Source organism: Schistocerca cancellata, chromosome 1 (assembly GCF_023864275.1).
Source record: "Schistocerca cancellata isolate TAMUIC-IGC-003103 chromosome 1, iqSchCanc2.1, whole genome shotgun sequence".
NCBI lineage: Eukaryota > Metazoa > Arthropoda > Insecta > Orthoptera > Acrididae > Schistocerca > Schistocerca cancellata.
Window position 1 is genome coordinate 1,124,120,916 of NC_064626.1, and position 288,358 is coordinate 1,124,409,273.

General features: G+C 42.1%; 1 protein-coding gene, 1 non-coding gene and 1 pseudogene across 4 annotated transcripts; 1 reads left to right on the forward strand and 2 right to left on the reverse strand.

Moving 5' to 3' along the window:
- Positions 1 to 5,454: 5,454 nt before the first annotated feature.
- On the forward strand, positions 5,455 to 237,309 carry LOC126092467 (caspase-6-like). 3 transcript variants are annotated; one of them, XM_049908074.1, is made up of 10 exons: positions 5,455 to 5,494; positions 34,956 to 35,161; positions 57,730 to 58,004; positions 95,445 to 95,617; positions 131,907 to 131,990; positions 152,553 to 152,606; positions 175,684 to 175,737; positions 197,732 to 197,794; positions 226,450 to 226,543; positions 231,943 to 237,309. In XM_049908074.1, the coding sequence occupies exons 2-10, from the start codon at positions 35,004 to 35,006 to the stop codon at positions 232,170 to 232,172; spliced, it is 1,185 nt and encodes a 394-aa protein (XP_049764031.1). In that variant the 5' UTR covers positions 5,455 to 5,494; positions 34,956 to 35,003; the 3' UTR covers positions 232,173 to 237,309. The 3 variants fall into 3 exon arrangements, with proteins under 3 accessions (XP_049764031.1, XP_049764040.1, XP_049764049.1); XM_049908083.1 differs by lacking the exon at positions 175,684 to 175,737; XM_049908092.1 differs by lacking the exon at positions 152,553 to 152,606.
- Positions 102,335 to 102,452, reverse strand: LOC126100156 (5S ribosomal RNA; annotated as a pseudogene).
- On the reverse strand, positions 206,055 to 206,129 carry Trnas-cga (transfer RNA serine (anticodon CGA)). Its single transcript has one exon. It is a non-coding gene; the product is annotated as a tRNA-Ser (tRNA).
- Positions 237,310 to 288,358: the final 51,049 nt, after the last annotated feature.

Below are 288,358 nucleotides of genomic sequence, written 5' to 3' on the forward strand. Positions count from 1 at the left end.
TGCCAGTACCTCGTCTCCTACCTTCCAAACTTTACAGAAGCTCTCCTGCGAAACTTGCAGAACTAGCACTCCTGAAAGAAAGGATATTGCGGAGACATGGCTTAGCCACAGTCTCGGGGATCTTTCATATCAGCGCACACTCCGCTGTAGAGTGAAAATTTCATTCTAGAAGCATCCCCCAGGCTGTGGCTAAGCCATGTCTCCGCAATATCCTTTCTTTCAGGAGTGCTAGTTCTGCTAGGTTCGCAGGAGAGCTACTGTACAGTTTGGAAGGTAGGAGACGAGGTACTGGCAGAAGTGAATCTGTGAGGACGGGGCGTGAGTCGTGCTTGGATAGCTCAGTTGGTGGAAGTGTCCCCAGCGGTGATCACTCAGATCCCTGTCACGTATGCCAAGGTTGCCAAGGATGGTAGCACCTCTCCACAGGGTCTTCTTGCTTCGTTGACGAGGTCTGATCAGGTACATGCAATCGCTACTGAGAATCCTTCTGAGGTGCCACAGACGCCAGATCCTGACCTGCCGAATCTTCGCAGCAATGTGACTGAAAATGCTACTGCGATGGACGTTGATCCGGGAGTGGTACCTACTTCTGCTTTCCTTCAGACTGGTCCGGAATCAGACGAAAGCCACCCGCAATCAGACTCTGAACGCCATGTTCGAAAACAAGGGACGACACGAAAGAGAAAGAAACGTAGCCGTACACCCCCTGATGAATCCATTCCACGGATGGATACCAGGGATGCAGACCCGAAGATGGACGGCAAACCGCTCTTTGATGACCAAAAGTCTGATGCGAACGACCCGCCACAGGCGACCACTGGCAACGACCACCCCTCCTTACTGGCGCCGTCGCCCCCACAGGTCGACGTTGAAGAGAGCCTATCCGATGAGACGAAAACTACATCTCCTCTCCACGTGGATGATGTGCACAGCCGATGCCCTACCGCAGAATCAGTCTCCTGGGCAGACGACGTGGAGATCGACGGGACTGGGGTGGACGGTGCTGATGATGGGGCGCCCCCATCGGTTGCGCCCGCGCCCGCAAACTCTCCACAATAGCAGCCTCTTCAGCGGACCGGCAAGATCGACGACCTCTCGCTCCTGAAGAAGAAGCCCCACCTGTGCCTGTGGGACTCCAACACCAGCATTATCGTGTCGCAACGATTAACCTCGCGACCATTCGTGCGCCCCACAAACTAGCGCTGCTCCGCGATATGATTTATGATGCGGACATAGATATTGCGCTTTTTCAGGAAGTGCATGTCGCCGATTTTTCACCACCACATGGCTTCACGGCGCATCTTTCTCCCGCTTCTGACACCGGTAGTGGTGTTGCCATCATCTTACGCGAAGGTCTTCCTGCCGAAGATGTCCTATACCTCCCCAACGGCAGAGGTATGGCCCTTACTCTCTTTGGTGTACGCATCGTCAACATTTATGCGCCGTCGGGCTCCAGCTACCGTCGTGATCGCAATGCCTTCTTCGCGAATGAAGTTACACCCCTTTTTATGGGACCACACGATGACTGGGTCATGGGTGGAGACTTCAACTGCACCCAGCGACCTCAGGATCAATTGCCGCGTCACTCACCATGCGCAGCTCTGGAAACAGTCGTCACGCGGCTACAATTTGTTGACACGTGGAGACATGTTCACGGTGATCTTTTGGGCTTTAGGTACTACACTGCGCATTCCTCTAGCCGACTGGATCGCATCTACATCTCGCGATCCCTAATTCAACACACTCGACAGGCTGAAATCTGGCCTGTTGCTTTCTTAGATCATGAGGCTTACTTCTGTGGTGTTGTTCTCACAAGACAGGCAGTATGGCACGGACGTGGTTTATGGAAACTGAACACGGCACTTCTTAATTCACCTGACTGTCGACTTCTAATAGAAGACACTTGGATCACATGTAATAGACGCCGACCCACGTATCCGTCTACCATATCCTGGTGGATCCAGTGTGCAAAACCTGCTCTTCGAAAAACTTTGATCCGGTATGGCAAAGATGTTGTCGCCTGGAGGAAGAGCACTATGGACTTTTATTACAGGATCCTACGAGAATGCTCCACAATGTCAGCCTCCCCTGAGCGCCATACAAGGATGAACCATGCTAAGGCCCAAATCTCCAATCTCATGCGAAGGCATTTGGAAGGAGCGATAGTACGATCTCCTACTGCTGATCGCATGCCTCATGAACATCCGTCGATGTACCATATCATCCAAGAACGCCAAAATCGACGCCGAAAATTGATTCACGTCCTAACAGATCAAGAAGGACGTCGCTACGTAACCCAATCTGCAATAGGGAATGTGCTTCACGCCCACTACCAGCAGCTATACGCCGCAATTCCACATTCCCCAGAGTTGATCGAGGAAGTCACACAGCTCAACGTCGGTGGTATCCCAGGAGATGCGGCAATTGACTTGATGTCAGAGGTGACTGATGAGGAAGTCCGCGATGCGATCTGGGCAGGAACCATCAATCGCTCCCCAGGACCCGACGGTCTTCCCCTCGAATTTTATCGCACCTTCCGTGATTTGTTAGAGTCCACCTTCACCTCCATCTGTCGGGAACTGATGTCTCCGGAAGTACCTGTGCCGGACGTTTTCATGGAAGGAATTATTATTCCTGTACATAAACCGCATGGTGGCAACAATATCAGTGATTATCGGCCCCTCACCCTCCTTAACAGTGATATGAAAATCTTCACTCGCCTTTTGGCGGCACGGCTTAAAAACGTTGCCAGATATATTGTGTCGCCAGACCAAGCATCTTTGGGAGGAGATAATAATATCCGCACGGCTTTATGCCGCTACAGGGATATGATCGCCGTTACCCAGGCACAACGCCTCTCTGGGGCACTTGCGTCTTTGGACTTTAGTCAAGCTTTTGATAGGGTTGACCATTCGTTCCTTACGGCCGTTCTCCACCATATGGGTTTCCCAGTCGCCGTTAACACGGTAGTGATGCGCCTTCTGCGGGGTGCCTCGTCCAGGATTATGTACAATGGCAGACTCACTCCACCGATAAAAATAGGTCGATCCGTACGTCAAGGTTGCCCTCTATCAGCAATTTTATACGCCTTTTCCTTGGAATCCTTGCTATGTGGACTAAGACAACGTTTGGTAGGGTTGTCCATAGATCGCTACCGATTCAGTTGCACGGCCTATGCTGACGATGTAGTCATCTGTTTACGTAATGCCGACGAGGTTCGAGCTGTTTTGACGTGGGTAGCGACTTATGGTGAGGCGTCGGGTAGCTCTTTAAACGTACGTAAGTCACAAGCTATGTTCATTGGCACGGGACTTCCCGTGGAGTGTGTTACACCTCTCACCACCGTTGATACCATTCGCTGTTTGGGAATAGATTTTTCATCTGATCTCCGGCGTTCAGCCACCATCAACTGCCGACGCCTCCTTTTAATGATCAGAGCAGGTCTTATGGACCATCGTCTTCGATCCCTAGATATTCTCCAACGAGCTCGATATGTCAATATATATATATATCGCATCCCGAGTTCCCCATGTAGCACAAGTTCTACCTTTCCCGCTTACTGTGGCACGTCGCATGTTGGCAGCGATGGCATCTTTCGTCAGCTCTGGGCTGTTGTTCAAAGTTAACTATGCAACCCTTACTCTTCCCCGTGAACGAGGTGGGGTAGGTCTGTTTCACGTGCCGGATAGAGCTCGCGCCCTATTTGTAAGCTCCCAGATGACGGTATGGACACGTTGCCCAACGAGCCTCACTGGTCTCCTCCTGTCGGCATATTCGCCGGTCTCACAGTCAGCCCCATTGATGATCTCGGATGTTCCGGCCCAGTTCCATTATATACGGTACTTCTTTATTGAACTCAGTTATCTACGCATCACCTTACCAAGACCGCTTTTACTCAAGACAAAGGAAGAATACAATGCCCTCCAATTAGGTCGTCCACCTAACCCGATTGAACAAAAGTTCCCCCACGTTGACTAGTGTCATGTATGGCGCGCGGTGTTCGCCTGTTACCTTGACACGAATGTTCAATCTGTCTGGTACCTAACTGTCAATGGTAAGCAAATCAATCAATTTCGCCTTCATCGTATCCACCTCGCCCAATCACCTGTATGTTCCACGTGTGGAGTGCCAGACACTGATGAACATCGGTTTGTTTGCGGACCGGTGGCGGAGGTTTGGTACTTGGTTCGACGTATTGTGGCTTTTCTAACGCGGGACATTCCGGATAGGATTACTCCCCTTTCATTATTATTTCCGGAACGTGACTATTTTCCTTGCACAAAGACCAATGCTGTGAATTGGATTCGCGGACATGCCATTCACTACCTATTTGGACAAACTGTAGACTCTGTACTCGATTTTTGGACATACCCCAATGACCGTCATTATGTCGTTGTCCGTCACCCAAAATACAGACAATTTTTCTCGAACTTCCTTGGGAGTGCTTTCCACGAGCCGCCTCGCAGCTGGAATGTGTTAAGCCAAGAGAGAAGATTTCCTGTTTGAACCAATGAACATTTCTGAACAATTCAACGGAACACATCAATTTCGAGAAGACGTGACTCAACATATTACCAGCGGGGCGCAGAAGGCCTCTAATCAAATACGCAACAAAACTACACAAAACAAAATTAAAAAAATAAAATAAAAATAAAATTCAAAAAAAGGAAGATTTTGTTGTTTGTAAGGATAGCCCTAACCTTGATTTCCCATATTTCCCCTGGTATATAGGCAGCTCTCTGGAGTAGGTTTAGCCAGGAGCCAACGCCTGAAGTGGACTAGATTTTTTTTTTGTTATAGGATGAAAAATGGCGGTGGCACTTAGTTTTTTTATTAAGGGGCTTTCAAAAAAAAGTTGGTAGAAAAAAAAGAAAAAACACTAAAAAAATAAAAAATAAAAAAACAAAAAAATAAGAAAAATAGAAAAAATAAAAAAGTTGGTAGAGCACTTGCCCGCGAAAGGCAAAGGTCCCGAATTCGAGTCTCGGTCCGGCACACAGTTTTAATCTGCTAGGAAGTTTCATATCAGCGCACACTCCGCTGTAGAGTCAAAATTTCATTCTAGCGTTACATAGTCATCGATGTAGATTTGGGTTTCATGATTCCAAACTAATTTTGTGATTATCATAAAAAATACTGGACGGAGAAACGAAAACGTGAACATTCTGAGAAAGTTAAAGACTCATGGGAAAGCAAAAAGAGCCAAGAAAGACAGGGAACTGAAGCCAGACCACCATACTATTGCCTGAATTCGTATCTGGAAAAAGTAAAACACTAGGGAACGCTAAGTGACAGATTAGCTGTACAAGGAAACTACTGTATTCTGCGTTGCTCCAGTCGGCCGGAGAAGCGGATGTCGCCATTGGCCGGACTTTATCAGTAGGCGAGCGCCGGAAAAGTGTTGCCTGGATTCGTTTATCAGCAAGTCAGACTCTCTTAGCTGTGACAGTAGTTGGTAAGTCGTTTGAGCAGCGAGACACACGATAGCACCTCGGTGAGTAAAGTACGGTCGCGAATTCGACACGTGCGCTAAAATCTGATACCTTTAAAAAAGTAGCTAGAGACTTGGAATTTTAGGAGTCTGATCGCTAACAGCAAACGTTCGTACTCGTAGAGGCAGGGCAGAAATGTCAGATGCTTAAAGGACGTTTCACACTTTAACGGAAAAACAGAACCTCAAAATACTCCAAAATGCGTTTCAGATGGTGTCATTCACGGGGTCATTTGCTAATATCGGAAGTTAACCTATGCGAGCTGTATTCGCTTATATCATTGTCGTGGATTTTCTGTCTTGTCAGTCTGCATTTGATTCTTTGCTTTGTTTTCATGACACACTGTGACAGTTGCACGAACGCTTGGATACATTTCCTATACGCTTTCTTTCGCAAAAAGGACCGAAAAATAATTTAGGTTTTGCAATATCTGCACAAAGAATAAACATACATTGTGTATAAATGAGGACATGAACTGATGAAACAATTTTCATTGAATAAACTTTTTAACAGTGAGGAAGTCACCTGTACTGAAGGGAAAAATTGGAGTTGTTTTTAACATTATTTAGTGTTTAGAAACAAAAGGAAAATACCACGAATAATGTAGAGAGGTTTTATGTATTGCCGCTTAAATATTATTTGATATGTTCTCTAGCAAATAACTGTCGATGAATTGAAATGTTTGGACGACACTTTTCGTATTGTTTGACGTCTGAGCAGTTTATCATAAAAACCTTGTCAACAACATTGACTTGAATTTTGCTTTACTGTCAGTGAACTTTATCATTACTAGTTCCTTAATTCTGATTTTGTATTCCGACTTTTGTATCGCCGATGGTGTCTCAAATCTCACTTTAACCACTCGATACTAGCAAAAATTGTGAAGCCTGCGTTGTCTTCTCACCCAACTTCCTCATTCTTCTCTCTGCTAGCAGGCGCTGTGGGAAGTGTTGTCAAGACGAAGCGTCACTCGATGCGACTGGTTCCATACTGTTTCGTCACCCTTTGCAGTTGGCTCAAAAATGGTTCAAATGGCTCTGAGCACTATGCGACTTAACTTCTGAGGTCATCAGTCGCCTAGAACTTAGAACTAATTAAATCTAACTAACCTAAGGACATCACACACATCCATGCCCGAAGCAGGATTCGAACCTGCGATCGTAGCGGTCGCTCGGTTCCAGACTGCCTAGAACCGCATGGCCACTCGGGCCGGCACGCTTTGCAGTTTTACGCTGTTTGTCAAAGACTGACATTTTGAGCCCTGGCTGTGTACAAAATATAGGTTGACTCTTACATATAGGATTACGGCAACCAGCCACTTTTTACAATGCTATTTATTTATTTAAACAGTGCCGTTACCGGTTTCGAACCGACAGGTTAATCTTCAGACAGCTAGTTCACGTTTTACATTAGATTTCGCCTTTTGTGTATAATATTATATATTATATATGACATATGTTACACACAAAAAGGTGCATTATACAGTTTTCGCTGCTGCAAGATGATAAGCAGCCTGCACTGGAACATAATGGCGCGGATTCTTCATCATAAGTAACCGAAACATCTTCCCTTTAATAATAGTAATTTGTTACTTCACTTAAAATCGTTGTGAGGCACAATTACAGTTAAAAAGACGTTGTCTCACATCTTGTTTTGGCTGTAGTGCACCACCAACCCAAGGAAATTTTGTCAGTTGGGGAAACAAAAGGCGAAATCTAATGTAAAACGTGAACTAGCCGTCTGAAGATAAGCCTTTCGGTTCGAAACCAGTAACGGCGCTATTTAAATAAATAAATAGCACTGTGTAAGAGTCAACCTATATATTGCAGTTTTTCCGTTATAACTCGCAGCATGCCGTATCAAGGAAATGTCACACCAAAGATATATCACAAACAGGTCAGCCTTGGTATGATTTCTTCTAATTAAAAGTCAGTTAATGCATTATCGGCGACAAAGCCTTCATTGGATACAAATAAGAATCATATAGCATATAACATGACTGCACTACAGCGAAGTGTTGTAGTAGGTGAACTGAGAACTCTAAGCAGAGAGGTTTGCATCCTGACAGGGACTAACTTTTGTTAATCTCAGAGTTTTTAACACATTCTGGACCTTCTTATGACCCTAATTCGGCTATGTTTTGCAGTACTCGATATTATTTAGAGATAATAGAGCACTCCTTCGGAACTGGGTGCGTTGTGCGTAAATGCAATTTTATACAACAGTTTTTACACGAAAATTAATAAAAGGTAATAGCTGATTACAACAAATAACCATAACTGTAAGACTGGTATGATTGTTTTGTTTTTAACTCAGAGGCAGCAACAAGAATCAAGAAGTTTGCACTATTGTTTCCTGTTGTTTACACTGCACACATGACTTTCTTGAGAGACGATTTAGTGTTCACATCGATGTCCACAAGTATCCTCGATTTCTGTCTGATTAGAAAACTACGGATGAAATTACTTCCAGTCAAACAACGAGGAATGACATTTGTATTCTTGCTTAACACAAATATTTGGCCGTGCTTTCCGAATATGTCGTGTTTTCGAAGGGTGTGTTGAGACAGGAACCTAGGATTTTACCGTAAATTTCTTCGTGTGAAATGAGCAACAATGATTTTTGTATTCCTTGCTTGTCACAAATATTTGGCTATTTATTTCTGAATATGACCCGATTTCCGAGAGTGTGGTTAGGAACGAACCTGAGAGCACAGCTTATATTGCCGCGAGTGAAATATTTAGCTATTGTTTCTACGATGCTTCTTTTGGCGAGGGAAGATGTCTTTGCCGGTGCTATTCTCCTTTTCTCGTCTGTCATGCATTACTTTCCATCTAGTCTCGGAAAATTGCGTCACTTAGCCCACTATGTGGCTCCCAGTTTTGATTTCAAATTTGTCTCTCATCTCTTTTCAGCTACCATACTTATTTAGCAACATTCGATTATGTACTCGATAGGGGTTTAGTCAAGTATAAGCACATAACAACTAAATAGATTTAGTTTCCTATGACATACACGTAACATTTTGATTATACAACACAATAAACAATATTAATAGTTGAGCTGGGAAATCAGAACAGCAAACAGTATTAGCCAATATGTAGCACCATACCTAAGCCGCGAGGGGTAGCCTTGTCACGCTTCGCGCGCATCTCCCGGTCGGAGTTTCGAGACTTCCCCCGGGCATCGGTGTGTGTGTGTGTGTTGTCCTTTGCGTAAGTTAGTTTAAGCTAGATTAAGTAGTGTGTAAGCCTAGGGACCGATGGCCTCAGCCGTATGGTCCCATAGGAACTTACCATAAATTTCTTACCCAAGTAAAGAACGTTATCAGTCACTGTCACATTAGTTTTGCACATTGGTGTTATAAGGGCTGGACTAAACACGTTTAAAAAAATGCTTCCAAACGTGAGCAGTTTTTAGTTACATTAATACAACTGTTAAAGTAGTGATGTAAGTAGTTTACACAGCAGCACATCAGACAGACACTACATTCTTAACTGAGCTCAGTCAGGGGTAATTTTCCATCCTGGGGATTTGGTGCGTTGCTAAAAGCGCAAAATAAAGCCTTTTCTGATTCAGTTCACTTTACAGTTTTACTAAATCTTTTCGGATAATCCACAAGAGCCCAACACAGCACTCACAACGAGGAAGACTAAGAGACACAACATCTGAGACAAATTAATACTGACCACTGCCGTCATAGCCATGATCTTATTTACAATCTTTCAGCAATTAATATATTTATTATTTTGTTTAAAAATTGTTATTACGATGGGCGTTCAACAAGTAATGCGACACACTTTCTTCTCGGCCAATTGAGGGTGAAAAGATGCGAAATTTGCTGTGGGACATCGTGGAATTATCCCACTTCAACTCCTATAGTTTCATGAAGTCCTGACAGATGGCAGTGCTATACATTACCTTCAAAATGGCTTCTATAACGAGGTGGGTTCCAAGCAGAAAGCTGTCATTGAGTTTCTTTTGGCGGGAAACCAGAGCATCCAGACATTCATAAGTGCTTGCAGAATGCCTACGGAGACCTCGCAGTGAACAAAAGCATTTTGGGACGTTGGGCGAGGCGTCTGCCATCATCACAACTAGGTTGGGCAAACCTGTCCGATCTCCTATGTGCCACCAGCTACACACACCCTTGACTCCTGCAATATTAGAATGTGCGGTCACTCTTATTCGGGCCCATCCCACCTGGATCTCTGCTCATCCTACCTTTTACAAATCCTAGAACGCCATACGGTCCACCTCGCCAATCGCATCCGCCTCCCCTCCCCCACACGGACCTGTATGACCTCATTCCATTCTCATACCTCCTCCTTTTCCTTGAACGGATATGGATCCTCTACACCTCCCATAAACTTGATCCCCCTCACCCACTTGTCTCTCCCATCCTCTCCCACCCCCATCCGCTGTCACGCCTGTATTCCCTCGCCCCACCTGCTCTCCATCTCTCCACTCTCCATACCCTCGCCCAAGGTGGTTTGCGCCAACTCCTCCTCCCTGATGATGCCCACATCCCCTCCATCTACCCCTCCTACCAACTTTTATCCTCCCATTCCACCCCCTGTGTCTTTTCCCAAGGGCACCCTCTCTCCTTTCTCTCCCTCCTTACTTCCTCCCTCCCTCCTCTCCCCTGGGCTTCCCCTACCCCCTACCTTCTTTCCTCCCCCTCTCATCTCCTCTGCCACTGGCATCTACACCCTACCCTCTCCCTCCTCCCATGCCTTTTCCCCTTTGGCAGGTCCCCAGACTCGTACACGTACAGTGAATTTTCGCGCGCGGAGATCATCAGCATCGGTTTTTTTAATGTGTGTGCCATCGTGTTAGTGCCTTCGTGTTTCACTGCCCACGCTCCATCGTTCACGTGTGTCTTTTCAGTCGCCTACGTTCGTGTACCAGTGCTAACCATTTTTTATTTTACTACGCCTGTGAACGGCTCCGTGTTTTTTACTCAGTGTGTCTACTGTTTTCTGTCCGTTTTGTTTTTTGTATGTCTTCCTGTTTCTACTTGTATTATCTGTGGCTGAAGAGCGGCGTAGTATTGCTGCTGCCAGCCTACCTTGTAAAGGTGTTAAAATTACAATAAAGAAAAAAAACTCTTAATCGAGGTACAAACGAAAGTCTTCTTCATGACAACGAAGTCCTCACATAAATCTGCACACCCTAGAGGAGCACACAAAACTTGAATGGATTGTTCTTCCTCATCCCCCCTACAGCCCGAACCTCTCCCCTTCCGACTTCCCCTTTTTTTCCCAATGGAGGATGCATTACGGAGGAAGCAATATGTGGACGCTTACTCCATTGTCGACCAGCGGAGTGGTGCCATGCGGGCTTACAGGCTCTCCAGTAAGGTGCCTTAAGGTCGTGGTTGTAGGTGGTAAGTTCCTATGGGACCAAACTATTGAGGTCATCGGACCCTAGGCGCGGCTACCCCTCGCAGCCCATAAGGTCGTCGCATTGCATAGAGATTATGTGAAAAGAACGTAGGATTTTGTAACCAAAAGAGTGGGTTATAATATCGTGTATTGGAATTATAAATAAAATCAATCTGCTTTCAGAAAAAAGATTTGCTGCCTTACTTATTGAACCCACCTCGTACATTTAGTTTTATCTACTCAAACAATTATGACAAACTTATTTTGACAGTTTTTTTAATAATTACCAGTAAATTTGTGAACATTCGATTGTTTTGCAAATATGATGGTTCAAATGGCTCTGAGCACTATGGGACTCAACTGCTCTGGTCATAAGTCCCCTAGAACTTAGAACTACTTAAACCTAACTAACCTAAGAACATCACACACATCCATTCCCGAGGCAGGATTCGAACCTGCGACCGTAGCGGTCGTGCGGTTCCAGACTGTAGCGCCTTTAACCGCTCGGCCACTCCGGCCGGCTGCAAATATGACCTCCCTGCTATCGTGGCGGATACATATGGCGGGCGCCCCCCCCCCCTCCCCCGTTGCGGTGCCACCCGTTTTGCCACCCTCGCCGCCCCCGCCAGTCAGCCCGCTTGCTATTCGTTCGTTCCTTTCGTCAGTCGATTTGACTGAATCGAGTTATCGAGTAGTTGTACTTTTCTATGTAGCACACGTTTCCGCGTCATCGTTACGTTTCTGTCTGGCACATAGATAGCTAACACATACCTACGAGAAAAGTCGCGGCCATTCCACTAATCTCGATACGTTATTCTGTCTGGCATTTCTTAGAGAAAAGTCGCGAATATGTACAGGGTATCTTCAATACGTAGCGTTATAAATAAGGGCTATTCGCCGAATAAATGGTTCAAATGGCTCTAAGCACTATGGGACTTAACAACTGAGGTCATCAGTCCCCTAGAACCTAGAACTACTTAAACCTAACTAACCTAAAGATATCACACACATCCATGCCCGAGGCTGGATCGACCTGCGACCGTAGTGGTCGCGCGGTGCCAGACTGTAGCACCTAGAACCGTTCGGCCACACCGGCCGGCTATTCGCCGAATAGGAAGGTAGTTAACATTCAGAAGCAGAAATATTAAGACTGAAGAATGAATAAGGAACAAGTCCTAGTTGTATCAAGTGCAAGTGTGAAGATTAGTCAAGAGTGAGAGTAATTATCTGGCACATAAACTGAATCAGTGCTTAACTGAACTACCGTTCTTTGAAGAAGAATCACTCTTTGTGATGAAAAAGAGACTAATGTGAGAGATTCTTCAATACAAGCAACCGAGCATAAACGCCTTTAATGATAGGGATACTGTTTTTCGAGAGTTGTCGGTTTGTCCTGGATCTGACTACCCTACTTTGCCCACGCTGTACAAAATACAGGGTTATTACAAATGATTGAAGCGATTTCACAGCTCTACAATAACTTTATTATTTGAGATATTTTCACAATGCTTTGCACACACATACAAAAACTCAAAAAGGTTTTTTAGGCATTCACAAATGTTCGATATGAGCCCCTTTAGTGATTCGGCAGACATCAAGCCGATAATCAAGTTCCTCCCACACTCGGCGCAGCATGTCCCCATCAATGAGTTCGAAAGCATCGTTGATGCGAGCTCGCACTTGTGGGGCGTTTCTTGGTAGAGGAGGTTTAAACACTGAATCTTTCACATAAGCCCACAGAAAGAAATCGCATGGGGTTAAGTCGGGAGAGCGTGGAGGCCATGACATGAATTGCTGATCATGATCTCCACCACGACCCATCCATCGGTTTTCCAATCTCCTGTTTAAGAAATGCCGAACATCATGATGGAAGTGCGGTGGAGCACCATCCTGTTGAAAGATGAAGTCGGCGCTGTCGGTCTCCAGTTGTGGCATGAGCCAATTTTCCAGCATGTCCAGATACACGTGTCCTGTAACGTTTTTTTCGCAGAAGAAAAAGGGGCCGTAAACTTTAAACCGTGAGATTGCACGAAACACGTTAACTTTTGGTGAATTGCGAATTTGCTGCACGAATGCGTGAGGATTCTCTACCGCCCAGATTCGCACATTGTGTCTGTTCACTTCACCGTTAAGAAAAAATGTTGCTTCATCACTGAAAACAAGTTTCGCACCTCTTCCATGAGCTGTTGCAACCGCGCCGAAAATTCAAAGCGTTTGACTTTGTCATCGGGTGTCAGGGCTTGTAGCAATTGTAAACGGTAAGGCTTCTGCTGTAGCCTTTTCCGTAAGATTTTCCAAACCGTTGGCTGTGGTACGTTTAGCTCCCTGCTTGCTTTATTCGTCGACTTCCGCGGGCTACGCGTGAAACTTGCCCGCACGCGTTCAACCGTTTCTTCGCTCACTGCAGGCCGACCCGTTGATTTCCCCTTACAGAGGCATCCAGAAGCTTTAAACTGCGCATACCATCGCCGAATGGAGTTAGCAGTTGGTGGATCTTTGTTGAACTTCGTCCTGAAGTGTCGTTGCACTCTTATGACAGACTGGTGTGAGTGCATTTCAAGCACGACACACGCTTACTCGGCTCCTGTCGCCATTTTGTTTCACTGCGCTCTCGAGCGCTCTGGCGACAGTGCGGCTTCAGCCGAACAAAACTTTATGAGTTTTTCTACGTATCTGTAGTGTGTCGTGACCATATGTCAATGAATGGAGCTACAGTGAATTTATGAAATCGCTTCAATCATTTGTAATAGCCCTGTATTTGCTTGTCTACCTGCATCTGTTGCTACGGTAGAAAGAAGTTTTTCAGTATTGCGCCATACAAAGACAAGGCTGAGGTCGACAATGAAGGAGGATCGACTTAATCGCTTAGCTCTGTTGAACACCCACCATGACATTGATTGTCCTATTGCCGATATAACTGAGCAATTTGCTAGGAAGAATAGGCGCATAGAATTCATTATTTAAGAAAGAGAACCACACTTGTAACTTTTTTGTAACATAAGATGCCATTGTCTTAGTTATGTGTGTAATCAGTTTAAATAAAACGTTCTTAAGCTTTGCATGTAACTTGATTATTTTTTATTGCGGTAAAAGTAAAGGTTGTTGTTGTTGTGGTCTTCAGTCCTGAAACTGGTTTGATGCAGCTCTCCATGCTGTTCTATCCTGTGCAAGCTTCTTTATCTCCCAGCACCTATTGCAACCTACATCCTTCTGAATCTGTTTAGTGTATTTATCCTTTGGTCTCCCTCTACGATTTTTACCCTCGGCGCTGCCTTCCAATACTAAATTGGCGATCCCTTAATGCCTCAGAACATGTCCTACCAACCGATCCCTTCTTCCAGTCAAGTTGTGCCTCTTCTCCCCAATTCTGTTCAATAACTCCTCATTAATTATGTGATCTACCCATCTAATCATCAGCATTCTTCTGCTGCACCACATTTCAAAAGCTTCTATTCTTTAACATATTGCAGCGTGTCAGCAACTGTGAAATGTACAGCAAATAAACAATGTTTTCAGCCTTCAGTTGCAAGGTAATTTTATTCGTTTACCTAGGTTTCGATTCCAGTAATGGAATCTTCTTCAGAACCTATAAATTAAACCACATATGGACATATATTACTCACTAAAATGCATTATCAGTCTAATGATTGAATAATGAAGAAATTGTGATACTTACAACAATGAAATTATTTTGTGAGCCAAACACTGGCCATGTCACAGATTAAAAATTAAAACATTAAAGACGCATAATCATAAGATTATGTCAGTCAAAATTAAAACCATTAGGGCGAACGTAGACGGAGCTGCGCCGGCCATAAATCAGGACCACACGTAAGCGGCTCGAAAACTAGGCGTCGTGAGCCGTTACGCGGCGAGGCTCGGCCGCGGCCAAGCGCATGCGCAAGCGCAAGCGCGAGAGACAAACTGTCTCAAAATTACTTAGAGCAAATATACATATAAACAAAATGTAACTGAAAGCTGTCTTACAATTGGACATACCTATCTATTGGTATAGCAACATTAAACAATTTACCTGAGAACAAACTACAAAGCCAAGGTATAAATTTTTTTTTTTTTTAAATATTATAGTAAGAGGGGGTAGCCCCGCTACAGTAACTAACAATTAGTGTCAAAACCATGCGTGCTGAGCATAAAATGTCTTTAACATAAAAAGGCCTTAGCAACTATGTGTCATTACCAAGCATATAAGGAAATACAAAGACACACATGTACAATCACATTATAATAAAGGGACAAAGCAGATAGGGAAACAGCATCGGCCATTCGAGGCAGACTGTGGGTCAACTTCACTGAAGTAAAGGTTGAAATCCTTCGAAATAACTTCTATTCTTTATTGCAGCTGATCATTAAGTAAGTTGTCCCTATCAATACTAAGATGTTTAAAAATTTGCAATTCTTCGAGGGTGTCTAGCCTGCATCCCTTTACTTCATTATGCAAAAGCTCTGCGTCTTTTAGAGGCTTAGGAGCATGCGCCTTTTGGACCAGATGTTCAGCAAATGTAGATCCTCGAGTTCCATCACCGCTTTTTGTCGGCAGGTGCTCTTTAAACCTAACAGACAGGGCCCTTCCTGTCTGGCCAATGTAATAAGAAGGACATTCAGCACACGTGATTTTATATACACCTGACAGCGATGATTTATCATTACCTTTATCCAGAGAATGAACTAGGTTCTTTTTGAGGTTGTTAGTGGTAGAGTATGAAACTTTACACCCTAGGTTTTTTAATAAACGACCTACCTTATAGGATATGTTACCTATAAAGGGAACTGATATGTATTTCGTTGCCTGGTGTTGATTGTGAGTATCTGAACTGGAAAGGGTGGTAGTCTTCTTTCGTGTTTTTTTATTGAACAACTGTCTCACTATACTGGGATTATATCCATTATTCTGAGCGATGTTTTCGAGGACTTTTAATTCGTTTTGTAAGTTGATTGGCGAAAGCGGAATGGAAAGAGCTCGATGGATACTCGAGTGAAAAAAGGCCATTTTTTGGGCCTGAGGATGGGTGGAATCAGCTGGGATGATGATGTCGGAATAGGTTGCTTTCCGAAAAATTTTGAAATCTATTTTGTTGCCAATAATGGATAGCGTCAGATCGAGATAGTCTAAAGTCCTATCAGCTGTCTGATTTTCTTGTGTGAAACTGATTTTTTCATGTAGGTTATTGAAAGTGGTAAATAACAGTTCTAGCTCTTCATGGGAACCTTCAAACACAAACAGCAAGTCATCTACATATCTCGCATAGAATATTATATTATTTGTCAAATCTGGATAATTCCGAAAAAACATCTGCTCTATTGAGTTTATAAAAATATCTGACATGATACCAGCTAACGGGCTGCCCATAGCTAGACCACAGGGTTGCGAATATATTTTATTATTGAAAGAGAAATAATTGTACTTGAGGGTGGTGCGTAACAGAACCATTAGTTCATCGATCTCAGGGGCCGATAATTTTTTATGGTATCGCAAATTGGTTTCTATAATGTCCATCGTCTGTTCAACAGGCACATTGGTGTATAAATTTTTAATATCAAATGATACGAGTTTTGTGATGTCAGAACAGGCTAAAGTTTTAAGTTTGTTGGCCACGTCTACCGAATTTTTGACGGAGAAATTTTTTTCAAACACAAAATTCTCTTTCAATTTACGGTGCAGGAACCTAGCTAGTTTGTGGTATGCACTTTTGGTACTGTCAACGATCGGCCGGATGGGATGGGAAATTTTATGAACCTTAAACTGGCTTCTCAAAATAGGTGGTTTCGGATTCATGTTTATAAGGCATTTTTTATAAAACTCGCCGATTAACTTTTTTGTACCGCTAAGAGCCGACCTTATCTCTTTTTGGATCACGGGTGTGGGGTCCACCTCGATTGGCACGATGCCATTTTCCTCAAAAAACATTTCCGTTTTACGGATGTATTCGCTTTTGTGGGCGATAATTAGGGAATTGCCTTTATCGGCCTTAGTTATCAGTGCTTCATTATTTTTAAGCTTAAGATTAATGCTCTTCAACGTTTGATGTACAGTAGAAACAGGATTTTGAACAGAGTAATCTTTTTGGACAATTTTACGGGCGTCATAAGCTATTCTTGTTTGCGCATTTTTTGCTATTTTAGAACAATCAAGCCCAACTTTGAGGTCGACAATTAAATTTTCTACACTTTGAGAAGTACATTTAGGTTGTACATTAAATTTGAAACCTTTACATAAAAGCTCGTTCTCAGCTTTGGAGAAACAAATATTAGTCTTATTCACTAGAATATAAGTTATTTCGAAGGATTTCAACCTTTACTTCAGTGAAGTTGACCCACAGTCTGCCTCGAATGGCCGATGCTGTTTCCCTATCTGCTTTGTCCCTTTATTATAATGTGATTGTACATGTGTGTCTTTGTATTTCCTTATATGCTTGGTAATGACACATAGTTGCTAAGGCCTTTTTATGTTAAAGACATTTTATGCTCAGCACGCATGGTTTTGACACTAATTGTTAGTTACTGTAGCGGGGCTACCCCCTCTTACTATAATATTAAAAAAAAAAAAAAATTATACCTTGGCTTTGTAGTTTGTTCTCAGGTAAATTGTTTAATGTTGCTATACCAATAGATAGGTATGTCCAATTGTAAGACAGCTTTCAGTTACATTTTGTTTATATGTATATTTGCTCTAAGTAATTTTGAGACAGTTTGTCTCTCGCGCTTGCGCTTGCGCATGCGCTTGGCCGCGGCCGAGCCTCGCCGCGTAACGGCTCACGACGCCTAGTTTTCGAGCCGCTTACGTGTGGTCCTGATTTATGGCCGGCGCAGCTCCGTCTACGTTCGCCCTAATGGTTTTAATTTTGACTGACATAATCTTATGATTATGCGTCTTTAATGTTTTAATTTTTAATCTGTGACATGGCCAGTGTTTGGCTCACAAAATAATTTCATTGTTGTAAGTATCACAATTTCTTCATTATTCAATCATTAGACTGATAATGCATTTTAGTGAGTAATATATGTCCATATGTGGTTTAATTTATAGGTTCTGAAGAAGATTCCATTACTGGAATCGAAACCTAGGTAAACGAATAAAATTACCTTGCAACTGAAGGCTGAAAACATTGTTTATTAGCTTCTATTCTCTTCTTGTCCAAACTATTTACCGTCCATGTTTCACTTCCATACATGGCTACACTGCATACAAATACTTTCAGAAACGACTTCCTGACACTTAAATCTGTACTCGATGTTAACGAATTTCTCTTCTTCAGAAACGCTTTCCTTGCCATTGCCAGTCTACATTTTATATCCTCTCTACTTCGACCATCATCAGTTATTTTGCTCCCCAAATAGCAAAACTCCTTTACTACTTTAAGTGTCTCATTTTCTAACCTAATTCCCTCAGCATCATCCGACTTAATTCGACTACATTCCATTATCCTCGTTTTGCTTTTGTTGATGTTCGTCTTATACCCTCCTTTCAAGACACTGTCCATTCCGTTCAACTACTCTTCCAAGTCCTTTGCTGTCTCCGACAGAATTACAATGTCATCGGCGGGCCTTAAAGTTTTTATTTCTTCTCCATGGATTTTAATACCTACTCCGAATTTTTCTTATGTTTCCTTTACTGCTTGCTCAATACACAGATTGAATAACTTCGGGGAGAGGCTACAACCCTGTCTCACTTCCTTCCCAACCACTGCTCCCCTCTAATGTTCCTCGACTCGAACAACTGCCATCTGGTTTCTGTACAAATTGTAAATAGCCTTTTGCTCCCTGTATTTTACCCTGTCATCTTCAGAATTTGAAAGAGAGTATTCCAGACAACATTGTCAAAAGCTTTCTCTAAGTCTACAGATGCTAGTAATGTAGGTTTGCCTTTCATTAATCTATTTTGTAAGATAAGTCGTAGGGTCAGTAAAGGTAGATCAAGATATATTCCGCGCCCCCTCCTTGAGGTTTTTATGTATCCGCCACTGCCCTGCTACAAATATGCATCCTTTCTCATGTGACTTACATGTTGTCACTCTCTTATGACATTTATTACCTATCTTTAGGTTTATTAAATACATTTCTCAATCAACGTTTGTTTGGTCCTGAATCAAATGCTTTTGGTAATCTGCTTGACTGCCATGCCCATGGTTTTCAGCATGTCATGTGAGAAGAGCGAAAGTTGGGTTTCACATGGTCGATGTTCTCGAAGTCAAAGATATTTTCATGGAGAATGTAATTCTGCTCAAGATACCTCATTATACTTGAGTTCAGAATATATTCTAGTATTCTACAACGGCTGGATGTCAGTGGGAGTGGCTGACAGTTCTGTGGATCACTTCTGTCGCCCTTCTTACAGACTCGTATGAGCTGTACGTTTTTTCCAGTGACTGGGCACAGGTTTTGTTCAAGGGATATACGGTGTTTTATGGTTAACATGGGAGCTAATTCACCTGAAAATTCTGTATGGAATTTGACAGAGATCCCATCATACTTGTGAGCTATGTTGAGTGTTAGCTGTTTCTCATTTCCACTGATGCTAATATCTGTATCATTTACCTTTGCAGTGGTGGAAGAAGTGAGCTAGGATGTTCCTCCCGTATCTCGCATATTAAAGGAGCAGAACCCAAAAATGACAAGATACAAGATCATAATACGTCGGTGAATCAGGTTCTTCATTACGCATTTATTTCATATGATCCAAGAAACGACAAGATACAGGATCATAATACGTGTGTGAAACTTGTTCTTCATTACACATTCATATAGTGTAGTACATTACAAGCTGTCTAAGACGGTTACATTTCTGTATTAATTGCTGCCTTTGTTACTTTTCTATTTCATTTAAATTGTCTTTCACAGTTTAATAAGCTTTTTAAGGACATACGCTGTGTCCATTTAAGATAGTTCTTTAATGCCTGTGAGGTAATTTATGATAGAGTTTAAACCCCCCCCTCCGAAATCGTATACTGTTTTGGGTTCTCATTTTGGTGTTCTTTCTAGCTACCGACGTTCACTTTATGTTGTGTTGTCTTGTGTATAGAGATGTTTATAGTATCATAGTGTTTATTTTTCCTTATACAGACTATTGTTTCACTGGACTCGCATTCTGGAGGACGACGGTTCAATCCCACGTCCGGCCATCCCGATTTAGGTTTTCTGTGATTCCCTAAATCGCTCCAGGCAAATGCCTGGATGGTTCCTTCGAAAGGGCACGACCGACTTCCTTCCCCGTCCTTCCCTAATCCGATGACACCGATGACCTCGCTGTTTGGTATCCTTCCCCAAACAACCCATCCCAACACCATTGTTTGGAAAATATATTCACATGGGGCAACTGTAATACCTATCTCCGTAAGTAATTCAGCGCAGTGAGACCACTTATTCGCTTTCACTGGCTCCTAAAAGCCCTTTTCGTGACTTGAAAATTTTTCCTAAGTTCTGGCAGTTTGAGCCCCAGACAATTATAACTTACCTATTGACATGTGCATAATAAGTTACTCTGAGGCAAGTTCTGGTTCTAGTACGTTAGAGCATAGCATGCAGATGTAATTTATTTTGTTCTCCTTGTAATACACTCTCTCCGCTTCAGTTGCTCAGTTGCCGTCTATATCCATCCTTAAAAATTTGTGTTAGTTACACATCTTACCGAGCCACCATTTAATACCGGCATTACTTTTGTTAGTACTAAAGGTCATACTCTTCGGTATATTTATATTAAGTGTTACCTTATTCTCCTCTTATCATTTGTGCACATTTTTAGCATATTAGCTTTGCACAGGATAACACTTGTGAGTTATTATACTGCTGTGTCAGCAAACCGAAATTTGTGTCTTTGCACGACACTTGCTGGGTTCAAATGGCTCTGAGCACTATGGGACTTAACATCGGAGGTCATCAGTCCCCTAGAACTTAAACTACTTAAACCTAACTAACCTAAGGACAAGACACACATCCATGCCCGAGGCAGGATTCGAGCCTGCGACCGTAGCAGTCGCGCGGTTCCGGACTGTAGCGCCTAGAACCGCTCGGCCACCAAGGCCGGCTCTTAGTCTGAGCGCATCTATTTTATGGAGAAGTATTGTATAGGAAACCGTATCGAACGCCTTCCGCAAATCTAAAAACGTTTCCTGTTACAAAAACTCCTCCATCCGAGGTCCGCATTAAGATTTTAGAAAATTCTGCAGTTGCTGATGCTATTCTACAGTGTAGTCTGAATCCGAATTGCAACTTTGTGTATAGCCAGAAGGAAAATGCAGAGAGTTCTTCTGTCTATACCCTGTGAAAATACGTATATGGTGAAGGTACAAATGGCTCTGAGCGCTATGGGATTTAACATCTGCCGTGCGGGATTAGCCGAGTGGTCTAGGGAGCAACATTCATGGACTGTGCGGCTGGTCCCGGCGGGGGTTCGAGTCCTCCCTCGGGCATGGGTGTGTGTGTTTGCCCTTAGGATAATTTGGTTAAGTAGGGTGTAAGCTTAGGGACTGATAACCTTAGCAGTTAAGTCCCATAAGATTTCACACACATTTTTGAACTTAACATCTGAGGTCATCAGTGCCCTAGAACTTAGAACTACACTACTGGCCATTAAAATTGCTGCACCACGTGCTACAGACGCGAAATTTAACCCACAGGAAGAAGATGCTGTGATATGCAAGTGATTAGCTTTTCAGAGCATTCACACAAGGTTGGCGCCGGTGGCGACACCTAGAACGTGCTCACATGAGGAAAGTTTCCAACCGATTTCTCGTTCACAAACAGCAGTTGACCGGCGTTGCCTGGTGAAACGTTGATGTGATGCCTCGTGTAAGGAGGACAAATGAGTACCATCACGTTTCCAACTTTGATAAAGGGCGGATTGTAGAGTGTCGCGATTGCGGTTTATCGTGTCGCGACATTGCTGCTCGCGTTGGTTGAGATCCACTCACTGTTAAGCAGAATATGGAAGCGGTGGGTTCAGGAGGGTAATACGGAACGCCGTGCTGGATCCCAACGGCCTCGTACCACTAGCAGTCAAGATGAGAGGCATCTTATCCTCATGGCTGTAACGGATCCTGCAGCCACGTCTCGATCCCTGAGTCAACAGATGGGGACGTTTGCAAGACAACAACCATGTGCACGAACAGTTCGACGACGTTTGCAGCAGCCTTCATTCGATCCCTGAGAAACCCTACATTTCAGCAGGATAATGCACGACCGCATGTTGCAGGTCCTGTACAGGCCTTTCTGGATACAGAAAATGTTCGACCGCTGCCCTGACCAGCATATTCTCCAGATCTCTCACCAATTGAAAATGTCTGCTCAATGGTGGCCGAGCAACTGTTTCGTCACATTACGCCACTCACTACTCTTGATGAACCGTCGTATCGTGTTGAAGCTGCATGGGCAGCTGTACCTGTACACGCCATCGAAGCTCTGTTTGACTCAATGCCCAGGCGTATCAAGGCCGTTATTACAGCCAGAGGTGGTTGTTCTGGGTACTGATTTCTCAGGATCTATGCACCCAACTTGCGTGAAAATGTAATCACATGTCAGTTCTAGTATAATATATTTGTCCATTGAATACCCGTTTATCATCTGCATTGCTTCTTGGTCTAGCAATTTTAATGGCCAGTGGTGTAGTATTGGACTGCGGCAGTCTTCGGTTGGCACAACTCTCTGAGTTGGGCACAATCGTAGGTTTGGCGCTGTTTATTCTTCGTTATTTGTTCTTGGTACGAAGGACGTTCATAGGTCCAGTGGCTGTTTGCACAAAAAGAGACAGTCTAGTGATCTATCATCGCTGTCCTTTAAAATGAATGGGAATGACAGAAGAAAAAGATGAGAATACTCTATTCGCATAAGCGACAGTGTAACGGAACTGAAATGATGGTAGGCTGAAAGTAATTTGGCGCCCGCGCGTCGGAGACGGGCGCGCTGGCGTGAGACTGCCAGGGAGCGCACCCTGATGCCATCTATTGGCGAAACAGGGAATACAGCGCGAACTAACACCAGCGGGAACTAGCGGAAAGGCACTACCACGCTATCTGCCAGACAATGCACTAAGCTCTCGGACTCAAATGTATTCTTTTTCTCGTTAATTATAAGTTATTACTGTATAATTTAATGTTGTTAAGCGCTAGTAGTAAATCATTATGACTGGTTTAACTCCAAGCTAATAAATATAAAATTTCTTAAACACTTAATGATTTCGATAAAAGTGTGGTAGGGGAAGGCCCCCACTCTTGGTGATACGAGCGTCACTCGTGGTAGCTAGAGACACAGGCACTGAACGATAGAATATAAAATTTCTTAAACACTTAATGATTTCGATAAAAGTGTGGTAGGGGAAGGCCCCCACTCTTGGTGATACGAGCGTCACTCGTGGTAGCTGGAGACACAGGCACTGAACGATAGAATGGCCTGGGTAGTGTTGACGTGATCGGACGTGTGTAACTGTGCTCACGAAAAAGTGATTGTGCAACGGCGAAGAGGCGAATATCGTCGCCGTTTGTGGAGTAAAACGCGACGAATGGTTATCGAAGTCGTCTCTATGCCACTGGGGCTGATTGTAAGAGTTCCTGCGCCCATATTTTATGGCGAACGTGCAGTAGATTACACGAGTGCTACGGCTCGTGGTTCCAGCCTTCATTAAGGGTATGAGGCGTGAAGAGTTGCGTTATCCACATACATCTCACCACCAGCACTGGCACGTCTGCCCAAGGCAAGACTGTTTGTAATTGTTAATTCGAACTTTATAGAAATGTAAAAGCAGAATACCAGTTACAGAGGACAGAATACAGTTATGAGTAAAATTACGACGCATGTTCATTGTAAAGTGTAGTAACCTCAAACATAGTATAGTGAAATCAGACTGAGGCCACCATCGCCTCTTTCATTTACAATTCTTTTTGTTTTAGAATACTTTAGCGTGTAAGAATGTTGAAAAGAGCAATGGTCACACCAGAATGAGTCGCCATTTTATAGTTAACTTAAATTTTTCTGAGTAACTTTTTAAGTAGTTCTATATCAATTGTTTAAAGAGTAATATCCAAAATCATTACATAAAGTTGAAGGATAGAATTTTGTTAACCCAAGTAGCATAAATAGCCTTGGTAGTAATTACCAAGTCAACACACAGAAACTGAAAGAGTATTTGCTTTGTTGAATCACCTTGAATGATCAGTAATAGTAATATTCAAAATTAAGTTTAAATTCAACTCAAGCCGCTTCACTTTGAAACGAGCCAAAAAATTGATTTATTCTTTTGTTTCTTCAGAGCTGGCGACCGTAGTTATATGTATTTTCAGGAGGATTCGATGGTAAGTCTGCTGCTCTCGTCATTCTGATAGGATTATCCACTGCTGCTAGCAGTGGTGATTGGATACATAAGCTCACTACCAAGTTAAGTGGGTCAGGTAGGCAGTGTTACCGTGTGAACTATAGGGCACTGTAGGCTGTGGATCGAACCCGTTCAATGCCGGCCGCGGTGGCCGTGCGGTTCTAGGCGCTGCAGTCCGGAACCGTAGGACTGCTACGGTCGCAGGTTCGAATCCTGCCTCGGGCATGGATGTGTGTGATGTCAGTTAGTTAGGTTTAAGTAGTTCTAAGTTCTAGGGGACTGATGCCCTAAGATGTTAAGTCCCATAGTGCTCAGAGCCATTTGAACCCGTTCAATCATCACAGCTCTTTGGGAAATAGTCCGGTTAGGAGTGTGCTTTAATCATTAGGCAAATACTGGCGAGTAATGGTCTAAATGTACACACAAGTGAATTTAATAGCTTAGCAAGGTCCAAGTAGCACGTAGTTAATGTTGTGCAACGGCGAAGGTAGGAGCAGAGTAAAAGTGAACTGAGTGCATTAGGGCTGAGTTATTTGCTGTTAAAATACGTAGCAGTAAGCCGCAAAGGCGCGACAGCTACAAGTCCATATTGGTGATATATATACGGAATTAGGAAGCGAGTCATTCCGTCAGAGGACGGGGTTAAAACAACTGAGTCAGTTGACAACATACCCCATTTACTGACAGAAGGATTCGGCAGTTCGGTCGCAACGGGTGTTGCATATTTGCTATGGAACGACATTACAATACCATGCAGAAAGCATTTAGGATTTAGTTGACAATGAAAGACGAAAAATAACAATTATCGACAGACGGTATTCACTGTTCTGTACATCAAGAAGCACTTTGTGCTAAATTTGCAGTCGTGGAGAACTTGAAGAAACTGGTGGCACGAATAGTAAAATTTATCTAGTCGCACACATTATTCCATTGCCAGTTGCAATAGTTTTCAATGGAAGGAAGAGTAAGGAAACTTCATATATTACTGCCAAGTACGTTGATTAAGTCAATTTTTCGATTTAAAACTCGCTATTATTGAACTTATGAAGGAAAAAGGAGTGCAGAAACCAAAATTAGAACATCATTCAAAATGGATTGCAGGCTATGCATGTTAAATGAACTTGACTGCACATTGCCCACAGAAAGAAATTGTAACTTTATTCTGATTTGATGGGGATGCATTTAAAAGAGGACACAAAACTCTGAAAGATAGTCCATTTTCCTAAGCTCAATGGCTTTAAAGAAAACGCAAGGTTTGAAGAATTCATTATGGCCTTGAAATACTTACAAGGATAGTTTTATAAAGGTTTTGAGGACACTGTCAATATTACATCAGTTTTTGAGCTGTTTTCGCAGTTTCAGTTGAAAGTGTCTCTTTCCCCTCTGCAGATGTAACTGATTGACCTGCAACGTAATTCGGGTTTTAATGACAAACGAATTCCCAGGCCTCCATAATAATTCGAGTGACATATTTATGCGAAAGACGTTCTTTCGATTATTAAATTAAGTAAGTCACGACTGCGTCGGAACTTCAGTGCTAAACTCTGAAATTTTCTACATTTGTCCGAATACCAACAGTCTGTACCAGATAAAAAATATACACTGAAGAGCCAAAGAAACTGGTACACATGCCTAATATCGTGTAGGGAGAGCACGCAGAAGTGCCGCAACAGGACGTGGCATGGAATCGACTAATGTCTGAAGTAGTGGTGGAGAGAACTCACACCATGAATCCCGCAGGGCTGTCCGTAAATCGGTGAGAGTACGAGCGGTGGAGATCTCTTCTATCACGTTGCAAGGCAATGCCCAATAATGTTCATGTCTGGGGAGTTTGGTGGCCAAAGGACGTATTCCAACTCAGAATAGTGTTCCTGGAGCAACTCTGCACCAATTCTGAACGCGCGTAGTGTCGCATTGTCCTGATGGAATTGCCCCAGTCCGTCGGAATGCACAATGGACATGAACGGATGCAGGTGATCAGACAGGATGCTTATGTACGTGTCACCTGTCAGAGAGCCGGCCGGTGTGGCCGAGCGGTTCTAGGCGCTTCAGTCCGGAGCCGCACTGCTGCAACGGTCGCAGGTTCGAATCCTGCCTCGGGCATGGGTGTGTGTGATGGCCTTTGGTTAGTTAGGTTTAAGTAGTTCTAAGTTCTAGGGGACTGATGACCTCAGATGTTAAGTCCCATTGTGCTCAGAGCCATTTGAACCAGCCTGTCAGAGTCGTATCTAGACGTATCAGGGGTCCCATACCGATCCAACTGCACACGCCCTGTACTGATCCGTGACTGGCAGTACCCAAGATGGATTGACAACTACAAGGGATCGTACTGTACCAACGTCTCTATGCTGTTATTTCAGAGTATCCTGTTGCGCAAGGTACGAGGTGCATTCAAGTTCTAAGGCCTCCGATTTTTTTTTCTAATTAACTACTCACACGAAATCGATGAAACTGGCGTTGCTTCTCGACGTAATCGCCCTGCCGGCGTACACATTTTTCACAACGCTGACGCCATGATTCCATGGCAACGGCGAAAGCTTCTTTAGGAGTCTGTTTTGACCACTGGAAAATCGCTGAGGCAATAGCGGCACAGCAGGTGGATGTGCGGCCACAGAGAGTGTCTTTCATTGTTGGAAAAAGCCAAAAGTCACTAGGAGCCAGGTCAGGTGAGTAGGGAGCATGAGGAATCACTTCAAAGTTGTTATCACGAAGAAACTGTTGCGTAACGTTAGCTCGATGTGCGGGTGCGTTGCCTTGGTGAAACAGCACATGCGCAGCCCTTCCCAGACGTTTTTGTTGCAGTGCAGGAAGGAATTTGTTCTTCAAAACATTTTCGTGGGATGCACCTGTTACCGTAATGCCCTTTGGAACGCAATGGGTAAGGATTACGCCCTCGCTGTCCCAGAACATGGACATCATCATTTTTTCAGCACTGGCGGTTACCTGAAATTTTTTTGTTGGCGGTGAATCTGTGTGCTTCCATTGAGCTGACTGGCGCTTTGTTTCTGGATTGAAAAATGGCATCCACGTCTCATCCGTTGTCACAACCGACGAAAAGAAAGTCCCATTCATGCTGTCGTTGCGCGTCAACATTGCTTGGCAACATGCCACAAGGGCAGCCATGTTGTCGTCCGTCAGCATTCGTGGCACCCACTTGGATGACACTTTTCGCATTTTCAGGTCGTCATGCAGGATTGTGTGCACAGAACCCACAGAAATGCCAACTCTGGTGGCGATCTGTTCAACAGTAATTCGGCAATCCCCCAAAACAATTCTCGATTATGTTGTCAGACCGGCTTGTGCGAGCCCGAGGTTGTTTCGGTTTGTTGTCACACGATGTTCTGCCTTCATTAAACTGTTGCACCCACGAACACACTTTCGACACATCCATAACTCCATCACCACATGTCTCCTTCAACTGTCGATGAATTTCAATTGGTTTCACACCACGCAAATTCAGAAAACGAATGATTGCACGCTGTCCAAGTAAGGAAAACGTCGCCATTTTAAGTATTTAAAACAGTTCTCATTCTCGCCGCTGGCGGCAAAATTCCATTTGCCGTACGGTGCTGCCATCTGTGGGACGTATTGACAATGAACGCGGCCTCATTTTAAAACAATGCGCATGTTTCTATCTCTTTCCAGTCTGGAGAAAAGAAATCAGGGGCCTTAGAACTTGAATGCACCTCGTACTTAGGCCACCAGTCGACCACCACACCTTTAATTAAGCATAGTTTCTTATTTTTAAATAGATGTTAAGACTGCAGAACGCTATCTAATTGCAGAAGACTCCAGTTGGAGAGAAGCCTCTGATGACGACAAGAATCTAGCCCGTGCCGCAATCACGCTGGCAATGAACCAATCGAACACGAAATCAGCCTTAGTACAATTAATATTGCAGCCACCTCAACCACTTACCATGCAAACAGCATGTCTGCGAAAGAATGGGAACAACACCCTGCCTAGACACGACGCCGAAATCGTACCAAGCCATGATAGAACTACGAATAATCACTTAGCAATATTCACACACCAATGATTAGTGAAATTAAGCAGTAGTGAATAAATGGGCCTATTTAATGAACCACTCTCGTTGTCTACGATACTGATCTCGTCAGAGCAACAAATTACTTTAATTTCAGTACCTGATTATCTTGCATGATGATAAATGCGACATCCAACTAGGAATTGTTATCTTTCGCAACGAGCTTTTCACAACGCAATACGTACTCTCTGACATAAACTCGGAACTATTTTTTTACTTGTACTAAAATACCAATCTGTCTACCGTCTTGAAATGATTATTCTGTTTATGGACACTTCCATCACTACTGTTAGGAATTAAAACTTTTTGATTCTCCCTTAAATATTTTTCCAACTCGACGCAGCGATAATATGTAAGTGATGAGACTTCGCATGCATCACAGAATAACGGATCTTTGTTAGTAGCAAAATATTTGGGCTTTCCGTAAATAATTCAATTACTTCAAATAAACTTATTCATCATTTAGGAAGTTTTTCCCCTTAATTGAAATCTTCTTTTTAATATTGAGAAGATCTACATTCAGTAGATTATTTATAATTTTCATTCTTTCAAGAACCTTTTACCAAGCACATTTAAAAACACCACATTATACGTGATATCAACTCCACTGTATCAATATCTGTGAATTACACTCGTTTATGCTGCCGAAAATTCTATAGATATATTCACACTAGATACCAATTAAATAGACTGGAAGGTTTCCTTTAACCCCAATAAAATTGGATTTATTTTCCTTCTAGGTATCTCAATACACGTTGGTTATCACCAGTGAACGAGTGCCAGCAAATATATTATCATTCCCCACAATACGGAAACAAGTAATAAAAAATCAAACAAAAATCCTAAATGTCATCGCCACTTTTCAACTAACCTTAAGTTACAATTTAAAAGCAAATCTTGACCTCTTCAGGCGTTGACCACACACGACCCGCTAAGTTCCCTAACATTTAAATCGGCCACTCGTCGCCTTGATGAATCACGTTTTGGTTTAGCTACATGTAGCTCGTTAAATGGTTCCTTCAATTTACTATCGCTTGTCTGATACGTACACACCATTGCCGTATAGTGAAACAGTTGGTCATTCTATGAGCCAATTCGCTGTCTGCTGCAAGCTAGTGGTCTTGAAAATACAACTACCAACACGTGTTCGAGGCTTTCCCTTCTCGATACACACACGCACAATACCCAAACCACCCCAATAAAAACGACAAGCAACCCAATTACCTCTGGGCGCGTCGCGACCACTGAACATACAATGCAGACGGGATATCGGTCACACCGTTTCCACAAAATTCAGCACCTAACAAATCAATCTCTCAATTAAGTCAGGCTCTCTCAGGACTCACCCCAGCAAATTTTACGAACGAAACTGTTCCCACACCTATAATCGACAAAATTCCGTGCACTCTCCCAAGCCACTGAGTAGCCTCACTACACCATGCAGTGAAACGCTATAAGATCAGACCTGATACACACCACTACCACCACTTGGTCGGTGAGAGGTCTATCCGGGAACTAACTAACCCTTTCCATTGTACAATAGGAACCATTTAAAACGAACAAACACGCAACGCCACGCCAACTTCTAACAATTAATGTAATAATTTTCGATGCTGTCGATTCTTCGCAATAGCGGCCGGCTGCTGCGCGTCACTCAGGCGGCATCTCTGGACCCTTTGAGGGCGATGTGGTATATCGCTGCAGTCGCTCATGCTCGCCACCTGCTGTTCCGTAGGCGCTCTCATATCATCTAGAACACAATTTGATTTTGTTTTTACCACATCATACACTTATATTATCGTGACCACCAGGTGTTATCATTGATTTATCATGCAGGACGCTCAGCATCAGTAAGGGTCCATGGATTCATGAGGTACACGTCCATCCGCTCGATACAGTTTGAAACGAGACTCGTCCGAGCAGGCAACGTGTTTCCATTCATCAACAGTCGAATGTCAGTGTTGACGGGCCCAGGCGAGGCGTAAAGCTTTATGGCGTGCAATCATCAAGGGAACACGACTGGGCCTTCAGCGCCGAAAGCCCATATTGATGATGTTTCGTTGAATGGTTCGCACGCTGACACTTGTCGGTGGCCCAGCGCTGAAATCTGGAGCAATTTGCTGAAAGGGTTGCACTTTTGTCAGGTTGAACGATTATCTTGAGTCGTCGTTGGCCCCATTCTTGCAGGATCTTTTTCTGACCTCGTTAATGTGGGAGATTTGATGTTTTACAGGATTCCTGATATTTATGGTAAACTCGTGAAATAGTCGTATGGGAAGATCCCCACTTCAATTGTACCTCAGAGATGCTGTGTCCCATCGCTCATGCGCCGACTATAATACCACGTTCGAACTTAATTAAATCTTGATAACGTGCCATTGAAGCAGGAAGAACCGATCTAACAACTCCACCAGACACTTGTTGCCTTATATAGGTGTTTCCGACCGCAGCGCCATACTCTGCCTACTCCCTTGAGTACACTCATTACCACTTCATCTACCCCTGAGAATTTTTTATTTTTTAACCTGCACATTACTCTTCTGACTGCCTAATTACCAGCTTGGTATAAACAGCAATGAGTTTGTTGAGCAGCTTCTGGCTTGCAGTATGTCTGACTCAGAAAAGTTTTACTGTAGTTTTGTTGCAATGATGCGAAGTAACTGTTCATGAAACTGACCAGTTTCCACAGGTTACAGATTAACATTCCTCTATTTCTTATTTGGAACTCATTTCTGATTTTTCCTTCCCTGTCTCGTTTCTTACAACTATCACAACTGGTTTTCTTACATTGTATGAATTACCTAAGATTCTGTCATTCAAGGATTTATTTTCCACTAGCAATGCTCTCCTGTACATTCTTTTCTATTTGTATGATGTTATTTAAACTCTGGTACTGTGATTGCTTTGCGGAAAGGTAAGCTAATTAAGAGTTTGGGAGGATTTCATAATTTTCATGAAGCGAAGTCGATGTTCACAACTGAAAGGTGTTCATTGTGTTCAGATTGTACTCTTGGCAGGCCAGTCCGTTTCGGGAATGTTATTGTCCACAGACTGCCTCACAGATGCTACTTTAAGAATGTTGCATTATCACGCTGATACAGTCATCGCCTCTGAACTGTTTCTCTACTGCACGCACTACACATGCTCCCGTCACGCAAGGTAGCCGCGCTGTCTAGCCGCTTTGCCACGGTTCGCTCTGCTGCCCCTGTCAAAGGTTCGAGTCCTCCTTCGGGCATGGGTATGCATGTTTGTTATCCTTAGCGTAGGTTAGTTTAAGTTAGACTAAGAAGTGTGTAAGCTGATGACCTCAGCAATTTGGTCCCATAGGACCTTACCACAGGTTTCCCAATTTTTGCTGTGCGGAGTGGCCATGTGGTTACAGGCGCCATGTCACGGAATCCGCAGCCCACCAGAAGTTCGAGTCCTCCACAGTCATGGGTGTGTGTGTTGTTCTTAGCGTAACTTAGTCTAAGTAGTGTGTAAGTCTAGGGAGGCAAAGGCCTTGCCACAGTGGATACACTGTTTCCCGTGAGATCACCGCAGTTAAGCGCTGTCGGGCGTGGTCGGCACTTGGATGGGTGAGCATCCAGGCCGCCATGCGCTGTTGCTATTTTTTGGGGTGCACTCAGCCTCGTGATGCCAATTGAGGAGCTACTCAACCGAATAGTAGCGGCTTCGGTCAAGAATACCATCTTACGACCGGGAGAGCGGTGTGCTGACCCCACGTCCCTACTATCCGCATCCTCTATCGATGATGACACTGCGGTTGGATGGTCCCGGTAGGCCACTCGTGACCTGAAGACAGAGTAACTCTAGGCACCAATGACCTCAGCAGTTTGGTCCCTTGGGGATGCACCCCCTCTCCCACACACACACACACACACACACACACAATGCTGCCATATGTGTGCATTTCCTTCTGCATTAGGCTATTGTTAAGCACAATGAGGGGACCATTAATCGCCACAATGCCGTAACACCACTGCCTCCAACTCTACTGTTGGCACTATATCTGATAACAGGTATCGTTCTCCAGGCATTCATCAAACCCAAACCCTTTCATCAGATTGTCACAGAGCATATGTGGTTTGTCACTAAAAACATTGATTTCCAGCCATCCTTTGACCAGTGGCGTCGCTCTCTGCACAATGTCAAGCATCACTTACTGTAGCATTGAGGAATATAATGTGTGGCTTATGAGGACCATTTACCCCATTCTTTTTAACTCATTTTAAACAATCGTTTTACTAGGTGGACTGCTGGTCTATAGTACTTTGGAGCTTATAACAACAATTTCATGTGATTTGTTACAACCGCCCAACATGTTGGTCGACGATCCCTGTCCACCAATACATGAGGGTTGTCTGGTCTTGATTTAACTGTGGTTGTTCCTTCACGTTTCCACTTAGCTATAGCATTGCCAACAGTTGGATTTGACAGCTTTATAAGAGTTGAAATGTTCCTAATGGATTTGTAGTTAATGTGACATGGGGTGATTAGTCCACATTCGAAATTACTGAGCTCTCCTGACCAACCCATTCTGCTGTAACTGTTACTCTGCTGACAGCACAGTACTTCCCACCTCCTTTTATACTGGCGGATCCTTCTCTCACGACGTCTAATTGTCAATTCCACATTACTTAAGGGTGCCTCGATAACTTTGATCAGATAGCATATGTGGTACTGTGTGTCTTACGATAACGCCTGAATTTTCGAATGACGTCACACCATGTGCCCCAATTTGGCGGGCAATGTACAATTCTCTGAACCCTGCTTGCTGTAAAGTGACAAAGGGGGTATGGGCTAATAACCAGCCCAGCTAGCCACGTGGTCTAACGTGCTGCTTCTCGAGTGGGAAGGCGTGCCGGTCCCCGGCACGAATTCGCCCGGCAGATTCGTGTTGAGGTCCAGTGTGCCGGCCAGCCTGTGGATGGTTTTTAAGGAGGTTTTCCAACTACCTCGGTGAATGTGGACTGGTTCCCCTTATTCTGCCTCAGTTACACTGAGTTGGCAATTGCCATGCAAACACCATTTCCACATATGTGTATACCGTAGCTATTTTACGAGGGTCACTCCAAAAGAAATGCACATTATTTTTTTTTAAATCCATCTTTTATTCTACATGTTTGAAAGTTTTACAGTGTGTAGATACATCCTTTAGGAACAATATTTTCATTTCTCCAAATAATTTCCATCCCTCTCAGCTGCCTTATGCCAACTTCGAACCAGCGCCTGTATACCCGCATGGTATAATTCTGGACCAATATGTTGGAGCCATTGTTTGGCAGCGTTCACGAGGGAGTCATCATCTTCAAACCTTGTTCCCCGAAAAGAGTCTTTCAGTTTCCCAAAGAGACGATAGTCACATGGAGCCAGGTCAGGACTGTAAGACGTGTGTTTCAGTGTTGTCCATCCAAGCTCTGTGGTCGCTTCCATGGTTTTTTGGCTGACATGTGGCCGTGAATTGTCGTGCAACAGCAAAACTCCTGCTTTTGCCGATGTGGTCGAACACGACTCAGTCAAGCTTGAAGTTTCTTCAGTGTCGTCACATATGCATCAGAATTTATGGTGGTTCCACTTCGCACAGTGTCCACAAGCAAGAGTCCTTCAGAATCGGAAAACACCTTAGCCATAACTTTTCCAGCAGAGGGTGTGGTTTTGAATTTTTTTTCTTGGGTGAATTTGCATGATACCACTCCATTGATAGCCTCTTTGTCTCTGGTGAAAAATGATGGAGCCATGTTTCATCACCTGTCACAATTCTTCCAAGAAATTCATCTCCACCATTCTCGTACTGTTCCAAAAGTTTGCTGCATACCGTTTTTCTTGTTTCTTTGTGAGCCACTGTCAACATCCTGGGAACCCACCTGGCACAAGCCTTTTTTAACACCAACACTTCCAGTATTCTGCAAACACTTCCTTCCCCTATCCCAACGTAGCGTGACAATTCGTTCACTGTGACGCTTCTGTCAGCAGGCACCAATTAGTTAACTCTCTGCACATTGTATGGAGTGTGTGCAGTACAAGGCCTGCCGCTCCAAGGACAATCCTCAATATTGCCGTGCCCGCTTTCATCATGTAACTGGCTTGCCCACCAACTAACTGTACTGCGATCGATGGCAGCATCTCCATACACCTTTTTCAATCTCTTGTGGATGTTTCCCACTGTCTCGTTTTCACAGCACAGGAATTCTATGACAGCACATTGCTTCTGACGAACGTCAAGTGTAGCAGCCATCTTGGAGACATGCTGTGATGGCGCCACTCACGGGAACAGGTTGAACTAAGTTTGAAAACAAGCGGGAGGGATGTATCTACACACTGTAAAACTTTCACACATGCAGAATGAAAACTGTATTTTTACAAAAATTGTGTGCATTTCTTTTGGAGTGACCCTCGTGCCATGCAAACGTTTAGGGTTACACTTGTCTGGTATGAGACAGTCCTAGGGGGGGGGGGCCCACTGGGGGCACAATAACCCTGGGTTCCGTGTGGGGCGGCGGTGGGGTGGGTGGACTGCTGTCGCCGGTTGTGGGGTTGTGAACCACTGAGGGCTACAGCGGGATGAACCCTCTACATCGTTTCTAGGTCCCCAGTTTAATACAATACAATACAGTGGTCTAATAACCCTGAAATGTGCACAAACCATATTCTCCCATTACTGAGCAAATTTAGGTTGTGTGCTTAATTTATCTGTTTTTCACTTGTTGCAGAGCAGACCAGTAAACAAAGACTAAGCGAGTCTCAACTCCCCCTTAAGAATGGAACAAGGTTACGAATCCTCTGACAGTGGAGTGTACGACATAGTGGACATCGCATTCCCATTTGAATACCCCCGCCAGCCTGGCAAGGATTACAGTGGCGGAGCTCCTCACCAAGAAGCGGGTGCCGGACGTTCAGGATTCCTTCCCCCTGGCATGTAAGTACCGAAGCTTGGTTCATAGTTTATTCATTCTCAGGTCAGTTTACAATCATTCTCAGGTCACTTTACAACCAGAAATACCAGATTAACTCAACAATAAAACATAATTAAAATTTAAGAAACATTCGAGCAGATAAATTGGTAAATTTATTGATTTTTAAAAAATAATATTATGCGATTTATTCAGATCTCATCATAAGACACTGCACATTTTACACTTACTGCTGACACTACACACACACACACACACACACACACACACACACATCTATCTTTTCGCCTGACTAGAGGATCATGGTGATATCCTTGCCTCTCCATCGCATTTGTGGCACGTTCCCATTTGTCTGTTTGAAAAACTGAGCCTTCATCTCTCCAAAATGAAAATGGTGTGTCCAGGCAGTTGAAAGGAGAACAACATTTTCTGTCACAGGTCTTGGGGATACAGTTTTCCATAAACATACATTGTGTTCTGAAAGGGTGCTATGGGTTGATTGGTACGGTTTAAATTTAAAGTTATTCTCAGCTCCAAAATTTGTTATTGTTGTAGTCTGGAGACTTCAATCTACCAGGTATAGAATGGGATAGTCACACAATCAGAACTGGAGCCAGGGACAGAGACTCTTGTGACATTATCCTGACTGCCTTGTCCGAGAATTACTTCGAGCAGATAGTTAGAGAACCAACTCGTGAAGCTAACGTTTTAGACCTCATAGCAACAAATAGACCGGAACTTTTCGACTCCGTGAATGTAGAAGAGGGTATCAGTGATCATAAGTCAGTGGTTGCATCAATGACTACAAGTGTAATAAGAAATGCCAAGAAAGGAAGGAAAATATATTTGCTTAACAAGAGTGATAGGGCACAAATCGCAGAATATCTGAGTGACCACCATCAAACGTTCATTTCTGAGGAAGAGGATGTGGAACAAAAATGGAAAAAATTCAGAAACATCGTCCAGTACGCCTTAGATAAGTTCGTACCGACTAAGATCCAAAGCGAGGGGAAAGATCCACCGTGGTATAACAATCATGTACGAAAGGTACTACGGAAACAAAGAAAGCTTCATCATAGGTTTAAGAGTAGTCGAATCATAGCTGATAAGGAAAAGCTGAACGAAGCGAAAAAGAGCGTAAAGAGAGCAATGAGAGAAGCATTCAACGAATTCGAACATAAAACATTGGCAAACAATCTAAACAAGAACCCTAAAAAGTTTTGGTCATATGTAAAATCGGTAAGCGGATCTAAATCCCCTATTCAGTCACTCGTTGACCACGATGGCACCGAAACAGAGGACGACCGAAGAAAGGCAGAAATACTGAATTCAGTGTTCCGAAACTGTTTCACTGCGGAAAATCGTAACACGGTCCCTGACTTCAGCCGTCGCACGGACGCCAAAATGGAAAATATTGAAATAAACGAAATCGGAATTGAAAAACAACTGCTATCACTTAGTAGCGGAAAAGCATCCGGACCAGACGAGATACCCTTAAGATTCTACAGTGATTATGCTAAAGAACTTGCCCCCTTTCTATCAGCAATTTATCGTAGATCGCTGGAAGAACGTAAAGTACCTAGCGACTGGAAGAAAGCGCAGGTCGTTCCCATTTTCAAGAAGGGTCATAAATCAGATGCGAATAATTATAGGCCTATTTCGCTTACGTCAATCTGTTGTAGAATAATGGAACATGTTTTGTGTTCTCGTATTATGACGTTCTTAGATAATACAAATCTCCTTCATCATAACCAACATGGATTCCGCAAACAGAGATCATGTGAAACTCAGCTCGCCCTATTTGCCCAAGAAATTCACAGTGCCGTAGACACTGGCGAGCAGATTGATGCCGTATTCCTGGACTTCAGGAAGGCATTTGATACGGTTCCGCACTTACGTTTAATGAAAAAAATACGAGCTTACGGAATATCGGACCAGGTTTGTGATTGGATTCAGGATTTCCTAGAAGAAAGAACTCAACATGTCATTCTTAACGGTTCAAAATCTGCAGATGTAGAGGTAATTTCGGGAGTACCGCAAGGAAGCGTGATAGGACCTTTATTGTTTACAATATACATAAATGACTTAGTTGACAACATCGGTAGCTCCGTGAGGCTATTTGCAGATGACACGGTTGTCTACAAGAAAGTAGCAACATCAGAAGACTCGTACGTACTCCAGGAAGACCTGCAGAGGATTAATGCATGGTGCGACAGCTGGCAGCTTTCCCTAAACGTAGATAAATGTAATATAATGCGCATACATAGGGGCAGAAATCCATTCCAGTACGATTATGCCATAGGTGGTAAATCATTGGAAGCGGTAACGACCGTAAAATACTTAGGAGTTACTATCCGGAGCGATCTGAAGTGGAATGATCACATAAAACAAATAGTGGGAAAAGCAGGCGCCAGGTTGAGATTCATAGGAAGAATTCTAAGAAAATGTGACTCATCGACGAAAGAAGTAGCTTACAAAACGCTTGTACGTCCGATTCTTGAGTATTGCTCATCAGTATGGGACCCTTACCAGGTTGGATTAATAGAAGAGATAGACATGATCCAGCGAAAAGCAGCGCGATTCGTCATGGGGACATTTAGTCAGCGCGAGAGCGTTACGGAGATGCTGAACAAGCTCCAGTGACGGACACTTCAAGAAAGGCGTTACGCAATACGGAGAGGTTTATTATCAAAATTACGAGAGAGCACATTCCGGGAAGAGATGGGCAACATATTACTACCGCCCACATATATCTCGCGTAATGATCACAACGAAAAGATCCGAGAAATTAGAGCAAATACGGAGACTTACAAGCAGTCGTTCTTCCCACGCACAATTCGTGAATGGAACAGGGAAGGGGGGATCAGATAGTGGTACAATAAGTACCCTCCGCCACACACCGTAAGGTCCCTCGCGGAGTATAGATGTAGATGTAGATGTAGATTCAAGATCGTCTTTGCGATTCTGTACATCTGCACTACTTGAGAGGAGTTTTAACTGTTTCTGACATGCTGGTTCTGGCTACCTATTCGATTTTGTTGAAATGCACCATTTCTTCAGGTGAGGTAGCATCTGTAATATCCTTTGCCTGTGGTCAAGTTCGACTGAAAATGGGAATCGGTGCAAAAATCTTGCTGTCAACTGTAATACATCAAACCATCAAAATTATTTTCCTACTGATACTGTGTGTTTTACGCTCATTTCTTCTGCTCATACGTATTTGACATAATAAGAGATAAATACAGAACTGGGTAGGAGCTTTACAAACACTAGTAAGGGAGTACGCGTATTAGACTGCAAAGAAAATAGTCTGATAAATTGTCGTGTTCCAATGCACAGACAATTAAAAAAAAATTCAGACTATATCCAAGTAGTCTGCTACGAACAGTTAATTGTGGGATATTTTTTAAATACAGTTGTTGTAGTTGTTAAATGCTACATTTACTGTGCACCTGTCGTCTTTATTAGATTATTTGTGCCATCACCGCATGCAGCCTTCTTCTTCGAATTAGAAATGAGTTTCTTAAACTTTCATATCATCTTTTATGCTGTTAATGTTGTTGTGGTCTTAAGTACTAAGAACGGTTTGATGCAGCTCTTCATACTACCCTACCCTGTGCAAGCCTCTTCATCTCTGAATAACTACAGAAATCTACAGCCTTCTGAATCTGCTTACTGTATTCATCTCTTTGCTCCCTCTACGATTTTTACGCCATCCCTCCCCGAAATACACTTCCTTCTAATACTAAAGTAACGATCCTTTGATGTTCCAGAATGTGTCCTACCAACCACTCTCCTCTTTCAGTCAAGCTGTGCTACAAATTTCTTGTCTGCCCAGTTACGTTCAGTACCTCCTACTTAGTTACGTGATATACCCATCTAATCTACAGCATTCTTCTGTAGCGCACATTTCAAAAGCTTCTATTTTCTTCTTATCTAAACAGTTTATAGTACGTGTTTCACTTCTGTTCATGGTAGCCAGACAAATACTTTCGGAAAGGACTTCCCATAATGTAAATATATATTCTGTGGTAACAAACTTCTTTTCTTCGGAAACGATTTTCTTGCCACTTCCAGTCTACATTTTATACCCTCTCTACTGCTGCCATCATCAGTTATTCTGCTGCCCAAATAGCAAAACTCGTCTACTAGTTTAAGTGTCTCGTTCCCTAACCTAAGTCCCTCATCATCACGTAATTTAATTCTATTACAATCAGTTATCTTTATTTGGCTTCTGTTGATGTTCATCTCATATCCTCTTTCAAGACGCTGTCCGTTCCGTTCAACTGCTCTTCCATATCCTTTTCTTTCTAAGACAGAACTGCAAAGTCATCGATAAACGTCAAAGTTTTTTTTTCTTCTTCCTCAACTGTAAAGGCGTGTTTACACTGAGTTCGCAACACTGTTCACAACATTGTACGCAACATTGTTCGTGGCTACTAATGGACTACCTATGTTCGCAAAACTCGTCTACTAGTTTAAGTGTCTCGTTCCCTAACCTAAGTCCCTCATCATCACGTAATTTAATTCTATTACAATCAGTTATCTTTATTTGGCTTCTGTTGATGTTCATCTCATATCCTCTTTCAAGACGCTGTCCGTTCCGTTCAACTGCTCTTCCATATCCTTTTCTTTCTAAGACAGAACTGCAAAGTCATCGATAAACGTCAAAGTTTTTTTTTCTTCTTCCTCAACTGTAAAGGCGTGTTTACACTGAGTTCGCAACACTGTTCACAACATTGTACGCAACATTGTTCGTGGCTACTAATGGACTACCTATGTTCGCAACATGTTCGCAACACAAAATCAGTGTTCACGGCTTTGCTATCGTGATCCACCGACAACGCCTGACAACATGCGTCAGCGCAGTGTCAAGCATGTGCGAACATAACGGAAGGCAAACTATTCGGTGTTGAGAGGAATGTCGTTACACATATTGCCAAATTCATTGAGTTTGACAGACATCATTTTGAGCATTTATTGCATTAATGTGGTATTTACAGGTAATCACGCTGTAACAGCATGCGTTCTCAGAAATGATAAGTTCACAAAGGTACATGGATAACATTGGAACAACCGAAATAAAATGTTCAAACGCACCTACGTTCTGTATTTTAATTTAAAAAACCTACCTGTTACCTACTGTTCGTCTAAAATTGTGAGCCATATGTTTGTGTCTACTAGAGCGCCATCTATCACAAAGCGAAAAAAGTGTTCCAACTAAAACATTTATATTTCTTTACGTACTACACGAATATGTAATAAAAATGGGGGGTTCCTATTTAAAAAAACACAGTTGATATCCATTTGACCTATGGCAGCGCCATCTAGTGGGCCAACCATAGCGCAATCTGGTTTCCCCCTTCAGGCTATACAAGTTTCGTTCTTTGTAGTTTTTTCGTTTGGCGCTTATTTTGTGAGATATTTGGCCCAGTCACAATCAATGGACCACCCTGTATAGGCTGCCAGGAAATTTGTCGGTAGATCGGCCGATAAGTTGGTTCGTGTGTAGGGGTCTTTACCGTCCTTTACCCGCCACGTGCGTGATCAAAAAATCGCTCGGCACGCCTCTGAGATATCTCTGTCAATAGCGTGCGTTTACAGTCGGTGGTCGAGGGAAATGCGATTTTTCGTAGATGGGAGAACTCACATACATTCTTAATCCGTTTTTTTCTTTTTTTCTTTTGTATTTTTTTGTATTTTCGTTTTCTTAATCGGTCAGATTTGCTCACATCCTGTGCCCAATCTCGCCACGTTCTTGGTACAGCCCAGGAGGGACAAGGGGTGGCACTTCTCCCTCTCCCTCCCCTCCCCTCCTCCCTTTGGATTCTGGTGTACAGTGTCTTTATTCGTTACAGTATTCTCATACATTTCTAGAAGTGAGTTCCCGTGATTCCGCCAAACCGCTTGTTTCGCCAATTACAACGTTATCCTAGCTGATGCTGGAGTCACAGCAAACACCTTTAAAAAATAACTAAGACTCGCCGACGGCACAGCAGTCGTGGGGAATTTTGAACCTTCGGCGAATGCCATTGCGGTAGTGAGAGTCTGTTAAGTAGAAGCGTATTGTGTGGCTTTTAAGAACTCACTCCGTCTTCAGGCCACGAGTGGCCTACCGGGAACATCCGACCGCCGTGTCATCCTCGGTGGAGGATGCGGATAGGAGGGGCGTGGGGTCAGCACACCGCTCTCCTGGTCGTAAGATGGTATTCTTGACTAAAGCCGCTACTATTCGGTCGAGTATCTCCTCAATTGGCATCACGAGGCTGAGTGCACCCCGAAAAATGTCAACAGCGCATGGCGGTCTGGATGGTCACCCATCCAAGTGCCGACCACGCCCGACAGTGCTTAACTTCGGTGATCTCACGGGAACTGGTGTATCCACTGCGGCAAAGCCGTTGCAAGCGGCTTTTAAGAGTACAGATCGGAAATTATGTATTTATCGGGGATATATACTGTATTTGTTGGTGGTAATTGTCCTTTCTACTCATTCTAGTTTACGTGAAAAAGGGAGGAGGGAAGAATTTAAATGCAGCGTTTAATTGCACAAAAAAATTTGATAAAGTGACCAACATTACCTTTCAAAAGTTTGTGGATATTTTTAAATGTTTTGTATATTAATGCACTTGCTTTATAACTGTGTCTACAGCGTGATGATATAATAAACGCGCATTTAATTGCAGGTTTCCTGTTTCAAAACCACAACGTCTGGAAAGGTTAAATGCTGTCAGGAGGCACACATCCTGACCGACTAAAAACGAGTTTCTATATTCGAAACATTCCGAAGGACGTTGTTTTATAGGAAATATGTAAACTGCAGAAGGCTCAAAGATGGTGCTGTTCCATCTAACTTTCCATTTCTAAATCATGTACTATTGAATATAAATTACTGTTGTACCCCATAGGGCCTATTATATTTTATTTTAACTACAGAACTTTAAAGACACCAAAGTGCAAGCAAAGGGAGATTTCGCGCATAAGTTTACCACTACAGTGGCTGCTATTCAATTTGTCCAGTGTTCACCACAGACCACTTACGGCAGAGTGGGACATTGGTTCACAGTGGCACCGACTTCGGTGTATTCCGCCAACAACCGACATCGCCAGAAGACGGCCGAGTGTGTTTCAAAGCAGAATACCAATACGTAAGCGGTCAATAGTGCAAGCGATCTCACCGTCTGAAGGTACAGACATAGGACGACAATTGGTAATATTCAAATCAGTTTCTTTTCTTCGGTTGAAATGGCAGACGATCTCACACACGAAATATGTACTGTGAGGGACTGGTTCAAGAAAGAAGGAGTATTCCGGTGTATCGACAGGCGCCAGCACGAAGATGAAGAACACAAGAGCAGAGAAGGCTGTGAGATGACGTCAGCCAATAGCCCGCAGACTAGGACCACACCACGCCAGGAGCGGCCTCTACGAGAAGAGAATACACTAGACTCTCGCTAATCCGGCCATTCCTGGCACATACGGGTGCCGGATTAGCGGAAGTTTTATTTTATTCATTTATTTTGTTTTTTATTTATTTTGAAAACATAGGGAAAGCAGAAAGGTGGAAGGAGTATATAGAGGGTCTATACAAGGGTGATGTTCTTGAGGACAGTATTATGGAAATGGAAGAGAATGTAGATGAAGATGAAATAGGAGATATGATACTGCGTGAAGAGTCTGACAGAGCACTGAAAGGCCTAAGGCAAAACAAGGCCCCTGGAGTAGTCAACATTCCATTAGAACTACTGGCAGCCTTGGGAGAGCCCTGACAAAACTCTACCACCTGGCGAGAAAGATGTATGAGACAGGCGAAATACCCTCAGACTTCAAGAAGAATATAATAATTCCAATCCCAAAGAAAGCAGGTGTTGACAGATGTTAAAATTACCGAACTATCAGTTTAACAAGCCACGGCTGCAAAATACTAACACGAATTCTTTACAGACGAATGGAAAAACTGGTAGAGGTTGATCTCGGAGAAGATTGGTTTGGATTCCGTAGAAATGTTGGAACACGTGAGGTAATACTGACCCTAACTTAGAAAATAGATTAAGGAAAGGCAAACCTACATTACTAGCATTTGGAGACTTAGAGAAAGCTTTTGACAATGTTGACTGGAATACTCTCTTTGAAATTCTGAAGGTGGCAGGGGTCAAATACAGGGAGCGAAAGGCTACTTACAATTTGTACAGAAACCAGATGGCAGTTACAAGAGTCAAGTGGCATGAAAGGGAAGCAGTGGTTGGGAAGGGAGAGAGACAGGGTTGTAGCCTATCCCCGATGTTATTCAATCTGTATATTGAGCAAGCAGTAAAGGAAACAAAAGAAAAATTCGGAGTAGTTATTAAAATCCACGGAGAAGAAACAAAAACTTTGAGGCCCGCCGATGACATTGTAATTCTGTCACAGACAGCAAAGGACCTGGAAGAGCAGCTGAACGGAATGGACAGTGTCTTGAAAGGAGGATATAATATGAACATCAACAAAAGCAAAACGAGGATAATGGAATGTAGTCGAATTAAATCGGGTGATGCTGCGGGAATTAGATTAGGAAGTGATACACTGAAAGTAGTAAACGAGTTTTGCTATTTGGGGAGCAAAATAACTGATGATCGTCGAAGTAGAGAGGATATAAAATGTAAACTGGCAATGGCAAGGAAAGCGTTTCTGAAGAAGAGAAATTTGTTAACACCGGGTGTGCTCCCTGCCGCTGTTGGATAAGCAGCTGCCAGCAGCAAGTTGTATACTCTCTTAGCTGACTTATTTGTTACATAGTTTAATTCTTAATTTCTTATCGTGTTTTTGGGTACTTGCATTAATTCATAAATTTGTGGCTTATTATACACTCCTGGAAATTGAAATAAGAACACCGTGAATTCATTGTCCCAGGAAGGGGAAACTTTATTGACACATTCCTGGGGTCAGATACATCACATGATCACACTGACAGAACCACAGGCACATAGACACAGGCAACAGAGCATGCACAATGTCGGCACTAGTACAGTGTATATCCACCTTTCGCAGCAATGCAGGCTGCTATTCTCCCATGGAGACGATCGTAGAGATGCTGGATGTAGACCTGTGGAACGGCTTGCCATGCCATTTCCACCTGGCGCCTCAGTTGGACCAGCGTTCGTGCTGGACGTGCAGACCGCGTGAGACGACGCTTCATCCAGTCCCAAACATGCTCAATGGGGGACAGATCCGGAGATCTTGCTGGCCAGGGTAGTTGACTTACACCTTCTAGAGCACGTTGGGTGGCACGGGATACATGCGGACGTGCATTGTCCTGTTGGAACAGCAAGTTCCTTTGCCGGTCTAGGAATGGTAGAACGATGGGTTCGATGACGGTTTGGATGTACCGTGCACTATTCAGTGTCCCCTCGACGATCACCAGTGGTGTACGGCCAGTGTAGGAGATCGCTCCCCACACCATGATGCCGGGTGTTGGCCCTGTGTGCCTCGGTCGTATGCAGTCCTGATTGTGGCGCTCACCTGCACGGCGCCAAACACGCATACGACCATCATTGGCACCAAGGCAGAAGCGACTCTCATCGCTGAAGACGACACGTCTCCATTTGTCCCTCCATTCACGCCTGTCGCGACACCACTGGAGGCGGGCTGCACGATGTTGGGGCGTGAGCGGAAGACGGCCTAACGGTGTGCGGGACCGTAGCCCAGCTTCATGGAGACGGTTGCGAATGGTCCTCGCCGATACCCCGGGAGCAACAGTGTCCCTAATTTGCTGGGAAGTGGCGGTGCGGTCCCCTACGGCACTGCGTAGGATCCTACGGTCTTGGCGTGCATCCGTGCGTCGCTGCGGTCCGATCCCAGGTCGACGGGCACGTGCACCTTCCGCCGACCACTGGCAACAACATCGATGTACTGTGGAGACCTCACGCCCCATGTGTTGAGCAATTCGCCGGTACGTCCACCCGGCCTCCCGCATGCCCACTATACGCCCTCGCTCAAAGTCCGTCAGCTGCACATACGGTTCACGTCCACGCTGTCGCGGCATGCTACCAGTGTTAAAGACTGCGATGGAGCTCCGTATGCCACGGCAAACTGGCTGACACTGACGGCGGCGGTGCACAAATGCTGCGCAGCTAGCGCCATTCGACGGCCAACACCGGGGTTCCTGGTGTGTCCGCTGTGCCGTGCGTGTGATCATTGCTTGTACAGCCCTCTCGCAGTGTCCGGAGCAAGTATGGTGGGTCTGACACACCGGTGTCAATGTGTTCTTTTTTCCATTTCCAGGAGTGTAGTATTTGAGAGTTGTAGCATCACGATTCAGTACCTGAATAGTGCAAATTCGCATAGTCGTCTGTCTTCTGTTTTTGTTTTGAATGGCCAGTGTCGGTTGGTCACAGCCAGTGTGCTCCCTGCCGCAGTTGGATAGGCAGCTGCCAGCAGCAAGTTGTATACTCTTAGCTGACTTATTTGTTACATAGTTTAATTCTTAATTTCTTTGCGTGTTTTTGGGTACTTGCATTAATTCATAAATTTCGGGCTTATTATAGTATTTGACAGTTGTAGCATCGCGTTTTAGTATCTGAATAGTGTAAAATCGCGCAGTCTCCTTCCGCCGCCGAGCAGTGTGTCAGCAGTGCGCAAGTAGCAGCATTACTGCATTTACTAGGCAATCTTGTATTTTAATAACCTTTTAAATTTTGTGTCGAATTGTTTGTGCTCGCTGTAGATTAGTTCAGACATTCTTTGCACAACAGCTTTTAGCATGGATAGGGACTGCAACTGTTTTGCTCGGATGCGGGCTGAGTCGGCATCCCTTCGCTCCCAACTTCAGGCAGTGTTGGCTTCGGTCACACAGCTTGAGGCTATCGCCAATGGGCATCACTGTGGGGGTCCAGATGGAGGTTTGTCGGGGACGGCCACATCGTCCTACGCATCCCCCAATCGGACTACGGCTTTGGCTGCCCGGGATACTGCCCACATTGAGGCTGACCCCTCACCCGTGGTAGAGTGAGAGGTCGTCTCGAGGTGTGGCAGTGGACGAAAGACATTCCGGATGACTGAACGGAACGCCTCTCCAGTTTGTCTGACGAACCGGTTTCAGGCACTGTCTCTGGCTGATACTTATCTTCGGCCGGACATGGCTGCTTGTCCTGTTCCAGAGGTTGCCCCTCAGTCTGCAAGATACGGGCAGTCACAGAGGGTGGGCTTACTGGTAGTTGGAGCTCCAACGTCAAGCGCGTAATGGGGCCCCTTAGGGATATGACAGCAAGAGAGGGGAAGGAAACCAATGTACACTCCGTGTGCATACCGGAGGGGAGTCATTCCAGATGTGGAAAGGGTCCTTCCGGATGCTATGAAGGGTACAGGGTGCACCCATCTGCAGGTAGTCGCTCATGTCGGCACCAATGATGTGTGTCGCTATGGATCGGAGGAAATCCTCTCTGGCTTCCGGCGGCTATCTGATTTGGTGAAGACTGCCAGTCTCGCTAACGGGATGAAAGCAGAGCTCACCATCTGCAGCATCGTCAACAGGACTGACTGCGGACCTTTGGTACAGAGCCGACTGGAGGGTCTGAATCAGAGTCTGAGACGGTTCTGCGACCGTGTGGGTTGCAGATTCCTCGACTTGCGCCATAGGGTGGTGGGGTTTCGGGTTCCACTGGATAGGTCAGGAGCCTACTATATGCAGCAGGCGGCTACACGGGTAGCAGGGGTTGTGTGGCATGGACTGGGCAGTTTTTTTTAGGTTAGATGGCATCGGGCTAGTACAGAAAGGGCAACAGCCTCAAAGGGTGCGGGGCAAAGTCAGGACATGCGGGGACCAAGTAGCAATCGGTATTGTAATTGTAAACTGTCGAAGCTGCATTGGTAAAGTACCGTAACTTCAAGCACTGATAGAAAGCACTGAAGCTGAAATCGTTATAGGTACGGAAAGTTGGCCGAAGCCAGAGATAAATTCTGCCGAAATTCTTACAAAGGCACAGACGGTGTTTAGAAAGCATAGATTGCATGCAACCGGTGGTGGCGTGTTTGTCGCTGTTAGTAGTAGTTTATCCTGTAGTGAAGTAGAAGTGGATAGTTTCTGTGAATTATTATGGGTGGAGGTTACCCTCAACAACCGAGCTAGGTTATAATTGGCTCCTTTTACTGACCTCCCGACACAGCAGCATTAGTGGCAGAACCACTGAGAGAAAATCTGGAATACATTTCACACACATTTTCTCAGCATGTTATAATCTTAGGTGGAGATTTCAATTTACCAGATATAGACTGGGACACTCAGATGTTTAGGACGGGTGGTAGGGACAGAGCATCGAGTGACATTATACTGAGTGCACTATCTGAAAATCACCTCGAGCAATTAAACAGAGAACCGACTCGTGGAGATAACATCTTGGACCTACTGATAACAAACAGACCCAAACTTTTCGACACTGTAGGCGCAGAACAGGGAATCAGTGATCATAAGGCCGTTGCAGCATCCCTGAATATGGAAGTAAATAGGAATATAAAAAAAGGGAGGAAGGTTTATCTGTTTAGCAAGAGTAATAGAAGGCAGATTTCAGACTACCTAACAGATCAAAACGAAAATTTCTGTTCCAACACTGACAATGTTGAGTGTTTATGGAAAAAGTTCAAGGCAATCGTAAAATGCGTTTTAAACAGGTACGTGCTGAGTAAAACTGTGAGGGATGGGAAAAACCCACTGTGGTTCAACAACAAAGGAAACTACTGCGAAACCAAAGAGAGCTTCACTGCAAATTTAAACGCAGCCAAAACCTGACAGACAAACAGAAGCTAAACGATGTCAAAGTTAGCGTAAGGAGGGCTATGCGTGAAACGTTCAGTGAATTCGAAAGTAAAATTCTATGTACAGACTTGACAGAAAATCCTTGGAAGTTCTGGTCTTACGTTAAATCAGTAAGTGGCTCGAAACATCATATCCAGACACTCCGGGATGATGATGGCAATGAAACAGAGGATGACACGCGTAAAGCTGAAATACTAAACACCTTTTCCCAAAGCTGTTTCACAGAGGAAGACCGCACTGCAGTTCCTTCTCTAAATCCTCGCACAAACGTAAAAATGGCTGACATTGAAATAAGTGTCAAAGGAATAGAAAAGCAACTGGAATCACTCAACAGAGGAAAATCCACTGGACCTGACGGGATACCAATTCGATTCTACACAGAGTACGCGAAAGAACTTGCCCCCCCCCCCCCCTTCTAACAGCCGTGTACCGCAAGTCTCTAGAGGAACGGAAGGTTCCAAATGATTGGAAAAGAGCACAGGTAGTCCCAGTCTACAAGAAGGGTCGTCGAGTAGATGCGCAAAACTATAGACCTATATCTCTGACGTCGATCTGTTGTAGAATTTTAGAACATGTTTTTTGCTCAAGTATCATGTCGTTTCTGGAAACCCAGAATCTACTCTGTAGGAATCAACATGGATTCCGGAAACAGCGATCGTGTGAAACCCAACTCACTTTATTTGTTCATGAGACCCAGAAAATATTAAATACAGGCTCCCAGGTAGATGCTATTGTCCTTGACTTCCGGAAGGCGTTCGATACAGTTCCGCACTGTTACCTGATATACAAAGTAAGAGCCTACGGAATATCAGACCAGCTGTGTGGCTGGATTAAAGAGTTTTTAGCAAACAGAACACAGCATGTTGTTGTCAATGGAGAGACGTCTACAGACGTTAAAGTAACCTCTGGCATGCCACAGGGGAGTGTTATGGGACCATTGCTTTTCAAAATATATATAAATGACCTAGTAGATAGTGTCGGAAGTTCCATGAGGCTTTTCGCGGATAATGCTGTAGTATACAGAGAAGTTGCAGCATTAGAAAATTGTAGCAAAATGCAGAAAGATCTGCAGCGGATAGGCACTTGGTGCAGGGAGTGGCAACTGACCCTTAACATAGACAAATGTAATGTATTGCGAATACATAGAAAGAGGGATCCTTTATTGTATGATTATATGGTAGCGGAACAAACACTGGTAACAGTTACTTCTGTAAAATATCTGGGAGTATGCGTGCGGAACGATTGGAAGTGGAATGATAATATAAAATGAATTGTTGGTAAGGCGGGTATCAGGTTGAGATTCATTGGGAGAGTCCTTAGAAAATGTAGTCCATCAACAAAGGAGATGGCTTACAAAACACTCGTTCGACCTATACTTGAGTATTGCCCATCAGTTTGGGATCCGTACCAGATCGGGTTGACGGAGGAGATAGACAAGATCCAACGAAGAGCGGTGCGTTTTGTCACAGGGTTATTTGGTAAGCGTGATAGCGTTACGGAGATGTTTAGCAAACTCAAGTGGCAGACTCTGCAAGAGAGGCGCTCTGCATCGCGGTGTAGCTTGCTGTCCACGTTTCGAGAGGTTGCGTTTCTGGATGAGGTATCGAATATATTGCTTCCCCCTACTTATACCTCCCGAGGAGATCACGAATGTAAAATTAGAGAGATTCGAGCGCCCACGGAGGCTTTCCGGCAGTCGTCCTTCCCACGAACCATATGGGCCTGGAACATCATCAAATGACAGTGACACGTAAAGTGCCCTCCACCACACACCGTTGGGTGGCTTGCGGAGTATAAATGTACATGTAGATGTATAGATTTAAGTGTCAGGAAGTCGTTTCTGAAAGTATTTGTATGGATTGTAGCCATGTATGGAAGTGAAACGTGGACGATAAATAGTTTAGACAAGAAGAGAATAGTAGCTTTCGAAATGGGGTGCTACTGAAGAATGCTGAAGATTCGATGGGTAGATCACATAGCTAATGAGGAGGCATTGAATAGAATTGGAGAGAAGAGAAATTGCGGTACAACTTGACTAGAAGAAGGGTTCGGTTGGTAGGGAATATTCTGAGGTATCAAGGGATCACCAATTTAGTATTGGAGGGCAGCGTGGAGGGTAAAAATCATAGAGGGAGACCAAGAGATGAATACACTAAACAGATTCAGAAGGATGTAGGTTGCAGTAGGTACTGGGAGATGAAGAAGCTTGCACAGGATAGAGTAGCATGGAGAGTTGTATCAAACCATTCTCTGGACTGAAGACGACAACAACAACAGGGGATTTAGTGTACTGTACTTTAGTAAACGAAGGATACAATTTTAAAACATAAAGGATACACTTTATTAAATCCAAAAATACATTAATTATCGAAGAAAACTTAATCCTTGAGTGCATACTGTACATAATTATACAGTTGTATCACTCACTATGAAACATGTCCCTAATTTTTAACTGTCACAATGATGATGCGCGACGGTGATATACTTTGTCACGCAACCGCTTTACAGACATTACATTGGTACTGCATGTATTTGGTTGTTGCATATTGTACTCCAGGAAGACCTCGGCAGCTTCAGCACCAGCAGTGTGAGAAATCTTTGTGCTCTCTCCTCCTGTGTCCTCTGCTTCATTACTTTCATCATTAATTTCTTGCACGCTTTTGATTATTTCTTCATATGTTAAAGTTTGATAATTATCACAGATTTCCTCATTCAGCCACTTCATCATCAATTTCTTCTCCTCCTGGAACGTTGTGGAACATGTCAGTGTACAAAGTAATTGATAATTACGAATTGACTGGCTCATCGCTATCACTCACTACTGGATCCAACTCAGCATCAATGGATGGCCACAATTTTCTCCAGCTCTTCATTATCGTAGCACTCTCCACTTTATCCCATGCTTCGGTTGCTTGGAAAACAACATCACATATGTTAATTGCTTTCCACGCCTTCAGCATAGTCACGATAGAGTCGTTTTCACTTTCGTTCAGCAAGGAGACGAGAAGTGAATGTCGATAATGGCGTTTAATTGATTCCTAAATTCCCTGGTCCATGGGTTGAATTAGGGCTGTCACATTGGGTGGGAGAAAGAGTGCTTGTATACCATCGGATTTTAGAGAAACATCTGAAGGATGACTGGGAGGATTGTCAGTTATAAGGATAGCGTTCAGTGGAAGCTTTTTTCTTCTTTAGCTCTTTTCTCACTGCTGGTACAAACGTTTCATGGAACCACCTAAAGAATATTTGTCTGTCCATACACGCTTTCTTCTGACAAGGGAACATCCCCATCGCACCCCCTTCAGATTTAGTTATAAGTTGGCACAGTGGATAGCCCTTGAAAAACTGAACACAGATCAATCGAGAAAACAGGAAGAAGTTGTGTGGAACTATGAAAAAAATAAGCAAAACATACAAACTGAGTAGTCCATGCGCAAGACAGGCAACATCAAGGATAGTATAATCTCGCGAGCGCCGTGGTCCCGTGGTTAGCGTGAGCGACTGCAGAATGAGAAGTCCTTGGTTCAAGTCTTCCCTCGAGTGAAAAGTTTATTTTCTTATTTTCAGACAATTATTATCTGTCCGTCTGATGCGAGGTAACTGCGCCGTAGTATGGGGACGCTACACCTAAACAAACATGTTTTGACAGAGCACAGGGAAAACTGGGCGACTGCGAAACTGTTGCATTCATTTGTTGCAATTTATGTGACAAACTCATGTTTTCATCACTTTTTTGGGAGTGATTATCACATCCACCAGAAAACCTAAATTGGACAATGTAGAAGAATCTTTTTACCCATTCGCCAAGTGTACAAGTTATGTGGGTCGACAACATATTCCTGTCATGTGACGCACATGCCGTCACCAGTGTCGTATAGAATATATCAGACGTGTTTTCCTGTGGAGGAATCGCTTGACCTATGACCTTGCGATCAAATGTTTTCTGTTTCCATTGGAGAGGCACGTCCTTTCGTCTACTAATCGCACGGTTTTGCGGTGCGGTCGCAAAACACGGACACTAAACTTATTACAGTGAACAGAGACGTCAATGAACTAACGGACAGATCATAACTTTGCGAAAATAAAGAAAGTAAACTTTTCACTCGAGGGAAGACTTGAACAAAGGACCTCCCGTTCCGTAGCTGCTCACGCTAACCATGGGACGACGGCGCTCCTGAGCTTGCACTACCCTTGATGTTGCCTATCTTGCGCATGAACTACTCGGTTTGTATATTTTGCTTATATTTTCATAGTTCTACACAACTTCTTCCTGTTTTCTCGATTGATCTGTGTTCAGTTTTTCAAGGCCTATCCACTGTGCCAACTTACGACTAAATCTGAGGAGGGTGCGATGGGGAGGTTCCCTTGTGAGCGCAATACTGCACTGGTAGAGTACAGTCAGTGTGTTGAAAACAACGTGGATGTTGGGATTTTCCAATCATCATAAGCGGTAGTTTATGACTCCCATTTGCATTACAACACGCCATTAATGTTACCTGCTGTTTCTGTTTCTTGTAACCACGAGCTTCCTTTTGTTTTTGGCAGCCAATGTTTTTGAAGGAAGCGTCTTGTAAAACAGTCCTGTTTCATCAGCATTATACAAGGCATCAGCAGTGAAATCTTCTTCCTCTGTTATATTCCGTATGTTATATTCCTTATCTTGCTTACAAACTCATCAGGATCCTTATCGTTAGCTGAGCGACTTTCCCTGGTGACTGTCAGCTACCGAGTGCCATGTCGTTTTTCTTCCAGTTTGATAGCCAACCTTCGCTCTCTGCCAACAAGTTACTACTGCCAAGTTGTTTGTTAAATGCAGCTGCTTTTTCCTTTATAATCGGGCCACTGACTGGAATTCCTTTACTGCGTTGTTGCATGAACCATCTATAAACAGCTATGTCCAGTTCTTCATTCCTACTCTTTCGCATAACTTCCCGTTTTCCCAAGTCACTCTCCGTTTGTGTTGAGTATTGTCGAATACCATTTTCTTTCCTTTTTATGTCATAAATAGTTGCTCGTCCAACATTGAACTCAGCAGCAATGGTTTTCTGCGAAGAACCTTGATTTAAGTTATCTAAAATTTCGAGTTTCTGCTTGAGGTCTAGCGTAACGTGTTACCGTTTAGAAGAAATGATTCCGAACTGTAAAGAAACCTGCAATTCCAAATACAGTATATAAAGCATTGTTTAACTAAGCAGTGTTGCGAACGGTAATTCACTGTGCAAGTGTTTTCGGATGTGCGCCAGATTACTGAGAGGCGGGAATACTGAGGACCAGATTCGCGAGAATCTAGTGTATAAGCACCGCTCCTGTCAGCCTCGGTCGCACAGGACTAGGCCGGCTCTAGGAGAGCACTACTATTTCAATTATTAGTGATTCATATCCATTGCTTGTACGGACATAGTGTATAGAGAAGGACACGATTGTTCGCATGTTGCCCATATTTTGTGACACGTTCTTTTAAATCCAAAGTTAAGCATTATCAATCTTCGTTATTGTAATCCAGTAACAACGATTAATGTGATTTGCCTGAATTGTATAGCTATCCGAGAAGGCAACATTCTTTAGGTACCCTGTAAGAAATGAGTGGGCAGAACGCCACAAGGAGTCTGAGGGATCCTGAGGATGAGAAAGATCATAATCGGGATATATCTCGGAATGTACGGACTGAAATCGCAACTTCATTGAAACCACAAGTAGGCAAACTCTTCATCTGAAATTTTAGGCATAAATTATAAACTCAAAAACTAATTTGTTTAAGTGAAAAGGGTGGTGCACTGTGTCTTATGTTCCAGTTATTGTAGTAGATCTTTCTCGGGTTGTGGTAGATGAGCATTAGCTGTCTATGAATTATAAGTATTGCTTACTGGCGTTTTTCTGCAAGCAGGGTGGCAATTCTGCTATTTTAGGTGGTTTGCAAATGTGGTGTATGTTTCCATCTTTCAGTGCTTTAGGTCTGGAGAGCCTCTTATTCTAAAATGTACGTTTGTCTTTCACACATATGCTGAGATTAGATTACATTAGTACTTGTTCCATAGATCAGGAATACGACACTTCGTAATGATGTGGAACGTATCAGGTTAATAAAAGGTGTCTATACAAGATATTACATTACACAAAATATTACATGACACTTAATTATTTTTTTTGTGGGGGGTGGGAAAATTACCCACTTACTACATCCAAAAATTCATCTAATGAGTAGAAGGAGTTGCCATTCACAAATTCTTTTAATTTCCTTTTAAATGCTATAGGGCTATCTGTGAGACTTTTGATTCTATTAGGTAAGTGACCAAAGACTTTTGTGGCAGCATAATTTACCCCCTTCTGAGCCAAAGTTAGATTTAACCTCGAGTAGTGATCATCCTTTCTGCTAGTGTTGTAGCCATGTACACTGCTATTACTTTTGAATTTCTTCGGATTGTTAATAACAAATTTCGTAAGTGAATATAAATATTGTGAGGCTGCAGTGAAGATCCCTAGCTCTTTAAATAAGTGTCTGCAGGATGATCTTGGATGAGCTCCAGCAATTATTCTGATTACACGCTTTTGTTGAATGAACGCTCTTTTGCTCAATGATGAGTTACCCCAGAATATGATGCCATAAGAAAGCAGAGAATGAAATGTGGGAAGCTAATTTACTGAGATGTATATCGCCAAAATTTGCAATGACCCTAATAGCGTAAGTAGCTGAACTCAAACATTTCAGCAGAAAAAAATGGTTCAAATGGCTCTGAGCACTATGGGACTTAACATCTGAGGTCATCAGTCCCCTAGAACTTAGAACTACTTAAACCTAACTAACCTAAGGACAATCACACACATCCATGCTTGAGGCAGGATTCGAACCTGCGACCGTAGGGGTCGCGCGGTTCCAGACTGAAGTGCCTAGAACTGCCCGGCCACACCGGCCCGCCATTTCAGCAGATCTTCAGTGTGTTTTTTCCTGTTCAACCCCTCATCAATGCATACACCTATAAATTTGGAATATTCTACCTTAGCTACCGACTTCTGATCGAAGTCTATATTTATTAATGGTGTCATTCCATTTACTGTGTGGAACTGTATATACTGTGTTTTGTCAAAGTTTAATGAGAGCCCATTTGCAGAGAACCACTTAATGATTTTCTGAAAAACATCGTTTACAATTTCACCAGTTAATTCTTGTCTGTCGGGTGTCATAGCTGTACTTGTATCATCAGCAAAAAGTACCAGCTTTGCATCTTCGTGAATATAGAATGGCAATTCATTAACATATATATTAAGAACAGCAGAGGACCCAAGACCGAACCTTGCGGCACCCCATTCTTGATTGTTCCCCAGTTTGAGAAATCACCAGTTCTTTGCGCATTATGTGAACTGCGTATTTCAACTTTCTGCACTCTTCCAGTTAGGTATAATTTAAACCATTTGAGCGCTGTCCCATTCATAACTTAGTACTTGAGCTTATCTAGAATTATTCCATGATTTACACAATCAAAAGCCTTTGAATGATCACAAGAGATCCCAACAGGTGACTTTCGGTTACTCAGAGCATTAAATATTTCATTGGTAAAAGTATATATAGCATTTCCCGTTGAAAAACCTTTCTGGAAACCAAACTGACATTTTGTTAAAGCTTTATTTTTGCAAAGGTGTGAAGCTACTGTACTTTTACAAGTATTTTGGATAAGGCAGTGAGAAGAGAGATTGGGTGGTAGTTGTTGACATCAGACGTATCCTCTTTTTTATGCAGTGGTTTAACAATGGCATACTTCAGTCTATCTGGGAAAATACCCTGCTTCAGAGAGCTATTACATATGTGGCTAAGAATCCCACTTATCTCCTGGGAACAAGCTTTTATTATCCTGCTGGAAATGCCATAAATTCCATGTCAGCTTTTATTCTTGAGAGAGTTTATTATCTTCCTAATTTCAGAAGGGGAGGTGGGTGGAATTTCAATTCAAATTGTGTTGGTGAGGCCTCTTCCATTAACTGCCTTGCTTCTTCTAATGAACATTTAGATCCTAGTTTCGCTGCAACATTTAAAAAATGATTATTGAAAATGTTTTCGACTTCCGGCTTGTTGTTTGTCAAATTTCCATTTGCTTTGATGGTAATGCCGTCATCCTATACTCTTGGTTGCCCTGTCTCCCTTGTAATAATATTCCAAATTGTTTTGATTTTGTTATAAGAGGTATTAATGTCAGAGATGATGCACGTGCTTTTGGACTTTTTAATAACCTTTTTTAATGTGGCACAGTAGTTGCTATAATATTTGACTGTTTCTGGGTCATTACTCTTTCTTATTGTTAGATACAGTTTCCTTTTGTGGTTACAAGATTTTTTATTCCTTTAGTAAGCCAAGGTTTTTTGCATGGTTTCTTATAATTAGATTTAACTACTTTCTTGAGGAAACAGTTATCAAATTCTTTTACAAATGTATCATGAAATAAGTTGTATTTTAAATTACCATTGGGTTCCTTGTACACCTCAGCCCAGTCTAAATGCTGAAGATTTTCGCTGACATTTCTAAGTGTTGAGCCATTAATTGAACGTACGATTTTGGAGTCTAGTTTTGAATTACTGAATGGAGCTATGTCATATAATGTAACTAGCTGAGCACCATGATCACAAAGGCCATTCTCAACAGGACAAGAATTTATGTTTTTAAACTTATCTTGGTCTATAAAAGTGTTATCTATCAATGTGGTGCTGTCCTTTACTACCCGAGTAGGACAATCAATGACAGATGTCAAATTGAAAGTACCAAGCAAGACTTCCAGGTCATTCGTCCTATTACACTCTTTCAGTGAATCAACATTGAAGTCCCCACAAATAATAATTTGCTTTCCCCTATCTGACAGATAGCACAAGAAGGCATCCAAGTTTTCCAGGAATAAATGAACATTTACTGAAGGTGACATATTATAAAAGAGCCCTCCTTCAGTTTAAGTTGGCAAGAACATGATTCTGTATGTTGCACAAAGAACCTATATCCTCTACCACCTGGCTAAGACATGCACTTGGCTTGAAAAAGTTTGTGACCTGGTACCTGTCACCTAATTTTTCCAGCAAAATCTGGCCCACACCTCTTCCATGGCTGCTACCTAGCACCATAGCCTTCCTCTTACTTTCTTACCTCTGAATCACAGTCATTGAAGATAACTGATATACGTCTGTTTTTATTTGAATTTGTACAAAGTGTCTGTATTCTTGCTATTCACTGTCACAAAAAATCACCTCGAGTATGTAACAGGATGTTTCTCTCTTTGCAAAATTTATCTGGTTGTTCCAGTAATTGAGGAAAGACAGTATCCGCTACATGTTTTTTCGAGGCTGACATAGATTACTGACGTGCATTCAACCATTTTTTAACAGCAAAAGCCGCAACGCAGCACTCGTATCCAGGCATAGACGTGTAGTGGCATCTATCCTGCCCAAGGAGATTACAATACATTTTGAGCCCCTTGACGGGTTAGATTTTAACGTACCATAACCTCTTTCATCCCGCTGAAAACTGACGAAGGAGATCGGACAACTAATGACGAAGCTGTCAGCCGATGTTATCGAGCAACCTCTGGCGACCTGAGGACCTCCTTCTGTGCCACTTTGAACAGCCTTAGTTTTTGCGACTTGACATCTCGAAACTGACACACTAATTTAAATAAAATAACTATATTTAAATCTGTGTTATTATCATTACATTATAAATGTGCAGCATCTTGAAGCTATTGAATGTTGAGATAATGATCGTGGAATATTAATTTTGCTTTCTGAATGACCCTGCAATATCATTTTTGCTTTCTCTAGACAAATCCCGGCGCACCCGCTGTCGACCCAGCCTGAGGACGTGGTGCCAATACATGGAGTCTCTGGAGAAGATGAAGAGTACCCCATGGGCAACCAGGAGCATGGGATAGCCCTCATCTTGAACCATGAATTCTTTGAAGAAGACGTCCTTCGTAACAGAGAGGGCACAGAGATCGACAGAAACGCATTGATCCGTGCATTCACAACACTCGGCTTCGAAGTACGCTGTTTCGACAATCTGACATATAGGGAAATTCGCCAACAACTCAGACGAGGTAAGTAAGTCTACATCTTCATCTTATTCATATCTGCGTCTGTTCTCTGACAAAACATGTCATGGTGGTGACAGATTTGTATTGTATTTAGAATGGATAAATAGAGGCTAAGTTGATCATGCGGAGACGGATCCGCACTGTCTTGATGAATTCTGCCCTCCAAGCTGCCTTCCAAAACGGCAGAATATAAATATTTTGCATTCTTTTGTGCGTACCTACCTATAATTTGCAGGTAGTGGTCATCACCTGATGTTGAAGCTTTATTTCAGATCAAAACTGTGTGCCGGACCGAGACTTGAACTCAGGACCTTTGCCTTTCGCGGGCAAGCGCTCTACCATTTGAGCTACCCAAGCGTGACTCACGCCCCATCCTCACAGCTTTAATTCTGCCAGTACCTCGTCTCCTACCTTCCAAACTTTACAGAAACTCTCCTGCGGACCTTGCAGAACTAGCACTCCTGAAAGAAACGATATTGCGGAGACATGGCTTAGCCACAGCCTGAGGAATGTTTCCAGAATGAGATTTTCACTCTGCAGCGGAGTGTGCGCTGATATGAAACCTCCTGGCAGACTAAAACTGTGTGCGAGACCGAGACTTGGACTCGAAGGTAGGAGATGAGGTAGTGGCAAAAGTAAAGCTGTATGGACGGGACGTGAGTCGTGCTTGGGTAGCTCAGATGTTAGAGCACTTGCCCGCGGAAGGCAAAGGTCAAAGGTCCCGAGTTCGAGTCTCGGTCCGGCATACAGATTTAATCTGCAAGGATGTTTCATATCAGCGCACACTCCACTACAGAGTAAAAATCTCACTCTGGAAACATCCCTCAAGTTGTGGCTAAGTCACATTTACATATTTTACGCCCACACTGGAGCACTTTATTCAATCCATACACAATTAAGTGTTAATACTAGTTGTAGATTTGGCTTTCCTCTTCTGCTCCCAAAACGTCTTCATCCTTTTTGACCTGGCTGCCCTTTATTCATCAGCTATGGTGCATTTTTTGCGTTTAAATGTCTTTAGTTTAAAACTCTTGTCACTGTGTTTCAGGATCTTCTTCCCTTCTCTGCATTCAATTTGTTACATTGTCAAGCCTAACTCGTCTAAATCATCTTGAAATTCTTTGAACCAGTTGTTCTTGGTCTTACTTTTCCAAAAGTAGCTGAACAGTTGTTTCAGTAGCCTGCTTTCTGGTAGTCTGGAAATGTGGCAGAAAAAAAGCAACCCTCCTTTTCCGTATTGTGTCAATTATTGACCTAGTTTCTTGGTATACAATTTCATTAGGTAATAGTCGCCATTGTCCCTCTACTTGGTATTTTTTGTTTATAATAGTTCTAAGGATTCTTCTGAATGCCTTCTGTAGTTTGCCTGTGATTATTTGGTGTCCCTCTCGAACAGGTTGCTTCAGGTTTAATAGCATAGTGATAGTGTCTGAGTTTTGCATTTATCGAGAGACATTTCTTTTTGTACGTTGACCAGGTGATGCGCTGCGCTTGTTTCAGTTCAGTTGTTCTGCTTTCTACTGACATTTTCTCGTTTGAATTCCAGCTTATAACCTCCAAAAGATATTTGAATTTCTGTACAATTTTAATTTGGTTGTTATATTTCAGTGTAAGGGCTGGTGTTTCAACCTTGAAGGATGGCATCATTTCTGTCTTTTGAAAGAGATTCCTAGTCTGACTTCTGCTGCTATTTTTTCGAGTTCTTCAATTTGGTGTTTAGGCTCTTCCACGCTATTTGCGAGCAGTGCTAGATCATCAGCAAAGGCCAGGCATTTGAGTCAGATATTTCTGACAATCTTGGTGTTTGGTTGGCTTTCTTCTTCCACTCTCGCATGACTTTCTCCAATGCGCAGTTACATAGTATTGGTGAGAGACCATCCCCCTGTTGGAGTCCCGTCCGGATTTCAAATGATTCAGATAGTCCACCTGAATTTAACTTTTGATTTAGTATTCTTAAGAGTGAGTCCAATAAGATTAACGAGTTTCAGGTGCAATCCAAATTCCACGATGATTTTAAGTAATGACTCACAATGGATACTGTCATATCCTTTCTCTAAGTCAACAAAAGTGGTGACTAACTTCTTGTTTCTCACTCTTTGAAGTTTCATGTTCCACTTAAGGCTGATAATTTGATCTGGACAGCTTCTTTCAGGCGAAATCCTCCTTGATATTCTCCAAGTTCTTGGGCTAGTTGATTCCGAATTCTTGTAAAGATAATTGTAGACAAGATCTTACATGTGACATCAAGCAATGAAATCCCCCGATAGTTGTTTGGATCCAATCTATCGCCGTTTTTGTGTATTGGGAGGATTATAGCTCTATTCCACTCTTCTGGCATTTCCTCAGGATTCCAGAGGTCTACTATGTGCTTACGGAGGTTCTGAAGTGTTTGTTTATTTGCGTTCTTCCACAGCTGTGCGACCAGTTGATTCTTCCCTGCTGCTTTGTAGTTCTTGAGCCACCTAGTTGCTTCGATCGCTTCACTGAGATCTGGTGGTGTAATCTTCTCTGGATGTGTTTTGTTTTCTTGATGTGGTTCGAAATCTAGGCATTCTTTTGGTTCCTTGGCATTTAGTAATTCTTTGAAGTGATCAGCTAGAATGTTGGCATTGTCTTGATTATTGTGCACTAGTTTCCCTTTTTCATTTTTCATCATGAGTGTGGTTGGAATATACTTTGATCGATATTATCTGAATGTCCTATAATAGTCCCTTGTTTTATGTTGTTTGAATAATTCCTCTACAAAGTTTAGGGTTTCTTCCTTGATGGTCTCTTTTGATTCTTCTGATTTTCATGGCCGTTTGTCTTCTGGCAATGGTTAGCTCCTCCCGATATTTTTCAGCTGTCTTTTGCTAGTCATTCAGCCATGCTTTGTGCCTTTTCTGTATTGCTTCTACTTTTAGTACTACTATTAGTATAAATAAATGCTATCTCTGTATATATGTATGTAACAAGTGTCTGTGTACTTGATATTAATTTTAAGGAAATGTCCATGATAATGGTGAATCCAGGGCTCTGAGTGCCTTTCTGGCTTGCATGGCCCTCTAGTTCGATCACTTGTGTAGGTCAACTGCTTCCTACTTGATGCTGTATTCGGCCACGGTGCACCCATTTCTGCTAATATCGTCGAATGGTGGCATTGCACCTATTAAAATGTCGAGTGATTCGGCGATTACTACAGCTGGCTTCTTCAACTATATGAGGTCTGTTCAAAAAACTCCAGAACATTAGTAATGTCTTGCCAATGGCGTGTTGAAGTGAAATGCGCTTGGCATCTCTGTATACGCCTGTGTTTAATGAGTAGCTGGCGGCAGTTTCATTGTTGTACGTCTGTTAGTTATTGTCAGTGTGTAAGCTTCTCCTTCCCAATCGGCCTACTGGATTGCAACATAACTGACCGTGATCGCATATGACTAATGAAATTGTACAGTGAGTAAGACTATCGTTACCAAAGGAAAATAATGCCGGTTAGGTGGAGGGAAGTGTACAGTAGGCTCTTCTGAAGGAATTTTGAAACAAGTGGAATGTAATGCGTTGCTCATGAACTGCACAGGGGGAAAAAGCGTACCACGTAATGTTTACTACAAAAATCACTGATAGTACAAATAAAACATTGATTAGATAAAAAAGATAAACGGTCGCCAGCCCGCTAGGGCAATGAATCTCCAGAATCTTAAGAAAGGTAATGGTAAAAGTATTGAAGCAAATAATCATTGGCGTGGCAACAGAAGGCTGTCACGCTTTTCCACAGCACAACAATTCACAAGAAAATAAATGAATCATTAAGCACTGAGTTTGCAGTTACTTATTCTGAAATACTAAATTTTGAAGGTAAAGTTAAATGGAGTTACTGGTTAAATAAACGAATGGCTTAACTTAAACTTTGCGGTGTAATAAATTACTTTTGGTAACCTCAGTGAGACGTAATGCAAAATTTAGAAGAAGCCAAGCAATTTACTTTTGAGTATTGAAAGATTAAAATGAATTTACTTTAAGCAAACAGACAACTGATTTTATTTTTAATATAACAACAATAAGATACGTACCAAGTCAGCAGAAGTCACTCGCTAAGCTAAATACAAAATAAATGAAAGTGCGCACTCTTAATTTGTGCGGTATCTTTAGTTATTAGCTTTGCTATTGAAATTTTACGTTACTTTAAGCAAATGAAGTTAATACTAAAATTTGCAAATTAGTTTAGCTTTTGTTATGCAATACAACCCCCTCCCCCCCCCATGAACCATAGACCTTGCCATTGGTGGGGAGGCTTGCGTGCCTCAACGATACAGATAGCCATACCGTAGGTGCTACCACAATGGCGGGGTATCTGTTGAGACGCCAAACAAACGTGTGGTTCCTGACGAGGGGCAGCAGCCTTTTCAGTGGTTGCAGGGGCAACAGTCTGGATGATTGACTGATCTGGCCTCGTAACACTAACCAAAACGGCATTGCTGTGCTGGTACTGCGAACGGCTGAAAGCAAGGGGAAACTACGGCTGTAATTTTTCCCGAGGGCATGCAGCTTTACTGTATGATTAAATGATGATGGCGTCTTCTTGGGTAAAATATTCCGGAGGTAAAATAGTCCCCCATTCGGATCTCCGGGCGGGGACTACTCAAGAGGACGCTGTTATCAGGAGAAAGAAAACTGGCGTTTTACGGATCGGAGCGTGGAATGTCAGATCCCTTAATCGGGCAGGTAGGTCAGAAAATTAAAAAAGGGAAATGGATAGGTTAAAGTTAGATATAGTGGGAATTAGTGAAGTTCGGTGGCAAGAGGAACAAGATTTCTGGTCAGGTGACTACAGGGTTATAAATACAAAATCAAATAGGGGTAATGCAGGAGTAGGTTTAATAGTGAATAAAAAATAGGTGTACGTGTAAGCTACTACAAACAGCATAGTGAATGCATTATTTTGGCCAAGATAGACATGAAGCCCACGCCTACTACAGTAGTACAAGTTTATATGCCAACTAGCTCTGCAGATGACGAAGAAATTGATGAAATGTATGATGAGATAAAAGAAATTATTCAGGTAGTGAAGGGAGATGGAAATTTAATAGTCATGGGTGACTGGAATTCATCAATAGGAAAAGGGAGAGAAGGAAATATAGTAGGTGAATATGGATTGGGGCTAAGAAATGAAAGAGGAAGACGACTGGTAGAATTTTGCACAGAGCATAACTTAATCATAGCTAATACTTGGTTTAAGAATCATGAAAGAAGGTTGTATACATGGAAGAACCCTGGAGATACTAAAAGGTATCAGATAGATTATATAATGGTAAGACAGAGATTTAGGAACCAGGTTGTAAATTGTAAGACATTTCCAGGGGCAGATGCCGACTCTGACCACAATCTGTGGGTTATGAACTGTAGATTAAAACTGAAGAAACTGCAAAAAGGTGGGAATTTAAGGAGATGGGAACTGGATAAACTGAAAGAACCAGAGATTGTACAGAGTTTCAGGGAGAGCATAAGGGAACAATTGACAGGAATGGGGGAAAGAAATACAGTAGAAGAAGAATGGGTAGCTTTGAGGGATGAAACAGTGAAGGCAGCAGAGGATCAAATAGGTAAAAAGACGAAGGCTAGTAGAAACCCTTGGGTAACAGAAGAAATATTGAATTTAATTGATGAAAGGAGAAAATATAAAAATGCAGTAAATGAAGTAGGCAAAAAGGAATACAAACGTCTCAAAAATGAGATCGACAGGAAGTGCAAAATGGCTCAGCAGGGATGGCTAGAGGACAAATGTAAGGATGTAGAGGCTTATCTCACAAGGGGTAAGATAGATACTGCCTACAGGAAAATTAGAGAGACCTTTGGAGAAAGGAGAACCACTTGCATGAATATCAAGAGCTTTGATGGAAACCTTGTTCTAAGCAAAGAAGGGAAAGCAGAAAGGTGGAAGGAGTATATAGAGGGCATATTCAAGGGCGATGTACTTGAGGACAATATTATGGAAATGGAAGAGGATGTAGATGAAGATGAAATGGTAGATACGATATTGCCTGAAGAGTTTGACAGAGCGCTGAAAGACCTGAGTCGAAACAAGGCCCCGGGAGTAGACAACATTCCATTAGAACTATTGACAACCTTGGGAGAGCCAGTCCTGACAAAACTCTACCATCTGGTGGGCAAGATGTATGAGACAGGCGAAATACCCTCAGACTTCAAGAAGAATATAATAATTCCAATCCCAAAGAAAGCAGGTATTGACAGATGTTAAAATTACCGAACTATCAGTTTTATAAGTCACAGTTGCAAAATACTAACGCGAATTCTTTACAAACGAATTGAAAAACTGATAGAAGCCGACCACGGGGAAGATCAGTTTGGATTCCGTAGAAATGTTGGAACACATGAGGCAATACTGACCCTACGACATATCTTAGAAGAAAGATTAAGGAAAGGCAAACCTACGTTTCTAGCATTTGTATACTTAGAGAAAACTTTTGACAATGTTGATTGGAATACTCTCTTTCAAATTCTAAAGGTGTCAAGGGTAAAATACAGAGAGCGAAAGGCTATTTACAATTTGTACAGAAACCAGATGGCAGCTATAAGAGTCGAGGGGTATGGAAGGGAAGCAGTGGTTGGGAAGGGAGTGAGACAGGGTTGTAGCCTATCCGCGATTTTATTCAATCTGTATATTGAGCAAGCAATAAAGGAAACAATTGAAAAGTTCGGAGTAGGTATTAAAATCCATGGAGAAGAAATAAAAACATTGAGGTTTGCTGATGACATTGTAATTCTGTCAGAGACAGCAAAGGACTTGGAAGAGCAGTTGAACGGAATGGACAGTGTCTTGAAAGGAGGGTATAAGATGAACATCAACAAAAGCAAAACGAGGATAATGGAATGTAGTCGAATTAAATCGGGTGATGCTGAGAGAGTTAGATTAGGAAATGAGACACTTAAAGTAGTAAAGGAATTTTGCTATTTGGGGTGTAAAATAACTGATGATGGTCAAGGTAGAGAGGATATCAAATGTAGACTGGCAATGGCAAGGAAAGCGTTTCTGAAGAAGAGAACTTCGTTAACATCGAGAATAGATTTAAGTGTTAGGAAGTCGTTTCTGAAAGTATTTGTATGGAGTGTAGCCATGTATGGAAGTTAAACGTGGACGATAAATAGCTTAGACAAGAAGAGTATAGAAGCTTTCGAAATGTGGTGCTACAGAAGAATGCTGAAGATTAGATGAGTTGATCACATAACTAATGAGGAGGTATTGAATAGAATTGGGGAGAAGAGGAGCTTGTGGCACAACTTGACTAGAAGAAGGGATCGGTTGGTAGGACATGTTCTGAGACATCGAGGGATCACCAATTTAGTATTGGAGGGCAGTGTGGAGGGTAAAAATCATAGAGGGAGACCAAGAGATGAATACACTAAACAGTTTCAGAAGGATGTAGGTTTCAGTATGTACTGGGAGATGACGAAGCTTGCACAGGATAGAGTAGCATGGAGAGCTGCATCAAACCAGTCTCAGGACTTAAGACCACAACAACAACAACAACATGCAATACAAGAATGAGCAGTAACTGAGGCAGAAAATTTGGACTGAAACTGGTCATTAGCAAACACACAAGACTGGCAGTGAACAGTTAATCAATTTTCACATTCTGACGACACTCGGTGATTGCATGGAAAGGTAAAGGGACCGTGCCTGGTAATAATGTCTGAAGACAATGACAACGCAGGTGCCCTACAAGGTTTAACTATTGCAAGTTGCTATTCAAGTTAGTCATACTTTGTGAAAGAAATGTAACTGAGTAAAGCCTCTTTTAGTGGTTAATAAAAAAAAAAAATGAGAAGAAAAGAAAAGAATAGAAAAGGTACGAAGAAATGGTGAATAAAAAGAGAGTTTTAAAATCGTAAATGACCGTGAAAAAGGGAAAGAATGAAATGCAAATCGGACTTTGTATTACAGAAAAGCTATCGGACTTCGTGATTCGGAAAAGCTATTGTTGGGGTGGTCCTTGTGGCGTTTCTGAGCAAAAGTTAAACCAATTTCCACTACAAAAATTATTGAAAAAGAACAGAGAATAACAAAATGTAACTGACAGGGGGAAATCTTGTAGATAAGAGTTCATCCTTTACCATGTTAACATGTCTTCTTTCATGCGGCGTCCAGGTCTTCAAAAATCTCCTACTTCATTTCTGTGTGAAAAGTCTGCTCCGAAATCTTGCAATAAGTTTCATCGTCCAGGAATTTCTAATGTATACAAAACTGTCTTGATATTAAATGCAGTTTATTTTACGTTGCTTCCCTCCTCCAAATGTCATAACAACTTCCACAATATGTCTACACATTAATAAGTTTTTTCATCTTCATCAGATCACGTCTGCATTAAGCTTCCGCTCTCGAGAAACAATAGATGGATTGAAAAAAAGTTACAATTTTAGTACAAGGTGCATTCAAGTTCTAAGGCCTACGATTTTTTTTCTAATTAACTACTCACCTGAAATCGGTGAAACTGGCGTTACTTCTCGACGTAATCGCCCTGCAGACGTACACATTTTTCACAACGCTGACGCCCTGATTACATGGCAGCGGCGAAGGCTTCTTTAGGAGTCTGTTTTGACCACTGGAAAATCGCTGAGGCAATAGCAACACGGCTGGTGAATGTGCAGCCACGGAGAGTGTCTTTCATTGTTGGAAAAAGCCAAAAGTCACTAGGAGCCAGGTCAGGTGAGTAGGGAGCATGAGGAATCACTTCAAAGTTGTTATCACGAAGAAACTTGCGTAACGTTAGCTCGATGTGCGGGTGCGTTGTCTTGGTGAACAGCACATGCGCAGCCCTTCCTGGACGTTTTTATTGCAGTGCAGGAAGGAATTTGTTCTTCAAAACATTTTCATAGGATGCACCTGTTACCGTAGTGCCCTTTGGAACGCAATGGGTAAGGATTACGCCCTCGCTGTCCCAGAACATGGACACCATCATTTTTTCAGCACTGGCGGTTACCCGAAATTTTTTTGGTGGCGGTGAATCTGTGTGCTTCCATTGAGCTGACTGGCGCTTTGTTTCCGCATTGAAAAATAGCATCCACGTCTCATCCATTGTTACAACTGATGGAAAGGAAGTCCCATTCATGCTGTCGTTGCGCGTCAACATTGCTTGGCAACATGCCACATGGCCAGCCATGTGGTCGTCCATCAACATTTGTGGCACCCACCTGGATGACACTTTTCGCACTTTCAGGTCGTCATACAGGATTATGTGCACAGAACCCACAGAAATGCCAACTTTGGAGGCGATCTGTTCAACAGTCATTCGGCGATTCCCCAAAACAATTCTCTCCACTTTCTTGATCATGTCGTCAGACTGGCTTGTGCGAGCCTGAGGTTGTTTCGGATTGTTGTCACACGATGTTCTGCCTGTAAACTGTCACACCCACGAACGCACTTTCGACACGTCCATAACTCCATCACCACATGTCTCCTTCAACTGTCGATGAATTTCAATTGGTTTCACACCACGCAAATTCAGGAAACGAATGATTGCACGCTGGTCAAGTAAGAAAAACGTCGCCATTTTAAGTATTTAAAACAGTTCTCATTCTCGCCGCTGGCGGTAAAATTCCATCTGCTGTACGGTGCTGCCATCTGTGGGACGTATTGACAATGAACGTGGCCTCATTTTAAAACAATGTGCATGTTTCTATCTCTTTCCAGTCCAGAGAAAAAGAAATCAGGGGCCTTAGAACTTGAATGCACCTCGTATTTTCCCTGCCGTCGAGCGCTCATACCGCTGCGACGGTATAATTTATATCTGAGGGAACGAGTGTAGCGCAGCGAAATTCAAAGTCCTGCTACATTGGCCCCCTAAAACATTTAGCGTGGTAGGCTAGCAAACAATATAATAGATATACCTAAATGTCAATATATATATATATATATATATATATATATATATATATATATATATATATATATATATATACACTCCTGGAAATTGAAATAAGAACACCGTGAATTCATTGTCCCAGTAAGGGGAAACTTTATTGACACATTCCTGGGGTCAGATACATCACATGATCACACTGACAGAACCACAGGCACATAGACACAGGCAACAGAGCATGCACAATGTCGGCACTAGTACAGTGTATATCCACCTTTCGCAGCAATGCAGGCTGCTATTCTCCCATGGAGACGATCGTAGAGATGCTGGATGTAGTCCTGTGGAACGGCTTGCCATGCCATTTCCACCTGGCGCCTCAGTTGGACCAGCGTTCGTGCTGAACGTGCAGACCTCGTGAGACGACGACATATATATATATATATAATAGAGGGAAACATTCCACGTGGGAAAAATATATTTAAAAAGAAAGATGATGAGACTTACCAAACAAAAGCGCTATCAGGTCGATAGACACACAAACAAACATAAACATACACACAAAATTCAAGCTTTCGCAACGAACTGCCGCCCCATCAGGAAAGAGGGAAGGAGAGGGAAAGACGAAAGGATGTGGGTTTTAAGGGAGAGGGCAAGGAGTCATTCCAGTCCCGGGAGCGGAAAGACTCACCTTAGGGGGAAAAAGGGACGGGTACACACTCGCCCACACACACACATATCCATCCACACGTCTGCCTGTGTCTGTATACGTGCGGGTGGACATGTGTGCGCGCGCGAGTGCACACCCGTCCCTCTCTCCCCCCAAGGCAAGTCCCCCCGCCCCCGGGACTGGAATGACTCCCCACCCTCTCCCTTAAAACCCACATCCTTTCGTCCCCCCCCTCCCCCCCGACGAGGCAACAGTCTGCTGCGAAAGCTTGAACTCCGTGTGTATGCCCGCATTCGCCCGTGCGTCCATCAACCCGCCAGTGCCCCCGCTTGGCAAGTCTCATCATCCCTCTTCCCATATATATATATATATATATATATATATATATATATATATATATATATATATATATATATTTAAAAAGAAATATGATGAGACTCACCAAACAAAAGCGCTGGCAGGTCGATAGACACACAAACAAACACAAACATACACACAAAATTCCAGCCCTCGCAACCAACGGCCGCCCCGTCAGGAAAGAGGGAAGGAGAAGGAAAGACAAAAGGATATGGGTTCTGGGTAAGAAGTCATTCCAATCCCGGGAGCGGAAAGACCCACCCCAGGGGGGAAAAAGGACAGGCACACACTCGCACACACACACACACATCCATCCGCATATACACAGACACAAGCAGACATTTGTAAAGGCAAAGAGTTTGGGCAGAGATGTCAGTCGGGACGGAAGTACAGAGGCAAAGATGATGTTGAAAGACAGGTGAGGTATGAGCGGCGGCAGATTGAAATTAGAAATTAGCGGAGATTGAGGCCTGGCGGATAGCGAGAAGAGAGGATATGCTGAAGGGCAAGTTCCCATCTCCGGAGTTCAGACAGGTTGGTGTTAGTGGGAAGTATCCAGATAACCCGGACAGTGTAACACTGTGCCAAGATGTGCTGGCCGTGCACCAAGGCATGTTTAGCCACAGGGTGATCCTCATTACCAACAAACACTGTCTGCCTGTGTCCATTCATGCGAATGGACAGTTTGTTGCTGGTTATTCCCACATAGAACGCTTCACAGTGTTGGCAGGTCAGTTGGTAAATCACGTGGGTGCTTTCACACGTGGCTCTGCCTTTGATCGTGTACACCCTCTGGGTTACAGGACTGGAATAGGTGGTGGTGGGAGGGTGCATGGGGCAGGTTTTACACCGGGGGCGGTTACAGGGGTAGGAGCCAGAGGGTAGGGAAGGTGGTTTGGGGATTTCATAGGGATGAACTAAGAGGTTACGAAGGTTAGGTGGACGGCGGAAAGACACTCTTGGTGGAGTGGGGAGGTTTTCATGAAGGATGGATCTCATTTCAGGGCAGGATTTGAGGAAGTCGTATCCCTGCTGGAGAGTCACATTCAGAATCTGATCCAGTCCCGGAAAGTATCCTGTCACAAGTGGGGCACTTTTGGGGTTCTTCTGTGGAAGGTTCTGGGTTTGAGGAGATGAGGAAGTGGCTCTGGTTATTTGCTTGTGTACCAGGTCGGGAGGGTAGTTACGGGATGCAAAAGCTGTTTTCAGGTTGTTGGTGTAATGGTTCAAGGATTCCGGACTGGAGCAGATTCGTTTGCCACGAAGACCTAGGCTGTAGGGAAGGGACCGTTTGATGTGGAATGGGTGGCAGCTGTCATAATGGAGGTACTGTTGCTTGTTGGTGGGTTTGATGTGGACGGATGTGTGAAGCTGGCCATTGGACAGGTGGAGGTCAACGTCAAGGAAAGTGGCATGGGATTTAGAGTAGGACCAGGTGAATCTGATGGAACCAAAGGAGTTGAGGTTGGAGAGGAAATTCTGGAGTTCTTCTTCACTGTGAGTCCAGATCATGAAAATGTCATCAATAAATCTGTACCAAACTTTGGGTTGGCAGGCCTGGGTAACCAAGAAGGCTTCCTCTAAGCGACCCATGAATAGGTTGGCGTACGAGGGGGCCATCCTGGTACCCATGGCTGTTCCCTTTAATTGTTGGTATGTCTGGCCTTCAAAAGTGAAGAAGTTGTGGGTCAGGATGAAGCTGGCTAAGGTAATGAGGAAAGAGGTTTTAGGTAGGGCGGCAGGTGATCGGCGTGAAAGGAAGTGCTCCATCGCAGCGAGGCCCTGGACATGCGGAATATTTGTGTATAAGGAAGTGGCATCAATGGTTACAAGGATGGTTTCCGGGGGTAACAGACTGGGTAGGGATTCCAGGCGTTCGAGAAAGTGGTTGGTGTCTTTGATGAAGGATGGGAGACTGCATGTAATGGGTTGAAGGTGTTGATCTACGTAGGCAGAGATGCGTTCTGTGGGGGCTTGGTAACCAGCTACAATGGGACGGCCGGGATGATTGGGTTTGTGAATTTTGGGAAGAAGGTAGAAGGTGGGGGTGCGGGGTGTTGGTGGGGTCAGGAGGTTGATGGAGTCAGGTGAAAGGTTTTGTAGGGGGCCTAAGGTTCTGAGGATTCCTTGAAGCTCCGCCTGGACATCAGGAATGGGATTACCATGGCAAACTTTGTAAGTAGTGTTGTCTGAAAGCTGACGCAGTCCCTCAGCCACATACTCCCGACGATCAAGTACCACAGTCGTGGAACCCTTGTCTGCCGGAAGAATGATGATGGATTGGTCAGCCTTCAGATCACGGATAGCCTGGGCTTCAGCAGTGGTGATGTTGGGAGTAGGATTAAGGTTTTTTAAGAAGGATTGAGAGGCAAGGCTGGAGGTCAGAAATTCCTGGAAGGTTAGGAGAGGGTGATTTTGAGGAAGGGGAGGTGGGTCCTGCTGTGACGGAGGACGGAACTGTTCCAGGCATGGTTCAATTTGGATAGTATCTTGGGGAGTTGGATCATTAGGAGTAGGATTAGGATCATTTTTCTTCGTGGCAAAGTGATATTTCCAGCAAAGAGTACGGGTGTAGGACAGTAAGGTTAAATCTGGGAGTGGGGCTGAAGGTGAGGCCTTTGGATAGGACAGAGGTTTCGGATTGGGAGAGAGGTTTGGAGGAGATGTTAACTACTGAATTGGGGTGTTGTGGTTCCAGATTGTGTTGATTGGAATTTTGAGGTTTTGGAGGGAGTGGAGCTGGAAGTGGGAGATTGAGTAGATGGGAGAGACTGGGTTTGTGTGCAATGAGAGGAGGTTGAGGTTTGCTGGAATGGTTGTGAAGGGTGAGTGAGTTGCCTTTCCAGAGGTGGGAAACCAGGAGATTGGATAGTTTTTTAAGGTGGAGGGTGGCATGCTGTTCTAATTTGCGGTTGGCCTGTAGGAGGATGCTCTGAACAACCGGTGTGGATGTGGGAGAGGAAAGATTGAGGACTTTTATTAGGGACAGGAGTTGATGGGTGTGTTGATTGGCTGAGTGGATGTGTAGGTGAAGGATTAGGTGGGTGAGGGCAATGGATTGTTCGGTTTGGAACTGGTATAGGGACTGATGGAAAGAAGGGTTGCAGCCAGAGATGGGAACTTTAAGTGTGAGGCCTTTGGGGGTGATGCCAAATGTCAGACAAGCCTGAGAAAATAAAATATGGGAGTGTAATCTGGCTAGGGCGAAGGCATGTTTGCGGAGGGAATGTAAATAAAACTTAATGGGGTCGTTGTGGAGGTGTTGTGAGGGTGACATGGTACTAGAAGGTGGAAAGTGGAACACGAGGCTGAAATGAAAATGAAAATAAATATAAAAATATATGGGGAGAGATAAAGGTAAAACTAGAAAGCAAATGGAGATCTGGTGTGAAAAAAGGCGAAAAAAGGTTGGTTAGAGCTGGGCTATGTTGATCCTATGGTGAACTTGTGTAGGTAGATAATGATCTGCATAAAGGTTAGGTGGTTGTGTTGCCGCCAAAACACGTTAAAGGGTGGAGAAATACGGGAAAATTTCGAAAAAACTACGTGAGGATGTATTAAAAGGGTGGTTTGGTGGTGGCAGATTATGGAAATGAAGCTAACAATTGTCTGATGAAGAAATAATGACGTTAAAACCTGTGGGAAGCGGCTAAAAATGATCGATGATGTGAGAAAAACGGAAATGGAAATAAAGCAAAAGATATTAAAACTGGCCGAAAAGGTTGTTTAATAGCTGAAAGGAACTGTTTGTGAACTGGAAACAGCGGATTTTATAGCAGCGGTAGTGTTGAAAGCGGAAAAAAATTTTTGGTTATGGTTTGGAAGTGGGTTACGTATTATTACGTATTATTGAGTATATATCGGCGGGATAAAACTGTATACTGGATTACGGTAAAAAAGGAGAAGGTGAATAGAAAGTAAAACTGCTGGCAAAAACAGAAGGAGGAAATAAGATGACAGAAAAGACTACGAAATGTAACAGTGACAATAACAATAACAATAACAAACGTGATTGTTGGGTTCAAATTAATGATATGAATATAATAGAGGGAAACATTCCACGTGGGAAAAATATATTTAAAAAGAAAGATGATGAGACTTACCAAACAAAAGCGCTATCAGGTCGATAGACACACAAACAAACATAAACATACACACAAAATTCAAGCTTTCGCAACGAACTGCCGCCCCATCAGGAAAGAGGGAAGGAGAGGGAAAGACGAAAGGATGTGGGTTTTAAGGGACTGCCCCCGGGACTGGAATGACTCCCCACCCTCTCCCTCAAAACCCACATCCTTTCGTCCCCCCCCTTCCCCCCCCCCGACGAGGCAACAGTCTGCCGCGAAAGCTTGAACCCCGTGTGTATGCCCGAATCCGCCCGTGCGTCCATCAACCCGCCAGCGCCCCCGCCTGGCAAGTCTCATCATCCCTCTTCCCATATATATATATATATATATATATATATATATATATATATATATATATATATATTTAAAAAGAAAGATGATGAGACTCACCAAACAAAAGCGCTGGCAGGTCGATAGACACACGAACAAACACAAACATACACACAAAATTCCAGCCCTCGCAACCAACGGCCGCCCCGTCAGGAAAGAGGGAAGGAGAAGGAAAGACAAAAGGATATGGGTTCTGGGTAAGGAGTCATTCCAATCCCGGGAGCGGAAAGACCCACCCCAGGGGGGAAAAAGGACAGGCACACACTCGCACACACACACACACATCCATCCGCATATACACAGACACAAGCAGACATTTGTAAAGGCAAAGAGTTTGGGCAGAGATGTCAGTCGGGACGGAAGTACAGAGGCAAAGATGATGTTGAAAGACAGGTGAGGTATGAGCGGCGGCAGATTGAAATTGGAAATTAGCGGAGATTGAGGCCTGGCGGATAGCGAGAAGAGAGGATATGCTGAAGGGCAAGTTCCCATCTCCGGAGTTCAGACAGGTTGGTGTTAGTGGGAAGTATCCAGATAACCCGGACAGTGCAACACTGTGCCAAGATGTGCTGGCCGTGCACCAAGGCATGTTTAGCCACAGGATGATCCTCATTACCAACAAACACTGTCTGCCTGTGTCCATTCATGCGAATGGACAGTATGTATATATATATATATATATATATATATATATATATATATATATACACAGGGTGTTTCAAAAATGACCGGTATATTTGAAACGGCAATAAAAACTAAACGAGCAGCGATAGAAATACACCGTTTGTTGCAATATGCTTGGGACAACAGTACATTTTCAGGCAGACAAACTTTCGAACTTACAGTAGTTACAATTTTCAACAACAGATGGCGCTGCGGTCTGGGAAACTCTATAATACGATATTTTCCACATATCCACCATGCGTAGCAATAATATGGCGTAGTCTCTGAATGAAATTACCCGAAACCTTTGACAACGTGTCTGGCGGGATGGCTTCACATGCAGATGAGATGTACTGCTTCAGCTGTTCAATTGTTTCTGAATTCTGGCGGTACACCTGGTCTTTCAAGTGTCCCCACAGAAAGAAGTCACAGGGGTTCATGTCTGGCGAATAGGGAGGCCAATCCACAACGCCTCCTGTATTTTGGATAGCCCTAAGCAATCACACGATCATCGAAATATTCATTCAGGAAATTAAAGACGTCGGCCATGCGATGTGGCCGGGCACCATCTTGCATAAACCACGAGGTGTTCGCAGTGTCGTCTAAGGCAGTTTGTACCGCCACAAATTCACGAAGAATGTCCAGATAGCGGGATGCAGTAATCGTTTCGGATCTGAAAAATGGGCCAATGATTCCTTTGGAAGTAATGGCGGCCCAGACCAGTACTTTTTGAGGATGCAGGGACGATGGGACTGCAACATGGGGCTTTTCGGTTCCCCATATGCGCCAGTTCTGTTTATTGACGAAGCCGTCCAGGTAAAAATAAGCTTCGTCAGTAAACCAAATGCTGCCCACCTGCATATCGCCGTCATCAATCCTGTGCACTATATCGTTAGCGAATGTCTCTCGTGCAGCAAGCAGTAATGGTAGCGGCGCTGAGGGGTTGCCGCATTTGAATTTTGTATGAATAGAGGTGTAAACTCTGGCGCATGAGATGATACGTGGGCGTTGGCGTCATTTGGACCGCAGCTGCAACACGGCGAACGGAAACCCGAGGCCGCTGTTGGATCACCTGCTGCACTAGTTGCGCGTTGCCCTCTGTGATTGTCGTACACGGTCGCCCTACCTTTCCAGCACGTTCACCCGTCACGTTCCCTGTCCGTTGAAATTTTTCAAACAGATCCTTTATTGTATCGCTTTTCGGTCCTTTGGTTACATTAAACCTCCGTTGAAAACTTCGTCTTGTTGCAACAACACTGTGTTCTAGGCGGTGGAATTCCAACACCAGAAAAATCCTCTGTTCTAAGGAATAAACCATGTTGTCTACAGCACACTTGCACGTTGTGAACAGCACATGCTTACAGCAGAAAGACGACGTACAGAATGGCGCACCCACAGACTGCGTTGTCTTCTATATCTTTCACATCACTTGCAGCGCCATCTGTTGTTGAAAATTGTAGCTACTGTAATTTCGAAAGTTTGTCCGCCTGAAAATGTACTGTTGTCCCAAGCATATTGCAACAAACGGTGTATTTCTATCGCTGCTCGTTTAGTTTTTATTGCCGTTTCAAACATACCGGTCATTTTTGAAACACCCTGTATATATATATATATATATATATAATAGAGGGAAACATTCCACGTGGGAAGTGTACTTCCGTCCCGACTGACATCTCTGCCCAAACTCTTTGCCTTTACAAATGTCTGCTTGTGCCTGTGTATATGCGGATGGATATGTGTGTGTGTGCGAGTGTATACCTGTCCTTTTTTCCCCCCTATGGTAAGTCTTTCCGCTCCCGGGATTGGAATGACTCCTTACCCTCTCCCTTAAAACCCATATCCTTTTGTCTTTCCCTCTCCTTCCCTCTTTCCTGACGAGGCAACCGTTGGTTGCGAAAGCTAGAATTTTGTGTGTATGTTTGTGTTTGTTTGTGTGTCTATCGACCTGCCAGCGCTTTTGTTTGGTAAGTCTCATCATCTTTCTTTTTTAATATATATATATATATATATATATATATATATATATATATATATATATATATATATATTCATAGGAGAGGCCATGTGCATTCATAGGGGATAATCTTTGTCAATACTTACTTTCTAAACCTATATACTAAATACAATTGTTACAGTTTTGATCCTTGTTACACAATTAATATATAGTTACATACAGTTTGTCTGAAGAAGCTGCTCGCCAGCGCAGTTAATGTTGTGTGCTTCCAGCATTGGTTTCCCAATGCATCTCTGGCAGCATGTAGTCTTTGCGCATGCGCAATAGCATCATTGAATTTCGCGTGCGGCAGTTTCAAAATTGCTGTGTTATGACAGTCTTGAACAGTATTCACTTTCACATAGTGTTCATTACAAATTGTTATTCCAGCATAAATGGCGTGTTAAGTCCGGAGATACCATAAGATTGAGCGTGTGCATGATCTGAAGCAATGTCCATGTCTTCTGTTACGACACAATACTCCAGGTCCTTGTGCGTTTTCGTGACTATATATGGTCGATGTAATTTTTAGTCTCCACATCGCCTACGACAGGTGCTGAGTTTTTTTGTCTCCAAAGCATCTGAAGGCCGGCCAGGGACAACGGCGTCGATGTTCGCAAAGGTAGGTGTTTCATCACATTGTCTACACTCGCCAACAAACGTTTATTTGCAGTGTGAAAATCCTCATTATCGTCGAAGTAAATTGCAGTTTATATCGGTTTACAAACAAAGTTTCACAAATAACACAAAATTCGTCGTTTATAACGTTCACAGTTTAACACAGTTTGCAACACCTTTTTTGCCATATTTACATTTTAACAAAGTTCACTGTGTCCCAGCATGTTTACATAGTTAATTATGAAAGCTTACATTTCGTGGTCACATTTCGAAATATGTTGACAATATGCAAAGTTTTAACACATATACAAATACATATAAATTTACAAGAATATGCATGTGAAATATTTATACTAAAAATTGTTCTAAGTCCCATTGGCTTTCTTTTATTGGGGTATTAATTTTTTTTATTCAGGTTTGGGCGTGCCAAGGGATATCAGACTTAATATTTAAAGCATGGGCTTTCCTTCATTTATTATTTCTTTCTTTCTTTTGATTCCATATCTTGGCTAGTGGTTGACCAGGCTTGTAACGCCGTCAATATTCATGTCTTTTTATTCACACCTAAAAGTTTACTGTCATACAACAATATATTCTCACATTCCATAAACAAACAATACCCAGCTGCAGGAGGTGGTAGGATAATGGAGAAAGAAAGAAAGATAGACTGGAAGAAACTATTCACTACCTATAAACTACCAAATCCTACAGCTAATACATAAAAAGAGAACATAATACATTATAACATTTTCATCACCTTCAAGGGGTGTGTGAAAGGAGGCACTTACCATTTACCAAATCATGGGGAAATGTAAGTCTCCTTACGTTACGTCTGTGTAGTGTAACATCATGACAGGCTCTCTGTTTGTGTTCTGACTGTTCATATGACTAAGTGTATTATACCTTAACAAATCATTGCATGAGTAAATCACATATCCGCTCAGTACTTCCTCATTATCTCCACTTCTTGTGGACACCGTCTATACAACTGGAAAATATATCTCACAGAGATTGTCTCTCTCATACTGTGTATTATATAATAACATATCAAATTTCCTCTCAAGAGTTCAACCATGAACTTTCTTCTACTTTAGTGAAAGTTAAACATCATGTATGTTGTGTATATATTATTTCTTTCTATAAAACATAAATAAAGAACATAGTATTATAATTGACAGTAAGATGTCTCTTTCTCATGGCCGTTGCTCAACGTCGGCTGCACGGGTGATCACTGCTCCTTTGCACTTACCTTGCATAGCCTGAAAAGTCAAATGTTGTCTTCAACGTAGATGTAATTTTGTCATCTGTTCGCTTAAGTGGAGGTGTTGTACGAGTCACAAAATGGCCTTAATAACTCTCCTATCTTTTGCTTCCTCAGGGTTTTCTGTCATGTGTAAGTATAATAAAGGCTGACATGGCACTAAATTTCACTTTCGTATACACAAATGTATTCACATGAGGGCTGTGTAAAAACTATATTTCAACTTAAGTTCCTTACGAAGTTACACTTCTGAAATAAATTAAAGTTAATGTGTTTTCAAGTTACATTCTTATTACACTTCTTTCCACAGCTGCTTTTCTTGCAAGCGTTCATTTTGAAGGGCACTGAAAATAGATTCGCATATAATGTCTTGTACTCACGTGTTCTAACTCATCACAAATGTTTTCTTTAAAACTGAAATTCTTATGTAATCTTAAAGATGTAGACTGTTTACTCACTTCTCTATGTAGCACAATATTGCCAAAACATTCTCACTCATTCCTTACTCAAATATTCATCATAATATATATATATATATATATATATATATATATATATATATATATATCCTTATACATTAAACATATTCCTCATCAAACATTAATATATCACATACGTGGGGCCATTTGGCACTTCCATTCTCATGAAACTCCAATAATATTTTCCTCAAATAATCTCTTGTCTCCATCAACTACTTCACAGTAACTTACCTTCTTATATTAACTTAAATATTAACTCATTCATACTGATCATTCATTCTTACATCCTCATTCATTCTGCTACATACCTATGTCATTACTGATCTCAATAGCTATTATCTCCTGTCATTAGAGTGCCTTGAAATAACTAACTAATTGTTGATTCACCTTATAATTTACAATTAATAACAAATGTAACCTGTGTAGATCTCATTCCTATATGAATATCTTTTCTCATTCAGTAAGTGTACTCAACTGGGTTTACATTCCCTTCATAATTATGTGTACAAGTGTAACTACAGTATATAATTTCCATAAATTAACGTTTGTGTTCTTAGGCTGTATAACTTAATGTTCGTGTATTCAATACAAATATTTATGATCTCGTTATCACAGTGACTTGCTCATGTTCAAATTAGTTGTCATTATATTATGTTGGTTTAGTGCACAAAGGGTTTCAAACGTCTGTGGGGATGCAGCCCCCTCGGCTTGTGAGATAACGGGTATTCTAGGGAGTAACAGCCTGGGTGAGGTATGCTTGCTATTCTGAAAGGACCTGAATATAATAGCTGCTATTTTCTGTTCAGTTGTTTTAATTTTGTAGACTTGGGATGTGAACGCAAAAGAACAAGGTCATCAACCTGATAGGTTTGTGTATTTGTAACATGTTTGTCATACTTCTCTTTCCTGATCTTAGCTTTATTGCACAACATAGTGTATGCCTGTCTTACTTTCTCTTCCAAAGGTGTATGTGTTGTGGATGCGGTTAGCTTTGGAATGGGCATAGTCCACTTGTTCTGTTCAGGTTTGTTTAATAATAATTCCTGTGGTTGGTATCCTGTTGAGGCATGAGGCAAATTGTTTACTATCTGCTCAAAGGGTGCTAAAAATTCGATCCACTTCGTGTGTTTGCAAGGAGAATGTATTCTCATGAATTGACCAAACTCTCTAAAAATCCTTTCTACAGGGTTCCCTTTCGGATGAAATGCTGATGTAAGAATATGTTTGATGTTATGTGTGGCAACAAAAGATTTCCATTTTCTTCCCGTAAAATAGGGGTTTGCCAAACCTTGTAAAGTAGCTGTTAGTCAAACGTCTAGCAATAGCAGATGCATTGACAGTACGGATAGCATACAATTTTAAGTATTTTGAGAAGACATCAAGTACAGCAACGATGTATTTCACACCTCCACGAGCTTTGGGATAAGGTCCGGCGATATCTAATGATATTAACTCCAAAGGTTGGGTTGGTACAATAGGATGTAATTCATTCAAAGATGATCAGTTGGAAAATTTTGCTTTTTGGCAGATGATACATTTACGAACAATTTTCAACACTCTCCGACGCAGATTGGGAAAATAACAATACTGTACTATTTTATCAGTGCATTTGGTGACTCCGTAGTGTCCCCAAGTTTTGTGTGTGAACAGAATAAAATCAACATGCGCGTCGGGTAGACAAACACACCAATGGTGCGAGTCTGGGGTACGCCTATGAAAAACTACATTTTTGTGTATGGTGCCATATTTTTGCAAGTGTGAAGACGGATCTGTACGTAATTTCTTTTTGATGTTTGACCACCTGTGGTCGCTGTCCTGAAGTGAAGCAAAGTTCTTGCACATATTGCGGTAGTGTGGGGCGTATGTACCATCGTACATAAGTAAGATGTTAAAGTCTGATGTTTGCTCGGAAAGTTCCGAAAAATCCTGTATGCCTTGCAGCAAACGGGACAGGGCATCGGCTACTACGTTTGATTTACCTTTAATTTAAATAATTTCGAAGCTTTATTCTTGGAGTGAAAGGCACCACCGGGTGAGCTGTGAATGAAGCAATTTGCATGATAGCAAGAAAGAAAGGGCTTGATGGTCTGTGTATATGCGAATATGTTTACCCCAAAGAAAGTAGCGAAACTTACGGAATGCCCAGATAATGGCAAGACCCTCCCGCTCCGTCACCGAGTACGACCTCTCGCACTCCGTGAGCGTGCGGCTCGCAAAACTTATCGGTTTGATGACAGATTGTCTTGATTCGGATTGAATTTGAAATAGAAAAGCTCCAAGGCCGTATGATGACGAATCCGTGGCTAGGCAAAAATCTGACGTCATATCAGGGTGGCAGAGGAGGGGTGCGTTCACCAGTGCATCTTTAATAGCCTAAATCAGCTTGGCTAAACTCTGTCCATCTCCAAATTGCGTTCTTTTTCAGTAGAGTTATCAGGTGAGAGCTGTTCAGATGCTGTTGTGAAACAAACTTGCGAAAGAAAGAAGATAATCCTAAGAATGCTTTCAACTGTTTGCGGTTTTGTGGAGGAGGGAAATTACGAATAGCATCAATCTTCTTAGAATCGGGACGAATGCCTTCCGGCGAGACAATATGGCCTAAAAACTTGACTTCACGCCTTCCTACTTTGGACTTCGAAAGATTTACTGTGACTCCAGCTTGTGAAAATTTAAATAAAATTTCTTGTAACAGATCAATATGTTCCTCCCACGTATTTGTTGCCACGGCAATGTCATCGAGGTACGCCGTGACGCGTGACAACAAACACGGGCCGAGAACGGCGTCAAGCGCCTCAATGAACACGCCCGCGCTTACGCGCAAACCAAAAGACAACACACAAAACTGATAACTGCGTCCTTCACAAAGGAAAGCAGTGTATTTACGACTGTCATTGTGAAGGGACACCTGCCAGTACGATAAGCGGAGGTCAATATTAGTTAGGTATTGTACATTATAAAATTTTAGCAACTGTTCGTCCAAGTTGACGGGTCTTGTGTTAACTGGTATAATAATTTTGTTGATTTCACGTGCGTCTAGCACCAATCTGATGTTGCCATCTTGCTTGCCTACTGCCAGTATAGGACTGCAATAAGGGGAATGTGATTTTTCTGTGACACCCCAGGTCAACATACGCTCAATTTCACGTAAAACTGCAGGTTTCTTCGCCCATGGAATATTATAATGTGTCCTACAATAAGTCTTATGTGGCTTAACATCCATTTTGTAGCTATAACCTCTGATTACACCAGGTCTCTCACTGAAAACTTGTGCATAATCACATAATAATTTGTACAATTCTTCTTGCTGTTGTTTCATTAAATAGTCAGATTCGACACATTTCTGATACAATAAATCCTGCTCAATCTCCTGATAGTCTGAATCTTCAAGTGTTAAATTTACACTAACTATGGTAGGATATACCAATTGAAATTGACTTACTTCGTAATGTTTTTGTCGTGGTTCAATAGTCTTGTTAAGTTCAGCATTAATTAGTTGTTCTCCTTCAGATAATTGACATATGCCATTACTTAAATCTATGATTGCTTTGTGTTCATTCAAGAAATCCATCCCTAGGATGCAGTGGACGATGAGCTCGTCTACAATCAGAAAATTACACTTGAACTGTGTATTGGAAAATGTGAAGCTAACAAGGGCTTGCATGCGTATGTTCTTAGATTTAGTACCTGTGGCACTAACCACGTGGCATTTCTGTACAGGTAATGTAGGTATGTTTATAATTTGTTTCAATTCATTATAGAATGCGGTTGACATCACACTTGCAGCAGCACCAGTATTGAATAAAATTTGTACATCATAATCATTATGCCGTAGCTTGTATGAATTCTTTAACACAGCTGTCTGATTTAATGTTTTTCTCGTCGGTTAATTCCTGTTCTGCTGTCATTTTGTCATCGTACCTGACGAAACAAACCATCACAGCCATTGCGCTCTTACAACACCTCACGACCGAAGCACGAGCGCTTAGCTCGGTCGACGACTGTTTTCCGTCGTCTGCTGTGTTTGGCTGGGTTCATTGACCAGCTTCACTATGTTTACATTTCCGCCCGGTTGGCGCCCACGCGTCAGCTGATGGCGCGCCGCAATTGTTATTGCTACTTCGTGGCGGGGAGTGCATGACTGTTCTGGGGAACGGCGGCGGATTCCGTGGAGGGTTATGATTTGTCATGCGTGAATTTTGTGTGTTCCACATATTGTGTAGGTGATTGTTGGGATTGTTATTGTTTTGGTGGTAATTATGTCTGTTATATGGCATGTTCCTGTCAAAGTAGCCCGGGTTGTACCGGTTATTCTCATGTCTTCCATTGCGGTTGTTGTTGTACTGTCTGTGATTTTCATTTTGCATGTAGTTACCATTTTGATATGGGTGATAATTATTGTTGTTATTATTATTCCACGAACTTCTGCGGTTGTTCCTACCGTCATACACGTTTCCATTTGAATATGTTTCGCGCGGAGGCATCGTATTTTGTCGCGGCGCGGACGGATGGTTCCACCAACTACCGTCACTACGGTTCCTTTGGGGTGGGTGCTGTTTTTGGTTACTAATAAGAGTAAAATTTGAATGGCGTGAATCGCCTCTGTAAACTACGTCCATTTGATCTAAGAAGTTTAAGAAAGTCTTAATGCCATTCTCCGGTACTCCTATTAATCTGTCTCGGTATGGAAAGGGTAAGTGGCTCTTTAAAGTGTCAATTATCGCTGGCAAGTCAGCTGGTTTGGACCAGTACAGTGTCTTGTCTAGGTACCTCTCAAAGTATTGTCTTAATGTCTCTTTTTTTTTTTTAGGGTCATAGGTTCGGGGTTGCACACTTCTCTCCTTAGACTCTGTTGCTCATTCTCGGACCAGAATTCGTCCAAGAAGGCTTGTTCGAACTGTTCAAACGTAAGGCACCGCCGTTTCATAGCGGCACCCCACTTAGCTGCTCGTCCTCTCATGAGATTGGTGACGTATCTGATTTTATTGACTTCTGACCAACTACGTGGAAAAACACCGTCAAATGATCTAATAAACACTTTGTGCTTGTCCTCTCTGGAAAATGTCTGGAAATACCCATGCCTTACAAACGTGTCATCGGCCATGCCAGTTGGCGTAACTGTATTGATGTGATTTATGTCACCTGCTACTCTAGGTGTCGTACCGTAATATTGCTCGTTTGGTGGAAATGAAAGCGGCACATTGTAATTTTGACTTGAAATAGGAGATTCCACAATAGGTGTTCTGTCTGTGTCATTAACCATGGTTTTAGCTGTTTTGTCGTTCCCTAACGATGCGTTTGCACCAATCGCCAAACACAGCACAACATTGTCTCGTAATTTTGTCATTTCGTCTTCTATGTGTTTTGTCTCGTATTTAACATGTGTCTTTGTTTTTGAAAGTATGTCCAGATAGTCGTCACACAATTTACATTCATGTACAATTCTTTCGGCCATGTTGGTGTCGTTGGTTAGTGACGCGAGGTCCGCTCGGTCTTCTAATTTTTCTAGCTTTTCTTTGAGGTGGGTTTGTTCAAGAACTACCATTGTGAGCTGTTGGGTAATATTTCCCACTTCTTCAGTCAGCTTTTCTTGGGTGGAGCTAGCTGAAGTGCGGGCCTGAGCTAGCTCTTCCACACGGGTGTTCACTTCCTGCTGCACATTAACTATTTGAGTTAACTGATTCTCGCATCGGGTGATATTGTTTTTTGTTTCATGTGTGAATGTAACCAAAGTTTCTTCCTGTTTAGTGACTCGGTCGGACAATGTCTCAAATCACTGGCTGAGCTGTTGAGTGGTGTTATTTAATTCTGTCATCTGTTTTGTCGTTTGTTCAAAATTTTCGGTCATAGTATGGTTTAATATGTCAATTTTCTGACTAACGTCTCGTTTCATGTCTCCAAATAACTCTAACAGTCGGTCCAGTTTGTCAGTTTCCTGTGTCCGATTTGTGTCACATTGCTGAATTTGTCTCATATTCGGTTCTGACATTCATGTTAACAATGGCGCTGACGGTCTAGTCTCGCGTCCATTCCACATTTCGTCATTTAAAGTCGCCATCTGTGTATTATCACAAATGTTGCAAGTTTGAGGCAAAATCATTGCATTGATCTGTGAACTCGTCCATGGAGGGAAACGCGGACTTTCTTGTTGGTTGAACGATGAATCTACTTCACTTAACTCATCTGCCGAAACTATCTCTACCTTACCGCGTTCCATTGTAATAGGATGTATAATCATAAGTCAAAAATGGAATAATATAAGTCTGATTAATAAAGATTTGACTCAAATTTAGGTTGAAATATTTTCTCGTCAATGTAAATGATCGCTCTATTGCAAACAATGGTTGAGAAAGATGCCGCGCAGGGCGGACAAAATTTTTCGTAACAAATGACTGTTTGGCGGTCAATTTCATGATCTTCATATGCTACAACAATACTATAATTACCACAAACTACAATAGAGATAGATAATTTTGGAAAAATCTAGAAGAAAACTACAGGATGTGTGGAAAGGGAAAAATGGATTCTGGAGTTGGCTATTGAATGTTTGAATGAAACATAATTGTGTGACTCACCATTAAATTTTCTGTCCTGCAGCGGCTGATCAATCACTTCTGCGTAAATCGTATTCGTCAAAATATCGATTTTCTTAACACATCTCTATCGGATAATCACCAAAAGGTCTCAAAATAACAGTTTTGCCTCAATATATACCATGCAAAGAAAAACAGATTGAATTAGTTACAAAAATTCTTTACAATATTGTTGTATGATCATTTGCTTAGGTACAATAAGGTTGGTCTTTTAGTTACCATTTAAACTTCAGGATTTTTGGTTATTCTCTGTTGGGAAAAAATACAAATTAAAGTTTCAAATTTGCTCAAAAACGACACATCCGAAAATTGCGTCCTGTCGTGGGAGCCAGTTGTAGTGGTTAATAAAAAAGAAAAAAGAGAAGAAAAGAAAAGAAAAGAAGAGGTGGGAAGAAATGGTGAATAAAAAGGGAGTTTTAAAATCGTAAATGACCATGAAAAAGGGAAAGAATGAAATGCAAATCGGACTTCATATTACAGAAAAGCTATCGGACTTCGTGATTCGGAAAAGCTTTCGTTGGGGTGGTCCTTGTGGCGTTTCTGAGCAAAAGTTAAACCAATTTCCACTACAAAAATTATTGGAAAAGAACAGAGAATAACAAAATGTAACTGACAGGGGGAAATGTTGTAGATAGGAGTTCATCCTTTACCATGTTAACATGTCTTCTTTCGTGCGGCGTCCAGGTCTTCAAAAATCTCCTACTTCATTTCTGCGTGAAAAGTCTGCTCCGAAATCTTGCAATAAGTTTCATTGTCCAGGAATTTCTAATGTATACAAAACTGTCTTGATATTAAATGCAATTTATTTTACGTTGCTTCCCTCATCCAAATGTCATAACAACTTCCACAATATGTCTACACATTAATAAGTTTTTTTCATCTTCATCAGATCACGTCTACATTAAGTTTCCGCTCTCGAGAGACAATAGACGGATAGAAAAAAAAAGTTACAATTTTAGTATTTTCTCTGCCGTCGAGCGCTCATACCGCTGCGACGGTATAATTTATATCTGAGGGAACAAGTATAGCGCGGCGAAATTAAAAGTCCCGCTACACTCTACATTCCTATACCTGTTAGTTAACAGTCTTAGGATGTTGTAGCTGTGCGGACGACCAAGAATGTAGCCGACAACAATGCTGAGCTGCTGTTGTTGCTGCTGCTGCTGTTTGAGTCTTCTCCAGAGCCACGGATAAATGCGGTATAGGCAATAGCTAGAATAGCAGCTTCCTCCGCCTGTCCAATCCGACCGCACTCTCAATACTCGCCGGTTAACGAATCAGGTGCGTCTACACTGGCGAGAGCATAGCTGCACACCGTGTCGGCGGGAGCGCCCTATAAACTCTTCCACACTCTTTCATCACTCGAGCTACGCTGCTTCCTCTCTTTCGCAAAGCAACAGAGACTCTACACACGTGAAGATTAACAACAGCACCGCTACTGCCATTTCGTCGTTGCTATCGATACATTTAAATAAAGTTCGCTTGGATACCACCCAGAAATTTACAATATTTTCATTTACAATCGATTACACAGGGTGGTCCATTGATCGTGACCGGGCCAAATATCTCACGAAATAAGCGTCAAACGAAAAAACTACGAAGAACGAAACTTGTCTAGCTTGAGGGGGGAACCAGATGGCGCTATGGTTGGCCCGCTAGATGCCATAGGTCGGACGGATATCAACTGCGTTTTTTTAAATAGGAACCCCCATTTTTATTACATATTCGTGTAGTACGTAAAGAAATACGAATGTTTTAGTTGGACAACTCTTTTCGCTTTGTGATAGATGGCACTGTCATAGTAGCAAACGCACAAGTACGTGGTATCACCTAACATTCCGCCAGTGCGGACGGTATTTGCTTCGTGATACATTACCCGTGTTAAAATGGACCGTTTACCAATTGCGGAAAAAGTCGATATCGTGTTGACGTATGGCTATTGTGATCAAAATGCCCAGCGGGCGTGTGCTATGTATGCTGCTCGGTATCCTGGACATCATCATCCAAGTGTCCGGACCGTTCGCCGGATACTTACGTTATTTAAGGAAACAGGAAGTGTTGAGCCACATGTGAAAGGTCAACCACGACTGCAACAAATGATGATGCCCAAGTAGGTGTTTTAGCTGCTGTCGCGGCTAATCAGCACATCAGTAGCAGACAAATTACGCGAGAATCGGGAATCTCAAAAACGTCGGTGTTGAGAATGCTACATCAACAGCCATTGCACCCGTACCATATTTCTATGCACCGGGAATTGCATGGCGACGACTTTGAACGTCGTGTACAGTTCTGCCACTGGGCACAAGAGAAATTACAGGACGATGACAGATTTTTTGCACGCGTTCAATTTAGCGAGGAAGCGTCAGTCACCAACAGCGGTAACGTAAACTGGCATAATATGCACTACTGGGCAACGGAAAATCCACGATGGCTGCGACAAGTGGATCATCAGCGACCTTGGCGGGTTAATGTATGGTGCGGCATTATGGGAGGAAGGATAATTGGCCCCCATTTATGTCGTTACACGCATTGCCAAATGCATTGAGGTTGACGGACATCATTTTGAGCATTTATTGCATTAATGTGGTATTTACAGGTAATTACGCTGTAACAGCATGCGTTCTCAGACATGATAAGTTCACAAAGGTACATGTATCACATTGGAACGACCGAAATAAAATTTTCAAACGTACCTACGTTCTGTATTTTAGTTTAAAAAACCTACCTGTTACTAACTGTTCGTCTAAAATTGTGAGCCATATGTTTGTGACTATTACAGCGCCATATATCACAAAGCGAAAAAAGTATTCCAACTAAAACATTCATATTTCTTTACGTACTACACGAATATGTAATAAAAAATGGGGGTTCCTATTAAGAAAAAACGCAGTTGATATCCATTTGAGCTATGGCAGCGCCATCTAGAGGGCTTCCCCCTTCAAGCTAGACAAGTTTTGTTCTTTGTAGTTTTTTCGTTTGACACTTATTTTGTGAGATATTTCGTCCGGTCACGATCAGTGGACCACTCTGTATAAGTCAGAAATAATGCACAAGTACATCGATTACTTAGTAAATACAGTTTCTGTAATACAGATTACAGCTTCAGAATCAGAAGTACAGTACCAGTTATCAACGACTATTAAACACCGAAAATTTTTGGATGGTGCACAAGGTATCTTATCTGTATTTTCGGTGTTACAAGTGCTGTATGGACTGGAAAGTTGTGTCGCACAGTTCGCGAATTTCGAGATGGCAGAGTTAGCGGTGCAACACGCCTGCATTTTAATTTTGAATGAAACTCAAGAAACCCTTTAAGGAGACACGCCAAATGGTGCAGGTAGCCTATGGTAATGAGTGCTTAAAGTGGTACTCCGTGTTACGAATGGTTCACAGGGTTTAAAAATGGCCGGACGGGAATGAAAGATGACCTTCGTTCAGGACGCCCATCGACATCTACCGACGACGCTCATATCAGGAACTTCAACGAAAATGTGCGGGCCAGTTGAAGACTGACTGTCCGAGAGATTTCAGAAGAATGTAACATTTCAGTTGGGTCATGTCATGAAATCCTGACACAGCATCTTGGAATGGATCATGTTGCCGCCAATTTCGTCCCACGGCTCATGAGTCAAGACCAGATATACATTCACCTTGTAATCTGTGTAGAGTTTTTGGATCGCGCAAATGAGAACGACATGTTGCTTAAGAGAACCATAACTGGTGACGAAACGTGAATCTACGTTTATGATGGTGAGACCAAGGTTCAATCTTCACAATATGTCGGGAAAGGTTCTCCAAGACCAAAAATGCTTTCCAGGTCTGATCAAATGTCACTGCCATAGTTTTCTTTCACTTTGAAGGATTAGTTCATCATGAATTCGTGCCACGGGGACAAACTGTTAATCGATGGTGTGTGTGTGTGTGTGTGTGTGTGTGTGTGTGTGTGTGCGTGTGTGTGTGTGTGTGTGTGTGTGTGTGTATGTGTTGAACCAGGGACCTAGAAACAACGGAGAGAGATCGTCCCCACTGTAGCACTCAGTGGTTCACAACCCCACAACAGGCTACAGCAGTCCACTCACCCCACCGCCGCCCCACACCGAAACCAGGGTTATTGTGCGGTTCGGGGCCACCAGTGGACCCCCCTGGGAACGTCTCATACCAGACAAATGTAACCCTAAATGTCTATGTGCTAGAGTAATTATGGTGTACGTGAACGTGGAGACAGTGTTTGTGCAGCAATCGCTGGAAAGTGTAACTGAGGCGGAGTAAGGGGAACCAGCCCGCATTCGCCGAGGCAGACGGAAAACCATCTTAAGCGGGGTAGGACGTCAAACGGGCCGACTTGGAGCAGTAGAGGCACCACAGGACATTTCAATTTCCACTGTCTATACTTTTACAAATAAATTTATAAAACTTTGTTAGCATGACCAGGAAGGATTCAGAATTCACACTCTTAGCAGTGTAAGTTGTAAAACATAAGGATCTAATTTTTTTTACATGTGAAATTTCATCATTTTTTTCATTTACTAATGGCAGTATTTGTTGCTATAGGTACACTTTTCTTCATAACTAAGAGAGATTCTTCGATGAATTTTGCACAGCATACAAACCATACTTAAAGGTGTATGGAACTCTAGAATTTTCCAAATCTATTAAAAACTATGGTAAAAATTGAGGTAATTAACTACTAAATTTGAGTTTTTTTCTAAACATGAAATTTAAAATACAACAGCTCGTTCGTTTTTTCATAAATACATTCTAGAGTTTCGTACACCTGTAAGTATGGTATGTATGCTGTGCAAAATTCGTCAAAGAATCTCTCTAACTTATGAAGAAAAGCGTACCTATGGTAACAAATGCAGCCTTTAGTAAGTGAAAAAATGATGAAATTTCACACGTAAAAAAAAATATTTTGTAATGTTTTGGAACTTCCACCGCAATGAGTGTGAATCCTGAATTCTTCCTGGTCATGCTGACAAAGTTTTATGAATTTATTTGTAAAAGTATAGACACTGGAAATTAAAATTTCCTGTGATGCCTTTCCTGCTCCAAGTCGGCCCGTTTGACGTCCTGCCCCCTTAAAACCATCCACAGACTGGCCGGCACTTGACACTAATCCGCCGGGCGGATTCGTGCCGGGGACCGGCATGCCTTCCCGCTCGGGAAGCAGCGCGTTAGACAGCGTGGCAGTTTAATCGCTTCGCTGGCACTATCGGGACGTTTTCGACGCTTGCAGGAAAATGTGAGAAGGAATCAGCCTGAAATGCGGCGAGACAATTCGTGGTTCTTGCATGAGGATTGTAACTTCCCCCTCACTTATCGACCTTAATGGCAGTGAAAAATTAAACCGCGTGCACCTAATGGAAATTTGGGAAAAGCAATCGTCACCGAAGTCAATTTGTCGGTAAAGAGGAAGGAAAGGGTTACATCTAAATGAAAGGAAAAATGCAAATGAAATTGGTGGAAATTAATTTTGAGAAAAGGGTCAAATTAATAAAGAAAGTAAATGTGCAGTCGTTACGTTAACAATTAATTGGCGTTAATTAGATATTTGAGATTTGGGGAAAATTACGGTCGCCAGTCCTATGAACAACTACTATAGTAACTGAAAATGAAAGATTAATGCACATATAATTAGCACTAAAAGCGTGGCAACTGAAGGTTGACACGTGTTGTGTGAAATCTGAATGTTTGTCAGAAGTAATAAATTTCGCTACACTCTGACTTAATTTAGCAAAGGAATTAATAAAACTGGAAAACTGAAAGTTAATTTAGTGACTGAAATTAATAGTGAACTTTGTTTCTGAAGCACTTCGAAATTCAATAAAATAAGGTTAGTCTTGGGCTACCTCAACAATCAATTCAAAAGCTACTTGAATCCACGCAATTTAGAAATAAGAGATTTAACTTTGAACTTGAATTAAATGATTCTGAACAATTAACAATAGTAAAATTTAGTACGTACCAAGCTGAGCTGCAGTCACAGTGTAGGGAAGCAGCCTACTCACGCTGTAGTAAATTCACATCAGTCTTTCGATTGTGTGCCAGCCAGTCTGCTGTAACTAGCTCTGACGTCATAAATGTTGCGCAATACTTTAAAAATCAAGCAAATAACCTAAAACATTTCTAGCATGTCAGGAGTAATACTAAATTAATGTGTGTTGAATATCAGTTCCATAACTTTAACCATTTTCGAAATTTGGACGTTTTTCTGTAAAAATCATTGGCGCAACAGAAAAGAGCTAGAGAGTTATAAATTTATATGTAGATTCATCTTTCATAATAATTTAATAAAAACAGTACTTTGGATTTCACAAATTAAAATTTTAGTGGAAATTAATGATTTTCTGGTTTTCGTCTTAAAACTTAAGGAAGCAAGATAGATTAAGTAGGCTAATAAATAAGGCTAGGATATTTATATTTAAGTAGAACGGAGATCCGCTATCACCATAAGGATGTGAGAAGTTTCACTTGAATACCTATAAAACTATAGCGATAGCGTATCTCCAAAGGGCCAGTTCAGAGCTCGTCTACTGCGTGCAGTGTAATTAAATTAATTCTCTCGCCCAAAATATTTAACTCAGCCACATCAAAATTTTATTATGATTACTTACCTGTGTGCTGAATGCACATTTAAATTAAGAGCTTCATCGGCCATCAGCAAAAGAAGCTATGATTTATTCAATAACTTCAAGTGGTGCATTACTAGCCCAGCGGCTAGTCGGGAGAGCCGATTTGATCAGCCGTCCGCACCGCGGCTTTATATATAAGAACTTTGCGCGAGGAAGCAAGGCCCCAGTTCTCTCCAGACGCTGAATAGCACGCCATATGTGTCGGGAGTCGCGTCGCGTCGGTATCATTGCTACAAACAGCCTCGGATGCCGTATGAAGTTACTCGGGATACGTGTAACCATGAAATCATTTTCAAGTGAAGTGTTAATTCTGGGTGGACTTTAATTATCGATCTTCAGTTTGCGTATGTCGTATTTTCACGTGCCGCCGCGGGACAGACATTCTACCAATTATTTAGCGTGGCGTTTGATGAAACTAATCATCAAATTATGGCGAGCATTCATTTAAATATTTAATTTGGACAGTTATAGTTGCATCAGCGCATTAGACTCTGAACTGCTCTGTTAGTCAGATTGTGTGGATTCTTTGTTTTATCTGTGATTTTCAGAATATAGAGAAAGTTTTTTCACGATAGTTTTTGATTATACATCCCAGACAATCTCCTAATTCCTCAGAGCTATAAGCTGTAACTATAAGTGTATTCTCAGATGAAGTGGGCACTAGCAATTCTAATTACAGGCTTCACGTTTTGCTAATCACTTTCTGGTTGCCAATATTGTAGTTAGAGAGCCAGTGTTGAGAACGGCGAAAGACAGCATAAATAACATTCTAAATAATAGGAACATTTTAACAACGTAATTCCACCCGCCGCCGCACATATAGCTAATCGGCCGGGAAATGCAGTGTTTCTCCATTCAAACATTTATACAACAATTACATTCCACCAGCCGCCCCACAACAGGTAAGCTAAAATATGGTAACAAAACTCGCACTCTTCATTCGTGCTTGTGTAATCTACGAGGGCAGTTCAATAAGTAATGCAACACACTTTTTTCTCGGCCAATTTTGGTTGAAAAAACCGGAAATTTCTTGTGGAATATTTTCAAACATTCCCGCTTCGTCTCGTATAGTTTCATTGACTTCTGACAGGTGGCAGCGCTGTACGGAGCTGTTAAAATGGCGTCTGTAACGGATGTGCGTTGCAAACAACGGGCAGTGATCGAGTTTCTTTTGGCGGAAAACCAGGGCATCTCAGATATTCATAGGCGCTTGCAGAATGTCTACGGTGATCTGGCAGTGGACAAAAGCACGGTGAGTCGTTGGGCAAAGCGTGTGTCATCATCGCCGCAAGGTCAAGCAAGACTGTCTGATCTCCCGCGTGCGGGCCGGCCGTGCACAGCTGTGACTCCTGCAATGGCGGAGCGTGCGAACACACTTGTTCGAGATGATTGACGGATCACCACCAAACAACTCAGTGCTCAACTTGACATCTCTGTTGGAAGTGCTGTCACAATTGTTCACCAGTTGGGATATTCAAAGGTTTGTTCCCGCTGGGTCCCTCGTTGTCTAACCGAACACCATAAAGAGCAAAGGAGAACCATCTGTGCGGAATTGCTTGCTCGTCATGTGGCTGAGAGTGACAATTTCTTGTCAAAGATTGTTACAGGCGATGAAACATGGGTTCATCACTTCGAACCTGAAACAAAACGGCAATCAATGGAGTGGCGCCACACCCACTCCCCTACCAAGAAAAAGTTTAAAGCCATACCCTCAGCCGGTAAAGTCATGGTTACGGTCTTCTGGGACGCTGAAGGGGTTATTCTGTTCGATGTCTTTCCCCATGGTCAAACGATCAACTCTGAAGTGTATTGTGCTACTCTTCAGAAATTGAAGAAACGACTTCAGCGTGTTCGTAGGCACAAAAATCTGAACGAACTTCTCCTTCTTCATGACAACGCAAGACCTCACACAAGTCTTCGCACCCGAGAGGAGCTCACAAAACTTCAGTGGACTGTTCTTCCTCATGCACCCTACAGCCCCGATCTCGCACCGTCGGATTTCCATATGTTTGGCCCAATGAAGGACGCAATCCGTGGGAGGCACTACGCGGATGATGAAGAAGTTATTGATGCAGTACGACGTTGGCTCCGACATCGACCAGTGGAATGGTACCGTGCAGGCATACAGGCCCTCATTTCAAGGTGGCGTAAGGCCGTAGCATTGAATGGAGATTATGTTGAAAAATAGTGTTGTGTAGCTAAAAGATTGGGGAATAACCTGGTGTATTTCAATGCTGAATAAAACAACCCCTGTTTCAGAAAAAAAATGTGTTGCATTACTTATTGAACTGCCCTCGTAAATACTGTAGCCAGCTATGAATATTTTAACTGAACTTTGAAATTAAAGCAGTGAAATCGAATGATATTACTTTAATGCTGACGTATGAATTTCAACGACACTTGGGTTCATTCCGGAAAAGCAAGGGACCCTGTGTGGTAATGCAATTGGGACAATGAGCAACAAAGTTTCATGCTAATTTGCTGTATTTTTGTGATGCAACAGTTTGAAAAGCTGATTTCTGCCATACAGTTCTAAAACTTTACGTGCTTTTAGTCGTCCTAGTTGCTTGATTAAAGGTTTGAAGTCATCGATCGAGGAGGTGGCGACAGTCACTCATTGTCGGCTGTCGCTGTTGCAGAAGCTGGATGTTGGCGTGCCTTCTTCTCGACACGGTCACCAGGCAAAACGGGCTCTTGATGTGTGCCTGCTAATGTTTCTCGTCCGCGACACCGTGTCAGAAATTATCATAGCCAGTCGAGCGCAATTACACGCTGCCAAACCCCGAAAGCGCGGCAACTCGTGGGAGCGTCACACAACACACCTGCTCCACAGCCCTACTCCAGCCAGACTCTCTCTGCCCGCGCTCCATGTGGTAGAGTTAACACTACCAAAGATCCTAAACACTTTGGTTCTCCACACGACCTATCGATGTAATCGTTCGATAGCATAGTTTTCCCTAGGCCAGACCCAGCAGAAAAATACAAATAATATTTACAAAACAAACCAATTATACATCGATACACACACACACACACACACACACACACACACAGTAAAACAGTTACAATATATAAAGACACAGAAATGTCATATCTTCAGGTAACAAAATAAGGAAAAAAATGTATAGTACAATAGATGGAAATAGGAGGATATGCATTTCCGGCATTACAGGATAACGCACCCGCATATTCACCCCTGTTGGGGCATGACTATTGCACAGAAAACGAAATTACTGTGCTGCCTCATCGTCCGCACTTTCCAGACCTGGCACCTCTGGACGAATTCCTTTTCTTTCCAAAGTTGAAAGGTAGAAGATTTGCAACTATAGACGAAATAAAAGAAAATTCGCAGACGGCGCTTCGCGCATTCCAGCAAGTGGCATGCCAGGACTGCTTCCGGATATGGAAACAGCGTTGGGAGCGGTGGATCAATTGTGGAGAACATTTCGAAGGAGACCATTCACAATAAGTAAAAGGTAAGCGTAGAAAAAAATTGTGGACAAATTTCTGGAGTTTTCTGAACAGATCTGGTACATCCTCTCTCAAATGCTGTTAACTGAGTATATCACTCACGTGCCTGTCTGCGAGGCGTACCGTCCAACTGAGTATACGGATGAAATTTGCAGAGTTGATGCCCTGGTATCGACATATACCCTGTTTACTTTCCTGCCAGCTGTGCAGTGAAATTGTGCTGAAGCGTCATAGACCGCTAAAGTTAACAATGTTGCATTCTCCGTTGATACATGTATGATTATCGGTTCGTGACAAACTTGTGTAACTTCTTTGTCTTGAGTATTTTTTGTCTTAAAGTGTAAATGAAAATTAAATGAGGACAGTGACATTTCGCCGTAACGTAAGTATGTCTGTGGTTACAGTGGCCGAGGAGGACCACGTCAACTGCGTTGCAGTGGCTGTGCTTTCGCATGGCGGGGCGAATAATGTGCTGTTTGCAAAAGACCAGGAGTATCATGTCAGCGACCTGCTGGAACCTTTCAGACCCGCTCAGTGCCCACGCCTTGTTGGGAAACCCAAACTCTTCTTCATACAGGTAGGTCGATAAATGCACTCTAAGTGCATTTGCATGTCTTGGTAGCTGTTCATATCCTGTGGAATCTTCCGGTTTGTTGGTGTGAAATCAGTTTGATTCATAGTAGCAGCTAGTTTCACGATTATCACGTTATGTATTAAGGCAGTCTGGGGAGAAATGATACAAAATTCAGGAGAACGAAGGAGACAAAAATGGCAGTTCCCGACAAGCAGAAACCAAATTGTAGTCAGTTTTTAACATGGATCGCCGCACTATTTCGCACGTTCCGGCCTCTCTTCGAGCTCTTACTAGAGTTCTTCTCAGTATCCTGTAGATTCCGGTACTCCAGATCTGGCGTACGCACCGTCCGCCACCTCCATATACGTTCGTCTGTCTGAAAGGCCTTATGATCATACACTATGGTCACTAAAATTGCTACACCACGAAGATGACGTGCTACAGATGCGAAATTTAACTGATTGGAAGAAGATACTGTGATATGCAAATGATAAGCTTTTCAGAACATTCACACAAGGTTGGCGCCGGTGGCGACACCTATTGCTCACATGAGGAAAGTTTCCAACCGATTTCTCATACACAAACAGCAGTTGACCGGCGTTGCCTGGTGAAACGTTGTTGTGATGCCTCGTGTAAGGAGGAGAAATGCGTACCATCACGTTACCGACTTTGATAAAGGTCGGATTGTAGACTATCGCGATTGCCGTTTATCGTATCGCGACATTGCTGCTCGCGTTGGTCAAGATCCTATGACTGTTAGCAGAATATGGAATTGGTGGATTCAGGAGGGTAATACGGAACGCCGTGCTGGATCCCAACGGCATCGTATCACTAGCAGTCGAGATGACAGGCATCTTATCCGCATGGCTGTAATGGATCGTGTAACCACATCTCGATCCCTGAGTCAACAGATGGGGACGTTTGCAAGACAACTACCATCTGCACGAACAGTTCGACGTTTGCGGCAGCATGCACTATCAGCTCGGAGACCATGGCTGCGGTTACCATTGACGCTGCATCACATACAGGAGAGCCTGCGATATTGAACTCAATGACGAACCTGGGTGCACGAATGGGAAAACGTCATTTTTTTCGGATGAATCCAGGTTCTGTTTACAGCATAATGATGGTCACATCCGTCTTTATCGACATCGTGGTGAACGCACACTGGATGCGTGTATTCGTCATCGCCATACTGGCGTATCACCCGGCGTGATGGTATGAGGTGCCATTGGTTACACGTCTAGGTCACCTCTTGTTCGCATTGACGGCACTTTGAACAGTGGACGTTACATTTCAGATGTGTTACGACCCGTGGCTCTACCCTTCATTCGATCCCTGCGAAACCCTACATTTCAGCAGGATAATGCACAACCGCATGTTGCAGGTCCTGTACGGGCCTTTCTGGATACAGAAAATTCGACTGCTGCCCTGGCCAGCACATTCTCCAGATCTCTCACCAACTTAAAACGTATGGTCAATGGTGGCCGAGCAACTGGCTCGTCACAATATGCCAGTCACTACTCTTGATGAACTGTGGTATCTTGTTGAAGCTGCATGGGCAGCTGTACCTGTACACGCCGTCCAAGCACTCTTTGACTCAATACCCAGGCGTATCAAGGCCATTATTACGGCCAGAGGTGGTTGTTCTGTGTACTTATTTTTCAGGATCTATGCACCCAAATTGTGTGAAATTGTAATCACAAGTCAGTTCTAGTATAATATATTTGTCCAATGGATACCCGTTTATCATCTGCATTTCTTCTTAGTGTAGCAATGCCCAGTAGTGTACAACCGCCTAAAGGGCTTGAAATGTTACGTGATGTGGTTGGTGTCTGTGAAAGTACTTGTTTTAGTATAGTTGTGGTTCCTCTCAGCCGTTTCCATCCACTTAGCCCCACCCAAAACACCAACTCGGCTTGTTCCCGACATAAATGACGGACCATTTTGCTGCTTACAGCACGCTGTGTTAGTCACACAGCCTGCAACACACAAAGAACACACGGCACGTGGTCAGAGGAACTTTCAATCATCAGCGCTATTTACCGTGGCAATGATGCATTTCTGGACACAAGTTTATGGCGCCTTTCATCCTCTATTTCCAGTCAGGAATCCGTAATCGATCATTTAAAGCTTTATCGATGGCCACGCAGGAAATTAAACTAACCCGAAAACTGTTGTAAAAATATTTGTCAGAAAAAGCCACCTAATTTCTAACGAACAGATGATGTTTTTCTGCATATTCGTAAAAAAAATTACTATGCTATCTTGTAGAAAATTTATTTTAGTACAAAACAAGATAAGTTCGTCAGTTTCCATATAGGACTGAAATGTTGATAATATTTTGTCGTGCACACATTGTTTTGCAGTTCTACTTATTTCAGACAATTATATTCATACTTAATTCAGATTGGTTGTTGCAAAATTATTCACGTGAGGTTTTCTAGCGATGGTTTCTTAGTTTTCAATTTTTAGTGATGCATGTTTTAAATAAACAAAGACAAAAACTTGAAAAAATAACAGGATGTGTGCTTTTCAGTAGTTTACTATTTGTTGTGTGAATCGCTCACCCTGCACTATAGTAAGGTTTTAAGCAAGTTTATTTATGTAACATATTTGTATCGTAAAGTTATCTACATAATATGAACCATTTACATATATTATTTTTATCATACAAGGTATATCTAAAAGAATCATCCGATTTGGAATGTCTACATTTCTGAAACAAATAAACATATACAATGAATTTTGTTTTTTGACTCACGAGAAACTCAAAAAGTTTTTTTCATACCTTTTCATAGGTGTTCAATAAGTCCCCCATGAGACGTACGGCATATGTCAGTGCGGTATTCAGGTTGTTCCCACACTGCACCGAGCATGTTATGAGTTACAGCTTCCACAGTTGCTGTTATGCGATGTCTCAGTTGATTCATTGTTTGACGGAGGCACAGAAACAGTCTTTTGTAAGCCACCACAAGAAATAATCACATATAGTCAGGTCTGCTGACATTGGAGGCCAGTAATGTAAGACTGAATCAATTGGTCCAGTTTGACCGATCTGTCATTCAGTAATCCTTTGATTTAAAAATTCCCGAACACCCAGATGCCACTGTGGCACTGACGCATCCTTTTGGTAAATGAAGTAATTCGATCAGCTTCCAGCTGTGGGGAAAGAAGGTTTCCAAGCATCTCGAAATATGTGCTACCTGTAACAGTGTTCTCGGCAAAGAAAAAATGGACCATACACCTTTTCCTGTGAAACTGCACGAAACACATTAACTTTTGGAGAGTCACTCTCATGTTTTACTGCTTCATGTGGTTGTTCCGTATCCCATATTCTCATTTTCTGATGGTTCACCTTTCCATTTAAATGGAATGTTGCCTCGTTACTAAACGCTAAAAGTGGAAGAAAGTTGTCACCCTTTATCTTGCCAAGAACGAAATTACGTAACTTCACACGTTGTTGTCTGTCACCTTCACGAAGAGCTTGCAGCAGCTAATTTTGTTTGGTTTCATGTGTAAACGTCGACGCAATATACGCCACACGGACATCGGGTGCTTGTTGAGCTCTCGAGCTGCACGGTGAACGGATTTCTGCTGACTATTTGTGAAACGATAGCGGATGCGTTCGACGTCTGTGTCAGACAATCGGGGACGGCTCGGCGATTGGCCTTTACACAAACAACTTGTTTCTTGGAATCGTTCATGCCATCGTCTAACGCTCTGTGCCTACAGGGGGATCCACACGATGCTTAGTATGAAAGTTGCGCTGAACAGTTATTACTGACACGCACTGCGCAAAACGTACAACACAAAACGCTTTCTGTTGTCCCGACACCATCTTTACTAGAACTGAAGTGGGCGCACACCGCTACCACCTCGCGGGAACCATGTAAAACACGAGAGTTTGCTATTCACGCACATATCTCAAATAACGAATAGTTATCATTTTTATATACCCTGTGTACTTCACGCAGTACTTAATATTTAGTTCGGTATCGTGTTCATGTTTTCTGTTATTTTCTGCCCCAGGTAACTGCAGAGCAGCCAGACGAAGGATGCCGAACTCAAGCAATATGGTTCGAAAAATAATAAAAAGAATCTATACTGGGTCAGTCGACGCCCAGGTCATCAAAAATCTACATCGGTTGCCAAGCTAGGGCGGTCTAATATCAAAATTCTGGTAGAGAAGAAGTTGGAAACCAGAATGAGAAGTACTCCTACCAAAGAACAAAAAAAGGCTAAAATGTCCTCGACAGTGTTAGTGATGTAAAAGAAGGGTACTAGATTTTCGATTTATCTGATACCTTCAAAGACATTTAAATCAAAACATCTTGACATAATCGCGCTTTCTTTACGAGTTAACCCTACTCCCTCAGCGTAGCGAGGTCTCTTACTTGCATCGTGTTGGCACACTTGCATATTGCAATTTATAGGCTAAAATCCCTACTCCTGTGCCCAAAATCCAGAAGATTCGTCAACCATAGCGTACAACATATAATAGCATTGTCTGAAGAGCATACATGTAATAGCTAAAAAAGCGTTTTTTGAAGAACAGCATTTCTGGGGGTGTATCGTCCCATCCATTTTTTGATATCTGGGTGGGAGGGGGGGTGTGATGATTTTATTCCCCGAGGGCATCATTTCTCCCTCAAACTCGTCCCCTGTTTCATGCATGGAGAGGGCTGTAAGAACAAATAAGACACAAATTTATGTGCTTCTAGAGAGTTGGATGGATTTACAATAGCAAGTGTCTGAGGGTGGGGATATATCTATAATATGAAGTATCCCTGAGTGTTGATGTATGCATTCTAAACTTTAATGTCATGTTGTGTCATATAGTACGACAAAAGAAATGCCGTGCTGGATTACGCGATGGACTGTGTCATGTTGTATGACATCACATCGTGTATCACATTACTTTATTTTTTTCTGTATTGTATTTCAATTTCCCCCCCCCCCTCCCCCTTGGGGGGAGGGTGGGGGGCTGGCAGCAGCGTAATATGCTGCTCTACAGCCTACAGAAAAGTTAAAAAACATAATGAGAATATAAACAAACAAGAAAAACAGACGATAAAACGGTGACATTGTGAAAAAACTGTAAAATGGGAGATGGTTGGGAATTTAAAAAATATAAAAACACTGCGGTGGCGATGCGGATGAAGATACACAGGAAGGAGACAGGCACAATTAAAAAACATGGCGACAGTCTGGTTTCTGTTCGCACGAGATAAAAAACACAAACTAGCGACAGTATGGTGGCCGTTTGCAACACTGACAGGGACAAACAACACTGAATGCTCACTTATAATAGCAATATACAGGTGACATGGCGGCAGAGGGGGGGGGGGGGACGGAGACCCGGATCTATGAGGTGGAGAAAGGGGGAGAGGAGAGAGAAGGAAAAAAGGGGGAGCCGGAGAAAAGGAAAAAAGGAGGGATCGAAAAACACTCGGGGGAGAGGAAGGAGGCAGAGAGTGGGTAGATGGGGAAAAACAGGATGGAAGGGGGGAAGAGGATGCCCGGGGAAAGGACAGAGGAAGGGAGAGGGAGGTGAGGATCAGAGTTGATAGGAGGGATAAATGGAGGGAGAGAGGCCAAGAAGGTGCTTAAACATCAATGTAGGCCTGCGCTATGATAGTGCCACTCAAAACAGCAAGGAGTGCAAGCCCCCTCCATGAAAACCATAACCACACCAAAACACCACCGCCTCCGAACTTTTCTGTTGGCACTACACACGCTGGCAGATCTACATCTACATCCATACTCCGCAAACCACCTGATGGTGTGTGGCGGAGGGTACCTTGAGTACCTCTATCGGTTCTCCCTTCTATTCCAGTCTCATATTGTTCGTGGAAAATGAGATTGTTGGTATGCCTCTGTGTGGGCTCTAATCTCTCTCATTTTATCCTCATGGTCTCTTCGCGAGATATACGTAGGAGGGAGCAATATACTGCTTGACTCCTCGGTGAAGGTATGTTCTCGAAACTTCAACAAAATCCCGTACCGAGCTACTGAGCGTCTCTCCGGCAAAGTATTCCACTAGAGTTTATCTATCATCTCCGTAACGCTTTCGCAAATACTAAATGATCCTGTAACGAAGCGCGCTGCTCTCCGTTGGATCTTCTCTATCTCTTCTATCAACCCTATCTGGTATGGATCCCAAACCGGTGAGCAGTATTCAAGCAGTGGGTGAACAAGTGTACTGTAACCTACTTCTTTTGTTTTCGGATTGCATTTCCTTAGGATTCTTCCAATGAATCTCAGTCTGGCATCTGCTTTACCGACGATCAACTTTATATGATCATTCCATTTTAACAGCGCTCATAACCCGTGTCCTTTCACTTCAGGAAGGCATATGACACCGCACACACTGCCGTTCAGAAAGTAGCAACGCCAGTATATAGTATCGATTTGCAGAGGATTGATGAACGATGCAGGCCCTGCCAGTTGACAATCAACGTAAATAAATGTAGCACATTGGTCATACATAAAACTAAAACTAAATTAAACTTCGTCCGAACAGGCCATGAGGGCCCAGCGGCACCGACCGGCCGCCGTGTCATCCTGAGCTCACAGGTGTCACTGGATGCGGATATGGAGGGGCATCTAATCAGTACACCGCTCTTCCGGCCGTATGTCAGTTTACGAGACCAGACCCGCTACTCCTCAATCAAATAGTTCCTCAATTTGCCTCACAAGGGCTGAGTGCACCTAGTTTGCCAACAGCGCTCGGCAGGCCGGATGGTCACCCATCCAAGTGCTAGCCCAGCCCGACAGTGCTTAACTTCGGTTATCTGACCGGAACCGGTGTTACCGCTGCGGCAAGGCCGTTGGCATTGCGCATACATAGAGAAAGAAATTTATTACTGTCCAGCTGCACTACTGATGACAGCTCACTGGAAACAGCATCTGCAGTTAAATATCTAGGAGTAACTATCCAGAGCGATCCTGAAGTGAAATGACCATATAAAACAAATAGTAGGAAAATTAGATGCCAGACTGAGATTCTACTATGAATCTTAAGGTAATGTAAATCATCCACGCAGAAAGTGACTTGTAAGGCATCTGTTCGACCGATTCTTGAGTAGTGTTTATCAATCTGGGACGCTTATCAGTTACGAATGGTAGAAGGGATGGAGAAGATCCAACGAGGAGCGGCGCGTTTCGTCACGAGACCATTTAGTCAGCGTAAGAGCACTACAGATATGTTCAACAGACCCCAGTGGGAAACACTACAAGACAGGGATTCTGCATCACAGAGAGGTTTGCTATTGAAATTTCGAGAGAGAACTTTCCGGCAAGAGACGAACAACATAGTACTTCCTTCCACACATATCTCGTGAAATGATCACGAAGAAAAAATTCGAGAAATTAGAGGTAACACAGAGGCTTTGTAATCCCTGACACAGTACTCGTTAAAGCCTGTGCTATGGTAAGTTATCGGGATTCACCTTATGAGAAAGGATTTTCGCATAGATATCGACCGCGTGTACCTGAATGGTGGCAAATCAGACTTACATCCGCTCTGTAATAACAATGATCCATCAAGTAAGTTCGAAATGCAATCACACGTCAGGATGGATCAAAGGATCAAAAGCAAACCAGAAGTTGCTACCAATGTGACAGTATTACGGTCGCCAGCCTAATTAGGTATTAACTGAGTTTCTTCCCTGCACAAGTTGGTATATGTTCACGCAAAACAACAAGTTGTAACAGTGCATAATACAGTAGAATTTTAGAACCAGAAAATCGTTTCACGTTCTGTACTGATATGGAAAATCATGAATACATAACACTACAATTTAATGTTTGTTATGATCACTGTATTTTTTTTAAAAATGATTACTGAATTTATTATTCATTCAAGATTTCCAGTATATAAGTAACTACTCTTTTCATCTTATTTACTGTTCATTGAAATGCCTTTAAATCCGTCTCGAAATAATAAACTTCATTACTATATCAATACTGAAGTTATCATTCGACTTCGTTAAACCTTCGCTATTCATTTACTGGTTCATTAACAAAACCTTTCTTTAAACATCATTCTAATATAGCTAGTTCAGCAAATAATTATTATTAACACAATTTTTAATTTTCATTTCGGGACACTCGGATTGCACAATGTTTGGAAAGGACCCTGTCTAGGTTAGTTGTGAGGATAATTAAACGATGGAAAAGTTCTGGTAAAATGTAGGTTATTATTGCACTAAACAAACACCACTCTCTGATCCATACGAATACAGTACTAAAAATTTCAACCTGCTAGTATCGATGCGGCGGTTGGCGGGCGACAAGATGGCGAGGAACAGAGGACACATTCAACCACAGCTATGGCTCTTGACGTATCGGCACTTTAATTCTTCTTAGCGTAGCAATGCTTTTCCATTTAGTGCCTATGAAATTTTGCCATGCTGTGTGGGCGTTGGAACGGCATACCCGAGGCTCAGTGAAGCTATGTCTTCCAGGAGAGCCTCCTCGCTCCAGAAGGTGTTGCTCAAACCAGTGCCAAACTCCAGCTACTACTGTGCCCGTTGTGCCGTGCAGTGCCCGTACGCATTTTCCCGCACTCGCCTGCCATCCACCTTTTACCGCTCCCTGACAGACCGGGTATTCACCCGAGGTTTTGCATTCTACATATCCTAACACATTGCCTACGTATGGAGCAGACACACAGTTACAATTTTAAACATCTTACAACAGTCTCAACATTTGTTACATTTCAATTCTATTACAATATTGCTTGACATTTGACATAAACATTAATATTCACATTGAAACTTATTTACAGTTTTCTTAACATAATGGCATGAAACAAAACGAAATGAAATCAGAACATCAATTACACAAGTTTATCGTACAATCAGATGAAAAGAATTACTTATATGTACAATAGTACAGAGTCGTTGTTGTTACAGCTTAACCGACAAACATTCTTCCCATGCGCCATTCGCGAGTAAAACAGGGAAGGGGGAATTACTTAGTGGTGCCAGAAGTACCTACCAAAAGTATGCTCGGGTACACACCGTTAGGTGGCTTGCGGAGTATGATGCAGATGTACATGTTCATGTTTGCATAACGATTTTAGTATTCTTACACCATCTGTTGTGGTTTTCACTCCGAAGACAGGTCTGATGCTGCAAGTGTTTTCGTCTCTGCGCAACTGTTGCTCACGATATTCACTTGCACCAACTTACTGTAGTTTTATCTTACTGTCCTACACAAAGTTTTTCATTTAGTGAAGTTGTGCCACAAAGTTATTTCCTCCCCACTTTGATTTTACCCCTTAATTCCGAGTGTCGCGAATTCGCATCATACCAATGCTGTGTGTTGAAGGTTGACCGTTTTAGAGCACCAGTGCCGACAGGTGCTTCTGATAAGTGGTGCATCCTCCTGAGTGTTTCGGGCACGTCTAAAGCGCCACAGTTTTTGATTTTAATTTTTCATCTACAAATTTATTCAGCCATTAAGGGTTAATACCTCTTCGTTTAGTATACCATCCACCCACACAATATTTCTACACTTTTCTAAAGTACAGTAAGAAGGCATTTTTTTTTTTTTTTTTTTTTTTACAAATATTCTCCTTCATTGATAGCCTCCATTGACATATTATGCATTTTAGCTGCCTGTAGAAGCTCTTCTGTGTTATGCACATGTTCGAGCTGTGGCAGCAGCCCCCCCCCCTCCCTCCCCCACCAGCCAAAGAACCCCCTGCTGATAGTCCTGCGAGTGCTGGGATTAGAAATGAGATGATCCCATTTGATGTCTTAGATATCGAAGGAACTCTTGGCGTTTTAGCACGATTTTTTTAAACCCCCCGCAGATTCCTTCTTTAGTGTACGACAAACTTGAAATTCATTTCCAGCACCGAATTTAAGTTTTCCACATATTGTTTTATGAACTACGAATGCTGCAATATGTTGTCCTATGTATATGATCTTTCTTCCATGTACTTGCCTAGTATAATTTTAATTAATTATTGTGTTTTTACTGGTTGCTGTTGAGGAGGAAATTTAGTTATTAGTATTTTATTAATGATCTCATTCATAAGCAGCTATATCACAGTCATCACAGTCGCTCAAGAAAGTTATAATTAAGCTTTACTTGTTTAATCAGAATCGGACGATGACTCTCCTTTTCCGCAGTCTCGATGATTCGAAGCGATCTGCAATCCTGTGTCTTGGTTTTCTTGCGTTTCGTAGTCAGTCGGAAAACCTCAGATCAAGCGGAAAGTTTGCTTTGATAGAGTTTAATTATCCAATGAAATAATGGAGCTCTTGGATCTAATAATTGCAGGTTCGTTTCCAATTCATCGGAAGTTCCCTTCTGACTATCAACGAAACGACACCTCCGTGCTAATTTCCAATTAGAGAATACATGTATAATACACACCTTTGATCTAAATGCTCAGTATATATTCTCTTGATTAGCATACAATATATTTTCAATCTCTTTCTTCCAGTAATCCCTATAGCAACATTACAATTATTGAATGCGGCTATTCGGCACGGAGAAAGTCCTAGAAGTCCTTCCAACACACATCAGAGAGAATATTACAAAGAGTAATTATGCGCTCATGGAATAGTAATAGTACTGTACTACTTTTCGCATCGATTCTGCGAGTATACAGATGGTCAAGTATGAAACGTAATTCACTCATAGAATTGTGCAAGGATAATTAGTAGAATATAAAGAGATATAAAAATTGCCCCTCGCAGCGAGCAAAGTTAATGATAATACACTTTGCGAGCTAACTGTAAATTTTGTTGGCTCGTTTATTCAAAAGAGAAATATTTTGAGGATTAGTTTTTTATAAATTTACCATAGAGTGTATGGGTAACATGTTAAGACTGTATGTTACCAGAATACCTAGGCTGTGACTTTTACATGTACCGGGGTATATCCGCATCCTGCATACATAACCAGGGAAGATATAAATCAGTATGATCACGGAAAAGGTCTACCCATTTGGGAGCTGGCCTTCACAGGGAAACCCTGGAAAACCCGGAAGATTAGACCCCGGCTCAGGTACTAAAGACGATAGGAAAGCCTAAACAAAGTGATTTTGAAATGTATAAAAATTTGATAGATAAGGTAGATAGAAAAGTGCCTCATAGCCAAAAAAAATCTTTACAACAGTGTTTAAAAAAAAAAGTTTTAAATTTCTTCTTTCGAGGTGTAGGCGGAGATCTCGTAGTGGAACCGATGAAATAGGTACACTGGGTACGGACAGTGGGTAGGCGACGTACAGCATTTGGTGGAGGCGGTATGGAGGACAGGTGATGAGTGGCGGTACAGGACAGAAGCTGGTAATTTACCGTAGAAACAGCCAGATGGTCTCAGGAACAGATGGTCAGGGACGTGAACATGGAACACGTTTGAAGTGGAATGAGAAAAGGTTCTGCTGAATAAATCCCTGGGAGAGAGTGGATTAAGCCACTGAAGTCCGTATTTCATCGTTGAATTCAAAGTCTGAATTGATTCATGTATTCTTCCATCTGTACTAGACTAGAATATCCAACAGTCCTGAAAATCGCGAATTTTATTGTCGTCCTCAATTCTGAAGTTGTTCCGAATCACAACTTCAGATCGTCCAAAGTATTGCAAAAGAAACTGTGTTAATTTAATTTTACTGTCGCACGTACCGAATGTATTCCTCCCACAGATTTTCTTACTCTAATCTTCGATTTGATGTAGTTCAGGTGGAAGTAAGGCACTGAATCTGTCCGAATTTTGTTTTCAAGTACGAAATTATGGATAAAATTCAAGTTCATACACGAGGAAAATTTTAAAATATAGGCATATGACATCGAATACACATAAAATGATATTCTTTCAGTACAAATATCGTAAATATTTTAATCTTTGTTACTATCGTTATTTGATCTGCAGATCCACCTGCAAATAAACAGCATTAATGGTGATGTATGCTCCTTTAGCTCATCATCCACTCGCAGAATCTTTTGTCATTCTCCCATGAACATTAATGGAAAACATATTTTCAACAATCATGTCAATAATATGAAAACACAAGAAACCCAACTCTTAAAAATTCAATTAAAACTCTTAAATTAATTCAACTGAAAATGAATGCATAATGAGAACTTTTAAATATAATAAATTTTCTCTCGCACGATCAGCGAGTTTCTTTAACCGTTCGTAGCGGTGATATTATCGACTGTAGTTTCACTTCACTTGTTTTTACCGCGATCAGCGCGCGTCCTGCCTTCAACGTACTTCCATACATAATTACTACGTTTAAAGTTTCACACGACATGTTCATATGTTTGTTATGTATTGAGAGAATATAGGTGCACTTTAAGTAACACATTAACACTCCCTGTGGCTGTTTCTTATAGGCAATACGTACACACACTAGCAAATGCTACAGTCTGATACATATTCTAAAGATTATACTAAACTATCACAGAAGTAATCTCACTGTCTCTTAACCTATCAACCACATAAATATATAGATTTATATATATTCACTCAAATAATCATAAAAATCCATTCTTGATTCTTCTTTAAGTCCAGTGTCGAGGTTTTAAGATCCTTCAAAAAATTTCTTGATACCATTATGCGGGACTAAACCCTTTACCCCTTTTGAATCGGAATAGGCCAACAAGTACGATGCCGGATTTGGTATACTGACAATAACATATGGTCCGGTATATATAAGATTCCATTTGTTGGTGTTCTTTCTCAGTTTCGAGGAATGCAGGTGTCGCCTCAATAAAACCTATTCTCCGAGATGAAACGTCTGAATCCGGTGTATCCTTTGATCATATGTCAACTTCCATTGTGCTGCATTTTCAGTCAAACTGACAAGTGCTAGTCGAATCTTTTCCTCCCATGTTAGTTTTCGATCTTCATGCTTTGGCAAATGGTTTATCCAGAACTTCTTTTCAGCCTGCTTAAACATTAGCTCTGTAGGTACCGCTCCTCCGGGGCACGGAGAAAATCCTAGAAGTCCTTCCAACACACACCAGAGAGAATATTACAAAGAGTAATTATGCGCTCATGGAATAGTAATAGTACTGTACTACTTTTCGCATCGATTCTGCGAGTGTATGGATGGTCAAGTATGAAACGTAATTCTTTCATAGAATAGTGCAGGGATAATTAGTAGAGTGTAATGAGATATTACACTAGCTTTATTAGCTAATATTCGATCTGCAGCATGAGGATCTTTATTTGTAGCATTAGCAGTGCCATGTTCCTTTCAGGCATTGTCTAGTAAGTTAATTCCCTTATCACCACAAGGTAGCGGGTTTTTCAGCTTCGTTTCAGGTCCATAGCAGTTGTGCCCAGTAACTGTAATCATGTGGTAACTTATTGAGAATAACACTACCACCACTATCTATGGTGCGCTTACGAGCTGTCATTTCACGTTACTATATAGTTCGAGATTTATGTGTCCTGTTTATGTACCACATTGTGAACATTCACTCAACTGTTGTGCGTTGATGGGAAGCTGGCCCACTTCAGTAGAGCCTCATTCCCTCGACGCCTTATAACGCGCACTGTAGTGACATTTGTGATTCAGAGGTTTTCACTAATTCCTCTGTGTAAAATCTTCCAGTGGTCTTATCACCTTTGCTGTCCTTTAAAAAGTAAGTTCTTCAATATGCATGTTGCACATTCCAAACTGTGAATGTGTGTGCTGACCAGTTTGGTAGGTAAAACGTCTCAAATGCAGGGTTCGTATTTCGAAATATGCACCAAATCACCCACATTCTACTTCTGCTTGCGTAAATCTACCATCTTAATACGGCTGTAAGCTATATTTAGAGACCCATTATCATGTACAGCAAGAGGTCTCATTTTGTATTATGTCTAGTTCCAGTTCTAAGCAAAGAAGGGAAGGCAGAAAGGTGGAAGGAGTATATAGAGGGTTTATACAAGGGCGATGTACTTGAGGACAATATTATGGAAATGGAAGAGGATGTACATGAAGACGTAATGGGAGATAAGATACTGCGAGAGGAGTTTGACAGAGCACTGAAAGACCTGAGTCGAAACAAGGCCCCGGGAGTAGACAACATTCCATTAGAACTACTGATGGCCTTGGGAGAGCCAGTCATGACAAAACTCTACCATCTGGTGAGCAAGATGTATGAGACAGGCGAAATACCCTCAGACTTCCGAACTATCAGTTTAATAAGTCACAGCTGCAAAATACTAACGCGAATTCTTTACAGACGAATGGAAAAACTGGTAGAAGCGGACCTCGGGGAAGATCAGTTTGGATTCCGTAGAAATGTTGGAACACGTGAGGCAATACTAAACTTACGACATATCTTAGAAGAAAGATTAAGAAAAGGCAAACCTACGTTTCTAGCATTTGTAGACTTAGAGAAAGCTTTTGACAATGTTAACTGGAATACTCTCTTTCAAATTCTGAAGGTGGCAGGGGTAAAATACAGGGAGCGAAAGGCTATTTACAATTTGTACAGAAACCAGATGGCAGTTATAAGAGTAGAGGGGCATGAAAGGGAAGCAGTGGTTGGGAAAGGAATGAGACAGGGTTGTAGCCTCTCCCCGATGTTATTCAATCTGTATATTGAGCAAGCAGTAAAGGAAACAAAAGAAAAATTCGGAGTAGGTATTAAAATTCATGGAGAAGAAGTAAAAACTTTGAGGTTCGCCGATGACATTGTAATTCTGTCAGAGACAGCAAAGGACTTGGAAGAGCAGTTGAACGGAATGGACAGTGTCTTGAAAGGAGGATATAAGATGAACATCAACAAAAGCAAAACGAGGATCATGGAATGTAGTCAAATTAAATCGGGTGATGCTGAGGGAATTAGATTAGGAAATGAGACACTTAAAGTAGTAAAGGAGTTTTGCTATTTGGTGAGTAAAATAACTGATGATGGTCGAAGTAGAGAGGATATAAAATGTAGACTGGCAATGGCAAGGAAATCGTTTCTGAAGAAGAGAAATTTGTTAACATCGAGTATAGATTTAAGTGTCAGGAAGTCGTTTCTGAAAGTATTTGTATGGAGTGTAGCCATGTATGGAAGTGAAACATGGACGATAACTAGTTTGGACCAGAAGAGAATAGAAGCTTCCGAAATGTGGGGCTACAGAAGAATGCTGAAGATAAGGTGGGCAGATCACGTATCTAATGAGGAGGTATTGAATAGGATTGGGGAGAAGAGAAGTTTGTGGCACAACTTGACTAGAAGAAGGGATCGGTTGGTAGGACACGTTTTGAGGCATAAGGGATCACAAATTTAGCATTGGAGGGCAGCGTGGAGGGTAAAAATCGTAGAGGGAGACCAAGAGATGAATACACTAAGCAGATTCAGAAGGATGTAGGTTGCAGTAGGTACTGGGAGATGAAGAAGCTTGCACAGGATAGAGTAGCATGGAGAGCTGCATCAAACCAGTGTCAGGACTGAAGTCCACAACAACATGTCTAGTTCGATTATACTACTCAGTTATTTGTAGGAGATTGTCTAACCATTTGTATGACCCCAGAAGATTAAATCTCGTCCACGAGAGCTTCTTAAAATCCTGTTCAAACAATCAAAAATACTGGCTTGCATGTCTGAGATTGTCAAGTTGTGGTTTATTCCGTAACATTTTAGTACTAACTTGAAATGTAAAATTCGCCTCCATGGTCAGCTTGCAGATTGTCAGGACACTGATTTATCCCCATCTGCAGCAATCATTCAGACACCATTGCAGTCTCCTTTCCTGTCTTTGTCCTCTCAGGCAGGGCCATTTGAAATTTGAACACTTATCTATAACCATTAAATATATTTTCTAGATTTAGTCAATAGTGATTACTGATTCATATCAACGAGATCAGCCTACCATAAGGTGTCAAAACGTCATAATATGATGTGTAAACCCTATATTATAACATGTCTATGGGGGAATGTTTTGTGTACAGACTTGTGAAGATCGTAAACGGTCGTCTCCATAGCCGTAGCCACTTGAGGATCTGTCTTTCTCAAAGCTCTGAAATTATTGCTATAATTTCATATGTTCGCGCTGTAGTCACGGCTTCAGCTGATGCTGTTAGTAGATGTAGATATTCTATGATTTTATTTGGGTCATCATAGCTTGTATACTCCGGAGGTCGAGTGTTCAGTATTTTATGATGAGCATCGATGCCTTCACCAGCATTACATATACCACTTAAAGCAGACACTATTTTTGTGGAATCCTGCGCACTTGAGTCTTATAGGGTGCTTAGGATGCTGTTTTTTCGGTTAGCTAGACAACATACAAGCATATCATATTAATGGAGATTATTACAGTAATTGAACTGACGATAGTTAACTTTGTATTTACAACGATTTGTCTCAAGCAATTGGTAACATGCAAATAATCAATGTCCATGCAAGTTAATCACACAAGTTCATATGGGTCACAAATTGCGCCTCTTCTAGTGCCTCTCGTCTAGTCCGTCTCTACTAGTGCGTGTCTTCTACTGTCCGGCCCAGACTGGCAGGATCGGCGTTTATATTCTCTTCGGATAGCGGTCGCTCCTGTTGTGGTGCGGTCCTAGTCAACGTCCCCCGGAAAACGACCAGAAGGGTATGTGTCCACCTCCTGATGCCATAACCAGATGAAGAAGATGGTGACTGCTGCAGTGTGGACGGGTCCAGCTCCATCGGTAGAACGAGAGTAGGCGAAGGCTCCATATCCATGAGGTCGTCCTGCAGTGTTGTGATGACGCCTTGTGGCGGCTGCTGTGGCCGAGCTGTCCTCTGGATCCCTGAATCTGGGGAAAGAGACACTGATAGATCATCCTGCATGTGACAGAGGCGAAGTCGATTTTGATGGTGCCGCAAGCCATCTGGACCCGAAATAAGGTACGTGCAAGCGCCAAGTCGACAAATAATCTCGCCTCGTGCCCACCGTCTGCTGCCGCTTAGATTCCTCTAAAAGAGAATATAATGCAGCGCGATGCTGAGGAGGGTGGAACAGTGTTTGATGGCGGTGGCCGTGAAGTAATTTCACTGGCGATGGTCCATCTCGAGGATTCGAACGATAGGAGGCGAGAAATAGATGCAATGCTTGATCCCTGGTGTGTGCAGAGCGGAGTTTGGCCATCTGCTGCTGGAAGGTTCTGACAAAACGTTCCGCTCCGCCGATTGTCTGTGGATGGAATGATCCACTTCACAGGAAGTTTCAAATTCATTTGACGTGAACTCAGGTCCGTTGTCTGACACTATTACTCCAGGTGTACCTTCAAGGCAGAAAATAGAGGCCACCACCTGAATTGTGCTACGTGATGTTGTCAAGTTCATTGGCACAGCAAGAGGAAACTTGCTGTACGAGTCGACCACAACCAACCAACAAGTGTTCCAAAAAGTTACCGAAAATCTATGTGCACATGTTGCCATGACGATTGCGACTTAGGCAAAGCAGAGAATTTTTTTGGCGGATCGGACTGATTTTCCGCACATGCATGACACTGTGACGTCATCTCTTCTATTTGGGTGGCCATACCCTGCCAAGTACAGTATCGAAGCACAAACTGTTTCGAACGAACAATCCCCAGTGTCCTTTGTGAAATAACTGCAACACTTCTTTTTGCAAAGCTTTAGGGATCAACACAGGTGACTGTCCACTGTCAATATGAACACGAATCACACCTTTCTGTACAACGAGGCTATGTCGACGTGCAAATTATCGGCGCACTACAAAGTTCTTTATGCTACGCAAGGAACGAGGCCACGATGTGTGAATGTATGCGAGCAAAATGTTCAAATCTGAATGAACTTCCGTGGCCTGTGAAATTTTCCTATAGTTTAGTGGGAAAGATGGAAGCAATTTAGAATCCTGAGCATCGATGTGACAACAAGATGTAGCAGTAGCGTCAAAGTCTGTATCAGGGCCAATTGGAAGACTTGAAAGTGCGTCCGCATTATCACGTTGAGCTGTCGGACGATACACAATCTCGTACTGGTATTGAGACAACAACAAACCGAATCTTTGCAATTTTTGGGCAATTCGTACAGTAACCGGTTTCGTCGGATGAAACAAGGACTACAAAGGCTTGTGATCCGTAACTAAGTTGAATTTTCTCCCATATAAATAGTGGTGGAACTTGGTGACATCGTACACAGTAGCCAAAGCCTCTTTCTCAATTTGTGAATAGTTACACTGAGATTTGGACAACATTTTTGATGCGAAAGCGATAGGCCTGTCTTCATCACCAAATCTGTGCGAAAACACTGAACCGATTCCGTAAGAGGGACCGTCAACTTGCAAGACAACTCGCTTGTCAGGACCAAAGTGAACTAAGCATCCATCACTGAGCAATGCAGCTTTAAGTTTTTGAAAAACTTCTTGGCGCAGATCTGTCCAAACAAAGGGGACATTCTTTCGACGCAAGCGAAGCAATGGGGCCGCGATATGAGCCATGAACCGATTGTAATAGTTCATTTTCCCTACGAGTGACTGCAATTTTGTAACATTGCGAGGAACTGGTAAATCTCATGTGGATAACAAATGCGACTGTAGTGGATGTACACCTTGACTGTCTATGACATAACCAAAATACTCCAACTCACGTTTAAAAAAATCACACTTGTTCTGTCTACACTTTAATCCTGCATCAGATAACACACGAAACAAAGCACCCAAATTTGCAATATGTTCTTAAAGTGTACGACCTGCTACGACAATGTTGTCCAAATAGTTGGAACAGATTGGCACTTGTGCAGTCAGCTGTTCCAAACACCTTTGGAAAACGGCAGGTGGGGAAGCACTGCAAAAAGGCAAACGCAAATATTTAAACAAGTTCAGATGAGTATTCACTACACACACTTTTTGAGATTCTTCATCGAGCATTATTTGAAGACATGCATCACACAAATCAATTTTTGAAAAGTACCGTCCAGCGCCTAATATGTCCATGAGATCATCTGGGGTAGCAGTTGATACATATCAATCACACTTTGTGGGTTTACTGTAGGCTTAAACTCAGCACAGAGGCGAACGCGACTTGAAGGTTTGGGGAGCAGCACCAATGGACTTGCCCACTGACTAACTGAAATGGGCGCAATAGCTCCGCTATCCTGCAGTTCTTCAAGTTCAGCTGTGACTTTGTCCCCTGATGCAGACTTTAATATACTGCATTAATGACATTGACCTTGTGACGAGATTTTTGTCAGTGGGCCGAATTGATATCTTCATTCCATTGCAAACATACAGATTGCACATGTCCTTTCCTGCCACAAGCGTAACACTGAGCTTGTCGGGAGGGTAGTCTTGGGGTTTGTGCCGTGAATAACATGGAGGGCAAGACTTAATTCTGTTCGCTTGTGTAGCCGCCTCTTTAGGAACTTTTTCGCAGCGTGAACGGCTGTTTACTCAGTGTGGCGAGCGCACGCCACCAATGTCGAATGGACCAGTCACAAACTAGGGACTCAACCCGACAAATAGCTGGCTGCTCAAAAATATCGGCTGACAATGCATCTGAATCGCACTGATCTAATATTTGCACTACCTGCTGAAATGATGGGTCATACTGTTTCAAAATCTGCTATCTCAGTTTGACATCAGGTACATTGTACACCATTGCAACACGCAACATAACATGTGAATATAAAGCACCGAGAACACATTTGAATTTCAATTTCCTTGTCATACCCTGCAAATCTGTTACACACTCGCAATAAGTTTTTTCTGACCGTTTTTTACAATTAAAGAACTGATACCTAACTGCTACCACATTCACTTGTTCATCATAATAGTTAGTTAGCGAATCAATAACTTGTTCATAAGCAAGTTCACTCAGAACACTGCACTTCTTACTGTGGATAGGAAATAATGGCTGTTCACAGTACCTGGCACAGGCGCCGACTCCATGGGGTCTGAGGGAGGCCAAGCCCCCTCAAAAATTCTTTTGGGGGAGGGGGGGGGGGCTCTGGGATCTGCCACCCCCCTCCCCAATAATTTAAGAAAATTATTAGTTATATTATGCTTTGTAAAATCACAAAATTATGTTGGAATTTTTTATTTACCTTGTTTGACGATAGTTACCTTTTAAAATACCTACAGTAATGAGTAAAAACAAATAATTATTATGGTAGTAAGCAGGTTAACTGAAAACGAGTGGTGTGAATCATGATAGTGTTACGGTACTGCGGGCACACTTAGAATTTGTCACGGTGCGCGAATCTTCAGGGAAAGTCTGGCGCCGGCAGACCAGCGCTCCGACCACAGCGACATCAAAAGGACTGGAGCAGAAGCACCTGGAACCCTCCGCCTCGCGTCGCCTTGATGCTTCAAGACATTATGACGCCGCGGCTATATAAAGCCCACCCTGCTGTCGCAGTCATTCAGTGTGGATAGTTTCGTTCAGTGCATGCTGCAAAGATTAGATTAGATTAATACTTGTTCCATAGATCATGAATATGACACTTCGTAATGATGTGAAACGTGTCAGGTTAATAAAAGATGTCTGTACAAGATATTACATTACACAAAATATAGCATGACACTAATGTTTAAGGTTTTTTTTGTCTAAAATTTCAGCCAATGAGTAGAAGGAGTTGTCATCTAGAAATTCTTTTAATTTATTTTTAAATGTTAGTTGGCTATCTGTCAGTCTTTTGATGCTGTTGGGTAGGTGACCAAAGACTTTTGTGGCAGTATAATTTACCGCTTTCTGTGCCAAAGTCAGATTTAACCCTGCATAGTGAAGATCATTCTTCCTCCTGGTATTATAGCTATGCACAATGCTATTACTTTTGAACTGGGTTGGATTATTAACAACAAATTTCATAAGAGAATATATATACTGTGAGGATCCCTAGATCCTTAAATAGATGTCTGCAGGATGACCGTGGGTGGGCTCCAGCAATTATTCTGATTACACTTTTTTGAGCAATGAATACTTTTCTACTCAACGATGAATTACGCCAGAATATGATGCCATACGAAAGCAGTGAATGAAAGTAGGCATAGTAAGATAATTTACTGAGATTCTTATCACCAAAATTTGCAATAACCCTAATAGCATTCGTAGCTGAACTCGGACATTTCAGCAGACCATCAATGTGTTGCTTCCAGTTTAACTTCTCATCAACGGACACACCTAAAAATTTTGAAAATTCTACCTTAGCTACAGACTTCTGTTCAAAGTCTATATTTATTACTGGAGTTGTGTCATTTACTGCACAGAACTGTGTATACTGTGTTTTATCAAAATTTAAAGAGAGTCCGTTTGTTGAGAACCACTTAATAATTTTGTGAAAAACATCATTTACAATTACATCACTTAGTTCTTGGTTTTTGGATGTTATTACTGTACTTGTATCATCAGCAAAAAGAACTAACTTTGCATCTTCAAAACGAACTTTGCAAACGTGTTTAGTATTCCGACTTTAGTGTCTAGTGGAGTATTTTATATGACTATATTTTACAGATTTACTTCAGTCTCTTAGTGTATTGTGAATTAAGTTTGCAATGGATAAATTTGTTACCAAAACGGCGCCCTTAGAAGCTGTTGATACTGCAAGTCTACCCCCAACAATTATTATGTCATCAATTGCTTCGTCATCTTCAGGCGAGAACTTTTCATATCCGAAACCTGGACAATCCGGTGAGGGAAGATCATTTCAGAAGTCTTGGTTGATCAAATATACATGGCTAGAATATGAAGCATCTACCGAAAAAGTTTGTTGCAAAACCTGCAAAGAGCAGATTCTAAAAATCTATTACAATTTTCTTAAAAAAAAAAAGAAGATGCATTTACTTCCGTAGGGTTTCCTAACTGGGGAAAGGCTTTGGAAAAATTCCGTCGTCATGAAAACACATTTACAAATAAAGAAGGTGTTCTGCAACTAAATTCTATCACTAACCGAAGTGTGGCCTCCCAATTGAATGAACAGTTAGACAGTGATATGATGAAAGGGCGTTTAGTTCTAGAGAAAATTTTTACTACCGTGCAATTTCTATGCCAAGGACTAGAAATTAGAGGGCATGAAGATGTAAACTCAGAATTTTTTTCAATTGTTGGAACTGCGAAAGAATGAAATGCGTGAGTTTAAAGATTGGTTAGGGCGTTCGGGGTATAAGTGTATGTCCCACGATATTCAAAATGAGATCATTGATCTACTAGGAAAGTCTGTGTTGAGAAAGGTATTGGCTTCAATCAAGAAGACTGAACACTACTGCTCACAGCTTAGACTTAGCAGTTGTATACAGTCTCCGCCATCTTAAGTCTATGAGGGCTATTATGGCTTTAGCCAAGAACTTAAACACCATAATGGAATCCAACAAAAGGATGGGACTTTTCAGAAGCATATTCTGCAAGAGCGCCAACGACCAAGCTGGTCTACGATACCTTTGTCGGACTCGATGGACTATACGAGCTTCTAGTGTCTTGAGAATATTGAAAACAATTGAAGAACTTCTAGAGTTTTTTTAAAACATTTTCTGCTGAGGACAAAACAGAGGCAGGTTAGAAATGTGCTGGCTACCTTGACTCAATGTTACAGTTAAAGGTTTATTTCTTTTTACATATTTATTGCCATGCAATGCACCCAGTAGAGGATGTCAATGAAAAAATTCAATGTCCTCATTTAAGTGTTGCTGATCTGGAAAAAATATATAAGGGCTTGATTTGTATATTGAATGGAAGGCGTGATAGTTTTGAACACTTTTGGGAATTGTGTTTACAAGAAGAACCTTCACAAGTTGATGATCCTTCGCTTCCTCGGAATTGAAGTATACCAAAGAAGTATGAAAACAACAAAGCACACTGCCCACTTTTAAAGCCCCAAAGGAATACTACAAAGCTATTTACACTGAAGTTTGTGAAACGGTGCAATCTTGCATTACTGAGCGGTTTGCTTCAACTGGACTCACACAGGTCATTGCAGTTGAAAAAGAGTGTTTGCTTTTAGTAAACAGAGGTGAAACAAATTTTGAAAAATCAATAGTTTTTCAAAAATGACCTAGACATTGAGAGACTATGCTTACACTTGAATATCGCTAGTAAAAAACAGCTGGGCTTAAAAAAACATGCATGATGTAAGAAAGTACATTACACAAAAACTTGCAGTTGGAGAAATGTTGTGATGTAGTGAGTGCACTAAGCATTTCCAAATAGTTCCAATAATGACAGCAACAGCAGTATGGTCATTTGGCGCCCTTAGACGTCTGAAGCCATATCTCTGATCAACGATGAGACAGAAGCAACTGAAGAACTTGGCTGTTCTTCATGCCAGCGAGATGGTTTGGATGAATTGGATATCTGACTAGTCATCAGCGACTTCAGATTCAGTAATCCAGTCAAACGGTCGACATTTGAACCTTTCTAAAGATGTACTAGCCCTGATAATGGCATTTAGAGCAATATTAAAAATATTTATAAAATAGATAATTAAATACATACATAATGTTAAATATTCAGTTTTGAAATATTAATACTAGTTTAGTACAATATTACTATAGTATGGTATTAGTTATTTTCAAATGCTTAAATATTTTTAGGGTGTAAGACCCAATTAAAACCTGAAATTTACATACTTTTTGACTGAAAGTATTAGGCATACTGTATTAACTTTATTAACTTATGGGGTGGGGGGGGGGTGGAAAATGAAGTTGTTATTATATATTTTCTATTTCTTTTGTATTTTCGTTCTCAACACAGGCTCTCTTAACTACAATGTTGGCAACCATAAAGTGATCAGCAAAAACGTGATGCCTGTAATTAGAGTTCACTGTGTCCACTCTGATGGAAAATAAAAATTATTGATTATTGAAGTTCATTTACTCTGGGGATTTAGAATGTCTGGGAATCATAGTAAATGCAGTTTACTATAACCATTTTCACTATATTCTGAAAACGATAAAATGTAAAATTCCAGACAAATGATTACCCATATCATCTATTGTTCTATCAGAGCTGTTCAGAGTCTGTTGCGCGGATCATATTATCCCTAGATAACAAAACTGTTCAATAACTGTTATTGACGTAAATGTTCAAAGTGAATGCTCGCCAAAATTTGATGTTAATACTCATCAAACGCCATGCTAGTAATGGTAGAAAGTCTGTCCTGCAGCGACATGAGAAAATATGACATACGCAAACTGAGACTAAATCACTGGAGTCATTCCGTTATTAACTCTTTACCCCAATGCGAGCTCATTGTTACGTGCATACCGAGTTACATAATACGGCATCCAAGGCTATTCCTGGCAACTGCACAAACGCAACGTGGTGGCTTCTGACACTAGTTTTTTTTATTTTTTATTATTGATTTTCAATTCCCCCCGAAAGGGGCGGGCTGGCAGCAGCTTAGTACGCTGCTCTACAGCCTACAGACTGTTTTTTAAAAAAATGGAAGAAGAAAAGAAACAAGAAAAACAGGCGATAAAACGGTGACTTAAAGTGCAAAATGGCGGAAAAATGCTGCAAGTTAAAACAGAAAGCAAAAGGGGTTAGCAATGTTAATAAAAGACACAGGAATCAGACAAGTAACGTAGTACACACACAATTAAAAAAACATGGTGACAGTCTGGTTTCTGTTCGCAAGAGATAAAAAGCCCATCCAGCGACAGTATGATGGCCATTCGCAACACGTCCCAAAAAAAAAAACACATAACACTTACTGTAAAACACTCACTGTAAAACACTGCACAAAAACAGCGGCACAAAGATGACACTCCCGGGCGAAGGCAGATGGGGGGGGGGTAGCTTGAGGAAGGGGAAGAACAAGGAGGGGGGAAGGAAAAAACGAAAAGGGGGGGAGGACCAAGGAGGGAGAGGACTCATAAAGGAGGAGAGGGGCAGGGCAGACGCGAGAGGGAATGAGAAGAGGCAGAGGAGGGAAATGCAAAAGGACTCGGGGGAGAGAAGGGGGCAGAGAGAGGGGAGGTGGATTAAAAAGAGGATGGAAGGGGGGGAGAGGGAACTCGGGAAAAGGACAGGGGAAAGGGAGGGGGAGTGAGGATCAGAGTTGATAGGAGGGATAAATGGAAGGAGAGAGGGCATCATCCGGGAGGAGGAGTTGATGGAAGCCACCTTGGGAAAGGAGATGAAGGGTGTAGAGATGGAGTGTAGGGGGGACACAACAGTGAAGACGTGGCAATGGGCGGGGATGGGAGAGGAGAGGAGCAGCCAGGGGGTGAGGGGGATCAAGGCGGCGGGAGGTGTAGAGGATGCGGGTATGTTCGAGGAATAGGTGCAGATGGGGGAAAGGAAGGAGATCATAGAGGATCCGCGTGGGGGACGGGAGACGTATACGGAAGGCGAGGCGGAGTGCATGACACTCAAGGAACTGGAGGGACTTATAGAATTTGGGGGGGGGGGGGGGGCTGACTTTAGCTTGCACACTCTTATTTATATAGCCGCAGTGCGGACCGCCGAAGGCGCAGCTGACAACATTTGCCTTACTGACTAGCTGCTGGGCTAGCAAAACACCTCTTCAAGTTACTAAATAATTAATTGCTTCATTCGCTGAAGGCCAATGAAGCTCTCGATTTAATTGTGCCATCAGCACACAGGTAAGTATCTATAACAAAATTCTAATGTCGTTAGGTTAAATATTTTTGGCGAGAGAATTATTTCAGTTGTACTGCACGCAATAGATGAGCTCTGAACTTGCCCTTTAGAGAGATGCTACAGCTATATATTTATAGCTACCTTTTTGAAACTTCTCACATCTTTGTTATTATAGCGTATCTCCATTCTACCTAAATCTAAACATCCTAGCTTTATCTACTCACTTAAGATATCTTGCTTCCGAACTTTTAGGACACAAAAACAGAAAATCATGAATTTCAACCAAAATATTACTTTGCGAGATCCAGCATGTGGTTTCCATTAAATTACAATGAAAAACAAATCCGAAAATAAATTTTGAAGTTTCTAGCTCCTTCCTGTTGCGCCGATGATTTTTACGTAAAACGTCCAAATTTAGAAAACTGTTGAAGTTACTAAACTGAAACTTAAAGCATTATCATTTTAGCATAATTCCTGATATGCTATCAACTTTTCCGATTATTTACTTTAGTTTTAAGGTATTGCACAACATTCATGATGTCATAGCTAGTTAGAGCAGACTAGCTGGCACATAATGGTAAGCATATGAATTTTATATGGCGTGAGTAGGCTGCTTCCCTACAAACTGTATTAAAGCATTAACTCTGAGATATTGTTTTTGTTTAATGAACCCTGAGCCTTATTCAAAGTAAGCTTAAATTAGCTATTTCACTTATTAATCAATGTGCTATTACTATGCGACAGCAATATTTTATTTTTTATTCTTTTAATGGTAGTTTAGGATTTATTTAAATATAATTTCAACCTTTTCAAAGCTATATATTCACTGCTCTGTAATAGTCTATAAGCATGATTATTACTGTAAATTAAATTAGCTTTTCACGAAAATACCGAGCGTGTTTATGTTGTTTCTTTTTTCAAAGCCAAAAAATGTGTCAATCTTGTCGACTTTCCCGCAGTGCCCGAATCATCGAGAGTCCAGTTTTCCTGGGTTCTAATGTTGATCATATGACTCTAAAATGCTTAAAAAATCTTTAAAACTCACTATTTTTCATTTAAAATTTAGAAACTTTTGCGGGTCAAGACCCCAGTATGCCCCCCCCCCCCCACCAAATATTTTTTATAAGTCGACGCCCCTGGTACGTTGTGAGCAAATGCACACATCAGAAAAAGTTTTGCGTCACTTCGGTTCCGAGAGTTCGGAACCTGTACAGAAAATTGGAATAATGATCAACATAAACATCATTTCCCCCATTTTTATTGCTCACGAAAACCACATATTGGATGCCGTACCACTATACAGTGAGACCTTCAGAGGTGATGGTCTAGATTGCTGTACTCATCCGTACCTCTAATACCCAATAGCTCGTTCTGTATTCGTCGTGGCATACTATCCACAAGTTTATCAAGGCACTGTTGGTCCAGATTGTCCCAGCCCTCCATGGTGATTCGGCGTAGATCTTTCGGAGCAGCTAGTGGGTCACATCATCCATAAACAGCCCTTTCAATCTATTCGAGGCATATGCGATACGGTTCATGTCTGGAGAACATGCTGGCCATTCTAGTCGAGCGATGCCATTATCCTCAAGGAAGTCATTCACAACATGTGCGCGAAGGGGGCTCGAAATCTCGTCCATGAAGACAAATGCCTCGCAAATATACTGCTGATATGGTTGCACTATCGGTCGGAGGATGTCATTCATGTGTCGTACAGCTGTTACGGCACTCTCCATGCCCACCAGCGGCATACGTCAGCCCCACATAATGCCATCCCAAAACACCAGGGAACCTCCACCTTGCTGCAATCGCTGAACACTTTCTCTAAGACGTTCAGCCTGACCGGATTGCCTCTAAACATGTCTGTGATGATTATCTGGTTGAAGGTATATGCGACACTCATCGCTGAAGAGCACGTGATGCCAGTTCTGAGGGGTCCATTCCGCATGTTGTTGGGCCCATTTGTACCACGCTGCATGGTGTCGTGGTTGCAAAGATAGATCGCGCCACGTACGTCGGGAGTGAAATGGATGTTGGGAGTGAACTTAACTTCTGAGAACATCAGTCCCCTAGACGTAGAGCTACTTAAAACTAACTCACCTAAGGACATCACACACATCCATGCCCGAGGCAGGATTCGAACCTGCGGCCGTAGTGGTCACACGGTTCTAGACTATAGCACCTGGAACCGCTCGGCCAACCCAGCTGGCTAACACGACGTCCTGTGGCTGCACGAAAAGCATATTATTCAACATGCTACTAGGGTTACTCCGAGCCATAATCTGTAGGTAGCGGTCATCGACAGCAGTAGTAGCCCTTGGGTGGTCTGAGCGAAGCATGACATAGACAGTTCCTATCTCTCTGTATCTCCTCCACGTCCAAACAACATCACTCATCACTTTGGTTCACTCCGTGATGCCCGGACACTTCCTTTGTTGAAAGCCCTTCCTGACACAAAGTAACAGTGCGGATGTGATCTTTCTGCGGTATTGACTGTTGCGACATAGCTGAACTACAGACAAAACGAGCCGTGTACCTCCTTCGAGGTGGAATGACTCGAACTGATCGGCTGTCGGTGCCCCTCTGTCTAATTGACGCTGCTCAGGCATGGTTGTTTACATCTTTGGACAGATTTAGTGACATCTCTGAGGGACTGTGTCTGTGATACAATATCGTGTGTGTGTGTGTGTGTGTGTGTGTGTGTGTGTGTGTGTGTGACTCGAATTGGTGCAAGCACTCGAGCCATTCTTCTTTTTGTCCATGAAACTGTCGAAAAGGCGGTATAGCAGTATTTGTTGCTGTACGTGGTGCTCGATCCGTTGGGCGTGCAGTGTGGACCAGTAGCTGCTGCACCGTATTGTGCAGCATAGATATATGCAGCGTCTGGAACTGAAACAACTGCATTAACTGTGTTGCATCTAATGATGGCAACTGTGGCGCCTGAGCAGTGGGTGGGATTGTCGGGGTGGTCATTTTGGAAGAGACAAAAGCAAGAAACAGACAAGGCAAGCAAGGAAAATACGTACAAAAGAAAAGAAAATATCTGCAATGGTCACCTGAAAACAATGATCATCATAAGAAACCGTTAAAGCAAGTAAACGTCCCTGTAAAGAAAAGAGAAGACAAAATTAAGGCACCAGCAGAAAGAAGAAAAAATTCGCTAGCCGCCAGGCACTGGGTTCTTCTGATAACTCGTCGCCAATGTGGAATCCTGCCCTCTTGTATCCTATAGGGTGCCTAGGATGCTGTTTTCTCGGATAGCTACACAACATACAAGCAAACGATATTAATGGATTTCATTACAGTTATTGAAATGACAATATTTAATCTTTGTATTTACAACGAGTTGTTGCAAGCAGTTGACAACATGCAAATAATCAATGTCCTTCACTGCATACAATGTCAATCACACAAAGTTAATCCCACAAGTTCATATTGGTCACAAGTCATGGCTTTTATAGTGCCTCTCTTCTAGTCTTTCTCTACAAGTGCGCGTCTTCTACAGTCCGGCCGAACCTGGAAGGAGCGGCGCTTATATTCTCTTTAGCTAGAGGCCACTCCTGTTGTGGTGCGGTCATAGTCAGTGTATGTTCTTGATCATGAGGCCTGCGCTGGTCGTTACCCAGAACAATTTTTATATTTCTTACCTATAGAACCTTTTATCTATCATTTATGGTCCTTGTGTTTCCTATATGCATTACTTATACGTAATATTTCAGCATATGCTTGCTTCTCTTTAGGCAGATAGTTGTCACAACTTGAAGTTTTTTAAGAGTATTAGCTTCATATTCCAAATCTATACTCCAGCCTAAGTTGAACATAGCATAAATTGTTCATTCTTGCTGACCACATACATGGTGTCTAACTATCTATCCTCACGTTTGTTATTGTTGTTTGTAATAGTGTTTTGTTCTCCTTCTTATTATTATTCTTCATCTCTTTCTACCCTTCTGCCTCCATCTGTAGTTCATGAGAGTCTATTCAAATTTTCAGTTACTGGTTTAGAAATTTCTAGAGAGATTGTTCTCGTTACAGCTGTGTTAATTTTAGCAGCCATAATTTCCCCTGAAAGCTTTTTGCATTTTGATAACTTTATGCTTTGCCATCGACATAACATCATATACTAAACCATTTCTGAGACTTGTGGTGGCGATGATAGTCAAGTGCCTTAGGTATTGAATTGACATATCCACATATACACTCCTGGAAATGGAAAAAAGAACACATTGACACTGGTGTGTCAGACCCACCATACTTGCTCCGGACACTGCGAGAGGGCTGTACAAGCAATGATCACACGCACGGCACAGCGGACACACCAGGAACCGCGGTGTTGGCCGTCGAATGGCGCTAGCTGCGCAGCATTTGTGCACCGCCGCCATCAGTGTCAGCCAGTTTGCCGTGGCATACGGAGTTCCATCGCAGTCTTTAACACTGGTAGCATGCCGCGACAGCGTGGACGTGAACCGTATGTGCAGTTGACGGACTTTGAGCGAGGGCGTATAGTGGGCATGCGGGAGGCCGGGTGGACGTACCGCCGAATTGCTCTACATGTGGGGCGTGAGGTCTCCACAGTACATCGATGTTGTCGCCAGTGGTCGGCAGAAGGTGCACGTGCCCGTCGACCTGGGACCGGACCGCAGCGACGCACGGATGCACGCCAAGACCGTAGGATCCTACGCAGTGCCGTAGGGGACCGCACCGCCACTTCCCAGCAAGTTAGGGACACTGTTGCTCCTGGGGTATCGGCGAGGACCTTTCGCAACCATCTCCATGAAGCTGGGCTACGGTCCCGCACACCGTTAGGCCGTCTTCCGCTCACGCCCCAACATCGTGCAGCCCGCCTCCAGTGGTGTCGCGACAGGCGTGAATGGAGAGACGAATGGAGACATGTCGTCTTCAGCGATGAGAGTCGCTTCTGCCTTGGTGCCAATGATGGTCGTATGCGTGTTTGGCGCCGTGCAGGTGAGCGCCACAATCAGGACTGCATACGACCGAGGCACACAGGGCCAACACCCAGCATCATGCTGTGGGGAGCGATCTCCTACACTGGCCGTACACCACTGGTGATCGTCGAGGGGACACTGAATAGTGCACGGCACATCCAAACCGTCATCGAACCCATCGTTCTACCATTCCTAGACCGGCAAGGGAACTTGCTGTTCCAACAGGACAATGCACGTCCGCATGTATCCCGTGCCACCCAACGTGCTCTAGAAGGTGTAAGTCAACTACCCTGGCCAGCAAGATCTCCGGATCTGTCCCCCATTGAGCATGTTTGGGACTGGATGAAGCGTCGTCTCACGTGGTCTGCACGTCCAGCACGAACGCTGGTCCAACTGAGGCGCCAGGTGGAAATGGCATGGCAAGCCGTTCCACAGGACTACATCCAGCATCTCTACGATCGTCTCCATGGGAGAATAGCAGCCTGCATTGCTGCGAAAGGTGGATATACACTGTACTAGTGCCGACATTGTGCATGCTCTGTTGCCTGTATCTATGTGCCTGTGGTTCTGTCAGTGTGATCATGTGATGTATCTGACCCCAGGAATGTGTCAATAAAGTTTCCCCTTCCTGGGACAATGAATTCACGGTGTTCTTATTTCAATTTCCAGGAGTGTATATCAATTAGTTTTGTGATGACCTCAACCCTGTCATTGACATGTAGTTCACATTGTAGGATTTTAACATCCAGCCACCCCAACATCTCATTATTTCTAGTAACCACATTCGCAAGACTTTCCAGCTGTATCATTTTAGCGTTAATTCCCTCAATTTTTGTGTCAGCAATTAGATGTGTAACCTTCACACCCTCAGAAGAGTGCATGCTATCTGTACCAATTTGTCAATAGTCTACAGTATACTGATATAGTAAGCAGTAGTATACAACGTTTTAAGCAGAATCTCCTGGAAGTTTCGTTTGTATCGTTCTTCACTCAATTCCCTCATTTTATCAATTCCTGGAAAACTATATAGCGTATGATTCCAGCTATCAGCTCATATGCTAACAAATTCTACATCTACATGGTTACTCTGCAATTCACACTTAAGTGCCTGGCAGAGGGTTCATCCAACCATTTTCATACTGCTTCTCTACGATTCCACTCTCAAATGGCACGTGGGAAAAAGGAACACCTAAATCTTTCCGTTCAAGCTAGATTTCCTCTTATTTTATTGTGATGATCATTTAATTCTCTCTGCTTAGGTGGGTGTCAACAAAATTTTTCGCATTCGGATGATAAAATTGGTGATTGAAATTTTGTAAATAGATCTCGCCGCAAAGAGTGACTGCCACCCCAACTCGCGTCACGTATCAGTGACACTCCCACCCCTATTGCACTATAACACGAAACGAGCTGTCCTTCTTTGCACTTTTTCGATGTCTCTCGTCAATCCCACCTGGTAAGGATCCCACACCACGCAGCGATAGTTTAGCAGAGGACGGACAAGTGTAATGTAGGCTGTCTCTTTAGTGGGTTTGTCGCATCTTCTAAGTGTTCTGCCAACAAAGAGCAGTCTTTGTTTGGCCTTCCCCACAATATTATCTGTGTGTGTTTCCAATTTAAGTACCTCGTAATTGTAATTCCTCGGTATTTAGTCGAATTGACAGCCATTAGATTTGCGCGATTTATCGTATACCCAAAATTTATCGGATTTCTTGTAGTACCGAGTGGATGACCTCGCACTTTTCTTTGGTTAGTGGAAATTGCCACTTTTTACAAGACGGTAAATTACAGCGTCATTTGCGAACAATCTAAGAGGGCTGCTCATATTATCACCTAAATCATTTAGCTAAATCAGGAACAGCAGAGTTCCTATGACACTACCTTGAGGAACGCCAGATATCACTTCTGTTCTACTCGATGATTTACCATCTATCACTACGAACTGTAACCTCTCTGAGAGGAAATCACGAATCCAGTCACACAACTGAGACGATACTCCATATGCACGCAATTTGATTAATAGTCGTTTGTGAGGAATGGTATCAAAAGCCTTCTGGAAACCTAGGACTATGAATCGATCTGAGATCCCTTGTCGACAGCACTCATTACTTCGTGGAATAAGTAAGAGAACGATATTTTCTGATTCCATGTCGGTTATGTATCAATAAGTCATTTTCTTCAAGGTGATTCATAATGTTCGAGTACAGTATATGCTCGGAAATCCTACTGCAAATTGAGGTCAGTGATATGGATCTGTAATTCAATGGGTTACTCCTATTTCCTTTCCTGAATACTGGTGCGACCTGTGCTACTTTCCAGTCTTTAGGAACAGACCTTCCGTCAAGCGAGCGGTTGTATATGATTGCTAAGAAAGGCACTATTGTGTCTGCATACTCTGAGAGGAACCTGATTGGTACACCATCTGGACCGGAAGACTTGCCTTTCTTAAGTGATTTGAGTTGTTTCGCAACACCTAAGACTTCTACAAGTTTTTATCACTCATGCTAACAGCTGTTCTGCTTTCGAATTCTGGAATATTTACTTCGCATTCTTTTGCGAAGGAATTACGGAATTTAGCAACTCCGCTTTATTGGCACCATCATCGATAACATTTCCATCGCTATCGTGCAGTGACGGTATTGACTTTTTTTTTTTTTTTCAGAATCTCTTTGGGTTTTCTACCATATTTTGAGACAATGTTTCATTGTGGAAACTGTTGAAAGCATCTCGCATTTTCATCCGCACTAAATTTTGAGCTTCAGTGAATTCACTGAATTTTATGTGTTACTACTTACATATGTCTCGTAAATATATTTTAAATTCATACTGTCATGTTTGAATGTGTTAATAAGATTAGCATTTTCTGTCACCAACTAGACTAGAGTCCAGCAATACGCATGGCTCAAATACATGACGTCCACTTCGTATGATATAAACAGAAATATTTGTGTATCTTACTTTGCTCTTCCTCTGCCACGACGTGAAATATGATCACAGTGTTCATCTTTACTTTCTGAGGTGGTGGAAAATCACTGCTTTCACTAAATGTATGTTAGATTATTCCATCAATACTGTGTACAATCGACTGTGATAGAGTTTTGAAATTATGAATATATGTGCTCAAAGCGAATCTCCTCAGGGTGGATTTACAGTGACGGAAGAAGATTAGTCTTCCTGCAATCACGTGGCTAGACAAAGGAAGCATGTACACTGATGAACCAAAACATTATGACCACATGCTTAATAGGTTGTTTGTCCATCTTTGGAACGAACTACATCAGAAATCGTGCGTATCAGGGATCCGACAGTTTGTTGGTAGGTTTTTGTAGGTATGTGGCATTAGATATCTATACCCAGGTCGTGTAATTCGCATAAACAATGGGCCGCTGACTTGCATACACAGAGACTGCGACCAACAGCAACCCAGTGGGCTCCATAGGATTTACGACAGGCTCATTTGGTCACCGAGACATCAATGTGAATTCACTATAATGCTAATCAAACCACTGGAGCACGCTTTTGGCTCCCAAACAATAACAATTATATTGCTAAAAAATGACATCGCTGTTGGGGAAGACATTAAGCTCGAAAAGATTCACATGGTTCGCAATTGTCAGCGTGTCTTTGATTACTGCACAGATCCCATGCAAGCACAGGAGAATGTCTCCCATAGCATAATAATGCTCCCACCAGCCTACATTCCTGGCATCTGCACATTTCGAAGGGCTGTTCACCTCGATGACGACGTTTGTGGAGACGACCATTGAGCTACTACAGAGAAAATGTGATTCGCGTGAAGAGCCGACACTTTTCTATTCATCGAAGGTCGAATCCTGACGGTCTCTTGCCATCGGGAACCGTAATTGACGATGATGTTTGGTCAGCATGTGGGCTGCTGCAGAGTTCCATGTTCAACAATGTATGATGAACGGTGTGCTCCAAAACAGTGTTGCGTACACCAGCTTTGTGTGCTTTTGGAAGAGATGTCACAGATCACTATCTATCCTGCATTACATAGCAGACGAGTCCCCAAACCCCACGTTCTGTGAAGAGTCGTGGACGTCCAAACTATTTAGCGCCTTAGTGGTAGTTTCAATGCCCTTGTACCTCTTTCCATAGATACAATAGTAGCACAGGAATATTCGACCAGATTCGCCGTTTTCGAGATACTCGTTCACAGGCTCTGTGTAATAATAATCTGCCCCTTGTCAAAGTCACTTATCTCAGTGGATTTCACCATTTGCAACCCACATCTTCACTCGTGTGATTCCCTATCTGTGTCTGTTCTGATTCCATACTTTTGTTACTGCATCACGTGCCTGTAATGCCACCAAGTGGCATCCATCATCGTGGTGGGTAGTGGTCACAATGTTTTGTCTTATGCGTGTTTGTTATTAGGCACTAGTGAGAGATTCCTCTTGTGCCAGTTTCAAGTATAAATACAGGACCAGTTGGTAACTACAAGGCTCTTGTGACAGGGCTACTTCATCCATTCAGTCATGGTGGTGAACATGCAATTCCATTAACATGCAAGGAACTTTTACAGCTGCACTTCTTTCTTTATAATCTCTTACATATAGCAAGGTATATGAAGAGACTTAAGTAAGATCACAGTTGTATGCCTACATTTAATTAATACATTTCATTTTCTTCTTGCATCGATAATAAAAGTGATTAGTAGAGCTGAGTGATGGTTTCTTTTGATGGATGAGGAGTTTTGCGCATCAAGCCAACATGTTTACAGGTGCTCTTGTTTAAGTTGTAGATAACCATAAACAATATTATTTGCGATGTCACGGTTAGCCATTGAGAATTCTCATGCAACTGGGTGAGTGATTTATCGATAAATGTTAAAATGTAGCTTAGCAGGAATATTTTTTGTTATTAATCTAGTATAATTTTGTTCCTCCTCACCTGAGGCACTGGACAGCGTCCTTATCTCTGCCTCGTAACATGCATCTAGCGTCAGGGATGGCACATGTGGACTGGCGCTCAGCACACATTCATATCGTCTTGGCCATAATTGTGGAGTACAGACATGCGCATAATTATATCACAAGTGTGTTTGGGTATATGCTGTTTGTGTGTATATTTATATGATACATCTTGGTTATGTGAATGTCGGAAAACATTAATAGGTCGTAATACAAATATGTACATGGCCATGTGGGCACCGAACATTATAGAATGGTGTTCAGACTGTTTGCCATTTGGCAAAACAGCAGTAACAGTACTGCTCCTCTTCCCATACCATGGGTGAAGAACATGATTTGGCGCTGTTGAGAAAGTGTGATTTTCAAGCAGTGGAAATTCCATGACTTCCAAACAATGTAAGTAAATATGTGGAAGTCTGGCTGTAGCCACCCCTTTGTTTTGGCACAACACATGTTGCATGGTTCCTGTTTGGTAGGAGCAAAATGGGCAGATATTGGGAGGGAGCTCGATTTATATTGGATGATCTCTCACTACAATCTTCCCCCCCGCCCCCCCTGAATGACCTTGCCATGTGTCAATTGTGACCTTCAATATGACATGTAAATGTTCAGAAGGTACTGCCATATGTTGAGTCAGCGATTTGGGCTCATTCTCTCACTGCCGCTCTACTATTGCAGACTGTTGCCTGTGTGCAATGAGTAAGCCATAATGATGTTTACAGCAAAAGAAGAGATTAGTGGCCTGTAACTACACATTCACAGTTGAATCGCAATTATACTGTAGACCCATATTTACAGGAACGTTTTCGCTTCTGTTTTCATATACTTTCAACCATGTTAGTTTTCGCTATTAATTAAGAACATTCAATGTACAGTAATTTACCGAAATCTGAAACCTAATCGAGTGTGTCTTTCTGTTGCAGGCGAGTAGGGGATGGATGGCTGTAACTTCATCGGCTCCGTTACGCCATAAGGAGAAGACCTCATATCATACTCCACCTGTGCAGGTAAGACATTGTCTTAATATCCGTCTGATAGTTTGAAAAGTTAATTTCTTAGTTAAGGTTTGCTCATCAGTAGCCCTACGATGGGCATTCAGATAAGGTAAAGGCATTGAATGTTCCTGCCTTGCACAACATATGGCACAGTTGGACCTCATGTACGACGGTTATGTACGTTCACAGCACCATGCAAAATAACACGAGCCTTGTCTGTTCAAAGAATATTTCATCACCCTATGTCATACATTTCCAGGTGTGAGTGAGTCCTCGTTATTCATCACAAAAAAGTAACATTTTCAACCTGGGCATTTCAGATGTCTTTCAAATTTGGTGCATCCAGTGATCCAGATATGAGATGTAGAATTACCAGTTTGCAGAGGTGTAGGACAACTGCGAAGAAAGTCACAAGTCTGCGAAGTTTGGGAATAGTCTGAGATTTACATGTGTGTGGTTGAGCATAAATGTCTATATTTCTGATTCTATCCAGGTACAGCAATGAAACTAGTGTCCCTGAAAAGCTAATGAGTAGGGTTTTACACTGATATGCAACCTTGAAGGTTTCTAAGAATTTTCATAATCAAGGTAACTGCCCTTGACTTTTGACCTTGAATATCTCAAAACATTGCACTTTCATTTTTCTTAAGAATAGATATTCTACTGTATCGATATAGTATTTTGAACACGGTAAAAACTCTTATGAAGATGGCACATCAAAGACATCATGCCCAAAAATTTATTTTGTCAACATCAATATCCTATCAAAATGCAGGAGGTAGCACATAAATGTGAAACACAAATTATTAAAAAACACAGTTCATAAGTAACGTTATATAAAAAGAATGTTTATATTACTGTTGTGATATTATGATTCATTTATAGTGTAGCTTCAGTGAAAAGGCAATGAAAGTGGTTACATCAGGTTTTTACGAATCTCAAATTAAATCTTTAATGTTCACCGGACTGATGCAGGGGAAGATCATGTTCTTCTAGAAGATGTCACTAGTTGTAGTCTTCTAAGAATGCCACATCTTCTGATAACACAAGTATTTGGTGTGGCAGGAAACTCAAATGATGGAGATGGTCCATGTAGATGCAAGAACCTGGCCTATACTTCATCCGTTTCTTCATAAATTTGTAAGAAGTATGCAACCATACATATTGACTGTCTGTTAACAGCATTTCTTTCCAAAGAGCAGCCACTGATTCCTCTCTGCTCTCTATAAAAGTAGAATATGTGTTTTTTTTACTATACCTTTGTCAGTAGGTATGGGTACATGGAATCGTACTTGTATTCTTGAAACGTTATTCAGCCTTGGCGATGTCGTAGTAGAGATGTGAATCGATATGTAGTCGTAGATACACAAAGAAATATTTTCCTTACACTACAACAGTAATTCTCTTCCAAAATAATGCCATTCAAAACCTTCCGTTTTTGTATAGGCAGCATTTTCATCTCGAAAGTGGTAAATGTGCTACAAAGCTGGAAAGTGACATTTTAAAAATATATGAAATTGTATTGCAAAGAATACACACACACTGTATCATACTGAACTCAATCACATAGTTGCACATAAAAGATGACAGTTATTGAAGTATAGGAAAATCACATAAATCAGTTACACACTACAGTGGACACACACTTCATTCAAGACGGACGTGTCCCTACAGATATTCGGATTTAGGATATGGCATGTTTGGTATGCTTGCCGTCATTGGTGATTATGTGGCGCAGATGAATAGCGGAATTCTGCATGACCCACGGAAGTGTCGGAACATCGATGCTGTCGATGACCTCCTGCATGTCTATCTTCAGCTCAGCAATGGTTTTGGTGTTATTGCTTTATACCTTATATTAAGCTGCACAAAAAGGAGTATCATTGTGCTGATCCAGAGAATATGGCGGCCAATCAAGACCTACGCCAGTAACCTCTATGTACCCCAGAGCCAGAATGCGATTCCCTAAGTCCTCTTCCAGGACAAGACACACTCTTTTGCTTCGATGGGAACGAGCTCCATCTTGCGTGAACCACATTTTATCGAAATCAGGGGCACTATGGATAATGGGGATGAAATTATCTTCTAAAACCTTCGTGTACAATTCGATTGTCACCAAGCCATCAAGGAGTATCACACCGATTATTCCGTGACTGAACATTGGACACCACGCAGTCACACACTGAGGGTGAAGAGATTTCTCGATCGCGAAATGCGCCAATTTTGTTTATTGATGAACCCATCCAAATGAAAGCGCGCTTCGTCCTTAAACAAAACCATAATGACATGCTAGCCCTTTTCGTCAATTTTGTGGACAATAGTGTTAGAGAAAGATAACTGCTGTTCCATAGCCCTGGGGCTTAATGGCTGATGGGTTTGAATTTTGTATGGGTAGACATACATGTGTTCAACAACTATTTTAGGCAGTGTCGCCCTGTTGATTCCCACCTGTTGTGCAGATTGTCTGATAGATTTCCTGGGGCTGGTCTGAAACACAGTGCGTTTCTTATCTATGTTTTCAGGTGATCTTACCTTTTTGAACGACTGACATGGACACTCAGTCATTACGAATCTACCCATTCACTAAAATTTGTGAATCAAATTCTTGATTGTTATCACTCTTGGACAGGTTGTCTTCCGCTTACACATGGCTGCAAACTTCGTTTGATCCACAGTTTGACTGTTATTGCTCGCATAGTAGCCCTTCACAAGTGCTATACAGTCAGGCACGATGTACCGTGACATTTGCACGTGCAAATGGCCGACAACAATAAGCCGTGTGCCCTTGCGAACACCAATTCCCAACATACCCTGCAGCCAAGAATGCAGGTTGAACGTCCTAACGCAAACCATTCAGAAGTTATGACGATTTTATTTCATATAGTTCAATAATTGTCACCCAGTATGTCACATGAGTATTGGATCAGTATTTGTGTCGATGTTGTAAGTTATAAACGGGTGAATTGTAATCCGTGAGCTATTCCAGAGAAATCCCTGTACTTCATCCTCAGTGGTAACACAGTAATCACAAACAAGATATTCATTTACTCTGAGATCTTCTTTAGTGATTTTTAAAGATCTGTGAGGTGATACTGTATGATACATGAGTGTAGAAGGAGTTGTTGTAAACTCGATGCAAACACCTCAATGAAATGATCTCTAGAATTTGTTATATCTCTAGAACTACCCTATCTGTAGTTAACCAACACTTGTTTGTAATTTCGTCAATGCAATCGGTCTTGCCAAACATGCACAGTAGGGATATGCACCTAAGAAACATGCTGGAAGTGCAGAATTGCACATAACAAACACTACACAGTGCTTACATGATGGTAAAGTGTCTTCTTTACACTTTATTGAAGTTCGCGTCATGTAAGAAGGCGGCCAAATTTTCACCAGTTTTATGCATCCCCCTCCACTAGCCACTTTCAGCCAATAATATTCACTCTCTTTCCGGGTGGCTAGCAGTGAGTTATAGCTAGAGAGCGAGAATCTCGCTCCTACTTGCTGCACTGTGTGCCGTACTCTGCGGCAGCCGAATTATTCATTCAACTGTCAATTTTTTTCCTGTTTTTTCTTGTGGCAGTATAGCTGTGAATGTGTATCTGTAAATGTTTAGCCGGCCGAGTGGCCGAGCAGTTCTAGGCGCTACAGTTTGGAACTGCACGACTGCTACGGTAGCAGGGTCGAACCCAGCCTTGGGCATGGATGTGTGTGATGTCCTTAGGCTAGTTAGGTTTAAGAAGTTCTAAGTTCTAGGGGACTGATGACCTCAGCAGTTAAGTCCCACAGTGCTCAGGGCCATTTGAACCATTTGTAAATGTTTAAGTGCGATTAAAAAACAGTCATGTGACAGCAATAAATGTGAAGTGCTTTACAAGCAGGCAGGCGGATTATTTACCTTATTTATACCTTTTTCAAACGTGAATTAAAGCAGGTCTCCTACTGTTTACAATTTAAGGCACAAGAACGGACTTTAGAACAATGTGGTGTCGGCAAGAGAACTGGAAGAGAACTGTAAACGAAAGTGTCCGAGCTGTAAGAACCATAGAAACAACTGGTTTCTAGTCGCCTGGAAATCACAAGGAACGTGTAACACAAATGGATGGATTTACCAACGATGTTTTAAAGTGCTTAATGTGAATGATGAATGCCCAACAGCAGTGAAGCGTGTTACAGTTATGCGGCTTCGTCAATGTAAAGAATTTTAAAAGACGTTGGTTTCAGATATGTTAAGAAGACAGTTTTTAGTTCAAAGAAGTGGCATAGGCTCAGCACGAACTATATCTAATATAAAGATTCACGATACAAGAGAAGGAGGTAGTTCAGCAGTGTATTACCTTGATGAAAAATGGGCCAATTAGAATCATTGGAAGATGATCTGCTGGAAAATGAGTGATGGTACTGTCAGTATTAAAGTTATCATAGGAATAGGTTCTCGAATAATTATTGAGCTTTCCGACTCATCTTCTGGTTATGTTTCTGAGAATAAACTTGTATTTACGTGTAAGAAAATCAGCTGTGATTGCCATACGGAAATGAATGCTGTCGTTTTCGTGACGTGATTCATAACTATTGTGATACCTACCTTCGAAGTCGGCCATTGCCAGTTATACGTGAAACATCAGGTAAAAGCACCAGAAAAGTGGATATTTTTCATCAACTTCAAAACAGAAATATTAAGCACCGTATAAATCAGACTTATGCCGATCTCCTGAAGCTCGTTAATTTATACAAGTCACATGACAGAACGTCACACTTGACTTCCTTGCACGTGAATGGGGTCACATAGTTTTGCGTGTACCCCCTGTCACTGTCAGCGTAGCCCCTCAGAATTAATTGGGACAAAGGGTTTTAAGGCTGTGTGAGAGAAGAAAACAAAACATTAGAGGTAACAATAGTGAATCGCTTGTGTGTGAGAAAACAGACAATGAGGCAATAGACAACATTCCGCCTGCATCATGAGCACTGTCCCTGCGGTATACTGAAAAGCTTCAGAAAGAAGAATTTGACAGGGAAGTAATGATGGATATAAGCCTTCAACGTATCATCGTAGATTTTCAGTCATATTGTTCAGAAACAGACTCAAATAGGAGTGACGATGGTATTATGACACAGACTTTGGAAGAAAGTAATAATATTTCTTAGCTTGACAGACTTGTGGTTTAAAAAATGTGTTTGTTAACATATTGGATGTATACATAATAATGAGAAGTTCCTAGCCCTTTTGATTTGGACTTTTTGCCCTTTTAGTTATGCAGATTATAACGATCAAAATATTACCCAAGCAGATGTTAACCCTTTCCCACCAGCAGATGTTAACCCTTTCCCACCAGCAGATGTTAACCCTTTCCCACCATACTGTATGCTTTAATAGCACGCGAGAATATGCTATTGGATAAATTAATGAGAAGACCGATATTTCCAAATGTAGACGTCTGTCATTATGACCATTGCTTTCCTATGCAGAGCGATTACACTTAACTATAGTCAAACACGTCCACACACACACCTTACACATTTTTTTTTTTTTTTTTTTTTAAAAAGCAGTTGCCAAGCGGATGTAAAGATTTCGGTTTGTAGTTGAAGTTAGTTTTGTTGTGTATTAAATTTTTACTTCTAATGCAGTTCAATATGCAGTAAATAGTAATTATTGCAAGCAGTTCCAGTGACCTTATTATCAGACAACAATCATTTTGAGAAAAAGTGTACTTCACGTCTTCACAAAGCTGTGTCAGCTGTTCTCGCCCCCCGACGTCATGCAGAGTAAGTCTGTGGAGCAGTGCATGCAACGTCGGTCAAGACGTGAATTAATATTTGTCTCATGACGATTGATCGAAATTGGCTTCAATATTTATTTTTCCCCTGATAGATTTGACCGTATAATACAAATGACAAATGCAAACCATAGACAAACGAGCCTGACACTTGTCCGCAGCAAAGCAGTTGCGCATGTGCAGTTCTCATCCCCCCCCCCCCCCTTCCTGCCTAGTCCGCCCCTATGCGTGGAAGCGCCATCCTAGGTGACACGGGCATTAGTTCTTTCGATTTACAGCATACAACTTAGTATAGTGTGAGAGACACAAACAAACAGCATTGGTTTCACTCGCATTGGCACGAAGACAGTGTTTTGACCACAACTCCCAAAGGTTTGAGAATTCAATATTTACATCTGGGTACATAGCTTTGAAATGTGCATATAATTTCTTAGAGGCTGATATAGGGCAAAATTGCGAAAAAATTCAAAGTTTTGTAACTGCACAGTTTATTATATTGATTCTTTAAGAATAACATGCAGAGTTTCATAATTGAATTCTGACTAGAAATATCTTTTAGAAAAGGTTATTTGGGCGTCTGTGCATGCTATGCCCTTACTTTCTCTGCTGTGATCCACACCTTCTCTATGCTAGTAACTTTTTGTGCATAAATTTTTCGTTCATACTACCAAAAGGATCTGCAGATAAGTCTAGACTTCCTTTGATTTCAACGTGGTTCTTCTGCACAGTACATGCTTCAAACTTATTTCAGTTTTTAGTTTTGCATATATCAACCTGTTTTGCTGGAAATTGGTCAAAACGCATATTCAAAAAAGTGAGGAAATGTCGAATTTCACTAGTAAAAGGTGCAGGATATTTAAATAACAGTGTTACAGACGCTGCTCCTAAGTGTAAAGAACAAGTTTCGGCTAAGTCACTGAGTTCATCGATGAAGAAAATTTGTGAAGGAATTGGTGATGCTGCGTACAATCTAAACCACGGCTTTTCCAGTGGATTTTAGTTAACTGAATTAGAAATACTTGCCTATATGATTAATGTTTCATGTGCATGTAGTAATTGTGGATCAAAGGGCCTTAGACTTTATGATGACAGTGAAAGAATTGTCATTGTAGGCAATATACATACTTTGTGTAAAGTTTGTAAACAAGATGTTCATTTCAAGACTTCGGCTCTCCATGAGAAGATGTATGAGGTGAATACAACATTTTGTTACGCCTTGAGATGCTTAGGTGCAGGCAGAGAAGGCGAAAATTTGTTTTGTGGCATGATGGACATGCCTGCATCAGTTACTGGATTCAGTGATTACAAAAGAACACTCCTCAGTGCTCTTGAAGTTGAGTGCAAGGAGGACATTAAAGCAGCTGTTGAGAAAGCTGTAGATATAAACAGTGAAGGGGAAGAAGGACACTGTGTAGTGAAGACAGATCTTTGCATCTCTTGTGATGAAGTGGGGCCATACATCATATTTTTGTGTGGATACAGGGGAAATCTTAGATCTCAAGCAATGAGCAAATATTTTTATCAGTGTGACGAAGGAAGGACAACAGTGCAGTGATAAAGTCTCAGAACACAAGTAAGTGGGCACCAGGAATTGCGAGGGGTCAAGTGGTGTGATAGAAGCAGGTGGGATGAAACAAATATTCTAAAGGTCAGTTGAACAATATGGTGTTACATATGTGATGTATCTAGGTGATGGAGAGTCAGTGTCTTTAAGACTGTTTTAGAGAGCAATCCTTGTGTCTCACAAACTAAAATGGAAAAAGTGGAATGTGTGGGGCACGTTCAAAAGTGAATGGGAGTTATACTTCTCAGATTGAAGAAAGAATTGAAAGCCAAGAAATTAGATGGAAACTCACAAAGAGGTGTTAACAGACTGACAGACAAGGAAATTCACATTTTGCAAATATATTATGGAATAGCTATCACAGGTAACTTACATTGTGTGACCAAAATGCAGGAAGCCATATGGTCAATATTCTTTCACAAAATTTCCACAGATGATAATGCTAGAAATTCCCTTTGTGACATATCGTGGTGCAAATCTCTTCAGGCAGAAGCCAGTGGAACACCATACACCCGCAAACATGGTTTGTCAGTTGTTTTAGATGTTATAAAACCTGCTTTCAGGTACCTAGCTAATCCTGAACTGCTGAAAATCAGTGTACATCGGAAAACACAGAATACAAATGAGAGCTACAATTAGTTTATGTGGATGCATTGTCCAAATACATTATTTGTGTCCTCAGTTGTTATGAAGATAGTTGAATGTGATGCCTGTCCAGTGTTCAGTAGTGGCAATTCAGGTAGGATTAAGTGCCAACAGAGACTAGGCTCCCATTCAGGTGCATTCACACTGAAGATACTGAGAAGGATCCATGAAGCATGACTGGACAAAGCCCAGGCAGCAGAAGAAAAAATGCAAACGTTGGCTACGCAAAGGTGGCAGGGGAAGGGATTACTCTAGGAGGACGAAGAAGAGAATAAAGATTATGGATATGGACAGCATTAGTCACTATAGGTATAGCAATATTGTCAAAAACTGAAATAAAGACTTTAAATGCTATTTGCAGTAAACCAACTTTTTTGACTTATAATGTGTCTTTTCTCAGAAAATATAAAAGCTAACATACTGAAATTTGGCATAGTTCTTAAGATTAATTACTGCATAATCCTGTGCAGCAATAGTTCATTATCTTCCCTCTGAGAAATGTACTCTTTTAAAACTTGAGAAAAATAGAACAGTTCTGGGTAACACAAAACTGAAAAATTAATTTCATATCGACTGTGATATTAAACAAAAATCTGTTCCACACGTTTTATTTGCCTCTTATGCGAATATAAACTGTTGGATTCCAGTTTTGTTGTTTGACTAGTTTATACGAAAAGGTACATTAAAAATTCAAATTCTTATAAAATGTATGTCAATGTGCATTTTCAAACAAAAACTGCACAGGGTATCAGGCATTATGTTCTACATAATAGTCTCAATTTATACTATTCTATCTGTAATTAATTTAGACATATACATGTTTAGGTACAAGAATCCATTTTGCCCTACATCTGTCTTTAAGATTGTGCAAACCTAGGTGCTTCTGCTTTGTGTTCTAATTCATATTTTTTCTCGCAGCACAAAGTCTTTTATTGATGATATCTCATGGCTAACATTGCCATCACAATAAAAATCGTGTACATGTTGAACAGCTTTTTTACAACATGTCTTACTTGGTTTTGGATTTGGTGCCACTAATATACCATGTTCTTCTAATAGATGTTTTGCTCTTTGTGTAGTGTAATTTGAAGTCGAAGTACTGTGAAAATTTGTATTTTATCACACATACCTTTCGTGCGCGAAATTCATATTCCAGCTGGGCTACTATTTCTCTATCTCCATTTCTTCCTCCACCTTCGTTAATTGGGTTTGGATGGGAATATTTTAATAAACCAAATGCAGAAATAATCTTTAGAATGTGATCTTTAATTACCAATATTCACCATAAACTGCTTTCATTCTATGATGAATCTCCTTTGGGGTGACACCTTCTGCTGTCAAGAATTCAATGACTGCATGTGGCTTAAATCACATTGCCCGACCGTCTGCGAAGGGTTCCACACATTGCACTGCAGCAACACAACCGTTCAATGCTAAGGCTTCGCGCCAACTGGAGCTGTAGAGAAGAGGCTACGAAACAAGCCAGTACTTGCCCCATGCCAATACTGCCAACTGTTGAAGAGTTGCGCAGGTGGAGGCATTACTTTTCAGTCAACCCTCATATTTCATTTCCACTTAACATTTTTTCTGGAAGTACCTAACATAGCTGAGGCAACACCGCTGCGTGTTGATTGGTTTTGTTATATTTGCTTTCTACATATCCTTCAAATTTTTCCACCCAGCAACACATTAGGACACTTGATCTGCATTCTGAATCTTGTAGGGACAGAAGTGTAAAATACGTAACAAAATCTTTTCATCTGTTGACGAGTGTAGAGAGAAATACCATGACACAGCTTGAGTACTGACAGCAGAATTTGAAGCAGGTGTTGCACAGATGGCTATAGCTGCCGCAACTTCATTGTCAACTGCTATGGGAATGGGTTTCCTATCTCTCTTTTCCCCTTTCCCTACTGCACCACCTAATTCACCTGTTTCTTAAAACTCCTTGATCACATTGTTTACGGTCTTGGTGGAGGTGACTCCTTTGTGAGCACGCCAACTAATGAATACATCTATGATGTTGCAGTACATGTCTGATAGCGGCTTTGTTAGCTGAAAACCGGTTACTGCAATAAATTAATACGGTAGAACAAAAGCAAACATATTTCAAATCACTGTGATACTTCTCTTATCACATTTGCTCGAGTTTGTAGAAGGTGATAAATTTGCCACACTTAATGTTATGCCCTTTCAAGCCAAAAGACAAGTCAGGTACAGCCTTTAATCTTTGGGTCTTTTCATGGTCACTACCCAGTCTTTTCCCGGTATATGGCTGAATATTCCACCCACAACTTTCTTCGTTGTCAGAAACCACCAGTAACATGATGCTGTACTTTGCTGGCTTATTTGGGATATACTGGCAGAAAGAGCATTTTCTCCTGAATGTAAGAAGTGCTCGTCTACTGTACCAAACATACTGGGATTGTATAACTTAGGTGATATCTCTACCCATTTCTCCCAAAGATTCCTTTACAAACTTATCTTGTTCACGTCTTCATAGTCTTGTCTTATGGTAGTAACTCCGAATAACCCTTGATATATTTTAGAACGTTTGTAGTGTCATTCTAGCTATGAAAACAGGGCGCCCTCTGTATTCATCCACAAAAATTTTCAGTACACTAGTCATGTGACTCATAAACTTTTAGTTATAACATCAGACCAATGTAAGCATCTAGTTCAAGGCCGTCTATACATTATTTTTGTTTTCACATGTCCCCATATATCTACTGTTGGTAACTTAGTTCGAGTGAAATGATCGCATTATGGCTGAGAAACGTCTACTAAAACAATTCAGAATTGTACGGTGGCAGTAGAGTTACATACCAAGACTGCAGTATGTTGTTCTACAACATTGGCCGGAAACATGTCTGCCATTGGAATATGGAGTTGGTGCCTCCAGGCAGCCATACTCACTGCCATGAAAGATCTCAGCAGTCCCAAAATCACCTAGAGGTACTGACCCCTTTAATACGTTCAGATCCATAAGAGTTGGATGGCAATCGTTGCAGCATCTCCAGGAACCTGACATATCACCAGCTGCCCATCTCTACATACAGGCTGCTCTCTCTCAGTAAGTCTAGGATCTTCTGCATCACTGTGTTATCCACTTGGCCATCCAGAATCATGCAGCTGCGTCACGTGCACTGAGGTGACAAAAGTCATGGGATAGAGATATGCACATATACCTAAGGCGGTAGTCGTGAGTACATGAGGTATAAAAGGACAGTGCATTGGCGGAGCTGTCTTTTGTACTCAGGTGTTTCATGTGGGAAGGTTTCCGACGTGATTATATTCGTACGATGGAAATTACCACACTGAACGTGGAATGGTAGTTAGAGGTAGACACATTGCAAATTCCATTTCAAAAGTCGTTAGGGAAATCAATAGCCCAATTCCACCAGGTCAAGAGTGTGCCAGGAATACCAAATTACAGGCATTACCTCTAACAACTGAGAAACAGTGGCTGACGGACTTCACTTAACGATCAAGAAGTGGTGATCTTCAAGAGTTGTTAGTGCTAACGAACAATACCACTGCATGAAATAACTGGAGATATCAATCTGGGACATACGACAAATATATCCTTTAAGATAGTTCGGCGGAATATTAGCGTTAGTGGGCTATGGCAGCAGACGACCGTCTCGAAAGCCCTTTTTTAACAGCACGCCATCGCCTGCAGCTCCTCTCCTGGGCTACTGACAATATCGGTTGGGCCCTAGACAACTGGAAAACCCTGGGCTGGTCAGATGAGTCCCGATTTAAGATGGTAAGAGCTGATGTTAGGGTACGAGTGTGGTGCAGATCCCATTAAGCCATTGACCAAAGTTGTCAAAAAGGCACTGTGCAAGTTACCACTGGCTCCATAATGGTGTGGCCTGTGTTTACATGGAATGTACTGCATCCTCTCGTCCAGCTTAAACGATCATTGACAGGAAATGGTTATGTCCGGCTACTTGGAGACTATTTGCAGCCATTAATGGACTTCATGTTCTCAAACAGCGATGAAATTTTTATGCGTGACACAATGGAATCGCATGTTGCCTATGCTGTCTTCACCTGCACTGAGGTGACAAAAGTTATGGGAAGCCTCCTAATACTGTGTCGGACCTCCTTTTCCCCAGCATGGCATGGACCCAATAAGTCACTGGAAGTCTGTTACTGAAATCTTGAATCAAGCTACCTCTGTATCTGTCCATAACTGCGAAAGTATTGCTGGTGCAAGACTTTGTGCACGAGCCGACCTCTCGATTATTTCACATAAATGTTAGATGGGTGGCCAAACCATCCTCTCGAACTGTCCAGAATATTCTTCAAACAGATCACGAACAATTGTGGCCTGGTTACATTGGGCAATGTTATCCATAAAAATTCTATAATTGTTTGGGAACATGATGTAACAGAATGGCAGCAAATGGTCTCCAAGTAGCCGAGCATAAGCGTTTCTAGTCAATCATCGTTTCAGTTGGACCACAGGATCCAATCCATTCCATGTAAACACACCCCACGCCATTATGCAGCCACCACCAACTTGCACAGTGACTTATTGATAACCTGGGAGCATGGCTCCGTGTGCCTGCACCACACCACAACCTTACCATGAGCTATTACAAATCTAAATTGGGACTCATCTGACCGGACCACGGTTCTCCAGTCATCTAGCATCCAACCGATATCGCCACGAGCCCAGGAGAGACGCTGCAGGCGATGACTGCTGTCAACAAAGGGAATTACGTCGGTCGTATGCTACCGTAGTCCATTAACGCCAAATTTTGCTCTAAAGACATTACGGATGCACTCCTCGTACATCACACATTGATATTTGCGGTTAATTTATGCAGTGTTGCTTGTCTGTTAGTATTGACAACTTTACGCAAAACCGTTTTTTGCTCGTTAAGTGAAGCTGTCACCAATGACGTTGTCAGTGGTGAGACATAATTCCTGAAATTTAACAATCCAGAACACTCTTGAAACTGTGGATCATGGAATACTGAATTCGCTAATGATTTCCAAAATGGAATGCCCCATGTGTCTAGCTCGAGCTATCATACCACGTTCAAAGTCTGTTAATTGCTGTTGTGTGGTCACAATCACATCGGAAATCTTTTCACATGAATGGGTTGAGTACAAGTGACAACTCCACCAGAGCACTCTCCCTTTATACCTAGTGTATGTGATACTGAGAGGTGGAGCCCTCCATGCCCACCCGGGCATGATGGCGAACACAAAAGATCTGCCATCTCTGCATAAGGGAAAGTATTCACTAAGGTGAGGTCTCGCAGGATGTGGGTACTGTGATGTTTGCGTACGTCTGGTTAAGGTAAACAATTAATACATGCTCATCTGGCGATAGATTGCGTTGAAAGTCAAACAAAGTGTAGCGGCTCGAAGGACAGAGGGGAAAGAAGTGACAAAACAAGGGCCAAGGGAGAAAAACCTCGGCGATAGTTAGGTCGCGTACTAAGGGCAGTAGCAGATATCTTGTTGACTGCGACAGGTCATGCAAGCGTAGGTTATGTTAATAGCGGGTATTGTGAAGGAGGATACTGTGTCATGCCATTGGTCATTATAATGAAAGGAGTCTGGTGCAGCAACGCAGAGCATTGCCTTGAGCCCTCTGCTGTGCCGTGTCGTCCGTGATTTGGCACGGCATCATCAGGCGCTGGTGCTGAAAGGCGCAGCTCGATGTTGGTCGGTATCCCCTGTTACTGTTGGCCCAGTTCTGCCGCAGATGCCCGTGCATGATGAATGTTACTCTTTTGTCTTCTCTATCCCTTGCAGCGGCTGCCCCCACGGCAGTCGACATCCTGCCATTACCGTTGGGGCGGCGGTTGTCTGTCAAAGGGACTGTTCCTGTGATACAATATCCAAAGTCAACGGCTATCCTCAGGAGTTTTAGGAAACAGGGTGAAGAAAAACTGTTTTTGATGTGTGTGTATGTGTGTGTGTGTGTGTGTGTGTGTGTGTGTGTGTGTGCGTGCCTCGAATTGGTAGAATCGCTCGAGCCATTCTTCTTTTTGTCCATGAAACTGTCGAAAAGGCAGTAAAGCAGTATTTGTTGCTGTATGTGGTGCTTGGTCCATCGGGCGTGCAGTGTGGACCAGTAACTGCTGCACCGTATTGTGCAGCATAGATATATGCAGCGTCTGGAACTGAAACAACTGCATTAACTGTGTTTTATCTAATGATTGCAACTGTGGCGCCTGAGCAGTGGGTGGGATTGTCGGGGTGGTCATTTTGGAAGAGACAAAAGCAAGAAACAGACAAGGCAAGCAAGAAAAATACATACAAAAGAAAAGAAAATATCTGCAATGGTCACCTGAAAACAATGATCATCAAAAGAAACCGTTAAAGCAAGTAAACGTCCCTGTAAAGAAAAGAGAAGACAAAATTAAGGCACCAGCAGAAAGAAAAAAAAAATTCGCTAGCCGCCAGGCACTGGGTTCTTCTGATAACTCGTCGCCAATGTGGAATCCTGCCCTCTTGTATCTTATAGGGTGCCTAGGATGCTGTTTTCTCGGACAGCTACACAACATACAAGCAAACAATATTAATGGATTTCATTACAGTTATTGAAATGACAGTATTTAATCTTTGTATTTACAACGAGTTGTTGCAAGCAGTTGACGACATGCAAATAATCAATGTCCTTCACTGCATACAATGTCAATCACACAAAGTTAATCCCACAAGTTCATATGGGTCACAAGTCATGGCTTTTATAGTGCCTCTCTTCTAGTCTTTCTCTACAAGTGCGCGTCTTCTACAGTCTGGCCGAACCTGGAAGGAGCGGCGCTTATATTCTCTTCGGCTAGAGGCCACTCCTGTTGTGGTGCGCTCATAGTCAGTGTATGTTCTTGATCATGAGGCCGGCGCTTGTCGTTACCCAGAACAATTTGTATATTTCTTACCTATAAAACCTTTTATCTATCATTTATGGTCCTTGTGTTTCCTATATGCGTTACTCATACGTAATATTTCAGCATATGCTTGCTTCTCTTTAGGCAGATAGTTGTCACAACTTGAAGTTTTTAAGAGTATTAGCTTCATATTCCAAATCTATACTCCAGCCTAAGTTGAACATAGCATATATTGTTCATTCTTACTGACCACATACGTGGTGTCTAACTATCTATCCTCACGTTTGTTATTGTTGTTTGTAATTGTGCTTTGTTCTCCTTTTTATTATTATTCTTCACCTCTTTTTACTCTTCTGCCTCCATCTGTAGTTCATGAGAGTCTATTCAGATTTTCAGTTACTGGTTTAGAAATTTCTAGAGAGATTGTTCTTGTTGCAGCTGTGTTAATCTTAGCAACCGTAATTTCCCCTGAAAGCTTTTTGCGCTTTGATAACTTTATGGTTTGCCATCGATATAACATCATATACTAAACCATTTCTGAGACTTGGGGTGGCGATGATAGTCAAGTGCCTTAGATATTGAATTGACATATCCACATATATATCAATTAGTTTTGTGATGACTTCTTCAACCTTGTCATTGACATGTAGTTCACATTGCAGGATTTTAACATCCAGCCACCCCAACATCTCATTATTTCTAGTTACCACATTCATAAGACTGTCCAGCTGCATTATTTTAGAGTTAATTCCCACAATTTTTGTGCCGGCATATAGATGAGTAATCTTCACACCCTCAGAAGAGTGCATGCTATCTGTTCCAATAGCTTATTTGTCCATCTTTGGAACGAAATACATCAGTAATTCTGCGTATCAGGGATCCGAGAGTTTGTTGGTAGGTTTTTGTAGGTATGTGGCATTAGATATCTATGCTCAGGTCACGTAATTCGCATAAACAATGGGCTGCTGACTTGCGTACACAGAGACTGCGCCCAACAGCAACCTAGTGGGCTCAATAGGATTTACATCCGGCGCATTTGGTCGCCGAGACATCAATGTGAGTTTACTATAGTGCTAATCAAACCACTGAAGCACACTTTTGGCTCCCAAACAATGACAATTATATTGCTAAAAAATGACATCGCTGTCGGGGAACACATCAAGCTTGAATAGGTACACAAGGTTCGCAGCTGTCAGAGTGTCTTTGATTACCCCCACAGATCCCATGCAAGTGCTGGAGAATGTCTGCCATAGCATAATAGTGTTCCCCGCAGCCTGCATCCCTGGCATGCTGCACATTTTGAGGGGCTGTTCACCTCGATGACGACGTTTTTGGAGACGACCATCGAGCTACTGTGGAAAGAACGTGATTCACCTGAAGAGCTGACACTTTTCTATTCACTGAAGGTCGAATATTGATGGTCCCATGTCCTCTGCAATCGTAATTGATGATGTTGTTTGGACAACATGTGGTTTGCTGCAGAGTTCCACGTTGAACAACGTATGATGCATGGAGATGTCAGAGATCAATATCTAACCCACTTTACAGAGCAGACGAGTCTCCAAACCCCACGTTCTGTGAATAGTCGGTGACTTCCAACAATTTAGTGCCTTGTGGTAGTTTCAATGCCCTTCTACCTCTTTCCATAGATACTCACAATAGTAGCATATGAATATTCGACCAGCTTCTCCGTTTTTGAGAAACTCGTACACAGGCTCTGTGTAATAATAATCTGCCCTGTGTCAAAGTCTCTTATCTCAGTGGATTTCACCATTTGCAGCCAATATCTTCACTAGTGTGATTCCCCATCTGTGTCTGTTCTGATTTCATACTTTTGTTACTGCATCACGTGCCTGTAATGCCGCCAGGTGGCATCCAGCATCGTGGTTGGTGGTGGTCACAATGTTTTGTCTTATCAGTGTTTGTTATTAGGCACTAGTGAGCGATTCCTGTTGTGCCAGTTTCAAGTATAAATACAGGACCAGTTGGTAACTACAAGGCTCTTGTGACAGGGCTACTTCATCCATTCGGTCATTGTGGTGAACATGCAATTCCATTAGCATGCATGGAACTTTTACAGCTGCACTTCTTTCTTCATAATCTCTTACATATAGCAAGGTATATGTAGACACTTAAGTAAGATTGCAGTTGTATGCCTACATTTAATTAATACATTTCATTTTCTTCTTGCATCGATAATAAAAGTGATTAGTAGTGCTGAGTGATGGTTTCCTCTGATCTATGAGGAGTTTTGTGCACCATCTCTAAACCAACATGTTTACAGGAGCTCTTGTTTAAGTTGCAGATAACCATAAACAATATTATTTGCGATGTCATGGTTAGCCTTTGACAGTTCTCATGCAACTGGGAGAGTGATTTATCGATAAATGTTAAAATGTAGCTTAGAATGAAAATTTTTTGTTATTAATCTAGTATAATTTTGTTCCTCCTCATCTGAGGCACTGCACAGCATCCTTATCTCTGCCTCGTAACATACATCTAGTGTCAAGGATAGCACATGGGAACTGGCGCTCAACACACATTCATATCATATTGGCCATCATTGTGGAGTACAAACATGCACATAATTATATCACAAGAGTGTTTGAATATATGCCATTTGTGTGTGCATTTTATTATATGTCTTGGTTAAGTAAATATCGGATAACATTAATAGGTTGTAATACAAATATCTACATGGCTTTGTGGGCACCGAACATTATAGAATAGTGTTCAGACTGTTTGCCATTTGGCAAAACAACAGCAAGAGTATTGCCCCCCTTTCCATACCAGGGGTGAAGAACATGATTTGGCACTGTTGAGAATGTGTGATCTATGTTGTTGTGGTCTTCAGTCCTGAGACTGGTTTGATGCAGCTCTCCATGCTACTCTATCCTGTGCAAGCTTCTTCATCTGCCAGTACCTACTGCAGCCTACATCCTTCTGAATCTGCTTAGTGTATTCATCTCTTGGTCTCGCTCTACGGTTTCTACCCTCCATGCTGCCCTCCAGTACTAAATTGGTGATCCCTTGATCTATCCATCTAATCTTCAGCATTCTTCTGTAGCACCACATTTCGAAAGCTTCTATTCTCTTCTTGTCTAAACTATTACCATACATTTTTCACTTCCATACATGGCTACACTCCATACAAATACTTTCAGAAACGACTTCCTGACACTTAAATCAATACTCAACGTTAACAAATTTCTCTTCTTCAGAAACACTTTCCTTGCCATTGCCAGTTTACATTTTATATCCTCTCTATTTCGACCATCATCAGTTATTTTCCTCCCCAAATAGCAAAACTCCTTTACTCCTTTAAGTGTCTCATTTCCTAATCTAATTCCCTCAGCATCACCCGACTTAATTCGACTACATTCCATTACCCTCGTTTTGCTTTCGTTGATGCTCATCTTATACCCTCCTTTCAAGACACTGTCCATTCTGTTCAACTGCTCTTCCAAGTCCTTTACTGTCTATGACAGAATTACAATGTCATTGGCAAACCTCAAAGTTTTTATTTCTTCTCCATGGATTTTGATACCTACTCCGAACTTTTCTTTTGTTTCCTTTACTGCTTGCTCAATATACAGATTAAATAGCATAGGGGACAGGCTACAACTCTGTCTCACTCCCTTCCCATCCACTGCTTCTGTTTCATGTCCCTCAACTCTTATAACTGCCATCTGGTTTCTATACAAATTGTAAATAGCCTTTTGCTCCCTGTATTTTACCCTTGCCACCTTCAGAATATGAAAGAGAGTATTCCAGTCAACATTGTCAAAAGCTTTCTCTAAGTCTACAAATGCTAGAAACGTAGGTTTGCCTTTCCTTAATCTTTCTTCTAAGATAAGTCGTGTTCCAACATTTCTACGGAATCCAAACTGATCTTCCCCGAGGTCGGCTTCCACCAGTTTTTCCATTGGTCTGTAAAGAATTTGTGTTAGTATTTTGCAGCTGTGATTTATTAAACTGATAGTTCGGTAATTTTCACATCTGTCAAAACCTGCTTTCTTTGGGATTGGAATTATTATATTCTTCTTGAAGTCTGAGGGTATTTCGCCTGTCTCATACATCTTGCTCGCCAGATGGTAGAGTTTTGTCAGGACTGGCTCTCCCGAGGCCGTCAGTAGTTCTAATAGAATGTTGTCTACTCCTGGGGCCTTGTTTCAACTCAGGTCTTTCAGTGCTGTGTCAAACTCTTTACGCAGTATTGTATCTCCCATTTCATCGTCATCTACATCCTCTTCCATTTCCATAATATTGTCTTCAAGTACTTCGCCCTTGTATAGACCCTCTATATACTCCTTCCACCTTTCTGCTTTCCCTTCTTTGCTTAGAACTGGGTTTCCACCTGTGCTCTTGATATTCATGCAAGTGGTTCTCTTTTCTCCAAAGATCTCTTTAATTTTCCTGTAGGCAGTATTTATCTTACCCTTCGTGAGATAAGCATCTACATCCTTAAATTTGTCCTCTAGCCAACCCTGCTTAGCTATTTTGCACTTCCTATCGATCATATTTTTGAGACGTTTGTATTCCTTTTTGCCTGCTTCATTTACTGTGCATTTTTGTATTTTCTCTTTTCATCAATTAAATTCAGTATCTCTTTTGTTACCCAAGGATTTCTACTAGCCCTCGTATTTTTACCTACTCGATCCTCTGCTGCCTTCACTATTGCATCCCTCGAAGCTACCCATTCTTCTTCTAGTGTATTTCTTTCCCCCATTCCTGTCAATTGTTCCCTTATGCTCTCCCTGAAACTCTGTACAACCTCTAGTTCTTTCAGTTTATCCAGGTCCCATCTCCTTAAATTCCCACCTTTTTGCAGATTCTTCAGTTTTAATCTACAGTCCACATCTGCCCTGGAAATGTCTTACAATTGAAAACCTGGTTCCTAAATCTCTGTCTTACCATTATATAATCTATCTGAAACCTTCTAGTATCTCCTGGGTTCTTCCATGTATACAACCTTCTTTCACGATTCTTGAACCACGTGTGATCTTCAAGCGGTGGAAATTCCATGACTTCCAAACAATGTAAGTAAAATATGTGGAAGTTTGGCTATAGCCGCCCCTTTGTTATGGCACAACACTTATTGATTGTTGGAATACAATTTTAATGTTTCTCTGTGCTAGTGTCATGTTGTGACACCCTCTGGTCATATGGGTCCTTTTTGAAACATTAATTTGTTACAGTAATAAACAAGAAATTGATCATAGGATCATCCCCCTACAGAGCACAGAACTTAAATGGTTCCTACTTTTTTAGAACAAAATGGGGGGAGGGTGGGAGGGACCTCAGTTCACACTGGATTTTCTTCCCTCCACTCCTATCCCCCACTCCCCAGGTGCCCTTGCCATGTGTCATTAGTGACCTTCAATATGACATGTAAAGCTAGAAGATGACACCAGTCAAAAAGTACTGAGAGATGAGGAGCCAGCGATTTGGGCTCATTCTCACACTGCTGTCTACTATTGCACACTATTTATTGAGTCCAATGAATAAGCCATAATGATGTTTTCAGAAAAACAAGAGATTAGTGACTTGTAGCTACACAGTCACAATTGTATCGAAATTGTACTGCAGACCAATATTTACAGGAACGTTTTCGCTTCTGTTTTCACATACTTTCAACCATGTTAGGTTTCACTATTAATTAAGAACATCCAATGTACTGTAATTTACCGAAATCTGAAACCTAATTGTGTGTGTCTTTCTGTTGCAGGCGAGTGAGTCAAGCCCAATGATGAAGCACATTCGTTTTGCTCCGAATCCGCAGGTACGACATTATCTTAATATCTGTCTGATAGTTTGAAAAGTTTGTTCCTTAGTTAAGGTCTGCTCATAATTACCCCTACAATGGTCATACAGAAAAGCTAAGTTTAAAATGTTAAAATGTTTGTGAGTTACTAGACATACACACTAGGTAAACTAACTTAAAGTAACTTATGCTAAGAACAAGACGCACACCCATGTCCAAGGGAGGACTGAACCTCCGGCGGGAGTGGCCGCGCAGTTCGTGACGTGGCGCCTTAAACTGTGCCCAATCCATAAGTTAAGTGCAGCGGACGTTCCTGTCCTGCACAACATATGGCAGAGTAGAACCTATTGGACAACAGTTCTATACATTTACAGCACTATGCAAAATAACATGAGACTTGTCTGTTCAAAGAATATTTCCTGACTCTATGTCATACATTTCCATATGTGGGTGAGTCCACGTTAATTCAGTAATGAAAAGTAACATTTTCAATCTGACCATTTCAGATTTGGTGAATCCAATGATCCAGATAAGAGATGGAGAATTGCCAGTTTGCAGAAGTGTATGATAACTGCTAAGAAAGTTGCAGGTCTGCAAAGTTTGGGAATAGTGTGAGATTTACATGTGTATGGTTGAGCATAAATGTCTATATTTCTGATTCTATCCAGGTACAGCAATGAAACTAGTATCCCTGAAAAGCTAAGGAGTAGGGTTTTACACTGATATGCAACCTTGGAGGTTTCTAAGAATTTTCATAATCAAGGTAACTGCCCTTGACTTTTCACCTTGGGTATCTTAAAGCACCCCATCTTCATTTTTCTTAAGAAAAGATATTCTATTGTTTCAGTATAGTATTTTAAACACGGTAAAATCTCATATGAAGATGGCACATCAAATACATCGTGCTCAAAAATTTATTTTGCCAACATCAGTATCCTATCAAAATGCAGAAGATAGCATATAAATATGAAACACAGATTATTAAAATATGCATTCATAAGTAATATATGAAAATAAGGTTTATATTACTGTAGTGGTAATATGAAGCCTCAGTGAAAAGGGAATTTAGAATTAAATCGTTAATTTTTTCCAGATTGATGAAGGTAAACATTATGTTCTTCCAGTAGTGTCACTAGATGTAATCTTCTGAGAATTTCACATTTTCTGATAACACAAGTATCTGGTGTGACATTATTGCAGCCTTGGCGATGTCTAAGTAATGATGGGAAACCGATATGTAGTCATAGATACATGAAGAAATATTTTCCTTGCACTACAACAGTTGTTCTGTTGCAAAATAATGCCATTCAAAACCTTCCTTATTGTGGGACAGATTCATGAAACTATTTCCATTTTTGTATAGGGCAGCATTTTCATCTCGAATGTGGTAAATGTGCGATGAAGCCGGAAAGTGACATTTCAAAAAGTGTATGAATTTATACTGGAAAGAATACACACACACAAACACACACACACTGTATCATACTTAATTCAATCACATAGTTGCACATACAGGGTGACAGCTATTGAAATATATGAAAATCACATAAATTAGTTACAAACTACTGCGTACACACACTTCATTCAAGACGGACGTGTCCCTACAGATATTTGGATTTAGGTTATGACATGTTCGATATGCCTGCCGTTATTGGTGATTATGTGGCACAAACAAATAGCGAAATTCTGCATGACACACTGAAGTGTCGGAACATCAATGCTGTCGATGGCCTGTTGCATGTCTGTTTTGAGCTGAGCAATGGTTTTGGCATTATTGCTGTATACCTTATATTAAGCTGCGCAAAAAGGAGTCTCATTGTGCTGATCCAGAGAGTATGGCGGCCAGTTGAGACCCATGCCAGTAACCTCTGTGTACCCCAGAGGCAGAATGCGTTCCCTAAGGGCTCTTCCAGGACATCAAACACTCTCCTGCTTCGATGGGATCGAGCTCCATCTTGCGTGAACCACAATTTATCGAAATCAGGGGCACTATGGATAATGGGGATGAAATTATCTTCTAAAACCTTCGTGTACAATTCGATTGTCACCAATCCATCAAGGAGTATCACACCGATTATTCCGTGACCGAACATTGGACACCACACAGTCACACACTGAGGGTGAAGAGATTTCTCGATCGTGAAATGCGCCTATTTTGTTTATTGACGAACCCATCCAAATGAAAGTGCACTTTGTCCTTAAACCAAGCCATAATGACATGCTAGCCCTTTTCGTCAATTTTGTGGATGATAGTGTTAGAGAAACATAACTGTTGTTCCATAGCCCTGGGGCTTAATGGCTGATGGGTTTGAATTTTGCATGGGTAGAGATGCATGTGTTCAAGAACACTTTGTCGCAGTGTCAACCTGTTGATTTCCACCTGTTGTGCAGATTGTCTGATTGATTTCCTGGGGCTGGTCTGAAACACAGTGCGTTTCTTATCGATCTTTTCAGGCATTTTTACCTTTTTCAATGACTGACATGGGCACTCTGTCATTACAAACTTACCCATTATCTAAAATTTGTGGATCAAATTCTTGATTGTTATCACTCTTTGACCGGTTGTCTTCCGCTTACACACGGCCACAAACTTCGTTTGATCCGCAGTTGGGCTGTTATTGCTTGCATATTAGCCTTTCACAAGTGCTATACACTCAGGCATGCTGTACCGTGACATTTGCACGTGCAAGTGGCCGACAACAACAAAGCGTGTGCCCTTGCAAACACCAATTCCCAACATACCCTGCAGCCAAGAATGCAGTTTGAACGTCCTACCGCAAACCGTTCAGAAGTTATGACGATTTTATTTCATATAGTTCAATAATTGTCACCCAGTATGTCACATGAGTATTTGATCAGTATTTGTGTCAGTGTTGTAAGTTATAAACGGGTGAATTGTATTCTGTGAGCTATTCCAGAGAAATCCCTGTACTTCATCCTAAGTGGTAACACAGTCATCACAAACAAGATATTCATTTACTCTGAGATCTTCTTTAGTGATTTTTAAAGATCTGTGAGGTGATACTGGATGATACATGAGTGTAGAAGGAGTTGTTGTAAAATCGATGCAAACACCTCAATGGAATGATCTCTAGAATTTGTTATGTCTCTAGAACTACCCTATCCGTGGTTAACCAACACTTGTTTATAATTTCGTCAATGCAATCGGTCTTGCCGAAGATGCACAGTAGGGATATGCACCTATGAAACATGCTGGAAGTGCAGAATTGCACGTAACAAACGCTACACAGTGCTTACGTGATGGTAAAGTGTCTTCTTTACATTTTATTGAAGTTCGCGGCATGTAAGAAGGCGGCCAAATTTTCACCAGTTCTGTGCACCCCCCTCCACTAGCCACTGCCAGCCAATAATATTCACTCTCTTTCCGGGTGGCTAGCAGTGAGTTATAGCTAGAGAGCGAGAATCTCGCTCCTACTTGCTGCACTGTTTGCCGTACTCTGCGACAGCCGAATTATTCATTCAACTGTCAAGTTTTTTCCTATTTTTTCTTTTGGCAGTATAGCTGTGAATGTGTATCTGTAAATGTTAAAGTGCGATTAAAAAAACAGCCATGTGATGGCAATAAATGTGAAGTGCTTTACAAGCTGGCAGGCGGATTATTTACCTCAGTGAAGCGTGTTACAGTTATGCGGCTTCGTCAATGTAAAGAATTTTAAAAGACGTTGGTTTCAGATATGTTAAGAAGACAGTTTTTAGTTCAAAGAAGTGGCATAGGCTCAGCACGAACTATATCTAATATAAAGATTCACGATACAAGAGAAAGAGGGTAGTTCAGCAGAGTATTACCTTGATGAAAAATGGCCCAATTAGAATCATTGGCAGAAGATCTGCTGGAAAATGAGTGATGGTACTGGCAGTTTTAAAGTTCTCATAGGAATAGGTTCCCGAATAATTATTGTGCATTCCAACTCTTCTTCTGGTTATGTTTCTGAGAATAAACTTGTATTTATGTGTAAGAAAATCAGCTGTGGTTACCATTCGGAAATGAACGCTGTCGTGTTCGTGACGTGATTCACAACTATTGTCATACCTCCCTTCGAAGTGGGCCATTGCCAATTATACGTAAAACATCAGGTACAAGCTCCAGAAATGCGGATATTTTTTACACACTTAAAAACAGGTATATTAAGCACCGTATAAATCAGACCTACGCTGATCTCCTGAAGTTCGTTAATTATACAAGTCACATGACAGAACGTACAAGCTTGACTTCCTTGCACGTGAATGGGGTCACACAGTTTTGCGTTTACCCCATGTCACTGTCAGTGTAGCCCCTCAGATTTTAATTGGGGCAAAGGGTTTTAAGGCTATGTGAGAGAAAAAACAAAAAAATTGAGGTAACAACACTGAGTCGCTTGTTCATGAGACAACAGGCAATGAGGCAATAGACAACATTCCACCTTCATCATGAGCACTGTCCGTGCGGCATGCTGGAAAGCTTCAGAGAGAAGAATTTGACAGGGAAGTAATCATAGATATAAGCCTTCAATGTATCATTGTAAATTTACAATCATATTGTTCAGAAACAGACTCAAACAGAAGTGACAATGGTATTACGATATGGACTTTGGAAGAAAGTAATAATATTTCTTAGCTTGAAAGACTCGTGGTTTAAAATATCAGATGCATACATAATAATGAGAAATTCCTAGCTCAAAATATTCCCCAAGCAGATGTTAACCCTTTCCCACCATACTGTATGCTTTAATAGCACGCGAGAATATGCTACTGGATAAATTAATGAGAAGACCGATATTTCCAAATGTAGACGTCTTTCATTACAACTAATGCTTTCCTATGCAGAGCGATTACACTTAACTACTGTCAAACACGTCCACACACACAACTTACACATTTTTTTTTTTTTTTTAAAAAAAAGCAGTTGCCAAGTGGATATAAAGATTTCGGTTTGTAGTTGAAGTTAGTTTTGTTGTGTATTAAATTTTTACTTCTTATGCAGTTCAATATGCAATAAATAGTAATTATTGCAAGCAGTTCCAGTGACCTTATTATCAGACAATAATCATTTTGAGAAAAAGTGTACTTCACGTCTTCACAAAGCTGTGTCAGCTGTTCTCGCCTCCTGACGTCATGCAGAGTAAGTCTGTGGAGCAGTGCATGCAAAGTCGGTCAAGACGTGAATTAATATTTGTCTCATGACGATTGATCGAAATTGGCTTCAATATTTATTTTTCCCCTCATAGATTTGACCGTATAATACAAATGCAAACCATAGACAAACGAGCCTGACACTAGTCCGCAGCAATGCAGTTGCGCATGTGCAGTTCTCATCCCCCCCCCCCCCCCCAACCCCCCTCCTGTCTAGTCCGCCCCTATGTGCGGAAGCGCCGTCCTAGGTGACACGGGCTTTAGTTCTTTCGATTTACAGCATACAACTTAATATAGTGTGAGACACACAAACAAACAGCATTGGTATCACTCGCATTGGCATGAAGACAGTGTTTTGACCACAACTCACAGAGGTTTGAGAAATCAATATTTACATCTGGGTATATAGCTTTGAAATGTGCATATAATTTTTTAAGGGCTGATATAGGGCAAAATTGTGACAAAATTCAAAGTTTCGTTACCGCACAGTTTATTATATTGATTCTTTAAGAATAACATGCAGAGTTTCATAATTGAATTCTGACTAGAAATATCTTTTAGAAAAGGTTATTTGGGCGTCTGTGCATGCTATGCCCTTACTTTCTCTGCTGTGATCCACACCTTCTCTATGCTAGTAACTTTTTGTGCATAAATTTTTCGTTCACACTACCAAAAGGAACTGCAGATAAGTCTAGACTTCCTTTGATTTCAACGTGGTTCTTCTGCACAGTACATGCTTCAAACTTATTTCAGTTTTTAGTTTTGCATATATCAACCTGTTTTGCTGGAAATGGGTCGAAACGCATATTCAAAAAAGTGAGGAAATGTCGAATTTCACTAGTAAAAGGTGCAGGATATTTAAATAACAGTGTTACAGATGCTGCTCCTAAGTGTAAAGAACAAGTTTCGGCTAAGTCACTGAGTTCATCGAAGAAGAAAATTTGTGAAGGAATTGGTGATGCTGCATACAATCTAAACCACGGCTTTTCCAGTGGATTTTAGTTAACTGAATTAGAAATACTTGCCTATATGATTAATGTTTCATGTTCATGTAGTAATTGTGGATCAAAGGGCCTTAGACTTTATGATGACAGTGAAAGAATTGTCATTGTTGGTAATATACATACTTTGTGTAAAGTTTGTAAACAAGATGTTCATTTCAAGACTTCGGCTCTCCATGAGAAGATGTATGAGGTGAATACAACATTTTGTTACGCCTTGAGATGCTTAGGTGCAGGCAGAGAAGGCGAAAATTTGTTTTGTGGCATGATGGACGTGCCTGCATCAGTTACTGGATTCAGTGATTACAAAAGAACACTCCTCAGTGCTCTTGAAGTTGAGTGCAAGGAGGACATTAAAGCAGCTGTTGAGAAAGCTGTAGATATAAACAGTGAAGGGGAAGAAGGACACTGTGTAGTGAAGACAGATCTTTGCGTCTCTTGTGATGAAGTGGGGCCATACATCATATTTTTGTGTGGATACAGGGGAAATCTTAGATCTCAAGCAATGAGCAAATATTTTTATCAGTGTGACGAAGGAAGGACAACAGTGCAGTGATAAAGTCTCAGAACACAAGTAAGTGGGCACCAGGAATTGCAAGGTGTCAAGTGGTGTGATAGAAGCAGGTGGGATGAAACAAATATTCTAAAGGTCAGTTGAACAATATGGTGTTACATATGTGAAGTATCTAGGTGATAGAGAGTTCAGTGTCTTTAAGACTATTTTAGAGAGCAATCCTTGTGTCTCACAAACTAAAATGGAAAAAGTGGAATGTGTGGGGCACATTCAAAAGTGAATGGAAGTTATACTTCTCAGATTGAAGAAAGAATTGAAAGCCAAGAAATTAGATGGAAACTCACAAAGAGGTGTTAACAGACTGACAGACAAGGAAATTCACATTTTGCAAATATATTATGGAATAGCTATCACAGGTAACTTACATTGTGTGACCAAAATGCAGGAAGCCATATGGTCAATATTCTTTCACAAAATTTCCACAGATGATAATGCTAGAAATTCCCTTTGTGACATATCGTGGTGCAAATATCTTCAGGCAGAAGCCAGTGGAACACCATACACCCGCATACATGGTTTGTCAGTTGTTTTAGATGTTATAAAACCGGCTTTCAGATACCTAGCTAATCCTGAACTGCTGAAAATCAGTGTACATCGGAAAACACAGAATACAAATGAAAGCTACAATTAGCTTATGTGGATGCATTGTCCAAATACAGTATTTGTGTCCTCAGTTGTTACGAAGATACACTCCTGGAAATGGAAAAAAGAACACATTGACACCGGTGTGTCAGACCCACCATACTTGCTCCGGACACTGCGAGAGGGCTGTACAAGCAATGATCACACGCACGGCACAGCGGACACACCAGGAACTGCGGTGTTGGCCGTCGAATGGCGCTAACTGCGCAGCATTTGTGCACCGCCACCGTCAGTGTCAGCCATTTTGCCGTGGCATACGGAGCTCCATCGCAGTCTTTAACACTGGTAGCATGCCGCGACAGCGTGGACGTGAACCGTATGTGCAGTTGATGGACTTTGAGCGAGGGCGTATAGTGGGCATGCGGGAGGCCGGGTGGACGTACCGCCGAATTGCTCAACACGTGGGGCGTGAGGTCTCCACAGTACATCGATGTTGTCGCCAGTGGTCGGCAGAAGGTGCACGTGCCCGTCGACCTGGGACCGGACCGCAGCGACGCACGGATGCATGCCAAGACCGTAGGATCCTACGCAGTGCCGTAGGGGACCGCACCGCCACTTCCCAGCAAATTAGGGACACTGTTGCTCCTGGGGTATTGGCGAGGACCATTCGCAACCGTCTCCATGAAGCTGGGCTACGGTCCCGCACACCGTTACTCCGTCTTCCGCTCATGCCCCAACATCGTGCAGCCCGCCTCCAGTGGTGTCGCGACAGGTGTGAATGGAGGGACGAATGGAGACGTGTCGTCTTCGGCGATGAGAGTCGCTTCTGCCTTGGTGCCAATGATGGTCGTATGCGTGTTTGGCGCCGTGCAGGTGAGCGCCACAATCAGGACTGCATACGACCGAGGCACACAGGGCCAACACCCGGCATCATGGTGTGGGGAGCGATCTCCTACACTGGCCGTACACCACTGGTGATCGTCGAGGGGACACTGAATAGTGCACGGTACATCCAAACCGTCATCGAACCCATCATTCTACCATTCCTAGACTGGCAAGGGAACTTGCTGTTCCAACAGGACAATGCACGTCCGCATGTATCCCGTGCCACCCAACGTGCTCTAGAAGGTGTAAGTCAACTACCCTGGCCAGCAAGATCTCTGGATCTGTCCCCCATTGAGCATGTTTGGGACTGGATGAAGCGTCGTCTCACGCGGTCTGCACGTCCAGCACGAACACTGGTCCAACTGAGGCGCCAGGTGGAAATGGCATGGCAAGCCGTTCCACAGGACTACATCCAGCATCTCTACGATCGTCTCCATGGCAGAATAGCAGCCTGCATTGCTGCGAAAGGTGGATATACACTGTACTAGTGCCGACATTGTGCATGCTCTGTTTCCTGTGTCTATGTGCCTGTGGTTCTGTCAGTGTGATCATGTGATGTATCTGACCCCAGGAATGTGTCAATAAAGTTTCCCCTTCCTGGGACAATGAATTCACGGTGTTCTTATTTCAATTTCCAGGAATGTAGTTGAATGTGATGCCTGTCCAGTTTCAGTAGTGGCAATTTAGGTAGGATTAAGTGCCAACAGAGACTAGGTTCCACTCAGGTGCATTCACACTGAAGATATTGAGAAGCATCCATGAAGCATGACTGGACAAAGCCCAGGCAGCAGAAGAAAAAATGCAAACGTTGGCTAGGCAAAGATGACGGGGGAAGGGATTACTCTAGGAGGACGAAGAAGAGAATAAAGATTATGGATATGGACAGCATTAGTCACTATAGGTATGGCAATATTGTCAAAAACTGAAATAAAGACTGTAAATGCTATTTGCAGTAAACCAACTTTTTTGACTTATAATGTGTCTTTTCTCAGAAAATATAAAAGCTAACATCCTGAAATTTGGCATAGTTCTTAAGATTAATTACTGCATAATCCTGTGCAGCAATAGTTCATTATCTTCCCTCTGAGAAATGTACTCTTTTAAAACTTGAGAAAAATAAAACAGTTCTGGGTAACACAAAACTGAAAAATTAATTTCATATCGACTGTGATATTAAACAAAAATCTGTTCCACACGTTTTATTTGCCTCTTATGCAAATATAAACTGTTGGATTCCAGTTTTGTTGTTTGACTAGTTTATACGAAAAGGTACATTAAAAATTCAAATTCTTATAAAATGTATGTCGATGTGCATTTTCAAACAAAAACTGCACAGGGTATCGGGCATTATGTTCTACATAATAGTCTCAATTTATACTATTCTATCTGTAATAAATTTAGGCATATACATGTTTAGGTACAAGAATCCATTTTGCCCTACATCTGTCTTTAAGATTGTGCAAACCTAGGTGCTTCTGCTTTGTGTTCTAATTCCATTTTTTCTCGCAGCACAAAGTCTTTTATTGATGATATCTCATGGCTAACATTGCAATCACAATAAAAATCATGTACATGTTGAACAGCTTTTTACAACATGTCTTACTTGGTTTTGGATTTGGTGTCACTAATATACCATGTTCTTCTAATAGATGTTTTGCTCTTCGTGTAGTGTAATTTGAAGTCGAAGTACTGTGAAAATTTGTATTTTATCACACATACCTTCCGTGCGCGAAATTCATATTCCAGCTGGGCTACTATTTCTCTATCTCCATTTCTTCCTCCACCTTCGTTAATTGGGTTTGGATGGGAATATTTTAATAAACCAAATGCAGAAATAATCTTTAGAATGTGATCTTTAATTACCAATATTCACTTTTGCACATAATCACCAGCCAACTGGATAAATTTCTGCCAACGATGAACAATTTTTCTGCAACCATCGTGGAAGAAGTCCTTGCATAAAAAGTTCTCGGTTTACTTGCCGTGTCAAATTTGGATAAAATCCCAAGCTTTCGATGACTACCTCCGTCATCTTTGTCAGGGGTAAAACTGACTGTCGTGGACCGGTGAGGCTTCCGCTTTTATAAGCAGTGGACGGCTTCTCATTGGCTGGATGACGTCACAGTGAAACCGGCGACTACTGAGGTGGCGGCCTCTATATCCATCGATTTTGTTTGCATGCTTTATCCAGGATTGCTTGCAGCGCCATCCATCGCAACAGGCAGAGAACTACGAGGAATGTGTGAAGTCTCCCTCTGTGCTCTTTCTTTACCAGTCGCGTGCTTCCATGCATTTGTGAGTGCATAACTGGAGTCTCTGATGAAATTATTTTCACGGAGTCTAATTTCAACTGCTTCCCTGATGACAGAGTCCCAATAGTTTTAAGCGTGAGCAAGTAGTCTTGTTTCATCGAATAAAATCTTATGTTTATTTAACAAACTGTGCTCAGCCACCGCTGATTTTTCTAGGTACCTGTATCTCAGGTGACGCTGATGTTCCACACAGCGATCGGCAACAGTTCTTATAGACTGGCCCACATAATTATTCCCACACTCACAAGGAATGCTGTCAATTCCCAGTACTCTCAGACCAAGATTATCTTTCACGGGTCGCAGCATTTCCTTAATCTTCCTGGGTGGCCGCAAGACTGGTCTGATTCCCTGCCGGCTCAGGACTCTGCCAATCTTGCTGGTCGTTGCACCGATGAAGATGACGGAGGTAGTCATCGAAAGCTTGGGATTTTATCCAAATTTGACGCGGCAAGTAAACCGAGAACTTTTTATGGGAGGGCTCCGTCGCGAAAGACTTCGTAGTCATGGAAGAAGTTGACGCTATTTCCACAACCACAGTCTCACAGTTCTCTCAATGTCTTCCTCAGAAGCATAATGATGTCCTCGCAGATTGTCTTTATCAGGAACAGATGGAAGTCAGACAGTGCTAAATCTGGACTGTGTGGAGGATGCTATGTGGTGGTGAATTCAGAATTTCATTTCGGACCGTTGTTAGCCAACGTTTCAGAGTTTGCAGCGTTGTGATGTAACACTCTGAATTTACTGTTGTTCAACAATCAAGGAAATCAACACGGATAACAACATCTGTGTCACAGAACACTGAAGCCATGATTTTTCCAGCTGAGGGCAGCGCTTTCAAATTTCTGTTTCTGGGGCGAGTGTTTGTGTCGATATTCCATAGACTGACGTTTCGTCTCCGGGTCGTAATGGTGTACCAACATTTTGTCTCCTGTCACAATTGAATGAAGAAAGGCGTCAAATTCATTCTCGTTACGTGAGAGGAGTTCCTGGCAAATTTCAAGTCTGTGCACTTTCATTTCAGGAGTCAGCATCTGGGGTACCCATTGTGCACAGATCTTCCGATAGACAAACAAAGCAATAATATGACCCTCACGTTCTGGTGAAATGCCGATTGTGCTTGCAATTTCTCTCTGAGTGATACGACGATCATCCTGAATGAATCTGTCACCATTTTGCTGTTGTAACTCGGTGGTTGCTGTCCCGGCACATCCAACTCTGTTTGTCACGCAGGTCAGATGTTCCTGCCTCTACATCTTTAAACTTACTCGTCCAACGACGCACAATACTTACATCAACACAATCACCATAAACTGCTTTCATTCTATGATGAATCTCCTTAGGGGTGACACCTTCTGCTGTCAAGAATTCAATGACTGCATGTGGCTTAAATCACATTGCCCGACCGTCTGCGAAGGGTTCCACACATTGCACTGCAGCAACACAACCGTTAAATGCTAAGGCTTCGCGCCAACTGGAGCTGTAGAGAAGAGGCTACGAAACAAGCCAGTACTTGCCCCATGCCAATACTGCCAACTGTTGAAGAGTTGCGCAGGTGGAGGCATTATTTTTCAGTCAACCCTCATATTTCATTTCCACTTAACATTTTTTCTGGAAGTACCTAACATAGCTGAGGCAACACCGCTGCGTGTTGATTGGTTTTGTTATATTTGCTTTCTACATATCCTTCAAATTTTTCCACCCAGCAACACATTAGGACACTTGATCTGCATTCTGAATCTTGTAGGGACAGAAGTGTAAAATACGTAACAAAATCTTTTCATCTGTTGACGAGTGTAGAGAGAAATACCATGACACAGCTTGAGTACTGACAGCAGAATTTGAAGCAGGTGTTGCACAGATGGCTATAGCTGCCGCAACTTCATCGTCAACTGCTATGGGAATGGGTTTCCTATCTCTCTTTTCCCCTTTCCCTACTGCACCACCTAATTCACCTGTTTCTTAAAACTCCTTGATCACATTGTTTACGGTCTTGGTGGAGGTGACTCCTTTGTGAGCACGCCAACTAATGAATACATCTATGATGTTGCAGTACATGTCTGATAGCGGCTTTGTTAGCTGAAAACCGGTTACTGCAATAAATTAATACGGTAGAACAAAAGCAAACATATTTCAAATCACTGTGATACTTCTCTTATCACATTTGCTCGAGTTTGTAGAAGGTGATAAATTTGCCACACTTAATGTTATGCCCTTTCAAGCCAAAAGACAAGTCAGGTACAGCCTTTAATCTTTGGGTCTTTTCATGGTCACTACCCAGTCTTTTCCCGGTATATGGCTGAATATTCCACCCACAACTTTCTTCGTTGTCAGAAACCACCAGTAACATGATGCTGTACTTTGCTGGCTTATTTGGGATATACTGGCAGAAAGAGCATTTTCTCCTGAATGTAAGAAGTGCTCGTCTACTGTACCAAACATACTGGGATTGTATAACTTAGGTGATATCTCTACCCATTTCTCCCAAAGATTCCTTTACAAACTTATCTTGTTCACGTCTTCATAGTCTTGTCTTATGGTAGTAACTCTGAATAACCCTTGATATATTTTAGAACGTTTGTAGTGTCATTCTAGCTATGAAAACAGGGCGCCCTCTGTATTCATCCACAAAAATTTTCAGTACACTAGTCATGTGACTCATAAACTTTTAGTTATAACATCAGACCAATGTAAGCATCTAGTTCAAGGCCGTCTATATATTATTTTTGTTTTCACATGTCCCCATATATCTACTGTTGGTAACTTAGTTCGAGTGAAATGATCGCATTATGGCTAAGAAACGTCTACTAAAACAATTCAGAATTGTACGGTGGCAGTAGAGTTACATACCAAGACTGCAGTATGTTGTTCTACAACATTGGCCGGAAACATGTCTGCCATTGGAATATGGAGTTGGTGCCTCCAGGCAGCCATACTCACTGCCATGAAAGATCTCAGCAGTCCCAAAATCACCTAGAGGTACGGACCCCTTTAATACGTTCAGATCCATAAGAGTTGGATGGTAATCGTTGCAGCATCTCCAGGAACCTGACATATCACCAGCTGCCCATCTCTACATACAGGCTGCTCTCTCTCAGTAAGTCTAGGATCTTCTGCATCACTGTGTTATCCACTTGGCCATCCAGAATCATGCAGCTGCGTCACGTGCACTGAGGTGACAAAAGTCATGGGATAGAGATATGCACATATACCTAAGGCGGTAGTCGTGAGTACATGAGGTATAAAAGGACAGTGCATTGGCGGAGCTGTCTTTTGTACTCAGGTGTTTCATGTGGGAAGGTTTCCGACGTGATTATATTCGTACGATGGAAATTACCACACTGAACGTGGAATGGTAGTTAGAGGTAGACACATTGCAAATTCCATTTCAAAAGTCGTTAGGGAAATCAATAGCCCAATTCCACCAGGTCAAGAGTGTGCCAGGAATACCAAATTACAGGCATTACCTCTAACAACTGAGAAACAGTGGCTGACGGACTTCACTTAACGATCAAGAAGTGGTTATCTTCAAGAGTTGTTAGTGCTAACGAACAATACCACTGCATGAAATAACTGGAGATATCAGTCTGGGACATACGACAAATATATCCTTTAAGATAGTTCGGCGGAATATTAGCGTTAGTGGGCTATGGCAGCAGACGACCGTCTCGAAAGCCCTTTTTTAACAGCACGCCATCGCCTGCAGCTCCTCTCCTGGGCTACTGACAATATCGGTTGGGCCCTAGACAACTGGAAAACCCTGGACTGGTCAGATGAGTCCCGATTTAAGATGGTAAGAGCTGATGTTAGGGTACGAGTGTGGTGCAGATCCCATTAAGCCATTGACCCAAGTTGTCAAAAAGACACTGTGCAAGTTACCACTGGCTCCATAATGGTGTGGCCTGTGTTTACATGGAATGTACTGCATCCTCTCGTCCAGCTTAAACGATCATTGACAGGAAATGGTTATGTCCGGCTACTTGGAGACTATTTGCAGCCATTAATGGACTTCATGTTCTCAAACAGCGATGAAATTTTTATGCGTGACACAATGGAATCACATGTTGCCCATGCTGTCTTCACCTGCACTGAGGTGACAAAAGTTATGGGAAGCCTCCTAATACTGTGTCGGACCTCCTTTTCCCCAGCATGGCATGGACCCAATAAGTCACTGGAAGTCTGTTACTGAAATCTTGAATCAAGCTACCTCTGTATCTGTCCATAACTGCGAAAGTATTGCTGGTGCAAGACTTTGTGCACGAGCCGACCTCTCGATTATTTCACATAAATGTTAGATGGGTGGCCAAACCATCCTCTCGAACTGTCCAGAATATTCTTCAAACAGATCACAAACAATTGTGGCCTGGTTACATTGCGCAATGTTATCCATAAAAATTCTATAATTGTTTGGGAACATGCTGTGACTGAATGGCAGCAAATGGTCTCCAAGTAGCCAAGCATAAGCGTTTCTAGTCAATCATCGTTTCAGTTGGACCACAGGATCCAATCCATTCCATGTAAACACACCCCACGCCATTATGCAGCCACCACCAACTTGCACAGTGACTTATTGATAACCTGGGTGCATGGTTCCGTGTGCCTGCACCACACCACAACCTTACCATGAGCTATTACAAATCTAAATTGGGACTCATCTGACCGGACCACGGTTCTCCAGTCATCTAGCGTCCAACCGATATCGCCACGAGCCCAGGAGAGACGCTGCAGGCGATGACTGCTGTCAACAAAGGGAATTACGTCGGTCGTATGCTGCCGTAGTCCATTAACGCCAAATTTTGCTCTAAAGACATTACGGATGCACTCCTCGTACATCACACATTGATATTTGCGGTTAATTTATGCAGTGTTGCTTGTCTGTTAGTATTGACAACTTTACGCAAAAACCGTTTTTCGCTCGTTAAGTGAAGCTGTCACCAATGACGTTGTCAGTGGTGAGACGTAATTCCTGAAATTTAACAATCCAGAACACTCTTGAAACTGTGGAGCATGGAATACTGAATTCGCTAATGATTTCCGAAATGGAATGCCCCATGTGTCTAGCTCGAGCTATCATACCACGTTCAAAGTCTGTTAATTGCTGTTGTGTGGTCATAATCACGTCGGAAATCTTTTCACATGAATGGGTTGAGTACAAGTGACAACTCCAGCAGAGCACTCTCCCTTTATACCTTGTGTATGTGATACTGAGAGGTGGAGCCCTCCATGCCCACCCGGGCATGATGACGAACACAAAAGATCTGCCATCTCTGCATAAGGGAAAGTATTCACTAAGTTGAGGTCTCGCAGGATGTGGGTACTGTGATGTTTGCGTACGTCTGGTTAAGGTAAACAATTAATACATGCTCATCTGGCGATAGATTGCGTTGAAAGTCAAACAAAGTGTAGCGGCTCGAAGGACAGAGGGGAAAGAAGTGACAAAACAAGGGCCAAGGGAAAAAAAACTCTGCGATAGTTAGGTTGGGTAGTAAGGGCAGTAGCAGATATCTTGTTGACTGCGACAGGTCATGCAAGCGTAGGTTATGTTAATAGCGGGTATCGTGAAGGAGGATTCTGTGTCATGCCATTGGTCATTATAATGAAAGGAGTCTGGTGCAGCAACGCAGAGCATTGCCTTGAGCCCTCTGCTGTGCCGTGTCGTCCGTGATTTGGCACGGCATCATCAGGCGCTGGTGCTGAAAACCGCAGCTCGATGTTGGTCGGTATCCCCTGTTACTGCTGGCCCAGTTCTGCCGCAGATGACCGTGCATGATGAATGCTACCCTTTTGTCTTCTCTATCCCTTGCAGCGGCTGTCCCCACGGCAGTCGACGTCCTGCCATTACCGTTGGGGCGGTGGTTGTCTGTCAAAGGGACTGTTCCTGTGATACAATATCCAAAGTCAACGGCTATCCTCAGGAGTTTTAGGAAACAGGGTGAAGAAAAACTGTTTTTGATGTGTGTGTATGTGTGTGTGTGTGTGTGTGTGTGTGTGTGTGTGTGTGTGTGTGTGCGTGCCTCGAATTGGTAGAAGCGCTCAAGCCATTCTTCTTTTTGTCCATGAAACTGTCGAAAAGGCAGTAAAGCATTATTTGTTGCTGTATGTGGTGCTTGGTCCATCGGGCGTGCAGTGCAGCATAGATATATGCAGCGTCTGGAACTGAAACAACTGCATTAACTGTGTTGCATCTAATGATTGCAACTGTGGCGCCTGAGCAGTGGGTGGGATTGTCGGGGTGGTCATTTTGGAAGAGACAAAAGCAAGAAACAGACAAGGCAAGCAAGAAAAATACGTACAAAAGAAAAGAAAATATCTGCAATGGTCACCTGAAAACAATGATCATCAAAAGAAACTGTTAAAGCAAGTAAACGTCCCTGTAAAGAAAAGAGAAGACAAAATTAAGGCACCAGCAGAAAGAAAAAAAAAGTTCGCTAGCCGCCAGGCACTGGGTTCTTCTGATAACTCGTCGCTAATGTGGAATCCTGCCCTCTTGTATCCTATAGGGTGCCTAGGATGCTGTTTTCTCGGACAGCTACACAACATACAAGCAAACGATATTAATGGATTTCATTACAGTTATTGAAATGACAGTATTTAATCTTTGTATTTACAACGAGTTGTTGCAAGCAGTTGACGACATGCAAATAATCAATGTCCTTCACTGCATACAATGTCAATCACACAAAGTTAATCCCACAAGTTCATATGGGTCACAAGTCATGGCTTTTATAGTGCCTCTCTTCTAGTCTTTCTCTACAAGTGTGCGTCTTCTACAGTCCGGCCGAACCTGGAAGGAGCGGCGCTTATATTCTCTTCGGCTAGAGGCCACTCCTGTTGTGGTGCGCTCATAGTCAGTGTATGTTCTTGATCATGAGGCCGGTGCTTGTCGTTACCCAGAACAATTTGTATATTTCTTACCTATAAAACCTTTTATCTATCATTTATGGTCCTTGTGTTTCCTATATGCGTTACTCATACGTAATATTTCAGCATATGCTTGCTTCTCTTTAGGCAGATAGTTGTCACAACTTGAAGTTTTTAAGAGTATTAGCTTCATATTCCAAATCTATACTCCAGCCTAAGTTGAACATAGCTCCAGCCTAAGTTGAACATAGCATATATTGTTCATTCTTACTGACCACATACATGGTGTCTAACTATCTATCCTCACGTTTGTTATTGTTGTTTGTAATTGTGCTTTGTTCTCCTTCTTATTATTATTCTTCACCTCTTTCTACTCTTCTGCCTCCATCTGTAGTTCATGAGAGTCTATTCAGATTTTCAGTTACTGGTTTAGAAATTTCTAGAGAGATTGTTCTTGTTGCAGCTGTGTTAATCTTAGCAACCTTAATTTCCCCTGAAAGCTTTTTGCGCTTTGATAACTTTATGGTTTGCCATCGATATAACATCCTATACTAAACCATTTCTGAGACTTGGGGTGGCGATGATAGTCAAGTGCCTTAGATATTGAATTGACATATCCACATATATATCAATTAGTTTTGTGATGACTTCTTCAACCTTGTCATTGACATGTAGTTCACATTGCAGGATTTTAACATCCAGCCACCCCAAAATCTCATTATTTCTAGTTACCACATTCATAAGACTGTCCAGCTGCATTATTTTAGAGTTAATTCCCACAATTTTTGTGCCAGCATATAGATGAGTAATCTTCACACCCTCAGAAGAGTGCATGCTATCTGTTCCAATAGCTTATTTGTCCATCTTTGGAACGAAATACATCAGTAATTCTGCGTATCAGGGATCCTAGAGTTTGTTGGTAGGTTTTTGTAGGTATGTGGCATTAGATATCTATGCTCAGGTCACGTAATTCGCATAAACAATGGGCTGCTGACTTGCGTACACAGAGACTGCGCCCAACAGCAACCTAGTGGGCTCAATAGGATTTACATCCGGCGCATTTGGTCGCCGAGACATCAATGTGAGTTTACTATAGTGCTAATCAAACCACTGAAGCACACTTTTGGCTCCCAAACAATGACAATTATATTGCTAAAAAATGACATCGCTGTCGGGGAACACATCAAGCTTGAATAGGTACACATGGTTCGCAGCTGTCAGAGTGTCTTTGATTACCCCCACAGATCCCATGCAAGTGCTGGAGAATGTCTGCCATAGCATAATAGTGTTCCCCGCAGCCTGCATCCCTGGCATGCTGCACATTTTGAGGGGCTGTTCACCTCGATGACGACGTTTTCGGAGACGACCATCGAGCTACTGTGGAAAGAACGTGATTCACCTGAAGAGCTGACACTTTTCTATTCACTGAAGGTCGAATATTGATGGTCCCATGTCCTCTGCAATCGTAATTGATGATGTTGTTTGGTCAACATGTGGGTTGCTGCAGAGTTCCATGTTCAACAACGTATGATGCATGGAGATGTCAGAGATCAATATCTAACCTACTTTACAGAGCAGACGAGTCTCCAAACCCCACGTTCTGTGAATAGTCGGTGACTTCCAACGATTTAGTGCCTTGTGGTAGTTTCAATGCCCTTCTACCTCTTTCCATAGATACTCACAATAGTAGCATATGAATATTCAACCAGCTTCTCCGTTTTTGAGAAACTCGTACACAGGCTCTGTGTAATAATAATCTGCCCTGTGTCAAAGTCTCTTATCTCAGTGGATTTCACCATTTGCAGCCAATATCTTCACTAGTGTGATTCCCCATCTGTGTCTGTTCTGATTTCATACTTTTGTTACTGCATCACGTGCCTGTAATGCCGCCAGGTGACATCCAGCATCGTAGTTGGTGGTGGTCACAATGTTTTGTCTTATCAGTGTTTGTTATTAGGCACTAGTGAGCGATTCCTGTTGTGCCAGTTTCAAGTATAAATACAGGACCAGTTGGTAACTACAAGGCTCTTGTGACAGGGCTACTTCATCCATTCGGTCATCGTGGTGAACATGCAATTCCATTAGCATGCATGGAACTTTTACAGCTGCACTTCTTTCTTTATAATCTCTTACATATAGCAAGGTATATGAAGACACTTAAGTAAGATTGCAGTTGTATGCCTACATTTAATTAATACATTTCATTTTCTTCTTGCATCGATAATAAAAGTGATTAGTAGTGCTGAGTGATGGTTTCCTCTGATCTATGAGGAGTTTTGTGCACCATCTCTAAACCAACATGTTTACAGGAGCTCTTGTTTAAGTTGCAGATAACCATAAACAATATTATTTGCGATGTCATGGTTAGCCTTTGACAGTTCTCATGCAACTGGGAGAGTGATTTATCGATAAATGTTAAAATGTAGCTTAGAATGAAAATTTTTTGTTATTAATCTAGTATAATTTTGTTCCTCCTCATCTGAGGCACTGCACAGCATCCTTATCTCTGCCTCGTAACATGCATCTAGTGTCAAGGATAGCACATGGGAACTGGCGCTCAACACACATTCATATCATATTGGCCATCATTGTGGAGTACAAACATGCACATAATTATATCACAAGAGTGTTTGAATATATGCCATTTGTGTGTGCATTTTATTATATGTCTTGGTTAAGTAAATATCGGATAACATTAATAGGTTGTAATACAAATATCTACATGGCTTTGTGGGCACCGAACATTATAGAATAGTGTTCAGACTGTTTGCCATTTGGCAAAACAACAGCAAGAGTATTGCCCCCCTTTCCATACCAGGGGTGAAGAACATGATTTGGCACTGTTGAGAATGTGTGATCTATGTTGTTGTGGTCTTCAGTCCTGAGACTGGTTTGATGCAGCTCTCCATGCTACTCTATCCTGTGCAAGCTTCTTCATCTGCCAGTACCTACTGCAGCCTACATCCTTCTGAATCTGCTTAGTGTATTCATCTCTTGGTCTCGCTCTACGGTTTCTACCCTCCATGCTGCCCTCCAGTACTAAATTGGTGATCCCTTGATCTATCCATCTAATCTTCAGCATTCTTCTGTAGCACCACATTTCGAAAGCTTCTATTCTCTTCTTGTCTAAACTATTACCATACATTTTTCACTTCCATACATGGCTACACTCCATACAAATACTTTCAGAAACGACTTCCTGACACTTAAATCAATACTCAACGTTAACAAATTTCTCTTCTTCAGAAACACTTTCCTTGCCATTGCCAGTTTACATTTTATATCCTCTCTATTTCGACCATCATCAGTTATTTTCCTCCCCAAATAGCAAAACTCCTTTACTCCTTTAAGTGTCTCATTTCCTAATCTAATTCCCTCAGCATCACCCGACTTAATTCGACTACATTCCATTACCCTCGTTTTGCTTTCGTTGATGCTCATCTTATACCCTCCTTTCAAGACACTGTCCATTCTGTTCAACTGCTCTTCCAAGTCCTTTACTGTCTATGACAGAATTACAATGTCATTGGCAAACCTCAAAGTTTTTATTTCTTCTCCATGGATTTTGATACCTACTCCGAACTTTTCTTTTGTTTCCTTTACTGCTTGCTCAATATACAGATTAAATAGCATAGGGGACAGGCTACAACTCTGTCTCACTCCCTTCCCATCCACTGCTTCTGTTTCATGTCCCTCAACTCTTATAACTGCCATCTGGTTTCTATACAAATTGTAAATAGCCTTTTGCTCCCTGTATTTTACCCTTGCCACCTTCAGAATATGAAAGAGAGTATTCCAGTCAACATTGTCAAAAGCTTTCTCTAAGTCTACAAATGCTAGAAACGTAGGTTTGCCTTTCCTTAATCTTTCTTCTAAGATAAGTCGTGTTCCAACATTTCTACGGAATCCAAACTGATCTTCCCCGAGGTCGGCTTCCACCAGTTTTTCCATTGGTCTGTAAAGAATTTGTGTTAGTATTTTGCAGCTGTGATTTATTAAACTGATAGTTCGGTAATTTTCACATCTGTCAAAACCTGCTTTCTTTGGGATTGGAATTATTATATTCTTCTTGAAGTCTGAGGGTATTTCGCCTGTCTCATACATCTTGCTCGCCAGATGGTAGAGTTTTGTCAGGACTGGCTCTCCCGAGGCCGTCAGTAGTTCTAATAGAATGTTGTCTACTCCTGGGGCCTTGTTTCAACTCAGGTCTTTCAGTGCTGTGTCAAACTCTTTACGCAGTATTGTATCTCCCATTTCATCGTCATCTACATCCTCTTCCATTTCCATAATATTGTCTTCAAGTACTTCGCCCTTGTATAGACCCTCTATATACTCCTTCCACCTTTCTGCTTTCCCTTCTTTGCTTAGAACTGGGTTTCCACCTGTGCTCTTGATATTCATGCAAGTGGTTCTCTTTTCTCCAAAGATCTCTTTAATTTTCCTGTAGGCAGTATTTATCTTACCCTTCGTGAGATAAGCATCTACATCCTTAAATTTGTCCTCTAGCCAACCCTGCTTAGCTATTTTGCACTTCCTATCGATCATATTTTTGAGACGTTTGTATTCCTTTTTGCCTGCTTCATTTACTGTGCATTTTTGTATTTTCTCTTTTCATCAATTAAATTCAGTATCTCTTTTGTTACCCAAGGATTTCTACTAGCCCTCGTATTTTTACCTACTCGATCCTCTGCTGCCTTCACTATTGCATCCCTCGAAGCTACCCATTCTTCTTCTAGTGTATTTCTTTCCCCCATTCCTGTCAATTGTTCCCTTATGCTCTCCCTGAAACTCTGTACAACCTCTAGTTCTTTCAGTTTATCCAGGTCCCATCTCCTTAAATTTCCACCTTTTTGCAGATTCTTCAGTTTTAATCTACAGTCCACATCTGCCCTGGAAATGTCTTACAATTGAAAACCTGGTTCCTAAATCTCTGTCTTACCATTATATAATCTATCTGAAACCTTCTAGTATCTCCTGGGTTCTTCCATGTATACAACCTTCTTTCACGATTCTTGAACCACGTGTGATCTTCAAGCGGTGGAAATTCCATGACTTCCAAACAATGTAAGTAAAATATGTGGAAGTTTGGCTATAGCCGCCCCTTTGTTATGGCACAACACTTATTGATTGTTGGAATACAATTTTAATGTTTCTCTGTGCTAGTGTCATGTTGTGACACCCTCTGGTCATATGGGTCCTTTTTGAAACATTAATTTGTTACAGTAATAAACAAGAAATTGATCATAGGATCATCCCCCTACAGAGCACAGAACTTAAATGGTTCCTACTTTTTTAGAACAAAATGGGGGGAGGGTGGGAGGGACCTCAGTTCACACTGGATTTTCTTCCCTCCACTCCTATCCCCCACTCCCCAGGTGCCCTTGCCATGTGTCATTAGTGACCTTCAATATGACATGTAAAGCTAGAAGATGACACCAGTCAAAAAGTACTGAGAGATGAGGAGCCAGCGATTTGGGCTCATTCTCACACTGCTGTCTACTATTGCACACTATTTATTGAGTCCAATGAATAAGCCATAATGATGTTTTCAGAAAAACAAGAGATTAGTGACTTGTAGCTACACAGTCACAATTGTATCGAAATTGTACTGCAGACCAATATTTACAGGAACGTTTTCGCTTCTGTTTTCACATACTTTCAACCATGTTAGGTTTCACTATTAATTAAGAACATCCAATGTACTGTAATTTACCGAAATCTGAAACCTAATTGTGTGTGTCTTTCTGTTGCAGGCGAGTGAGTCAAGCCCAATGATGAAGCACATTCGTTTTGCTCCGAATCCGCAGGTACGACATTATCTTAATATCTGTCTGATAGTTTGAAAAGTTTGTTCCTTAGTTAAGGTCTGCTCATAATTACCCCTACAATGGTCATACAGAAAAGCTAAGTTTAAAATGTTAAAATGTTTGTGAGTTACTAGACATACACACTAGGTAAACTAACTTAAAGTAACTTATGCTAAGAACAAGACGCACACCCATGTCCAAGGGAGGACTGAACCTCCGGCGGGAGTGGCCGCGCAGTTCGTGACGTGGCGCCTTAAACTGTGCCCAATCCATAAGTTAAGTGCAGCGGACGTTCCTGTCCTGCACAACATATGGCAGAGTAGAACCTATTGGACAACAGTTCTATACATTTACAGCACTATGCAAAATAACATGAGACTTGTCTGTTCAAAGAATATTTCCTGACTCTATGTCATACATTTCCATATGTGGGTGAGTCCACGTTAATTCAGTAATGAAAAGTAACATTTTCAATCTGACCATTTCAGATTTGGTGAATCCAATGATCCAGATAAGAGATGGAGAATTGCCAGTTTGCAGAAGTGTATGATAACTGCTAAGAAAGTTGCAGGTCTGCAAAGTTTGGGAATAGTGTGAGATTTACATGTGTATGGTTGAGCATAAATGTCTATATTTCTGATTCTATCCAGGTACAGCAATGAAACTAGTATCCCTGAAAAGCTAAGGAGTAGGGTTTTACACTGATATGCAACCTTGGAGGTTTCTAAGAATTTTCATAATCAAGGTAACTGCCCTTGACTTTTCACCTTGGGTATCTTAAAGCACCCCATCTTCATTTTTCTTAAGAAAAGATATTCTATTGTTTCAGTATAGTATTTTAAACACGGTAAAATCTCATATGAAGATGGCACATCAAATACATCGTGCTCAAAAATTTATTTTGCCAACATCAGTATCCTATCAAAATGCAGAAGATAGCATATAAATATGAAACACAGATTATTAAAATATGCATTCATAAGTAATATATGAAAATAAGGTTTATATTACTGTAGTGGTAATATGAAGCCTCAGTGAAAAGGGAATTTAGAATTAAATCGTTAATTTTTTCCAGATTGATGAAGGTAAACATTATGTTCTTCCAGTAGTGTCACTAGATGTAATCTTCTGAGAATTTCACATTTTCTGATAACACAAGTATCTGGTGTGACATTATTGCAGCCTTGGCGATGTCTAAGTAATGATGGGAAACCGATATGTAGTCATAGATACATGAAGAAATATTTTCCTTGCACTACAACAGTTGTTCTGTTGCAAAATAATGCCATTCAAAACCTTCCTTATTGTGGGACAGATTCATGAAACTATTTCCATTTTTGTATAGGGCAGCATTTTCATCTCGAATGTGGTAAATGTGCGATGAAGCCGGAAAGTGACATTTCAAAAAGTGTATGAATTTATACTGGAAAGAATACACACACACAAACACACACACACTGTATCATACTTAATTCAATCACATAGTTGCACATACAGGGTGACAGCTATTGAAATATATGAAAATCACATAAATTAGTTACAAACTACTGCGTACACACACTTCATTCAAGACGGACGTGTCCCTACAGATATTTGGATTTAGGTTATGACATGTTCGATATGCCTGCCGTTATTGGTGATTATGTGGCACAAACAAATAGCGAAATTCTGCATGACACACTGAAGTGTCGGAACATCAATGCTGTCGATGGCCTGTTGCATGTCTGTTTTGAGCTGAGCAATGGTTTTGGCATTATTGCTGTATACCTTATATTAAGCTGCGCAAAAAGGAGTCTCATTGTGCTGATCCAGAGAGTATGGCGGCCAGTTGAGACCCATGCCAGTAACCTCTGTGTACCCCAGAGGCAGAATGCGTTCCCTAAGGGCTCTTCCAGGACATCAAACACTCTCCTGCTTCGATGGGATCGAGCTCCATCTTGCGTGAACCACAATTTATCGAAATCAGGGGCACTATGGATAATGGGGATGAAATTATCTTCTAAAACCTTCGTGTACAATTCGATTGTCACCAATCCATCAAGGAGTATCACACCGATTATTCCGTGACCGAACATTGGACACCACACAGTCACACACTGAGGGTGAAGAGATTTCTCGATCGTGAAATGCGCCTATTTTGTTTATTGACGAACCCATCCAAATGAAAGTGCACTTTGTCCTTAAACCAAGCCATAATGACATGCTAGCCCTTTTCGTCAATTTTGTGGATGATAGTGTTAGAGAAACATAACTGTTGTTCCATAGCCCTGGGGCTTAATGGCTGATGGGTTTGAATTTTGCATGGGTAGAGATGCATGTGTTCAAGAACACTTTGTCGCAGTGTCAACCTGTTGATTTCCACCTGTTGTGCAGATTGTCTGATTGATTTCCTGGGGCTGGTCTGAAACACAGTGCGTTTCTTATCGATCTTTTCAGGCATTTTTACCTTTTTCAATGACTGACATGGGCACTCTGTCATTACAAACTTACCCATTATCTAAAATTTGTGGATCAAATTCTTGATTGTTATCACTCTTTGACCGGTTGTCTTCCGCTTACACACGGCCACAAACTTCGTTTGATCCGCAGTTGGGCTGTTATTGCTTGCATATTAGCCTTTCACAAGTGCTATACACTCAGGCATGCTGTACCGTGACATTTGCACGTGCAAGTGGCCGACAACAACAAAGCGTGTGCCCTTGCAAACACCAATTCCCAACATACCCTGCAGCCAAGAATGCAGTTTGAACGTCCTACCGCAAACCGTTCAGAAGTTATGACGATTTTATTTCATATAGTTCAATAATTGTCACCCAGTATGTCACATGAGTATTTGATCAGTATTTGTGTCAGTGTTGTAAGTTATAAACGGGTGAATTGTATTCTGTGAGCTATTCCAGAGAAATCCCTGTACTTCATCCTAAGTGGTAACACAGTCATCACAAACAAGATATTCATTTACTCTGAGATCTTCTTTAGTGATTTTTAAAGATCTGTGAGGTGATACTGGATGATACATGAGTGTAGAAGGAGTTGTTGTAAAATCGATGCAAACACCTCAATGGAATGATCTCTAGAATTTGTTATGTCTCTAGAACTACCCTATCCGTGGTTAACCAACACTTGTTTATAATTTCGTCAATGCAATCGGTCTTGCCGAAGATGCACAGTAGGGATATGCACCTATGAAACATGCTGGAAGTGCAGAATTGCACGTAACAAACGCTACACAGTGCTTACGTGATGGTAAAGTGTCTTCTTTACATTTTATTGAAGTTCGCGGCATGTAAGAAGGCGGCCAAATTTTCACCAGTTCTGTGCACCCCCCTCCACTAGCCACTGCCAGCCAATAATATTCACTCTCTTTCCGGGTGGCTAGCAGTGAGTTATAGCTAGAGAGCGAGAATCTCGCTCCTACTTGCTGCACTGTTTGCCGTACTCTGCGACAGCCGAATTATTCATTCAACTGTCAAGTTTTTTCCTATTTTTTCTTTTGGCAGTATAGCTGTGAATGTGTATCTGTAAATGTTAAAGTGCGATTAAAAAAACAGTCATGTGATGGCAATAAATGTGAAGTGCTTTACAAGCTGGCAGGCGGATTATTTACCTCATTTATAACTTTTTCAAACGTGAATTCAAACCAGGTCTCCTACTGTTTACAATTTAAGGCACAAGAACGGACTTTAGAACAATGTGGTGTCGGCAAGAGAACTGGAAGAGAACTGTAAACGAAAGTGTCCGAGCTGTAAGAACCATAGAAACAACTGGTTTCTAGTCGCCTGGAAATCACAAGGAACGTGTAACACAAATGGATGGATTTACCAACGATGTTTTAAAGTGCTTAATGTGAATGATGAATGCCCAACAGCAGTGAAGCGTGTTACAGTTATGCGGCTTCGTCAATGTAAAGAATTTTAAAAGACATTGGTTTCAGATATGTTAAGAAGACAGTTTTTAGTTCAAAGAAGTGGCATAGGCTCAGCATGAACTATATCTAATATAAAGATTCACGATACAAGAGAAAGAAGGTAGTTCAGCTGAGTATTACCTTGATGAAACATGGCCCAATTAGAATCATTGGCAGAAGATCTGCTGGAAAATGAGTGATGGTACTGGCAGTTTTAAAGTTCTCATAGGAATAGGTTCCTGAATAATCATTGTGCATTCCAACTCTTCTTCTGGTTATGTTTCTGAGAATAAACTTGTATTTATGTGTAAGAAAATCAGCTGTGGTTACCATTCGGAAATGAACGCTGTCGTGTTCGTGACGTGATTCACAACTATTGTCATACCTCCCTTCGAAGTGGGCTATTGCCAATTATACGTAAAACATCAGGTACAAGCTCCAGAAATGCGGATATTTTTTACACACTTAAAAACAGGTATATTAAGCACCGTATAAATCAGACCTATGCTGATCTCCTGAAGTTCGTTAATTATACGAGTCACATGACAGAACGTACAAGCTTGACTTCCTTGCACGTGAATGGGGTCACATAGTTTTGCGTTTACCCCGTGTCACTGTCAGTGTAGCCCCTCAGATTTTAATTGGGGCAAAGGGTTTTAAGGCTATGTGAGAGAAAAAACAAAACATTTGAGGTAACAACAGTGAGTCGCTTGTTCATGAGACAACAGGCAATGAGGCAATAGACAACATTCCACCTTCATCATGAGCACTGTCCGTGCGGCATGCTGGAAAGCTTCAGAGAGAAGAATTTGACAGGGAAGTAATCATAGATATAAGCCTTCAATGTATCATTGTAAATTTACAATCATATTGTTCAGAAACAGACCCAAATAGAAGTGACAATGGTATTACGATATGGACTTTGGAAGAAAGTAATAATATTTCTTAGCTTGAAAGACTCGTGGTTTAAAAAATGTGTTTGTTAACATATCAGATGCATACATAATAATGAGAAATTCCTAGCTCAAAATATTCCCCAAGCAGATGTTAACCCTTTCCCACCATACTGTATGCTTTAATAGCACGCGAGAATATGCTACTGGATAAATTAATGAGAAGACCGATATTTCCAAATGTAGACGTCTTTCATTACGACTAATGCTTTCCTATGCAGAGCGATTACACTTAACTACTGTCAAACACGTCCACACACACACCTTACACATTTTTTTTTTTTTTAAAAAAAAGCAGTTGCCAAGCGGATATAAAGATTTCGGTTTGTAGTTGAAGTTAGTTTTGTTGTGTATTAAATTTTTACTTCTAATGCAGTTCAATATGCAGTAAATAGTAATTATTGCAAGCAGTTCCAGTGACCTTATTATCAGACAATAATCATTTTGAGAAAAAGTGTACTTCACGTCTTCACAAAGCTGTGTCAGCTGTTCTCGCCCCCCGACGTCATGCAGAGTAAGTCTGTGGAGCAGTGGATGCAACGTCGGTCAAGACGTGAATTAATATTTGTCTCATGACGATTGATCGAAATTGGCTTCAATATTTATTTTTCCCCTCATAGATTTGACCGTCTAATACAAATGCAAACCATAGACAAACGAGCCTGACACTAGTCAGCAATGCAGTTGCGCATGTGCAGTTCTCATCCGCCCCCCCCAACCCCCCTCCTGTCTAGTCCGCCCCTATGTGCGGAAGCGCCGTCCTAGGTGACAGGGGCTTTAGTTCTTTCGATTTACAGCATACAACTTAGTATAGTGTGAGACACACAAACAAACAGCATTGGTATGACTCGCATTGGCATGAAGACAGTGTTTTGACCACAACTCACAGAGGTTTGAGAAATCAATATTTACATCTGGGTATATAGCTTTGAAATGTGCATATAATTTTTTAAGGGCTGATATAGGGCAAAATTGTGACAAAATTCAAAGTTTCGTTACCGCACAGTTTATTATATTGATTCTTTAAGAATAACATGCAGAGTTTCATAATTGAATTCTGACTAGAAATATCTTTTAGAAAAGGTTATTTGGGCGTCTGTGCATGCTATGCCCTTACTTTCTCTGCTGTGATCCACACCTTCTCTATGCTAGTAACTTTTTGTGCATAAATTTTTCGTTCACACTACCAAAAGGAACTGCAGATAAGTCTAGACTTCCTTTGATTTCAACGTGGTTCTTCTGCACAGTACATGCTTCAAACTTATTTCAGTTTTTAGTTTTGCATATATCAACCTGTTTTGCTGGAAATGGGTCGAAACGCATATTCAAAAAAGTGAGGAAATGTCGAATTTCACTAGTAAAAGGTGCAGGATATTTAAATAACAGTGTTACAGATGCTGCTCCTAAGTGTAAAGAACAAGTTTCGGCTAAGTCACTGAGTTCATCGAAGAAGAAAATTTGTGAAGGAATTGGTGATGCTGCATACAATCTAAACCACGGCTTTTCCAGTGGATTTTAGTTAACTGAATTAGAAATACTTGCCTATATGATTAATGTTTCATGTTCATGTAGTAATTGTGGATCAAAGGGCCTTAGACTTTATGATGACAGTGAAAGAATTGTCATTGTAGGCAATATACATACTTTGTGTAAAGTTTGTAAACAAGATGTTCATTTCAAGACTTCGGCTCTCCATGAGAAGATGTATGAGGTGAATACAACATTTTGTTACGCCTTGAGATGCTTAGGTGCAGGCAGAGAAGGCGAAAATTTGTTTTGTGGCATGATGGACGTGCCTGCATCAGTTACTGGATTCAGTGATTACAAAAGAACACTCCTCAGTGCTCTTGAAGTTGAGTGCAAGGAGGACATTAAAGCAGCTGTTGAGAAAGCTGTAGATATAAACAGTGAAGGGGAAGAAGGACACTGTGTAGTGAAGACAGATCTTTGCGTCTCTTGTGATGAAGTGGGGCCATACATCATATTTTTGTGTGGATACAGGGGAAATCTTAGATCTCAAGCAATGAGCAAATATTTTTATCAGTGTGACGAAGGAAGGACAACAGTGCAGTGATAAAGTCTCAGAACACAAGTAAGTGGGCACCAGGAATTGCGAGGGGTCAAGTGGTGTGATAGAAGCAGGTGGGATGAAACAAATATTCTAAAGGTCAGTTGAACAATATGGTGTTACATATGTGATGTATCTAGGTGATGGAGAGTCAGTGTCTTTAAGACTGTTTTAGAGAGCAATCCTTGTGTCTCACAAACTAAAATGGAAAAAGTGGAATGTGTGGGGCACGTTCAAAAGTGAATGGGAGTTATACTTCTCAGATTGAAGAAAGAATTGAAAGCCAAGAAATTAGATGGAAACTCACAAAGAGGTGTTAACAGACTGACAGACAAGGAAATTCACATTTTGCAAATATATTATGGAATAGCTATCACAGGTAACTTACATTGTGTGACCAAAATGCAGGAAGCCATATGGTCAATATTCTTTCACAAAATTTCCACAGATGAGAATGCTAGAAATTCCCTTTGTGACATATCGTGGCGCAAATCTCTTCAGGCAGAAGCCAGTGGAACACCATACACCCGCAAACATGGTTTGTCAGTTGTTTTAGATGTTATAAAACCTGCTTTCAGATACCTAGCTAATCCTGAACTGCTGAAAATCAGTGTACATCGGAAAACACAGAATACAAATGAAAGCTACAATTAGCTTATGTGGATGCATTGTCCAAATACAGTATTTGTGTCCTCAGTTGTTATGAAGATAGTTGAATGTGATGCCTGTCCAGTTTCAGTAGTGGCAATTTAGGTAGGATTAAGTGCCAACAGAGACTAGGTTCCATTCAGGTGCATTCACACTGAAGATATTGAGAAGCATCCATGAAGCATGACTGGACAAAGCCCAGGCAGCAGAAGAAAAAATGCAAACGTTGGCTAGGCAAAGATGACGGGGGAAGGGATTACTCTAGGAGGACGAAGAAGAGAATAAAGATTATGGATATGGACAGCATTAGTCACTATAGGTATAGCAATATTGTCAAAAACTAAAATAAAGACTTTAAATGCTATTTGCAGTAAACCAACTTTTTTGACTTATAATGTGTCTTTTCTCAGAAAATATAAAAGCTAACATCCTGAAATTTGGCATAGTTCTTAAGATTAATTACTGCATAATCCTGTGCAGCAATAGTTCATTATCTTCCCTCTGAGAAATGTACTCTTTTAAAACTTGAGAAAAATAGAACAGTTCTGGGTAACACAAAACTGAAAAATTAATTTCATATCGACTGTGATATTAAACAAAAATCTGTTCCACACGTTTTATTTGCCTCTTATGCAAATATAAACTGTTGGATTCCAGTTTTGTTGTTTGACTAGTTTATACGAAAAGGTACATTAAAAATTCAAATTCTTATAAAATGTATGTCGATGTGCATTTTCAAACAAAAACTGCACAGGGTATCGGGCATTATGTTCTACATAATAGTCTCAATTTATACTATTCTATCTGTAATAAATTTAGGCATATACATGTTTAGGTACAAGAATCCATTTTGCCCTACATCTGTCTTTAAGATTGTGCAAACCTAGGTGCTTCTGCTTTGTGTTCTAATTCCATTTTTTCTCGCAGCACAAAGTCTTTTATTGATGATATCTCATGGCTAACATTGCAATCACAATAAAAATCATGTACATGTTGAACAGCTTTTTACAACATGTCTTACTTGGTTTTGGATTTGGTGTCACTAATATACCATGTTCTTCTAATAGATGTTTTGCTCTTCGTGTAGTGTAATTTGAAGTCGAAGTACTGTGAAAATTTGTATTTTATCACACATACCTTCCGTGCGCGAAATTCATATTCCAGCTGGGCTACTATTTCTATATCTCCATTTCTTCCTCCACCTTCGTTAATTGGGTTTGGATGGGAATATTTTAATAAACCAAATGCAGAAATAATCTTTAGAATGTGATCTTTAATTACCAATATTCACTTTTGCACATAATCACCAGCCAACTGGATAAATTTCTGCCAACGATGAACAATTTTTCTGCAACCATTGTGGAAGAAGTCCTTGCATAAAAAGTTCTCGGTTTACTTGCCGTGTCAAATTTGGATAAAATCCCAAGCTTTCGATGACTACCTCTGTCATCTTTGTCTGGGGTAAAACTGACTGTCATGGACCGGTGAGGCTTCCGCTTTTATAAGCAGTGGACGGCTTCTCATTGGCTGGATGACGTCACAGTGAAACCGGCGACTACTGAGGTGGCGGCCTCTATATCCATCGATTTTGTTTGCATGCTTTATCCAGGATTGCTTGCAGCGCCATCCATCGCAACAGGCAGAGAACTACGAGGAATGTGTGAAGTCTCCCTCTGTGCTCTTTCTTTACCAGTCGCGTGCTTCCATGCATTTGTGAGTGCATAACTGGAGTCTCTGATGAAATTATTTTCACGGAGTCTAATTTCAACTGCTTCCCTGATGACAGAGTCCCAATAGTTTTAAGCGTGAGCAAGTAGTCTTGTTTCATCGAATAAAATCTTATGTTTATTTAACAAACTGTGCTCAGCCACCGCTGATTTTTCTAGGTACCTGTATTTCAGGTGACGCTGATGTTCCACACAGCGATCGGCAACAGTTCTTATAGACTGGCCCACATAATTATTCCCACACTCACAAGGAATGCTGTCAATTCCCAGTACTCTCAGGCCAAGATTATCTTTCACGGGTCGCAGCATTTCCTTAATCTTCCTGGGTGGCCTCAAGACTGGTCTGATTCCCTGCCGGCTCAGGACTCTGCCAATCTTGCTGGTCATTGCACCGATGAAGATGATGGAGGTAGTCATCAAAAGCTTGGGATTTTATCCAAATTTGACGCGGCAAGTAAACCGAGAACTTTTTATGGGAGGGCTCCGTTGCGAAAGACTTCGTAGTCATGGAAGAAGTTGACGCTATTTCCACAACCACAGTCTCACAGTTCTCTCAATGTCTTCCTCAAGCATAATGATGTCCTCGCAGATCGTCTTTATCAGGAACAGATGGAAGTCAGACAGTGCTAAATCTGGACTGTGTGGAGGATGCTATGTGGTGGTGAATTCAGAATTTCATTTCGGACTGTTGTTAGCCAACGTTTCAGAGTTTGCAGCGTTGTGATGTAACACTCTGAATTTACTGTTGTTCAACAATCAAGGAAATCAACACGGATAACAACATCTGTGTCACAGAACACTGAAGCCATGATTTTTCCAGCTGAGGGCAGCGCTTTCAAATTTCTGTTTCTGGGGCGAGTGTTTGTGTCGATATTCCATAGACTGACGTTTCGTCTCCGGGTCGTAATGGTGTACCAACATTTTGTCTCCTGTCACAATTGAATGAAGAAAGGCGTCAAATTCATTCTCGTTACGTGAGAGGAGTTCCTGGCAAATTTCAAGTCTGTGCACTTTCATTTCAGGAGTCAGCATCTGGGGTACCCATTGTGCACAGATCTTCCGATAGACAAACAAAGCAATAATATGACCCTCACGTTCTGGTGAGATGCCGATTGTGCTTGCAATTTCTCTCTGAGTGATACGACGATCGTCCTGAATGAATCTGTCACCATTTTGCTGGTGTAACTCGGTGGTTGCTGTCCCGGCACATCCAACTCTGTTTGTCACGCAGGTCAGATGTTCCTGCCTCTACATCTTTAAACTTACTCGTCCAACGACGTACAATACTTACATCAACACAATCACCATAAACTGCTTTCATTCTGTGATGAATCTCCTTTGGGGTGACACCTTCTGCTGTCAAGAATTCAATGACTGCATGTGGCTTAAATCACATTGCCCGACCGTCTGCGAAGGGTTCCATACATTGCACTGCAGCAACACAACCATTAAATGCTAAGGTTTCGCGCCAACTGGAGCTGTAGATAAGAGGCTACGAAACAAGCCAGTACCTGCCCCATGCCAATACTGCCAACTGTTGAAGAATTGCGCAGGTGGAGGCATTACTTTTCAGTCAACCCTCATATTTCATTTCCACTTAACATTTTTTCTGGAAGTACCTAACATAGCTGAGGCAACATCGCTGCGTGTTGATTGGTTTTGTTATATTTGCTTTCTACATATCCTTCAAATTTTTCCACCCAGCAACACATTAGGACACTTGATCTGCATTCTGAATCTTGTAGGGACAGAAGTGTAAAATTCGTAACAAAATCTTTTCATCTGTTGACGAGTGTAGAGAGAAATACCATGACACAGCTTGAGTACTGACAGCAGAATTTGAAGCAGGTGTTGCACAGATGGCTATAGCTGCCGCAACTTCATCGTCAACTGCTGTGGGAATGGGTTTCCTATCTCTCTTTTCCCCTTTCCCTACTGCACCACCTAATTCACCTGTTTCTTAAAACTCCTTGATCACATTGTTTACGGTCTTGGTGGAGGTGACTCCTTTGTGAGCACACCAACTAATGAATACATCTATGATGTTGCAGTACATGTCTGATAGCGGCTTTGTTAGCTGAAAACCGGTTACTGCAATAAATTAATACGGTAGAACAAAAGCAAACACATTTCAAATCACTGTGATACTTCTCTTATCACATTTGCTCGGGTTTGTAGAAGGTGATAAATTTGCCACACTTAATGTTATGCCCTTTCAAGCCATAAGACAAGTCAGGTACAGCCTTTAATCTTTGGGTCTTTTCATGGTCACTACCCAGTCTTTTCCCGGTATATGGCTGAATATTCCACCCACAACTTTCTTCGTTGTCAGAAACCACCAGTAACATGATGCTGTACTTTGCTGGCTTATTTGGGATATACTGGCAGAAAGAGCATTTTCTCCTGAATGTAAGAAGTGCTCGTCTACTGTACCAAACATACTGGGATTGTATAACTTAGGTGATATCTCTACCCATTTCTCCCAAAGATTCCTTTACAAACTTATCTTGTTCACGTCTTCATAGTCTTGTCTTATGGTAGTAACTCTGAATAACCCTTGATATATTTTAGAACGTTTGTAGTGTCATTCTAGCTATGAAAACAGGGCGCCCTCTGTATTCATCCACAAAAATTTTCAGTACACTAGTCATGTGACTCATAAACTTTTAGTTATAACATCAGACCAATGTAAGCATCTAGTTCAAGGCCGTCTATACATTATTTTTGTTTTCACATGTCCCCATATATCTACTGTTGGTAACTTAGTTCGAGTGAAATGATCGCATTATGGCTGAGAAACGTCTACTAAAACAATTCAGAATTGTACGGTGGCAGTAGAGTTACATACCAAGACTGCAGTATGTTGTTCTACAACATTGGCCGGAAACATGTCTGCCATTGGAATATGGAGTTGATGCCTCCAGGCAGCCATACTCACTGCCATGAAAGATCTCAGCAGTCCCAAAATCACCTAGAGGTACGGACCCCTTTAATACCGTTCAGATCCATAAGAGTTGGATGGCAATCGTTGCAGCATCTCCAGGAACCTGACATATCACCAGCTGCCCATCTCTACATACAGGCTGCTCTCTCTCAGTAAGTCTAGGATCTTCTGCATCACTGTGTTATCCACTTGGCCATCCAGAATCATGCAGCTGCGTCACGTGCACTGAGGTGACAAAAGTCATGGGATAGAGATATGCACATATACCTAAGGCGGTAGTCGTGAGTACATGAGGTATAAAAGGACAGTGCATTGGCGGAGCTGTCTTTTGTACTCGGGTGTTTCATGTGGGAAGGTTTCCGACGTTCGATGGAAATTACCACACTGAACGTGGAATGGTAGTTAGAGGTAGACACATTGCAAATTCCATTTCAAAAGTCGTTAGGGAAATCAATAGCCCAATTCCACCAGGTCAAGAGTGTGCCAGGAATACCAAATTACAGGCATTACCTCTAACAACTGAGAAACAGTGGCTGACGGACTTCACTTAACGATCAAGAAGTGGTTATCTTCAAGAGTTGTTAGTGCTAACGAACAATACCACTGCATGAAATAACTGGAGATATCAATCTGGGACATACGACAAATATATTCTTTAAGATAGTTCGGCGGAATATTAGCGTTAGTGGGCTATGGCAGCAGACGACCGTCTCGAGTGCCCTTTTTTAACAGCACGCCATCGCCTGCAGCTCCTCTCCTGGGCTACTGACAATATCGGTTGGGCCCTAGACAACTGGAAAACCCTGGACTGGTCAGATGAGTCCCGATTTAAGATGGTAAGAGCTGATGTTAGGGTACGAGTGTGGTGCAGATCCCATTAAGCCATTGACCCAAGTTGTCAAAAAGGCACTGTGCAAGTTACCACTGGCTCCATAATGGTGTGGCCTGTGTTTACATGGAATGTACTGCATCCTCTCGTCCAGCTTAAACGATCATTGACAGGAAATGGTTATGTCCGGCTACTTGGAGACTATTTGCAGCCATTAATGGACTTCATGTTCTCAAACAGCGATAAAATTTTTATGCGTGACACAATGGAATCGCATGTTGCCTATGCTGTCTTCACCTGCACTGAGGTGACAAAAGTTATGGGAAGCCTCCTAATACTGTGTCGGACCTCCTTTTCCCCAGCATGGCATGGACCCAATAAGTCACTGTAAGTCTGTTACTGAAATCTTGAATCAAGCTACCTCTGTATCTGTCCATAACTGCGAAAGTATTGCTGGTGCAAGACTTTGTGCACGAGCCGACCTCTCGATTATTTCACATAAATGTTAGATGGGTGGCCAAACCATCCTCTCGAACTGTCCAGAATATTCTTCAAACAGATCATGAACAATTGTGGCCTGGTTACATTGCGCAATGTTATCCATAAAAATTCTATAATTGTTTGGGAACATGATGTAACTGAATGGCAGCAAATGGTCTCCAAGTAGCCGAGCATAAGCGTTTCTAGTCAATCATCGTTTCAGTTGGACCACAGGATCCAATCCATTCCATGTAAACACACCACACGCCATTATGCAGCCACCACCAACTTGCACAGTGACTTATTGATAACCTGGGTGCATGGCTCCGTGTGCCTGCACCACACCACAACCTTACCATGAGCTATTACAAATCTAAATTGGGACTCATCTGACCGGACCACGGTTCTCCAGTCATCTAGCATCCAACCGATATCACCACGAGCCCAGGAGAGACGCTGCAGGCGATGACTGCTGTCAACAAAGGGAATTACGTCGGTCGTATGCTGCCGTAGTCCATTAACGCCAAATTTTGCTCTAAAGACATTACGGATGCACTCCTCGTACATCACACATTGATATTTGCGGTTAATTTATGAAGTGTTGCTTGTCTGTTAGTATTGACAACTTTACACAAAAACCGTTTTTCGCTCGTTAAGTGAAGCTGTCACCAACGACGTTGTCAATGGTGAGACGTAATTCCTGAAATTTAACAATCCAGAACACCCTTGAAACTGTGGATCATGGAATACTGAATTCGCTAATGATTTCCGAAATGCAATGCCCCATGTGTCTAGCTCCAGCTATCATACCACGTTCAAAGTCTGTTAATTGCTGTTGTGTGGTCACAATCACGTCGGAAATCTTTTCACATGAATGGGTTGAGTACAAGTGACAACTGCACCAGTGCACTCTCCCTTTATACCTTGTGTATGTGATACTGAGAGGTGGAGCCCTCCATGCCCACCTGGGAATGATGGCGAACACAAAAGATCTGCCATCTCTGCATAAGGGAAAGTATTCACTAAGGTGAGGTCTCGTAGGATGTGGGTACTGCGATGTTTGCGTACGTCTGGTTAAGGTAAACAATTAATACATGCTCATCTGGAGATAGATTGCATTGAAAGTCAAACAAAGTGTAGCGGCTTGAAGGGCAGAGAGGAAAGAAGTGACAAAACAAGGGCCAAGGGAGAAAAACCTCGGCGATAGTTAGGTCGCGTACTAAGGGCAGTGGCAGATGTCTTGTTGACTGCGACAGGTCATGCAAGGGTAGGTTATGTTAATAGCGGGTATCGTGAAGGAGGATACTGTGTCATGCCATTGGTCATTATAATGAAAGGAGTCTGGTGCAGCAACGCAGAGCATTGCCTTGATCCCTCTGCTGTGCCGTGTCGTCCGTGATTTGGCACGGCATCATCAGGCGCTGGTGCTGAAAGGCGCAGCTCGATGTTGCTCAGTATTCCCTGTTACTGCTTGGCCCAGTTCTGCCGCAGATGCGCGTGAATGATGTATCCTAGCCTTTTTTCTTCTCTATCCCTTGCGGCGGCTGCCCCCACGGCAGTCGACGTCCTGTCATTACCGTTGGGGCGGCGGTTGTCTGTCAAAGGGACTGTGCCTGTGATACAATATCCACAGTCAACGGCTATCCTCAGGAGTTTTAGGAAACAGGGTGAAGAAAAACTGTTTTTGATGTGTGTGTGTGTGTGTGTGTGTGTGTGTGTGTGTGTGTGTGTGTGTGTGTGTGTGTGCCTCGAATTGGTACAAGCGCTCGAGCCATTCTTCTTTTTGTCCATGAAACTGTCGAAAAGACAGTATAGCAGTATTTGTTGCTGTATGTGGTGCTTGGTCCATCGGGCATGCAGTGTGGACCAGTAGCTGCTGCATCGTATTGTGCAGCATAGATATATGCAGCGTCTGGAACTGAAACAACTGCATTAACTGTGTTGCATCTAATGATTGCAACTGTGGCGCCTGAGCAGTGGGTGGGATTGTCGGGGTGGTCATTTTGGAAGAGACAAAAGCAAGAAACAGACAAGGCAACCAAGGAAAATATGTACAAAAGAAAAGAAAATATCTGCAATGGTCACCTGAAAACAATGATCATCAAAAGAAACCATTAAAGCAAGTAAACGTCTCTGTAAAGAAAAGAGAAGACAAAATTAAGGCACCAGCAGAAAGAAAAAAAAATATTCGCTAGCCGCCAGGCACTGGGTTCTTCTGATAACTCGTCGCCAATGTGGAATCCTGCCCTCTTGTATCCTATAGGGTGCCTACGATGCTGTTTTCTCAGATAGCTACAGAACATACAAGCAAACGATATTAATGGATTTCATTACAGTTATTGAAATGACAATATTTAATCTTTGTATTTACAACGAGTTGTTGCAAGCAGTTGACAACATGCAAATAATCAATGTCCTTCACTGCATACAATGTCAATCACACAAAGTTAATCCCACAAGTTCATATGGGTCACAAGTCATGGCTTTTATAGTGCCTCTCTTCTAGTCTTTCTCTACAAGTGCGCGTCTTCTACAGTCCGGCTGAACCTGGAAGGAGCGGCGCTTATATTCTCTTTAGCTAGAGGCCACTCCTGTTCTAGTGCGGTCGTAGTCAGTGTATGTTCTTGATCATGAGGCCGGCGCTTGTCGTTACCCAGAACAATTTTTATATTTCTTACCTATAGAACCTTTTATCTATCATTTATGGTCCTTGTGTTTCCTATATGCATTACTCATACGTAATATTTCAGCATATGCTTGCTTCTCTTTAGGCAGATAGTTGTCACAACTTGAAGTTTTTAAGAGTATCAGCTTCATATTCCAAATCTATACTCCAGCCTAAGTTGAACATAGCATATATTGTTCATTCTTGCAGACCACATTTCATGGTGTCTAACTATCTATCCTCACGTTTGTTATTGTTGTTTGTAATAGTGTTTTGTTCTCCTTTTTATTATTATTCTTCACCTCTTTGTACTCTTCTGCCTCCATCTGTAGTTCATGAGAGTCTATTCAGATTTTCAGTTACTAGTTTAGAAATTTCTAGAGAGATTGTTCTCGTTGCTGCTGTGTTAATTTTAGCAACCGTAATTTCCCCTGAAAGCTTTTTGCGTTTTGATAACTTTATGCTTTGCCATCGACATAACATCATATATTAAACCATTTCTGAGACTCGTGGTGGGTATTGAATTGACATATCCACATATATATCAATTAGTTTTGTGATGATTCTTCAACCTTGTCATTGACATGTAGTTCACATTGCAGGATTTTAACACCCAGCAACCCCAACATCTCATTATTTCTAGTTACCACATTCATAATACTGTCCAGCTGTATCATTTTAGCGTTAATTCCCTCCATTTTTGTGTCAGCATATAGATGTGTAACCTTCACACCCTCAGAAGAGTGCATGCTATCTGTGCCAATTTGTCAATAGTCTACAGTATACTGATATAATTAAGCAGTAGTATACAACGTTTTAAGCAGAATCTCCTGGAAGTTTCGTTTGTATCGTTCTTCACTCAATTCCCTCATTTTATCAATTACTGGAAAACTATATAGCGTATGATTCCAGCTATCAGCTCATATGCTAACAAATTCTACATCTACATGATTACTCTGCAATTGACACTTAAGCGCCTGGCAGAGGGTTCATCCAACCATTTTCATACTGCTTCTCTACCATTCCACTCTCGAATGGCGCGTGGGAAATAGGAACACCTAAATCTTTCCGTTCAAGCTAAGTTTTCTTTTATTTTATTGTGATGATCATTTAATTCTCCCTGCTTAGGTGGGTGTCAACAAAATATTTTCGCATTCGGATGATAAAATTGGTGATTGAAATTTTGTAAATAGATCTCGCCGCAAAGAGTGTCTGCCACCCCAACTCGCGTAACGTATCAGTGACATTCTCACCCCTATTGCACTATAACACGAAACGAGCTGTCCTTCTTTGCACTTTTTCGATGTCTCCCGTCAATCCCACCTGGTAAGGATCCCACACCGTGCAGCGATAGTTCAGCAGAGGACGGACAAGTGTAATGTAGGCTGTCTCTTTAGTGGGTTTGTCGCAACTTCTAAGTGTTCTGCCAACAAAGCGCAGTCTTCGTTTCGCCTTCCCCACAATATTATCTGTGTGGTGTTTCCAATTTAAGTTCCTCATAATTGTAATTCCTCAGTATTTAGTCGAATTGACAGCCATTAGATTTGCGCGATTTATCGTATTTCCAAAATTTATTGGATTTCTTGTAGTACCGACTGGATGGCCTCGTACTTTTCTTTGTTTAGTGCCAATTGCCACTTTTTACAAAACGATAAATTACAGCGTCATCTGTAAACAATCTAAGAGGGCTGCTCATATTATCACCTAGATCATTTAGGTAAATCAGGAACAGCAGAGGTCCTATGACACTACCTTGCGGAACGCCAGATATCACTTCTGTTCTACTCGATGATTTACCGTCTATCACTACGAACTGTGACCTCTCTGAGAGGAAATCACGAATCCAGTCACACAACTGAGACGATATTACATATGCACGCAATTTGATTAATAGTCGCTTGTGAGGAATGGTATCAAAAGCCTTCTGGAAATCTAGGAATGTGAATCGACCTGAGATCCCTTGTCGACAGCACTCATTACTTCGTGGAATAAGTAAGAGAACGATATTTTCTGATTCCATGTTGGTTATGTATCAATAAGTTATTTTCTTCAAGGTGATTCATAATGTTCGAGTACAGTATATGCTCCGAAATCCTACTGCAATCTGAGGTCAGTGATAGGGGTCTGTAATTCGATGGGTTACTCCTATTTCCTTTCCTGAATACTGGTGCGACCTGTGCTACTTTCCAGTCTTTAGGAACAGACCTTCCGTCAAGCGAGCGGTTGTATATGATTGCTAAGAAAGGCACTATTGTGTCTGCATACTCTGAGAGGAACCTGATTGGTACACCATCTGGACCGGAAGACTTTCCTTTCTTAAGTGATTTGAGTTGTTTTGCAACACCTAAGATTTCTACAAGTTTTTATCACTCATGCTAACAGCTGTTCTGCTTTCGAATTCTGGAATATTTACTACGCATTCCTTCGCGAAGGAATTACGGAAACAGTATTTAGCAACTCCGCTTTATTGGCACCATCATCGATAACATTTCCATCGCTATCGTGCAGTGACGGTATTGACTTACTTTTTTTTTTTCCACTGGTGTACTTTACATACGACCAGAATCTCTTTGTGTTTCCTACCATATTTTGAGACAATGTTTCATTGTGGAAACTATTGAAAGCATCTCATGTTTTCATCCGCACTAAATTTCGAGCTTCAGTGAATTCACTGAATTTTATGTGTTACTACTTACATATGTCTCGTAAATATGTTTTAAATTCATACTGTCATGTTTGAATGTGTTAATAAGATTAGCATTTTCTGTCACCAACTAGACTAGAGTCCAGCAATACGCATGGCTCAAATACATGACGTCCACTTCATATGATGACATAAACAGAAATATTTGTGTATCTTACTTTGCTCTTCCTCTGCCACGACGTGAAATATGATCACAGTGTTCATCTTTACTTTCTGAGGTGGTGGAAAATCACTGCTTTCACTAAATGTATGTTAGATTATTCCATCAATACTGTGTACAATCGGCTGTGATAAGAGTTTTGAAATTATGAACATATGTGCTCAAAGCGAATCTCCTCAGGGTGGATTTACAGTGACGGAAGAAGATTAGTCTTCCTGCAATCACATGGCTGGACAATGGAAGCATGTACACTGATGAACCAAAACATTATGACCACATGCTTAATAGGTTGTTTGTCCATATTTGGAACGAGATACATCAGAAATCGTGCGTATCAGGGATCCGACAGTTTGTTGGTAGGTTTTTGTAGATATGTGGCATTAGATATCTATGCTCAGGTCATGTAATTCACATAAACAATGGGCCGCTGACTTGCATACACAGAGATTGCAACCAACAGCAACCCAATGGGCTCCATAGGATTTACGTCAGGCTCATTTGGCCACTGAGACATCAATGTGAATTCACTATAATGCTAATCAAACCACTGGAGCACACTTTTGGCTCCCAAACAATAACAATTATATTGCTAAAAAATGAGATCGCTGTTGGGGAAGACATTAAGCTTGAAAAGATTCACATGGTTCGCAGTTGTCAGCGTGTCTTTGATTACTGCACAGATCCGATGCAAGCACAGTAGAACGTCTCCCAAAGCATAATAATGCTCCCACCAGCCTACATTCCTGGCATCTGCACATTTCGAAGGGCTGTTCACCTCGATGACGACGTTTGTGGAGACGACCATCGAGCTACTACAGAGAAAATGTGATTCGCGTGAAGAGCCGACACTTTTCTATTCATCGAAGGTCGAATCCTGACGGTCTCTTGCCATCGGGAACCGTAATTGATGATGATGTTTGGTCAACATGTGGGCTGCTGCAGAGTTCCATGTTCAACAATGTATGATCAACAGTGTGCTCCAAAACAGTGTTGCGTACACCAGCTTTGTGTGCTTTTGGAAGAGACGACACGGATCACTATCTATCCTGCATTACATAGCAGACGAGTCCCCAAACCCCACGTTCCGTGAAGGGTCATAGACGTCCAAACTATTTAGCGCCTAGTAGTAGTTTCAATGCCCTTCTACCTCTTTCCATAGATACTCACAATAGCAGCATATGAATATTCGACCAGATTCGCCGTTTTCAAGGTACTCGTTCACAGGCTCTGTGTAATAACGATCTGCCCCTTGTCAAAGTCACTTATCTCAGTGGATTTCACCATTTGCAGCCCATATCTTCACTAGTGTGATTCCCTATCTGTGTCTGTTCTGATTCCATACTTTTGTTACTGCATCGCGTGCCTGTAATGCCACAAAGTGGCATCCATCATCATGGCGGGTAGTGGTCACAATGTTTTGTCTTATGCGTGTTTGTTATTAGGCACTAGTGAGTGATTCCTCTTGTGCCAGTTTCAAGTATAAATACAGGACCAGCTGGTAACTACTAGGCTCTTGTGACAGGGCTACTTCATCCATTCAGTCATGGTGGTGAACATGCAATTCCATTAACATTCATGGAACTTTTACAGCTGCACTTCTTTCTTTATAATCTCTTAATATAGCAAGGTATATGAAGAGACTTAAGTAACATCACAGTTGTATGCCTACATTTAATTAATACATTTCATTTTCTTCTTGCATCGATAAGAAACGTGATTACTAGAGCTGAGTGATGGTTTCTTTTGATGGATGAGGAGTTTTGCGCATAATCTCGAAGCCAACATGTTTACAGGCGCTCTTGTTTAAGTTGTAGATAACCATAAACAATATTATTTGCGATGTCACGGTTAGCCATTGAGAATTCTCATGCAACTGGGTGAGTGATTTATTGATAAATGTTAAAATGTAGCTTAGCAGGAATATTTTTTGTTATTAATCTAGTATAATTTTGTTCCTCCTCACCTGAGGCACTGGACAGCGTCCTTATCTCTGCCTCGTAACATGCATCTAGCGTCAGGGATGGCACATGTGGACTGGCGCTCAGCACACATTCATATCGTCTTGGCCATAATTGTGGAGTACAGACATGCGCATAATTATATCACAAGTGTGTTTGAATATATGCCATTTGTGTGTATATTTATATGATACATCTTGGTTATGTAAATGTCGGAAAACATTAATAGGTTGTAATACAAATATGTACATGGCCATGTGGGCACCGAACATTATAGAATGGTGTTCAGAGTGTTTGCCATTTGGCAAAACAGCAGTAACAGTACTGCTCCTCTTCCCATACCATGGGTGAAGAACATGATTTGGCGCTATTGAGAAAGTGTGATTTTCAAGCAGTGGAAATACCATGACTTCCAAACAATGTAAGTAAATATGTGGAAGTCTGGCTGTAGCCACCGCTTTGTTTTGGCACAACACATATTGCATGGTTCCTATTTGGTAGGAGCAAAATGGGCAGATATTGGGAGGGAGCTCGATTTATATTGGATGATCTCTCACTACAATCCTGCACCCCCCCCCCCCCCCCCCCCCCCGGATGACCTTGTCAATTGTGACCTTCAATATGACATGTAAATGTTCAGACAGTACTGCCATATGTTGAGTCAGCGATTTGGGCTCATTCTCTCACTGCCGCTCTACTATTGCAGACTGTTGACTGTGTGCAATGAGTAAGCCATAATGATGTTTACAGCAAAAGAAGAGATTAGTGGCCTGTAGCTACACATTCACAATTGTATCGCAATTATACTGTAGACCCATATTTACAGGAACGTTTCCGCTTCTGTTTTCATATACTTTCAACCATGTTAGTTTTCGCTATTAATTAAGAACATTCAATGTACTGTAATTTACCAAAATCTGAAACCTAATCGAGTGTGTCTTCCTGTTGCAGGCGAGTAGGAGATGGATGACTGTAACTCCATTGGCCCTGTTACCCTATACTCCACCTGTGCAGGTAAGACATTGTCTTAATATCCGTCTGATAGTTTGAAAAGTTAATTTCTTAGTTAAGGTTTGCTCATCAGTAGCCCTACGATGGGCATTCAGATAAGATAAAGGCATTGGATGTTCCTGCCTTGCACAACATATGGCACAGTTGGACCTCATGTACAACAGTTCTGTACGTTCACAGCACCATGCAAAATAACACGAGCCTTGTCTGTTTAAAGAATATTTCATCGCCCTATGTCATACATTTCCAGGTGTGAGTGAGTCCTCGTTATTCAAAACAAAAAAGTAACATTTTCAACCTGACCATCTCAGATGTCTTTCAAATTTGGTGCATCCAGTGATCCAGATAAGAGATGTAGAATTACCAGTTTGCAGAGGTGTAGGACAACTGTGAAGAAAGTCACAAGTCTGAGAAGTTTGGGAATAGTCTGAGATTTACATGTGTATGGTTGAGCATAAATGTCTATATTTCTGATTCTATACAGGTACAGCAATGAAACTAGTATCCCTGAAAAGCTAATGAGTAGGGTTTTACACTGATATGCAACCTTGAAGGTTTCTAAGAATTTTCATAATCAAGGTAACTGCCCTTGACTTTTGACCTTGAATATCTCAAAACACTCCACTTTCATTTTTCTTAAGAAAAGATATTCTACTGTATCGATATAGTATTTTGAACACAGTAAAAAATCTTATGAAGATGGCACATCAAAGACATCATGCCCAAAAATTTATTTTGTCAACATCAATATCCTATCAAAATGCAGGAGGTAGCACATAAATGTGAAACACAAATTATTAAAAAATACAGTTCATAAGTAATGTTATATAAAAAGAATGTTTATATTACTGTTGCGGTATTATGATTCATTTATAGTGTGGCTTCAATGAAAAGGCAATGAAAGTGGTTACATCAGGTTTTTACGAATCTCCAATTAAATCTCTAATGTTCACCGGACTGATGCAGGGGAAGATCATGTTCTTCTAGTAGATGTCACTAGTTGTAGTCTTCTAAGAATGCCACATCTTCTGATAACACAAGTTTTTGGTGTGGCAGGAAACTCAAATGATGGAGATGGTCCATGTAGATGCAAGAACCTGGCCTATACTTCATCCGTTTCTTCATAAATTTGTAAGAAGTATGCAACCATACATATAGGCTGTCTGTTAACAGCATTTCTTTCCAAAGAGCAGCCACTGATTCCTCTCTGCTCTCTATAAAAGTAGAATATGTGTTTGTTTTTACTGTACCTTTGTCAGTAGGTATTACACAATGAAGCTTATGGGTACGTGGAATCGTACTTGTATTCTTGAAACGTTATTCAGCCTTGGCGATGTCGTAGTAAAGATGTGAATCAATATGTAGTCGTAGATACACAAAGAAATATTTTCCTTACACTACAACAGTAGTTCTGTTCCAAAATAATGCCATTCGAAACCTTCCTGATGGTGGCACAGATTCATGAAATTATTTCCGTTTTTGTATAGGGCAGCATTTTCATCTCGAAAGTGGTAAATGTGCTACGAAGCTGGAAAGTGATATTTTAAAAATGTATGAAATTGTAAAGGCATTGGATGTTCCTGCCTTGCACAACATATGGCACAGTTGGACCTCATGTACAACAGTTCTGTACGTTCACAGCACCATGCAAAATAACACGAGCCTTGTCTGTTTAAAGAATACACACACACTGTATCATACTGAACTCAATCACATAGTTGCACATAAAAGGTGACAGTTATTGAAGTATATGAAAATCACATAAATCAGTTACAAACTACAGTGGACACACACTTCATTCAGGACCTACGTGTCCCTACAGATATTCGGATTTAGGATATGGCATGTTTGATATGCTTGCCGTCATTGGTGACTGTGTGGCACAGATGAATAGCGGAATTCTGCATGACCCACGGAAGTGTTGGAACATCGATGCTGTCGATGACCTCTTGCATGTCTATCTTCAGCTCAGCAATGGTTTTGGTGTTATTGCTGTATATATTATTAAGCTGCACAAAAAGGAGTATCATTGTGCTGATCCAGAGAATATGGCGGCCAATCAAGACCTACGCCAGTAACCTCTATGTACCCCAGAGCCAGAATGCGATTCCCTAAGTCCTCTTCCAGGACAAGACACTCTCTTTTGCTTCGATGGGAACGAGCTCCGTCTTGCGTCAACCACATTTTATCGAAATCAGGGGCACTATGGATAATGGGGATAAAATTATCTTCTGAAACCTTCGTGTACAATTCGATTGTCACCAAGCCATCAAGGAGTATCACACCGATTATTCCGTGACCGAACATTGGACACCACGCAGTCACACACTGAGGGTGAAGAGATTTCTCGATCGCGAAATGCGCCAATTTTGTTTATTGACGAACCCATCCAAATGAAAGTGCACTTTGTCCTTAAACCAAGCCATAATGACATGCTACCCCTGTTCATCAATTTTGTGGACGATAGTGTTAGAGAAACATAACTGATGTTCCATAGCCCTGGGGCTTAATGGCTGATGGGTTTAAATTTTGCATGGGTAGAGATGCATGTGTTCAAGAACACTTTGTCATAGTGTCACCCTGTTGATTCCCACCTGTTGTGCAGATTGTCTGATAGATTTCCTGGGGCTGATCTGAAACACAGTGCGTTTCTTATCGATGTTTTCAGGCGATCTTACCTTTTTAAATGACTGACATGGACACACTGTCATTACGAATCTACCCATTCTCTAAAATTTGTGAATCAAATTCTTGATTGTTATCACTCTTGGACAGGTTGTCTTCCGCTTACACATGGCTGCAAACTTCGTTTGATCCGCAGTTGGGCTGTTATTGCTCGCATAGTAGCCTTTCACAAGTGCTATACACTCAGGCACGCTGTACCGTGACATTTGCACGTGCAAATGGCCGACAAGAATAAGCCGTGTGCCCTTGCGATCAGTAATTCCCAACATACCCTGCAACCAAGAATGCAGGTTGAACATCCTAACGCAAACTATTCAGAAGTTATGACGATTTTATTTCATATAGTTCTATAATTGTCATCCAGTATGTCACACGAGTATTTGATCAGTATTTGTGTTGATGTTGTAAGTTATTTGTAAGTTATAAACGGGTGAATTGTAATCCGTGAGCTATTCCAGAGAAATCCCTGTACTTCATCCTCAGTGGTAACACAGTAATCACAAACAAGATATTCATTTACTCTGAGATCTTCTTTAGTGATTTTTAAAGATCTGTGAGGTGATACTGTATGATACATGAGTGTAGAAGGAGTTGTTGTAAACTCGATGCAAACACCTCAATGAAATGATCTCTAGAATTTGTTATATCTCTAGAACTACCCTATCTGTAGTTAACCAACACTTGTTTGTAATTTCGTCAATGCAATCGGTCTTGACAAACATGCACAGTAGGGATATGCACCTAAGAAACATGCTGGAAGTGCAGAATTGCACATAACAAACACTACACAGTGCTTACATGATGGTAAAGTGTCTTCTTTACACTTTATTGAAGTTCGCGTCATGTAAGAAGGCGGCCAAATTTTCACCAGTTTTATGCATCCCCCTCCACTAGCCACTTTCAGCCAATAATATTCACTCTCTTTCCGGGTGGCTAGCAGTGAGTTATAGCTAGAGAGCGAGAATCTCGCTCCTACTTGCTGCACTGTGTGCCGTACTCTGCGGCAGCCGAATTATTCATTCAACTGTCAATTTTTTTCCTGTTTTTTCTTGTGGCAGTATAGCTGTGAATGTGTATCTGTAAATGTTTAGCCGGCCGAGTGGCCGAGCAGTTCTAGGCGCTACAGTTTGGAACTGCACGACTGCTACGGTAGCAGGGTCGAACCCAGCCTTGGGCATGGATGTGTGTGATGTCCTTAGGCTAGTTAGGTTTAAGAAGTTCTAAGTTCTAGGGGACTGATGACCTCAGCAGTTAAGTCCCACAGTGCTCAGGGCCATTTGAACCATTTGTAAATGTTTAAGTGCGATTAAAAAACAGTCATGTGACAGCAATAAATGTGAAGTGCTTTACAAGCAGGCAGGCGGATTATTTACCTTATTTATACCTTTTTCAAACGTGAATTAAAGCAGGTCTCCTACTGTTTACAATTTAAGGCACAAGAACGGACTTAAGAACAATGTGGTGTCGGCAAGAGAAGTGGAAGAGAATTCTAAACGAAAGTGTCTGAACTGTAAGAACCAAGGAACGTGTAACACAAATGGATGGTTTTAACAACGATGTTTTAAAGTGCTTAATGTGAATGATGAATGCCCGACATCAGTAAAACATCTTACAGTTATGCGGCTTCATCAATGTAAAGAATTTTAAAAGACGTTGGTTTCAGATACGTCAAGAAGACAGTTTTTAGTTCAAAGAAGCGACATAGGCTCAGCACGAACTATATCTAATATAAAGATTCACGATACAAGAGAAGGAGGTAGTTCAGCAGTGTATTACCTTGATGAAAAATGGGCCAATTAGAATCATTGGAAGATCTGCTGGAAAATGAGTGATGGTACTGTCAGTATTAAAGTTCTCATAGGAATAGGTTCTCGAATAATTATTGAGCATTCCAACTCATCTTCTGGTTATGTTTCTGAGAATAAACTTGTATTTACGTGTAAGAAAATCAGCCATGATTGCCATACGGAAATGAATGCTGTCGTTTTCGTGACGTGATTCATAACTATTGTGATACCTACCTTCGAAGTCGGCCATTGCCAGTTATACGTGAAACATCAGGTAGAAGCACCAGAAATACGGATATTTTTCATCGACTTAAAAACAGAAATATTAAACACCATATAAATCAGACTTACGCCGATCTCCTGAAGCTCGTTAATTTATACAAGTCACATGACAGAACGTCAAACTTGACTTCCTTGCACGTGAATGGGGTCACAGTTTTGCGTGTACCCCCTGTCACTGTCAGCGTAGCCCCTCAGAATTAATTGGGGCAAAGGGTTTTAAGTCTGTGTGAGAGAAAAAAAACAAAACATTCGAGGTAACAATAGTGAATCTCTTGTGCGTGAGAAAACAGACAATGAGGCAATAGACAACATTCCGCCTGCATCATGAGCACTGTCCCTGCGGTATACTGAAAAGCTTCAGAAAGAAGAATTTGACAGGGAAGTAATGATGGATATAAGCCTTCAACGTATCATTGTAAATTTTCATTCATATTGTTCAGAAACAGACTCAAATAGAAGTGACGATGGTATTACGATATAGACTTTGGAAGAAAGTAATAATATTTCTTAGCTTGAAAGACTCGTGGTTTAAAAAATGTGTTTGTTAACATATGGGATGTATACATAATAATGAGAAGTTCCTAGCCCTTTTGATTTGGACTTTGTGTCCTTTTAGTTATGCAGATTATAACGATCAAAATATTACCCAAGCAGATGTTAACCCTTTCCCACCATACTGTAAGCTTTAATAGCACGCGAGAATATGCTATTGGATAAATTAATGAGAAGACCGATATTTCCAAATGTAGACGTCTGTCATTACGACTAATGCTTTCCTATGCAGAACGATTACACTTAACTATAGTCAAACACGTCCAAACACGCCTTACACATTTTTTTTAAAAAAAAAAAGCAGTTGCCAAGCAGATATAAAGATTTCAGTTTGTAGTTGAAGTTAATTTTGTTGTGTATTAAATTTTTACTCATAATGCAGCTCAATTTGCAATAAACAGTAATTATTGCAAGCAGTTCCAATGACCTTATTGTTAGACAATAATCATTTTGAGAAAAAGTGTACTTCACGTCTTCACAAAGCTGTGTCAGCTGTTCTCGCCCCCCGACGTCATGCAGAGTAAGTCTGTGGAGCAGTGCATGCAACGTCGTCAAGACGTGAATTAATATTTATGTCATGATAAATGATCGAAATTGGTTTCAATATTAATTTTTCCCTCATAGATTTGACCGTATAATACAATGCACCATAGACAACCGAGCCTGACTCTTGTCCGCAGCAATGCAGTTGCGCATGTGCAGTTCTCATCCCCCCCCCACCCACCCCCACCCCCCCCACCCCCACCCTTCCTGTCTAGTCCGCCCCTATGCGTCCTAGGTGACACGGGCTTTAGTTCGTTCGATTTACACCATAAAACATAGTATAGTGTGAGACACACAAACAAACAGCATTGGTTTCACTCGCATTGGCACGAAGACAGTGTTTTGACCACAACTCAGAAAGGTTTGAGCATTCAATATTTACATCTGGGTATATAGCTTTGAAATGTGCATATAATTTTTTAAAGGCTGATATAGGGCAAAATTGCGAAAAAATTCAAAGTTTTGTAACTGCACAGTTTATTATATTGATTCTTTAAGAATAACATGCAGAGTTTCATAATCGAATTCTGACTAGAAATATCTTTTAGAAAAGGTTATTTGGGTGTCTGTGCATGCTACGCCCTTACTTTCTGTGCTGTGATCCACACCTTCTCTATGCTAGTAACTTTTTGTGCATAAATTTTTCGTTCACACTACCAAAAGGAACTGCAGATGAGTCTAGACTTCCTTTGATTTCAACGTGGTTCTTCTGCACAGTACATGCTTCAAACTTATTTCAGTTTTTAGTTTTGCATATATCAACCTGTTTTGCTGGAAATAGGTCGAAACGCATATTCAAAAAAGTGAGGAAATGTTGAATTTCACTAGTAAAAGGTGCAGGATATTCAAATAACAATGTTACAGATGCTGCTCCTAAGTGTAAAGAACAAGTTTCGGCTAAGTCACTGAGTTCATCGAAGAAGAAAATTTGTGAAGGAACTGGTGATGCTGCGTACAATCTAAACCATGGCTTTTCTAGTGGATTTTAGTTAACTGAATTAGAAATACTTGCCTATATGATTAATGTTTCATGTTCATGTAGTAATTGTGGATCAAAGGGCCTTAGACTTTATGATGACAGTGAAAGAATTGTCATTGTAGGCAATATACATACTTTGTGTAAAGTTTGTAAACAAGATGTTCATTTCAAGACTTCGGCTCTCCATGAGAAGATGTATGAGGTGAATACAACATTTTGTTACGCCTTGAGATGCTTAGGTGCAGGCAGAGAAGGCGAAAATTTGTTTTGTGGCATGATGGACGTGCCTGCATCAGTTACTGGATTCAGTGATTACAAAAGAACACTCCTCAGTGCTCTTGAAGTTGAGTGCAAGGAGAACATTAAAGCAGCTGTTGAGAAAGCTGTAGATATAAACAGTGAAGGGGAAGAAGGACACTGTGTAGTGAAGACAGATCTTTGCGTCTCTTGTGATGAAGTGGGGCCATACATCATATTTTTGTGTGGATACAGGGGAAATCTTAGATCTCAAGCAATGAGCAAATATTTTTATCAGTGTGACGAAGGAAGGACAACATTGCAGTGATAAAGTCTCAGAACACAAGTAAGTGGGCACCAGGAATTGCGAGGGGTCAAGTGGTGTGATAGAAGCAGGTGGGATGAAACAAATATTCTAAAGGTCAGTTGAACAATATGGTGTTACATATGTGATGTATCTAGGTGATGGAGAGTCAGTGTCTTTAAGACTGTTTTAGAGAGCAATCCTTGTGTCTCACAAACTAAAATGGAAAAAGTGGAATGTGTGGGGCATGTTCAAAAGTGAATGGGAGTTATACTTCTCAGATTGAAGAAAGAATTGAAAGCCAAGAAATTAGATGGAAACTCACAGAGAGGTGTTAACAGACTGACAGACAAGGAAATTCACATTTTACAAATATATTATGGAATAGCTATCACAGGTAACTTACATTGTGTGACCAAAATGCAGGAAGCCATATGGTCAATATTCTTTCACAAAATTTCCACAGATGATAATCCTAGAAATTCCCTTTGTGACATATCGTGATGCAAATATCTTCAGGCAGAAGCCAGTGGAATGCCATACACCCACAAACATGGTTTGTCAGTTGAAACTTCCTGGCAGATTAAAACTGTGTGCCCGACCGAGACTCGAACTCGGGACCTTTGCCTTTCGCGGGCAAGTGCTCTACCAACTGAGCTACCAAAGCACGACTCACGACCGGTACTCACAGCTTTACTTCTGCCAGTACCTCGTCTCCTACCTTCCAAACTTTACAGAAGCTCTCCTGCGAACCATGCAGAACTAGCACTCCTGAAAGAAAGGATATTGCGGAGACATGGCTTAGCCACAGCCTGGGGGATTTTTCCAGAATGAGATTTTCACTCTGCAGCGGAGTGTGCGCTGAAATGAAACTTCCTGGCAGATTAAAACTGTGTGCCCGACCGAGATTCGAACTCGGGACCTTTGCCTTTCGCGGGCAAGTGCTCTACCAACTGAGCTACCGAAGCACGACTCACGACCGGTACTCACAGCTTTACTTCTGCCAGTACCTCGTCTCCTACCTTCCAAACTTTACAGAAGCTCTCCTGCGAACCATGCAGAACTAGCACTCCTGAAAGAAAGGATATTGCGGAGACATGGCTTAGCCACAGCCTGGGGGATGTTTCCAGAATGAGATTTTCACTCTGCAGCGGAGTGTGCGCTGAAATGAAACTTCCTGGCAGATTAAAACTGTGTGCCCGACCGAGACTCGAACTCGGGACCTTTGCCTTTCGCGGGCAAGTGCTCTACCAACTGAGCTACCGAAGCACGACTCACGACCGGTACTCACAGCTTTACTTCTGCCAGTACCTCGTCTCCTACCTTCCAAACTTTACAGAAGCTTTCCTGCGAACCATGCAGAACTAGCACTCCTGAAAGAAAGGATATTGCGGAGACATGGCTTAGCCACAGCCTGGGGGATGTTTCCAGAATGAGATTTTCACTCTGCAGCGGAGTGTGCGCTGAAATGAAACTTCCTGGCAGATTAAAACTGTGTGCCCGACCGAGACTCGAACTCGGGACCTTTGCCTTTCGCGGGCAAGTGCTCTACCAACTGAGCTACCGAAGCACGACTCACGACCGGTACTCACAGCTTTACTTCTGCCAGTACCTCGTCTCCTACCTTCCAAACTTTACAGAAGCTCTCCTGCGAACCATGCAGAACTAGCACTCCTGAAAGAAAGGATATTGCGGAGACATGGCTTAGCCACAGCCTGGGGGATGTTTCCAGAATGAGATTTTCACTCTGCAGCGGAGTGTGCGCTGAAATGAAACTTCCTGGCAGATTAAAACTGTGTGCCCGACCGAGACTCGAACTCGGGACCTTTGCCTTTCGCGGGCAAGTGCTCTACCAACTGAGCTACCGAAGCACGACTCACGACCGGTACTCACAGCTTTACTTCTGCCAGTACCTCGTCTCCTACCTTCCAAACTTTACAGAAGCTCTCCTGCGAACCATGCAGAACTAGCACTCCTGAAAGAAAGGATATTGCGGAGACATGGCTTAGCCACAGCCTGGGGGATGTTTCCAGAATGAGATTTTCACTCTGCAGCGGAGTGTGCGCTGAAATGAAACTTCCTGGCAGATTAAAACTGTGTGCCCGACCGAGACTCGAACTCGGGACCTTTGCCTTTCGCGGGCAAGTGCTCTACCAACTGAGCTACCGAAGCACGACTCACGACCGGTACTCACAGCTTTACTTCTGCCAGTACCTCGTCTCCTACCTTCCAAACTTTACAGAAGCTCTCCTGCGAACCATGCAGAACTAGCACTCCTGAAAGAAAGGATATTGCGGAGACATGGCTTAGCCACAGCCTGGGGGATGTTTCCAGAATGAGATTTTCACTCTGCAGCGGAGTGTGCGCTGAAATGAAACTTCCTGGCAGATTAAAACTGTGTGCCCGACCGAGACTCGAACTCGGGACCTTTGCCTTTCGCGGGCAAGTGCTCTACCAACTGAGCTACCGAAGCACGACTCACGACCGGTACTCACAGCTTTACTTCTGCCAGTACCTCGTCTCCTACCTTCCAAACTTTACAGAAGCTCTCCTGCGAACCATGCAGAACTAGCACTCCTGAAAGAAAGGATATTGCGGAGACATGGCTTGGCCACAGCCTGGGGGATGTTTCCAGAATGAGATTTTCACTCTGCAGCGGAGTGTGCGCTGAAATGAAACTTCCTGGCAGATTAAAACTGTGTGCCCGACCGAGACTCGAACTCGGGACCTTTGCCTTTCGCGGGCAAGTGCTCTACCAACTGAGCTACCGAAGCACGACTCACGACCGGTACTCACAGCTTTACTTCTGCCAGTACCTCGTCTCCTACCTTCCAAACTTTACAGAAGCTCTCCTGCGAACCATGCAGAACTAGCACTCATGAAAGAAAGGATATTGCGGAGACATGGCTTAGCCACAGCCTGGGGGATGTTTCCAGAATGAGATTTTCACTCTGCAGCGGAGTGTGCGCTGAAATGAAACTTCCTGGCAGATTAAAACTGTGTGCCCGACCGAGACTCGAACTCGGGACCTTTGCCTTTCGCGGGCAAGTGCTCTACCAACTGAGCTGCCGAAGCACGACTCACGACCGGTACTCACAGCTTTACTTCTGCCAGTACCTCGTCTCCTACCTTCCAAACTTTACAGAAGCTCTCCTGCGAACCATGCAGAACTAGCACTCCTGAAAGAAAGGATATTGCGGAGACATGGCTTAGCCACAGCCTGGGGGATGTTTCCAGAATGAGATTTTCACTCTGCAGCGGAGTGTGCGCTGAAATGAAACTTCCTGGCAGATTAAAACTGTGTGCCCGACCGAGACTCGAACTCGGGACCTTTGCCTTTCGCGGGCAAGTGCTCTACCAACTGAGCTACCGAAGCACGACTCACGACCGGTACTCACAGCTTTACTTCTGCCAGTACCTCGTCTCCTACCTTCCAAACTTTACAGAAGCTCTCCTGCGAACCATGCAGAACTAGCACTCCTGAAAGAAAGGATATTGCGGAGACATGGCTTAGCCACAGCCTGGGGGATGTTTCCAGAATGAGATTTTCACTCTGCAGCGGAGTGTGCACTGAAATGAAACTTCCTGGCAGATTAAAACTGTGTGCCCGACCGAGACTCGAACTCGGGACCTTTGCCTTTCGCGGGCAAGTGCTCTACCAACTGAGCTACCGAAGCACGACTCACGACCGGTACTCACAGCTTTACTTCTGCCAGTACCTCGTCTCCTACCTTCCAAACTTTACAGAAGCTCTCCTGCGAACCATGCAGAACTAGCACTCCTGAAAGAAAGGATATTGCGGAGACATGGCTTAGCCACAGCCTGGGGGATGTTTCCAGAATGAGATTTTCACTCTGCAGCGGAGTGTGCGCTGAAATGAAACTTCCTGGCAGATTAAAACTGTGTGCCCGACCGAGACTCGAACTCGGGACCTTTGCCTTTCGCGGGCAAGTGCTCTACCAACTGAGCTACCGAAGCACGACTCACGACCGGTACTCACAGCTTTACTTCTGCCAGTACCTCGTCTCCTACCTTCCAAACTTTACAGAAGCTCTCCTGCGAACCATGCAGAACTAGCACTCCTGAAAGAAAGGATATTGCGGAGACATGGCTTAGCCACAGCCTGGGGGATGTTTCCAGAATGAGATTTTCACTCTGCAGCGGAGTGTGCGCTGAAATGAAACTTCCTGGCAGATTAAAACTGTGTGCCCGACCGAGACTCGAACTCGGGACCTTTGCCTTTCGCGGGCAAGTGCTCTACCAACTGAGCTACCGAAGCACGACTCACGACCGGTACTCACAGCTTTACTTCTGCCAGTACCTCGTCTCCTACCTTCCAAACTTTACAGAAGCTCTCCTGCGAACCATGCAGAACTAGCACTCCTGAAAGAAAGGATATTGCGGAGACATGGCTTAGCCACAGCCTGGGGGATGTTTCCAGAATGAGATTTTCACTCTGCAGCGGAGTGTGCGCTGAAATGAAACTTCCTGGCAGATTAAAACTGTGTGCCCGACCGAGACTCGAACTCGGGACCTTTGCCTTTCGCGGGCAAGTGCTCTACCAACTGAGCTACCGAAGCACGACTCACGACCGGTACTCACAGCTTTACTTCTGCCAGTACCTCGTCTCCTACCTTCCAAACTTTACAGAAGCTCTCCTGCGAACCATGCAGAACTAGCACTCCTGAAAGAAAGGATATTGCGGAGACATGGCTTAGCCACAGCCTGGGGGATGTTTCCAGAATGAGATTTTCACTCTGCAGCGGAGTGTGCGCTGAAATGAAACTTCCTGGCAGATTAAAACTGTGTGCCCGACCGAGACTCGAACTCGGGACCTTTGCCTTTCGCGGGCAAGTGCTCTACCAACTGAGCTACCGAAGCACGACTCACGACCGGTACTCACAGCTTTACTTCTGCCAGTACCTGTCCAGTGTTCAGTAGTGGAAATTTAGGTAGGATTAAGTGCCAACAGAGACTAGGCTTCCATTCAGGTGCATTCACACTGAAGATACTGAGAAGCATCCATGAAGCATGACTGGACAAAGCCCAGGCAGCAGAAGAAAAAATGCAAACGTTGGCTAGGCAAAGATGGCAGGGGAAGGGATTACTCTAGGAAGATGAAGAAGAGAATAAAGATTATGGATATGGACAGCATTAGTCACTAGAGGTATAGCAATATTGTCAAAAACTGAAATAAAGACTTTAAATGCTATTTGCAGTAAACCAACTTTTTTACTGATAATGTGTCTTTTCTCAGAAAATATAAAATCTAACATCCTGAAATTTGGCATAGTTCTTAAGATTAATCACTGCATAATCATGTGCAGCAATAGTTCATTATCTTCCCTCTGAGAAATGTCCTCTTTTAAAACTTGAGAAAAATAGAACAGTTCTGTGTAACTCAAAGCTGAAAAATTAATTTTATATCGACTGTGATATTAAACAAAAATCTGTTCCACACGTTTTATTTGCCTCTTATGCAAATATAAACTGTTGGATTCCAGTCTTGTTGTTTGACTAGTTTATACGAAAAGGTACATTAAAAATTCAAATTCTTATAAAATGTATGTCGATCTGCATTTTCAAACAAAAACTGCACACGGTATCAAGCATTATGTGCTAGATAATAGTCTCAATTTATACTATTCTATCTGTAATAAATTTAGACATATACATGTTTAGGTACAAGAATCCATTTTGCCCTACATCTGTCTTTAAGATTATGCAAACCTAGGTGCTTCTGCTTTGTGTTCTAATTCCATTTTTTCTCGCAGAACAAAATCTTTTATTGATGAGATCTCATGGCTAACATTGCCATCACAATAAAAATCATGTACATGTTGAACAGCTTTTTTACAACATGTCTTACTTGGTTTTGGATTTGGTGTCACTAATATACCATGTTCTTCTAATAGCTGTTTTGCTCTTCGTGTAGTGTAATTTGAAGTGGAAGTACTGTGAAAATTTGTATTTTATCACACACACCTTCCGTGCACGAAATTCATACTCCAGCTGGGCTACTATTTCTCTATCTCCATTTCTTCCTCCACCTTCGTTAATTGGGTTTGGATGGGAATATTTTAATAAACCAAACGCAGAAATAATCTTTAGAATGTGATCTTTAATTACCAATATTCACTTTTGCCCATAATCACCAGCCAACTGGATAAATTTCTGCCAACGATGAACAATTTTTCTGCAGCCATCATGGAAGAAGTCCTTGCATAAAAAGTTCTCAGTTTACTTGCCGCATCAAATTTGGATAAAATCCCAAGCTTTCGATGACTACCTCTGTCATCTTCGTCAGGGCTAAAACTGACTGTCGTGGTCCGGTGAGGCTTCCGCTTTTATAAGCAGTGGACGGCTTCTCATTGGCTGGATGACGTCACGGTGAAACTGGCGCGTACTGAGGTGGCGGCCTCTATATCCATAGATTTTTTTGCGAGCTTTATCCAGCGTTGCTTGCTGCGCCATCCATCGCAACAGGAGGAGAACTGCGAGGAATGTAAGAAGTCTCCCTCTGCGCTCTTTCTTTATCAATTGCGCGCTTCCATGAATTGCTGAGTGCATAACCGTAGTCTCTGTTGAAATTATTTTCACAGAGTCTAATTTCAACTGCTTCCCTGATGACAGAGTCCCAATAGTTTTAAGTGTGAGCAAGTAGTCTTGTCTCATCGAATAAAATCTTATGTTTATTTAACAAACTGTGCTCAACCGCTGCTGATTTTTCTAGGTACCTGTATTTCAGGTGACGCTGATGTTCCACACAGTGATCGGCAACAGTTCTTATAGACTGGCCCACGTAATTTTTCCCACACTCACAAGGAATGCTGTAAATTTCCGGTACTCTCAGGCCAAGATTATCTTACACGGGTCGCAGCATTTCCTTAATCTTCCTGGGCGGCCGCTAGACTGTTCTGATTCCATGCCGACTCAGGACTCTGCCAATCTTGCTGGTCGTTGCACCGATGAAGATGACAGAGGTAGTCATCGAAAGCTTGGGATTTTATCCAAATTTGATGCGGCAAGTAAACCAAGGACTTTTTATGGAAGGGCTCCGTCGTGAAAGACTTCGTAGTCATGGAAGAAGTCGACGCTCTTTCCACAACCACAGTCTCACAGTTCTCTCAACATCTTCCTGAGAAGCATAATGATGTCGCTGCAGCTTGTCTTCCATTATCGGTAACAGATGGAAGTCAGACAGTACTAAATCTGGACTGTGTGGAGGATGCCATAAGGTGGTGAATTCAGTCTCTGAATTTCTGCGGTGAATTCAGTCTCTGAATTTCTGCTGTGGTGGCATGTGGAGTATGTGGTTTGGTATTGTCATGCTGCAGGAAAACATTTCCCTTTTCATTTCAGACCGTTATTAGCCATCGTTTCAGAGTTTACAGCGTTGTGATGTAATGCTCTGAATTTACTGTTGTTCAATGATCAAGGAAATCAACACGGATAACAACATCTGTGTCCCAGAACACTGAAGCCATGATATTTCCAGCTGAGGGCAACGCTTTCAAATTTCTGTTTTTGGGGGAGTCTTTGTGTTGATATTCCATAGACTGACGTTTCGTCTCCGGGTCGTAATGGTGTACCCACGTTTTGTCTCCTGTCACAATTGAATGGAGAAAGGCGTCAAATTCATTCTCGTTACGTGAGAGGAGTTCCTGGCAAATTTCAAGTCTGTGCACTTTCATTTCAGGAGTCAGCATCTGGGGTACCCATCGTGCACAGATCTTCTAATAGACAAGCAAAGCAATAATATCACCATCATGTTCTGGTGAAATGCCGATTGTGCTTGCAATTTCTCTCTGAGCGATAAGACGATCGTCCTGAATCAGTCTGTCAACATTTTGCTTGTGTAACTTGGTGGTTGCTGTCACGGGTCATCCAACTCCTTGTCACGCAGGTCACATGTTCCTGCCTCAACATCTTTAAACTTACTCGTCCAACGACACACAGTACTCACATCAACACAATCACCATGAACTGGTTTAATTTTATGATGAATCTCCTTTGGGGTGACACCTTCTACTGAGGCTACAGAACAAGCCAGTACCTGCAGCATACCGATGCTGCAAACTGTAGAAAAGTTGCGCAGGGGGAGGTATTACTTTTCAGTCAACCCTTATATTTCATTTACACTTAACATTTTTTCTGGAAAAACCTAGCATAGCTGAGGCAACACGCTGGGTGTTGTATGGTTTTGTGATATTTGCATTCTACATATCCTGCAAATTTTTCCACCCAGCAATACATTAGGACACTTTTCACTGTCAGCTCCTGAACATTCCTCAAATTCTTCTGTACTATTTCATGACCTTCTTTAAATGGAATGCAACAGTACAATTTTCACCTGAAATCAATTTTTCACAAGCTCCTACCAAATAGTATGCTGCACATTTACAGCGCAGGTTGAATAAGCAAGCCACAGCCATGAAACAAGCTGGATGGTTGTTCACAGCAAGAAGTTTTCACCGATTTATCAGTGTAATTGTAACCGATATTATTTTCTGTTCTGGGATGAAAGCTGAATACACAGATGCTTACAGCATTTTGTTACTGTAATGATGTAGATGAAGTAAATTTTTGGCAGTGATGACTTTGGTGTGGCATTTTGATATTTAACACATTTATAGTAGCATATTAGGGCAATTCGGCAATTCAATATATATATATATATATATATATATATATATATATAAACTCTTTGCCTTTACAAATGTCTGCTTGTGTCTGTGTATATGCGGATGGATATGTGTGTGTGTGCAAGTGTATACCTGTCCTTTTTTCCCCCTAAGGTAAGTCTTTCCGCTCCCGGGATTGGAATGACTCCTTACCCTCTCCCTTAAAACCCAAATCCTTTTGTCTTTCCCTCTCCTTCCCTCTTTCCTGACGAGGCAACCGTTGGTTGCGAAAGCTAGAATTTTGTGTGTATGTTTGTGTGTCTATCGACCTGCCAGCGCTTTTGTTTGGTAAGTCTCATCATCTTTCTTTTTAGAAATATATATATATATATATAGACACACACACACACACACACACACACACACGCTCCTGGAAATTGAAATAAGAACACCGTGAATTCATTGTCCCAGGAAGGGGAAACTTTATTGACACATTCCTGGGGTCAGATACATCACATGATCACATTGACAGAGCCACAGGCACATAGACACAGGCAACAGAGCATGCACAATGTCGGCACTAGTACAGTGTATATCCACCTTTCACAGCAATGCAGGCTGCTATTCTCCCATGGAGACGATCGTAGAGATGCTGGATGTAGTCCTGTGGAACGGCTTGCCATGCCATTTCCACCTGGCGCCTCAGTTGGACCAGCGTTCATGCTGGACGTGCAGACCGCGTGAGACGACGCTTCATCCAGTCCCAAACATGCTCAATGGGGGACAGATCCGGAGATCTTGCTGGCCAGGGTAGTTGACTTACACCTTCTAGAGCACGTTGGGTGGCACGGGATACATGCAGACGTGCATTGTCCTGTTGGAACAGCAAGTTCCCTTGCCGGTCTAGGAATGGTTGAACGATGGGTTCGATGACGGTTTGGATGTACCGTGCACTATTCAGTGTCCCCTCGACGATCACCAGTGGTGTACGGCCAGTGTAGGAGATCGCTCCCCACACCATGATGCCGGGTGTTGGCCCTGTGTGCCTCAGTCGTATGCAGTCCTGATTGTGGCGCTCACCTGCACGGTGCCAAACACGCATACGACCATCATTGGCACCAAGGCAGAAGCGACTCTCATCGCTGAAGACGACACGTCTCCATTCGTCCCTCCATTCACGCCTGTCGCGACACCACTGGAGGCGGGCTGCACGATGTTGGGGCGTGAGCGGAAGACGGCCTAACGGTGTGCGGGACCGTAGCCCAGCTTCATGGAGACGGTTGCGAATGGTCCTCACCGATACCCCAGGAGCAACAGTGTCCCTAATTTGCTGGGAAGTGGCGGTGCGGTCCCCTACGGCACTGCGTAGGATCCTACGGTCTTGGCGTGCATCCGTGCGTCGCTGCGGTCCGGTCCCAGGTCGACGGCACGTGCACCTTCCGCCGACCACTGGCGACAACATCGATGTGCTGTGGAGACCTCACGCCCCACGTGTTGAGCAATTTGGCGGTACGTCCACCCGGCCTCCCGCATGCCCACTATACGCCCTCGCTCGAAGTCCGTCAACTGCACATACGGTTCACGTCCACGCTGTCGCGGCATGCTACCAGTGTTAAAGACTGCGATGGAGCTCCGTATGCCACGGCAAACTGGCTGACACTGACGGCGGCGGTGCACAAATGCTGCGCTGCTAGCGCCATTCGACGGCCAACACCGCGGTTCCTGGTGTGTCTGCTGTGCCGTGCGTGTGATCATTGCTTGTACAGCCCTCTCGCAGTGTCCGGAGCAAGTATGGTGGGTCTGACACACCAGTGTCAATGTGTTCTTTTTTCCATTTCCAGGAGTGTATATGCACATTTAAAAAATAAAGATGATGTGACTTAACAAACGAAAGTGCTGGCAGGTCGATAGACACACAAACATACACGCAAAATTCAAGCTTTCGCTTTGTCAGGAAATACTCTTTCCTGACGAAGCAACCGTTGATTGCGAAAGCTTGAATTTTGCGTGTATGTTTGTGTGTCTATCGACCTGCCAGCACTTTCGTTTGGTAAGTCACAACATCATCACATGTTTCCCTCTATATATATATATATATATATATATATATATAATTCGCTGTGCTTTGGGATATCCAAGGTCTAAGGTTGGTAAGTTTTACTACTGTATGTGGATTAGATCCAGACTTATAGTCACTTAGTTTGAGAGTGACTCATGTAAATTTCACAGTATTCTCAAACTTTGCAGATCTGTAACCTCCATCAAAATTGTCACATACCTCTGCAAATCGGTAGTTTTCCATCTCTTATATGGATTGTTGGATGCACCAAACTTGAAAGAAATCCGAGATGCTCAGTTTGAGTGGTGCGTTGAATTGACATATGCTAGTGTGCCCGAAAATGGAGAGCGAAATTCCAGCTTTATAGTCGATCTTGGGGCTGGACTTAGTCTGCATTCTGAATATTGTAGGGATACAAGTGTAAAATTCGTAGCAAAATCTTTGGAACTATTGACTAGTGGAGACCCAAATACCATGACATAGCTCGAGTACTGACAGCAGAATTTGAGGCATGTGCTGCATAGATGGCTATATCTGCTGCAACTTCATCGTCAACTGCTGTGGGAATGGGCTTCCCCCCCCCCCCCCCCCCCTCTCTCTCTCTCTCTTCCCCCCCCCCCCCCCCCCCCCCCCCCCTTCCCTACTACACCACCAAATTCACCAGTTTCTTAAAATTCCTTAATCACATTCCAGAATGAGATTTTCACTCTGCAGCGGAGTGTGCGATGATATGAAACTTCCTGGCAGATTAAAAACTGTGTGCCGGACCAAGACCCAAACTCGGGACCTTTCCGAGTTCGAGTCGCGGTCCGGCACACAGTTTTAATCTACCAGGAAGTTTCTTAATCACATTGTTTAGCATCTTGGTGAACATGGGGCCTCTTTGCAGCTGTTTCTGTCAGCGATATTCCCACAATGCAGCGCTGCCACTGCTACCTTTCTGATAAAACAACTTGACCAGTAGAGCACGGTCTTCCTTCTCCAAAGCCATTGAATTTCATTCAGAAAAGATCAACCCTTACTCCAACTGTCACTACATAAAACAAATAAATGCTTGTCACCAAGAGACAAACAGCGTACTGACCTCAAAATAGGAAACATTTCGTATTTTGACTACTTACAGCGACATGTTTCCACCTGGTAGCAGGTAGTGACTCCTCTGTGGGAACGCCAACTAATGAATACACCTATGATGTTTCCGTACATGTCTCATAACGGCTTTGTTAGCTGAAAACCGGTTGCTGCAACAAATTAATACTGTAGAACAAAAGCAAACATTGCAAATCACTGTGATACTTCTCTTATCACATTTGTTCGAGTTTGCAGGAGGTGAAAATTTTTCACACTTAATGTTATGCCCTTTCAAGCCATAAGACAAGTCAGTTACAGCCCTAAATCCTTGGTTTTTTTCATGGTCACTACCCGGTCTTTTGTCGGTATATGGCTCAGTAGTCCATAAATAACTTTCTTCATTGTCAGAAACTACCAGTAACCTGATGCTATACTTTGGTGGCTTATTTGGGACATACTTGCAGAAATAGCGTTTTCCCCTGAGTGTAGCAAGTGCTCATCTACTGTATCAAACATACTGGAATTGTATAACTTAGGTGATATCTCTACCCATTTTCTCAAAGATTCCTCTACAAACTTATCTTGTTCACGTCTTTGTAGTCTTGTCTCATGGTCGTAACACTGAATAACCCTTGATATATTTTAGAACATTTGTAGTGTCATTCTAGCTATGAAAACAGAGCGACCTCTGTATTCATCCACAAAAATTTTCAGTACACTCGTCATGTGACGCAAACTTTTAGTAATAACATCAGACCAATGTAAGCAACTAGTTGAAGACCGTTTAATTTTTTTTTTTCACTTGTCCCCATGTATCTACTGTGGGTAACTTAGTTCATGTGAAATGATCGCATTATGGCTGAGAAACGTCTACTAAAACAAATCAGAATTTTACAGTGGCAGTAGAGTTGCATACCAAGACTGCAGTATGTTGTTCTACAACATTGGCCGGAAACATATGTCTGCCATTGGGATATGGAGTCGATGCCTCCAGGCAGCCATACTCACTGCCATGAAGGATTTCAGGAGTCCCAAAATCACCTAGAGGCACAGACCCCTTTAATACCATTAAGATCCATAAGACTCGGATGGTAATCATTGCAGCGTCACCAGGCACCTGAAGTATCACCAACTGCCCATCTCTACCTACAGGCTGTTGTCTCTCAGTAAGTCTAGGATCTTCTGCATCAGTCTGTTATCCGCTTGGCCATCCAGAATCAGCCACAACACATGCACTGAGGTGAGGTCATGGGATAGCGACATGCACATATACGGAAGGCGGTAGTCTTGCATACATGAGGTATAAAAGGACAGTGCATTGGCGGAGCTGTCATTTGTACTCAGGTGTTTCATGTGGGAAGGTTCCTGACTTGATTCAAGACCACAATATCCACCAGGTCAAGAGTGTGCCAGGAATACCAAATTACAGGCCTTACCTCTAACCACTGCGAATGCATTGGCTGACGGCCTTCACTTAACGACCAAGAAGTGGTTATCGCGAAGAGTTGTCAGTGCTAACAAACAATACCACTGCATGAAATAAATGCAGAAATCAATTTAGGACATACGACAAACATATACTTTAAGATAGTTCAGCAAAATTTAGCGTTAGTGAGCTATGGCAGCAGACGACCAACTCGAATGCCCTTTTTTAACACCACGCCATCATCTTCCGCGCCTCTCTTGGGCTACTGACAATATTGGTTGGGCCCTAGACAACTGGAAAACCCTGGGCTGGTCATATGAGTCCCAATTTAAGGTGGTAAGAGCTGATGGTAGGGCTCGAGTGTGACGAAGATGGCATGAAGCAATAACTTGCACAGTGCCTTTTTGACAACCTGGGTCAATTGCTTCGTGTGCCTGCACCACTCTACAACCTTACCATGGCACTCGAACTGGCCAATCTGCTGCCTTTGTCCATTAACGCCAAATTTTACTGCAAAGATACAGATACGCTCGTCGTACGTCGCACATTGATTTTTGCAGTTATTTCACGTAGTGTTGCTTGTCTATTAGTATTGACAACTTTATGCAAAATCCGCTTTTTGGTCGTTAAGTGAAGCCGTCACCAACCCTGTTGTCTGTGGTGCGACATAATTACTTAATTTTAAGATACCAGAACACTCTTGATGCTGTGGATCACGGAATACTGAATTCCCTAAAGAGTTCCGAAATGGAATGATCCATGCGTCTAGCTCCACCTACCATTCCGCATTCGAAGTCTGTTTATTGATGTCGTGTGGTCACAATCACATCGGAAATATTTTCACATAAACGGCCTGATTACAAATGACAACCCCACCAGTGCACTCTCCCTTTGTACCTTGTGTACGTGATACTGAGAGGTGGAGCCCCTCCATGACCACACCAGCATGATGGCGAACACCAAAGATCTACTGCCATCTTTGCATTAGGGTTAGTTTTCACTAAAGTGAGGTGTCTCAGGATGTGGGTACTGTGATGTTTGCGTACGTCTGGTTAAGGTAAACCATTAATACATGCTCAACTGGAGATAGATTGCGTTGGAAGTCAAACAAAGTGTAGCGGCTTGAAGGGCAGAGGGAAAAAAGTGACAAAGCAACGGCCAAGGGAGAAAAACCTCTGCAATAGTTATGTGGGTTAGTAAGAGCAGTATCAGATGTCTTGTTGACTGTGACAGGTCATGCAAGGGCAGGTTATGTTAATAGCGGGTATCGTGAAGGAGGATACCATGTTCAAAAAATGGCTCTGAGCACTATGGGACTCAACTGCTGAGGTCATAAGTCCCCTAGAACTTAGAACTACTTAAACCTAACTAACCTAAGGACAACACACACATCCATGCCCGAGGCAGGATTCGAACCTGCGACCGTAGCGGTCGCGCAATTCCAGACTGTATCGCCAGAACCACTTGGCCACCAGCGGCCGGCAGAGGATACCGTGTCACGCATGAAAGGAGTCTGGTGCAGCAACGCAGTGCATTGCCTTGAGCCCTCTGCTGTCCGTGATTTGGCACGGCCTCATCAGGCACTGGTACTGAAAGGTGCAGCTCGATGTTGGTATCCCCTGTTACTGCGAGGCCCAGTTCTGCCGCAGCTGCGCGTGCACGATGTATGTTACCCTTTTGCCTTTTCTTTCCCTTGCGGTGGCTGCCCCCACGGCAGTCGACGTCCTGCCATTACCGTTGGGGCGGCGGTTATCTGTCAAAGGGACTGTGCCTGTGATACAATATCCACTGTCAACGTCTATCCTCAGGAGTTTTAGGAACCAGGGTGATGCAAAACTGTTTTTGGTGTGTGTGTGTGTGTGTGTGTGTGTGTGTGTGTGTGTGTGTGTGTGTGTGTGTGTCCCTCGAATTGGTACAAGCGCTCGAGCCACTCTTCTTTTTGTCCATGAAACTGTCGAAAAGGCAATATAGCAGTAGTTGTTGTAGGTCAGGGGCGGGCAGGAGTCCTGCACGTGTGCGGTGCACTTGCACGCGTGCAGTTAACAGGTGTTCTGCATGCACACAGGGGCAAGCTGGCCACCCGCTTACCTCCCCTCCCCACCATACCTTCTGTCCACTGCGTTTTGTTTTCCTAGCTTGCTTTATTGAATGATGGAATAAGGTTAGTAGGAGTGCTTGAAATAAATCATGGTTTCAAAGAGTACCTATTAACTACGATACGTTTTATTTAATTATCACAGGTGGAGTTTACAATACGTTTAATATCTGGAACAAAATTTCTGCATACAGACAAACGCAAACAGTTACGTAAATTTTCATCACTTATGTTTGCTCTTAACCGAGGCTTATTAATTCAGCAAATGGTTTTCTAGCTATATTAAGCGCAATTTTATAGCTTGCACGTACCGCTGGGCTATTATTGTTGTCGTCCTGAAAAACTGAAAACAGTGCTCCATAAAATGTTAAATCAGTTAGATGAGAGACATGATGAGAGAAAGTCGCAGATCTCTCGTGACAACGGCAACTAGGACAGATGCATCTAATATTGTCAGGTCGCTCTTCTTAAGCTCAGTCAATTTCCCCATCCGCTCAGAATCCGACAATAAATTGTACTCGTCCTTGTGAAATTTATTATAATGGCCTTCAATACTAAACTTCCGCTGACCAGCGAGAATACTGTCACATACTAAAGATTTCGAATTTTCACGTCTTTGCACAAAGAAAAAGTGATTCTCCCATTACTTTTTAAAAGATAGCAGATATCCACGTCTCCGTTTCCTTGATTCACTCTGCATTTTCTGGTACTTGAAATACAACGTTCACTACATAGTGGTCGCTTCGCATCAACGTCCGCGACTTAGCCTTGTACTACACTGCCACAACCTGCTGGCTGTCGCCACTGCCCAATTCGACGCCTGCACGCGAGCAGCACACGTGCAGCGCTGTGCGCTCACGAGCCGCGTGCAACGTTTGCCCGCCCCTGCTGTAGGTGGTGCTTGGTCCGTTGGGCGTGAAGCGTGGGCCAGTAGCTACTGCACCGTGTTTTCCGGCATAGAGATTTGCACCATCTGGAACTGAAACTTCTACATTAACTGTGTTACATCTAATGCTTGCAGCTGTGGTGCCTGAGCAGTGAGTGGGATAGGCCGAGTGGGCACTCGGAAGAGGCAAATGCAAGAAAGAGAAAAGGCAAGCAAGAAAAATAAGTACAAAAGCAATGAAAATGTCTGCAATGCTCACCTGAAAATACTGGTCAGTAAAAGAGACTTCCATAGCAAGTAAACGCCCCTGCAAACGAAAGAGAATAGAAAATCAAGGCGCCAGCAAAAAGAAAAAAAAAAAAGGATATTCGATAGCCGCCAGGTACTGGATTCTTCTGATAACTCGTCGCCAATGTGGAATTCTGCCAACTTGTATCTTATAGGGTGCCTAGGATGCTGTTTTCTCGGATAGCTAGACAACATACAAGCAAACCATATTAATGGAGATTATTACAGTAATTGAATTGACAACACATAACCTTGTATTTACAACGAGGTGTCGCAAGCAGTTGACGACATGCAAATAATCAATGCCCTTCGCTATATACAATGTCCATGCAAGTTAATCACACAAGTTCATATCGACCACATGTCACGGCTCTTCTAGTGCCTCTCTTCTAGTCTGTCTCTACAAGTGCACGTCTTCTACAGTCCGGTCAATGCTGACAGGAGTGCCGCTTGTATTCTCTTTGAATAGAGGCCACTCATGTCGTTGTGCGGTCCTAGCTAGCGTACTATTGGCTGATGTCTCACAGCCTTCTCTGTGATTTCGTTCTTGACCTTCAAGCCGGCACTTGTCGTTACCCAGAACAATTTTTAAATTTCTTATTTATAGGGTCTTTTATTTATCATTTATGTTCTTTGTCTTTCCTGTATGCATTACTCATACATAATATTTCAGCATATGCTTGCTTCTCTTTAGGTAGGTTGTTGTCAGGACTTTAGCTTTGATAAACCTGGTACCCTCCCATATTTTGTATTCCAAATGTATACTTCAGCCTTGGATGAACACATAGGATGGGACCCTAGCGTATGTGGCTCATACTTGCTGACCCATATATGGTGCCTAACTCTATTCTAACGTTTGTTAATGTAGTTTGTAATAGTGTTCTCCTTCTGCTTATTATTATTCTTCACCACCTCCTGCTCTTCTGCCTCCATCTGTAGTTCATGAGAGTCTATTCAGAATTTCAGTTACTGGTTTAGAAACTTCTAGAGAGACTGTTCTCGTTGCAGCTGTGATAATTTTAGCAGCCGTAATTTCCCCTCAATAGCCTTTTGCGCTTTGATAACTTTATGCTTTGCCATCGACATATCATATACAAAACCATTTCTGAGATAGTGTACAACTTTATATATATATATATATATCTCTGAGACTTGTGGTGGTGATGATAGTCAAATGCCTTAGCTGTTGTATTGACATACCGACATATATATCAATTAGTTTTGTTATGACCTCTTGAACCTTCGCCGGCCGGTGCGGCCGTGCAGTTCCAGGTGCTTCAGTCTGGAACCGCGTGACTACTACGGTCACAGGTTTGAATCCTGCCTTGGGCATGGATGTGTGTGATGTCCTTCGGTCAGTTAGGTTTAAGTAGTTCTAAATTCTAGGGGACTGATGACCACAGATGTTAAGTCCCATAGTGCTCAGAGCCATTTGAACCATTTTCTTGAACCTTCTCATTGACATGTAGTTCACACTGTTGGATTTTAATGTCCAGCCACTCCTACAATTAATTATTTCTAGTAACCACATTTGCAAGACCTCCCAGCTGTATCATTTTAGCGTTAATTCCCTCAATTTTTGTGTCAGCATATAGATGCGTAACCTTCACACCCTCAGAAGAGTGCATGCTATCTGTGCCAATTTGTCCATAGTCTACAGTATACTGATATAGTTAAGTAGTAGAATACAATGTTTTAAGCAGCATCTCCAGGAAATTTCGTTTGTATCGTTCTCCACAGTTCCTTCATTTTACCGATCACCAGAAAACCATATAGCATATGATTCCAGATGTCAGCGCGTCTGCTAACAAATTCACTGAATTTTATGTGTTACTACTTACATATCTCTCGAATACATGACGTCCACTTTCATATGATGACATTAACAGAAATATTTGTGTATCTTATTTTGCCCTTCCTCTACCATGATGTGAAATATGATCACAGTGTTCATCTTTACCTTCTGAGGTGGTGGAAAATCACTGCTTTCACTGAATGTCTGTTAGATTATTCCATCAATACTGTGTACAATCGGCTGTAATAGAGTTTTTGAAATTATGTATATATGTGCTCAAAGCGAATCTCCTCAGGGTGGGTTTACAGTGACGGAAGAAGATTAGTCTTCCTGCAATCACGTGGCTAGACAATGGAAGCATGTACACTGATAAGCCAGAACATAATGACCACCTGCTTAATAGCTTATTTGTTCATTTTTGGAACGAAATACATCAGTAATTTTGCGTATCAGGGATCTGAGAGTTTGTTGGTAGGTTTTTGTAGGTACGTGGCATTAGGTATATATGCTCAGGTCATGTAATTCGCATAAACAATCTGCTGCTGACTTGCATACACAGAGACAGCGCCCAACAGCAACGTAGTGGGCACAATAGGATTTACATCAGGCACATTTGGTCGCTGAGACATCAATGTGAGTTTACTATAGTGCTAATCAAACCACTGATGCACGCTTTTGGCTCCCAAACAATGATAATTATATTGCTGTCAGGGAACACATCGAGCTTGATAAGATACACACGTTTCGCAGCTCTCAGCGTGTCTTTGATTACTGCTACAGATCCCTTGCAAGTGCAGGAGAATGTCTGCCATAGCATAATAGTGTTCTCCGCAGCCTGCATCCCTGGCATGCTGCACATTTCGAGGGGCTGTTCACCTTGATGACGACGTTTGTGGAGGCAACCAACGAGCTACTGTAGAAAAAATGTGGTTCACCTGAAGAGCTGACACTTTTCTATTCATCGAAGGTCGAACCCTGATGGTCCCGTGTCGTCTGCAATCGTAATTGATGATGTTTGGCCAACATGTGAGCTGCTGCAGAGTACCATGTTCAACTATGTATGATGATTGGAGATGTCACAGATGAATCCTGCATTACAGAGCAGATGAGCTTCCAAACCCCACGTTCTGTGAAGAGTTGTGGACGTCCAACCATTTAGCACCTAGTGGTAGTTTCACTGTGTACTACTTCTTTCCATAGCTACTCACAATAGTAGCACATGAATATTCGACCAGCTTAGAAGTTTTCGAGATACTCATTCACAGGCTCCGTGTAATAATAAACTGCCCCTTGTCAAAGTCACTTATCTCAGTGAATTTCATCTTTGCAGCCCATATCTTCACTAGTGTGATTCCCCATCTGTATCTGTTCTGATTTCATACTTTTGTTATTGCATCATGGGCCTGTAATGCCACCACGTGTCATCCAACATCATGGTGGGTAATGGTCACAATGTTTTGGCTTATCAGTGTTTGTTATTAGGCACTAGTGAGCGATTCCTCTTCTGCCAGTTTTCAGTATAAATGTAGGACCAGTTGGTTACTACAAGGCCGTTGTGACAGGGCTACTTCATCCATTCAGTTACGGTGGGGAATATGCAATTACATTAGCATGCATGGGGCTTTTACAGCTACACTTCTTCCTTTATAATCTCTTACATATAGCAAGGTATATGAAGAGACTAAATAAGATCGCAGTTGTATGCCTAGATTTAATTCATACATTTCATTTTGTTCTTGCATCAATAATAAAAGTGATTAGTAGTGCTGAGTGATGGTTTCTTCTGATGTGTGGGGAGTTTTGTGCACCAGATCCAAGCCAACATGTTTACAGTAGCTCTTGTTTAAGTTGTAGATAACCATAAACAATATTATCTGCGATGTCATGGTTAGCCTGGGTGAGGGATTTATCGATAAATGTTAAAATGTAGTTTAGCAGGAATTTTGTTCCTTGTCACCTGAGGCACTGCACAGCGTTCTTGTCTCTGCCTCATGATATGCATCATGCATCAAGGATTGCACATGTGGACTGGTGCTCAGCACACATTCATATCATCTTGGCCAGCAATTTGGTGTACAGACATGCACATAATTATATCAGAAGTGTGTTTGAATATATGCCATTTGTATGTGTATTTATATGATATGTATTGGTTATGTAAATATCGGAAAACATTAATAGGTCCTGATACAAACACGTACATTTCTATATGGGCACCAAACATTATAGGAATGGTGTTCAGACTGTTTGCCATTTGGCAAAACAACAGCAACAATACTGCTCCTCTTTCCATACCAGGGGTGAAGAACATGATTTGGCGCTGTTGAGAATGTGTGATCTTCTAGCAGTGGAAATTCCATGATGTGCACAACATAATTAAATTATGTGGAAATTTGGCTATAGCCACCCTTTGTTTTGGTACGACACATATTGATTGCTGGAATACAATTTTAATATCTCTCTGTGTCAGTGTCATGTTGTGACACCCTCTGATCATGTGGATAATTTTTGAAATATTATTTTCTTACAGTAATAAAAAAAATTGATGAAAGGATCATCTCCCCACAGAGCGCAGAACTTGAACGATTCCTGTTTGGTGAGAGCAAACTGGGGGGAGGGTGGGAGGGAGCTCGATTCCTAATGTATGATCTCACCCTGCACTCCTGTCCCCTCGCCTGGATGACCTTTCCATGTGTCAACAGTAGCTTTCAATATGACATGTAAAGCTATAATATGACAGTAGTCAAAAAGTGCTGAAAGTTAATGAGTCAGCGATTTGGGCTCATTCTCTCACTGCTGTCTGCTGTTGCAGACTATTTACTGAGTGCAATGAATAAACCATTTGATATTTACAGCAAAACAAGAGAATAGTGGCTTGTAGCCACACATTCACAATTATACTGCTGACCCATATTTACTGGAACGTCTTCACTTTTGTTTACAGATACTTTCAACTATGTTAGTTTTCCCTATTAATTGAGAACATCCAATGTACAGTAATTTACCGAAATCTGAAACCTAATTAAGTATGTCTTTCTGTTGCAGACGAGTATGGAAAGGGAGACTTCTGAGAGTGGTATCTTCAGAGGCCCTGTTAATACATATGGTGATGTCCTCATATCGTACTCCACATCTGAAGGTAGGACATTATCTTAATGTCTGTTTGCTAGTCTGAGAAGTTCATTTCTCAGCTAAAGGTTGCTCATCATTAGCCCTACGATGGGCAGTCACATAAGCTAAGTGCAGTGGATGTTCCTGCCCTGCACAACACATGGCAGAGTAGAACTTTATGTATGACAGTTCTGTGCATTCACAGCACCATGTGAAATAACATGAGCCTTGTCTGTTCAAAGGATATTCCTTCCCCTGTGTCTTACATTTCCATTTGTGGGGAGTTCCACTTAATTCAAAGCAGAAAAGTAACATTTTCAACCTGACAATCTCAGATTTCTTTCAAATTTGATGCATCCAACGATCCAGATAAGAAATGGAGAGCTTCCAGTTTGCAGAGGTGTGTGATAACTGTGAAGAAAGATACAAGTCTGCAAGTCTTGGGAATACTGTGAAATTTACCTGTGTCTGTTTGAAAATAAATGTCTATATTCATGATTCTATCCAGATACAGCAATGAAACTAGTATCCCTGAAAAGCCAACGAGTAGGTCTTTACACTAATATGCAACCTTGCAGGTTTCTAAGAATTTTCATATTCAAGGTAACTGCCCTTGACTTTTGACCAATAATATTTCAAAAGATCTGACCTTCAACTTTTTTAAGAAAAATGTTCTGTTACTGCAATATACTACTTTAAACATGGTAAATATGAAGATGGCACATCAAAACATCTTGCCAAAACATTTATTTTGTCGACAACAGTACTCTATCAAAATGCAGGAGGTAGCACATAAATATGAAACACAAATTATTAAAAAATACAGTTCATAAGTAAATTCATATAAAAAGAAGGTTTATATTAATTTAGTACTATTATGACTGATTTATATTGTGGAGCTCTTCAGTGAAAAGGCAATGAAAGTGGTTATATCTTGTTTTTACGAATCTCCAATTAAATCTTTCATGTTCACCGGATTGATGCAGGGAAAGATTATGTTCTTCTAGTAGTCTTCTAAGAAAGTCACATCTTCTGATAACACAAGTTTTTGGTGTGGCAGGAAACTCAAATGATGGAGATGGTTCATGTGGATGCAAGAACCTGGCCTATACTTCATCCATTTCTTCATAAATTTGTAAGAAGTATGCAACCATACACATAGGCTGTCTGTTAACAGCATTTCTTTCCAAAGAGCAGTCACTGATTCCTCTCTGCTCTCTATAAAAGTAGAATATGTGTTTGTTTTTACTATATCTTTGTCAGTAGTTACCACGCAGTGAAGCTTATGGGTACACGGAATCATACTTGTATTCCTGAAACATTTTTTTTCAGCTTGGAAATGTCGTAGACATGGTGGTAAACTGATATGTAGCCTAAGACACTTGAAGGAACGTTTTCTTTGTGACAGTGGAACAACTATTATGGTTTCAAATGGTTCAAATGACTCTGAGCACTATGTGACTTAACTTCTGAGGTCATCAGTCGCCTGGAACCTAAAACTAATTTAACCTAACTAACCTAAGGACATCACACACATCCATGCCCGAGGCAGGATTCGAAACTGCGACCGTAGCGGTCGCTCGGTTCCAGACTGCAGCGCCTAGAACCGCACGGCCACTCCGGCCAGCATTTGGTTTTCACCATATCTCTTGAAGCTGGAAAGTGTGGTTAATATTTTCACAGCCCTTGCGTCCGCAGCTCAAGGTCCTTTCCCATGTGCTGTTGCAAAAAATGCCATTCAAAATCTTCTTGATGGTGCAACAGATTCATGGTATTCTTTCTGTTTTTGTGCAGGACAGCATTTTCATCTGGAAAGTGGTAAACGTGCTTTGAAGTTGGAAAGTGACATTTTAAAAAATGGATGAAATTTTACTGGAAAGAATATTAAACGCGCAAACAAAGTTGGCACTCTGCGCGCTGGCTGATGGGAGCGGCTGTAAATGGGAAATGAATTTGCTTTTGCTCCCATCAGCCGCTGCGCCGAGTGTCAACTTTGCACACAGATAGTGTGTCATCCTGAACGCAGTCATATATTTGCACATACAGGGTGGCAATTATTGAACTATATGGAAAAAGACAGAAGTTAGTTAAAAACTATGCCGTGCACACATTTCCTTCAACATGTACACATCCCTATAGATATTCGGATTTAGATTATGACATGGTCGATATGACTGCCGTCAATGGGGATGATGTGGCTCAGACGAATAGCGAAATTCTCCATGGCTCGCTGAAGTGTCGGAACGTCGATGCTGTCGATGACCTCCTGTCTGGCTGTTTTCAGCTCAGCAATGGATTTGGGATTATTGCTGTATTCCTTACGTTTAATATAGCCACACAAGAAGGAGTCGCATGGCATGTGTTCAGATCCGGAGAAAATGGTGGCCAATCGAGGCTCATGCCAGTAGTCTCTGTGCACCCCTAAGTCAGAATGCAGTTCCCAAAGTGCTCCTCTAGGACATCAATCACTCTCCTGCTTTGATGGGATCGATCTCCGTCTTACATGAACCGCATCTTGTCGAAATCAGGGGCACTTTGGATAATGGGAATGAAATCATCTTCTAAAACCTTCATGTACCATTCAGTAGCCACCATGCCATCAAGGAGTATCACACCGATTATTCCGTGACCGAATATGCACACCACACAGTCGCCCATTAAGGTGAAGAGACTTCTCGATCGTGAAATGCGGATTCTCAGTCCCCCAAATGCACCAATTTTGCTTATTGACAAACCCATCCAAATAAAAGTGGGCTTCATCGTTAAACCCAATGATATTCTCATCATAGACTTGTTCGTCAATTCTGTGGACGATAGTGTTAGAGAAACATAACTGCTGTTCCATAGCGCTGGGGCCTAGTGGCTGATGGGTTTGAATTTTATATGGGTAGAGATGCAGGTCTACAACAATAATTTGTCGCAGTGGCTCCCTGTTGATTACCACCTGTTGTTGAAATTGTTTGATCGATTTCCTGGGGCTGGTCTGAAACACAGCGCGTGTCTTATCGATGTTTTCAGGTGTTTTCATCGTTTTTGGACGTAAAATTGCCGACACTGCCATCACAAACACTACCCGTTCTCTCATTGTGAATTAAATTCTTGATTGTTAGCACACTTGGCCAGTTATCTTCAGCTTGCACACGCTCTAAAACTTCCTTTGAGCTGCAGTTTGGCTGTTATTGCTCGCTTAGTAGGCCTTTGCACGCGCTATACGCTGAGGCAAGCTGTACCGTGACATTTTCAAAAGCAAATGGCTGACAACAACAGGTGCGTGTGCATGTGCTTGCTAATCCCAAAATGCCCCACGGCCAACCGTGCAATTTGAATGTCCTAACCCAAAACGTTCAGAAGTTATAACGATTTTATTCCATATAGTTCAATAATTATCAACCTGTATGACACATGGAGTATTTAACTAGTGTCTCTGTTGTAATCTATAAATGGGTGAATTGTAACCTGTGAGCTGTTCCACTGAAATCCCTGCACTTCAGCCTTAGTGGTGACAGAGTAATTCTCTGCAAAATCACAATCAACAAGATATTCATTTACTTTGAGTTCTTCTTTAGTGATTTTAAAGATCTGTCACTGATGCTGGATGATACATAAGTGTAGCAGGAGTTGTTGTAAACTTGATGCAAACGCCTCAATGAAATGATCTCTTGATTTTGTTATATCTCTAGAACTACCCTCTCTGTGGTTAACCAACACGTGTATGTAATTTCATCAATGCAATTTGTATCAAAAAATTCAAACAGGTAATCAGTCCATTTAGCCAAACTTGTACAATAGGGATACACACCTAAGAATCATACTGGAAGTGCAGGATTGTGTGTAACAAATGCCACACAGTGCTTACATGATGGTAATGTGCCTTCTTCACACTTTATTAGTTCTTTCAGTTTACACCCCTCAACCTTTAACATAGGGTAGTGTGACACACGAACTAACGGCATCAAGTCCACTATCATGGGCATGAACACAGTGCTTTGGCCACAATTCACAAAATTTTGAGAATCCAACCTGGGTATATAGCTTTGAAATATGCATAATTCTGGAGAGCAGATGTAGGGCAAAAGTTTTTTATTGCATAATTTATTAGATTGATTCTTTAAGAATAACATGCAGAGTTTCATAATCGAATTCTGATTAGAAATATGTTTTGTAAAAGTATGTTTCGGCGTCTGTGCATGCCATGTCTTTTCTTTCTATGCTGTGATCCACAACTTCTCTATTCTAGAATTTTTTTTGTGCATTAATTTTTCATTTACACAACTGAAACGAACTGCAGATGAGTCTAGAAGGCTGTGAGAAAATTATCTTTGCTTGTTTCTTTGTTTACAACATGCTTTTTTTGAATAGTACATGCTACAAACTTATTTCAGTTTTTAGTTTTGCATATAACAATCTGGTTTGCTCGAAATGGGACATACAAGTAAGGGACTTTTGAATTTCACTTGTAGAAACTACAGGATAGTTAAATAACAGTGTTACAGATGCTGCTCCTAAGCGTGAAGAACAATTTTTGGCAAAATCACTGAGTTCATCGAATAAGAAAATTTGTGAAGGAACTTATGACTCTGTGTACAGTGCCAACGTCGAATTTTCTAGTGGATTTAGGTTAATTTACTTAGAAATACTTGTCTATATGATAATGTTTCACGTGCCTGTAGTAATTGTGGGTCAAGGGTCCTTAGACATATGCTGACAGTGAAAGAGTTGTCATTGTAAGTAATAAATATATTTTGTGTAAAGTTTGTAAATATGAGAGTTCTTCTCTCTGTGAGAAGATGTATGAGACGAATACAAGATTGTGTTACACCTTGAGATGCTTATGTGTAGGCAGATAAAGGCAAAAAATTTGTTTTGTGGCTTCATGAGCTTGCCTGCACCAGTTACTAGATTCAGTGGTTACAAAATAACACTCCTCAGTGCTCTTGAAGTTGAGTGCAAGGAGGACAAGAAAGCAGCTGTTGAGGAAACTATAGATATCAACAATGAAGGGGAAGAAGAACACTGTGTACTGAAGACAGATCTATGCGTCTCTTGTGACGAAGTGGGGCCATACATGACTTCATGGTGTGGATGCAGGGGAAATCTTAAATTTCAAGTAATGGGCAAATATTGTTCTCAGTGTGATGCAAGAAAGAACAGTGGTGGCACAGAAGAAGTGGCAGCATCAACACAAGAAAGGATATGAATTACTTACAACTTCTGCAACCATCATCACCATTCCTTGTACGTTCTTCTGTATATATTACAATTTTTCATTTATTTGAAACTTGTTCAATATTTACAAATGTTTGTTGGAACATATTTGAAACCTCCGTTTTTGCGTAATTTTTTGAGTAAGAGTGTCCATGGTGCACAGTATCTTTCTTATTACTTAAGTATCTGTCGCCTTACTGTGAATCCTTTGAAATGTTACAGGTTCACATTCATTCCGCAATCTACGAAATGGTGCATGGTACGTGCAGACCCTATGCGCCCAACTGGAGGCCCACGGCAGAACTAAGGACTTAGTGTCACTGCTCACAGACGTGAACCGCATCGTGAGCGAACAGTTTCGCTCGTACAACCCTCAAAATCCAGAGTTACATAACAAGATTCAGGAACCCTGCTTCACTTCTGCCTTGAAACGGCGATTGTATTTCCGGTAGAGTAATCATCCTGGGCAGCCAAAGTTCCCAACCAGCCAAAGTTCCCAATCAGCCACTACTTGCCATTCCAGGCTCGTTACTGCATTCATTGGAATCAACACCAATGCATTCACTGTACCAGAAGTTTAGTCAACCAGATCCAACGTAGCCGACAAACAATCTTCTTCCTCTCTTCTTTTGGCCAATAGCATGATTTTTGGCAGATCATTATTTCTAATCTATTGGCACTAATCTTTCAGGAACTTAACACTACAGTTTTGTTTCATTAACCTTTACAGCCATTATTATTAGGATATATTTACACTAATGAAAGTATGAGCCTAAAGGTAATACAACATAATATGTATCGAAATATGGGTGCATGTTCACAATATACGGATAAATACATTGAATGGTAAATTAACTAGAGATATCAAATGAAAAATATAGCAACTTGGGGCGTCAAAAGGCACATTCGATTTCTTCCTACAACAATCTCATATAAGAGAAATTGACATTGTTGTTGTTGTTGTGGTCTTCAGTCCTGAGACTGGTTTGATGCAGCTCTCCATGCTACTCTATCCTGTGCAAGCTTCTTCATCTCCCAGTACCTACTGCAACCTACATCTTTCTGAATCTGCTTAGTGTATTTATCTCTTGGTCTCCCCCTACGATTTTTACCCTCCACGCTGCCCTCTAATACTAAATTGGTGATCCCTTGATGCCTCAGAACATGTTCTACCAACCGATCCCTTCTTCTGGTCAAGTTGTGCCACAAACTTCTCTTCTCCCCAATCCTATTCAATACTTCCTCATTAGTTATGTGATCTACCCATCTAATCTTCAGCATTCTTCTGTAGCACCACATTTCGAAAGCTTCTATTCTCTTCTTGTCGAAACTATTTACCGTCCATGTTTCACTTCCATACATGGCTACACTCCATACAAATACTTTCAGAAATGACTTCCTGACACTTAAATCTATACTTGATGTTAACAAATTTCTCTTCTTCAGAAATGCTTTCCTTGCCATTGCCAGTCTACATTTTATATCCTCTCTACTTCGACCATCATCAGTTATTTTGCTCCCCAAATAGCAAAACTCCTTTACTGCTTTAAGTGTCTCATTTCCTAATCTAATACCCTCAACATCACCCGACTTAATTCGACTACATTCCATTATCCTCGTTTTGCTTTTGTTGATGTTCATCTTATATCCTCCCTTCAAGACACTATCCATTCCGTTCAACTGCTCTTCCAAGTCCTTTGCTGTCTCTGACAGAATTTTAATGTCATCGGCGTACCTCAAAGTTTTTATTTCTTCTCCATGGATTTTAATACCTACTCCAAATTTTTCTTTTGTTTCCTTTACTGCTTGCTCAATATACAGATTGAATAGCATCGGGGAGAGGCTACAACCCTGTCTTACTCCCTTCCCAACCACTGCTTCTCTTTCATGCCCCTCGACTCTTATAACTGCCATCTGGTTTCTATACAAATTGTAAATAGCCTTTCGCTCCCTGTATTTTACCCCTGCCACCTTTAGAATTTGAAAGAGAGTATTCCAGTCAACACTGTCAAAAGCTTTCTCTAAGTCTACAAATGCTAGGAACGTAGGTTTGCCTTTCCTTAATCTTTCTTCTAAGATAAGTCGTAAGGTCAGTACTGCCTCACGTGTTCCAGTATTTCTACGGAATCCAAACTGATCTTCCCCGAGGTCGGCTTCTACTAGTTTTTCCATTCGTCTGTAAAGAATTCGTGTTAGTATTTTGCAGCTGTGGCTCATTAAACTTAATGATTTTAATTTTTGTTGCTAGTAGCTGGTCACGTTTCCGATTTGGCACTGCTTACGTATCTAGGTAACCCCATTTTTTTTCATTCATAAATTTTCCGTATCTTAAATGGACAATCATTGCATCTTGTTAAATCTTTCCTCATCTCACTGTAAATAATAATATGTAGTTTGTTTCTTTCTATAAACATCCTACAGTAAGATTTCTTAGAAGTAACTTTGTGTAAACCGTACCAATCCTTACTAATGTTAGCTCTTGTCTTTGAAATTTGCTGTAAAGTACACTAGAACTGGACTCGGTGGAGAATGTCTTAATAAACAGCACAGCACATCAGTAAAAGATATAGAAAATTCTCATTAAATTAAAGAATCACAGAAGTGTATACAGGGCAGAATAACAAATGCGTCATGTCTACCTTCTCTTGAAAGTGCCTTGTGAATGAAAACTTTAAGGTCATTCTTTGAATTCACCAGTGATATCTCTTACTAAATGTGGCATGATTTTGTAGCAATTTTTCCAGTTCTTGATCTAGGCCTACATCAAACATCTGCTATTTCGACTTGTAAGCTTATTTACTAACTCATTCAATTAAGTATTCAACAAAACCGATTCCGAATTAAAGTAAATTAATTTGCAAAAACAGACATTGATTTCATGCTCAACAATATTTCGGAAATGAAGATGCTATTATGTTTGACAAATTACTATTTCATCGTCTTTAACGATTTTATATTCAAAGTGACTGCTTACTTTATGAAGAACTATAAACCCTTTTCTGGATTTGTAAGTGAACAGACTGATTTACTGAATACTAGACTTGGGTTCCGAAGGAGTGACTTTCTAAACCACCTACAACCATCCACGTTTGTGTTTCCTGAGATTTCACTAAATAGCTTAAGACGAATTCCGATATGGTTCTCCTAAAAACATCAGAGCTCATTTCACTGCTCTTCCTTACCCAGTCCGCAGATGTGCTCCGTCTCTGATGAAAACTTTGTCATTGACACATTATGTCCTAAAGCTTCTTCCATTCTCCCCGACTTACACTACAACGAAATGTGTTAATGAGGTGTTGTAGAGACAGATTTCCTCATTTTCTACATTTACTTTATCCTCATGTTCTACATTTACTTTATGATAAAATCATCATAATTAGCTGAAGGTGCTTTAGATACACTGATGAGAGAAAAAAAACAACACATAAAATATAAACTCAAATACTTGTCCTTATCTACGAGGCACGTTCAATAAGTAGTAAAATAAATTGCTTTAAGCAGGCTGGTTTTATTCAGGACTGCAATATTTCTACATCTACATCCATAATCCGCAAGCAACTTGACGGCGTGTGGCGGAGGGTACTATGAGTACCTCTAACGGTTCTCCCTTCTATTCCAGTCTCGTATTGTTAGTGGAAAGAAAGATTTTCGGTATACCTCTGTATGGGCTCTAATCTCTCTGATTTTATCCTCATGGTCTCTTTGCGAGATATACGTAGGAGGGAGCAATATACTGCTTGACTCCTCGGTGAAGGTATGTTCTCGAAACTTCAACAAAAGCCCATACCGAGCTACTGAGTGTCTCTTTTGCAGAGTCTTCCACTGGAGTTATCTGTCATCTCCGTAACCCTTTTGCTATCACTAAATGATCCTGTAACAAAGTGCGCTGCTCTCCATTGGATCTTCTCTATCTCTTCCATCTACCCTATCTGGTACGTATCCCACACAGGTGAGTAGTATTCAAACAGTGGGCGAACAAGTGTACTGTAACCTACTTCCTTTGTTTTCGGATTGCATTTCCTTAGGATTCTTCCAAAGAATCTCAGTCTGGCATCTACTTTACCGATGATTAATTTTATATGGTCATTCCATTTTAAATCACTCCTAATGCCTACTCCCAGATAATTTATAGAATTAACTCCTTCCAGTTGCTGACCTGCTATATTGTAGATAAATGATAAAGGACTTTCTTTCTATGTATTCGCAGCACATTACACTTGTCTGTATTGAGATTCAATTGCCATTCTCTGCAGTTTGCGTCAATTAGTTCCAGATCCCCTGCATTTCAGTACAATTTTCCACTGTTACAACCTCTTGATATACTACAGCATCATCCACAAAAAGCCTCAGTGAACTTCCGATGTTATCCACAAGGTCATTTACGTATATTTTGAATAGCAACGGTCCTACGACACTCCCCTGCGGCACACCTGAAATCACTCTTACTTCGAAGGACTTTTCTCCATTGAGAATGACATGCTGCATTCTGTTGTCTAGGAACTTTTCAATCCAATCACACAGTTGGTCTGATAGTCCATATGCTCTTACTTTGTGCATTAAACGACTGTGGGGAACCGTATCAAACGCCTTGTGGAAGTCAAGAAACATGCCATCCATCTGGGAACCCGTGTTTTGTGGCCCTCTGAGTCTCGTGGGCAAATAGCGCAAGCTGGGTTTCACATGATCGTCTTTTTCGAAACCCATGCTGTTTTCTACGGAGTAGATTTCTAGTCTCCAGAAAAGTCATTATACGACATCTTGGTAGATGATTGTTGCAGTGTCTGTGTGTTTATGGGTTGCAGTTTTCTAACTCTGTTGTTGTAACACAGTGGCTCTTTTCCATCTCTTACGATCTTGCTTGGCACATGCTCATCTAATGCATATTCATAATATTCTCCATTCTTTTAGCTACAGAATCTTACTTTTCAACATGATCTTCATTCAATGCGACAGATTTACGCAATCTTACTGGAAGTTTCTGTATGCTCTCATGGCTACGTCGGAGCGAACATCTTGCCGCACCAGCAGAGACGTCCAGTGTGCAGTGGGGTGCGTGATTGTGATCCGTCGAACACTGCGATTAAGTATCCGCATTTTCCAATATTACAGAAGTCACAGCTGTGTACGGCCGGCCGCCACGCGGGAGATTAGACAGGTTTGAGAGGTCTTGTTGCGACAGTACCACGCGCCTCGCCCGACGACTTACCGTGACTTTGTTCAATGCCATTACTCCATAGGCATTCTGCAGGGGTAGACATTCCACAAGCGTAGACATTCTACAAGTACCTAGGAATACCTGCGATGCTCAGGTTTTCCGCCAAAAGAGACTTAATGACAGCACTCTGCTTGGAATGCACCTCCGTTGCAGACGCCATTTTGGAGGCTACGTATAGGGGCTGAAGCGGGAATATTTCACGATGCCCCATAATAAATGCTGCATTTTTTCAACCGGAACTAGTTGAGAAAAAAATCTGTGGCATTACTTATTGAACGCCCGTCATTACCATTTGTTTGTTCAGTTTTAAAACTATTGTTTGTGATAATGTGGCTTTCATCTACAACTGAGTAAATAAAATTGTTTCTGGAAAACCTTGTATGTTAACTGTTGTGCTATTTATCTATTGTTAAACCTATTAACCATTCAGTTTACAATTGCCGGTTTAGCTGAGAGCGTTGCCAACTTTTGACTTGTGCTGGCTATTCGGAAGAGGTAGGAACGTATAACTGCTCTCAGTGAAAATATAACCCTGTTCGTGAACTGTACTTGGTATACATTTAGAGGCACCCACATGCCTTGCTCGTACTGTGGCATCAAGCAGTCAGGCCTGCAAGATGAGTGGGCTGCCAAGCGAGTGGATTTGTTGTTATTTCTCGTGTAACATCAATGACTGATTATGAGCTCTAGTACCCACAATTAAGCTACAAATTATTCTCCTATTTCAATATTACGCAACGGAAATGGATAACGCACATCTGACTATTAGTAATTTACACAACTCTGATTGTTCTCTACGCTCTGGCAATACCACATTTTTCTTTCTTACCCAACGGCTTTGACCAACACGTGGCCATCGCACTGAATATGAACAGCGCACACATTATAAATTCTGAGTATCATGACTACACACTATTTGAAGATCAAGGTCACCAATCTTTTTCTTTTCACTATCTTTTTTATTCCGATAAATTCTATTATGGTTCAAAGATAACGTAAACGCACCATTACATTTTATACAACAATTACAAATGAGAAACTCCTCCCAGTGGGCATGGCTTTACATTGGTGATTCTCTGTCTTATGGTCTTGTAATTATCTAACACTACAGTGCACTTTCTGGATAGGATGGTGGATCTTTTGCTATGTCTCACACTTCGACTCGCACACCCATCATCACGAAAATTTACTCCAGATCGAGTGGTACAAAAAGAAACATGCATAACCCACTGCCTCTGAACCTATCTTGCTACTCTCCCATGCAAACCACACATACCTAGATTACATGAAATACATCACACTGGCAACAAACATCGCAAAGAATAGTCACAATGTTAGAATTACTTTCAGCTTTCCCACTTCAATTAATATTCATCCCAGATTCACACGGCACTGCCCCACTTCGTAACTTCTCTTTCCTACTGCAAACTCTGGAGCATATATGCATGTCTTCCTGTGCAATGAAAGCCAAGTGGCATTGCTGGATAGACGGCTGACTCACCTTGCTTCTCTCTCAGAGTATTAGAGTTTGAATCCAGCGTCACACGGAAACATGACACGCAAAGTAATATTAAGAACATATTCGTCACACACGCGAGTCCTCAACTGATACCATGGACGAGTACTTCTCTTTATCCCTTGTCTCATACACAGATTAAGACTCACACAGTACTCACCACGTGGAAGTACTCGTCTCTAATTTCAAGTCCTCCACATGCCATTTCTCAAATATTTCCAACTTATAGTACACACGCCAGTAATTCAGCTTAACTTTAGCTCTCGGAGGTATTCCAACTTAGTACTAGCACTAGCAAGTATTCCAACTTAGTACTAGCACTTGCAAGTATTCCAACTTATTGCTACACGTGGTTTCACTGAGACCGTTTATCACTTCCGAAGATTACTACGATCCCCTGTCTGTCATTTAATTCTCCCCCAAAAGTTCCCAAAATAGATAAATAATTATTCCAAGCTACTCTTAAGTATTTCACATGCATACCATTTTCTCCACTCTTTTGTCTTTATGGAGCACACCTAAGACAGGTCTTACCAACACATGATCCAGCCCCAGAATGCTGAAACATGGCCGTTCTTCAGGTCATCTCGCACCTCGGCCGAGGTGGGGTAGCACCTTGCTACCGTATTGGTCAGCCACATTTCAGATGCTCAAAGCTCAGGTAAATTTCGTCTCAAAGATGATCATATATTGCACATTCACTATCTGCAGTTAGCAGACGACCATACATTCATTCATTTCACAGATCTCACCAAATTGGATGTAGGGATTTATTTTGTGGGAGTGCACATGTGATCAATTAAATAAAGAAATTGTCATTCTTTCCTACACAGGTATCCGGCTTCGGTGTACTAAGTGAAATTGAGTTATGTTGTTCTGACAAGAATAACGATGAATGTTGTACCTATTTTCAATGTCAGGCGGTACTGTATCCTTTTAACATGCAGCAGGTAAAACATATATACATTCTGGTAACACATTCTTCAACAGAAAAACAATCAAAATGAACAATAATGATATGAAACTATTGTTTTACGGTTGAACAACACAGTTGTACGTGCGTTTAAGAGACAATGGTATATTTGCTTTTAATATGCTCTTCTACAGTGCAACATAAATATAAAACCTTTTTTTTTTTTTATCTAATAATTTGAGTCGACATTCAGCGGATAAAAATACATTCACTGTTAATACATTATTCTACAGCAAAGCATAAGAAATGAAAATGAAATTTTTGTGTACGATCTAATAACTAACAAAGAGAGGCCCCCACTGGAGGAGGAGGAGGGGGGGGGGATTTGACAATGGACACCATGTATACGGTGGTGCAGGTTAGAGTCCCAAGTGTCATATCTTGGAGTAAGTCACCCTAGTGGGACCCCGTTTGCACTTAATGGACAAAGAAAGTAAGTTCTGGAATTCCGCAGGAGATTATATACCTTTAATATACAGAACACATCCCGTCAGCTGAAGCAGCGCACTGGATAACACGTATGCTTCCTGTGCAAGGGCTTGTGTGTTCATATCTAGTCAGGTGCTGGAAAATTGTTTCCATTTTAAAATCTTTATCGACATGAGTTTGATCACTGCATTATTAAGTCTTGTAGCAAAATACACATTCCTGAACTGCATTGCACAACCTGGAGAGACTGATTATTCTACTTTCTTTTTTAATCAATTCATTAGCATTTTCAAAAGTTTAAATATTATGGTAGATAAAAATAATTAGTCACATACACAAGGATACCAAATGGACAAAGAAAGACAGGAACAAAAAGTGACCTGTTGAAAAAGTTAATACAATGTTTTCAACAATATTTATGGGTTGAACACCTAGCTCTTCTGCACACAATTGTACCTCGTCTGCTGACTCGGTAGAGTTGTTACTGATGTCAAGCAGCTGTTTCTGTCGAGTATGAATCAGTTTCTCCCTATATACACCATGTGATTAAATGTAGCCGGACACCCCCCAAAACATAGGTTTTTCATTGTGCTGCCACCTACTGCTAGGTACTCTATATCAGCGACCTCAGTAGTCACTAGACCTCGTGAGAGCGCGGAATGGGGTTCTCTGTGGAACTCACGGATTTCGAATGTGGTCAGGTGATTGGGTGTCACTTGTATCATACGTCTGTACACGAGATTTCCACACTCCTAAACATCCCCAGATCCATTGTTTCCGATATGATAGTGAATTGGAAACGTGAAGGACACGTGCAGCACTAAAGCGTACAGGCCGACTCGTCTGTTGACTGACAGAGACTTCCGACAGTTGAAGAGGGTCCTAATGTGTAATAGGCGGACATCTATCCAGATCATCACACAGGAATTCCAAATTGTATCAGGATCTACTGCAAGTACTACGACAGATAGGCAGGAGATGAGGATTAAAACTGTGTGCCGGACCGAGACTCGAACTCGGGACCTTTGCGTTTCGCGGGCAAGTGCTCTACCAACTGAGCTACCCAAGCACAACTCACGCCCCGTACTCACAGCTTTCTTTCAGGAGTGCTAGTTCTGCAAGGTTCGCAGGAGAGCTTCTGTAAAGTTTGGAAAGTAGGAGACGAGGTACTGGCAGAAGTAAAGCTGTGAGTACGGGCCGTGAGTCGTGCTTGGGTAGCTTAGTTCGTAGAGCACTTGCCTGTGAAAGGCAAAGGTCGTGAGTTCGAGTCTCGGCCCGGCACACAGTTTTAATCTGTCAGGAAGTTTCATATCAGTGCACACTCCGCTGCAGAGTGAAAATTTCATTCTGGGGAGGTGAGAAAACTGCGGGCGACTGCTCATAAGCCACACATCACGCCGATAAATGCCAAACGACGCGTCGCTTGGTGTAAGGAGCGTAAACATTGGACGATTGAACAGTGGAGAAACGTTGTGTGGAGTGACAACTCACGGTGCACAATGTGGCGATCCGATGGCAGGGTATGGGTATGGCGAATGCCTGGTGAATGTCATCTGCCAACGTGTGTAGTGCCAACAGTAAAATTCGGTGATGGTGGTGTATTTTTCAGTGGAGGGGGCTTGAACCCCTTGCAGTTTGGTGCGGCACTATCACAGCACAGGCCTATGTTGTTGTTTTAAGCAGCTTCTTGCTTCCCAGTGTCGAAGAGCAATTCGGGGAGGGCGATTGCATCTTTCAACATGATCGAGCACCTCTTCATAATGCAAGGCATGGAATGGACTTGCCTGCACAGAATCCTGATCTGAATCCTATAGAATACCTTTGGGATGTTTTGGAACGCCGACTTGGTGCCAGGCCTGACCGACCGACATCGATACCTCTCCTCAGTGCAGCACTCCGTGAATAATGGGCTGCCTTTCCCCAAGAAACCTTCCAGCACCTGATTGTACGTATGCCTGCGAGAGTGGAAGCTGTCATAAAGACTAAGGGTGGGCCAACACAATATTGAATTCCAGCATTACCTATGGAGGGCGCCACGAACTTGTAAGTAATTTTCAGCCAGGATACTTTTGATCACGCAGTGTATGCTCGGAACCGCGAAATTTCAATGTCACTGTCTTGTTGAAGCTGAATAATTACGCTCTGAATAAATTTTCAACCAGGTGTCCGGATACTTTTGATCACGTAGTGTATGCTCAGAACCGCGAAATTTCAATGTCACTGTCTTGTTGAAGCTGAATAATTGCGCTCTGAATAACTTTGCCCGTCAGTGTGTCTGTACCAGTGTTCGTCCATAATAGTTTTCACTCTCCTTCCTGCAGTCTTTCGCAATGCTCTGTATTGTAGCCGTAGTCATTTGTTTAAGTCGGGAAAGGGTAACGCTACTGACGTCGTTTGATGAATCCTTCTGTTTCATTAAATTCCGGGTAAATTCGACAGGGTTCACATCACAGTTGTAGGGTGGAAGGCGTAACACTAAGTTCTTTGCCGGATTCTTTTGGTAATGTATCTATTGTAATTCTGGCTTAGGTTTGTAAAACCGGTTCACATGGCTCTGAGCACTATGGGACTTAACATCTGTGGTCATCAGTCCCCTACAACTTAGAACTACTTAAATCTAACTAACCTAAGGACATCACACACATCCATGCCCGAGGCAGGATTCGAACCTGCGACCGTAGCGGTCAGGCAGTTCCAGACTGAAGTGCCTAGAACAGCAAGGCCACACCGGCCGGCTTAGGTTTGTAACGTTTCACAAGTTCCAAGAGCTCGTTTCGTGTTAAATCCGCATCCAACGGAATTTTATGCTTAGTCAGCCAAGATTGTGTATCAGCTTTACGAGAAGACGTGTTAGGCGCTTTATTTTGTGAACCCAACGCTAGGGTGCATTGTCTAATATCGCAATACTTCTATCTGGAATATTTGGTATTGGGTGCTCTTTTAACTATTTTATGTAATTTTTGTTGTTCATTTCGTTGTGAGAAACTTTCGACATTGATCTCGAATCGTAGATGAGCTCTACACCTTCAGGGAATCCCATTTCTCCTCCCGCATGAACCACTGTTGTTGTTTGTACAGAACTTTCCATTTTTTCGCACACCTGGTATGTCACTATGCTTCCAACATTTACTGACAGTATAGTGTGTATGCACCCATGTTTCATCCGTATACGGGACGTGTTTCTTCGCACCTTTTTCCTTTTCTCTCAGAGTTCTAAGAACGCATGCACGCCATGCTACAATGTCCTCCCCTTCAACCAGAAATTTTCGTTCTTTTTTTTTATTTTTTTAGAAACGAGACCCCATATCCTTCATAATTTTCCAGAACGTGTTTCGTTTTTCCGTGAAATTAATATCTGTATCCTCCTTCACCCAACTGTAAGGCTTTCGAAGAGTGGGTCTTTCTTCTTTAACGTCGTAATATTCCAAGAACTTCCTTTTCAGTAAAGACTTACCAAAGCCGTCGAGACTCTTGATTTTCTTCCTCAGACTCTTCTCTCCTGGCGTCACAATTTTCTGACCACTCTGTCTGGCTTTCTTAGCATTCTCCGCAACATTACACGTTGTTCTCACACTCTTTGTTCTCACTCTCTTTCCTACTGTGGCTGCTAGTAAAGGAATTATATAAAATTTTTTTTATGAATATATAGACACTAGTTCAACTACCGGAGATTAATACGTAAAGCATTTGCTGAACAAAAGAAGCTTTTCGCTCTTCGTTTATTAGTTTTAGAATAAGTTATCTTTCGCTGTTATCCTGTCCTAGTGTTAAGACGTGTTGTGCCATTTGTTACTGATAAAATTGGGTTAAATAATGAAGGTGATTTTGAAGCAGAGCGATTTCGTCTTTTATGATACCATGGGTCCCAGCTCCTGAAATTCTGGAAAATTATTACCATTATTTTAATTTTATGCTGAGTATTTAGATGGAGGCGACGATCTTCACTGTGACGTTTCTCAATAGTAGAGGTACGTGAATGTGTTCATCTTTTTACTTTCATGGTTGCTACCGTCAATTTCAGTGTATTTGCTGCGACATTCAGAACCTGCAGTCTTTCTTTTCATTTATGTTCTAAGATGAAGAAATGCATTTAACTGTAATTCTTTTTACACAGGCCACGTGGGATGATTACTCAAAATGTACGTGCCCTCTATCCCGTTCGTATGTTCGCATACATTTGAGTGTGTACAAGGGTAACTATATTTAAGACTCATTTCCTACACAGATCACTCATTCGCGAATGTACGTGCCCTCTTATTTGATGTAGTCAGTCGGCCGTATTCTTTAATAACATTATTTGTAATATTCAGTGGCTTAGTTTCCACAATTGAGCTTTGCCTGTGTCGTAACAGAGCTTCACGCGAAATATTTATTACGCGACATCCACAATAAATTTTATTTCAAAATTTCGACGGCCGACTGAATAAAGATTTTTCTAACAATAACAATAGCAAAACATAATAATATAAGAGGGAGTGTTACAAAAGGCGACCGAGTGCCATGACGTTTGTTAATTTTCAGAAAAATTCAGTACAAATTTTAAGTGGAAATATTTAAGTAATTTTTCCCATCCATTATTGCGACTATAACCAATTGTTTTTGTTACATGTTACGCTAACTGCGTAGAAGATCACGAAATTTACTAATGAAATCAGCACATAAATTTCACATATATCCATAAATTAAAAATTTTGAAAAAAGGCGGAACTTCTGCAACATCAAATTTTTAACCGACTACTAAGAAAACGACTGGCAAAAGAAAATGCGTAAGGTAAGAGGAACAGCACTACTACGCTTTTAGTTGACCGTGAATGTGGGACTGAATAGCATTTTTCCGACACCCACAGCGTAGCACGCATTTTGTTCAATTTTTTTTTTTTTTTATGATGTGTAGATTGCTGTTAGTGAAATATACGTGAATGCGTCACAAGATGGCGGATCATTTTCATTGATTGCGCGCGCAAAAGTCATTTGTCAGTCTACTGTTTTACCAGAGACATATTTCACCACATTGAATTTCACGAAAAAGCGCGACATCATCTGTGATTTGTTTACGTGTAGTACGAGCCGCAATAGTAGTGAAGTTCGGCTTGAAAACCACAGTTAAGGATGTGCCAAATCAGATAAGTAAGTTAACTGAAAATTTCAATGCCATGAGTGTACAGCAAACCGAGCTTAATACAAAAATGCAGGAAGCTGTAAATCAAGTTGAGAACTTGACAAAACAGCAGAAACAGCAATTTTTAGAAGAAAAAGACACACACATAACCCGTACTCTAGAAACGGAGCTACAAAAAGCAATAAGTAACACAATGGAGCAAGTATACACTACACAAAACACATCTGTAGTTAAATTGCAAACTGACATAGACCAGATACAAAAAAACTTTGACACAGGATTTACCAGGTTGGTCTCGCTTCCCACGCCCGGGTTCGATTCCCGTCGGGGTCAGGGATTTTCTCTGCCTCGTGATGACTGGGTGTTATGTGCTGTCCTTAGGTTAGTTAGGTTTAAGTAGTTCTAAGTTCTAGGGGACTGATGACCATAGATGTTAAGTCCCATAGTGCTCAGAGCCATTTTACCAGGTTGGCAGAATCAAATAGTCGACCAACTAAACAGGAAACTTGGTACAATGAAAGAACGAAACCAACATGCAGCAGAAGAACTTGACAACATACCCACAGGTAAGAGCGATAGTGCGGTCAGTGAATATCCTACCCCGGATGTACATGTGTATTCACCAAACTATGAAGTGTACGGTAATCAACGACACCGTGACGAAAGAAGGAAACAGCATGAACCCACTTTGTCATCAGTTTTGTTAGAATAGAGTCATATAAAACACCGTCAATTTCAAGTGTTTATCCCGGAAAAAAAATCCGTGCGTCCGGTAATTTTTATCAAGTCATTCAAAAATGTATTGCCTAAAACGCGATCGGAACAGCAAAAGATACAGTATGTCACTGGTTATATCCAATGCGATGGAGCGTTATGGGCGATGGAAATATCAGAGACTTGTCAGACATTAGAACAGTTTGAAAACGCGTTTCTTTCAAATTATTGGTCACAGGGCGTGCAAACGAGATTAAGAAAAGCCTTCTGAAATTCTGGAAAATATTTTAATTTTATGTAGAGAATTTAAACGGAGGCGACAATCTTCACGGCGACGCTGCTCAACAATAGAGGTACGTGAATGTGTTCATCCTTTTCCTTTCGTGGCCGCTACCGTCAATTTCAACATATTTGCCGCGACACTCAGAACCTGCAGTCTTTCTTTTCATTTAATTTCGAAGTTCACGCATTTACATTCTAAGATGAATAAATGCATTTAACTGTAATTCTTTTTATCCAGGCCACACGGGATGATTGCTCTCAAAACGTACGTGCCTCCATCCCGTTCGTATGTTGGCATACATTTGAGTGTGTACAAGCGTAACTATGTTTAAGACTTATTTCCTACACAGTATTAACGCTTTTTTTTTTTTACCACTCATTCGCGAATGTACGTGCCCTCTTATTTGATGTAGTCAGTCGGCCGTATTCTTTAATAACATTATTTGTAATACTGAGTGGCTTAGTTTCCACAATTGACCTTTTCCTGTGTCGCAACAGCGCTTCACGCGAAATATTTATTACGCGACAGCCACAATAACTTATTTTAAAATTTCGACGACCGACTGAATGAAGATTTTTCTAACAATAACAACAGCAAAACATAATATAAGAGGGCGCGTTACATGGTGCTCTATCCACAGCTCTTTTTAAAGGTATTAGTAAACCTTTCTGGTTTCTTCTCTGAACTGAATTATTAATCAAAACGTTTCCGTCTGAGCAGACTCTTTGATAACATATATTTGCGCGATCAATGTCCTCTTCAGCAGCCGCTAAGGGCAGGCAGCAGCAGTAACGCACTATGAGAATGACACGACTGAGCAACGTACGTTATTCGTGTAGTGTCGAGTATTGTCTGAATCCAGGTTCTGTTCACAGCATCATGATGGTCGCATCCGTGTTTGGCGGCATCGCGGTGAACGCACATTGGAAGCGTGTATTCGTCATCGCCATACTGGCGTATCACCCGCCGTGATGGTATGGGGTGCCATTGGTTACACGTCTTGGTCACCACTTGTTCGCATTGACGGCACTTTGAAGAGTGGACGTCACATTTCAGATGTGTTACGACCCGTGGCTCTACCCTTCATTCGATCCCTGCGAACCCCTACATTTCAGCAGGATAATGCACGACCTCATGTTGCAGGTCCTGTACGGGCCTTTCTGGATACAGAAAATGTTTGATTGCTGCCCTGGCCAGCACATTCTCCAGATCTCTCAACAATTGAAAACGTCTGGTCAATGGTGGCCGAGCAACTGGCTCGTCAATATACGCCAGTCACTACTCTTGATGAACTGTGGTATCGTGTTGAAGCTACATGGGCAGCTGTACCCGTACACGCCATTCAAGCTCTGTTTGTCTCAACGCCCAGGCGTATCAATGCCGTTATTACGGCCAGAGGTGGTTGTTCTGGGTACTGATTTCTCAGGATCTATGCACCCAAATTGCGTGAAAATGTAATAACATGTCAGTTCTAGTATAATATATTTGTCCAATGAATACCCGTTTCTCATCTGCATTTCTTCTAGGTGTAGCGATTTTAATGGGCAGTAGTGTATTAAGCACTTTTCAACCCATAACATTTAACATTAGACAAAGAAGTTTAAGTAAGTACTTTGAGAAGTATCTGAGTATAATTTGCTTCTGGGATGAACTCGTATCTCACAATGATGTGTTACACATTCTGAAAAACAAACTGCCCATTAATATTAGAGAAAAGCTATTACAAGGGCCTGAGTCAAATTAATAGTACCTATTATCTGTGCTGGAATAAGTTGGTTTAATAATCGAAGATGTAAGAGCTAGCAATAACAAGAAGAACTATCGAAATGACAATGCTGTGAATAGGACAACGCCACCATGTCAACAGCACGGCAACAGCAGCGGCTGATGCTCACATTGGTTTTGGCGCTCCACTGCCGGCTTTTCAGATGTTGGGTGGTCGTGGATAATAAATGGTTGTTCTCTGAACCATAAAACGAGGAGGAGAACTGATATGTTTTCTCTTGAGTATCAGAATAATGGAGCACGTCCCTGAATAACCATCACAGCAATAATCAGTGGTATTCTGGTGCTCAAAATCAGTCACCGTTTATTTTAAATTATGATAACTCTAATAACCAGTGGCATCCTAATCAAAGCAATCGATCGAATCGCAATGTTGACACATAGTAGTGACATCAGAATCCCCTGTTCAGCGTTGTTGAAGTCACGGACAAGTCGCGCCCTGTGATTTTATGTTCGACAAACTAGACTTGGCCTCACTTATTCCCCCCCCCCCTCCCCCAACCCTCGAATGATGGCTATGAAATGGAGTGAGGGTAATGAGCATTACCATAAGTGTTCAGAAAAATTAGAAGAGGTAGTGCCAGCCTGCTTCCTTGGTGTTACGAGAACTGTTTCACCTATCATTTCGCTTGTCACAGGAGCTATGGCAAATGTCCTGTCCCGAACGTTATGTAATGAAATAAGTAGTGTAAAAAATTTACGTATTTACCCTCTGAAAAATTGTTCAGTGGTTTGCGCTGTAGTTGATACGTCGAAGCCCATAAAAATAAAGACGAAGATTGAAATGAGAGTGGGGAGTACTGTGATAGAATGCGTGTTTCTTGTGCTAGAGGAATTAATAGAAAAGTGTATCTCTGGTCTTGAATTTCTTAGGGAGAAAAATGCGGAGATTGGGTTACAATCTGGAAAATGCCAGCTACAAATAAATGGGAAAAATTTTACTGAAAACGTAATCGAAAGAAGTTGATGTCATAGCAAAATTTTGTCGACGTATGCAGTTAAAGCCCATGCATACAAAATGGTTGATGGTTAATAATTTTTCTGACAATGTTTGAACTCTTGAAGCTGATAATGTTATCTATAATAAACTCTTAGAATCGAACATCACAAAGAGCAACGGGAAGAATTACTGTTGAAATACGCACGTTAAAAAACCATATGTGATCAGTACATATGAATACCACATGGAATTTAAGCTCCATGACACTTTTTGTGAGAACACTTACGGTATTCCATGGTAAAAGAGAAATGCAAGAAATTTAGAGTGGTGAAACATTGAACCTTCACTCTCTTTCTTTTGTAGTCCACTTCTAGTGGTAACTAAACCGAATGGAAAGGTACGCCTCGTTCTTGACGCTATGGCAATCAAACAAATTATTATACTTGTTCAGACACGACCAGAAAGTCTGTAGGAACAACTGCAAAAGTTTCATGGTGTTAAGTTTTTGTCTAGCATCAATGTGTGAGGTTCTTACTGGCAGATTCTGCTCTCAAAAGATTCCAAAAAGTGGACAGCTTTCATATTAGTTGGAAAATCATACAATACTGTGTATTACCTTTTAGCCTAAGCGTCAGTTCCGTTATTTTCATTACTGTACTTGATAAGGCGCTTGTACCTGTTTTATTAGATAAGATTACGCTTTATGTTGATGACATCCTCAGAGCTACCATCACTTCTGAGCGGACGTTGCAGAAATTTTTGTCTGCCAGTGTCACTGCCAATTTATCGAAGTCAAAGTTAGTCAGGAGCGAAATTAATTTTTCAGGAAATATAATTTCTCCTAAAGGGATAACCCCTGAACCTTGACAAGATGAGTGATATAGAGAATTTTCTTGTTCCCAAAGCAAAAGGCTGTTAAAATCTTGTATCGGATTATGATCATTCCTTAGACGTTTCGTCCCGCATCAGTCGTTAAACAGTATTGCCTTGTTAAATCTATTAAAAAAGAATGGAAAATAGTATTGCACGAACCACTATCATGAGAATTTTGAGGCTATAAAATAATCTTTAACACGTTCCGACGTACTATGTCACCGTGATAGGTCAAAAGGTTTTTGTATCGCCCCTGATGCCTCGGTTTTTATGTTAGGGGCGTTCCTCTTCCAACTTTCTAATGAAAGATGAAAGAGTGAAGTAATAAATCCCATTGCACGTAAATGTCGCACGATGGTGGAATGATGAAAGTTGATCACATCTGCCATATTTCGAGTACACTGACGTGGATCGTTGAGGATTAACGCGTTTAGACGATCTGCATCGAACCCCCAAAGCTTAAAACGACCCTCCTCAAATAGAGAATGCTATTTTCTTGACGTGCTCTGAAAAATGCCTTTACCCTCATGCACGGCGCAAATGTTTCTGGCTGCCTCAGCTACTGTCGACCCCTCTATTGAATTCACGCAGAAGAATATGTCGAAAATGTTCCAATTTCTCCACATGGCACTTCATTTCCCAGCGTCCACAGCTCCACTCACAATATCCAAATGACAAAACGAAAATACGTAACTTCAAACAGCAGTAGTGAAAAATAGTTGACTACAAATAAAAAATTGACAATAGATAAATAAACTCTTAGCAACCGGGATACTAACACACAAAACAAAAACGCTGCAAAACTAAAATCATTTACTTTTTCACTTGAAAATAGTTGGTGTGATAACATTTGTAGATTCAGAGTGTGTAAGTGGTAAGCTTATCTGAATAACCATATTTTGGTGAAAATTAAATTTGTCTTTGATCACCGCCCCCTCTCCCCCTCCCCCTTCCCCCTCCCCCGCCTCCCTCCTCCCCTACGTATGCGGCCCAAGATGTCGCCCTACAATGTCAGTTTTGGTTCTTAAGCAAAAACGTTTCATGACCACTGCTCTACCCTGAAGCTTCGGTCGTAAGCTTTCAAGCACTGCTTATTCACAGCCTTTGTGTGAAAACATTCTTTTCTTACATTACAGATTAAAGTGAGCTTTTCACAGCATGATGATAAGAATAAACGGCTAAATACAGTGAAGGTTGTAGCGGTTAATAAAAAAAAAAAAAGAGAGAAGACAAAGAAAAAAAAGGTTGAAAATGTGGGAAGAAATCGTAAGTAAAATGGTTTTTTTTAAAAATCGTTAATGACCGTGAAAAAAGGGAAAGAAAGAAAGAAATGCAAATCGGACGTGGTATTACAGAAAAGCTATCGGACTTCGTTATTCGGAAAAAGCTATTGTTGGGGTGGTCCTTGTGGCGTTTTTGAGCAAAAGTTAAACCAATTTCCACTACAAAAATTATTGAAAAAGAACAGAGAATAACAAAATGTAACTGACAGGGGGAAATGGCGTAGCTTAGAGTTCATTCTTTACCAGGTTAACATGTCTTCTTTCGTGCGGCGTCCAGGTCTTCAAAAATCTCCTTCATTTCGGCATGAAAAGTCTGCTCCGAAATCTTGCAATCGTCCAGGAATCACTAATTTATACCAATTAAAATCACCTTGATACTGTATACAATTTAATTTACTTTGCTACTTCCATCCTCCGAATTTCTTAACAACTTCCACAATATGTCTACACATTAAAATTAGATCAAGACTAGCTAATAAGTTTTTTTTTAACGTCTTCATCAGATCACGTCTGCCTTAAGCTTCCGCTATCAAGAGACAATTGAAAAGGATAGAAAAACAAAAAAGAGTTACAATTTTAGTATTTTCTCTGCCGTCGAGCGCTCATACCGCTGCGACGGCACAATTAATGTCTGAGGGAACGAGTGCAACGCGGCGAAATTCAAAGTCCCACTACATGGTGATTTAAGTAGTAAAATAAAACCTAGTTTTTTCTTGGGGTCTCCTTCTTTAGTATACAAGTAACTACCTCACGTTAACGAGTAAAAGCTGTAGCATTTGTAATTAACTTTAACGATAAATTGTTTGTGTTAATAATGTAATCAAAATGTAAAAAAAGACTTGAGTCGCCATGGTCACTACGGATGGGCTGTCTTCTTCCTAGAAAAGTAAAACTATAAAAATTGTATACGTAGCACGAACTTAACTGATCACATACCATGGAAAATCTTGGCCACATGATGGTACGATGAAGTTGTAGAGGTACACTGACTGGGTTATCTAGCCTTCAGTGCTGTACATAGTAGTTGATAACAAATTTACCAGTTTGTGTTAATAAGTAAATAATGATATGATGCCTAGTATGCTACGAAGATGCCTCTGATTAAGATTTTGAAAGAAAAGCAGAATTTTTAATAGCACCTGATAATTGGACTGTCTCTTATTGCCATGAGTTTTTGTAAGGGTGTATATACATATTTGTAGTTAGTAGTGTCACACCAGAATAGTTATTAAGCTATCATCTAATATATGAGTAAGTGAAAGATCATACTTATGGCTTTGAAATGCAAGCTTGAAGTAACCAGATAAAAACATACTAATGTTTCCTATTTATGTCCTTGGAAAAATAAGTAAATGAGATGTAGTATAGAATTCTACGAGGGTCGATGTTAAAAAATATATCGGCTCAGCCACTTGTTTATAGTGTAAAACACTAAGATTGATGCGTTTCGGAAGTCAAGCTTCCATCATCAGAATAATAAAAAGTAAAAGAAATTGTTAAAATTCGCTAAAATTGTAGATGCACCATGCACAATAAAAGTGATAATAAAATTAAAACATCGTGGCTACTTCCCATGTTGCAGCCGTGTCTTCCAAGGTGCATCTCCACATAGTCGTCAAAATATAAAAAACTCTAAAATGGTATCGCCTATGGCGTTCAACATCTAACCACATGGCTCTCTCCTCTATCGTTGTAAACCGCCCATGCATCTTCGTTGATACCACACACCACGTAGCCAAACACGACACTGAAACGCGAGTGAGCTCACGCACAAGTAAACAAGGAAGTCACAGAGATGTCTATACAAACAGATAACGTATACATGTTCCAAGGACCTCATGAAATGATGGTATCCCGGCAATTGCTTAAAATGTAGTTACAAAAAGAAACCAGTGAAATGTTTGAAAAAGTTATTTGTATCACCAGTTAGCTGTTCATTCAGTGTGTTCTGATTATCCACGCTATGTATCGTAATTTCCAGCTGTTCTAGTAGATCCAGCTTTTTGCCTTTTTCCTGTCTATGTAAAATAACGAGATCCTGATCTATTCCCAACATGGGGTGCCCCGTTTCCCAAATATGCGTGGCTACAGCTGACTTTTCGAAATTATTAAGCCGGAAGTCATCGCTATGTTCCTTGTAACGTACTTTAAAGGACCTACCAGTTTGGCCTACATAGCTTGCCTTGCACGTGTTACATTGAATTTTATAGACCCCAACTCTCTCATATTTATCGCTTTCATGCTGCAAATTATTTCTTAATTTAAACCGCAGCGTATTACTGGTCTGAAAAGTGGTATCAACTTTAAAAGGTTTGAAAATGTTAGCCACTTTTTGCGAAATATCACCGAAGTATGGTATTGTGACTCTTGTAATATTATTTGCGGTATTCTTCCTTGCATTCGCGCGCTGTTTCTGTCGTATTAATTTATTGACAACGTTTTGGTGATACCCGTTAGCTCTGGCTAGTTGTTTCACGATGTTCAGCTCAGTCATTCTGTCTTCTTTATTCATAGGGACTCTAAAGGCTCTATCTATCAAAGATCTAAAAGCAGAAAGTTTCTGGCTATTAGGATGGCGGGAATTATTTTGTATCAACACATCAGTTGTGGTTGGTTTCCCAAATATTTTGAAAACATGCCTACCATTTTGTTTCTTAATACTTAGGACATTGACATTCACAACCACGACCTCTCATCCAGTATGGATAAAATCAAAATCTGCGAGGGTCATTCCGTAAGTCATGGCAACCGTGGCATATGTTGCGAACATTTGGCTTCTCTGTAATCGCAGCAAATACATTCGAAAGCCCGCGGCAAACAGTACCGAAATCAACCGACAGAATGCGACCTCTTCAGAGGATGGCTGGGTACTAGCGCTCGAAACATTTAGTGTGAGCTTGGTTGTGCTCCAAGATGGTTTTAAGCAGAGATAAACAACGAGCATACGTGAATATTACCTTTTTTGTTGGCACAAATGCAACTCAGCGTCGTGCAGAACTACGAGCAGCTACGGGTGATAGGGCATCACCCACGAAGGTTATGTTCATTTTCGCATATAACAACCACGGTATTGTAGAGTTTCATCCTATCGCGGACAGCCACCCTGTCAGTGACCAATGCTACCGCAACTTTCCGCTGTACCATTTGCGATGTACATTTAGGTGAAAACGTTCGCCACTGCTGGATAATGCGGCCAGACGCTATGATGGCGCTACAACCCACATTTCAGGCGTCATGAATAGTTGCTTACAGCAGTTGTGTGGGAAATCCTTCCCCACCCACCCTAATAACCAGACCTCAGTCCATCCTTTGCCTCGACCTCCTGTACTAAAATGCTATTTTATGCTGGCATTCAGATACACACTGCCTTATCGGTTCAATGCACGTCGTTGAATTCCCATGTTGTCGCATTATCGCAAAATATGCCGTAGTTGCCATGACTTACGGAATGCCCCTCGTATGTACAAGTCTCAAATAAATGGGGTTTATTTCAATTTGTTCTTTCGATGATCTCTATGGTTAGAATTTTAGGTTTTTTGTCTTCTTTGGTGACACTGATTTCCGCACACATTGGTGCTTGTCATTTCACTTGTCAGCAGTTTGTTGCATTTAATTCTCAACAAATGAATGAATAGTATTGCCTTGCTAAGTACAGTTGACGAGAACACTATATGACTGAAAGTGTGTTACCATCTGAATGGAATACAGATACGAAATACTATCTCTCCGATCAGTCAGAAGAACGTCTTGTACAGAAGAAGTAAGTTGTGGACGTATGCACAATTGTCATGCAGTGTTTCACTTACCAGTGCCAGGATGTTGCGGAGGAGAACGATGAACGGAATTCCAGTCACGAAAGTCCTTCCTCTTCCTCACTATTTCAAATTACTTCATTCAACCTATATACAATCTCCTCGGCTCTATTATATTCTTCCTTGGGTACCTCCAGCACTGTTTCCCCGATAATAACGCTACTTCCACGCTCTCTGCTAGGCCTCTCATCTGTTTTGCAGTGCTGATTCACCCCCACCTTCGCTTTCTGTACCTAGTTCCTCACTAATATGGTTCCTACGATCTCTTTTTTGACTTTTCCTTTCACAAGATGCTACTTCGTTTCCTAAACTTTTTTACAGTGCCACTCTCCCCTGCCCTACAGTTTTCTTTAAAACCACCCCCCTGCTGTTTATTTGTTGTTTTCTTTACAAAGGGTGCCGCTAGCGGGTTTAACTTACGTGATTTCAGTCTGTAAACGCCATTACAGACTGCTTTCAGTTTCCCTCCTGTCTGACGTTTCTGATGTTTCTGTCACCTTTCGGGCCGCGCCTACCCGTTACGTCATCAGACTGCAGCTGACGGCAAATCAAAGTATTGTACTTGGTCATTCAACCACTTTCCAACAGAGCCCCCTCTCCCCCTATATCTGCTTCAATAACTGTTCGTACGCTGCATGCCTATTCTGTTTACATTAACTTCGGCTCTTGTCATTTGGTCTAGCTGGAGGCCTAAAATCTCTCCTAGTACTTTCTTCCTCTTTTAAAATATTTTCCACCCTTTCCAAATAATGGATAAACCGGTCAATGTCATCCCTGGGTGCCGATATTATCTTGTTCCTCCAATACAACGGCAACTTGTTTTCAATTCCCATAATAATTTGTCCTGTTTCAACCTTGGCATTTAAATATGATAAAGCAGTTACCCGTTTCTGTACAAATCTTTTAATGCCCTCTCTCTTTGGATCATACTTTTCCCCTGATCAAAATTTATTTAAAACCTCCATTTGTTTCCGTTTTCCCCAGTAATTTTCAAAAAAGGCTTGCTTAAATTCCGCTAATTTATCTTATTTATCTGAGGCCAAGTTCCCCCACATTCTTGCCTCTCCCATCAAATTTGAAATAATGAATCCAATCTTCTCCTTATCACTCCATACTTTTGGCAAAACCTCATCAAAATCACTCCAGAATTGTTTAGGATGAACATTTTTACTGGGATCAAATCGTAAAAACTGGCGATGTTTTCATAGGCAATTTCAGATGATTCTACTACACCAATAGTTATTACACAGCTACTATGGTTGTTAGCATTGTGCTCTACTAGGGTTAGTCTACCCTCACGCTCACACAATTACTCATTCACACTGGTACTGAATTGCTGGATATTGGTCTCTATGTTAGTAATTTTACTAGCCACTTGCATACTAAACTTAGCGCACACATCTTTTACTTCTTTGATTTTACTTGCTAATACAGCGTGACTTTCCTCACAGTGTTATTCTATATTATGAACCTGTTCATTAACTTGTCTAATTCTAAATGTAAATGTTGCTTTGACTGTTGGTTGTCCTCAGCATCTTGCTCAATCTGTATGGTTAGCTCACTTTTCACTGTCACAATAGCAGTATTACATTCCTGTCTGACCTGATTAATGCCACTTTTAGCATTGTTACTGAACAAAGTCATATCATTTTTGCAAGTATCCCTCAAATTCGAAAATTTACCTTCCATTTTGGTTTCCATCTCAGCTGACAAATTATTTAACCCTTGGTTAACCTCCTGCATTAACCCATCTAATTCAGTGTGTAACTAATTTATCTCCAAACCTAATTTACTCATTTTGGTATCAATGTCATTACTTATTTTATCAATTTTTGTGTCTATATCAGAACTTACTGAAGATTTAATATCTGAACCCATCTCCTTCATATGTTTGAGAATATTCGCAAACATACCTGAAACACTATCCTTTGGTTCATAAGCCACTGACATTGGTTCCTGTTTCATATCTTTAACAGTAACAGGTATATATTTAGCATCGGCTTCCACCGCGCTCAGTTCATTATCTACACCATAGATGACATTGACTCAGGTAAACCACTGTCCTCAGTTCGTGATATACCAAAACTGAAATTACCTATCATTGAATCATCTTCGTAATTTAAATTACTCCATCTGCTCCAGATGCCGGTTGGCTGCAGCAGCAACGCCATCTCTCGAAGTTCTGTGGTCACCAACGTAGTCTGCCACCTCGTTCCACTGGCTGCCAATTCTTGACGAAAGTTAATTTGCACACGTGTCTATTGTCCTAATATAGTTCCTTTTACACATGTGTGTGAAAACTTCATGGGTTCAATGGACACTAATGCTTTTATAAAGTTCCTATACATCCGAACTTCACTATTGTTTTTACCGGCCGATGAACTAATTGCGGCGGAGTGGGTTAGTATTCCGTCGTTGTCGCGGTGCAGGCTGCAAATTAAAACTCACTTACCTCGGAATGGCGTCTGCTCGATGTCCCTTCACTCGGCAACGTAGATACTTAAAAGATGATTTAAAAGCAGAGTTGATAAGAAACGCCATCTAATATCTACAATTACTGAGTCCGCGCAAAACTAGTAATGAAATAAAGTTCTTTAGAAAATCTGTCATTAAAATTTTACTGGGCAGTAAGAAAATAGATTGGCTTCTGGAAAATAATGTCCGAAATTTCAACACAAAAATGTTTATTTTGTCCTTATAGCCAAAGAAACGGTACTATTCAGTCCACAATTAAACTATTGGCTATTTTCTTCCAGTTCACAATTCATACACACATTTCGTACTCACAGCAGCCAGAAATCTGTCCAGACCCGACCCGAATTAAACAACATTTTCACAGTCATTAATTTCACCACGAATTTGAGTTATTGCTTTCGGTCCTTCTTGTGGATTTCTAAAGAAGAAATTGCTCACCAAAAACGCTCAGTGGTTGTATACTGAAACATGCCACACGGATACTATGAAGGCCAAATTTTCACACGCAAATATCTTTCCAACGGAACAATTCCAAAACTTCCAATCTTCACAAAACTGTCCGTAAACGCAACTGCAATTACAGCCACGCAATCTCGACGCGATAAGCCAAATATTTCTTAATTTTATACAATATTTTGACTCGCACTAGTAACATGACCGTCTGCGTTCAAAGCTAGAAAGCGACTCCCTTCTTCCAGCCTCACTCCCAGGTAACTAGCGGGAACCGTCTCAATTCTGATTGGCTGACCATACTGACTGCCAGTCAGAATGCTCGCTTATGGTCATACTCGCGCCAGAACTGCCCTTCACCAATTCTTATACACAGACGCATTTGCGTCAATCTGACATACAAATATTAAAGTAATGTTTAATAAACGAATATGAAAAGACAAAAATTCTGAAAATTGTACTCCAGTTGACTTTCTGGCTGCTCTGTTACAATAGCAATCACACCTAGACATATGTTATCAGCAAATTGGTAAATTCCCTAGGACCATTTTCCCACCACAGGCTTGTGTAACTCTTGCAAGCTACTTAAGACGGTATATAATTCAATATTTAAATCTGACGATTGTCCCACGTACACACTCTCATTTACTCACATTTACTCCCACAACAATATTAGACACAAATAATAATTTTGTCTGATTTTCATATTACGAAAACGAAAAATATATTTTTTTTCTTTTTCACTATGGGACTTAACATTTGAGGTCATCAGTCCCCTAAACTTAGAAGTACTTAAACCTAACTAACCTAAGGACATCACACACATCTATGCCCGAGGCAGGATTAGATTAGATTAGATTAGATTTACTTTCATTCCAATTGATCCGTAGTGAGGAGGTCCTCCAGGATGTGGAAGATGTCAGAAAAACAACAATACATGACAAATATTTACAACTAAAACAAATAAGCTGGTGTACCATGGAAAGTAAGCGTTTCCGGACACATGTCCACATAACATATTATCTTTCTTTGTGTGTGAGGAATGTTTCCTGAAAGTTTGGCCGTACCTTTTTGTAACACCCTGTATAAGCGTTGCCGACCGCACTGGCATATTCTCCTCGTTTACGTATCTCTGTATTTGAATACTCATGGCTATACCAGTTCCTTGGGCGCTTCAGTGTAGTAGCACTTTTTGAGCAGATGATATTAATAGTCACGTATATTCGTTACTCATTGTTACATAGTGCCGATAACGTGATTGAAGTGGAGCTACAGATGTGTCGTATAGTCCACGAAATACAGTTCCCATGTGCTGAAATAAAAGTTCGGTAGATGAAATGCTTGCCCAGGTAGCACCGCGACGGCTTCCTAGACGGGGAGATACGGCGGGCTCGAAGCGAACCCACCCAGCACACAGTGGGCCAACTCGCTTCAAAAACTGAACATAGTAGACAAATGGATATTAAATCTTACAAAAATGCGTTCTTCTTAGACTCATTGGGTATCTTATTAGGAATCCGATATCGGAATTAAAAAATTCAAAATGGTGGCTCCAATTTGTCGTATTATAAATTTACCGGATTCAAGTAAAACTTACGATACAAAGTATTGCGAGGTCGCTGATAACGGATTAGAACTCGAAATTGCCGTTTTGAAATGTTTTATTCGTTATTTTACATTTTTCCGTAAAAATTATAGTCACGTTCGTCACCTGTGTCATTATTGCTTTCAGAAGTGCCGCCGTGTTGTCCAACGGGAGATAGTTCGAATAGCGGATCTTTTATCTCAGACGGAATTTCTTTATCTTTTTTAGTTTGTCATTTTCTGGTCTCTCGAGGTGGATGGATCGGAAAATGCTAGAAGTTGACGAAATACGGATGCGTTGTCATCTAACGGGAAATTTTTTTTATAAAATCTTCTTGGTAACCCCGTGTATCCCTCTTCAGAGCTTTCTGCGAATCTTCAGATAGCCGACGAGTCAGCAACGGAGCAGATTAGATAACGGCATACTCGTGCCTCAAAACTATATGTGAGCTGATGACGGCATCGGGCGCTATTGCAGAATATTGTGAGTCCCGTGAACCTGATACCGAACTTCCAAGAAATGTATCTTTTTCAGAGTTTTTGATATATACGTTTTCGTTCTGGAGTTACGTCTACAAAATTCGAATAGTTATACAGCATTTCGTGAAAAAAGCAATATTACCCAGGTAAATTTTAATCTTGTAAAATAGTTTGCCAATTTGCGAAAAAAATTATGAAATTCCGAATAGCTCCTCAAGAACTCTGCAGAGAACCGTTTTTTTGTTTTTTTTTGGTCTTTTGTGGGGCAGGTAATAGTTAACGAGATACACTGCGGGCCATTAAAATTGCTACACCAAGAAGAAATGCAGATGATAAACGGGTTTTCATTGGACAAATATATTATACTACAACTGACATGTGATTACATTTTCACGCAGTTTGGGTGCATAGATCCTGAGAAATCAGTACCCAGAACAACCACCTCTGGCCGTAATAACGGCCTTGATACGCCTGGGCATTGAGTCAAACAGAGCTTGGATGGCGTGTACAGCCAATGCAGCTACAACATGATAGCACAGTTCATCAAGAGTAGTGACCGTATGAAACGTCCCCTTAGAAAAATTCTACATAACTGTGCTTAAACTGACACACAAATTTTTTGGCGCAACTCAATCTTTCAAAAATCCCTACAAAAGAATGGCCCTGACTAATATTAAACTATACCTTTCACAAATCACTTAGCTCACAAAAATCTTCGTTACTCGAACTACTGCAATACAGCGAGCGCCACTACTGCCAGCTAAATAAAAGATTCAAACTACTGAAGGCACTAACTACTGATAGGCATAGTTAGCAAATGAAAGATTTTGATAGAGAACAAACAATGTATTTATCTCAATAGTGTTATATATATATATATATATATATAAGTTCATGGCATCCAGTCTTACAAATTTACCGTCTCTGTCCAAGTTCATGGCATCCAGTCTTACAAATTTACCGTCTCTGTCCAAAACTCCGCCATCTCACTCCCCACATCCACCATTGCTGGCGGCTCACCTCCAACTGCGCAACGCTACGCGCTGTTAACAGCCAACAGCCCAACACTACAATATCAAATATTACAACAATGCCACCCAGCCACAGTCTGCACACAGCACAGCCAGTGATTTTCATAGAGAGCACTATGTGGCGTTACCAATATAAAAACATAGACAGCGTACTTACATAGCCCCCATGCTCCCCACAAAAAATTTTACAAATTGTTTTGGGCAGTGGCCAATACAGATTTGAAGAAATTTTTCATAATTACAATAACAAAGATATCAAATGCACACACTTATTGATGCAATGTTGGTCAAAAGCTAAAATTTTCTCACAGTCCTTAAAGACAGTCCTGATCGTTCATCACAGTAAAATAGCAGTGTTTTTGTCAATGTCTGAGCAGTAAAAGAAAATGCACACGGAAATAGTGGATTTCCATGCAGTCTTGAAGAAGTAGAGTTGTCCTTCCAACGGAAAGACAGTGCTGACTCTTGACATGCAGACAGGGAATGGGCCACAACAGAGCAAACCCACAGCAGAGTCATTCGAAGTTTTGAAGAATATTGGTAGGTAGGTCATCACAGAGCAGACCCACTGTAGTCCTGGTAGAGATTATGGTATTGGTGGGCCACCAAAGGTACAGACCCACTGCAGTCCTTGTAGAAATAATGGTATTGGTGGGCCATCAAAGATGCAGACCCACTGTAGTCCATGTAGAGGCGGCCAGCAGCCATCTGTTGCGACTGTGCAGGTGCACAATCACCATCGAAGAGTCTTGCGGAGAATATGGCAAGTCCAAAAACCACCACTTGTGCACTCACAAAGTTTTTTTTTTAAATTGTCCTTAGAACCAGCAATGCTGTTAACCAGTCCCTTGCTGAATTATTAACACACCTGCAAACACTATCAGTCCCTACTTCTCACATATTGTCCATATACTATGACCAACAGAAACGTTTGCAGTGAAATGTAACTTACAAATTACTTAATTTGATGAACTGGTGTCAATTACAATTTTATAACATAAGAATACAATAACAAAGGTACAAAATATATCATTAAAGAACATAACAATACAGATAACATTTGTAGTAATAGGGGCTTTACAAAAGAATAGAAATAAACATATACATCAGTGTTACAGGAATTATGACGTAAGTAAATGCATGAAAGATCAGAATAACTTTTGAAACATCAGCTTCACACATGAGCATTAAAACAAAACAGAATAAATAATATCTAAACATCTTTACAAAGTAAATAACATATTATCAGAAAAATTCAGGTGCAGTGGAAAGTAGTCCAAATTGCCAGAGACAAGTCAAATCCAGAAGGAATCTCCTGTAAGCAGGGCAGTTTCGTGCACTGTGATGGATAGTTTGGCAGCCAGCAAAGTTCCCATTCATATACGGCATTGAATTCATCTTTAGGATTCCTGGCTGTGATCTTAATCTTTTTCGGTCCATACGGAATACATCGTTCAATAATGGAGATCGGGATTATCACGTAGCAGGCCATTCTTCCGTCTGATTTCAGGAGGTGGAATGTGACCCGCAGTAGGTGAGAAGCATGTTGGAGTCCATCGTATTGGCTCACTAACGCTACACGAAGATTCGTTAAGTAACACATCTATTCTTCTGGCTAAAATGAATTTTTCACAAGACATGGACTCACACGATTCTTTTCAGGATGTACCGTCCCCAGTGAAATATTACAAATAACATGGAAATGACATTTTAATATTAGATTATAAGTCAACACTAACCGCTCAGCGAGATACAATTTTCCCTCATGCGTATTATTATTATTATTATTATTATATAAAATTCTGTGAATCATTTTCCAATGCAGAGAATAAAATGATACACTCGAAACAAGACTGGACCAGATAGCTGTCTTATTTTAGCCGTTATCACTTCTTCTCTTGTCTTCGTTGCGAATAGACGGACAACTTGGCGAGTGCCGTTGAATGTAAGCAATACTATATCTTTAATCAGATAATATATTAGTTTCATGTTACTATCCACTTTTAAATTGTAAGAGGTGAGCCTTATCTCATGTCCGCTTCTTTGAAACAACCAGCATTTTAAGTAATTTACAGCGCAACAATTGCGGCAGCCGTTGCAGCCAACGACGCCATTACGTGGCAATCTTAACTTATAAAATTAGCGGAAGCGAAAAACTCACCCGTTACAGTTACAATAATATTTTTTTTTCGCAGCCGCCAGACATTTCAGCAGAGTACGTAGTTTTAAGATTTCTATTTTCAGTTCAATAGCTGAGATCCAGAGCCACGACCCAGACTACAATGCAAACTCTAAAAGTGGTAAGAAATAATTGTCTGGCGCATGTGTGGGCAAAATGCAAATAATAATTAAACATTCATGCTTGATTAAAAAATCTAATCAGCCAAGGCAATAATCTGAAAAAGTTTATTTCATTTTTCGACGTATATGTCCATGTTCTAAGTTATAGTTAGTGAAGTGACAAATAATTTTGCTAAAGATTATCTTTGATTAAACGGACAATTTCCACAAAAGCAATTTAATGTTAATCAAAACCAAATTATCAATTATTTTGAGCAAAGCCCACCATGTTACGACAGCAATACTCCATCATTATCAATGCATAATTTGTGGGGAAAAAAAATAAATCACTTTGTCACGCGACAAGGAGCGTCCAATAATAAACTTTGTACCTTGTTATCAATATCTGTCAAATCAGTACTGAAGAAGAGGGAATGCAGGAAATAGATCAGAAAATAGATTTACAACGATCTAGCTTTCGAATCTGAATTTGAGAATGCCACAAGTTTCCAGAACAGAACTAGATCGTGAATGAAAACGTCGCAGTGGAGCGAAGAGGATTACAAAACGTGCGAATGGAAGAATGCTGGATAAGAATTAAGACTGAAAGGAAACACGCCGTTGGAAATCAACGTAGTCTACAGATGGCCGAATATAAAAGAAACTTGAGGAAGAAATTATACTTTTAAAGAGAACAAAATTACAGTCATCCGACTTTGCGGATTTCAACCATTATTGCTGGGACAATTAATTCAGTGTTATGCGGATGTAAGGAAAATAAAATAAAAGATCTTTATCGCAGAAAACAACTGCTATCGATTGGTTGAATGCTCTCCAATTTGTAATTATTCAGTTTTACCAATAACAGCCATCTCTTCAGATGCGACTGAGCTTCAGATTCCATATAAATTTCTTAATGCTGCACTTCAGAAAAGTTGTATTTTGCGCGATTCCTTCAAAACAATTTCTTTCACTCTCGATAGAATGAAGGTAAAAGAATTCTTAGTTTAGTTACTCTTATCATTATTAATTTCGAGTATGGAAGTGCAAAGTCTCCATATTACAACAACCTCAGAGTTTACAATAGTTGTAGTTATCATAGTAAACATAAAAGTTTGTTTAAAAGGAGTAAAGAGCTGATATGAATAGCGGAGAGCTGATATGAATCGAATTTTTGAAATTTAACGAGATTCAGACTACAAGAAATTGATGTTCCTGTCCCGTTGTTAGTAATGTAGTGAACAGAATGCCCACCGAATTCTGGAACATGTAGGTAGCAGTTACTTCTGTAAAATATCTGGAAGTATGCGTACGGAACGATATGAAGTGGAATGATCATATAAAATTAATTGTTGGTAAGGCGGGTACCAGGTTGAGATTCATTGGGAGAGTCCTTAGGAAATGTAGTCCATCAACAAAGGAGGTGACTTACAAAGCTCTCGTTCGACCTATACTTTAGTATTGCTCACCAGTGTGGGATCCGTACCAGGTCGGGTTGACAGAGGAGATAGAGAAGATCCAAAGAAGAGCGGCGCGTTTCGTCACAGGGTTATTTGGTAAGCGTGTTAGCGTTACGGAGATGTTTAGCAAACTCAAGTGGCAGACTCTGCAAGAGAGGCGCTCTGCATCGCGGTGTAGCTTGCTGTTCAGGTTTCGAGAGAGTGCGTTTCTGGATGAGGTATCGAATGTATTGCTTCCCCCTACTTATATCTCCCGAGGAGATCACGAATGTAAAATTAGAGTGATTCGAGCGCGCACGGAGGCTTTCCGGCAGTCGTTCTTCCCGCGAACCATGCGCGACTGGAACAGGAAAGGGAGGTAATGACAAAGGCACGTAAAATGCCCTCCGCCACACACCGTTGGCTGGCTTGCGGAGTATAAATGTAGATGTAGATGTACTGTGTTCCAAAATTATGAATTACCTCGAAGAAAACGATTTATTTACAAATAGCAAGCACAATTTCAGAAAATATACAGCTAGCTCTTTATTCACACGAAGTCATGAGTGCTGTCGGTAGGAAATCTCAAATTGATTCCGTATTTCCAGGACGGTTTTGACACCGCTTCTCATAAGCGACTTCTAATCAAATTGCATGCCTATGGAGTATCGTCTCAGCTGAGCGACTGAATTAGTTATTTCCTGTAAGGTCATAGTTCGTCGCAAATGACGGACAGTCATCCAGTAAAAGTTCCTCAAGATAGTGTTAGAGGCCCTGTGCTGTTCTTTATATAAACGATTTAGGAAACAATCTGAGCAGCCCCTTAGCTTCTTTGCAGATGATGCTGTCGAATCGTAAAGTCATCAGGTGATCAGAGCCAATTGCGCATTGATTTAGACAAGATATTTGTGTGGTGAGAAAAGTGACAGTTGACCCCAGTTAATGAATAGTGTGAAGCCATCCACAAGATTAGTAAAAGGAATCTGCTAAATTCAGGTTACGCGATAAATCATACAAAACTGAAGACTGTCAGTTCAACAAAATATTGAGGGATAACAATTACGAATAACTCAAGTTGGAGCTACCTCATAGATAACATTGTGGGGAAAAATTACCAAAGACTCCATTTATTGGTAGAACACTTAAAAGATACAACAGGTCTACTAAAGAGATTGCCTAAACTAAGTTTTTTTTGCCCCTTCTGGAGTATTGTCGCACGGTGTGGTGTCCGTATTAGATAGAATTGACAGAGGACACCTGACTTCAAAGAAGGGCAGCTTGAAATGATAATTAAATGGACACCCTAGCTGCAAAGAGGTGTTGATATACTTCATTGGGGACATGTTGAAAATGTGTGCCCCTACCGGGACTCGAAGCAGGAGATCCCGGGTTCGAGTCCCGATCGGGGTACACATTTTCAACATGTCCCCAATGAAGTATATCAACGCCTCTTTGAAGCTGGGGTGTCCATTTAATTATCATTTCATTCTAGCGAAAGTTGCATGGCCATTAACGGTAACTGTTCTTTCGGGAACAGATACTACCTTCATATATAATAAAAGGGCAGCTTGCTTTGTATTACCGCGAAATAGGGGAGAGAGTGTCACAAACACGCCAGTTGGGGTGGCAATCATTAAAACAAAGGCGTTTTCGGTTTTGGAAGGATCTTTCCACAAAAGTACAATCACTAACTTTCTCCTCCGAATGCGGAAATACTTTGTTGGCGCCCGTCTACATACGGAGAAATGATCATTGTAATAAAATTAGATTGAATTGTTCCTTTTTCCTGTGCACTGTTCGAGGGTGGAACGGTAGAGAAATTAGCTTGAAGGAGGTACGATGAACCCTCTACCAAGCGCCTAGCTATGAAGTACAGAGTAGTCGTGTAGATGAAACAGTGCCAAAAGCTGCGAGACGACTCATGGTGGCCACCCCAGTCTTGGTTAGCGTCACTCAGTCTACGCTGTTTACAAATTTCATTCTTTTCTCCCTTTAACAGAAGACTGGACTAAATAAATCGAAACTGCTTTCTCCATAAGACACCTGGCAGCACTGCTGTAAGCGACACATTACAGAAGATTCAAGGTAATCGTATCTAGTTCCACATGTGGCTACAGTCTCTTGTAATTACTACTCGGCGAGTAGCCAAGCTACTCAGGCTAACGCCGGTGGACAGTGGCTATTCTGTTTTGACGCAGTTCACATCCGAGAGCAACCTGTCTCGACGACCAGTATGAGGGTAACTGTTGCCATACGAAAGGTATTCAGATACGGTGACTCGTTTAAAAATGTTGTCTAATCCAAAATAAGTGTCGCCCCACTGATCTGTAAGCGATGGAAGCAAGATCGCGTTTGAAAGTACCGAAAAACAACGACGAAAGCCATTCCACCACGTTTACCCGTTGTAGATCTCAACAATGCACTGAAGCCAGTATAGTGGTTCTCTGTCCAAATCAGGTAGTAACAATGAGTTAAAACAATAATAATTATGACCGAGTGTTTCTAGGCGCTTCAGTCTGGAACCGCGCGACCGCTACGGTCGCAGGTTCGAATCGTTCCTCGAGCGTGGATGTGTGTGATGTCCTTAGGTTAGTTAGGTTTAAGTAGTTCTAATTTCTAGGGGACTGATGACCTCAGATGACAAGTTTGAAAGCAGCGATTGTCGCACGGATGACGAAATGGTAGATATCGAAATAGATGACAGAGGGTTAGAAAAACAAAATCACTCAAAAGAGGAAAGGCCGCTGGACCTGATGGGATGCCAGTTCGATTTTACACATTCTTGCAGCGGTGTACCGTGGGTCGCTGGAGGAGCATAGCGTTCCAGAAGATTGGAAAAGGGCACAGGTCATCCCCGTTTTCAAGAAGGGACGTCGAACAGATGTGCAGAACTATAGACCTATATCTCTAACGTCGATCAGTTGTAGAATTTTGGAACACGTATTGTGTTCGAGTATAATGATTTTTCTGGAGACTAGAAATCTATTCTGTAGGAATCAGCATGGGTTTCGAAAAAGACCATCGTGTGAAACCCGCTAGCGCTATTCGTCCACGAGACACAGAGGGCCATAGACACGGGTTCCCAAGTAGGTGCCGTGTTTCTTGACTTGCGCAAGGCGTTTGATACAGTTCCACACAGTCGTTTAATGAACAAAGTAAGATCATGTGGACTATCAGACCAATTGTGTGATTGGATTGAAGAGTTCCTAGATAACATAACGCAGCATGTCATTCTCAATGGAGAGAAGTCTTCCGAAGTAAGAGTGATTTCCGGTGTGCCGCAGGGGAGTGTCGTAGGACCGTTGCTATTCACAATATATATAAATGACCTTGTGGATAACATCGGAAGTTCGCTGAGGCTTTCTGCGGATGATACTGTAGTATATCGAGAGGTTGTAACAATGGAAAATTGTACTGACATGCAGGAGAATATGCAACGAATTGACGCATGGTGCAGGGAATGGCAATTGAATCTCAATGTAGACAAGTGTAATGTGCTGCAAATACACAGAAAGAAAGATCCTTTATCATTTAGCTACAATATAGCAGGTCAGCAAATGGAAGCAGTTAATTGCATAAATTATCTGTGAGTAGGCATTAGGAGTGATTTAAAATGTAATGACCATATAAAATTAATCGTCGGTATAGCACGTGCCAGACTGAGATTCATTGGTAGAATCCTAAGGAAACGCAGTCCAAAAACAAAGAAAGTAGGTTACAGTACACTTGTTCGCCCACTGCTTGAATACTGCTCACCGGTGCGGGATCCGTACCAGATAGGGTTGATAGAAGAGATAGAGAAGATCCAACGGAGAGCAGTGCGCTTCGTTACAGGATCATTTAGTAATCGCGAAAGCGTTACGGACGTGACAGATAAACTCCAGTGGAAGACTCTGCAAGAGAGACGTTCAGTAGCTCGGTGGGGCTTTTGTTGAAGTTTCAAGAACCTTCGCCGAGGAGTCAAGCAGTATATTGCTCCCTCCTACGTATATCTTGCGAAGAGACCATGAGGATAAAATCAGAGAGATTAGAGCCCACACAGAGGCATACCGACAATCTTTCTTTCCACGAACAATACAAGACTAGAATAGAAGGGAGAACAGATAGAGGTACTCAAGGTACCCTCGCGACACACCGTCAGGTGGTTTGCGGAGTACGGATGTAGATGTAGATGCAGATAGTGCTCCGAGCCATTTGAACCATTTTAATAAAAATTATACTATCAATTGTACGAATTGCAAATAAACGAAAATCGTGATTAGCTACTGCGGATGTTCGCAGAAACATATACATCTGCATACAGTCTTCGCAAACCATCATATGGTGCGTGGCGGAGGGTACATTGTGCAACTGCTAGTCGTTCGCTTTCTTGTTGCTTCCGTGCGAGCCCTTTATTTCTCGTCTTGTCTTCACGGTACATACGAGAGATGTACGTTAGTGGTAGTAGCGTAGTTCTACAGTGTGTCACAACTTCCGGTTCTCTAAACTTCCACAACAGTGTTTCGCAAAAGAAACGTCACCTTCCCTGCAAGGATTGCTGATTGATTTGACGTAGCATTTCCGTAACCCTTGCGTGTTAATCTAGTAGTAAGTCTCTCAACTGCTTCGACATCATCCCTTATTCCGATCAGGTGGGGATCCCAAACAGACGAGCAATACTCAAGAACTAGTAGCATAAAAGTTGTGTGTGTGCTCTCCTTCGTAGATGTACACTTTCCTACAATTGTCCGAAGAAGTCGAAGACGACCATTCGCTTTCCCCACAGTCAACCTCATGTGCTAGTTTCATTTCACGTCGCTTTGCAACATTACACCTAAACGTTTAATGGACCTGACTGTATCAAACAACACAGCACTAATGTTGTATTCGAACATTACAGAACGGTTTTCCCTACTCATCTGCATTAACTTACATAGAAGGTGGTTACAATGAAACTTTCTTTACTTGTTAGTTACCCTCTCTGAAAAACGAGTGGTCATAGGACAATGAACTTTGTGGAAACATTTGTAAGGACATGCGGAAGAGAAATAGCAAATAAACCAGTGAAAGAAACACATTTCAGTTTCCACGTAAGAGGGTTCAAAACTGGTGATCTTTGTGGCTTCGCAGTTTGGGACGATCGGTCAGTGATTGGATTTCCTTCAAATGTGTTACAGAGTAACCAAGTCACCCCACGAGCAACGTCAGTTGGAGCTCCATCGTACGAGGGGCATTTGAAAAGTCGGTGCAAAGCCCGAGAGATGGCACCACTGGCGAGTATCGAGGTCATGTTTAGTTAGTAGCATCTTTGGAAAGAACGCACACCAAGCTTCAGCCATACTGGTCTATTTCTTCGTGTTTGGCATTCGTGTGAATCAAGGAAGTCGAGTGATTGTCAAAAAGTGGACGAAAAAGAATTTCGTGTGGTGATTAAACATTACTTTATGAAAAGCAAAACGCCTCAGGAGACTAAAGAGAAGCTTGATAAACATTACGGTGACTGTGCACCTTCGATTAGAACAAGTGGTTTCAAAATTTTCGGAGTGGCCATATGGGCACAAGTGATGCTGAACGTTCTGGACGCCCTGTGGAGGTTACGACTCCAGAAATCATTGATAAAATCCACGATACGGTGATGGATGACAGAAGAGTTAAGGTGCGCGAGATTGCTATTGCTGTGGGCAGCTCGAATGAATGGATACATAATATTTTGCATAAACATTTGGACATGAGAAAGCTATCCGCAAGATGGGTTCCGCGGTTGCTCACGCTTGACCAAGAACGGAATCGTGTGAAGTGTTGCAAGGATGGTTTGCGGCTGTTCAGGAAGAATTCGCAGGACTTTAAGCGTCGTTTAGTCACTGTGGATGAAACGTGGATACATTACTATACTCCTGAGACCAAACAACAATCTAAACAATGGGTTACCAAGAGAGAATCTGCACCAAAAAAGGCGGAGACCATTCCTTCGGCTGGAGAGATTATGGCGACTGTCTTTTGGTATTCGCAAGGGACAGTCCTCATCGACTATCTGGAAAAGGCTTAAACTATTACAGGTGCATATTATTCATCGTTATTGGACCGTTTTAAAACCGAGCTGCAAGAAAAACGCCGGCGATTGGACCGCAAAAAAGTCCTTTTCCATCACGACAATGCACCAGCACACACCTCAGTAGTTGTGGTCGCAAAATTAATGGAAATAGGATTTCAACTCGTTTCAGATCCCCCCAGTGCTCCAGACTTGGCTCCCTGTTACTACTATTTGTTCACCAAGTTGAAGAAATGGCTGGCAGGACAAAGATTTTATTCAAACAAAGAGGTGATTGCAGCAACTAATAGCTATTTTGCAGACTTGGACAATTCCTATTATTCGGAACTGATCAACAAATTAGAACAACGTTGGACAAAGTGTATAAGTCTAAGAGAAGACTATGTCGAAGAATAGAAAAGGTTTACCCCAAACATGTAAGTAGTTTTTATTTTTGCACGGACTTTTCAAACGCCCCTCGTATATAAAAAAAGGTGAGTCGAAAGCGTATCTCCCGCAGAGCAGGGATCACATGTTGGCAAAGCAGATCACTGCAACGTGTGACTTTCACGGTGCATGCTCATGCTCCTACGTGTCCGACTTCCTCAAAGAACTGTGACGTGAGGCGACAGCACACAATGACGCGTTCACTATGCAGGGGAACTTCATGGTAGCTCGTTGGCGGTGACGATCACCAAATGCGACGATTGTAAGTGTTCACTGCCCAAGTGAGCGTAAAGTGTGCTTCATCACTCCACAAAAAGTTCCAAGGCCACATCTCGTCAACCTCAATCCTTGCAAGAAACGTAAAAGCAAAGTCTGTGAGCTCTCGAATGTCTGCGTCACGTGGCAACAGTTGGCGAGTGTGTGATGTTTGTACGGATACCGTTTGCAATTGTTTGCAGTGCTTTTCGAACGGTGGGTTATAGAATGTTCAGCTGTCATAAAACAGCTCGTACACTGCTTGAACGTCGTACATTGCGTTCAGAATTCTCAGCCTTATTAAAAATAACTTCTTGAACACCTTATAACACAATTGTCCGTCGGCCTCTCCCAGGAGCAAACCGAATCATAGTCGATCGTTCCAAACTACGTCACCACCAGAATAGAACCCTCTTATGTGGAAATTGGAATGTGTTTCCTTCAGCGGTTTATTTGCTGTTTCTTTTCCGCGCCCCCTTACAAATGTTTTCACAGAGTTTCTTTGTCCTACGATCACTCGTTTTTCATGGGCCCTGTCAAGGAGCGAAAGTTTAATTCCAGCCACCCTGTATTTTATATTACTCACAAAAAATAGAAATTTTGACCCTATCATCCTGTTTGCTTTTACAGTCACTCAACAAGGGCATTTCCCGTATACTGCAGCATCATCAGTAATTAATCGCAGACTGCTGCTGACCCTGTCGGTCAGATCATTTATGTTCGTAGAGAGCGGGCCTATCACACATCCCAGCGACACTGCTGACAATGACTTTGTCGCCCATGAACACTTGCCGTACGCGATAAGGTAGTTCATTTTTTTTTACCTAGTAAGTCTGGTAGTAACAATTTATTCCATATGCTCGGGCTATCGGGTTTATTGCGGCACTGTGTCAAGCCGAAGCCTAGGAATATCAACGGTACCTGTTGCCTGCCCCTCATCCAAGGTTCACAGAACATCATGTGAGAAAAGGGCGAGCTGAGTTTTGCACGAACGATCTCAGCATAAACGCAGGCATTTATTCGCAGAGTAATCAACACTGTGGTTATTCGCTGATAAGTGCATCCACACACACATCTAGTGATGTGCTAGTAAAATTCGATATTGGTTACGTCGACGTCCCTATGTTCGTAAGGAAGTTTCTAGCCCGTGTACAAAAACATAATCGTTAATATCATGAAGTGAATGAGGGAAAGAAATGTACTTTGGAGCACATTAAAAGATAGAGAGAGAGAGAGTGGAAGAGCCAAACCAAGCTAAGGAAGCAATTTATTTTATTTCTAGAAATAGTACTGCACCAAAACGCCCCCTACATATGTTTATATAAGTGAGACTTAACAACAATTTCTAGGATTTAAAGGCCAAATTCAACCAAGCTACAGGCTTGCCCATTTATTTTGGGAGTAAGCATGGTAAATAATCAGTGCAGATTTTAGATTAGGGATAACACGTTCTGAGAAGGGTGGCTGTGATAGGGGATGATCGTAATATGAGATATGAAGTTCCAAAAGCAGAACATTCTTCACTCTCTAGAGCCAAAGCGAGGGCGTTATCGCTAACTAAGAGTCTAGATTACCCAAAAATAGAAAAAAAAACTTTAGCCAGTTGTTGAATAGTTATAATGGGTAATATAACAAAGTAATCCTTTATTAAGTTGGTAACCCTAAAGTTGTTCACTAGTGAGAAGCCTCTGACACCATCTGTATCTGGTCCTGATCTGGCTTCTCCCTTGAATTACCCAAAAAGTGCATGTATTTCAGCTACCACCGTAGAAAGTCACATTCACAATCCTGAAATGCCCGTGAGTCAGCTTGATTCACCTCGGCATATGACTCCAGGTGTCCATGATCTGATTATCTGATTCGCTTATATGCAGAAATGTGGACACCCTCCATACAGTCTTACCATTCATACGAGTTCTCCCAAGCACCCATGTTAAGACCTGGTTGCTGGTTTCCAACAAGGACTCCTTATGTTTGGGATGAAAAGGCCAGGATGCCTCTAACTCATATACAGAATATTTTAATTCAGCTGCAGATGAAGTTCCAGAAACATACGCGAAGGTCTTTCTGTCGTCTTCATGCTCCTGGAGGAGTGCTGCGCCAACCCCAGAATTGGAGGCATCGATGTGGACTATAAATGGACATTTGAAATCAGGAATAGCCAAAATAGGAGCACTACTTAGTGCAAGCTTAACTGCATCTGAGCCCCCTGCGGGTTCGGGTGTTAGAATAGGCCCGCAGTATTCGCGCCTGTAGTAAGAGGTGATTAAAAGGAGTCTCAAACATTTCTTCCCATATGTGATGGTCCCCTCTCGGGTTTGACCTCCACATTTCCAAATTCTTCCGAAGACCCAGCCAATTGGGAAAGGGCGCCTTACATGGTGCATTGTGTCCATCGTGCATTGAGACCTTTAGCCAGCTTTCTCGTCGTTGCATTGCCATCCCGCTCATTCTCCATCTCATGGGCGAGGATACATTCCTGGGTGCGATTTCCACCACGCACTGTGCAGTGTTGCTTTTTGTGGAGACGACGACCATGGACTTCCTTGCACCTAGTGTCCAGCACAGTAGCCAGTCCATTGTGCTGGGGTCGCCATGTACCCTGTTGGTTGTAGCCCCCTGACAACACAGGGATCGCTCTGCTGATGCCTGCGCCGTTAACTCCCCATGTATGCCAAGGAGTAGATGCCTATTTCCCTGGGGCATCAGGACTCCCGGCAATGGCCATCCTGCCAGGTGGCCCTTGCTGAGGTTGGGTGGCGCCTGTGGGGAGGGCCCTTGGTCAGAGTGGGTGGCATCAGGACGGATGACCAGCAATGAAGTGTGGTACATCATCTCTTGCTGGTGGCCAGCCGCCAGCAGTCTCTAAGTGTTCTCTGGCTCAAATCAATGCTCAGAAATACGATCCCAAATCGTTCCCCTCCCTGGTCACGCCGTGGGAGGAGCGTAAGGCTCAGGATGGCAGTGATACTTATTCGCCCCAGTTCCTAGTTTGTACAAGAGCTGATGGGGAGTCTTTCATGTCAACAAAGCCTCAATTCTTCTGAGAACATTTAGAGGACAAGTTTGGGGAGGTAGAGGGCTTGTCCAAAATGCGCTCTGGGTCAGTATTGATAAAAACGACGTCCTCTGCCCAGTCATGAAGGTTACTTCCTTGTGACAAGTTGGGGGATGTTTCAGTTACCATCACACCCCATAAGAGTTTAAATATGGTTCAGGGTACTATTTTCCGTAGGGACCTCCTTTTGCAGTTTGATGACAAGCTGCTCGCCAATTTAGAGCGTCGAGGTGTTCATTTCATCCGGCGCATTCATCAGAGACTGAAGGATAATCAGACTGCTACAGGTGCCTTCATCTTGGCCTTCAAGGGTGATGCATTACCGGAGAAGGTCAAGGTGATGGTCTACCGCTGCGATGTCAAGCCCTATATCCCTCCCCAGATGTGGTGCTTTAAGTGCTGGAAGTTTGGCCATATGTCTTCCCACTGTACTTCCAGCCTCACATGTCGAGATTGCAGATGTCCATCACATCCCAGTACTCCATGTGCCCCACCTCCCATCTGTGTCAACTGTGGAGAGCATCATTCACCTTGCTCACCAGACTGCAGGATCTTACATAAAGAGCAGAATATCATGGAATATAAGACCCTGGACCGACTGACCTATTCTGAGGCTAAGAGGAAATATGAATGACTCTCTCCTATGCACATGACTTCCTCATATGCCACCACTACGACAACCATGATAGCCCCATCCTTACTGGGAATTCAAGTTGGCTCAGCGAGCCGTACAACCCCACTTGCCCCCTTGCCCATGGGGGGCACTACCCACCCTGTTGCTCCTTCGCCACCTACCTTAGGAGCAATAGCCCCCCCCCCCCCCACCCATCAGGTATGTTCGTCCCTACTTCTAAGCCGGAGAAGCGTCAAATTTCTTCGGCTCCTCTCACTTGCAAGGCGTCCCTTGGGTCCCTCACTTCCCAGGTTTCCACAAGTGGGAAGGATGATGCCTGGCACTGGCATAAATGCCCACAAGCAGCTGGTCATAGGGCTTCGCGATCCTCCTCCGTCCTGGCCAGTGAAACCGAAGGAGCAACTAGAAAAGTCCAAGAAGAAGACCTCTAAGACGAATGCACTTGTGATGGCACCACCCACCCCACTACAACCTACAAGCTCTGTATCTCAGGGTGAGGTAGAGATTCTGGCGTCCACTGAGGACCTAGATCTCCCCGGACTCTCAGACACAATGGATGTCACTGGCACAGGTACTGAATTGGTGGCAGCAGGTGACCCAGTGGCGTAATCTGCCTACTCAGTCCCTTCATGCCTTTCTCAGATATTGTCTGTTGTGGCGTAGCAAGACAGCCACGCCACTCTGAAGTAGCCGAAAGGCACGCGTACACACAAGCCGGCTGGCGTGAGTTCTGGAACAGGACACTTTGTGAATGCTATAGAGAAAAGTATGCAGTTCCTCGGATACTTAACTTTATTCCATCATTGTGGTACATCGCTCTTGACGATACAAATGAGACTATCTCCACATACGGTTAATTACAATCACTGTAAGGTTAATGGCGCCTTGCTAGGTCGTAGCCATGGACTTAGCTGAAGGCTGTTCTAACTGTCTCTCGGCAAATGAGAGAAAGGCTTCGTCAGTGTAGTAGCTAGCAAAGTCGTCGTACAACTGGGCCGAGTGCTAGTCCGTCTTTCTAGACCTGCCATGTGGTGGCGCTAGGTCTGCAATGACTGACAGTGGCGACACGCGGGTCCGACATGTACTAATGGACCGCGGCCGATTTAAAGCTACCACCTAGCAAGTGTGGTGTCTGGCGGTGACACCACATTGTCATCCTCTAGTGGAGCTGCAGCAGTTTTTCCACCATCTTGCTGAGCTCCAACAACTTCTCAGCCTTCACCCTTTTCTATGCATTGCTCTTCAGGTGGTTTCAGGCGATGCGAATCCCCGCCCTCCGTGGCTCTCAGGGTTATTACAGGAACCGGGTAGCTTATGAGAGGGTATCTGTTGCTGTCTGCATCTATGTCCTTCACTCCGTTTACAGTGAGTCTGCCCCTCTGCAAACACCTTTAGAGGCTGTCGCTGTTTGGGTGTGGATGCCTCAGGCTGTTACTGTCTGCAGTCTCTATCTTCTGCCAGACTGTGATGTCCCGTAGCATGTCCTGGCTGTACTGATAGCCCAATTGCCGCCGCCTTTTCTGTTACTGGGTGACTTCAATGCCCATAACCCTCTGTGGGATGGATCAGTGGCAACTGGCCAAGGCAGCATCGTTGAGCAAGTATTGGCACAGCTCGACCATTCTCTTTTAAATTATGATGCCTTCACACATTTCGGTGTGGCACATGGCACGTACTCAGCCATCAACCTTTCGATCTGCAGCCCTAGCCTATTACCATCTGTCCAATGGAGTGCGTATGACGACTTGTGCGGTAGTGACTACTTTCCGATTTTTCTGTCACTGCAACAGAATCACTCTTCTGGGCGCCCCTGTAGATGGGCTATGAATAAGGCTGACTGGGACTTGTTCTCCTCCATTGCCACTATTGAGCCTCTTTCCAATGACACCATGAATGCGGTGGTTCACTCGGTCACCACCAGCATCGTTACTGCCGCAGAATCTACCATTCCCTGTTCTTCTGGGTCCCCTCAGCAGAGGGCTGTGCCTTAGTGGTCACCCGAGATCGCTGAGGTGATTAAAGATCACAGGCACAGGCACTCCAGCATCACAAGCGGCATCCCTCATTGGCATACCTCATCACCTATAAATGGCTCCATGTGTGAGCCTGCCGCCTCATTCACCAACGCAAGCAGGAGTGCTGGGAAAGGTATGTCTCCACCATTGGCCTCCATACCTCTCCATCGCAGGTTTGGGCCAAGATTAGGCGACTCTGTGGCTATCAGACCCCCGTCAGCATACCTGCACTTTCACTGAATGGAGCAGTCTGTACTGACTCCAACACCATTGCAAACCGATTAGCAGAGCATTTTGATCAAAGTTCTGCTTCTGCGAATTACCCACTGGCTCTCCGCTCCCTGAAAGAGCAGTTGGAATGTCGGAGTCTTTCATTTCACACGCGCCACCCTGAATCGTACAATGCTCCATTCAGTGAGTGGGAATTCCAAAGTGCCCTAGCTGCTTTACCTGATACGGCTCCCAGGCCAGATCGCATCCACTGTCAGATGCTCAAACACCTCTCAGTGGACTGCCAACGACGCCTCGTAGACCTTTTCAACCGTATCTGGGTTGAGGGTGAGTTCCCTTCACAATGGCGGGAAAGCGTCGTGATCTCCGTGTAGAAACCTGACAAGAACCCACTGTAGGTGGACAACTACGCCCCATTAGCCTCATCAACATTCTTTGCAAGTTGCTCGAACGTATGGTGAGCCGGAGGTTGAGTTGGCTACTTGAGAGTCTCGGGGCCTTCTGGCTCCGTCTCAGGGTGGGTTCCGTAATGGCCGCTCTGCCGCCGATAATCTGCTGTGCCTGGAGTCTGCCATCTGTACGGCCTTTGCCCGCCTTCAGTATCTGGTCGCTGTCTTTTTTGACATGTGGAAGGCATACGATACGATATGGTGGCATCACATACTCTCTACGCTTCATGTGTGTGGTCTTCGGGGTCCGCTCCATATTTTCATGCAAAATTTTCTGTCGCTTCTTGCCTTCCGCGTGCAAGTTGCGACCTCCGATAGTTCCTCCCGAGTATAGGAGAATGGGTACCGCAAGGATATGTCTTAAGTGTCTGGCTCTTTTTGATTGCAATTAATGGGCTCGCTGCGGCGGTGGGAACGTCTGTCTCACCTTCTTTTTATGCTGACGACTTCTGCCTGTACTTTAGCTCCACTGGCATTGCAGCTGATGAACGGCAGCTGCTGGGCGCTATCGGAACGGCGCAGTCTTGGGCTGTAGTGCATGGCTTCCAGTTTTCAGCAGCCAAGACCGGCGTTATGCATTTCTGCTGGCGAAGCACTGTTCACCCTGAGCCACTGCTTTATCTTGATGGCGAACATCTTGCTGTGGTGGTGACGCATTGGTTTTTGGGATTGGTTTTCAATACCCGGTTGACTTGGTTGCCTCATATTCGGCACCTTAAACAAACGTGCTAGCGGCATCTTAATGCTCTTCATTGCTTGAGTCACACCAGCTGGCGTACCGATCGGTCTACCCTTCTACGGCTGTACCAGGCATTAATTCAGTCCTGTCTAGATTATGGGAGCCTGGCTTACGGTTCGGCATCCCCTTCTGCATTGTGGTTGCTGGACCCCATCCTTCACAGCGGGATCAGACTCGCCACTGGAGCTTTCTGGACAAGCCATGTCAACAGCATACTTGTGGAGGCAGGTGTTCCTCCATTGCGGTTCTGGCGCCAACGATTACTGGCCGTTTATGCTACACATGTTTGTAGCTTGCCCAGGCATCCCAGTTATCGTCTCCTGTTCCCTCAGTTGGTCGTCCATCTTCCGGAACGGCAGCCCCGGTCAGGGTGTACGATCGCGGTTCGTGTCAGAGCTCTTCTCTCTGGGCTTTAGGTTTTCCGTCTTCCACCTCTTTTCTGGGCCCCTCTGCGTATACCCCCATGGTGTGTGCCTCGCACGTGCCTTTGGCTCGATTTGGCACAGGGCCCGAAGGACTCAGTCCCTCCCAAGGCCCTCCCCTGCAGCTTTCTTTCAATCCTTGCCGCGTTTCAAGGCTCTGACGTTGTCTATACTGACAGTTCGATGGTTGCTGGCCGTGTCGGTTATACTCTTACTCTAGGGGATCATTATGAACAACACTCATTGCCGGCTGGCTGCAGTGTTTTCACTGCCAAAATGGTCTCCATCTCTCGCACCCTAGAGTATATCCGCTCATGCTCAGGTGAGTCCTTCGTTATCTGTAGTGACTCCCTGGCGATGGCTATGCAGGAGTCCCTCCATACTGTTGCCCATTGCGGCCGCTCTGTGGTCTTTGTGTGGACCCCGGGTCATGTCAGCATCCCGGGAAATGAACGTGTTGACACGCTAGCCAAACAGCCTGTCAGTGCACCAGCCTTGGAGATTGGCCTTTCGGAGAGTGACCTCAGGGCAGTTTTGCGGCAGAAGGTATTTCACGCCTGGGGTGAAGAATAGCGCGCCCTGCCTTCACCCAGCAAACTTCTGGCCATCAAGGAGGTTACCGGTGCGTGGCGCTCCTCCTTGCGCAAGGACTCTGTTGTCCTCTGCCGGTTGCACGTTGGCCACACCTGGATAACGTACAGCTACTTATTGCGCCGCGAGGAGCCACCTTAATGTCGCTGCGGGTCAGCTTTGACTGTGGTCCACATCTTGTTGGACTGGCCGCTTTTAACTCCGCTCAGGCAGACGTTTCCGCTGCCTGATACGCTCCTTGCGCTTTTATCAGATGACGTTGCGATGGCAGATGTAGTTTTGAGTTTTATTCGTGCACGGGGTTTTTATCGCTTGAGCTAAGTGATTGTCCTTTTTTGTGTTGAGTCTGGCCTTTGGCCTACGATTTTAGACTGGGGTTTTTAGTTCGTTTCTTGGTGGTTGGCTTTTCCTTTTTTTGTTTCTATGGTCGCCAACCACTGTCACACTCGGTGTGATTTTAACTCCTTTTGTGTGGTCTGTCTGTCTGTCTGTCTGTCTTTCTTGTCCTGTGTCATCTCTTTCATCTCTATTGTTTGTTGTTATTTCTTGTGGAGGTTTCAAGTTCACGGAAAAAGGGACCGATGGCCCTAGTAGTCTCGTCCCTTCAATAACACAAACCAAACTGCATCAAAATCGGACTGTTGACTACTGGTCACCTGTAAAACTTTCCTATACAGTAGAACTGAATAGACGACACTGGCTAAGAGTAGCTATTAATTTCCGAAAAAATATATATGGATAAATTACTTATTTTTAGGTGGAAGAAAATTCTAAACAGCTTTGGTGCATTCTTGATCGATTCTCATCCCAGAGGCAGAAACTGAAACGAAATGGTCATATGATATTATTCGCGAGGAGCTGTTCGGCCACCTCCTGCAAGTCTTTCTACTTGACGCCACTTTGACTACTTGCATGTAAATGAAGATGAGACGAAATGATGAGGACAGTACAAACACCTATTCCCTGACAGAAGGAAATCTGCAACCCAACTGGAAATCGAAACTGGTGTGACACTTATATCGATTAAAAGTGGGTTTATATTACGTAACTGTGTATCTGCAATTATGAAGTGAGTATTGTGTGTTATTTAAACTCCTTGATCTATGGCAAGAAAATTAGAGTTTTGTAATGTATATATGAAAAAAGCAAAATGATATGTTACAATGATAAATTATTGTAATATGAGCATGTTCATAAAAAGAAAATGTTTATTGAAAATTGGTTCATGGTTAGGGCACTTAGATTTGTAATATGTAAAAGGTGTAGGGAAGTCCCTCCGCAACGAAAGTGGCATGGTGCGATGTAAAAGGTGGTTTTGGCGGTCGGACTGAGCGGCTGCTTTGTGTGAACGACATGCATTATGTGACTAGCTGTAGCCAGCACGGTACAATTCGACGGTGATAATAGACGCAATTGAAAGCTGCTTTATAAAGCTTTTGCCTCGGAAGTGGAGCCGGCCGCGGTGGTCTAGCGGTTCTGGCGCTGCAGTCTGGAACCGCGGGACTGCTACGGTCGCAGGTTCGATTCCTGCCTCGGGCATGGGTGTGTGTGATGTCCTTAGGTTAGTTAGGTTTAAGTAGTGCTAAGTTCTAGGGGACTTATGACCTAAGATGTTGAGTCCCATAGTGCTCAGAGCCATTTGAACCATTTTTTTCGGAAGTGGATCTATCTATTACCTGGTATTCTCGGCATAAAGGAATGGCTCTAATATGTTGAAAATCCAACACCAAGAAGAGATTTTATAGAGCATTCGAACATCAAGAGCGGTGAGTACAGTTAGCCGCCATGTCACTTGCCAACAATCTTCGTCACTGCTTCACAAACGTCAGACATTCAGTAATGTATATGGGGAAGGACCAGTTAATTTGTCTGTTGTTCCAATAATAATCACAAAATACTAAATTCATGTCCAGAACCATATTTTCTATCCTGATCATGAACCTATGCAGGGTTCTCACATTGTTGTTGTTGTGGTCTTCAGTCCTGAGACTGGTTTGATGCAGCTCTCCATGCTACCCTATCCTGTGCAAGCTTCTTCATCTCCCAGTACCTACTGCAACCTACATCCTTCTGAATCTGCTTAGTGTATTGATCTCTTGGTCTCCCTCTACGATTTTTACCCTCCACGCTGCCCTCCAATGCTAAATTTGTGATCCCTCGATGCCTCAGAACATGTCCTACCAACCGATCCCTTCTTCTAGTCAAGTTGTGCCACAAACTTCTCTTCTCCCCAATCCTATTCAATACCTCCTCATTAGTTACGTGATCTACCCACCTTATCTTCAGCATTCTTCTGTAGCACCACATTTCGAAAGCTTCTATTCTCTTCTTGTCCAAACTAGTTATCGTCCATGTCTCACTTCCATACATGGCTACACTCCATACAAATACTCTCAGAAACGACTTCCTGACACCTAAATCTATATTCGATGTTAACAAATTTCTCTTCTTGAGAAACGCTTTCCTTGCCATTGCCACTCTACATTTTATATCCTCTCTACTTCGACCATCATCGGTTATTTTACTCCCTAAATAGCAAAACTCCTTTACTACTTTAAGTGTCTCATTTCCTAATCTAATTCCCTCAGCATCACCCGACTTAATTTGACTACATTCCATTATCCTCGTTTTGCTTTTGTTGATGTTCATCTTATATCCTCGTTTCAAGACACTGTCCATTCCGTTCAACTGCTCTTCCAAGTCCTTTGCTGTCTCTGACAGAATTACAATGTCATCGGCGAACCTCAAAGTTTTTACTTCTTCTCCATGAATTTTAATACCTACTCCGAATTTTTCTTTTGTTTCCTTTACTGCTTGCTCAATATACAGATTGAATAACATCGGGGAGAGGCTACAACCCTGTCTCACTCCTTTCCCAACCACTGCTTCCCTTTCATGCCCCTCGACTCTTATAACTGCCATCTGGTTTCTGTACAATTCTCACATAAATGCCACTAAAACCGAGTATCTTGATTTAAATGAACAATTCTTGCATTCAAGAGCTTAAAAGTGATTTTTTGTCTAATGTATAATGAGTAGTAAAATTTAAAGCGAAAAGCACAAAGGTGAAGTTGGATACGCTTTTGCTAAAGTATCCTTAGTTTATTACAAAATATAGTTTTGTAGCATTACAATGAAGGATTGTGTAATTATTATTATCTAGAATTCCTGCTTCACAGTTGATAAAAGGCATATAAGTTATTCTCATTTTCAAAAATAGTGTGGTTTTGATTTATATCATGACTGGTTCCTTTTTTGAAGTTAATTAAGCCCAGTGTTGTACCTTATTGTCTTGCAAAGTAAATCATGAAATACTGCAAGTGAAGTGAATGTTTAGCTTTTTGAATTAGTCTTCACTACTGTAATATCAAAGGTCGTGGACTAGTGAAACTATAGTAATTTATGGATCCCCATCATATTCTCCAACTATTACGAAGAGATTGAACTATTACTGTTGTGAAGGAAAATTGGTATATCTACAGGAGCTTAAACAGTGTATTTTTAACATTATTCATCTTTTTTTTCGCGTCAGTCAAGATAAAAGCCCCTCATGTCCAAATTTAGTTCTGCACTTCACGCAGTAACATTTCAGTAGTTGGTTAAGTAATGCTCTTGAGTGTAGCTGTCATTAGTATAAGCTTGGTGCAAAATTACTTCCTATAATTTACTGGTGTGTACGTTATCGGCAACTGCTGCTTCATACAGTTCAGAGTGCACTGTGCCAGTTAGTATCCTGTTTGCTATTTAAAGGGAAATCTCAACGAAAGTATGGTATTGTATTGTATTGAACTGGGAATCTAGAAACGACGGAGAGGCTTCGTACCGGCCGTGGCCCTCAGTGGTTCACAACCCCACAACAGGCTACAGCAGCCCACTCACCCCACCGCCGCCCCACACCGAACACAGCGTTATTGTGCGGTTCGGGCCCCAGTGGACCTCCCCTCCCCCCTCTCTCCCTCCACCCCCCCCCACCCCCCGGGAACGTCTCACACAAGACGAGTGTAACCCCAATGTTTGCGTGAGTATTTATGGTGTACGCGTACTTGGAAAAAGCAACGAAAGTAACTTCAATAACCAATATTCAATTTTCTTAAACATATATTTCCAGCTTAATGTGCCTAATTTGGCTGGCGACCGTTCGTTTTTTTTATTCACTTATGATTTTACCACTTTTATTAACTCCCAAGGTTAAAGTCCGTATGGTTTTTTCTGTAAATTTCACCAAATTCGAAATTATAGTCCGATACCTTTGTCCATTAGACGCACGCGCGGTCAATCCTCGAAATCCTCTCAGAGGGTAACATTAGCGTGTTTCACGGCAAGTTAGTGTTATATGTGGCTTTTCCCGTGACAGGACTAAAGGTTCGGTTGTTATGGAAGAGTGACGTATACGTTAGTGTTATACTGGGACGCTGAGGACCAAAGGTAGCGGTGCGACCCAGTAGATCACAAGCTGCGAAAGGCGGACACTAAATGCCCTAAAAAAGGTACTTCATTATGGGGTAGACTAACCTTAGACAGTTTAAGAGTTAAGACCACTTCTTGTAAATGAACCAAAACTTAACTTAAGCGGTCTAAGCGTTCTTGCAAGGTTTTACTATCGCTATATCATCAGGTAATTATTAAGTTCGCTAAAAATTACGTCCAGTAAATGTGAAAGCGTAGATGTACCTGACGACAAATCAAATGGAATGAGTCTGAGTTAAGAAAAAATTCCAGTTGTTAAAGAATGCTCTCACTGCTTTGAATTCTTCCGTTAATGGCACTTGGTGGTAGGGTTGGTTAAGGTGTAATACGGTGAAATAACATACCCCACCTCGTTCCTCTTGGGTACTAAAGCGATGGGTAAAGCATGAGGTGAGGTGGGTGGCACAATAACTTTATCACCAAGTAGCTTGACAATAATCTGACATAACACATTTTGAAAGGGGATGAAATGGATAGAGCATGGCGATTGTGTATATAATCAGTCAACTGCATCTGGTATTAAATTTTATCAGTAATACCAAATATATCAGTCAATACATCCGGAAATTGAATGTGAATCCTTAAAATACGTTCGGTCTACGCTTCTTTCAAACGTCATTTTCGACAGATATCTTGAATTATTAGCTTGGCTCTGAGCACTATGGGACTCAACTGCTGTGGTCATAAGTCCCCTAGAACTTAGAACTACTTAAACCTAACTAACCTAAGGACATCACACACATCCATGCCCGAGGCAGGATTCGAACCTGCGACCGTAGCGGTCGTGCGGTTCCAGACTGTAGCGCCTTTAACCGCTCGGCCACTTCGGCCGGCTTGAATTATTAGCGCCTTGGTTGCTGTTACGATTACATAATCCTGAAATCTTATTGGATTGATATTTAAAATATAATTCCTTTCCAAATAGAATTCCTTTCCAGCATAATAATAAACCGGGATAGTCCTCACACAATCCACAGTATATGATCAAAAGTATCCGAACACCAGAGCAACACAGATAAAGAGATAATTTCTGGCCAAAAGATGTCTGCTAGTACTAAACGTAAGTGTTAATTTGAGGAAGAAATTTCTGACAATCTGCGTTTGGAGGGAATCATGGACAGTAGGAAAACCGGAAAAGAAGAGAATCGAAGCGTATGAAAAGTGATGCTACAGAAGAATACTGAAAATTCTGAGGGGATTGACAAAGAAAGGAACGAGGATGTTCTCCTCAGAATCGATCAAGAAAGGAACATGTGGAAAACATTAACAAGAACAACGGACCGAATGACAGTGCATGTGTTGAGATATCTGGAAGTAACATGCACGGTACTACAGGGAGCGTAAAAACTGCAGGGAAAGACGGAGATTGGCATACATCCGACAAATAACTGAAGATTTAGGGTTCAAATGGTGCTCTGTGATAAGGAGGTGCATCAAACAGATCAGAAGAAGTAATTAAACATAAAATAATATAAAGGAATACTCGAAATATACTGTCGACGACAAGCCGCATAGAGTGCGTTTGTGTACAATGGAACTGAACTGCACCAAAACAATAAAATCTGCACAAATGTATAGCCGTGAAGCTGAACAATAAGTACAGGAAATTAGCGAAGTGCCGCACCGGTACATAAGGAATTTATAACAGCGTATTCTGATGCAGGCAGTTTACACTCAGGATCCGACGTCTATCGCCAAGACTAGACCCACACTCCACCTGGCGAACTTCACAGTTTCACGCTCTAAACTGGCTGCACAATGTAGCTGCAACATTTAAAAGGCAATTCTCATTATCATGTAAATGAATAAAAGACACACATTAATAAAAATATGAAAACTGGCTTATTGCAGATTACAAAGAGAGTACGTTAAAAGAAATCTTCAGATATCTAAATAAACATAAAAAAAATGCCAGTCATATAAAAACCTGCATACTTCAAGTATGCGATTGTAAGCAGGGTTTCTATCTTAATAATTGTGGAGCCTGTCGTACAAGGTATATCGGGTGATTCTAAATAAAGAACTGATTTCAGTCGTTACAGAAAAACCATAAAAGACAGGAACACATTGCACATGTGACTGGATGGAGGAAGGTGCAGAGCTTTGACACAGCTTCGATGTTGTCGTTTGCAGCAACATGGTGACTGTACCACAGATTAATGGAACTGTAAACAATTAACTATAACTGTATAAAGAAAATAAACTTTTAGCATTAGTATTAATTTATGGGTGAACAAGTATACACAAACAGACAAAAATTTTCAGCTTATTGGGCATGCAAATTTAAAATCTAGTTGAAGAAACATTGCAACACATTACGGTGATAATAACAACGCCATTATGCACAAAATATATTAGATTCACTGAAAAAACGTAGAAGTTACCGATTTTTGCAGCAGCGTAGCTCAACTAGGTGGTTTGTAATTACTGTTTTTTACTCGATGCACTCATACAGGGTGTTTCAAAAATGACCGGTATATTTGAAACGGCATTAAAAACAAAACGAGCAGCGATAGAAATACACCGTTTGTTGCAATATGCTTGGGACAACAGTACATTTTCAGGCGGACAAACTTTCGAAATTACAGTAGTTACAATTTTCAACAACAGATGGCGCTGCAAGTGATGTGAAAGATATAGAAGACAACGCAGTCTGTGGGTGCGCCATTCTGTACGTCGTCTTTCTGCTGTAAGCGTGTACTGTTCACAACGTGCAAGTGTGCTGTGGACAACATGGTTTATTCCTTAGAACAGAGGATTTTTCTGGTGTTGGAATTCCACCGCCTAGAACACAGTGTTGTTGCAACAAGACGAAGTTTTCAGCGGAGGTTTAATGTAACAAAAGGACCGAAAAGCGATACAATAAAGGATCTGTTTGAAAAATTTCAACGGACTGGGAATGTGACGGATGAACGTGCTGGAAAGGTAGGGCGACCGCGTACGGCAACCACAGAGGGCAACGCGCAGCTAGTGCAGCAGGTGATCCAACAGTGGGCTCGGGTTTCCGTTCGCCGTGTTGCAGCTGCGGTCCAAATGACGCCAACGTCCACGTATCGTCTCATGCGCCAGAGTTTACACCTCTATCCATACAAAATTCAAACGCGGCAACCCCTCAGCGCCGCTACCATTGCTGCACGAGAGACATTCGCTAACGATATAGTGCACAGGATTGATGACGGCGATATGCATGTGGGCAGCATTTGGTTTACTGACGAAGCTTATTTTTACCTGGACGGCTTCGTCAATAAACAGAACTGGCGCATATGGGGAACCGAAAGGCCCCATGTTGCAGTCTCATCGTCCCTGCATCCTCAAAAAGTACTGGTCTGGGCCGCCATTTCTTCCAAAGGAATCACTGGCCCATTTTTCAGATCCGAAACGATTACTGCATCTCGCTATCTGGACATTCTTCGTGAATTTGTGGCGGTACAAACTGCCTTAGACGACACTGTGAACACCTCGTGGTTTATGCAAGATGGTGCCCGGCCACATCGCACGGCCGACGTCTTTAATTTCCTGAATGAATATTTCGATGATCGTGTGATTGCTTTGGGCTATCCGAAACATACAGGAGGCGGCGTGGATTGGCCTCCCTATTCGCCAGACATGAACCCCTGTGACTTCTTTCTGTGGGGACACGTGAAAGACCAGGTGTACCGCCAGAATCCAGAAACAATAGAACAGCTGAAGCAGTACATCTCATCTGCATGTGAAGCCATTCCGCCAGACACGATGTCAAAGGTTTCGGGTTATTTCATTCAGAGACTACGCCATATTATTGCTACGCATGGTGGATATGTGGAAAATATCGTACTATAGAGTTTCCCAGAGCGCAGCGCCATCTGTTGTTGACAATTGTAACTACTGTAATTTCGAAAGTTTGTCTGCCTGAAAATGTACTGTTGTCCCAAGCATATTGCAACAAACGGTGTATTTCTATCGCTGCTCGTTTAGTTTGTATTGCCGTTTCAAATATACCGGTCATTTTTGAAACACCCTGTAGAATATCTGTACTGTGTTCATCATGCACCCTTATGTGGGATGAAGTGCAGATGTTCTTTGGTTTTCTGCCACGATTCCTGGAGCAGAAACTGCATTTTCTACGCAGCCTGTCTGCTTCGCTTACTCGTCATCCTGCTAGGTCGAAGGCACACCTGGCCGGCAGAAGACACTCTGACGTGCAACAAACCCCACACCAACTATCAACAAATACTAATGCGCAGAGAGGGCATAACTGGGAAAACAACATATTGGCTACTTAGGACAGTACTACTAACCTAATTTGCATGCTGATCAAGTGAGTAATTAAGAACAGAAATGTAGGTGTGTCTCTCCAGGGTTAAGATCCAACTCCGACTCCCACATGGACGGCAATCTCAGTACAAATGAGGTCAGTAACGTGGACACTGTGATAAGATTTGTAGCCAAAGGGTTTCCTAAATAAGCTAAAGTGCCGTAAACTTTGACAACTATAAGTATTTGTCAGTGTGACGCTGGTGCTACAATAGTAGGATGATTGGCTTCACATGAGTGCAGACTTGACATAATACTGCTGTATTAGTTTATTGCCACAGGTGAGCATTCTTACTCATACGTATGCATGGTCAAGCGTCTATCTTTTACGCTTCAGACTAATTTAGAT

What these genes read in the sequence shown, in the direction of transcription:
- LOC126092467 (XM_049908074.1), top strand. Translation starts at nt 35,004, where the DNA reads ATGGAACAAGGTTACGAATCCTCTGACAGTGGAGTGTACGACATAGTG. An exon ending in CCAAACTCTTCTTCATACAG is followed by an intron (nt 95,618 to 131,906) that starts GTAGGTCGATAA and finishes TTTCTGTTGCAG; the next exon opens with GCGAGTAGGGGATGGATGGC. An exon ending in ATCATACTCCACCTGTGCAG is followed by an intron (nt 131,991 to 152,552) that starts GTAAGACATTGT and finishes TTTCTGTTGCAG; the next exon opens with GCGAGTGAGTCAAGCCCAAT.